Genomic DNA, 288,358 nt, shown 5'->3' with positions numbered 1-288,358 from the left:
GTTTGCTTCTGTTTACCATAATTCTTGAAGTGGTGTACACACTGTGAAATATTATGATCATTCACACTCCGTAATCGTACTTAATTACTGAGAGTTATTCGAACTAAGTCTGTTAGAGGTCATGTATGCATTTCTTTGTTTATAATTCATAATGAGTAGAAGATTTTGGCTCAGATGGATTACACAGAGGTTGTGTGTTGACAGTGTGTCTTCGGATTGTATGGGATGATGAGGTTTGCATTAGGATTTTATCTGTACTTGTTCGAGGAAACTGACTAGAGGAAAGAGTTGTTATGGAAGTGAAATGATATTGGCGATAAGGTTTATATGTATCGACGTATTGAAGAGATATTATTGAGGTATTGAGATTGTGTGAAGTTGATGATTGTTGGAGTTTTGGTGGATAAGAGGTAATGTAAGTGAGGTGCATATTTTTTTGTTGGTCTATATGGAACAAGGAGGATGAAGATAGCAGACTAGAACACTAAAGTGGAAGGAAGGTTGTCCACACACACTTTGTTAAATCACTAAGCAGTACATTTTTTTTTTTGGAGAGAGGAAGTATTTGCATATCTTGGCACACTGACAGTTGTTCAGCAACCGTACATTTTGATCTGGCTTGGCAAACATTGGTTTTGACATGATGACTATGATGTTGACTTAACTATTATTGACTGTTATACATTGCTGCCACTACCACTTGATACACATGATGAACATCAAATTTTGACAGAATTGCAATTACACAGTTAACACTATTCAATTACACAGTAGTACTTAATGTGGATGAAAGATGAGTGAGTGTGTTTTGTGCATTTTCCTTTCCTAATCCTACCCACCTATCTCCTAAATATTATTTTATTTGTTTGTAGTGGCTTGCACTGACACCCATAAATATTATAGGTTTACTGATGTTTGTGTACTTGTAATAGTTAATATGACAATTATCTGACATCATTTGTGTGTTTGTTATGATTTGTATGTTTAGTGTAAAAGCATTTGTATGTGTATTCAAACTATTGTTCATGCTTGAACTGTCTGAGTAGTGATGGTGAATATTATGAACTGTTACCTGCACTTTTCAACATGATGTGTGACACTTAGAAATGTTTAATTTCTGCTGATGAACTGTGTGATCAGTGATAGTGAATATTATGGACTGTTACTTGTACTTTTTCTGCATGATTGGTGCCAATAGGACATGTTTAATTTCTGCTTATAAACTGTGATGAACAGTGTGATCAGTGATAGTGAATATGATGGACTGCTCTCTGCACCTGCTCATCATTGCTGGGTGCAACTGATGGAACTGCTTTTATTGAAATGATGTCACTTGTTGCTCTCTGCACCTACTCAACAATACTGGGTGCACAGATGGAGCTACTTCTATGGAAATGATGTCATTTGTCGGTGTCTACACCTACTCAACATTGCTGGGTGCCACTGATGAACTGCTTCTGCTGAAATGATGTCACCTGATGCTGTCTGCACCTGTTCCACAATGCTGGGTGCCACTGATGGACTGCTTCTACTGAAATGATGTCACCTGATGCTGTCTGCACCTGTTCCACAATGCTGGGTGCCACTGATGGACTGCTTCTACTGAAATGATGTCACCTGATGGTGTCTGCACCTACTCAATATTGCTGGGTGCCACTGATGGACTGCTTCTACTGAAATGATGTCACCTGTTGGAGTCTGCACCTACTCCACAATGCTGGGTGCCACTGATGGAACTGCTTCTGGTGAAATGATGTCACCTGATGGTGTCTGCACCTGTTCCACAATGCTGGGTGCAACTGATGGAACTGATTCTACTGAGATGATGTCACCTGTTGCTGTCTGCACCTGCTCAACATTGCTGGATGCCACTGATGGACTGCTTCTACTGAAATGATGTCACCTGATGGTGTCTGCACCTACTCGACATTGCTGGGTGCCACTGATGGACTGCTTCTACTGAGATGATGTCACTTGTTGCTGTAGCACCTATTCAACATTGCTGGGTGCTACTGCTGGAACTGTCAACTACTTGTTTCTTGAACTATGGAAAGGATTTATGTGAATATTTGTATAAACTGATTTTTTGTGTATTACTGTTTGTGAATAGTTATGAGACTCTTACCTGTACATATTCGTCATTGCTGACGCTATTGATTGAACTGTTTAACCACATGATATTTGTGTAAACTATTATGTAAAGTCATATGTATGAAAAAATTTGTATTCCTTACTGTATTTTATATATTAGGCTATTGTAAGGTCAGTGCAAAGCCAAAATTTTATCTTGTTATATGATATTTACGTATTAATATTATCTTTTATTTTTGTCTGTATTTTTTTTTTGACGAATTTGGTGGTATTTTCACCACCAATGCTGGCAAAAATACCATCAAATTCTAGCCCGTGGAGGAGGGGCATATGAAAGGTGGCTACACTGAGCCACAGCGCCAGAGATCGCGCCAGAGAGTATTGTTCCGCCGCCTCCACTGGCAGTGATTATTGAGACGTAGCGGCAAGCAGTTCTTGCCGAGAAGTTGTGGTGGACACTGCTTGTCGTGAAGTCGAAGTGGATATGTGGTAGTAGGGAGTGTTTGTTCCATGTTTTATGCAGTTATTTGACGGGAGAGATAGCAGATGTTATTCTAATGGAGATATTGTAATGATCAGAGTGCATTTCGTCAATATATATGAAGGTAATAAAACGCTATGTTCTTTTATTATTTGTGTATCGCAAATAATGCATCATTACAGGTTCAGTCAACAAAGCATCTGGCTTGTGTTCTTGTATTAGAGTGTAATTCTGCTTTCCTTACGCAATTATAGTATTTCTAATTTTCTTTTATCACGTCAGTATAATTGGTATTTAAAAATTCTTGTCTTATTGAAGAAGAACCGTGCCAGATGTGCGTTGAGTCATACTACCACACACAGAACAGCTACACTTGTGCTTTGTTGGCTTCATAGATTTTATAGTTGCTGGGGACTTAATTAATTAACTGTGTTAACGAAAATTTTCATTTCATTCTTTGTTGTTGTTCCATGCAATCAGATTGCGTACAAAAACTAGTCAGGGCCAGCCGTTTGTGACACAGCATAATCGGACTTACAGCTACCAAAAATATTTGCATAATAGTTATTTAAATTAAGCCCCCATGCAATATGTTTTGATCTTTGGAAACCTTGATATTATTGCCTATGATCTTAAGAGGCGGTATCTGTGTACTGTAGAGCATCTTAACTATTGTTTGGCCAACCTTGTACACTTTTATATAAGATTGAATTTCATGGGCTTTTATTTAAATGATCATTTTAGTATATAAAGTTGCCACCCTTTCACTGTAAGACTTTTCTTAGAAGTTAAAATCAAGTTGCACCTTCGCTGGCAAGGTTAATATTTTAATTGTTAGTGTTTTGTACCATTTCCATCCCTCCTATGGGGGGGGGGGGGTTGCATAGTTTGTGTGCCTATGTAAATTGTTAAAACTCTTAGTTTAAAGTATTCTGGTGTTCTGCAGATTTGCACCAGTGTAGTCTTTCAGAGGCTGTTGTGAGCGGTCATAACTACGGCCGTGTCAAAAGGGAGCGGCAAGGTTCTCTGCCCGAAATCTCATAGTGAAAACTTGTTTCTTTCTGCCTCTGAATAAATTGTAACTTTGATATTTAGAGGGTGCTTTCTGATTATAATTTTAAATTTGTTTCTTTTAAAAAATGCTTTTAGGCACTATTAAAGTGAATAAAATTCCCATTTGTTAAAAGGAATTTGGTTATGATTTCATCAGTTACTCCCTGGCAACTACTTCCATGCTTACTTAGTGTGATTAAATGTGTTAATCTTCTTGATGAATCGCTAGTAAATAAAATAAATTCTTAAGAATATTCTTTGAAAATAAATCACGGTTCACTATGTCAGAAGGGTAACAAGTTCTGTATCTAGGTTTCTGTCAGCTTTTATAATTTACTTATTCAGTTACTCTTGCTAGGATGAGTAGGATGTGCGCATGCTGCGTGCAGACTCAGGAGGAGCTGTTTGCGAGCAGTTGAATGCGCTTCTGGCTATGGTCAGCTGCTTTCACTCTGCTGCTTTGGGATGTAGCAGTGGTAGAGGATCTGGTGCATCTCATGGGATACCTCAGGAGTCGCTCGTTTCGTCCACGAGCTCTGCTGCCAAGGCACCTTCTAGTGTACCTGACACGGTGGATCTGTCATCACAGTAGGGTGACCGGTGGGATATGACACATTCGTGTCAGTAGAGGCGGAGGGCCAATGTGAAGGCTGGGTGTCTAGCTTCACTTGTTCGCCCTGGGAGTGAATGGGTGGCCACTCCTTCAGCAGGAGCTGAGGAGACACACGTGGGCAGGGGCTTGCTACGTATCAGCAGCTCCAACGTTAAGCACATTATGAAACGTCTTAGGAAGATAGTGTTCAGGGCTGGGAAGACTGTGCACTCAGTATGTCTGTTGGGGGGGGGGGGGGGGGGGCTCGTCTGAGATGTTGAGGCGGCCTTGCCTGCAGCTATCGAGCATGCAAGGTGCACACTTGTCGCTTGGTTCTGAGGCTGGTTCATACAGGGATTTGGTGGGGTGGTGAAGGCTGCTAGCCTTGTATGTGGGAGGAAGCAGCGTTGTTCCCGAAGTTCATCGGGGTCCTGTGGTTCGGAGCCGAGTGGAAGGTCTCAGCCAGAGGCTAAGTCGACTCTGTAATGGTCTTGGCTGCAGATTTCTAGACCTGCGTTATCGGGTTGCGATTTGTTGGGCTTCCCTTGACAGGTCAGGGGTGCACTACACAAAGGAAGCAGCTGCTCGGATATCAGAGTGTTTGGAATGCACATTGGTTTTTTTTTTAGGCTAGGAGGTAGTTTTGAAATACTCTAACGAACACTCACCAGTCGGTTCACAGACAGGGAGATTAGAATGAGTTCAGAGTAAAGACACTTTGATTGTCAAAATTTTATCAGTAAATTGTCAGAGTATTCGTAACGAAGTTCGGGAATTTACTGCCCGCCAGGAAAGCTCTCGTGCTCAAATTATTCTTGGGACCGAAAGCTGGCTAAAACCTGAAGAGAGAAAGCTCAGAGATATTTAACGAGTAATGGAAGGGCAGATTAGACACCATAGGAGGGTGAGTGTACATTGAAATAGACAAAAATATTCTCTGTACTGATGTTGAAACTGAATGTGTCGGTGAAGTTTCTCGTCGTGTATAACAGGTGTAGGTGAATTGTTGAATGTTTTTAAGGGCCACCCGATTCTGCGGTGACAGTCCTGGAGTTATTCAAAGAAAGTCTACTGTGTGCAGTGCATAGGTGCCCAGATGAAGCAATACGAATTGGAGGCGACTTTAACCTACTGAGGGTATACTGGGACGTCTATGGATTCGTTGTAGGGGGCGAAGGTAGACACTCTCGAGAAGTACCTTTGAACACATTTTCTGAAAATTGTTTTTAGCAGCTAGTTCAGCAGCCCACAGACAACTGGAAATCTTAGACCTTGGAGCTACAAATAGGTCGGACCTTATCGGTGATGACGGTATAGAGATGGGGATTAGTGATCATGATGTCGTCATAACGACTACTGTTACCAACGTTAATAAATCAGTCAAGAAGGCTACGAGGGTGTGCCTGCTAGATAGAGCACATAAGCAGTTATTAAACCTCACTTAGACAGTGAAATGGCATCACTTAGTTCAGTGAGATGGATGAAGAGGAATTATGGGCAGGTTCTGAGTGTAACATTTTCAGTAACAAGTTCTCGTTTTTATATTTATTTCTCATTTTAAACCATTGCCTGTAACAGCATTTTGGTTTCTTCTTCTTTAAACGCAGCACCAGAGCGAATGTTAGAAACGTTTATCTGCATTTGTGGCCATTCCCACTATACACGGTGGTCCATTTATCGTCACCGGGCCAAATATCTCACGAAATAAGCGTCAAACGAAAAAACTACAAAGAACTAAACTTGTCTAGCTTGAAGGGGGAAACCAGATGGCACTATAGCTGGCCCGCTAGATGGCGCTGCCATAGGTCAAACGGATATCAACTGCCTTTTTTTTAAATTAGGGACCCCCATTTTTATTACATATTCGTGTAGTACGTAAAGAAATATGAATGTTTTAGTTGGACCACTTTTTTCGCTTTGTGATAGATGGCGCTGTAATAGTCACAAACGTATGAGTACGTGGTATCACGTAACATTCCGCCAGTGCGGACGGTATTTACTTCGTAATACATTACCAGTGTTGAAATGGACCGTTTACCAATTGCGGAAAAGGTCGATATCGTGTTGATGTATGGCTATTGTGATCAAAATGCCCAACGGGCGTGTGCTATTTATGCTGCTCGGTATCCTGGACGACATCATCCAAGTGTCCGGACCGTTCGCCGGATAGTTACGTTATTTAAGGAAACAGGAAGTGTTCAGCCACATGTGGAACGTCAACATCGACCTGTAACAAATGATGATGCCCAAGTAGGTGTTTTAGCTGCTGTCGCGGCTAATCCGCACATCAGTAGCAGACAAATTGAGTGAGAATCGGGAATCTCTAAAACGTCGGTGTTGAGAATGCTACATCAACATCGATTGCACCCGTACCATATCTCTATGCACCAGGAATTGCATGACGACGACTCTGAACGTCGTGTACAGCCACAGGGAACAAGAGAAATTACGGGACGATTACAAGATTTTTTGTACGCGTTCTATTTAGCGACGAAGCGTCATTCACCAACAGCGGTAACGTAAACCGGCATAATATGCACTATTAGGCAAAGGAAAATACCCGATTGCTGCGGCAAGTGGAACATCAGCGACCTTGGCGGGTTAATGTATGGTGCGGCATTATTGGAGGAAGGATAATTGGCTCCCATTTTATTTTGATGGCAATCTAAATGGTGCAATGTATGCTGGTTTCCTACGTAATGTGCTACCGATGTTACTACAAGATGTTTCACTGCATGACAGAATGGCGATGTTGTTCCAACATGTTGGATGTCCGGTACATAGCTCGCGTGCGGTTGAAGCGGTATTGAATAGCATGTTTCATGACAGGTGGATTGGTCGTCGAAGCACCATACCATGGCCCGCACGTTCACCGGATCTGACGTCCCCGGTTTTCTTTCTGTGGGGAAATTTGAAGGATATTTGTCATCGTGATCCACCGACAACGCCTGACAACATGCGTCAGCGCATTGTCAATGCATGTGCGAACATTACGGAAGGCGAACTACTCGTTGTTGAGAGGAATGTCGTTACACGTATTGTCAAATGCATTGAGGGTGACGGACATCATTTTGAGCGTTTATTGCATTAATGTGGATTTTACAGGTAATCACGCTGTAACAGGATGCGTTCTCAGAAATGATAAGTTCACAACGGTACATGTATCACATTGGAACAACCGAAATAAAATGTTCAAACGTACCTACGTTCTGTATTTTAATTTAAAAAAACCTACCTGTTACCAACTATTCGTCTAAAATTGTGAGCCATATGTTTGTGACTATTACAGCGCCATGTATCACAAAGCGAAAAAAGTGGTCCAACTAAAACATTGATATTTATTTACGTACTACACGAATATGTGATAATAAATGGGGGTTCCTATTTTAAAAAAACGCAGTTCATATCCGTTTGACCTATGGCAGCGCCATCTAGCGGGCCAACCATAGCGCCATCTGGTTCCCCCTTCAAGCTAGACGAGTTTCGTTCTTTCTAGTTTTTTCGTTTGATGCTTATTTCGTGAGATATTTGGCCCGGTCACTATCAATGGACCACCCTGTAGCGACAAAATACAGCAAACACGAAAAGCGTCTGCTTCAAAAGTAAGGTTAAATTGACAAGCTTTCTTCTGTATGCGTACGGGCTGGGGCTTGATTTACTGGTGCTCTACTGTCCTGCGAACAACGGATGAAGGGCAAGAGACGAATTCCAGATTCCTAGATTTCCAAAAAGCATATGACACGGTAGCCCACTGCAGATTGCTACTGGATGTACGAGCACACAGAATAGGTTTCGAGGTGTGTGATTGGATCGAAGTTTTCTTCAGTAATAGAACTCTGTTGGTTGTTGTCTACGGCGAGTGTTCATCAGAGGCAGGGGTATCGTCAGGGAAGTGTGACACGGCCACTGTTGTTCTCTGTGAACATGAACGACCTGACGGGTGGGATGAGCAGCAATCTGGTTGTGTGCTGACGACCCTGTGGTGTACGGGAAGGCGTGAGTGACTGCAGCAGGGTACAGGACGACTTAGACGAGATTTCTAGTGGGTTTGATGAGTGGTACCTTGCTCTAAATGTATAAAAATGTAAGTTAATGCAGATGGATAGGAAAAATATACTTGTGATGTGCGGATACGTCATTAGTAGTGTCTTTCTTGACAGTGTCACGTCATTCAAATATCAGGTCGTAACGTTGCAAAGCAGTATGAAATGGAACGAGCGTGTGAGGAGAGTGGTAGGGAGGTAAGGCGAATGGTCGACTTCGGTTTATTGGGAGACTTTTAGGAATGGTAGGTTCGTCTCCAAAGGAGATCGCATACAGGTCGCTAGGGCGACCTGTTCTTGAGTACTGCTGGAGTATTCGGGATCTGCGAGTGGAACAGCAAAGAAAACGACTAGCAGTGGTGCAGGTACCCTCAGTGGCTAGCGCAGTACGCGTGTAGATGTAGAGGTAGATGTAGATGTAGCATGACCGCCGTGATTCTTTGACTTTGGATGTGGCAAAGGTTTATTTTTGCTGCACTGTCCCCATTGTTCAGGCTGGTTTGTGAGTGGCGAGAACGTATATACCGGGTGATCAAAAAGTCAGTACAAATTTGAAAACTGAATAAATCACGGAATAATGTACAGGGTGTTTCAAAAATGACCGGTATATTTGAAACGGCAATAAAAACTAAACGAGCAACGATAGAAATACACCGTTTGTTGCAATATGCTTGGGACAACAGTACATTTTCAGGCGGACAAACTTTCAAAATTACGGTAGTTACAATTTTCAACAACAGATGGCGCTGCAAGTGATGTGAAAGATATAGAAGACAACGCAGTCTGTGGGTGCGCCATTCTGTACGTCGTCTTTCTGCTGTAAGCGTGTGCTGTTCACAACGTGCAAGTGTGCTGGATTTTTCTGGTGTTGGAATTCCACCGCCTAGAACACAGTGTTGTTGCAACAAGACGAAGTTTTCAACGGAGGTTTAATGTAACCAAAGGACCGGAAAGCGATACAATAAAGGATCTGTTTGAAAAATTTCAACGGACCGGGAACGTGACGGATGAGCGTGCTGGAAAGGTAGGGCGACCGCGTACGGCAACCACAGAGGGCAACGTGCAGCTAGTGCAGCAGGTGATCCAACAGCGGCCTCGGGTTTCCGTTCACCGTGTTGCAGCTGCGGTCCAAATGACGCCAACGTCTATGTATCGTCTCATGCGCCAGAGTTTACACCTCTATCCATACAAAATTCAAACGCGGCCACCCCTCAGCGCCACTATCATTGTTGCACGAGAGACATTCGCTAACGATATAGTGCACAGGATTGATGACGGCGATATGCATGTGGGCAGCATTTGGTTTACTGACTAAGCTTATTTTTACCTGGATGGCTTCGTCAATAAACAGAACTGGCGCATATGGGGAACCGAAAAGCCCCATGTTGCAGTCCCATCGTCCCTGCATCCTCAAAAAGTACTGGTCTGGGCCGCCATTTCTTCCAAAGGAGTCACCGGCCCATTTTTCAGATCCGAAACGATTACTGCATCACGCTATCTGGACATTCTTCGTGAATTTGTGGCGGTACAAACTGCCTTAGACGACACTGCGAACACCTCGTGGTTTATGCAAGATGGTGCCCGGCCACATCGCGCGGCCGACGTCTTTAATTTCCTGAATGAATATTTCGATGATCGTGTGATTGCTTTGGGCTATCCGAAACATACAGGAGGCGGCGTGGATTGGCCTCCCTATTCGCCAGACATGAACTCCTGTGAGTTCTTTCTGTGGGGACACTTGAAAGACCAGGTGTACCGCCAGAATCCAGAAACAATTGAACAGCTGAAGCAGTACATCTCATCTGCATGTGAAGCCATTCCGCCAGACACGTTGTCAAAGGTTTCGGGTAATTTCATTCAGAGACTACGCCATATTATTGCTACGCATGGTGGATATGTGGAAAATATCGTACTATAGAGTTTCCCAGACCGCAGCGCCATCTGTTGTTGAAAATTGTAACTACTGTAATTTCGAAAGTTTGTCTGCCTGAAAATGTACTGTTGTCCCAAGCATATTGCAACAAACGGTGTGTTTCTATCGCTGCTCGTTTAGTTTTTATTGCCGTTTCAAATATACCGGTCATTTTTGAAACACCCTGTAGATAGACAGGTACAAATTGACACACATGCTTGGAATGACATGGGGTTTTATTAGAACCAAAAAAATACAAAAGTTAAAAAAATGTTCGACATATGGCGCTTCATCTGATCAGAATAGCAATAATTAGCATAACAAAGTAAGACAAAACAAAGATAATGTTTTTTAAGGGAAATGCTCAATAAGTCCACCATAATTCCTCAACAATAGCTGTAGTCGATGAATAATGTTGTGAACAGCACTGTAAAGCATGTCCAGAGTTATGGTGAGGCATTGGCGTCGGATGTTGTCTTTCAGCATCCCTAGAGATGTCGGTCGATCACGATACACTTGCGACTTCAAGTAACTCCAAAGCCAATAATCGCACGGACTGAGATCGGGAGACCTGGGAGGCCAAGCATGACGGAAGTGGCGGCTGAGCAGATGATCATTTCCAAACGACGCGCGCAAGAGATCTTTCATGCGTCTACCAATATGGGGTGGGACGCCATCCTGCATAAACTTCGTACGTTCCAGCAGGTGTTTATCAGCCAGGCTGGGGATGATGCGATTCTGTAACATATCGGCGTACCTCTCACCCGTCACGGTAGCAGTTATAAAACCAGAATCACGCATTTCCTCGAAGAAAAAGGCCCGATAACGGTAGATGTGGTAAATTCAACCATACCGTGACTTTCTCGTCGTTCAATGGAGTTTCCGCGACAGTTCTAGGATTTTCGGTAGCCCAAATTCTGCAGTTGTGGTCGTTGACAGACCCTCGGAGCGTGAAATGAACTTCGTCGGTCCACAACACGTTACTCAGCCAATCGTCATCTTCCACCATCTTCTGAAACGCCCACCCCGCAAATGCCCTCCGCTTCACTAAATCGCCAGGTAACAGTTCAAGATGCTGATGGATTTTGTACGGATAGCATCGGAGGGTACGCCTAAGTGCCAATGGAATGCCGGTGCGACGTGCGACTGCACGAGCGCTGACTTCCCCGTGCATAGACGAACCCGATACAGTCTCCATTTCTTCCTGAACTGTCTCAGCAGCATTACGCCTTGTGCTCGGTCGGCCACTACGGGGTCTATCGTCTAAACAACCCGTGGCTTCGAACTTCGAAATCATTCTCGCCACAGCTGCATTTGTCAACGGACCTTTACCCGTTCGAATCCCCTTCCTATGGCGATAGGATCGTAACGCTAAACTAGCACATTCCCCATTCTGATAATACAGCTTCACTAAAAGCGCCTTTTCAGGTAACGTCAACATACTGCGACTGCTGGCGCATCTGATTCTCTCTCTCATTACAGCTCCTTTAATACACGATTGTCATGCGCAGTCACTGACGTTTTGCTGTCCAGCGCCATTTATCGGACATTTTGTGAACTTTTTTTTTTGTTTTAATAAAACCCCATGTCATTCCAAGCATGTGTGTCAATTTTTACCTCTCTATCTACATTATTCCGTGGTTTATTAAGTTTTCAAATTTATATTGACTTTTTGATCACCCGGCACTTCAGATTATTGTCCACATCTATTTACGAATCTCATAGTGACGTCGTACACTACTAATCAGTGATTTACATGTCTTTTTATTCTGCCAGCTCAGTGTTCTTGCAAGATTATATTTACGAGGTTTATAGCAGCGCCGCAAACTGATAATACTGCAGGGTTTATTTTGTGTGGATGTCATAATTTCGTGTCTCATTCCAACTGGGAGTGCTGCTGGCTTAAAATGGTGTCGCCCATGCTAGTTTTAAAAGTGCGATGGTTGGGGAGAGGGGGGGGGGCAGGAGGGGGTCTTGCTCCTGATTGGTCCAGAGAGAAAGGGTGGAGGATAGGGGAGTGCTTGGCGCTTAAACTGTTAGAATCGTTTATCCGCAAATGCATCCACAGATTTCCTCCGGTGAGCGTATAGGTGTCCGTGGGTTATGACTGGCTTGCCTAGATGATCTGCCTCCTCCCTGAGTGACTGAATGCCTTTCGTGCCAGACATCAGACTAGAAATGATTACACATACATTGTGCAAATTTCCCTACCACGCCTGGGACGATGTTCTGGCTCGCACTGGGCAGGCAAGGGCTTCGATGGTGGCCGTGGCCACTTCAAGATTTCCGTACCTTACCAGTATCTCACTCGGTTCGCTCAATCTGCGACTCCTGGCTTAGTTCCTTGTAGTCTAAATGTGTATTTGTAACAGTCTTTGATATTTACACTGATGTCTTGGGGTCTGTTTGCCCTTATCACCACTGGCTGGAGATTCTGTCTTTAGTGTCAGTCACTAGGCCAGAGACGATAACACCGCAGCTTTCTCGGCCATTGGTGGTTTGATGGTGAGGGGGAGGGGGGGGGGGCGCAGTGTTTGCAGCTACTCCGTACACGTTGGAGTCCGCGGTGTGAGCTACCCTGCGGGCAACACGCTTCTTTGTAGGTAGTTGGAGATACTACTCACCTCTCTACAGGCATATTTTGTAGCGCTGTGCTACATATATTGTATCTTTGGTTGGCAGCATCAGAATTTTACTATGACATCACACAATGCAGTAATGAAGTTATGGTTTGGCAGGAGTTAATCTATTGCAGTGTGGTATTTCTTACACGTACAATATCTTTAGTTAGAAAACAAGAGCGCTTATAGAATTTGCTATGTTATCATTTATATGATGTGACGGCATTATTTTTACCAGTGTGTTCATTTCTAACACATACTCTATGGGGCGGCCGAGCGGTTCTAGGCGCTTCAGTCTGGAAACGCGCGACCGCTACGGTCGCAGGTCCGAATCCTGCCTCGCACATGGATGTGTGTGATGTCCTTAGGTTAGTTTGGTTTAAGTAGTTCTAAGTTCTAGGGGACTGATGACCTCCGATGCTGAATCCCATAGTACTCAGAGCCATTCGAACTATACTCTAAGACGTGACACACACACTGGTAACAGAGTGGTGGCCTAGCAATAATAAATAATTCTGGCCCATGCTGCAATGTGATTGGCTGAGAGCATCATGGCATTAACGCAATACAATGTGATAGTGACATGATGTCGTAACTCTATGATATGGCTTGATGTTGTGCTGCAACATGACGTCACAAAGTTGATGTGATGTGATATGATGTTGACGTGATGTTGAGGCAGAACTCATGTAATTGGGTACAGTGTGTAAAATTGTGGAACATACGAAAAAAATGAGAGCACTTTCATATCTGCCTTGATGTGGTGTGTGGCGGTGCATTTACTGACTACATGTTAAATTGTTATTTACAAATAGGCCTTGGGTGATGTGAATTACAGTAATTGGTATTACTACATATACGTAGCCTACAAACCTTAAGTATGCTGCACAGTTCCAGAGTGTTCCAGTTATAAAAGATGGCGTTGGGGAGATGTGCTGTAATAGCAGCGATGACTAAATTCGGACACATTGTGGTTGCCTGAGAGCATCATGACATCTACGTCACGTGAGGAACAGTGGTGCAGATGTTGCGTAATTAGAAAACTTATTAATATTATGGTAAACCAAGTTAAAATACCAGAATGAGTGAAAATACGTTAAACTGCGGAAAACACGAAAAATAAGGAAACATACATAAAGTTTTTTTGAACGCTCGTATATCTCGACACAAAACACGTGTGCCTATGGGGCAAGTGTGTAACATTAGCACATCATTTAACCTTCAGAAAACAATTTTTGTCCCAGATATGAGTTCAGATTATATGAGTTCAAATTATTAAACTTTATATTAAATGTTTTGCTAACTTGCATGATGTAATAACTACAGACCGGATTACGTGCACGCAAATATGCATGAAAAATGGTTAAAGATCAAACAATAAAAACATGGTAGTTACTGCATGTATTATATCTCAAAGTCGAACCTGTGCATATCAATTATGAGGAAGACAGCCGGCAACGCGAAAAATCGGTACGTTTGGAACGCTGATATCATTTTCTGAATACTTTCTGGTAGAGGTTAGGAAGGGGACCTTTCTGCGATTATTTTCTAAAAATTTGCAAAATTGGGACGCGTACCTTGTTTCAAGAATTGTTCCTTTTTTGGTATTGTTGTCGGTATCAAGCGGATGTGATGCGAGTGAGTGGCAGCGAAACAATCGATTTGTACAGGACCAACTTCGAGGTACAGAGGGGCATGCTCAAAAACTCCGTAATATTTTATTTAAAAACAACATACAATAATTTTTTTGGACAGCAATAAATTTTAATCAATACTATTTTGCCACTAATTGTCTCTGGTAAGAGTTCACCTGTCCCATTAATAAAACTATCAATTTGGCACAAAGGTTCAAAGTCTGGATTATTCTTTAAAATGTTTCCAAAAATTTCTTTTATGTTTTCTTGGGAATATCTCCGGCAATGAGGAGTTCACTACAATAATTTTATTCATTAATTGAATAGATTCATTCAGTGCCAAACTTTGAGTTTCAAGCTTTTTAATACTTCCATGTATATGGGAAAAATGAGTGCTAATCATAGCAATATCTTTTTTAATACTGGAATCATTAAAAGCTTCCTTGCACTGGCAAACTGCCAAAGCCTTTGCACTATCGAAGTCATTTACTACCCCTCTAATGGCCTCGAAATGTTTATTGTAAAACAACGCAGCTTCGACCCACGTCCCCTAACGAGTTACCACTGGTTCGGAAGGTAAAGGCACATTTGGTAGTTTTTCTTTGTAGGTCTTGATGTGAGCAGGAGCCTTTAGAATCACTTTCTTTGTGGATGATTGCAGTGGAACGAAATTCTTCAGCAAGGCGGTGTACTCCATGAGCGAAGCACATCACATGAATCAAATTGGGATAAAATACTCGGAGGGCTTCTCCTGCTTTGATCATACAGGGAGCAGGATCTGAAACACCCTTCCATCTGCAGAAGATTCTGAAAATATTTTATAATACCAACAATCTGGCGATCGTAGAGTGATTTATTTTTCCAAGTTCTTTGCAGGCCGCTAAATAGGAAGAAGAAGACTCTTCTTTTAAAGCACCAACAATTAAATTTGCAATGTAACAGCCACAAGTGTCTGTAGTTTTATCAACTGAAATCCAGATAATGCTCCCCTCGAGTTCACTCCGTATTTCTTGCAGAACATTTACGTAAATTGTCGGTATGAAATTTTTACGCAATGTTGCTTGCAATGAATGCTTCACATAGATTCATGTTAAACCAACCTTTCTGGTTACCTTTAGGCAAATCCCTGCTACTGCAACTTGATGTTGTCGGAAGTTGTTGTCGTGGTCCTTTGTTCTGCAGTCCTGCGATGTGAAGACTTGTCTTGACATGCTGGTCTATTTGGAACATTTTTTTTTTGCACGAAACGTTTTTCTCGCAAACTCAATATAAAACAATTCTCTCACATGTAAATGTTCCACGAAACGAAGTTTAATTTTTCGGGCGGCATGGCGCACAATACGTATACACGCTACACGTCGTAAACACGTTCAACTGTGTACGAGTAAATAGAAAGCTAAACTGAAACAATGGGTGTGCGACTAAAAGCTTGCGTAGTTTAATTTAATTGTTGCCGATGCGTATGGTATGGCAGCGGAGGGGATTAACTGGGGCCGCGGGCGCCGGAAGCATTGACTCTGTCTGCCTGGTTTGTCAACTGTAATGCTTTTACTAGGCAGTGGCCTCTCAATTAGCGACTGCACGCAAGTCTAGATCGCGGTCAATCTGTGAGACATCAAAACTAGATCGAGCTAGAGACCGCCTATCTAAATTTTTAAAATATTGTAAACACAGAGCGAAAATATGCATCGTCACTAGTTTTTAATTAAAATACGCAATAACTGCTGAAAATGAGCCAAATATGCAAATGCATGTACAACATGCAAATGCATATTATTCGGTCTCTAGTAATAACTTACCACAGTATGGGGCACATTGTTTGGTTCTATAGCACAAATTTATATTTTTTAATTTTATCCATATTTTGCAGGTTGAAACGTGACTGTACTCAATACACTCGAGGTATGAATTAACAAAAAACGCCTTCAGTCACAATTTTTTTCGTGTTTTATTCAGTACACGATGCATTTAGGGCCCTGTGGTCCCATCTTCATATGTAATTCGTCTTAATACATGCTTTATTTGTTCTCTTGAATGAGATGAAATGCATATTCCTGTCACGAAAGGGTTTGATGTTATTTTACGAATTTCGTAAGTCAGACGCGGAAAATTGTGCGAAAGAGTGGAAAAGATGAATAGTGTAAACTTACCAAATAATCCAAGAAAAGCGTTTTTAACGTTTTAGTAACAGCATAAGTTTTTTCCTCCATCGTTTTCAAGCATATCACTTCATCCAAGAGGCACTTTCAGAAACACATGTTTGTTAAACACTTCACAGATGTTTTTGTACATGGTGTGGTCAAAGATGAATTTTTTGTAGTGCGAAAGATATAATTGTTAAACAATTGACATATGCAGGAAACAATTGACATATGCAGGAAATAACTTTAGAACAGATCTTTAAAATTACAGAAATAGCTGTGGCCTGCGAAATCTGTTTGTTCATGTAACATCGATTCTGGTTTTTTGATTTTGTGGAGGTATATCTCCAGTTGTTCTAACAGATTTAGGGTCTTGCCATTGGCTTCATTGTGTAATACTACCAAATTATTTTCTAGGTTGTTGTTGACGTTTTTCGTATCCAACATATGTTGTGCAATGACTGATTTTTCAAAGTGGTTGAGCCTGAAAGTATTTACCTGTTCTTGAAAACGGGTTTTGAAGCTTCTGCATGTTTTCCCTACATAGTAGGCAGGACAACTGGGGCATGATATTTTGTACGCCCAACTGTTGTTGTATGTTTGCATAATTGATTTTGTGTTACGGATGAATAAGTTTCCTAATTTATTATTAGTTGAGAATGAAACTATTACATTTGTTTTTTGGAAAAGCTAGCTATTTTTGTGATATGGGGCCCAGGTATGGGATGCTGGCGAATATTTTCTCTTCTTTCACAGCGCTGTCATTCGTTGTCTTGCTTTTGTGTATTTGTCTGTCTAAATTGTCAATTGTTTTGTCTGTGTAGCCATTGCTTATGGCAATGCTCTTTACTGTATCTATCTCATTCTTGAGGGTGTTTCCTTCGAGATCAAGAGAGTGTGCTCTGTGTAACATGGACCTAAATGCACCATGTTTCTGTGTGGTGGGATGGCATCATGAGTTGTCTAGTGTTATGTCTGTGTATGTGTGTTTTCTGTGTATGCTGAACTTATGTTATTGTTGATGGTTGGTGATTTTAAAATCCAGAAAATTTATGCTTTTGTTGTCCTCAAGTTCTATTGTGAATTTCATGTTTTTGTGGAAAAAATTGAATACTGCTAGTAATTCTTCGATCTCATCTTTTGTTTCATCAATTAGAAGCAAGGTATCATCAATATATCGCCAGTAATATATTATTTTACTTTTGAATCTATTGTTTTCTTTAAAGAACTTACTTTCCAGATGATTGAGACATGTGTCTGCCGGAAAACTTGATATTCTTCTGCCCATGGCAAGCCCTCATTCCGTTGGTAAACTTTCTCATTGAGTGTAAAGGAATTGTGAGACAATATTAGCTGCAAGTTGTCCTTGACTTCTGATATTTCTGCAATTGACAATTTTTTATGTTTTATTAAGCTTTCAAAAATTATGTTTATTGTTTCTTCAATTGGTACATTTGTAAATAGGTTAGTTACATCAAAAGAGGCTACCTGGCACTGGCAGGAATATTTATGTTTTTAATTTTAGTTCCTTATTCCTTTGTATTCTTAACTGAGTATGATTTATAAAATGTATAGTACTGTTTCAGAATTTTGTTCAGTAATTGGGAGACTTTGAAAGCAGGTGGATTCCTAGAATTAACAATAGGCCTCAATGGAACTTGGGGTTTATGGGTCTTAAGTTGGGCTCTCAGTCTTGGGGCTGTGGGATTAATTAAAATGCATGTTTTTGCTTGTTTTTCTGTGAAAAGAAAATTGCATTAATAACCATTTTTCTGATTTTGTTTTGGAATTTTATAGTTGGCTCTTGCTTGAGCTCTGTTATGTTATTTTCAGAAAAGAAAGTTAGTGTTTAGTGATGTATTCATCTTGGTTCATAATTACTACAGAATTGCTTTTGTCAGCATGGCATCGTTATTATTGAGTTTCATGTTTATACTGTTTACTAGCTTTCTCTCTTGATAAACTGCTTTGGAGGTTTCATTATGGTTACTTAAGCTTTTCTGAATAATTTTATTTGTGTTGTGTGTTCAGTATTATTTAGGACAGCTAAATCAGCTGCTTTTTTAGTGTGTATGATGAGGTTTTTTAGGTTATTGTTACTCACCCTGCACTTTACATTATGCTTCAGCCCTTTCTTGAGTAGATGTTGCTCTTTTTCACTGAAGGTGATATCAGTTTGGTTAATGACTCTTCCATAAAACTGTGTTTTGTTGGATGGTTGGTGGTCCTGCTGCTAATGCAGTTTTAGTTGCATGGCTTCTAATTTCTTTTGGTGCCTGTGTGTGATTTCAGTTTGCATTTTGTTTACAATACTTTCAACATACTCCTCAGCAGCTTTTAGTTCGAATGGGTGTAGTGTATTAGCTAATTGTTTATATGTGTTATAACAGAACTTAACAATATCTTCTTTCTTCTTATACTGAGATTTTACTTCTGACTTCATACACATTATCTCACGTTTCCTTTTGGCAATCTGGGCTGCAGCATTTTTATATAATCAATAAGTTTAATCCAAGAGAAGCAATATAAGGTTGTAACAAAGCATGAAACTTGAACACAATACTGATATTGACATACAGAATATTTATGAAGTCGTCTTTACTCTGATGAAGAAATATCAATTTCACTATCGGACTTCCAGTTTTTCCAAATGAAAAAAAAATTGTAGTGCATGGAACACCTATTATGCACTCGTCTTTGACACTTTGATCACTGTAGCCATGTGGCTGGTGGAGGGCCCCATTCATTCAGTACAGCAGCAGTTGTCTTCCTCAGCAGATGATTCCTCGATCTGACATTTTCATCTTCCTATTTTAACTTTCTTATTTTTCCGGTAGAACACCATTCGTCGTCTTGCAGGCTTTATTTTGCTTATTTACCTCAGCTGTGAATGTCACTTGTACTGGCGAATCAGTTGGGATAGCACTTACTCGTTTACCCATTCTTACTGAGTTGTTGAGGGTAGAAGTCATCGGTAAAGGTCTCAGTGGTTCACGCTGCACATGTGTGGAGGTGCAGGGCATGGGGCTTGATCCCACACTTGTTGCTGTGCTCGGAACGGTTTCACCAACTGAGTTCGTAAGAGAGACAGAAAGCGGAGTTTCATCTTTTCTGTTTGGCCGGTCCGTCACAGCAGAGGGCAAAAAGGCGTCGTCTGTACAAATGTCAGTGTTAAATGGCCGTGTTCTAGTCCCTTGAAATCCATCCTTGATGTTCCTTGGCGTAGCGGAGCTAAGCAAAAGTTGCTTCACTATAAATGAAATGTCATGTTTTGTCACAGTGTTTCGAGTATTGTTTTTGATCCACGCGTGTGATGCAGAGTTACTATACTTTTTAAATGGGCCAGACACTGGCGGAAAAGAGAGCAGGACAACGCCGGTTTCTCTGGCCACCTCTAACACTGGAATATCGAAGTGCCACTGATGATTGTCCAGAAGAAAGAGAACCAGTCGCTCTCTTGTAGCCCTGGAATGGTGAATGAAATGATGCAGCAATGAGTGAAAGTGTTGCCCTGTCATCCATCCTGACTTATCTGCAGACCTTGCGCTTCCTTCTGTTCCGTTTCGGAGGAAATAACCCCTGAAGTTATTTCTTGGAAACATAAAGAAGGGCGGCATTGAGTTTCCACACGCATTTACAGCCAGGGTAACTGTAACGAGAGTCACTCTTTCCGCAGAGGTTACAGCACAGACTTGTTTCACGCTTTCCTGCTACAATTTTGGCAGGCGTGTGTACCGTAGTCTCGTCCACATTATACACGCCTTGACGCTGAAATCTGTAGCGATCATCAACTTCACTCAGACTTGTAAAAATTCTGCTTACATGGTGCCTGTTGGAACTTGCAGTCCTGCTTAGGGCTCGTAGCGTCTGGCGTGCAGATGGAAAGCGTTTTCTTTCTTTTGAGGAATCCTGCAAGCCAGTCAGCTGAAGCTAGTTCTGCATCACTACAATTAACGGGACATTTGGCATTATTGTCCACGACACACTGATATGCTAGAATTCTCACTTCCTTCGTGGAAAGTTCGTAGTAGAGCATAGTAGCTTCCTGAATGTATTCTCAAGCTCTGCTTCCTATTCGTCGGAGAAGACCTGTCGAGATTGCTTATAACCAATGCTCGCCACAAACATCTCTCCCGATTCTGAAAGTTAACGCACAAGAAAAAAATTTAACAGGCCCGTACACGCTTTTGGCGCACTTCTATTGCGATCAAGCGGATTAATTCACTTTAAATATACTGATGTGCGAGTATGTGCTCGTTGTATTACAGCAATAATCTACAACGCTCACTGGGTGATGTTAACTGTGGTGTCACCGCCAGACACCACACTTCCTAGGTGGTAGCTTTAAATCGGCCGCGGTCCATTAGTACATGTCGGACCCGCGTGTCGCAACTGTCAGTAATTGCAGACTGAGCGCCACCACATGGCAGGTCTAGAAAGGCGGACTAGCACTCGCCCCAGTTGTACGACGACTTTGCTAGCGACTACACTGACGAAGCCTTTCTCTCATTTGCCGAGAGACAGTTAGAATAGCCTTCAGCTAAGTCCATGACTACGACCTAGCAAGGCGCCATTAACCATATCTGGAGAGAGTCTCATTTGTATAGTCAAGAGCGATGTACCACAAGGATGAATTAAAGTTAAGTAAACAGACGATACGTACTTTTCTTTAGTGCATTCATAACGTATCCTGTTCCAGAATTCACGCCAGTCGGCGTGTGTGTACGCGTGCCTTTCGGTTACCCGTCACTGTGGACTGGCTGTCTTGTCAGTCCACTATATTAACAATGCAAAATAAGCTGCCTACAATTCTCTTACAAAATCTCTGCAACGTCATATAATTTATGTAGTACTTTTGGGCAGCTTTTCGCTTTAAAGATGAGCCACCTGGTACTTGTTGCAGCGCAACAACTTGCCCCTGCCCCCTTTGTAACAACTGACCCCAAGCAAAGCCATTATGTCTGAATGTGGAAATCATTAATCTAAAATATTTGTTTGCAAGTTTTACATGTACCACACTATGTAAGTGAATGTTGGACGCCCAACGCTTGCTATAAGTGATTTGAAAGCCGCAATTTTTTGCGAACTATCATGAAATACACACAGCATAAAAAATTTACTCCAGCATAAGAAAAACACGTTTTCCGTCACTAGCGCCTTATTATCAACTGACGGCCGATATGGAAAGGATGAGAAGAGGGACACTCTCAGTGCTACTACCTGGTGGAGAAACGAGGAAACTGCTCTAACGGTTAAATTTTCATTGTCAATAACAATTTGCCCCATGTAACAATTAGCTCCGATCTTCCTAACTTACATATCTGCCCAGACATGATTTGATGGTGCCTCGAATGATGCAATATTACATTGTTATTAACAAACACAACGCTAGTGTCGTGACTTAAGGTAATTTGATATTAACAAATAGCTACAGCCTACAACTTCTCCCTATGCTGCCCAGTTCCTCAGTGAGCACCACCCAATCAAGTGTCCTGATGATGATGATAGGGAGGGGAGGAGGGGGTGCTTGATCCTCATTGGTCGAGAGGGGAGGAGTTGGGGATTCCCGTGGGTGACCTTGATCAATTCCCAGTAGTTAACCTAGGGAGAAGGAGAGGCAGTGGCCTTGAATATAAGCCGTTCAAGTGGAATATGTAACCTGACACCGGATGTGATAAGATCGTTACCTGGCCCAATGCTGTCCCTTTAAATCCTGTTGCTCTGATATGTGTGTCCCTTTAGATCTAGAAGATAAACTGCTATCCTACACAGTACAGGTGGAATTTGAAGTATCTTTAGTTCTTTGTCAGGATGAGCTCGAAATGCGGCAATTAATTGCTCCAGAACTTGCATGGTCTGACGAAGCATCTACATGCAGAGGGAGAACGGATTTGTTGCCACAAACGATAGATAAGCGTGAGACATGAAAAGTGTAACTTTTACATTTCCCATTTTTCCAGATTTAGATGCCTTTATCACAAGCCAGTCTGCGTAGAACGCTGATATTTTCACACGTGCTCCAAAATTTACGGCCGATTCTTGAAACCAAGCATATTGCACAGGTAAAAATGAACCATCAGGACTGATGACCATTGTTGTGAATCACTATCGTAGTTTGTTTCTCCCCTTTTGTGTGAAATCGTCCTTTTAACGATGTTACGGACTCCATTTATAATTCAAAATCAATAGTTCAGTCTGTATCACCACCATTCGATAGAAATTTTAATATTTTTCTTAACGCAGTTTTATGCAACTTTTCTGAAGCAACTGATTCAACTATGAGGAATTATAAATTCTTTTGCGCATGTATCGTTATCAGTACATAAAGCCTAGCTACGAAATATAATAGTGCTCAATCTAAATAAATTTTGTGTGCCTTTAGGGAAAAAATTCAAAAAGATGCCATTATAACCGATTAGTTGTTGGGACATTTTGCAACTTCGCTTTTCTTGATATACAATACATGCTCAGAGTGGACAATGCAAAATTTCTTTTAAACAGTGCTCACCAGTTAGTTTTTTTATCACTTTTGTTCACCAATGCAGAACCGCATTTTCTTTGACTAATAGGGTTATTTTAGTTCCTGGCGTTTCTTTTCAGAGATAACTGACAAACGTGGCACCGAAAATTCAATTATTACAACTTTCTTCAGTATTTTCGTCCTCGGAAGACTGGCAGTCTGCAGTATGACGTGTTTCAGTCATTTCTAACCATGTCTCATCACTGTTTAAATGATCAGCTAAAACACGACTTCTCACACTGCATAATCTACACGCGTGGTTTTTGTTGATGGCTTACGTGGGCAAAACACCCACAAGTTTCCCCGTCGCCTGCAAGATGATTTTGAATGTATAGGATATTTTTAAAAACTCAAACCAGATTCAAGAGATACTTGCCAGAAATTAAAAGAAAGAGCCCTCAAGAAATGTATTTTACCTTCCCTTTTTAACCCCCTGAGTTCCAACACCATAAAAAATATATATGTTGTTATTTTTCACACAGTTAAGCTGTATCATTATCAGAAAGCAACGAATACAAGAAGAAATTGGCAAAAACTGGACAATCAATTGTTTTAAGGAGGTGGTTTCACTTCGAAACCACTGGGATATAGAGTTTTCAACCACCCAACGTTTCATGTGATATATTTCAAAGGAATTTCGCATTTTTTCTTGACGCGATTCCACATTTAGAAACTTTCATGAACTCGTAACGCCTAAAACAAATTATAGTACTCAATAACAAGCAAAATTAGGCCATAAATTTAATAAATTTACATCTAAAGTACATGCTGCCCCAGTCGTTTCATTTCGGTACCACTCATAAAAGCAGTAGCACAAACTCAAATTTACATCAATTTAAACTTATTTCACTGTCAGTCGCCTCAATAGTGTCACAACAAAAGAAAACCACGTCACAGTCTCTTGCAATCACGTAGCACGATCTCCGCGCCAACTATTGCTTTGAATGCTAGAATGTACTTCATATGTGGAAGTACGTCAGTATACCGCTAGATGTCTTTGCCTTGTAACAGCGATGGTAGCTTAATTCGAAAGGCATTGTTACCTAAAAGAATTAATAAGATGGTGGTTTCAGTTAGAAACCATTGGTGCTGAAATGGCTAACAAACCCTTTAAGAGGGTATTTACCTCTTGCAAAGCACTAAGGAAGGAAGTGCCCGTCCTTTTTTATCTTAAACTTCCCGTTTAGGTCGGGAGCTGAAATGTAGCATGTGGATTTTAACTGAGGTCAGCGCAAAATCACATTAGGTGCAGCATGGGTGGCGTTTATGCCAAGAACTGCATCGTTCCGTGCCTTCGTTGTACACGATTCAAAACAGGGGTTGTTCTCATTTTATTCGACAGGACCCCAACCCTGGAAATCAGTGTTGTTTTGACACGCCCTGCCGATTCACACTTACGTCAACACCCACTGCGAAGTGAATGACAGTGGTACAGTACGTCCCATTGTAGCGATTACTAAGACTTCTCCCCGCTCAATTCGAGTGTTTTCGGCCTCCTTAGCGAACGGACTTGCCACGTTAGAAACGCTACTTCTCGCCCGATCCCCGAAGTTTAGGCAGGGCGCAAATTGAGAAGCATATAGCGCGTGTGGCGCGACGCAGCGCAGCGCACATTTTTGTAACTTCACAGGTTCAAAGGGGACCGCGAGAATTGCGACGCGACGCGACTGGGACGCGACTGGGACGCGACACGCGCCTGCGCCAGGTCGTGTGGCGTTGTGGTTGTGGCACAGTTTCTCGCACCACGCGAGCACTGCGGGGGAGGGGGGGGGGGGCTTAGGCGGGAGCGGGGAGGCAGTCCTGCCACATGATCACTTCGGCATGCCGCAATATGGGCGGCGGAAGTATTACCCATCCCAAAAATCAGCCTTACGGTATGCTTAGGGTGACCGGACGTCCAGATTACTCCGGACATGTCCTCCTTTTTAGCTCTTTGTCCGGGGTCCGGGCGGATTTTTACAGAGTCCCGCTTTTTCGCAAAGTTGAGCGTAATATAGTTAAATTTACAATCCGTCCCGTTCTATTGCTCGTTTGTTAAATGCTTTAACTATTGAACTATTGGCACAGCCTTCGTGATAAACACGCACGAAGGCGGTGTTACGTGGCACCAGGATCGTCGATGTTATCGTTGATCGACCTATAAACGAATGCAAGTATCGATTATTTGAAATTTTCGTTTCGTATCTTCGCTTTGTATTGGCTTGGCTTCCTGTAGCGCACGTGTCATTTGTGAGTGTAATTTTTAACCGAGTGAGTTACGTAAAATATTTGGCTATGCCTAAACGAAAGTATACATTTTCTGATGTCCTTTCCTGCAAATATCCGGCGTTAAGAAAGGGAGAAATGAATTTGAAGTGGGATGTAAGGTATGTGGAGCTGGAACGTACATCTCAGTGGCCAATGAAGGTAAGATATAACTCAACAGATTAACTGTCTAGGTTTTATTTCATCGTTTCATAGTAATTCAATTTATTTGTATTCGGAATGTTAAAGTGTAGTTTACATGTCGTCGGCTGCTGATTGAATTGTAGATGTTGGTAGTGGTGCGTCGAATGAAGGAAGGTGAACGGTCTTACGTTATTCGCTTTGTAAACAATTCCGTATTGTTGACATAACAAAACAATTGACGCCCCACTGTCACCACAATCAATGTTTTTAATTTTTTTATATTGCTCAGTTAACCACCACCTGACCATTACTAACAATTAACTACTAGTTTTACCGGTAATTCCCGGCAGTCACGTGACTTGTCCAAAGCTGACGGGTGGTATCGTCATCTACAGTTGACCTGTTTGATGTGCCCTCTTTTTTTCTTCCTTTGTCCTCCTTTTTGAAGCTGCTTGTCCTCCTTTTTAAACAATTGCATCTGGTCACCCTAGGTATGCTGAATTTTATTGTCACTGAGTAGTGTTTCGTGTTATGCCGCTTAAGCGGTCCATCTCTTTTCATTAGTACATAATAGTTTTCAGTTACATATATCTGTATACTTTTTTGTTTTGTTTATTCTTTTGTCAAGAACAATGCATAGTTCAATAACTGGAGAGCCACTAGCCATTGGAATTATATCTTCTGCCTCCACAATGTTTTTAGATCGTAGGAAGGGACAGACGATTCATCGTGGGGGTAGTGTATAGGGAAGTAAGGAATATTATAAAATCATGTGATCTAGAAGCAAGACAGAAAAATAAAACAAGGTAAAGTACTTGCTGCCTGTTATGCTGACGTATCCCTACGATCTGTTACAAAAAGTCGAAAAGGCGTAATTTCCATAGATATGACCGCTTTGTGTTCCTGGTAAAAAAGCGTCCGAGATATGAACTACATAAGTTTCACTATCATTATTGGGATATGGATGTAATAAGAGACATTATACTACGTACATGTGAACATTACATTTCCACTGCGAGCTAAACACAGTCGAGAAGCCCTCACGAATAACGTTGTTTTAATCGGCTCGTCGTGACGAGAAAAAGTATTTCAGTGGTTGGAAACAGACTATCAGCATTAATAAAATGATTATACAACAGGCTACACAAATGAAGTAGTGGTCGGTATTATTCCGAAAGTATGAGTATCCTGAAAGAGTGTGGTGACCTGATATATTTAATTTGTTGAAATGCACTGCTGACAAAGGCAGATTTACATGACAATGTTTTTCGAAGGACATGGACTCTTCGTCTCACAAAGCACATTATTCTCAGCTGCTGACGATACACTGACCATTGCGTTGTGCCACGTATCAATTGTTTACTTTTCTCAATAATAACTATTTTATTCGCAAATCACACATTGTCAGTTTGATAAGGCGTAGGTGAGTAAACAGTATCTGGCATGTGCGTGTCATTCTGCCTGAAGGCTACGGTCGTCATTATTTTAATAGTGCTCAGATGAAGAAAAGGAATAAAATCCTTTGGTAAGTTTCCATTCCAGTCGGCCAGTGTTAAAAATACGATGGGTTATGGGATTCAACCAGAATTCCTACAGAACTGGCGATTTATTTTTGTATGAATTGTTAATCTATTCCAATTCGAAGAAGCATAACATTTTTGTTGTAGACAGTTTTAACTGTACTTCTTTTGCCAAAACACAGTAGAATTTTCACAAACTCATTTTTACAGCAGCTACTGTGACAGAATTCTGAAACAGAGTGCCTCATTAAATAAGTAATTGGCGGCCAGAGAGCTAAATACCTTCCGGAAAACCTCATTGTGTCCGTTTGCGATAACACAAGAGAAGAAATTTCAGGTTTATTTTCATACTAGGAAACTGTTGTTTCATTAGCTGTCGATAACTCTTAAAGAATTACAGTCTCTGAAATGAAAAAAAAAAAAAAAAATAAAATAAAATAGAAAGTACCACTTCTGATATATCACCATAGATACGAAAGTTCAGTGTGTTAACGAATTCGCAAAATACTCTCCTCCTTTTGTGCTATCATTTGCCAAATTTTCGTTTCGATGTCTCGAGCGGTTTAGGAGGTGTGAGAGATGTTGCGAATGTTTCATTCTCGCGGGCGTGAGATCGGGACTGCGTGCGCTATATAGGATCCATTTTCTTGAGATCCAGAGACCTCCTTCCAAGCCCAAACAAAAATTCAATATGTTAGCTAAATTTCATACGCAGCAACATATGGTGGAATACGCACCAAAGACCACCAGAGTGACCGAGCGGTTCTAGGCGCTTCAGTCTGGAACCGCGCGACCGCTACGGTCGCAGGTTCGAATCCTGCCTCGGGCATGGATGTGTGTGATGTCCATAAGTTAATTAGGTTTAAGTACTTCTAAGTTCTATGGGACTGATGACCTCAGACGTTAAGTCCCATAGTTCTCAGAGCCAATACGCACCAAACGCAAAATCATGGCGACCCCTATCTTTCATTACAAACTTTTTGAATTTTGAAACTTTGTGGCAGATTAAAACTGTATGCCAGACCGAGACTCGAACTCGGGACCTTTGCCATTCGCAGGCAAGTGCTCTACCAACTGAGCTACCCAAGCACGACTCACGTCCCGTCCTCACAGCTTTACTTCTGCCAGTACCTCGTCTCCTACCTTCCAAACTTTGCAGAATCTCTCCTGCGAACCTTGCAGAACTAGCACTCCTGAAAGAAAGAATACTGCGGAGACATGGCTTAGCCACAGCCTGGGGGATGTTTCCAGAATGAGATTTTCACTCTGCAGCGGAGTGTGCGCTGATGTTAAACTTCCTGGCAGATTAAAACTGTGTGCCAGACCGAGACTCGAACTCAGGACCTTTACCTTTAGCGGTCAAGTGCTCTACCAACTGAGCTACCCAAGCACGACACGTCCCGTCCTCACAGCTTTACTTCTGCCAGTACCTCGTCTCCTACCTTCCAAACTTTGCAGAAGCTGTCCTACGAACCTTGCAGAACTCGCACTCCTGAAAGAGAGTTGAATTTTGCTTAGTATCTTATTAAAATGTATACATCACAATAAGCATTCGCCACGAAGCTGACATGTAACGCTACAAGTAAGGCAATAATCATATATTTTCACCGAATAGTTTCTGTAAGTAGTTTGTGAAAGATTATAGGATGCGCGAGCTTCGGTTCTGTCAGCGCAGAGCGTCGCCTACCGTCGCGTGCTATGTACGCGCCGCAATATGCGCGGGACCAGCTCGCCATGTGCGGAACGCGCGCGTCGCGCTGTAGTGTCGTGTCACGTCACGTCACACGTGCAATACTCGTCTCAAATTGCGCTTAGCCTTCGGACCCGGTTACTATTTTGACCGTCTGGGTACGCTGGGTGCCGTTGGCTGTCGCAGAAGGGATGTCCAGTTGAGTCCCTTGCATCATGCCGTTGAGGCACGCGAAATTATGAATGTCTGTGCGCGCTGTAACTAATTTAATCTTTCCATCGGGGTCCCTACGGGAACGACACGTGGGACATTATCCCCAGATTCCTCACTTAAAGGTGGTTTAAATGAGAATATTATTGATGAGGCTTTACGGGACTGTTACATTGATTAAAACTACGAGATTACCATAACCAGTCACAGCTTATTTTATTTCCACTACCCATCTCAGAGGTTTTAACCTCCATTATCGGGTGGATTAAGGTGCTTTATTACGACATGTATGTGTTGTGTGTATGACCTTTGGGATAAACTGAAGCACTGTCTAATAGAAGAGGCGAAAACAAAACGCACCGCTACTAACAGAGACTAAGGTTATCCCAAAGTCGCACCCACCAAACATACACGTCGTATTAATGCACTAAATCCACTTGATGATTGCAGCCATAGTCCAAAAAATTTCGAGAGTGGATTAATAAAAAGATGGGGAAACGTTACGTGGGTGATGTTACTGCTGTAGGTGTTCTACATAGTCTCATCCCCCCTCCCCCCTTGTCCCCCCCCCCCACTTCAGTACAACGCACAGGACGTTCATACAACCGTGAGAAATTGTCATGAACATCCATTTGTGGGATGTTCATTTCAGACATCCCGTTGCCTCGAATGGCGGTTATGTCGTCAAAGCGTTAGCAGTTCGCGCGAATTTATGCCGACGAGATTCTACGACAGCAATGTCAAGTGTATGTGAATGGGCTTATGACGGTGTGATGCAGAAAAGTAAAGGCTGGTTGCACAGATGTGCGTGATGAAAGTGGTCGACGAAGACTTTCGGATTTGACTGATAAACTTCCGGAGCGTGGTGACGAAAATGTGCATGGGAGACAGCTGTCCACAATTTCGGAATTTTTTGAAGATGTATCTCAGATTTCCTGGACAACGTTATAGTTAAGTTTCGTGTACGATGGGTCCCAAAACGTCTAACCGATGTTCGTAGAACTGAAAGAATGGTTTCGGCCTCGACATTTCTTCAGTGCTGCGGGGGAGGAATTTCCGAACAGAATCGGGGCATGGGTGCTGACGTGAACTCCGAAGGAAGCCAAACCGTGAGTGCTCACTTATTCTACCTGTAAGCCCAAAAAAAAATCAAGCAGACGCTGTCAAACCGCAGAATGGTGATTCAGATGGTTCAAATGGCTCTAAGCACTATGGAACTTAACATCTGAGGCCATCAATCCCCTAGACTTAGAACTACTTAAACCTAACTAACCTAAGGACATCACACACATCCATGCCCGAGGCAGGATTAGAACCTGCGACCGTAGCAGCAGCGCGATTCCGGTCTGAAGTGCCTAGAACCGCTCGGTCACATCGGCCGGCAGAATGATGATCACAATTCTTATGGGATCGCACAGGAATTTCAACAGAGAATACTGACACATCATAGATTTATAGTGAGACTCTTGCAAAACTGCGATGGGCAGTTGCAAACAAATACATTCGGTGAATCGAACGAAGGAAAAACTCTGACTTTTAGGAGAGCAAATTTTTCAGCATTCTCGCTATAGTCTGGACTTGGCACCAAGAGACTTCCGTCTCTTCCACAAATGAAGGCCTGCCTTCACACTTCACGACCTACGATGAGATCAAGATTGCTAACAACACCTGGCCAAAGCACCGGGCGGCGACATTGTTTAATGAAGGTAGGACTGCCATATTTCCAAATGCAAAAAACCAAGGGTTTTCCAATCTGTATGTGAACGACAATGGCTTACTTTTTACAAAAGCATATTTCTCGCTTCCTCACACCTTCTTAAGTAACTCTCTTGGGTCTCATGTTATCATGGTATTGAGAACAAGTGAGATCTTTATAGCTGTAACTGATGAGCAGCAAATTCTTTACACGTTATGCAGAAAGCCTATTTCTTTCACCAGTTAAATGTATATTTAATAAGGAATATATCCTTCCCATAGCTGCAGTGTGGACAGAGATTGCGAAAAAGTATCGCAAATTTTCCTAGGTTCTGAATATTCATTACCATAAGGACTGTTCCTGAAATCAAACCATCTATCAGATGCATTTTTCTCTAAAAATGTTGATCTTGTTTCCGATTAAAAAGCTGCTCACTTAGAAGCATTTTTAAGCGATTTACTTCAACAGTCTTTCGGCAAATTCGAAACGTTCTCTACAATCGTACGCCACGGAATATGGGCGAAGCTAAGTCGCCGTGGCACGACAGTCGACGATCGCCTGACGTGTTACCAGCTTGCTTTTATCTCTTCCAATTTATGCCCAGTTTCGATTTCAGTGCGACAGATAAAACTTGACATCACCCAGCCACAACTTGACATGGAAGTCGAAGTTTCTTATAGTGTTTTATATATTTGCCACTAGGGGCTAAAATAAAACATTAAAAAACGGGTGGAATCCGGATAAACTCCGCGATTTGGTAGCCCTAGAAAAATGCATAAGGAAACTGGGGTTATGGAACGACAAATGTTTGACTATGTGGAAAAGTGTTAACATGTAAATACAAAATACAGATAAAAAAAATGTTCAAATGTGTGTGAAATCTTATGAGACTTAACCGGCAAGGTCATCAGTCCCTAAGCTTACACACCACTTAACCTAAATTATCCTAAGGACAAAGACACACACCCGTGCCCGAGGGAGGACTCGGACCTCCGCCGGGACCAGCCGCACAGTCCATGACTGCAGCGCCGCTGACCGCTCGGCTAATCCCGCGCGGCAAAACGCAGATAAATAAGTTATCTGTCTTTATCTTTTATTAGTAGCCAGTCGGAAGGTATTTTATGACTAGCCTTCTAAAATCTACACTTGTAAAGAGTGGTGGTAACATGAACCAACAATGTCAGTGTAGCCGGCCGAAGTTGCTGTGCGGTTCTAGACGCTGCAGTCTGGAACCGCGAGACCGCTACGGTCGCAGGTTCGAATCCAGCCTCGGGCGTGGATGTGTGTGATGTCCTTAGGCTAGTTAGGTTGAACTAGTTCTAAGTTCTAGGGGACTAATGATCTCAGCAGTTGAGTCCCATAGTGCTCAGAGCCATTTGAACCAATGTCTATAGATAAGAGGAAAACGCTCCGCATTGCAGTGGAAGAGTTATTCTCATCAGCTCATACTGAAAACAATCGAAGAGACATGAAATGGAGCCGTTCATAAGGAAAGATGAAAGAGAAATTAACAGTAAGTGCCGCTTCAATTTACTGAAACGCCAATTTGTGACATGTTTTAAATTTGTCATTAATATTTTGTAAAACAAATGAAAGTTGTGTAATGTTGCAGGCCCGTTTTAAATAAAAAAGTAATGTATCCGTGTTAAGAATATCTACATTGCAGCACACAAAAGCCATTTTTTTAACGAACATAATACGAACAAAATTGACTTTACGCAGCACAAAATATTTATTTGAATTCCAGTTGGAAGCTGAACGGTAACTGGTGGTGTCAAACAGAGTTCACATGACGTGAATTTAAATTTACGTTTTATCAGTTGGCGCGGCCGCTGTCGACGCTGGCAGCATTTGTCCGGTTCACCGGTCACAGCCTTTCATCGGCTCCCTCGGCAGGGAGTTTGCAAACTCGTCGACAGGTCGCGTTAGCGACGTCGAGTTCCGGAATTGGCGGGCAGATGGCAGCAGGTGTAGCGCAGGGCGTTCGCGGCTGGTAAAGTCAATAAGCTGCGTGCCTCCGACCTCCCTCCCCCTCCAAACATCGGCATTTCCTCTCTCTTCCCGCCGCTCCCAAACAAAGCCGGTTTACAAACACTGGTCAGAATCTCCCTCCCTCCTTTCCTCTGCCCCAGCCGTCGCTATGGGAGGCGGTGGGTCGGTACGGTATCAGAAAATCGGACCCGTCGCTTAATGCTTCTGCACTGCGTGTAACGCCGAGGCAACGCCGGAACGGCTGTCAACCGGAAGATGTAGCGCGTGCCTCGCCAGAATGCGGAGGCGGCTTAGCGAAGACCAGTTAACCCCCGATTTTGTAAAGAATCGAACAACCATGTATAAAAAAAGCTTATTTTACAAATGAGTTAATCTGTTAAATATTTGACTCTAAGTCTGTAAGCCAGAAAAAGTTTAGGAAATGTTGTTGAAGTCGCTAAATGCTGTCATTATGAAACACTGGATGAATATAGTCCAGGTCTGCGCTTCACTGTAAGCAAAATCATGACACATGACAATGTTTATGACGTCATATATACTGAACTACGCGTTATACGATGATATAATTTTATACGTAAATTCAGTGGTATATGTGAATATTGCCTGCAACCCGCGTTGCACATTGAGTTAGTAAAGAAGTGGTAAATTGAAACGTTGAGCTTGTTGCTGAAGTTTGACTACATGAACAGCGATAAACTTCTTTTCTTTGATCATTTTTTCTTTTTTTTTGGTGGGGGGGGGGGGTGTCAGCGAGAAGTTTCATATTTTGTGTAAAGTCTGTTGGAAGTCACTAAATACTCTCGTCCTCAAATACTGGATAAATGTCGTACGGGTGTTTGTGCCCAGTCAGTTACGCTGCCTAAAGACAAATAAGTCCACCTTTTAAATGTAATACTTGTCTTAACCTTTCCACATAAGACTGTACATCTTAATGAGTAGATTGCGACAGCACTTTAGAGTTTTAAATTCTGTCAGTAATTTACGCGAAATACTGAAAATCAGATTCTTGTTGGCCCATTGCCGTTAGAGAGGCAACCAGGGGCTGGTACCAGGTTCTGGGACAGTCGTTTGGCAATACAGATCTCAATTAATTAAAAAAGAAAAATCTTTGACTACTTACCAAGTGAGGTACAGGATTTGGTTGATAATGAAATTAGCTTCATACAAGAATTTAAGCCATATCTGCAAGAAAATCCCCCAGACTCCGTAGAAGAGTTTCTGGATGTAATATATAAAGGGTGAGTCAGAAGTTATGGTCAGTATTCAGGAATATGATAGGAATGATCATTAGAAACAAAATATTCAGGCGAACATGGACTCTAAAACGCATGCCTTAAGAGCTATGAGCAATCCTTGATATTCAATATTGCGAAACAAATCTCTTCTAATGCAAGCTCATTTCTTTCCATATTTTGGGAAGTGGTAGTATGGACCAAAACAAGGAAAAATATGTTCAGTAAACATGAGCTCTAAATTGCATACCTTAAAAGTTATGAGCACTTGTTCATTAGAAGAGTTATGTTTCAAAATAGCGAAGATGAACCAGCAGTCATAGCTCTTAAGGTATGCATTTTAGGTTATATGTTTACTGGACATTTTATTCTTGTTTTGGTTCGTACTGCCACTTCCAAAATATGGACATCAACGAGCTTGTAGTAGAAGATATTTGTTTCACAGTATCGAAGATCAGGGCTTGCTCATAGATCTTAAGGTATGCGTTTTGGGACCCATGTGTACTTGACTTTTTTGTTTCGAATGACCATTCCTGTCATATCCCTGAATATTGACCATCACTTTATGAGGTTCATTCAAATGAAACTTTGCCTTACAAGTGAGATGGCACCACGTAACTGCGGGTATGGTGGCGTCATCTGTTGGTAGAGAGACCGACGCGTGCGCCCCGTTTGACGTTGCGTATCGCCAGTGTGGTTTCACGCCGAGGAGCAGGTGGTCACACAGGTTACCGTCCACCACCGAACATGCGGGAATAACGAGGAGTTGTAACGCGCGGGGCACACGATACTCCTGAAAGCCTGTACTATGGTAAGTTGACGGGCTTCACCTTATGAGAAAGGATTTTCGTATATATATTGACCGCGTGTACCTGAATGGAGGCAAATCAGACCTACACCCATTCTGTAATAACAATGATACGTCAAGCAAGTCCGAAAGGCAACTACACGTCAGGATGGACAAAAAACAACCCAGAAGAAGCTACCAATTTGTTAATAATACGGTCGCCAGCCTAATTAGGCATTAACTGAGTTTCTTCCCTGTACAAGTTGATGTACGTTCATGCAAAACAACACGTAGTAACACTGCATAATATGATAAATTTTAGAACCAGAAAATCTATTGAACTGATAATTTCACTTTCTGTACTGATATGGATAAACCATAAATACATAACACTACACTATAATGTTTACTACAAAACTTCGTACGGTCTATTGATCTGATTAAAATCGGGCATAGGTTACCCTAGAAATAGCACTTTCGAATCAGACACACACAATGTCAATTTTGATAAAGATAAAACACTGATAAATTTTGGTTTTTTATATTAACTTTAACTTTGCTAGTCAAATCAGTTCAGAACACTTCAGAATTCAAATGAATAAAAAAAGGGGGGGCCCTGAAACTGTTATGGTCACTGTAATAAACAATTTCATTACTGAAATCATTATGTGCTCAAGATTTCCAATATATGAGTTACTACTCTTTTCATCTTATTTCCTGCTCATTTAAATACCGTTATATCTGTCTCGAAATAATTAAACTTCATTACTAAATCAATATAAAATTTATCTTCCAACTTTGTCAGACCTTTGTTATTCCTCAATTGGTTCATTAACAAAATAGTTCTTTAAACATCATTCTAACATAGCTAGGTCTGCAGGTGATTATTATTAACACAAACTTTAGTTCTTCATTTCGGGACACTCGGATTGCACAACATTTGGAAAGGACCCTGTCTAGGTTAGTTGTGAGGATAATTAAATGATAGGACATCATCATCATCATCATCATTTATGACTGATTATGCCTTTCAGCGTTCAGTCTGGAGCATAGCCCCCCTTATACAGTTCCCCCATAATCCCCTATTCAGTGCTAACATTGGTGCCTCTTCTGATGTTAAACCTATTACTTCAAAATCATTCTTAACCGAATCCAGGTACCTTCTCCTCGGTCTGCCCCGACTTCTCCTACCCTCTATTGCTGAACCCATGAGTCTCTTGGGTAACCTTGCTTCTCCCATGCGTGTAACATGACCCCACCATCTAAGCCTGTTCGCCCTGACTGCTACATCTATAGAGTTCATTCCCAGTTTTTCTTTGATTTCCTCATTGTGGACACCCTCCTGCCATTGTTCCCATCTACTAGTACCTGCAATCATCCTAGCTACTTTCATATCCGTAACCTCAACCTTGTTGATAAGGTAACCTGAATCCACCCAGCTTTCGCTCCCATACAACAAAGTTGGTCGAAAGATTGAACGGTGCACAGATAACTTAGTCTTGGTACTGACTTCCTCCTTGCTCGTAGCTGAGTGCTCACTGCATTAGCTTTGCTACACCTCGCTTCCAGTTCTTTCACTATGTTGCCATCCTGTAAGAATATGCATCCTAAGTACTTGAAACCGTCCACCTGTTCTAACTTTCTTCCTCCTATTTGGCACTCAATCCGTTTATATTTCTTTCCCACTGATATTACTTTCGTTTTGGAGATGCTAATCTCCATACCACAGTCCTTACATTTCTGATCTAGCTCTGAAATATTACTTTGCAAACTTTCAATGGAATCTGCCATCACAACTAAGTCATCCGCATATGCAAGACTGCTTATTTTGTGTTCACATATCTTAATCTCACCCAGCCAGTCTATTGTTTTCAACATATGATCCATAAATAATATGAACAACAGTGGAGACAGGTTGCAGCCTTGTCTTACCCCTGAAACTACTCTGAACCATGAACTCAATTTACCGTCAACTCTAACTGCTGCCTGACTATCCATGTAAAGATGCTGGCAACAATCAGAGCAAAATGATAGGACAGTTCTGGTAAAATTTAAGTTGTTATTGAACAGTATGGAACAAAAGTAACACCGGTCCACACGAATACAATACTAAAAGTTTCAACCTGTTCGTATCGATGCGGCGGTTGGCGGCCGGCGAGATGGCGAGGCACAGAGCACACATACAACCACAGCTATGGCTCTTGATGTGTCGGCACTTTACTTCTTCTTAGCGTCGCAATACTTTTCCATTTAGTGCCTATGGAATTTTGCCATGCTGTATAGACGTCGGAACGGCATATCCGAGGCTCTATGAAACTACGTCTTCTCTGCCTCGTGATGACTGGGTGTTGTGTGCTGTCCTTAGGTTAGTTAGGTTTAAGTAGTTCTAAGTTCTAGGGGACTGATGACCATAGCTGTTAAGTCCCATAGTGCTCAGAGCCATTTGAACCATTTTGAAACTACGTCTTCCAGGAGAGCCTCCTCGATCCAGAACTTGTTGCTCAGACCAATGCCCAACTCCGACTACTACTGCTGAGCCCGTTATGCCGTGCAGCGCCCGTGCGTATTTTCCCGCGCTCGCCTGCCATCCACCTTTTACCGCTCCCCTACAGACAGGGTATTCACCCGAGGTTTTGCATTCTACATATCCTAATACATTGCCTACGTATGGACCAGACGCACAATTACAACTTTAACATCTTACAACAGTCTCAACATTTGTTACACTTCAATTCTGTTACAATATTGTTTGACATTTGACATAAACATTAATATTCACATTGAAATTTGTTTACAGTTTTCTTAACACAATGACATGAAACAAAAAGGAAATGAAATCAGAACATCGATTACACTAATTTATCGAAAAATCAGATGGAAAAAAAATATTAAATGTATAATAGTACAGCGTTGTTGTTGTTACAGAGTGATTGGATTTTTGGCGGCGGAGAGACCTGGAGGCCGTGAAATGTATCGACGGAAGAAGGCCGTGTGCGGTGAGTACGGTCTGAGTCGTTCAAGTGTTGTGGAACGGCGCAGACGATTCGTTGAGCGGCGCGACTCACTGGCAGTCGATGCTCGCCCTGGACTGGCTCACCGTGAAATTAGAAAGGTCAGCGTTGGCCGTAATATTCATGGCTTATTCACAGCAAAATCAATTTTCAATCACATACTGATCATCTTCAGTGCTGTGGTGTACAAATTGAACTCATAGGCACTGGTGTCAAGTTATTATCAGTAACCAAAGCTATGAAACGATCACAGTTATTACGGCCAACGCTGACCTTCCCTCTAATTTCACGTATATGGTCGTTGTGCACTCAGAACTCTATGAAGTCTCCTATCAAGAGGCTCATCGTGTCATCACACTGAAACGTCCCCTTAGAAAAATTATGCATGACTGTGCTTAAACTGACACACAATATTTTTAGCGCAATGCAATCTGACTTTCAAAAATCCCTACAAAATAATGGCCCTGACTAACATTAACCTATACGTTTCACAAATCACTTACCTCACAAAAATCTTCGTTACTCGAACTACTGCAATAAAGCGAGCGCCACTACTGCCAGCTAAATAAAAGATTCAAACTACGGAAGGCACTAACAACTGATAGGCATAGTTAGCAAAATGAAAGATTTTAATAGAGAACAAACAATGTATTTACCTTAATAGTGTTGAAAAATCATAATATACATAGCAGTTCATGACATCCAGTCTTACAAATTTCAAAACTCCGCCATTTCTCTCCCCACATCCACCACTGCTGACGGCTCACCTCCAACTGCGCAACGCTACGCGCTGTTAACATCCAGCTGCCCAGCACTACAATAGCCAACAACAATGCAGCACAGCACAGCCAGTGATTTTTCATACAGAGCGCTACGTGGCGTTACCAATAAGAAAACCTAAACAGCCTACTTACAACACCGGAAATGGTTGTGGAAGTGAATGCTTTGGTTTCGGACAACCGCAGAGTTACTGTGGACGAGATCCATCGGTTACTGGGTATTAGCGTGGGCACCGCCCACACCTTAAAGGATCAACACTCGAACTTTCGAAAAGGGGTTCGCAGGAGAGCTTCTGTAAAGTTTGGAAGGTAGGAGACGAGGTGCTGGCCAAAGTAAAGCTGTGTGGACGGGGCGTGAGTCGTGCTTGGGTAGCTCAGTTGGTAGAGCACTTGCACGCGAAAGGCAAAGGTCCCGAGTTCGAGTCTCGGTCCGGCACACAGTTTTAATCTGCCAGGGAGTTTCATATCAGCGCACACTCCGCTGCAGAGTGAAAATCTCACTCAGGAAACATCCCCCAGGCTGTGGCTAAGCCATGTCTCCCCATATCCTTTCTTTCTGGAGTGCTAGTTCTGCAAGGTTCGGAGGAGAGCTTCTGTAAAGTTTGGAAGATAGGAGACGAGGTACTGGCAGAAGTAAAGCTGTGAGGACGGGGCGTGAGTCGTGTTGGGTAGCTCAGTTGGTAGAGCACTTGCCCGCGAAAGGCAAAGGTCCCGAGTTCGAGTTTCGGTCCGGCAAACAGTTTCCATCTGCCAGGAAGTTTAATATTCTTCTGAGTTTAAACACTTCCGCAGGCCACAAAACTCCCCAGACATGAACATTATTGAGCATATCTTGGATGCCTTGCAACGTGCTGTTCAGAAGAGATCTGTCCCCACTCATACTCTTTCGTATTCACGGACAGCCCTGCAGGATTCATGGCAATAATTCCCTCCAGCACTACTTCAGTAATTAATCGAGTCCATGTCACATCGTGCTGTGGTTCTTCCGTGTGCTTGCAGGGGCCCTGTACGATATGAGGCAGGCGTACCAGTTTCTTTGGCTATTCAGTGTAAATAAGTAATACTCTCTCTTGTGAACGCACTGCATCGGATCGTTCTGTGTATGTTTTGTATGTGCATGAGTAATGCCTGTGTAAGTTGCACGTCATTTTTCCTGGTGGTCACGGCATTTAGTTGTAAACTGACGTTGCCCTAAGAAGGCGAAATCTGGTTCGTAATCACGTAAATAATATTTCAGTCGTGACTCGCAAACATTTATAAAACTTTCGCACAGTTTCACATACGAGGTGTGACAATAAAGTAATGAGACTGATTTTCTTTGCAAGATGTGGCAACCCTGAAGGCTTGTGTAGGCATAATATCTTTGACCTCGGTCTGTAAGCTGCTTCTAGTCCCGGCACATCGATGCAACTGCTCAGTCGTGGGTTGTGCTTTTATAAGTTAACACGTGTTTGTGTCTCTCGTCACGGAAATGGAACCGCATAATATTGCGCAACGGTATGCCATTTCTTTTTGCTTTAAAGTGGGTGAAAACGCGACGACAGCTTACAGTAAGCTTCAGAAGAGTTTGGAGATGAGGTTATGTCAAGAGCTCAAGTTTTTCGTTGGCATAAAATGTTTAGTGATGGCAGAATGTATGTTGAAGATGAAGACCACAGTGGACGACCACCAACCTCACAGACGGATGTCAACTTGGCCAGGGTGCGTGAACTCGTACGATCTGATCGAAGATTATCCGTGAAAATGATTGCAGAAGAACTGAACATCAATCGAGAAACGGTTCGTCTAATAATAACTGAAGATCTTGGTATGAGAAAGATTTGTGCAAAAATGGTCCCCAAAAATCTCACACCACAACAGCGAGAAACACGGAAAAATGTGGCAGCCGATCTGTTAGAGCAAACGGAAATCAATCCAGAATTGTTGAGCCGTGTTATCACTGGTGATGAAAGTTGGTTTTTTCAGTACGATCCAGAGACAAAACGCCAAAGTTCGCAATGGTGCTCAAAGGGATCGCCGAGACCAAAAAAAGCTCGCATGTCAAAGTGAAAAGTGAAATGCATGCTTGTGTGCTTCTTTGATTCCAAGGGAATTGTTTATAAAGAGTGGGTGCCTCCTGGACAAACAGTTAACAAATATTACTACAAAGATATTTTAGAAAGATTTCGTTAAAGAGTTCTTTGTGTCTGTGTCAACATTGCTGATAATTGGATTCTGCATCACGATACTGCGCCATCCAATACTGCTCTGTCAGTAGAGCAATTTTTAACCTCAAAACAAATTTCAGTACTACCACAGCCGCCTTATTCACCAGATATCGCTCTGAGCGACTTTTTTCTATTTCCAAGAGTCAAAACGGCGGTCAAGGGACGCCATTTTCAAACAACACAAGATGTCCAATCAGCTGTGACGAGGGTCTTGGAGGATATTGCAAAAGATGAGTTCCAGAAATGTTACCATCAATGGCAAAAGCGCCTTAAAAAGTGAGTGCAGTCAGAAGGGAACTACTTTGAAGGAGACAACACTAAACTTGACTAAAACGGTTAGCAAGTTGTTTTTCACATCAGTCTCATTGCTTTATTGTCGCATCTCGTAAGTAGCACCACACGCAGGCAGTTGTGTTGCACATATTCCGCCCTGTTGGATAATTGGGTAGCGACAGGATGGATATGCCAGATCCGACTCTGCTCCGATGCTGGACAACGGCATAAGCAAAAGAAAAAAAAGCAGTTTTTTTTACTTTCTCGCAACTCTTTGTCACTGTTTCAAACCGCAGACAACGATTTTCCTGTCTGTTATTTTTTATCACTAGTGAAAAGCTTCTTTTTTATTGTTATTGATTCCTTTTCTCCTTTCTTTCTTTGCAGTAGTAAGTCATTCTTTCCTACGTTTTTCTCTCCTTCCTACTTTCCATCTTTTTTGTTTTGTTTTATTGGCCGTGCGGTTCTAGGCGCTTCAGTCTGGAACCGCGTGACCGCTACGGTCGCAGGTTCGAATCCTGCCTCGGGCATGGATGTGTGTGATGTCCTTAGGTTAGTTAGGTTTAAGTAGTTCTAAGTTCTAGGTGACTGATGACCACAGATGTTAAGTCCCATAGTGCTCAGAGCCATTAGGACCATTTTTGTTGTTGTTTTATCCTGGAAGCCGTTGAAACTTTTTACTTTTGTTCTGAACTTTCCCCTTCCTTTTATTTCCTCCTCCGTTATTTCCATTTCCCTCAGGTCTCCTTTAACTTCTCTGATACGTGTCATTGATGTTTTTGGGTTCCTATCAAAAAAGTTAAAAATTCTTTTTGTTATCCTCTTTTCATACAGCCTTTTGAGGTGTCCATAGAATGCATCTCTTCCCTTCCTCATTGAGTCAGATATTACATAACAGAACGCAGTATGTTGTCCTCGATGGCGAGTGTCCATCAGTGACAAGGGCATCATCAGCTTTGCCCCAGGGAAGTGTGGTACCATCACTGTTGTTGTCGATATACATAAATGATCTGGCGGTCAGGGTGGGCAGCAACCTGCGGTTGTTTGCTGATGACGCTGTGTCGAAGGTGAATGACCATAGGATGATACAAGGCGACTTGGACCAAATTTCTAGTTGGAGTGATGAATGGCAGGTAGCTCTAAGTGTGGAAAAATGTAAGTTAATGAGGGGGAGTACGAAAAACAAACCCGTCATGTTCGGATACACCATTAGCAGTGTCCTGCTTGACGCAATAGCGTCGTTTAAATATCTGGGCGTAAAGTTGCAAAGCGATATGACGTGGAACGATCAGGTAGTGAAGGCGAATAGTCGACTTCTGTTTATTGGGAGATTTCTAGGAAGGTGTGGTTCATCTCTTAAGGAGGTGTCATATAGGACGCTTGCGCGACATGTTCTTGAGTACTTTTCGAGTGTTTAGGATCCACACCAGGTCAGATTAAAGAAAGACATCGAAGCAATTCGGGGGCGAGCTGCTAGAGTTGCTACCAGTAGGCTCGAACAACACGCAAGTGTTACGGAGATGTTTCGGGAACTCAAGTGGGAATCCCTTGAGAGAAGGGGACGTTCCTTTTGAGGAACACTATTGAGAAAATTTAGAGAACTGGCATTTGAAGATGACTGCAGAACGATCCTACTGCCACAAACATACATTTCGCGTAACGGGCACGAAGATACGAGAAATTAGGGCTCATACGTAGGCGTAAAGGCCGTCATTCATTTTTCCATCGCTCAATCTGCTGCTGGAACAGGAAAGGAAACTGCTGCTAGTGAAGCAGGATACCCTCCACCACGCACTGGAGTATGTATCTGGATATAGATGTATATGTATTTGTTCATTCTTTATTACTTCTTAATTTCCATTTGCCGTTCTCATGTTTTGGTCCCAAGATTTTCCTGATTATTTTTCTTTCCTTCTTTTCTGTTTCGCCTAATTTATCATCTGCGTTTAACGAAACGCATTCGGATTTAATAACAGTGTTATCGCGCCGGAATTTTGCATTTATGGAAATAAATTTCCTACTATAAACGTTTTTTGTTAGTTGAAAAGTCACCTCCATTTTCCTTGCCCTTGCTAAGTTAGCTTTTTGTCCAAAGCATTTGATTTTATTATTTCACCTAGATATTTAAGTTCTGTGTTTTTTTTTAAATTTTCCGTAATCATTTTTCATGTGTTTCGGTATCTCCTTCGCATCTGTCACATGTGCTCTTTTTTCGAAATATATACAGGGTGTGCATAATTGAAGTTCCGGTTTCAAAACCCTGTAGAAAGTGAACCACTGCTTGGAAGGCATCTTATTGACGTAGGGGGAAACTTCATCGGAAAAAAAATTAACGAAAATGTTACCCATAGATGGCGGTGTAAGCGACTTAACGTAAATGGGGACGGCTGCAAATGACACATGAATCTCAGTACGACGCTGTGGTTTGAGCTGCCCATTACACCATCCGCACTGTTCAACGTGCATGAAAGCACAAATTCGGCAGTCAACAGTTGTGGTGCTGTTGGTTAGGTAAGGTCGCGGCATGCGGGACGGGAAAAATCGAGTTTTGACTGTCCTGAGGCCAGGAACCGCATAAAAAACAAACTGCCATCGGTTTGTAATTGTACTGGAGTCAAAAACAGCATAAACAGCAAAAGACATGGGGTTTTAATTGTCTTGGGCCCAAAAACCGCATAAAAAGCAAAACGACATCGGTTTGTAATCGTCCTGAGACTGGCGCAATGTACGTTCAACATGCTGTGCACCGTTTTCTGCCACAAGTTGAAAACGAGAAACAGCATGTTCCACAACAGATCGGAGTGCCTCGAAGGTCACGTTCAGAATGCATTGTGCAATGCTTGCCTTCAACTCGGCTACGTTCGTAACTGGAGCGCTGAACACGACACCTTTCAGATAACCCCGACACAAAGCCACACGGATTAAGAGCAGGTGCCCTGGACGACCAGACTGTAAGGAAATGACTGCTGATGATCCTAGCATTTCCGAAACGCCTCTGTAGCACCCGCTTCACTTACTGTGCTGTGTGCGAAGGAGGGCCATCTTGCATAAAAAATGATGCCACCCGCACATCCACGCTGTTGAAGGGGTGCAATGATTTTGATGCGCAAGAGACTCTCCCAGCGTTTACCAGTCACAGTACAGGTCACAGGACCCGCAAGACTCATCTCGAAAGAATACGGCCCTACGATAAACGATACCGTCAACCCGCACCACACACTCACCTTCGCAGAATGAAGTGGTACCGGTTGATGTGCGTAAGAACTTCCCGTTGCCCATATTCTGCACGTCTGCCTATTGACAAGTCCTTTGAGATGGAAATGGGCTTCGTCCGTCCGCAGAAGTTTCCTGTCATCGTGATTTAGCTACACTACTGGCCATTAAAACTGCTACACCACGAAGATGACGTGCTACAGACGCGAAATTTAACCGACAAGAAGAAGATGCTGTGATATCCAAATGATTAGCTTTTCAGAGCATTCACACAAGGTTGGTGCAGGTGGCGACACCTACAACGTGCTGACACGAGGAAAGTTTCCAACCGATTTCTCATACACAAGCAGCAGTTCACCGGCGTTGCCTGGTCAAACGTTGTTGTGATGCCTCGTGTGAGGAGACATGCGTACCATCACGTTTCTGACTTTGATAAAGGTCGGATTGTAGCCAATCGCGATTCTGGTTTATCGTATCGCGACATTGCTGCTCGCGTTGGTCGAGATCCAATGAGTGTTAGCAGAATATGGAATCGGGGGGTTCAGGAGGGTAATACGGAACGCCGTGCTGGGTCCCAACGACCTCGTATCACTAGCAGTCGAGATGACAGGCATCTTATCCGCATGGCTGTAACAGATCGTGCAGCCACGTCTGGATCCCTGAGTCAACAGATGGGGACGTTTGCAAGACAACAACCATCTGCACGAACAGTTCGACGACGTTTGCAGCAGCATGAACTATCAGCTCGGAGACCGTGGCTGCGGTTACCTTTCACGCTGCATCACAGACAGGAGCGCCTGCGATGGTGTACTCGGCGACGAACCTGGGTGCACGAATGGCAAAACGTCATTTTTTCGGATGAATGTAGGTTCTGCTTACAGCATCATGATGGTCGCATCTGTGTTTGGCGACTCGCGGTGAACGCACATTGGAAACGTGTATTCCTCATCGCCATACTGGCGTTTCACCTGGCGTGATGGTATGGGGTGCCATTGGTTACACGTCTCGGTCACCTCTTGTTCACATTGACGGCACTTTGGACAGTGGACGTTACATTTCAGATGTGTTACGACCCGTGACCCTACCCTTTATTCGATCCCTGCGAAACCCTACATTTCAGCAGGATAATGCACGACTGCATGTTGCAGGTCCTGTACGGGCCTTTCTGGATACAGTAAATGTTCGGCAGCTGCCCTGGCCAGCACATTCTACAGATCTCTCACCAATTGAAAACGTCTGGTCAATGGTGGCCGAGCAACTGGCTCATCACGATACGCGAGTCACTACTCTTGATGAATTGTGGTATCGTGTTGAAGCTGCATGGGCAGCTGTACCTGTACACGCCATCCGAGCTCTGTTTGACTCAATGCCCAGGCGTATCAAGGCCGTTATTACGGCCAGATGTGGTTGTTCTGGGTATTGATTTGTCAGGATCTATGCGCCCAAATTGCGTGAAAATGTAATCACATGTCAGTTCTAGTATAATATATTTGTCGAATGAATACCCGTTTATCATCTGCGTTTCTATTTGGTGTAGCAATTTTAATGGCTAATAGTGTATTATAAATAAATCAGGCCCAGGCCGCATTGTGATTGGCTGACAGCAAGACGTCGATGCGATGCGACGTTGACGTGACGTGACGTGATGTGACACTGCGACACGATGTTGTGATGTTGACGCTACATCATTGATTGGAAAAAAAGGCGTAAAATTGTGAAAAATGTGGAAAAGTGAGAGTACTTACGTATCTGCCTGGCTGTGCTGTCTGTGGTGCCTCGAATAACGAAATATCAAATTGTTATTATCAAATAGGCCTCGAGCAACGTGACTTAAAGTAATTTGTTGTAAACAAGTAGTCAGAGCCTACAACCTCTCCATATGCACTCCAGCTCCAGAGTGTTCCAGTTTTAAAAAATGGAGTTGGGGAGGCGTGCTCTTAATAGCACTGACAAATAATTTGTTCACTTACTGCATTCTGATTGCCTTAAACCATCATGATGTCGATACGACGCTGACAACAGTGACACAGATCTTGCATGGTTTGACAAAATACGTAAAATTGTGGAAGACTTAAAAAAATACTAAAATGGGTGAAAAATACGTAACACTGAAGAAAGTAGAAAACATACGGAAAAATACTTGTCGTTTGTTACGTTAGGAAGCTTCTGCCGTTTGACGCTGACAATGGCAATTTTATGTTTCGAATATTGCGCCTTTTAATTTTAGTTTCACAGCCAGACATTCATGTTTGGACTTTTGTGCAATTGGAGACAGACTTTGGCTGTTTTATGGACCTCAGTCTTTGGCTTAAGCTATTAAATATGTTAGCATTCTTCAAAAGCTTTGTTGCACTTACTTTGTTATTACTCACGCTGTTTTATCTTAATTGCTTGTTAAGGCGAACATCTCTCGTATTTGATTGAAATTACTTTCGGCTATAACCTACATATCTTCTGAATTTTTATTTATTGGGCGTTCGTGCGTTCCAGTACTTTAGTTCCTCTCCATGCCGTGATACGCGCCCCCTTCGCGATGTTTACTACTTAACGACCCTTAGCGCCGCTGCTGACAGTATATTTAATAGGATCGTTACATCATGTACTCGATGCAGGAATGCAGATAGTTCGTAATTTTTCTCTGCTGAATGGTACAGAATAACGACGATAGAATGTTTGACGTGAATGGATCCTGCGGGACGCAGATCTGCTTTGATATTGAGTCGTCCTAGTTTTCCCAGCAAGAACACCACCATAACTGTTCGTACTGTCGTCATGTTGCAGGAGCAGGCTACATTTGATGCTGACCTTACGCATGGTTCACGGGTGGTGGAGCTACGAGAAGATGTTCCCACTTCCACTGAGTGGTCAAGACACCCTCCTATAGCATTAACTCAGCTCGCTCTGTTTCTGAACAGGTTGCAGAATGTGGTGGATATTGCTCTCTCCGACTTCTGGGGAAAATTGCTAAAATTGATCTCACCATCAACTGCAGTGTGTATTACAGTACATCGCTCCATATCAATGGCATCTTTCCAATCCCAACCGTCCACTGGGTATGCTGTTGATTACCACATAATGATTGACTGACACCACTCGGTTGAGATGGAGGGAACCTTGACAGAACACTGGATATCTGATACTTGTCGCTGTGGAACATGGAATTAAATGTAGACATCATCACCGAAACAGTTGTTTGGAAGTGTTCCTCATTGCTACACACTTGTCCTACTTACATATGCTGTGATACCCTACACATGTTTTTATTTTTATTTTTTTTCACCAACAAGATAATAGTATCTCTTTTTATTTGTGCTACCTCTCACGTGTTGTGAATAGCACTTTCCGGCGATGGTCAACACTGGAACAGTAATCGTGTACATGACTGCAAAATGAAGCAACAATGCATTTCGAAACAGAGCACCGAGACATCCGCTACCCTTTCGATGAGAAGACGAGATTAGCTGTACAGGTAATCATCTTCGAATAGTGGTTGGAAGCGCTCTACGATACCGCAGACTCATCCAGTTTACATATGTTGCGATGTCTTCCACATTTTTGTCAATGAGAAGCATTGTGTCTGTGTTTTATTTCTACCAGCCTATGGTTTGGTAGCTGTACAGTTTATGCCATGCGATGTTCAATTTTCTGTGAGAGCCAGAGGGTCGAAACATGTTAATGTTGGTTTAGCACCAGCTGACACAAGTTTCTAAGCTGTGGTAGAAAAAACAAAGTGTATGGCGGTGTACACTGCTTGGATGTCTTACAACCGGAAAAAAACAATGTATAAACTGCTTGTTGTTGTTGTTGTGGTCTTCAGTCCTGAGACTGGTTTGATGCAGTTCTCCATGCTACTCTATCCTGTGCAAGCTTCATCATCTCCCAGTACCTACTGCAGCCTACATCCTTCTGAATCTGCTTAGTGTATTCATCTCTTGGTCTCCCTCTACGGTTTTTACCATCCACGCTGCCCTCCAATACTAAATTGGTGATCCCTCGATGTCTCAGAACATGGCCTACCAACCGATCCCTTCTTCTAGTCAAGTTGTGCCACAAGCTCCCCTTCTCCCCAATTCTATTCAGTACCTCCTCATTAGTTATGTGATCTACCCATCTAATCTCCAGCACTGTAGCACCACATTTCTAAAGCTTCTATTCTCTTCTTATCTAAGCTATTTATCGTCCATGTTTCACTTCCATACATGGCTACACTCCATACAAATACTTTCAGAAACGACTTCCTGACATTTAAATCTATACTCGATGTTAACAAATTTTTCTTCTTCAGAAACGCTTTCCTTGCCATTGCCATTCTACATTTTATATCCTCTCTGCTTCGACCATCATTTATTTTGCTCCCCAAACAGCAAAACTCCTTAACTTCTTTAAGTGTCTCATTTCCTAATCTAATTCCCTCAGCATCACCCGACTTAATTCGATTATATTCCTTTATCTTCGTTTTGCTTTTGTTGATGTTCATTTTACACCCTCCTTTCAAGACACTGTCCATTCCGTTCAGCTGCTCTTCCAAGTCCTTTGCTGTCTCTGACAGAATTACAATGTCATCGGCGAACCTCAAAGTTTTTATTTCTTCACCATGGATTTTAATACCTACTCCGAACTATTCTTTTGTTTCCTTTATTGCCCGCTCAGTATACAGATTGAATAACATTGGGGAGAGGCTACAATCCTGTCTCACTCCCTTCCCAACCACTGCATCCCTTTCATACCACTCGACTCTTATAACTGCCATCTGATTTCTGTACAAATTGTAAATAGCCTTTCGCTCCCTGTATTTTACCCCTGCCACGTTCAGAATTTGAAAGAGAGTATTCCAATCAACATTGTCAAAAGCTTTCTCTAAGTCTACAAATGCTAGGAACGTAGGTTTGCCTTTTCTTAATCTTTCTTCTAAGATAAGTCGTAGGGTCAGTATTGCCTCACGTGTTCCAACATTTCTACGGAATCCAAACTGATGTTCCCCGAGGTCGGCTTCTATCAGTTTTACCATTCGTCTGCAAAGAATTCGCGTTAGTATTTTGCAGCTGTGACTTATTAAACTGATAGTTCGGTAATTTTCACATCTGTCAACACCTGCTTTCTTTGGGATTGGAATTATTATATTCTTCGTGAAGTGTGAGGGTATTTCGCCTGTCTCATACATCTTGCTCACCAGATGGTAGAGTTTTGTCAGGACTGGCTCTCCCAAGGCTGTCAGTAGTTCTAATGGAATGTTGTCTACTCCCGGGGCCTTGTTTCGACTTAGGTCTTTCAGTGCTCTGTCAGACTCTTCACGCAGTATCATATCTCCCATTTCATCTTCATCTACATCATCTTCCATTTCCATAATATTGTCCTCAAGTACATCGCCCTTGTATAGACCCGCTATATACTCCTTCCACCTTTCTGCTTTCACTTCTTTGCTTAGAATTGGGTTTCCATCAAAGCTCTTGATATTCATACAAGTGGTTCTCCTTTCTCCAAAGGTCTCTTTAATTTTCCTGTAGGCAGTATCTATCTTGCCCCTAGTGAGATAAGCCTCTACATCCTTACATTTCCCCTTTTAGCCATCCCTGTTTGACCATTTTGCATTTCCTGCCGATATGATTTTTGAGACGTTTGTATTCCTTTTTGCCTGCTTCATTTACTGCATTTTTATATAAACTGCTTATGAAGGAGCAATACAGTAACCCTCTTCTGTGATTGGTAGTCTGTTGGATATGATCATTCTACAACACAGGTGATAAAACTTTACACCGGTCTGTGAAAGTGACTTCGATCACGAACCACCTGCTCTGTTGAACCAATACCTGTATATTTAATAGGATCGCCACATATGTTTGGGTGATAGACATGGATGCACCCTGAGAGACACAATCTCCTTCTGACTATCAGTATGTAGTTTGGAGATGTGTCGCAAAATCTTCGTACTTCCTCCGTGCCATGTATGATGTGTAGTGTTCCTAATTTTCCCAACAACAAACACCACCATAACTGTTCGTACTCTGTCTCCTACTACCTCGTGTTGCAGGGGAAAGCTTTGTTTGGAGCTGCTCTTACACACTGTACACGGCTGGTGGAGATGTGACATCATGGTCCTATTTCTACTCAGTGGTCAACACACACTCCTGTCGCATTAACTCAGCACGTCCTAGTTCCCTACAGGATGCAGAATGTCTTAGTATTCTCTGAATTCCGCACAGGTCAGACTTAAATTGGGGCGATCACATAGACTAAGCTGCAAGGATGGCGGGGGCATAGACTTAGGTGCAGTTACGAGACACAGAGGGTCTGTCTAAAAAACAACACTGGAGTTTCTGTCGTATGGGATCATCAGCAGATAGGTTCGAAAAAGGTGACGCATTTCGAGATATGAGAGTGCCACGAATATGAGTCACCAGTGGCTGTAATCATTAAAAGACGTCTCTTAAAGGCTCCAACGCAAGTAAGTGATTGAATGGATAGACTTGATTCAAAATCGCTGCCGGCATTTCTACCAGAAAGCGTAAACACTATCAGTTGCTCATGTGTGTACTGGTAGACTCAAGACCGTTTCTTATGCAGGGTGACGGTAATGTGGTTGCGAAGATCGTGTTTTTAATAGCACGATCCTTACACGAAATGTGTGTTGTGGGCTGTAGAATCCCTCTGTGGTCAGCTTCAGATGTCATTTCTCAATAGTGTTCCTCAAAAAGAACATCGTGTTCGCTCCGTGAATTCCCATTTGACATACCTGGTGAGTGTAATCAGACTACAGAAAAAAATAAAAACAAAAATTACTCGCAATGCAAAGTGACTCTCGTGATCAATTTAATTTCGAAATAACAACGACATCCTGCGGTAATCGGTAGTTTTCGCATCAAAATGGTCGAAGTTTTTTCCTGATTTTACACAGGGTCCATATGTGGCTACTGATCATTTGTGATCCGCTGGACATAACAAAATGAGATGTGAGTGCAGTCGAATGTAAAAAAAACTATACCGTTTTTGCTCATAAAACAAAATGAAAATAGACTTTGTCTATCTTCATGGAAAAACGACATTTATTATCCTCGCGAATGTTTTTTTTTCCTTTTCTTAATAGTTGCTTTATTATAGGAGTCGAGTTAATGTTAAACAGTCCAGCGCAGAACAGTGGGCGACTTCCCTACGAGACCGTGGCTCTATCCTGGTCCTAGCTGGAGCGCCCTACGTGACATTAAAAAAAGTATCTTTCATCTCAGCTTCTGCACTGTAACGATCACGATGTACTACTATTTTCAGTTGCTTTGGTCTCTCCCAAAATACTAAATTCTCTGGTATAGCTTTTCATAGTTCGAGTAGGAAACCATCAAGATCATACAACTTAAATTCGGGCAATGAATCGAGTATTCAAAATCAAACTTTGGTTACCCTTGTAAGCCATTAGATAGACAGCCTGCAACTGGAACTGTGCACCATGAACCTGGTTAGCCGTTTAGTACTAAGTCAGTAATCTGTTGCATGCGACAAGCAGAACTCTTTTAAAAGCGAATCTAAACAGTGTTGGAGCGTCTGTCGTGAAACCAAACACAGCCCTTTGTTCTCCGGCATTTCTGCATTTACGCAGCGGCCTGTGAAGGCAAATGGCAGTTAAGAAGAGACGGGCAGCAATTTGCGCGATGGCGCGTGAGTCGGTCGCGATGATTGGACATCCAATCAGCCGTAGTGGCGCGACAAAGGGGGTTAGTGTCGGCGTGCGGCGGGCAGAGGGCAGCAGCGTCGCCGATCGGCGCATCGGATACAAAAGCCGGCGATCCAGGTAGCGCCGGCGCGCTAATGGCCGCCGTCGGCGGAGAAGTCCATTTAGACGTTGTTTAATGTGTAATTACGCGTTTGTCTGCGCCGGCCGCGCGGCTAAATGGGCAGATGGCGGCGCTGCCGTCGCAAATTGCGCTAATTAACATCCGACGCGCGCCACGCTAGTAGTTTGGCCTAGCGAATCACAGATGTCAGCACTCGCAGCATCGGGCTCTGCCGGCACAATGCCGTCGCGTTCGTTACGGAGAGGGCAGAACGCCGTTTTTATTACTGCTGCTCGTAAATCTTCCCCGGTAAAGCAGTTGATAGTTACGTGCTGTGTTAAAAATGGAAATGTTCTTTGTCTGCCACTGCCAGGGCAGTGTTGCGCTCGAAAACTATTCTGCGACGATTTTCGTTAAGTGACCGTTACTTCCGAGAGACAATCGGTGTGTGGCAGGTTACAAATACATTATACTTACACGAAACTACCAAACGCGGTTTTCGTAAACTGATTCCGCGATGCCGCTTTTCATTCTGGGAATGCGGTTCTAGCTGCTGAATTTCCTTTTCCACACTCAGTTTTCGATTCCATGTAAACGCTCAACCGTTCTTGTCGGTTTTTTCTATTTTTTTCTTTCTTTGGCTAGTCTCGTCGGAGTACGAAGTAGTGTCAGATTGAAAGAGAAGTTGTCCATCTCAAAAAAAAAAAAATGTTCAAATGGCTCTGAGCACTATGGGACTTAACTTCTGAGGTCATCAGTCCCCTAGAACTTAGAACTACTTAAGGGGCTCCGGAAAGGCTCAAAATCATGAAAAGTTCAATTTTTACTTTTTTGCGTTTTCTGAATCTGCAGACTATTACCTTTTAATAGATATATAATTTATTCCATTCCGAAGACTACAACTATTTTTAAATTTTTTTTGAAATGTGTTCTACATGGGCGTGACCCACTGTGGCGCTGTTAAACTGCTGTCAAATGATGTTATTATTAACGTCCGTGTTCATCAGGTACATTTTAGTGATGTGAGATACAGTATGTGTTGTGGCTAACCTGTGATGGTTCAATATATATCGCTGGTGTGACTGTCGATTGTTTCATGTTTATTTACTCTGTCGTTATCTCGAAAATATTCGTAATTAATTCTGTTTCTTGAGTCTCTGTTTTGTTGAAGTATAATAATGAGTAAAAGTAAAGTTGCTATTGCGACTTTCAATGATGGCAACATTGTAAGGTGCAAGGTATTTAGAAATATGGGAATGAAGATAGGTTGTAACATGGTACGAGCGATGCTTGCTTTAGACAAGGAACGCCTTCGGGCTGCAGACAGGGCTGTAAAGAGTCTAGAAATACAAGCAAGAGTAAACAGGAGGAACAAGAGGAAGCTGGAGGAGGAGTTTGCAGAGGATGAAGATAATCCATCCTATGGACCTGGAATGCACTAAAAAGTTAATCCAATCTTTGTCACTCGATTCCCAAAACTTTTATTTTCTCATACTAATTACATGTTTTCTAAGGATCTTCCAAACATATTTGTTTCAAACTATCAGTAAATGTTCCACAGTACCTTCTGCATAATTTAACACAACCTTTTTCCAAAAAACTGTATATTTTTGAATATATAAATAAAAAATTGCAAAAAATGTTGTGAATTTTCATTACAATTGAAAAAAAATCATCTTTAATAACTGGACTAAAATTTTGTAAAATCCCTGTGTTAAGTTGTAGCCCATATTCCAATAAATAATCTGTAAAAATTCAACTTCCTACCTCAAATACTTTGTGAGGAAAGATGTAATTTATAAGCGTTATTTTAACATTGCAAGTATAGGGCGTTCCGGAGCCCCTTAAACCTAACTAACCTAAGGATATCACACACATCTATGCCCGCGGCAAGATTCGAACCTGCGACCGTAGCGGTCGCGCGGTTCCAGACTGTAGCGCCGAGAACCTCTCAGCCACTCCGGCCGGCTTGTCCATCTCATACTGAAGAGAAATAGCCATCAAGCTGGCTAAATAGAAAATCGGGACTGCTAAGTTCCAGAGGTCATAATTATAAAACAACTGACTATCGGAAAACCGATAGTTGACGGTGTAAGTAAACACCACAGAGAAAATGTTTCCGAAATTAGGTTTCCCGTTCCGGCAGTTGCCTCATGTGAACCTAGCAGTTATGGAAGTTGCACTATTAGTGGCATTTACCCGGTAAACTAAAATGTCTGTCAGACAAGCTAAATTTTCGTATAGGCTGATTCTTATTTAAGTTTAAAAACTCCCGAAGCGACGTAGATGGCACCGAGACATGTAATCATGTAATTTATTATAAGACACTTGGGGCAGCAATTATCGGGAATACCCCATAAGTGGATGACAAATGTCGAACATGTGACGTCACCATATAACGTACCTCACCGTACGTGTAGCGGCTGGGCCTGTCGATATTACTCTAACTGATGAGGGCAGTGCTACACATTGCTTCTGTAGGCTACCCTGCTTTCGTAAACGTAGATAGATTCACTGTAGTCTTGTTACCACTAACGTAAGCACTCGTGTCCCTTCGGAGAACGCAAGGACGAAAACAGTGGCCAGTGGAGCGATATGTAGCGATGCCCCCTGCAAGCGAGGGTAGATTCGACTAACCCAACTGTTTGCTATACGTGCGACGAGATACGTCATCTGGTGACGTCACATGTTCATCCACTGTTCGGGCATTTTCCGACGTTTTGGCTTCATGTGTCTTATACTGAATTAATTGTCTCAGCGTAATCTAGGTCACTTTGGGGGTTTTTAAAAGTTAACAATAATCACATTGTATAAACTGAAGTCGTTTCCTCTAGGCGATTCCTTTTCGTCTATAGACGATATTTCAGTGAAAAGCGAAGATGACCTGTACTTTAAAGGGCCGAATTAATGAATGATATGACTTGAGTAAGTCGGTACCCATTTTTGACCTGTATGGATGATTTGTGCAGGACATTGGAAGAGTCTTCAAAAACTGTTGTATTTGTTAGTGACACGCGTATACCGATGAAGCGCCCAAGTGCCCTCACATCGGAAGGAGCCAGGAGAATAATGGAACAGGCTTGCGACTGGTTCACAGCAATTGGTTTAAACCTAAATCTTACAATTACTCAGTTATGCCGTTTCAAACATAGTAAAATTACTTACAGAAATCTGGATGAGGTCCCACGTGTGAAGTTCCTCGGCACCCAGATCAATAATAAAACTGAAGTGGAACCATCATGTGAACAATGTAACCGAAAAGCCCTGTCTGCCTGCTTTGCACTTGGAAATTTCTCTCACTGTGTTGACCTGCTGACACAACTGCTAGCATACTTTCACTCAGAACAATTTTCTGGGATAATGCAGCTGAGATCGGAAAGATGTGTATTCTACGGAAGTGAGCAGTTAAGAGTATTGTGTGAAGTTGACAGCCGAACACCTTGCAGGGGCCTCTTCTGGGGCTACAGATTTTTTACACGTTTCTGCCGCCAATTCAGATATTTCCTAGTGATACTTGCAGTCAATAACAAGAGAGAATTTATGGTGGACTCAGCAATTCCTAACCGTAATGCTAGAAGAAAAATAGTATCGATACAGACTTTACGTCACTGTCTCGGGTTACAATTGTTCTATGTTCTGGTGCAAAAATCTACTAACAGGTTGCTGACAAACATCATACAGGAACGTGTTTCTTAAAGTTTTCCCCACGTATCTAATATTCCACAATTTCCGGGTGCGTATCTGGTAAATTACACACATCAAAAAAAGTTTTGCATCACCCCAATTCCCTGAACCCCTGCAGACAAACGTTGACTGTGGATATTGTGTCACAGACAGTCCCTCTGAGTGTTCAGAGATGTCACTAAAACCGCCCAAAGTTGTAAATAACCATACATGAGCAGCGCCTGTTAGACGGAGGGGGTCCGAAAGCCGATCAGCTGCAGTCATTCCACAGGAAGGAGGTACACGGCTCGTGTTGTCTGTCGTTCAACCATGCCTAGACGGTCAGTACCGCGGTTAGACCGCCTCAGCATTGCTACTTTCAGCCAGGAAGGGCTCTCAACAAGGGAAGTGTCCAGGCGTCTCGGAGTGAACCAAAGCGATGTTGTTCGGACAAGGAGGAGGTACAGAGAGACAGGAACTGTCGATGACATGTCTCGCTCAGGCCGCCCAAGGGCTACTACTGCAGTAGATGACCGCTACCTACAGATTATGGCTCGGAGGAACCCTGACAGCAACGCCACCATGTTGAATACTGCTTTTCGTGCAGCCACAGGACGTGATGTTACGACTCAAACTGTGCGCAAAGGTTGCATGATGCGCAGCTTCACTCTCGACGTCCATGGCGAGCTCCATCTTTGCTGCCACGACACCATGCAGCGCGGTGCAGATGGACCCAACAACATGCCGAATGGACCGCTCAGGATTGGCATCACGTTCTCTTCACCGATGAGTGTCGCAAATGCCTTCAACCAGACAATCGTCGGAGATGTGTTTGGGGGCAACCCAGTCAGGTTGATCGCCTTAGATACACTGTCCAGCGGGTGCAGCAAGGTGGAGGTTCCTTGCTGTTTTAGGGTGGCATTATGTGGGGCCGACGTTCGCCGCCGGTGGTCATGCAAGGCGCCGCAACGGCTGTACGATACGTGAATGCCATCCTCCGACCGATAATGCAGCATATTGGCGAGGCATTCGTCTTCATAGACGACAATTCGCGCCGCCATCGTGCACATCTTGTGAATGACTTCCTTCAGGATAAAGACATCACTCGATAAGAGTGGCCAGCATGTTCTCCAGACATGAACTCTATCCAACATGGCTTGGATAGATTGAAAAGGGCTGTTTATGAACGACGTGACCCACCAACAACTCTGAAGGATCTACGTGGAGCAGCCGTTGAGGAGTGGGACAATCTGCACCAACAGTGCCTTGATGAACTTGTGGATAGTATACCACGACGAATGCAGGCATGCATCAATGCAAGAGGACGTGCTACTGGGTATTAGAGGTAAAGGTGTGTAAAGCAATCTGGACCACCAACTCTGAAGGTCTCGGTGTATGGTGGTACAACATGCAATGTGTGGTTTTCGTGAGCAATAAAAGGGGCGGAAATGATGTTTATGTTGATCTCTGTTCCAATTTTCTGTACTGATTCCGAAACCAAGATGATTCAAAACTTTTTTTTATGTGTGTATTAATTCTTGTTCCGATATTTCTGCTGACAATGTCAGCCATTCTCAAAGTGAGGCGCTTGCAACGTTTTTAAATCACTTTATGCAATACTGTAGGGTAATCGTGCATGCATCAGAGATAACACAGTTTATAGTAATGATATGGAACTTGTCATTGTACACTCACACCACATACTCGTATGTAAATATGACTACATGCCGACTACTTACATGATTTTTTTAAAGTACAGTGAGTTAGTATATGCTACTACCCACCCGAATAATACTACATAAAATGAAATTTCCCTATCGAATAGAAGCAGGTGTTATGAACATATTTTTTCAGATTTTCAAATTTAACTTTGGTACCAGTCAGACATTTTACGTCATGCGGCTAGTGAGAAATTTTTTTAGCGGAACTGTAATGCAATCCCCTTTTCCACTAAAGGCAGCCTTAATGTCGACCAATGAATGTAACTTTTTCTTCTAGCATTGTAATTACTAATTATGCACATCACTGTTGCTTTTGAATTTCAGTAGGCTATTAACAACAAACTTCATTGGGAATAAATACACTGTGAAGTAATAGAATGACAAATTCCATTAACGGGTCTCTGCAAGATGATAGTGGGTCAGCACCACATGTTATTCTCACGGCACGTTTTTGAACAATGAAAATTTTCTTTCTTAAGGATGAGTTACCCCCTAACACTATACCATATGACATTATTGAATGAAAACATGTTAATTTACTGATTTGTCTATCCTCAAATTCGTAGTGATTACAAGAACAAAGGTGGCTCCACTCAGTTGTTTTATGAGTTAAGACATGTATTTTTTCTAGCTAATATTCTCATTATTATATCCACCTAACATTTTTTAACTTTGCACCCTAGCTATTATTTCCACACAATGTATTACATTTGTCATAGATGTTGTACCATATATTTAAAAATATATAAATTATTACAAATTTTTGTGCAATAAAAACAGTCTAGGTTGCATACAATATATTTTTTTAAAAAAAGTATCTGGTTTCATTCAGTGTTTTATCATATACCTGTGCTCACTGCTGGAGGTTGTAGAATGGAGTATGAACTGCTCTAGCATGTACATATAAAGTACCCTCTGTAGGAACTTCCATGAAGACAGTGCAAATACGGATGCCACATGTAACAAAGGGAATGGTGTATACACTGAAGCATTCTGATCACCAGTCACACAATACAGATTCACTGGCTGTTTATTGAAACTTTGACTTGGAACAGATATCCAATATTGTAAGCAATGAAATATCATCAACTTATATCTATCAAATGCAAACAATTACTGAACATACAATGATCAGAGTTGCATGTGGCCATTGTGAAAACAGTTTCCACCTTAGTTGCTGCGTAAAAGAACACGGATGTGTTCTGACTGTAGTGGCACCACCGTCTAGGATAGGGAAAGTTAGTTTTGTGCGATATTCGGAGCACAATTTACAGCCAGGTGCGGGCTGGATTGCAGTAAGTTACGCATACCAGCAGTTGTGAAGGCAAATAGAGGCCGAAGGAGTGTAGAACTGCTGGAGAGGGCATACACAGCGGTTTCCATGGCGCAAGTCACAGGCAGAAGAGGGCGGCTGGCCAACCTAAGTGTTATGAGTATGTGATACGAAACGGGGCATTAGCAAAACAGAGGCACGCATCTTAGTATAAATAAGTGTTGTTTTCTAATCAGAGTCATTCAGGTGTCATAGCTCTCCCGGACAGCGGGGTGTGTCACACCGCAAGGCTACACGCAGCAACAGATGGGGCAACAGCGTCTCAGTCCACGGCGGGTCGTCGGTTCGACCCTCTGAGGCCGACGCGAGGTCCACAGCCAGCCGGGTCGGGCCTCTCTTTGGCTCGCTACCGCGGGCAGTCGTCTCGGCTCCCGACACACTCCGGAGACTTCCGTGGCGGGGGCCGCAGATTCGGACGCCGGATCGTGGGTGGTCGTTGCCACTGCATTCTCAGCTATGCCAGCGAGCGAAGAAGCAGCTGCAGGGCCGGCCTACACCTTCCGGTGGAGCAGCGCAGAAACAATGAGGGCGGTGGCCACTGAGTTGGCTGCTGGCCCAGCTATCCTGACGTAATCGGAACTCTGCAGCTGGCGTGTGAGGCCATCACGATGCAGCGTTGTGTAGCACAGGCTGCTGGGGGTGCGTCCTCAGCATTGCGGGGCCCTGTGATGCAGACCGAGGTGAACGGAGCACTGTAGTGGAAGCAAATAAATCGTTTGGAAGGTTCTCGCCGAGTTTTAATACGGCACCCCCTGGCACCCAATATGCCACATTTGGCGTCTGATACCACAACATGATAATGGAACTTGATTTGGAGCAAAATATGTGATATTTGAAATATTATTAGTCGTTCAATAGCTATACAGCAATTTCATTACGTCAGGCGAAATACCTTCAGACTTCAAGAAGAATATAATAATTCCAATCCCAAAGAAAGCAGGTGTTGACAGATGTGAAAATTACCGAACAATCAGTTTAATAAGCCACAGCTGCAAAGTACTAACACGAATTCTTTACAGACGAATGGAAAAACTAGTAGAAGCCGACCTCGGGGAAGATCAGTTTGGATTCCGTAGAAATACTGGAACACGTGAGGCAATACTGACCTTACGACTTATCTTAGAAGAAAGATTAAGGAAAGGCAAACCTACGTTTCTAGCACTTGTAGACTTAGAGAAAGCTTTTGACAATGTTGACTGGAATACTCTCTTTCATATTCTAAAGGTGGCAGGGGTAAAATACAAGGAGCGAAAGGCTATTTACAATTTGTACAGAAACCAGATGGCAGTTATAAGAGTCGATGGGCACGAAAGGGAAGCAGTGGTTGGGAAGGGAGTAAGACAGGGTTGTAGCCTCTCCCCGATGTTATTCAATCTGTATATTGAGCAAGCAGTAAAGGAAACAAAAGAAAAATTCGGAGTAGGTATTAAAATCCATGGAGAAGAAATAAAAACTTTGAGGTTCGCCGATGACATTGTAATTCGGTCAGAGACAGCAAAGGACTTGGAAGAGCAGTTGAACGGAATGGACAGTGTCTTGAAGGGAGGATATAAGATGAACATCAACAAAAGCAAAACGAGGATAATGGAATGTAGTCGAATTAAGTCGGGTGATGCTGAGGGAATTAGATTAGGAAATGAGACACTTAAAGTATTAAAGGAGTTTTGCTATTTCGGGAGCAAAATAACTGATGATGGTCGAAGTAGAGAGGATATAAAATGTAGACTGGCAATGGCAAGGAAAGCGTTTCTGAAGAAGAGAAATTTGTTAACATCGAGTGTAGATTTAAGTCTCCGGAAGTCATTTCTGAAAGTATTTGTATGGAGTGTAGCCATGTATGGAAGTGAAACATGGACAGTAAATAGTTTGGACAAGAAGAGAATAGAAGCTTTTGAAATGTGGTGCTACAGAAGAATGCTGAAGATTAGATGGGTAGATCACATAACTAATGAGGAAGTATTGAATAGGATTGGGGAGAAGAGAAGTTTGTGGCACAACTTGACCAGAAGAAGGGATCGGTTGGTAGGACATGTTCTGAGGCATCAAGGGATCACCAAATTAGTATTGGAGGGCAGCGTGGAGGGTAAAAATCGTCGGGGGAGACCAAGAGATGAATACACTAAGCAGATTCAGAAGAATGTAGGTTGCAGTAGGTACTGGGAGATGAAGAAGCTTGCACAGGATAGAGTAGCATGGAGAGCTGCATCAAACCAGTCTCAGCACTGAAGACCACCACAACAACAACAAGGAATGATAAAAACTGAAATCAGTACATAATTAGTTACAATATGTCAAAAATACAATTGAAGCAAAGGTAAGAATTGGCCCAATAAGATTGTAGTACAGTTAGCACTTTCATATAAAAAATGAAAAACGTTGCAAAATGTTGAATTCTAACACGATATGCATCATGTATTTTAGAAAATGAGAGTAATAGTTGAGCCATAGTAAAGTTAGCTTTGAAAAGCGCGCCACAGCGCGTAGCGTGAAGCAGTCGCCCTCCGTTTTCCGGCGGTGGCGTCGTTGTCGCAATTGAAGTAGAGAACCTGTATAGAGAGAGAGTGGCCAACTGGACGATATGGTGGCCATTTTTCTGCCAATCTGTGGGTGGGACTTCTGAATGGCCAGTAGTGAAGGACACACTCACCGAATCAAAAGCACAACACAATATCGCGAAATCATTCGTTAAATTCCTTTCTTTACAGCTATAATATACTCATAGTAGCCTACTTCGTACAGCACAGGAAAATTTGATACAGTGGCTGTAAAAATTATTCGTTACTTGCATTTATCTCCTTTAAAGTTCGTTTACTAGACATATTGCAATGAAAGTAACATAAATAAAAAAAATAGTGTATAGCATTTGTTTTGCATCGGAAGTGCATAACGCTAAAGATTTAACGTACCAGTATTACGTCAGATGAATGAAAGTCGTAAGCAGTTGTTTACTTGTGACATCCAAAAAGTGTGAGACGTATTAGTACTTCTTGTCACATCTTCAAACTTTTTGCATGTCACAAGTAAACAACTGGAATACCTCTCATAGATAACAAACGAAAAAGATCACAAAAATCAGGTAATGTTAAATGCAGTCTACTGTGATAACGACCAAATATAACAAGAAAACTACCGTATCCCTTCTACCCCACAGTAAGTAGGCCTATTAAAAACTGTCTTCAAGAGCACCTACAATTGTCTACTACGAATAGTGTTTCAGCAGCCACGACAATTGCGGAAAACGTGCCTACAACTAGGCTGCGTCAACAGTCAGGCAATAATACTGAAACCAAAATAGTACCTAGTGTTCTGATTCGCAACGAAATACTGTTTGACGCTATAAAGTCGAATGAGCATGGCACAAAAATTACAGGAACTTTCCGTTTCCAGCAAGGACTGTCAGATATTGGCTTCAGAATAGCTTGTGATGCTACCACTACGCACGCAAACGCTAATTACGTACTAAAAACGATATACAACTAAATCGAACATGCATGCACAACGCATAACAAGTTTCTCAACAATTCAAATACCTTTTAATCGTTTCCAGAAGTCCTATGAACTTCAGTTCAACTCAAAAGCACGCCGAACATAGGAAGCGCGAGAGACGTTTGGCAGAAAAATGGCGCCGAAGCTAATCAACCAATCACGGGCAACTTCACCTATGGCCACTCTCTTTGTATACAGGCTCTCTAAATTGAAGGCTTCGGTGTTTCCCTCTAGCGGGGAAGGGGAAAAGTGGGCTGTCCGCGTGGGTTTAAGAAGTGGCTGTACGGGCTCTCGCGGAGAGTTGACAGTCGGGGCATCAAGAAGCGACTTCTCTTGCGGTGCTGGAGGGACAGCACGCAGACCGTGGCATCAGCGTAAGCGACGCGAGCAGCGGCTCCGTGGTATGGGGCGTTAACTGCTAGTCGCGAAAGGAATCTTCCTGAGCGTGGGTCCGCTAGGGGCCTAATCTGCAGTTCGGCCGTACGCTGTCCACCGGCGAGGAGGTTCTGAAAATCGGCGCGTTCCTCCCTGCGTCCGTTGAAACGGCTGGCAGCGGGCGGCTCGGCAGAGCATTTGGAGGTGCTGCGTTGGTTCAGTCCTGGGAGCCGTAACGCACCAGAAGGTGAGTATTGATCGTTAACAGATTTTATGAAGTTTAATTGAATTCAATTTACTTATTCTTTTTAGTTATACCAGCCGTATTTTTGGGGCGTTTCCCGTCATTCATTCTCGTCTGCCCACCTGCGGGAAGGTGGTAGTATTAGAAAGGGTGGTCCGTTTGTCCCCTTTTGAGGACGAAAGGGGGGGAGTCAGAGTAAATCTGTGGCTCGGATTGCTTCTTTCCCCTCTCAGCTTACCTACGGGTTTATTCGACTGTTAAACTCTGCCATGCCTGTGAAAGTCTAAGGCACCAATGGCTGTACTGTTTAAAATGCAAGGCACTAAGACCCGATCCATCCTCTCGCCTGCCCCAACTAGTATTACTAGATTCACGTGTAAAAGGCGCTCTAAGAACAAAAATTCCTTATGCTTCGTGGTAAGAACTAGTCAATTGCATAACGAATTCCTGCTCATCTGGAAGCTGTAACCTATGTAAATTTGTGTTTATGTATATTTGGCTATAATAAGCATTTTGTTTTTCCAATTCAATAACTTTTAAGGTTCAAATGGTTCAAATGGCTCTGAGCACTATGGGATTCAGCATCTGAGGTCATGACTCCCCTAGAACTTAGAACTACTTAAACCTAACTAACCTAAGGACATCACACACATCCATGCCCGAGGCATGGTTCGAACCTGCGACCGTAGCAGTCACGCGGTTCCGGACTGAAGTGCCTAGAACCGCACGGCCACCGCGGCCGGCAACTTTTAAGGCTTTTACTCATTGTGATTATATGTTTTATACAGGTAGTTGGTTATTAGTGTGTTTTCTTGACACGCAAAAGTTTGCGATTTCATTACGGGTAGGAATTGTTGCCTTGAATGGAGAATTTAAAAGTTCGCAATCGTGTGTGTTTGCCGTTAGTTAACTGGCAGAAATTTGTAAAATTTGTTTTTTTTATATATTTTGGAAACGTTAATGTTATTAACTGTGTCCCCCCCGCCCCCCCCCCCCCCCCCCCCCCCCCCCCCCCGTGTGCATGACTCATGCGTTTTGGTTTTCCTATTTTTAGAACGCCCCCTTGAGATGCACGGCGTATGTCAATGAGGTATTCAAATTGCTTCCACACTACAGTGAGCGTGTCTTGATTTACAGTTCTGTACCCCATATTCTCACATTATGACGGTTAACCTTTCCATTTAAAGGAAATGTTGCCTTGTCACTAAACACGAAGCAGGGAAGAAAACTTGCCAAGAACAAAATTTACAGAACTGCAATGTTGTTGTTTGTCACCTTCTTAAAGAGCTTGCAGTAGCTGAATTTTCTATGGTGTAAATGTCGACTCAACGTCCTCCAGACGGACTTCGGAGTTGAGCTATCGAGCTGCACGGCGAACAGATTTCTGCGGACTCCTCGTGAAACTATGGCGGATGCATTCGACGTCTGTGTCAGACACACGGCGACAGCCCGGCGATTTGCCTTTACTCAAACAACCAGGAATTGTTCTTGCCATCGTCTAATGCTCTGTGCTGTAGCAGAAGCTTCACTATATCTAGCACGAAAGTCACGCTGAACAGTCTTACTGACCGGCTCTGCGCGAAACGTAGAACACAAAATGCTTTCTGTTTTCACGACACTATTTTTATTAGAAATGAAGTGGGAGCACACTGCTGCTATCTAGCGGGAACTCGAGAGTTTGCTCTTTCCAACAGTAAGTTGTTCACGCACGTATCTCAAATAACGTAATACAGGGTTATTACAAATCATTGAAGCGATTTCACAGCTCTACAATAACTTTATTGTTTGAGATATTTTCACAATGCTTTGCACACACATACAAAAACTCAAAAAGTTTTTTTAGGCATTCACAAATGTTCGATATGTGCCCCTTTAGTGATTCGGCAGACATCAAGCCGATAATCAAGTTCCTCCCACACTCGGCGCAGCATGTCCCCTTCAATGAGTTCGAAAGCATCGTTGATGCGAGCTCGCAGTTCTGGCACGTTTCTTGGTAGAGGAGGTTTAAACACTGAATCTTTCACATAACTCCACAGAACGAAATCGAATGGGGTTAAGTCGGGAGAGCGTGGAGGCCGTGACATGAATTGCTGATCATGATCTCCACCACGACCGATCCATCGGTTTTCCAATCTCCTGTTTAAGAAATGCCGAACATCAGGATGGAAGTGCGGTGGAGCACCATCCTGTTGAAAGATGAAGTCGGCGCTGTCGGTCTCCAGTTGTGGCATGAGCCAATTTTCCGCGGGCTACGCGTGAAGCTTGCCCGCACGCGTTCAACCGTTTCTTCGCTCACTGCAGGCCGACCCGTTGATTTCCCCTTACAGAGGCATCCAGAAGCTTTAAACTGCGCATACCATCGCCGAATGGAGTTAGCAGTTGGTGAATCTTTGTTGAACTTCGTCCTGGAGTGTCGTTGCACTATCATGACTGACTGATGTGAGTGCATTTCAAGCACGACATACGCTTTCTCGGCTCCTGTCGCCATTTTGTCTCACTGCGCTCTCGAGCGCTCTGGCGGCAGAAACCTGAAGTGCGGCTTCAGCCGAACAAAACTTTATGAGTTTTTCTACGTATCTGTAGTGTATCGTGACCATATGTCAATGAATGGAGCTACAGTGAATTTATGAAATCGCTTCAATCATTTGTAACAGCCCTGTAGTTATGATGTTTGAAATCAGATGATTCTTTTTGATACACCCTGTATATTAGATGGAAGGTAGTGTACGTATATGAAAACAATAGTCGACGTAAGACTGAACCCCGTGGGTCCCCATAAGTGATTTACCGCCGGCCAGAAGAATCCGCCCTGCTTACATTACTTGAATCAGTAAGTACAACTTTCGAATTTATTTTTGTTAGATGCGATCCGAGGGTCGGACACGGGACACGACAGTTATCCGAGATTCTCATGGCCCGATACGTAGAGAAACAATTTGGTCAGTGCAGCGGAAAACACCACAAATTCTGTCTTTCGCTTTTCTTTCAACTCGTGACAGCATGCTGTTGTTTCGTGAGAGAGATGGCGAGGGAGGGGGCTACGAGCAGTATCGAAGGGCTCTCCGCTATCGAACCGCCGTCCAGGTCGACCGTGTTTGAATTAATCAGCAGCTGCAGCAGCAGTGCCGCCCCGTGGACAAGTGCTTAACTATGCATTTGGTGGCGACACAGATGTAATTTGCGCCCGCCTATTGTCTTTAACGAGCGGGTTTCCCGGTCATGCTTCAAGTTGCGGGTTATTAACGGGCGGTAAAGAAACGAAAGCCATTCTATTAAAGAACTGGCGCAATTACGTCCCAGAGCTTTACTTACGTACTAGCTTAGAATGTAAAATTGTGGAAACGGTATTTCCGTCGGCAAGAGCTATTTTTACGTACGTCCCGTTGACGAAATTTATTGCTTTATCAGACACGAGAAGACAAAAAATTAACCTCGCTGTAACAAACTGTAACTTAGTGAGACATCGCAATGGTTAAGGCACTAAACTTGCATTCGGAAAGAGAGAAGTTCAGGTCCTGTCTGAATATATGGATGTAGATTTTCCTTGGTTCCTCTAAGTTACTTAAGGCTAATACTGTGATAGGCGTAGCCTTATTTATTCTGTCTGTCTTCGTTATAGGCTTCAATCTAAAGCGCCCCGCGTAAACGATCAAACGGTTTGTCGACCATTACTAGTCTGTCAAATTATCTGGCAGTTTGCTGTTTGTCAAACACAGACAGTGTTAGATGTCTCTGAGAGAAATTTTGAGTGACAGGAAATTTGACACGATGGCGCATGCTGTTTGTGTTGGTATTTCGCTGCGATGTTCAGCGAGAAAGAGTTTTCATTACAATTTGTCTCTCTGTGCTGCGCGTTTCCACAATTTTGGTTAATACGATCAAGGATAAAAGGGAAAGATCACTGGCATTTACGAAAATCGTGAGCTATTGCATCTATCCCAGCTGTATTTTACAAAGGAGTGCTTTAAGGGGGGTAGGACGTCAAACGGGACGACTTGGAGCAGGAGAGGCACCACAGAACATTTTAATTTCCACTGTCTACACTTTTACAAGTAAATTCATAAAGCTTTGTCAGAATGACCAGAAAGGATTCAAGATTTACACTTATAGTGGTGGAAGTTCACAAATATAAGAAAATAATTTATTTTTTTAACATCTGAATTTCACCTTTTTTTTCACTTACCATTGGCTGCATTTGTTGCTTTAGGTACACTTTTCTTCATAAGTAAGGGAGATTCTTCGATGAATTTTGCACAGAATACAAACCATACTTACAGGTGTATGAAAATCTAGAATTTTCAAATCTATTAAAAACTGTGCTAAAAATTGAGATAATTAACTATAAAATTTGAATTTTTTAACATGAAGTTTAAAATGTTTAATCTAGCCACATTAATTTTTTCATAAATTAAATAATTTCTAGAGTTTCATACACCTGTAAGTATGGGTTTGTATGCTGTGCAAAATTCATCGAAGAATTTCTCTTACTTATGAAGAAACGTGTACATATAGCAACAAACGCAGCCAATAGAAAAGAAAAAATTATTTTGTTATTTTTTTGAACTTCCACTGCTTTAATTGTGAATCATGAACCCTTCCAGGTCATGCTGACAAAGTTTCATGAATTTATTCTTAAAACTGTAGACAGTGGAAATTAAAATGTCCCGTGGTGTCTTTCCTGCTACAAGAAGGCCCGTTTGACTTCCTACCACCCTTAAGAAGAAAAGCAATTTTGTATACACAACATTCAAGCGCCCGTACTATAAAAAGAAAAATATCGATACTCTCCGTTCGTCTACGGCCGATGAACATGTTCCCACACTAAGGTGTATTAACGAAGTGTCATTAGAGGACCAAATACAAGAGAATATATTTCTGCATATTTGTGTCTTCGTTTAGAATGTGAATGCGAGTTAATTCTAACAAGTCCATTAAAAGTTAGATTGTCCATTTGGAGATGATTGATGTAATCGTCACGTCCTGAGTGTAATACTGGATGATCGAAACAGAGAAAAACAGATTTCAGTTGTTTATTACAGGCAAACTACACCACTGGCCATTAAAATTGCTAGGCCACGAAGATGACGTGCTACAGACGCGAAATTTAACCGACAGGAAGAAGATGCTGTGATATGCAAACGATTAGCTTTTCAGAGCATTCACACAAGGTTGGCGACGGTGGCGACAGCTACAACGTGCTTACATGAGGAAAGTTTCCAACCGATTTCTCATACACAAACAGCAGTTGACCGGCGTTGCCTGGTGAAACGTTGTTGTGATGCCTCGTGTAAGGAGGAGAAATGCGTACCATCACGTTTCCGACTTTGATAAAGGTCGGATTGTAGCCTATCGCGATTGTGGTTTATCGTATCGCGACATTGCTGCTCGCGTTGGTCTAGATCCAATGATTGTTAGCAGAATATGGAATCTGTGAGTTCAGGAGGGTAATACGGAACGCTCTGCTGGATCCCAACGGCCTCGTATCACTAGCAGTCGAGATGACAGGCATCTTATCCGCATGGCTGTAACGGATCGTGCAGCAACGTCTCGATCCCTGAGTCAAAAATGGGGACGTTTGCAAGACAACAACCATCTGCACGAACAGTTCGACGACGTTTGCAGCAGCATGGACTATCAGCTCGGAGATCATGGCTGCGGTTACCCTTGACGCTGCATCACAGACAGGAGCGCCTGCGGTGGCGTACTCAACGAAGAACCTGGTTGCACGAATGGCAAAACGTCATTTTTTCGGATGAATCCAGGTCCTGTTTACAGCATCATGATGGTCGCATCCGTGTTTGGCGACATCGCGGTGAACGCACATTGGAAGCGTGTATTCGTCATCGCCATACTGGCGTATCACCCGGCATGATGGTGTGGGGTGGCATTGGTTACACGTCTGGGTCTCCTCTTGTTCGCATTGACGGCACTTTGAACAGTGGACGTTACATTTGAGATGTGTTACGACCCGTGGCTCTACCCTTCATTCGATCCCTGCGAAACCCTACATTTCAGCAGGATAATGCACGAACGCATGGTGCAGGTCCTGTACGGGCCTTTCTGGATACAGAAAATGTTCGTACACGCCATCGAAGCTCTGTTTGACTCAATGGCCAGGCGTATCAAGGCCGTTATTACGGCCAGAGGTGGTTGTTCTGGGTACTGATTTCTCAGGATGTATGCACCCAAATTGCGTGAAATGTAATCACATGTCAGTTCTAGTATAATATATTTGTCCAATGAATACCCGTTTATCATCTGCATTTCTTCTTGGTGTAGCAATTTTAATGGCCGGTAGTGTATAAGAGATAGAAACACATTGCACATGTCAGTGGACAGAGGAGAGCTCAAAGTTTCCACACAGCAGTGCTGTTACTAGTTGGTAGCAACGGTTCACTCTTTGGTGAGTTCGTACTTGGCTCCCAGAGGGCCCCAGCCTTTGCAGCACCTTTTCCCTTTCCGTGGCGCATGTCTGTCCTCCTCCTATTCTTTTTCCCATCCTTTGGGAAACACTGTGGGATATTTTTGGGAATGTGTTCCGAAGTTTCTATTGTGTTGGCAGAAGAACCAACACCGTGTTGCTAGAGGAGGCCGAAATGCACGCCTTTAAGCTCACGCAGGCTGGCGTGAGGTCTGGAAAATGACAATGTAATTAATATAGCCAATAAGGTACGTTGCTGCTGGTATACTTAACTTTAATCCATAATTGGTGTACATCTCTCTTGACTGTACATGCTTCACAATCTCAATATTAACTGGTAATGGCGCCTTGCTAGGTCGTAGCAAATGACGTAGATGAAGGCTATGCTAACTATAGTCTCGGCAAATGAGAGCATATTTGTCAGTGTAGCTTCTTCGCTAGCAAAGTCGGCTGTACAACTGGGACGAGTGCTAGGACGTCTCACTAGACCTGCCGTGTAGCGGCGCTCGGTCTGCAATCACTGACAAAAAATGGTTCAAATGGCTCTGAGCACTATGGGACTTAATATCTGAGGTCATCAGTCCCCTAGAACTTAGAACTACTTAAACCTAACTAACCTAAGGACATCACACACATCCATGCCCGAGGCAGGATTCGAACCTGCGACCGCAGCAGTCGCGCGGTTCCGGACTGCAGCGCCTAAACCGCGTGGTCACCGCGGTCGGCGCAATCACTGACAGTGGCGACACGCGGGTCCGACGTATACTAGCGGACCGCGGCCGATTTAAAGGCTAACACCTAGCAAGTGTGGTGTCTGGCGGTGACACCACAGTTTCAGTAGCCTGACATCAGATGAGTCCTTCCACTATTTCTTTCTTTCTTCGTTCTCCATCTCCTATCCTTCCACTGCTTCGGCGTATGAGGTTCTTCTTTGTGTCTTCTTCCTCCCTCTGTGCCCCTGAAAGTCGGGCCACACGTCTGATTCGTTACAGGTGGCTGGGTAACGTGTAATTCTCGGCCCTGGTCGACAGGTAGGGCCCGCACGTCTGGTACAGCCCAGGTCCAGGGAGGGGTGATTGCCTCAGCTGTTACCTTCCCAAATTACCAATTGGTCCCTCTGTCAGCAGTCTGGGAGGTGTGATCTGAGGTGTGAACAACCACCTAAGGCAGGTGAGCCACATCGTCCCCCCCACCCCGTCCCCCCCCCCCCTCCTGACGAGGCCAACCAGTTGGAAGGTGGGCGCCATTGGAGACGTTGGGACACTGGCAGTCGTAGAGGATTTTCTCACAATGAGCCAATCACCGTATTAGACTGCGTCTATTAAACGTAAACGGAATGAGACTTAAGATTCCTAGAATCTCCCATCTGCACCTCTGCTCCTTACTGTACCACATACTGAAGAATGTCAGTCCTTTACTACAGTTAATCTGTTTATTATTCAGAAAGGTGTTGATGCAACTGCAGGCCCTCTAGAACTTTGCTATTGGAGACCAACAGTGATTTTCAAGCCCAATAACTGCTTGCAGCTTCGCTCCTGCATGACTATCTTGTTCATGTCGAGACCTATCAGACTGAATTCTTCATGAGGTGGTATCTACACTAGGCTGCTCGATGGCGTGTGACCAAGGGAGTAATCGAAACTTCCTCTCTGATCAGGGCGTCACTGCAGTCCCACGGGTAATGAAGAAGGTTGATGCAACCTTAGTGCTTACACGCACTCTCTCCTTCACATTTGACACAGTACTGCTTCCATGAAAGATCAGAGCAGGCTACGAAGTCATCACGGTCCAGCAGCACATTCCAAACCCAATGCGCTGTTACCAGTGTCAGTGTTAAAATTACACTCAAATGTACTGTCAAAACACGTTTTGTGTTTATTACTTGTGGTAGGGATGTTCTCGAGGTCTATTGCCCACCTCCTTCTCTCCGCTGTATCAGTTGCAACGGCGACCGTGCAGTCTCAACCCGAGAATGTCCCATGTATTTCAATGAGCGCGCCGTCCAGAAGATGTGGCTGAAGCAAAAGGTGCCTTACCCCGTCACTCGCAAGTTGTTGGCTAGTCGAAAGCCGTGCGTCTTATCATCTAGTACTTACAGTAGCGTTCCTGCTATCACTCGCTCCGTGGAGGACATGACCACGTAGACTTGCGACCTCAAATTCAGCACTGCAGTCGTCAAATGACCCAGACTGACGGCGGCATCCACGCACCCTTCTGCTCCAGCTGTGCAACAAGCCACCAAATCCCCTACTCCACAACCGGCGGGCCAGAAAGGTCAGGAGGCATACTCCCGTGAAGACTTTTTACGTCCCTCCAGCCAACAAACATCTGAATCTTCGTGTACCAACCGGCAAGGCTCTAAGGAACCAAAGACAAACTGTCTTCTCCTTCGCAGACACGGGGATCCTCTTCCACGGTGTCGCCACCTGATGCCCTCGCCCGGCTGATTTATTTCTCCAGTGCCCACTGCTAACCCTATTTCTGCCTCGGAATCTGCAGGCCAATGCAGAGAGACTTCCGACGCCTCTGTAGGTGTCCTGGAACAGGATTCTCTAGCCTCTGCGCCCTGTAGCAATGAGTCTTCGAAGGCTGGCTCTCGACAGACGCTGAGGTGACAACTTTTCATTTTTTCCCTTCCCCACTTTCTCCATTGTGATTCTGCTCGAATAGAACATTCATGTCATTCAATACAATTATGGCTGCCCTTGGAACGTAGCGTCCCCTTGTTTTCTGCCCCCAGGAAACAGTATTGCATCCTCGTGACTGCTTTGATCTCTCGCATTTCTTTCCAGTCTACTTTGACCTTCTCCCCGAGGACACCATTCAGTCTCATGGAGGAGTCGTGCTGGTCATCTGGGATGGCTGCTGCCTGCATATAACGGTCAAGCCCCACATTGTCTCAGGGTGTCTTACCTGGTCCTACCACGGGCTGTTGGGTGGGGTGAAGTGAGAAATTGTGTATGCAAGTGAGCCTCCTACCACTCACCCCCCCCCCCCCCCCCCCCCCCCCCGCTGCATTGGGCAATACTGGGGCGGGGCTGCTGAGGTGCAAGTTAATGTTTAATAACTGAATGTACATATCTCTCCCGTTCCAGTCGAACCACACACAGGGCATTGGTAAACTGTACAGTTTGCACCAGTGAGTTACACAATTTTAAAAGCAGGTCCAGCTCTAACAATTGTGTAGGTTGCGCTAGATGGTTTTCCATGATTTTGAACTGAGGGTAAGTGGATTTTTTAAAATTTTCTCACTCTATTACATGTCTACTCTAATGTCATTGTGTCTGAATTACTCTATGCAGCCTGATGTCTTAATGCAAGGAGTAACTCCTTTCGGTGTCTTTGTTTTCTGATTCATGTTTAACAATGATAAAAGCCGTAATCCATCAGTAATGAGATACCAGTTCGATTTTACACAGAGTACGCGAAGAAACTTGAACCCCTTCTTGCAGCGGTGTACCGTAGGTCTCTAGAAGAGCGCAGCGTTCCAAAAGATAAAGGGCACAGGTCATCCCCGTTTTCAAGAAGGGACGTCGAACAGATGTGCAGAACTATAAACCCTCTAACGTCGATCAGTTGTAGAATTTTGGAACACGTATTATGTTCGAGTATAATGACTTTTCTGGAGACTAGAAATCTACTCTTTAGGAATCAGCATGGATTTAGAAAAAGACGATCGTGTGAAACTCAGCTCGCGCTATTCGTCCACGACACTCAGAGGGCCATAGAGACGGGTTCCTAGGTCGATGCCGTGTTTCTTGACTTCCGCAAGGCGTTTGATACAGTTCGCCACAGTCGTTTAATGAAAAAAGTAAGAGCATATGGACTATCAGACCAATTGTGTGATTGGATTGAAGAATTCGAAGAATTCCTTGATAACAGAACGCAGCATGTCATTCTCAATGGAGAGAAGTCTTCCGAAGTAAGAGTGATTTCAGGTGTGCCGCAGGGGAGGGTCGTAGCACCATTGCTATTCACAGTATATATAAATGACCTTGTGGATAACATCGGAAGTTCACTGAGGCTTTTTGCGGATGATGCTGTAGCATATCGAGAGGTTGTAACAACGGAAAATTGTACTGAAATGCAGGAGGATCTGCAACGAATTGACGCATGGTGCAGGGATTGGCAATTGAATCTCAATGTAGGCAAGTGTAATGTGCTGCGAATACATAGAAAGAAAGATGCTTTATCATTTAACTACAATATAGCAGGTCAGCAACTGGAAGCAGTTAATTCCATAAATTATCTGGGAGTACGCATTAGGAGTGATTTAAAATGGGATGACCATATAAAATTAATCGTCGGTAATGTAGATGCCAGACTGAGATTCATTGGAAGAATCCTAAGGAAATGCAGTCCGAAAATAAAGGCAGTAGGATACAGTACACTTGTTCGCCCACTGCATGAATACTGTTCACTGGTTTGGGACCCGTACCAGATAGGGTTGATAGAAGAGAGAGAGAAGATCCAACGGAAAGCAGCGCGCTTCGGTACAGTATCATTTAGTAATCGCGAAAGCGTTACGGAGATGACAGATAAACTCCAGTGGAAGACTCTGCAAGAGAGACGCTCAGTAGCTCGGTACGGGCTTTTGTTGAAGTTTCGAGAAGATACCTTCACCGAGGAGTCAAGCAGTATATTGCTCCCTCCTACGTATATCTCGCGAAGAGACCATGAGGATAAAATCAGAGAGATAAAAGCCCACACAGAAGCATACCGACAATCTTTCTTTCCACGAACAATACGAGACTGGAATAGAAGGGAGGACCGATACAGGTACTCAAGGTGCCCTCCGCCACACACCGTCAGGTGGCTTGCGGAGTATGGATGTAGATGTAGATGTAATTGAGCATTTTATACTTAGCGCCAAACTGATGGTGCATATTTTTCAAGTTGTATGGTTCAAATGGCTCTAAGCACTTAACATCTGAGCTCATCAGTCCCCTAGACTTAGAACTACTTAAACCCAACTAACCTAAGGAGATCACACACATCCATGCCCAAGGCAAGATTCGAACCTGCGACCGTAGCAGCAGCGCGGTTCCGGACTGAAGCGCCTAGAACCGCTCGGCCACTTCAGGTTGTATGCTTAGATGTGTGCCGGAAGTAAGCGACTGCAGTGCCACCAACCTTTTTTCTGAAGCGGAGGGACAAAATTCTAGAACGCCCATTTTGGCTCATAAATATGGTAAATATAGAGGTGGCCATGTTATGATTGTGACAGCCATTATGGTGATAAAGAAAAGTGGAAAAACGTCTGGTGGTCATTTACCATCATAAATTATAGTATTTAAGACAATATTGAAAACATGTTATTAACCAAACTTATTTACATTAAGATAATTTGGTCATAAATTTTGCTTAAATACTGAGTATAAGTGGAAGTCGAGTCTGGGAAGGGAGGGGAGATGGTATGGAGGAGGGGAAGAAGGATGAGAGGTGATGACACAGATAGTTGGGCGAGAACGTACTTAGTCTCGTTACTTGTACGACTTCTAGAGACAGAGTTACGACTTTCGCAGACCAGTTGTCATGATTGCACACTAAGGTGACAAATAAAGGAACAGAGGATTCAGTCCAAAAGTCTGTTCTGTTGGCCAGCTTAAGGGTTGTTTTGGACGGTGTCTTATGTTCACCCCCCCCCCCCCCCCGGGCTGCACTTTACCATGAAACTAACAAAACGCATTTTGTTCATCTTTCGTCACACCACTCAACACTATAAAATAGAAGGCATAACAATAATGAAGTAAACCCGTAAGCATTAGAAGTGTTATAAGCAATGACATTCAGAAAGCGTTCTATTATACGGTAGTTTATTTACCATTTCTCGAATTTGAGACAAATTAATCAGTCCGGCTGCTTCTGATGATATTCCACACGATTTCTTTTATAGAGGTGACTTATTTCTGTTTCAGATTTTTAGCATTCGACATCAAAACAGCATTATTGGCGAAATGCTAGAACACTCATTAAATTATGTGATAATATAATTATAGATCGTTAAATGAACTACGTGGCATCCGTAGTCATATAACAACCAGCTGTTCCCAGCCTGATTAAACGAAAGAGAAAAAAAAAGAGAAAACAATCGATTCTAATATGTATGAAAATTGGATATACGCCCTAACCTCCTTCTCTCCCTTCTTGCCTCCTCTTTGTGCCTCTCCTCCTTGCTCTTCTCTTTGCCCTCCTCCTCCTCTACCTTCCTCTGCCGATCGTCTTCTTTCCCCTCTCTATGTCCACTTACTGGCACCCCCCCCCCTCCTCGTCTATCACCTCCTGCCCCCTTCCCCCTGCCCGTCACCATCACATCCCTGACTCCATCGCCTCGTTCCCCCACCCCCTCTCTGTCCATCACCTCCTACCCTGTCTCGCTGTCAACATTTTCCTCACCCCTTTCTCTCCATCTTCTCCTACACCGTCTCTTTGTCCATCTCGTCCTTTCAGCTTTCTATGTCCATTTCCTATTACCCCTCTGTCCATCTCGTATTCCCTCCTTTCTCTGACCTTGATACTTGTTTATTGTTGCAAATTCAGATTCTGTAGTAGAATTCTAATCATAAGCCAATAAACCATAAGTGCAGCATTCCAATTTGCCAACAGAATTTCATTTCTGCGTATACTATGTAATTATTTATATATAATAAACATTAAAATATGTACCCTATCTTTGTCCATATGTTTAGTAGAGTATCGCGTAAAAATTTGCAATATATCAACCGAATATTTTCTGAGATTTTGCTAACAACGTCTGGAACAATTGAAGTAAATCAGTCAAGATCTTTTCGAGACGTTTGGTAATAACATTTGCCATTTGTATGTTACGTATTTATTCATAGATCATGTAAATACTTTTCAAAATAGGTATATAAAAACAAGCAGGTGTTTGCATGCAATTTTGTGTCAAAATTTTGAAGGAATTGCTGAAGAACTTTCGGAGATGTAATATTTTGAACAAACGAACATTTACATTATTTATGTAGATAGTAAATGATGTAAATACTTCGCGTAAAAACTTACTTTCAGATTCAAAATGACCTACAATGTATAGCCATATTGAGATTTAATCGATCGTGACTGTTTCATCCTGTTGTCTACCGTTCTTAAACCAGGGAACCACAACAGTGGAGATACCTGAACACACTACAAGAAGACAGCCACTTCGTAAGAACAGAGTCAGCGATTAGGTAAAAAAACTTTATGTCAACAGCACACCAACAAACAAAGTGAATAACCCCTCGTAGTAGGTTATCTTTCCCTTCTTCCGCAAGATAATCACTGCACATACTAAGACTACAAACAACTATAGTATTTATAAGTACTTTTGTCAAATGTTTTTGTATTGTCATTATAGCTGGGAAGTGAAATGTTTTCCTGGAAAGACATTGCTTCATTCGATGACGTAAGTCAGAAACGCTTGTGATTGGTAGTGGTCTCAGTAAAGCGTTCTCAAAATAATGTGTCTTTATAAAAAATATGGAGTGGCTAATAATTAAACCTTTGCGGTACGATAATTTTGCACTTAGTGCCAAACTAGTGATCTAGGGTGTTCTCAAACTCAGTGAATCATTTATCAAAATTGGCATTTTTAGAATTTCGCCCCTCTTGAATTCCTTTCAGTGGCGCCCTTTCATCCAAGTGCCCACCTTTATAGTTGGATTCACGGCTCGTCTGTTTGCCATGCGGTGGACCCTGGTTTGATTCCTGGTACTGCCAGAGGTTTTTCCTTGGTTCGAGGACTGGCGCTTGATGCACCCAGCCTGGCGATGCCAGCTGAGGAATGCTCGGCCGATTACTGGCCGCTGTGAGCTCACGAAAATAGAAAACGACCGTGTGAGTGCTGTGCTGACCACGTGGCCCTCTGTACCGGATCCGACGACGCCGTTTGTAGAGGACGACACGGCGTTTGGTAGGGACAATGCGTAACTGACTAATTCCTCCAACAGGCAGTTTTCTACCATTACGATCATTTTGGCTGCGTCTAAAGAGCAGAGGGCATCCTCAACCTCTGGCACACCTTTTTGGGATGAAGTGGTGCCAAGGGGCACCCAGGGAGACAGTGTACAGTGTAGAGGTCGCGTAACCTCGTAGGTGTGTGTAATGTACTTGAATTACGTAACCATTACGGCACCTCACCTCAACCTCTCGATACCAGCAATATTCTACTGTGTTTCTGTAAAATAGTTAACATATTTCTGTGACAACACTCAGGTTTGATTTCATTAATGTAGAGGTACTTCGATACATCGATATGTATATATTGCAATGACATTATTCTTATGTGTATTCTTTCTTTTGGCACTATGATCTTTGACGTACTTGTAACTCTGGTAAGCGGTTATTAGAGTGTCAAGCTTTGGTCGTCATGTTAAAAAGACGCAAATTGTACTCAGTTTATGAAATGTGAACTTTAACAGTGAGGAAGATATTTTCAAGTACACTCCTGGAAATGGAAAAAAAGAACACATTGACACCGGTGTGTCAGACCCACCATACTTGCTCCGGACACTGCGAGAGGGCTGTACAAGCAATGATCACACGCACGGCACAGCGGACACACCAGGAACCGCGGTGTTGGCCGTCGAATGGCGCTAGCTGCGCAGCATTTATGCACCGCCGCCGTCAGTGTCAGCCAGTTTGCCGTGGCATACGGAGCTCCATCGCAGTCTTTAACACTGGTAGCATGCCGCGACAGCGTGGACGTGAACCGTATGTGCAGTTGACGGACTTTGAGCGAGGGCGTATAGTGGGCATGCGGGAGGCCGGGTGGACGTACCGCCGAATTGCTCAACACGTGGGGCGTGAGGTCTCCACAGTACATCGATGTTGTCGCCAGTGGTCGGCGGAAGGTGCACGTGCCCGTCGACCTGGGACCGGACCGCAGCGACGCACGGATGCACGCCAAGACCGTAGGATCCTACGCAGTGCCGTAGGGGACCGCACCGCCACTTCCCAGCAAATTAGGGACACTGTTGCTCCTGGGGTATCGCCGAGGACCATTCGCAACCGTCTCCATGAAGCTGGGCTACGGTCCCGCACACCGTTAGGCCGTCTTCCGCTCACGTCCCAACATCGTGCAGCCCGCCTCCAGTGGTGTCGCGACAGGCGTGAATGGAGGGACGAATGGAGACGTGTCGTCTTCAGCGATGAGAGTCGCTTCTGCCTTGGTGCCAATGATGGTCGTATGCGTGTTTGGCGCCGTGCAGGTGAGCGCCACAATCAGGACTGCATACGACCGAGGCACACAGGGCCAACACCCGCCATCATGGTGTGGGGAGCGATCTCCTACACTGGCCGTACACCACTGGTGATCGTCGAGGGGACACTGAATAGTGCACGGTACATCCAAACCGTCATCGAACCCATCGTTCTACCATTCCCAGACCGGCAAGGGAATTTGCTGTTCCAACAGGACAATGCACGTCCGCATGTATCCCGTGCCACCCAACGTGCTCTAGAAGGTGTAAGTCAACTACCCTGGCCAGCAAGATCTCCGGATCTGTCCCCCATTGAGCATGTTTGGGACTGGATGAAGCGTCGTCTCACGCGGTCTGCACGTCCAGCACGAACGCTGGTCCAACTGAGGCGCCAGGTGGAAATGGCATGGCAAGCCGTTCCACAGGACTACATCCAGCATCTCTACGATCGTCTCCATGGGAGAATAGCAGCCTGCATTGCTGCGAAAGGTGGATATACACTGTACTAGTGTCGACATTGTGCATGCTCTGTTGCCTGTGTCTATGTGCCTGTGGTTCTGTCAGTGTGATCATGTGATGTATCTGACCCCAGGAATGTGTCAATAAAGTTTCCCCTTCCTGGGACAATGAATTCACGGTGTTCTTATTTCAATTTACAGGAGTGTAGAATGTGTGGAGCACTATAGGGAGGGCCCTCCAGGTGTCTCCGGTGTTTGACAATGCAACGGCCCAGTTTAACAGAATTTGGCACTAAATCGCTCAGGAGGGCATCTAACAACTCTACGAATCAATGGCAGTCCCATTAATTTGCTTGCATAAGGGCCAAAAGTGGACCAATTTCCGAAGCCCTTGCTCTTGAATAAAGCATCCAATCTCTCTGATTTGTCATCATCTGCTGGTCTGTTTAAGCTTATCACATCTACCTATGTCCGTCCCATTCGCATAAGTCCTTCATGGTACGTCGTTTCACAGTGTATTTTAGAGCGCTGGACTCACATGCAGCCGACACACTCTAACAACCCTACCACAACAAAGGTCAAAAATTAATTACGATTGTAGTGTTGCTCACGCTGCTAAATATTGCATTTTCGGACAACAACAAAGTTATATTATGTGGCAGGTGTCATTAGAGCACAGTTAATAAAGTCATTTCTTGAAATACTGGATAAACTAGGCACTCATCTTTTCGTGTTTCCCACGCTGGTCTCGTTGTGAACTCGTGGCTCAATCGTCGAAAGTCTAGGTAGTGATGATTCCAAGCTCGGATGCAAAGAGGCCCTGGTGTTATTCTGCGATATTCAAAAGTTTTATAGATGTGTTTCGTGAACCATTCTTGAAGATGAAACTTTTGCAAGTTAAGACAATGGTGATGTAAAAAAGGTATCAGCACTCCGAATTTAAGTTACACTTCTTTTTTATTAATTTTGTTGCAATATCACTTCACAGTATAAAACATACACTCCTGGAAATTGAAATAAGAACACCGTGAATTCATTGTCCCAGGAAGGGGAAACTTTATTGACACATTCCTGGGGTCAGATACATCACATGATCACACTGACAGAACCACAGGCACATAGACTCAGGCAACAGAGCATGCACAATGTCGGCACTAGTACAGTGTATATCCACCTTTCGCAGCAATGCAGGCTGCTATTCTCCCATGGAGACGATCGTAGAGATGCTGGATGTAGTCCTGTGGAACGGCTTGCCATGCCATTTCCACCTGGCGCCTCAGTTGGACCAGCGTTCGTGCTGGACGTGCAGACCGCGTGAGACGACGCTTCATCCAGTCCCAAACATGCTCAATGGGGGACAGATCCGGAGATCTTGCTGGCCAGGGTAGTTGACTTACACCTTCTAGAGCACGTTGGGTGGCACGGGATACATGCGGACGTGCATTGTCCTGTTGGAACAGCAAGTTCCCTTGCAGGTCTAGGAATGGTAGAACGATGGGTTCGATGACGGTTTGGATGTACCGTGCACTATTCAGTGTCCCCTCGACGATCACCAGTGGTGTACGGCCAGTGTAGGAGATCGCTCCCCACACCATGATGGCGGGTGTTGGCCCTGTGTGCCTCGGTCGTATGCAGTCCTGATTGTGGCGCTCACCTGCACGGCGCCAAACACGCATACGACCATCATTGGCACCGAGGCAGAAGCGACTCTCATCGCTGAAGACGACACGTCTCCATTCGTCCCTCCATTCACGCCTGTCGCGACACCACTGGAGGCGGGCTGCACGATGTTGGGGCGTGAGCGGAAGACGGCCTAACGGTGTGCGGGACCGTAGCCCAGCTTCATGGAGACGGTTGCGAATGGTCCTCGGCGATACCCCAGGAGCAACAGTGTCCCTAATTTGCTGGGAAGTGGCGGTGCGGTCCCCTACGGCACTGCGTAGGATCCTACGGTCTTGGCGTGCATCCGTGCGTCGCTGCGGTCCGGTCCCAGGTCGACGGGCACGTGCACCTTCCGCCGACCACTGGCGACAACATCGATGTACTGTGGAGACCTCACGCCCCACGTGTTGAGCAATTCGGCGGTACGTCCACCCGGCCTCCCGCATGCCCACTATACGCCCTCGCTCAAAGTCCGTCAACTGCACATACGGTTCACGTCCACGCTGTCGCGGCATGCTACCAGTGTTAAAGACTGCGATGGAGCTCCGTATGCCACGGCAAACTGGCTGACACTGACGGCGGCGGTGCACAAATGCTGCGCAGCTAGCGCCATTCGACGGCCAACACCGCGGTTCCTGGTGTGTCCGCTGTGCCGTGCGTGTGATCATTGCTTGTACAGCCCTCTCGCAGTGTCCGGAGCAAGTATGGTGGGTCTGACACACCGGTGTCAATGTGTTCTTTTTTCCATTTCCAGGTGTGTAGATTGAGGAGATCCGGTCCGATAGCCTTGTTGGCCAAGTTAGGGTTTGGCAAGTACAAAGACAAGCAGTAGAAACTGTTGGCTCGTGTGGGCATGAATTATCTTGCTGAAATGTAAGTGCGGCATAGTCTTCCATGAAGGGAAAGAAAAGGGAACGTAGAATATTGTCAACGTACTGCTGTGCTGAAATTGTGCCAAGTAAACATAAGGGGTCACGAAAAACTAAACGCCCGAACGGGGCACGAAGGCCTAACGGTACTGACCGACCGCCGTGTCATCCTCAGTCCACAGGCGTCACTGGATGCAGATATGGAGGGGCATGTGGTCAGCACACCGCTGGCTTTATGTCAGTTTACTAGACCAGAGCCGCTACTTCTCAATCGAGTAGCTCCTCAGTATTCAAGGGCTGATTGCACCCCACATTCCAACAGCGCTTGGCAGACCAGATGGTCACCCATCCAAGAGCTAGCCGAGCCCAACAGCGTTTAACTTCAGTGATCTGATGGAAAGTGGTGTGACTATTGCGAAAAGGCCATTGGCGAAGGGGTCAATCATTCTATGGAATGAAATGCCACACCAGAACATCATCCTCGGTTACCGGGCCATCCCCAGAGCATCAGCTTCGGTTACCGGGCCGTATGGAGGGTGACAGCTTGCTGTTGCACCACTGTGTGGGGAATCTCCAGACACGTCTTCACTGGTCATCCGGGCACAGTTCGAAGCAGGATTCATCACTGAAGACAATTTTTACTCCCCATCTGCCGTTAGCAACTTGCTTACTCTGTATAAGAAATAGCAGTAAATAATAGTAGTGCTGCTGTAACTGTTGGTTGGTAATATTTACTGACAAAATGCAACCTAACGCTAGATTGCGTACTTACGGCTATCCTGCGTGGCCGTTTTTCAGTACGACTTAAAAAGAGAGAGAGAGATTATTAATTGATCACCGATGTGTCGGTTCTCGATTGTGTTAAGGAGACGTACAGATGGATTACGCGAAGGAGTTTTCTTAACTGACCTTTTTACCCGGATTGCCTTCGCGCAATGAGAATCTTTGATGAAAATACCTAAGGGACATATCTGAATATAAAAATGGAAATGATAGCAAATTAGTGGAATTTCGTAAGAGAGAGATTAACAGATCGGAAGCTGAACACATTGTGGTCTCCCAAATACAATCGAGACACCGCGATAAACAGCGAACCTGTAACAAAGCTCATATACAATTCGAACATCATTTTTGGTTAGTGAAAGAAAAGAATAAGAAAATTACTGCATCGTAAAATATTAATATATTTTGAACAAATTGGCATTAAACTCCTAGACATTGACAAATAAGCAATAAATGCACGACTAACATCTGATATTTCTTTTGTACATGGCGCAGCCCAATAATCGATGCTTTGTCAGTCCGTTCCTTCTTAAAACTAAATGTCCTTGCGTGTGCGTAAGTACATTGTATCCTCATCCCAGTTACCGAAATGTTCGTTCGTCGTTTCACATAGTTTTTACACAAAATAAAAATACAACTTTTAGCAATGCTGTGTAGTACGTTTTAACATGTCGGCGACCAAAAGTACAGGGGATAATGAAGTCTCTAGAATATTTCTTAACAAAAGATAGATTGCTCTTTCTTCTGTTTCGCAGCTTCTTGCTATCAAGCGCTGCGGCAATGATTTTAAATATCTGCGCCCAGCGGGTCATAGTGTATATTTAGAGTATTTAAACGCTGGACGTGCGTCTTGGTATAGGCGCACATAAAAAAAAAAAAAAAACTCGTCTCTTTACTCTCGCGCTGTGATGCTTAGCATACTTACGAACTACAGCTCGTTGGCTGTCCTTTTCTTCTATCTCATATGCAAAGTATCTGAAATCCAATAATATTACATGGTCGACGAGATTCCAGGCGGCAACGAGCAGTGAAGATGTGTGAGTGGAAGCCACGGGTAGGGAAGGGACGCGAATGTGACTGCCGCCCACCATACGAACCGAAAACCGGGAGTCATGTTATGGGGTGGCATTTCATTCCGCAGGAGGACCCCTTTGGCAGCCATGCGTTGTACCCTTACAGCATAGCAGTATTGAAAGTCGCGAGCTCTATCTTCTTATCTCGTGTTTTCTACTGAAAATCTCATGCTTGTACTCTGGTTAACGTTACTATTACAGAGATCGCCTAAACTTTATTATTTTTTTAATTGGTCCTGTGCGCAACAAATATCTTACTTGGTCTTTCTGCTGCCACTGCTTGATCTGCTGCATTCCATTATTTAACAAAAAAACATAAAAAACCTATTATTCGTGCTGAGTGCAATGCATGTTCTGTATGGCGGCTCCTGCTGTTGCTGCGGCTGTTGCTGCTTACTACAACTACATATAATTCGAGAGAAAGGGTTTGGTCAAATCTAAACTCGATAAATGACAAGTAATTCCTTTTTTCAAAAACTATATTCTGAAAGCGATTCTTTCTCATTCAGCTAACAAAACGCTGGAAGCTCTTTGAACAATCGCTTCGTGTGTAACTCTGCCTCCAGTGGCATTAAAGCAGTAGTACAAATTAATCAAACTCTTGAGACAGACTGAAATACTTCTCAATTAAATACCTAGTGAAACAATTCCCTGACAATTACAAAAGAAATCAATGACAAAAATCAATACTTAGTATATTCACCTAACAATGGTTTCCCTTAAGAATGCAACTCCTATCATTATCAAAATTACCGTATGCTGCTACGCACATACACAAACCCTTTTCTTTAAATTAATAAGCGCGCTGCAAATTATAAAAAATATCAACTAAATACCAAATCCTGTGTCGCTGCTGGCGGACACGGCAGTACGGCAGCTCGGCGACGACCCCTCGCCCGACACACGTGCGCACCACAGCAGGCGGGCTCATACACTGGCTTCCAAAACTGCCACTAATTAATCCGTGCGCTGCGAAGCGCGACAACATATCTTAGATTCCAGAGCTTGTGTACGCGCGCTGTAGCCAACCTTTAAATCTTAAGAGAGTATTGCCAACTGTCAGTCTGTTGATAGTATTCTACGCCCTGTTTTGTTGCTATTCACAGTAACCCATCCTGGGTTTACATTTCAGCAAGATAACGCCCTCCTACACTGTAGAAATGTTGGAACACGTGAGGCAATACTGACCTTACGACTTACACGAGAAGAAAGATTAAGGAAAGGCAAACCTACGTTTCTAGCATTTGTAGACTTAGAGAAGGCTTTTGACAATGTTGATTGGAATACTCTCTTTCAAATACTAAAGGTGGCAGGGGTAAAATACAGGGAACGAAAGGCTATTTACAATTTGTACAGAAAACAGATGGCAGTTATAAGAGTCGAGGGACATGAAAGGGAAGCAGTGGACGGGAAGGGAGTGAGACAGGGTTGTAGCCTCTCCCCGATGTCATTCAATCTGTATATTGAGCAAGCAGTAAAGGAAACAAAAGAAAAATTCGGAGTAGGTATTACAATCCATGGAGAAGAAATAAAAACTTTGAGGTTCGCCGATGACATAGTAATTCTGTCAGAGACAGCAAAGGACTTGGAAGAGCAGTTGAACGGAATGGACAGTGTCTTGAAAGGAGGATATAAGATGAACATTAATAAAAGCAAAACGAGGATAATGGAATGTAGTCGAATTAAGTCGGGTGATGCTGAGGGAATTAGATTAGGAAATGAGGCACTTAAAGTAGTAAAGGAGTTTTGCTATTTGGGGAGCAAAATAACTGATGATGGTCGAAGTAGAGAGGATATAAAATGTAGACTGGCAATGGCAAGGAAAGCGTTTCTGAAGAAGAGAAATTTGTTAACATTGAGTATAGATTTAAGTGTCAGGAAGTCATTTCTGAAAGTATTTGTATGGAGTGTAGCCATGTATGGAAGTGAAACATGGACGATAAATAGTTTGGAAAAGAAGAGAATAGAAGCTTTCGAAATGTGGTGCTACAGAAGACTGTTGAAGATTAGGTGGGTAGATCACGTAACCAATGAGGAGGTATTGAATAGGATTGGGGAGAAGAGACGTTTGTGGCACAACTTGACTAGAAGAAGGGATCGGTTGGTAGGACATGTCCTGGGGCATCAAGGGATCACAAATTTAGCATTGGAGGGTAAAAATCGTAGAGGGAGACCAATAGATGAATAAACTAAGCAGATTCAGAAGGATGTAGGTTGCAGTAGGTACTGGGAGATGAAGGAGCTCGCACAGGATAGATTAGCATGGAGAGCTGCATCAAACCAGTCTCAGGACTGAAGACCACAACAACAACAAGACTGTACACAGTGGCAAGGAAAGGTGGGCGACAGAGTCGCGTGGCAACTGTTGTCACAGGAAAGGTGGACTGCAGCAGAAATGATTGCCGAACAAGTTAACAGAACAAACAGGAGATTTACATAACTTGTGTATTTCTCCAAATGTACAAAGACTCATTACCAACAGTGCTGCAAGAAACATAGTTGATCTATCAATGTCGATGAAGCTCCCTGAAGTGAGTATGAATGGTGGAGTGGGACGCGTGACCAGACGGCATCTGTGGAATGTCACGTGGCAAAGTGGTGTCCAGGTGAGGCGCAGTAGACTAGAGGCCTGCGCGCACACTTGTGACGTCACATACTGATGGCCGCGTCTGTATCCGAACGCTCCTGTTAAGCACTCTGCAGCTATACGAACTTCACGACTTTTAGAGCTGAGACCGCATAGGGATTCTCGTGCTTTTCTCTCCTACATGTCCTTGTAATGAAAGTACGGAAATTTATATCATTGCGTAAAGTGACTGAACAAAACTGCCCTATGTTATTTCAAGATCTAAAATTATTTTGACGATTTGCCTTAAATACGCGTTTCTAGGCTTGAATACAAACTCTACTTTTAAATTCTTTTACGTCAGGAGCTACGTTTTCTTGCAGTAAAAAATCGGCAATATGCAACAACAAGCAGACGTTTTCGGTTTTAAATAAAGCAGCTGGAGCTCCTACAGAACTTAAGAATTTGTTTCCCTGGTTATCTTCGCAAATTTTCCTCTCCACTTCAAAATTTGCTCACCTCACACGGAACTCATTCGACGAAATGGGGCTCCTCCTGACATAATGTTTAATAAATAAAAAAAACTGAAAAGATATTTTATTTCCCTGTTTCTCCAGAACTTTAGAACCTTAAACATGAAAAGATTGTTTCTCCTTTATCCTTGATTGAAATTCGTGTCACAGAGTGCTGTTAATTTAATCATAATGCGCTTACCTCGAAATTCTGCTTTCTATACTGCTTAATCTGTCAAACACTGAATTCATTAAAGCAATTTTCTAAGGTAGTTTACCCAAATTGAAATTATTTCCGAATAGCTGTATATGTAAAACTGAACAAAATCATTCTGTAGCTCTTCCAAATAAAATTACTGGAAACTCAATAATCTGGTAGGAATGATAAGCAATACTAAATATTTTTGAGTCACACTAATTAATATAACTATTCTGTGTGCCAATAGTTGCAAATATGCCAGCTTCGTATTAACCTCGCAGCAATGGTCCAAAATTAAGAAACAAATGATACTGGTACATGATACATACCTGCTTATAAAAACAATTGGCACATGTGCTGCAATGGAAACAAATGACAAGCTACAATTTTTTTGTTATTTACGTACCCTTGAATGATGTGTAGACACAAATTCCTGTCTGGGAATAGCTGCAATCCAGCGATTTCTCAACTTCACATATTTGGGAAATCGAAACATGTGCACTTTCATGCCTTTTTGGGATTTATAATTTCCCTGGCAAAAGGGAACGCAGCACTTGTATCCCATACTTCGCAGAACTGTAGACGATTACTGCAATAAATGTATATCACTTGCACGTGTCACATACTTTCAACACAACATATGAAACGTCCCCTTTGAGCAATTGTACAAGACTATGCTTAACCTGTCACACAATATTTCTAGCTCAACGCAATCTGACTTTCAAAAATCCCTACAAAAGAATGACCCTGACTAACATTAAACTATACCTTTCACAAATAACTTACCTCACAAAAATCTTCATTACTCGAACTACTGCAATACAGCGAGCGCCACTATTGCCAGCTAAATAAAAGATTCAAACTACAGAAGACACTAACTACTGATAGGGATAGTTAGCAAATGAAAGATATTAATAGAGAACAAACAATGTATTTACCTTAATAGTCATAATATATATAGCAGTTCATGACAAATTACAAAACTCCGCCATCTCTCTCCCCACATCCACCACTGCTGGCGGCTCACCTCCAACTGCGCAATGCTACGCGCTGTTCACATCCAGCTGCCGCTGCCCAACACTACAATGGCAGACAACAATGCAAACTAGCCACAGACTGCACACAGCACAGCCAGTGATTTTCATATAGAGCGCTACGTAACGTTGTTAATAAGAAAACATAAACAGCCTACTTACATAGCCCCCATGCTCCCCACAAAAAATTTTACAAAATATTTTTGGGCAGTGGCCAATAATGATTTGAAAAAATTTTTCATAATTACAATAACAAAGATATCAAATGCACACACTTATTGATACAATGTTGGTCAAAAGCTAAAATTTTCTCACAGCCCATAAAGACAGTCCTGATCATTCATCACAGTAAAACTGCCGTTTCTTTTATCAAAGTCTGAGCAGTAAAAGACAATGCACACGGAAGTAGTGGATGTCCATGCAGTCTTGAAGAAGTAGTGTTGTCCTTCCAACAGAAAGACAGTGCTGGCTCTTGACATGCTGACAGGTAGTGGGCAACAACAGAGCAAACCCACAGCAGAGTCAGTCGAAGTTGATGAATATTGGTAGGTAAGTCATCACAGAGTAGACCCACTGTAGTCCTGGTAGAGAGTATGGTATAGGTGAGTCAGCAAAGGTGCAGACCCACTGCAGTCCTTGTAGAGATGGCCAGCAGCAATCTGTTGTGACTGTGCAGGTGCACAATCACCATTGAAGAGTCTTGTGGATAATATAGCAAGTCCATAACCACCACTTGTGCACTCACAAAGTTTTTGGAATTGTCCTTAAAACCAGCAATGCTGTTATCCAGTCTCTTGCTGAATTATTAACACACGTGCAAACACTAACAGTCCCTACTTCTCACATATTGTCCACATACTATGACCAACAGAAACGTGTGCAGTGAAATGGAACTTACAAGTTACTTAATTTGATTAACTGGTGTCAATTACAATATTATAACATGAGAATACAATTACAAAGGTACAAAATACATCATTAAAAACATAACAATACAGATAACATTTGTAGTACAGGCTTTACAACAGAATAGAAATAAACATATACATCAGTGTTACAGGAATTATGAGATAAGTAGATACATAAACGATCAGAATAACTTTTGATACATCAACTTTACACATGAGCATTAGAACAAAACAGAATAAATAATGTCTAAGCATATTTACAAGGTAAATAACATATTATTAATGCCAATTATATTTGAGGATAACAGTATTTCTCATCATAGTGAATGTAGTCTTAGAAGAAGAAAAAATTCTATGAAACTACACAGAGACAGTAAGAAAACAAATACACAAGGGTACACAAACACATAGTGGGATAACACCAAAATGAAAGGACAACACACAATTACATATTGGGAAAAAGCAGCAAAGAGGAAAGGACAGGGTTTGTTTTACTGCAGTATTTTGCATGGAGATCTCCCTTGGTTCATCATTATTCCCAAATGTCCTACCTATACCTGCTTTCTGTACTTTTTTCGTATAACTTCTCAATACATTTCTTCCAATTCATTGCAACTCATTCTCTTATAGGTTACCCCCTCTTAAGCTAACTTAAATCCACTGAGCTCAGATGCTAAAATAAGGGACGAGGCAATGCAGCAACACATAACAAATTAACACAAACAGCAATGTAAAAAAAATGGAAAATTGCAAAGCAAGCTACAGTAAATCTAAATTACCAAGCAATGCAACATTACAACTAATATGAGCCAATGTGCAGTAAACAATTAAAATAAATCATTAGTAAAACTAGCTTAGAAGAGTAACACAAAGTCAAATTCAGTAACACTATGCCTGGCAAACAGCAGTAACTTATACCTAAACATGACATAGCTCAAGCAGAAAAAATATTACACTAAAATGGCCATGTCTAATACCTATGTCACATCTTAACACTAGAGTGATGCATCACGAGAACTTACACTAGCAGATAAGTTACCAAATCGTAAAGAAATTATTTATGCAATTCCTGTGAAGGGAAATGTCTATTTATGTGCCCTCGTTTTCTTGGAAGTAGATCATAAATTTCTTATTGACTGGATCTGTAGGCATAAAATAACTATATTAGTACATATATTAAATTTTATTTTAACCAATGCTGCAGTGCAGCTAGAAACTTGATATTAAACAAAATGTGTAAATAAATACATAAAGCAAGCCATATGGCATTTTTCTCAACTAGCAAGACAATAGCCGTGAAATGTTTCTCATCGTTTCATTAGGCATTTCAGTAAATATCATAAATTATGAGCTCCACAGTATGCTTTCAACAAGGAAATGTCAATAGCGAGGATAATGGCCTCCCCTTTCTTTTTTTCTACCTGTGCCTCTGGCGAGGCACTCACTAATCACATGTTTTCCCGGCGTCTGACACCGCTGGGTGCCCACGACGCATTACGTGCAGGTGGTCACTTAACTTTCTTATGGAAATATTTACGACAGCAGTTCCCACTACAGTGACAGTCTCATATACAAAATTTCACAGGTCAAGAATTAGCGTTACAAATCTGTAGAAACAAAATCCTATAAATATAACAGTGTCCACAAAATTTTCGCCGGCATTGTGATACATTCACGCATTTACACACATTTCATAACTCTTAAAGTACGATTCTTGGTTTCCAACATCCTTTTTCACAAGTCAAGAGTCCCTAACTTCTATTCATTATTCATATACATATAAACACGTAATCACATTCCTCATATATGGTAGCATCATCTTATTGACATAAACATACCTCAACAGCATAATACACATCGTCGTCATAAAAATAACATCATAACACCTCAGTCAAATCTCAAAATCGTCGTAGCTTCCTCCAATAATTTCAAATCCTAAAAAAATTCTCTGCTCATGTCAAAAGTGTCATCTGCCTCAAACGTACATTAAAAATCGTGAACCCACACCAAATACATCATTCAAAGCTCTCATAGTATCACAATGGTTCCAAAAAAATATGAACAGTTCACAAAGTACAGACAACATACAGTTTCATAAGTGTGAAGTTATCCAACGGCGTAATTACGCAAACATTTGTCACTGATGTAGTAAAATAAATGTTTGTCTCCCTCAGTTAAATGATCAGATATCTGTGTGATTATGTGTTAGAGAAATATGGTACCGATGTGTAAAGTTGTGTAAGCAAATACCATATTAGCTAGGGCTCCTTGTGCTTGCCACACAGATGGGACACAAAGTAGGCGTGTACCCCTCTGAGGATTATTGTAATTATACCCTCAGGTGTTACAGATTACAGCAATGGAATGAAATGTATCACGGAAAACTTTCTTTGTAATTCAAAAATCTTTAAAAATAAATGTTTTAAGTACAAAATTAATCACTCAAATACGTGTCCTGTAGCGCTAAATGTGCGTCTTGCTGTAAGATAATCTCTGTGGAAGTGTCGTAGTTATCGTCCTCCGAAAGCTAAGTTCTGCAGAAGTCAATGTACTTACCTCATGATAAACAAAAGTGAAATGCTTTGCGTATAGATACCTTAGTTATTACACTTATTGTTGTGGTGAAGAACGTACTGTGCTGTAACGTATTGTTGTGCTACGAAAGAGGCTGTCTCATTGTAGCTATACCACAAAAGTTACTACTAAAACATGTTTTAATTCCCAGAATAATACAGAAAAACTGTGCAGATATGAAACAGAAACACGGCAAACAGATTCTGTCTGACAAAGCGTACTAGTAATGTAAAGTGAAAAGTTATATGGCAAAGACAAAGTTAAAAGGCAGATTATCTTTCAATAAATGGTTTTACATGTGAAATGTGGTGTAAACCTTTACTCTTCCTAGTACGTAGAGTTTCAACTTCAACGCAATTATCATGTGGTATACGTCGGATTCTGTAAGGTCCATTGTAAACTAGAAAGAATTTGTGACTCAAGTGTTTCTTCTTATGTGACAATGAATGAGCTTTAATGAGAACTTTCTGACCAATATATAATTTCTTTGCATTTGCTTTACCGTGTAGTTTTCTCCTTTTGTCTGCTGCAGATTTTATATTTTTAAGAGCCAAATCAATTATGTCTTTGTGTCGAAGTTTACGTGTATTTGGGAAAGGTACAAGCTCTCTGATTCTGTTCGGTGGTTCTTCATTCTTGAGTACAAGAGTAGGTGGTAAAGTAGTGGAATCATGAGGCATTTCATTCAGCACATTTTGAAATAAGTGTAAATATCTGTCCCAATGCTGATGCTTTCTGTGACAATAAAGTCTGCAAAGCTTATTGATTTCTTTCATAATCCGTTCAGACGGGTTACAATGTGGTGAATACAATGAAATAAAAACAGGTTTGATTTTATGATTCCGAAGAATGCGTGACCAAACAGCAGATCTGAATTGTGGTCCGTTATCTGAAATGACTTTACTAACGTGTCCAACTTCACGTAAGAAATTTTTAACAAAGGCGTTGGATACAGACCGTCCAGTGGCTTTACATAACGGAGTGAAAGAAACAAATTTTGAAGTAAGTTCAACAGCAACTAGAACGTACGAAAATCCATTCGATGTTCTGACAAGGGGTCCCAAGAGATCAACAGCAGCAAATTCTTTTAATTTAGAAGGAATAATAGGAAACAACGGAGCACGATGTGAGATAGTAGATGGTTTCGCCTTTTGACAAAGTTTACAAATAGACAAGACTCTTCGAATTCGCTTTTCCATATTGTTAAAATAACAAGTCGTTCGAAGAATATGATAACATTTTCGTGGGCCAAAATGTGCGTAGCTGAAATGAATGTACCAAATGAGCTTATTAACAAAATCGTCTGGAATGCAAAGTACCCATAGCTTGTCATCAACAGTGCAGCGTTTGAAGAGTATGTTGTTTCTAACCAGGTAATAATGCCGAATCTGAGTGTGTGTCTTTTCATGCCATTTACTTTTGATGTCTTTCCAAATCGGATCTTTATCTTGTTCATGAGCAATGTCCTTTAAAGATGTGGTAATGAAGTTTTCAAAGGCGACTTTCTGAATGTAAAGAATACTGAAAATTTTCTCGAGGTTGCCTTCTGTGCTACTTTTCTCAAGCCCAGCTGGTGCGCGTGACAGCGCGTCCGCAACAATGTTCTCCTTGCCGGGAATGTAGACTATTGAGAAGCGGAATTCTTGCAGAAACAGTGCCCAACGTTTTAACCTATCATGATTTAATTTTGAAGACATAAGAAATTGTAATACACGATGATCACTGTATACTTTTACGTGCTTACCAGAAAGAAAGAAACGGAATTTGTTAAATGCCCAAACGATAGCTAAAGCTTCTAATTCAGTAACGGAATAATTTTTTTCAGATTTTGTTAGCACTCGGCTAGCAAAAGCAATGGTTTTCTGAACAGTAATGTCATCTTCTATGGCTTCTTGAAATAAATGAGCACCAAGACTGACTTTAGAAGAATCCGTGCTAAGGCAGAAATCTTGTGACAGATCTGGATGAGCTAGTATTGGCGCGTGAAGTAACGCTTCTTTCAAAGAATTGAATTCCAACTGTGCTTGTTCGTCCCAGTTCCAAATAGTATTTTTTCCAGTGAGAGAACAAAGTTTTGGTGTAACTAGAATTTGCACATTCAGAAAACGACGGTAAAAATTTACGAGACCTAGAAAACTGCGGACTTTTTTTTTGTGGATGAAACTGGAATGGCTCTGATTGCTTCTAACTTTTCAGGATCCGGCTGAATGCCTTCAGAAGAAATAATATGTCCCAAAAACTTCACCTTTGTCCTACCGAATTCAGACTTTTCCAAGTTAACTGTAATTCCAGATTCTGCAAAAATACGTAACAAACTGTTGAGGATGCGATTGTGTTGTTCCCATGAAGCTTCTGCTATCAGAATATCATCCACATATAAGGTGATGTGACGTTTTAAGAACTCAGGTAATATGGAATTTAGCCCGCGAATGAATGCTGCTGAAGAAATGTTCAAACCAAAAGGAAGTTTCCGAAACTGATAACAAACGCCGAAACAAAGGAAAGCTGTGTATTTTCTACATTCTGGATGAAGTTCGATCTGATAAAAGCTGGATCTGAGATCAATGGAAGACAACACTTTTACACCATTAAAATTTTGAAGAAGTTCTTCGATCGTCTGCGGCCTGTATGTTTCAGGAATGATGATAGTATTGATTTGTCTCGAATCTAAAACAAGCCTGATCGATCCATTTTTCTTCTCAACAACATGTAATGGGTTGTTGTATGAGCTTACTGCAGGCTCAATAATGCCCTCATTAAGCATAGATTGTATTTCTGTTCTAACACGGTCCCTATAATGCGCCGGAATTACGTGTGGTCTAACACAAAATTTAGTATGCTCACGAACACGAAATTGGTATTGAAATCCCTTGATTGTTCCTGTTTTGTGAGTAAAAACTGTGGAATGTGCTTGTAAAATCTCAAGAAGGTCCTGCCTATCAGTGTCATTACAATTCTCAATTGTTTGAATTTTATTCTGAATTAACTCATTAATTTCAAATATGCCATCGATGTCATCCCTGTCAGTACTTGCAGAGTGATTGTTAGTGTCTAGTTCCGTAGAAAATTCCGAACTGTTGTCTAACAGAAGGTAAAGCCGATTAATTTCCTCATCATGGTTTGAGAGCCAGTCTTCAAATTTCAAAGCTATTGACTTACCTTCTTTCTCTAAACTTATTTCAGCATCGTGAAAGCTTAAGATTGCTTTGTATTCATTCAAAAAGTCTACTCCCAGTATAATTTCCGTCGACAATAATGGAAAAATAAGAAAGTTCATAGAGAAGCTGTGGCTTTGGCAAAAGAATTCTAAATTGGTTTGTTGGCGTACATCTACACTTTTTCCAAAGATTGCACCTTGTAATTTAATCTTACGTAACGGAAGTGTGGGGCAATCGTTCGATTTGTTGCATTTGCTAAAAGCTGTTTCACTAATTACTGAAATGGGACTGCCCGATCAAGTACTGCCGTAAATTTTACGTCATTTACTGTAATGTGAATCACAGGATATGCAATGTTGTTACGTGTTACGTCGTGTTCCTGGAGTAAGATGTCCCTAATGTCTTCCATTTTTACGTAATTACTAGCTACGGCAGCTGCGTCGTCAGTTTCATAAGTACGTTTTGTGGCTGCCAGCGGAGTGAGTCATTGCCTATTGTCTCTTTGTTGGCGCGCGTCGTTATTGGGATTTGGAGACCTAACTTCTACAAATTCATCGTGACGAGAGTGCTCTGCTCTGTTTAAATCTCGCCAGTTCTGATGCAATTCAGGTCTGTCGATACGATCATATCGTCTATCGTCATGTCAGTAGATTCGATAGTTTCTTTCTTGTCGGTCACATGGTGGAGAATTTCTCCCTGAATCGTAACTGCGCGCTGGACCGTTGCGTCTAAAGTTATTCTGTCTCCCTTGATAATAATAGTTCTGGTTGCCAAATTGTGTGTTTCTATGATTGTCTCTGTCATATTCATTACTACGGAAATGCGATCTTTCTCTGTAACTATTACTCTGCCAGTGGTTGTCATACGGGTGGTGTGTGTTTTGGTCACGATTTACGTTGTAAGAATAGGCTTGTCGTGGCCATTTATTGTTTCTGTCATCGCGGAATTGTGATGGATGTGACCTGTAGTTGTTGTGTTCCTGTTTTCGCATCCCGCGACTGTCTGTGTCAATTTCTAATTCTTGTAAGAGTCCCTGAAAAGCTTCAATGTCGTCTTTGCAACGTCCTGCTAAAATAATATGTCGTAAATGTTCAGGCAGTTTGATTATGCAAATGCAGATGAGTTCTGAGGGGCTGTATGGGTTTGACAGGTACTGATTCTTGTGCAACATGTCTTCAAAATATTTGACAAGACTGGAAAATTCTGATTGTTCAAAGTGTTTCATCATCATGATGCTATGTTTTACTCGGTCTTGTATAGCTTGAGACCAATATGCTGAGAGGAAGGCATGGTAAAATTCTCATTCACTGTGGCAATCGTGAATGACCGATCCCATTCTTACAGCTGGTTCATTCTCTAAGTAGCCACACATAAATTCTAATCTGTGTTCTAATGACCAGTTGGGAGGAAAACAATGAGAGAATTGATGGAGCCACGCTTGTGGATGAATGTCGTTGGCAGAATTCTTAAACGTTTTGAATTTACGTGTAGTAATGAACAGCTTATAGTCAAAATCATCGTGTCGGCGAGTCGCATGTCGGTCATTGTTACGTCGTTTCGGCGGTTCCATCTCAAAATTCGGTGCACCTTGCCAATTCCTTTCATAATTACCGAAATACCCTGTGCTATTATTTTGTGGCTTTTCCGTATTTCTAAGTTCCTCTTCCCATGTTGGAGAGCGAGTATCCTCTGAAATATGTAATTCTTGTATTACCTGCGTCAACTGATCTTGTACTTCCCGGATTTCTCTTTTGTACTGTGTGTTGATTTGATTTTGATTTTGTTTGAATTTTCTAATTTGTTCATACTCTTCTGTGTCAGTGAAGGCTACGGGTCTTGTGTCATTCAGATCATCATCTACCTTTGTAGATAAGTTAGTGACCTGATCAGAAAGTTCAGCTACTTTCTCCGATAGTGAACACATTTCCTCAGTGTGTTTTTCTGAACCAAGTTTCAGAGTGTCCATTTGTGTTGAAATCGAATCTACTGTGTTCTTTAAGTTTTCCTGAGTTTTTGCCAGTTGCGTAAACGAATCAGTAGATGCAACTGAGTCAATTTTAGCCCACAAGGTCTCATGATTTTCATGAACAATGGTTTGCAGCTCTTTTATGGCTGCTTCGTGATTCTGTAATGCATTTTCATGCCGCGAAAAAATAGGTTGAAAATGCTCACAAATTTGTGTTTTTACGTCGTTACAGACTTTTGACATTTCGATTCAATGTTATGTAACTCAGTAGTTAAATCTTCACGTGTTTGTTCAAGTGTGGTGTCTAACTTCCGAAGATTTTGTTCCATTGTGTCTAACTGTCGCTGTGTTTGTCTCTGGTGTTGTTCCATTGTGTCTAACTTTTGCAGCTTTTGCTGTGTTTGTCTCTGATTTTGTTTCATTGTGTCTAACTTTTGAAGATTTTGTCCCATTTGTTGCATTAATTGTAAAACAATGCCTTAGTGTCTGGAATCTGTTCCTCTACGCTTTTCGGCAGTGCATTTGCACCAGCAACATTCACATTTTGACAAGCAGAAAATGTGTCTTGACTTATTTGAGAAAACGGTGAGGACGCAAAACCTAAATCTACAGTATTTGCAAAAATTTTGTCCTATCATTTCGGATTCCTGAGGCGAGCTGTTGCCGAGCGATCGATCGATAATGCTTCCCTGTTCACTAATTGTTTCACTGCCTACGCCATTGTTTGCCGCCCGCTCCATTTCCCTATGCACAATTACCAAATTACTACTTCGAATGTCTGTTAATTCACTACACAGTGGTGCTGATAAGCTACGCTCGTCGTCACTATCATTTCTCAGTTTACTTTGAAGCCTAGTGTTACGTTTTTCACACGCCATTATTGTCGCAATATTTCACACGATAACACAGAAAAACACAATTTGAAGAGCAAAAATAAGAGAACACATTAACATAGCACTGAAAATAATATCTAGTTAATTGCAGCTGCGAAATACTTGGTGCAAATCTACACGCATGCCACAACTGTTTTACTGTGCAACAATGAAAAACCACAACTACCAAGGAAATTCTCTCTATAATTACGCGCTAGCAATAAACAAAAGCTACACTAATTACACAAACTACGAGAAAAAAATCAAAAGATTCCAGTGAGGTATCCTCGGCTAAGGGTCGACATATGAAACGTCCCCTTTGAGCAATTGTACAAGACTATGCTTAACCTGGCACACAATATTTCTAGCGCAACGCAATCTGACTTTCAAAAATCCCTACAAAAGAATGGCCCTGACTAACATTAAACTATACCTTTCACAAATAACTTACCTCACAAAAATCTTCATTACTCGAACTACTGCAATACAGCGAGCGCCACTATTGCCAGCTAAATAAAAGATTCAAACTACAGAAGGCACTAACTACTGATAGGGATAGTTAGCAAATGAAAGATATTAATAGAGAACAAACAATGTATTTACCTTAATAGTCATAATATATATAGCAGTTCATGACAAATTACAAAACTCCGCCATCTCTCTCCCCGCATCCACCACTGCTAGCGGCTCACCTCCAACTGTGCAATGCTACGCGCTGTTCACATCCAGCTGCCGCTGCCCAACACTACAATGGCAGACAACAATGCAAACTAGCCACAGACTGCACACAGCACAGCCAGTGATTTTCATATAGAGCGCTACGTAACGTTGTCAATAAGAAAACATAAACAGCCTACTTACACATACACGCCAACAGGACTGCCGACTGAAGATAAGATGGCCAACAGTTTGTGACGTCACGTGCCAATACGGCCGCTGTGCGTAGGCCTTGTGTCTAGAAGGCTTTGGTCTGAGCGGCTGCTGGCAGCCGCCCTGTATTGCGCTCGTGGTGCAGAGCTACTTGAGTTGACGTAACGTTAGCGACAGCCCCGGACGGAGCACAAGTCCCGCCCATTCACCCCCCTCCACACCAATCCATATCCCAAGCTCCGCCCATGGTCTGCCGCATGTTCCAACATCAAAGTTGTTCGTATCACAGATATGCCAGTCATAACAAGGGAGAAAATCGGTAGTTAGTACGAAATACAGTTTTTCCGGTACCATTGTGAAAAGAATTAGAAATATGTTCGTTGAATATGTGAGTTGAAAAATCATCAATAAGAAATAAAAAATGGTATCCACACTGTCTTTTTTATTTCATGAGCTTTCATCTACAGTATATCAAAAAATCTGATATTTGTTAACTGCAGTGAGCGCAAATTTCCGTCACCTCACCTAGTGTAAGAAATTCTGTTGGAAAATATTAATTGGTAGTGTCGCCAAGGATGCTGTCCGTTACCTCAATTGTCTAAAGTGAATGTTGTGCATAAACAAGGCAAAGTCGATATCTTGGTTTGTTTCTGATGACCTCATTAAGACTAAAGAATATAAGAGTGGGATAATGTAGAAATGCGTAATGTAAGCAGTCAGATATTTATACAGTGACATACTTCATTAATATTTGCCTGTGTAATGGGTGAATTTTTACTTGTGAACTCTTATGACTGCTTGCTTATAGCAGACACGAGATTACTTTGAATTCTTCTTCAGTGTTTGAGAGCTTTAGAGCTGCCTTTTGTTAAACATATGTACATAATTTCGTCAGTGTTATTCCAACACGTCTTATCGTACTTTAATGTCTATTAGATTTACTCTTTTTAAATACTTTTAATTACACAAACTGCTAAGAAGTACTAACAGCACAACACTGCTAGTATGAACAACTGCGGTTAAACAAAAAACGACGAACAAAAACACGACAGAGAAGAGGACTACCAAAGATCATACTGATGCGCTCTTGGTTGGTGTGGCGGGGGGTAGGTGTGGAGGGGGGTAAATGGGCGGGGCTTGTGCAAATGTCCAGGGCTGTCGCTAACAACACGCACCACTGGGTCCTCCAGACCGCGCACTACCACTGTCGACTTCTAACGCAAACTCGCAGCTCCATCACCAACTGTCGGCTGGTATCGATAACGATACACAACACACACACGGCGACAGTCTCCACTGCTTGTCTTTGTGCTCGCCAAATCCTACCTCGGTCTGCAAGGACGCCGGATCTCTCCGCAATTCTGATTACTTGGAAGCATTATGGGCAAGTCACACCAATCAGCTCTGAATTTGGCCATCTAACACACCGATTGGGCGGAATTCGGCACGGTATTCCTCAGGAGGACATGCAACAACTGGATCGATCAATACCAAGCCGCATAACCGCTAGCATAACGGCCAGAGGTGGACCGATGCGTTGCTTACTTGCTCAATTTGTGAAGATCTTTTTCTTGAATAAATCATCCAATTATTTTGAAAATGTGATCATTCGTTAGGTCTAACATACACTACTGGCCATTAAAACGGCTACATCACGAAAAATTCACATGATAAACGGACATTCATTGGACAAATATATTATACTAGAACTCACATGTGATTATATTTTCACGCAATTTGGGCACATAGATCCTGAGAAATCAGTACCCAGAACAACCACCCTTGGCCGTAATAACGGTCTTGATACGCCTGGGCATTCAGTCAAACAGAGCTTAGATGCCGTGTACAGGTACAGCTACCCATGCAGCTTCAACACGATACCACAGTTCAGTTCATCAAGAGTAGTGACTGGTGTATTATGACGAGCCAGTTGCTCGTCCACCGTTGACCAGACGTTTTCAATTGGTGAGAGATCTGGAGAATGTGCTGGCCAGGGCAGCAGTCAAACATTTTCTGTATCCAGAAAGGCCCGTACAGGACCTGCAACATGCGATCGTGCATTATCCTGCTGAAATGTAGGGTTTCGCAGGGATCGAATGAAGGGTAGAGCCACGGGTCGTAACACATCTGAAATGTAACGTCCACTGTTCAAAGTGCCGTCAATGCGAACAAGAGGTGACCGAGACGTGTAACCATACCTGATCATTCGTTAGGTCTAACATACATTACTGGCCATTAAAACTGCTACACCAGGAAGAAACGCCGGGTGATACGCCAGTATGGCGATGACGAATACATGCTTCCAACGTACATTCACCGCGATGTGGTCAAACACGGATGCGACCATCATGTTGCTATAAACAATACTTGGATTCATCCGAAAAAATGACGTTTTGCCGTTCGTGCACCCACATTGAATACACCATCACAGGCGCTCCTGTCTGTGATGCAGCGTCAAGGGTAACCGCAGCCATGATCTCCGAGCTGATAGTCCATGCTGCTGCAAACGTCGTCGAACTGTTCGTGCAGATGGTTGTTGTCTGGCAAACGTCCCCACCTGTAGACTCAAGGATCGAGACGTGGCTGTACGATCCGCTACAGCCATGCGGATAAGATGCCTGTCATCTCGACTGCTAGTGATACGATGCCTTTGGGATCCAGGACGGCGTTCCGTATTACCCTCCTGAACCCACCGATTCCATATTCTGCGAACAGTCATTGGATCTCGACCAACGCGAGCAACAATGTCGCGATACGATAAACCGCAATCACGATAGGCTAGAATCCGACCTTTATCAAAGTCTGAAACGTGATGGTACGCATTTCTCCTCCTTACACGAGGCATCACAACAACGTTTCACCAGGCAACGCCAGTCAACTGCTGTTTGTGTATGAGAAATCGGTTGGAAACTTTCCTCATGTCAGTACGTTGTAGGTGTCTCCACCGGCACCAACCTTGTGTGTATGCTCTGAAAAGCTAATCATTTGCATATCACAGCATCTTCTTCCTGTCGACTCCAGTCCGGAGCCGCGCTGCTGATACGGTCGCAGGTTCGAATCCTGCCTCGGGCATGGGCGTGTATGATGTCCTTAGGTTAGTTAGGTTTAAGTAGTTCTAAGTTCTAGGGGACTGATGACCACAGCAGTTGAGTCCCATAGTGCTCAGAGCCAAACTTCCTGTCGGTTAAATTTCGCGTCTGTAGCACGCCATCTTCTTGGTGTAGATATTTTAATAGCCAGTAGTGTATAAACGATATCTACCGATTTCTGTCCGGATAATACACTGCAGCGACAAAGAAACTGGTATAGGCATGCGTATTCAAATACAGAGATATGTGAACAGGTAGATTACGGCGCTGCGGTTGGCAACGCCTATATAAGACAGAAAGTGTCTGACGCAGTTGTTAAATCGGTTACTGCTGCTTTAATGGCAGGTTATCAATTGAATCTGAATCTGATGGAATAGTCGGTTGAGAAGCGATGGGACACAGCATCTCCGAGATAGCAAAAAGTGGGGATTTTTCGATACAACCATTTCACGAGTGTACTGTGAATCTCGGGAATCCGATAGAACATCAAATCTCCGACATCGTTGCGACTGGCAAAAGATTCTGCAAGAATCGTTGAACGTGACAGAAGTGCAACCCTTCCGGTAATTGCTGTAGATTTTAATGCTGGGCCATCAACGAGTGTCAGCGTGCGAACCATTCAACAAAGCATCGGCGATATGGGCTTTCGGAGCCGAAGGACAACTTGTGTACCCTTCATGACTGCATCAAACAAAGATTTACGTCTCGCCTGGGCTCGTCAATACCGACATTGGACTGTTGATGACTGGAAACATGTTGTCTGGTCGGACGAGTCTCGTTTAAAACTGTATCGAGCGGATGGACGTGTACAGGTATGGAGACGACTTCATGAATCCATGGATCCTGCATATCAGCAGGGGACTGTTCAAGCCGGTGAAGGCTCTGTGATGGTGTTGGGCGTGTCCAGATGGAGTGATATGGGACACCTGAACAACTCTGACAGGTGACACGTACTTAAGCATCCTGTCTGATCACCAGCATACATTCATGTCCATTGTGCATTCCGACGGACTTGGGCAATTCCAGTAGGTTAATGCGTCACCTCACACATCCAGAATTGCTACAGAGTGGCTCCAGGAACACTCTTTCGAGTTAGACACTTCCGCTGGCCACCAAACTCCCCAGACGTGAACATTGTTGAGAAGATCTGGGTTGCCTCGCAACGTGCTGTTCAGAAGAGATCTCCACCCCCTCGTACACTTGCGTATTCATGGACAGCCCTGCAGGATTCATGATGTCAGTTCCTTCGAGCACTACTTGACGAGGTACTGGCAGTAGTAAGGCTGTGAGGACGGGGCGTGAGTCGTGCTTCGGTAGCTCATTTGGTAGAGCAGTTGCCCGCGAAAGGCAAAGGCCCCGAGTTCGAGTCTCGGTCCGGCACACAGTTTTGATCTGCCAGGAAGTTTCATATCAGCGCACACTCCGCTGCGGAGTGAAAATCTCATTCTGACTACTTGACTCATTAATCGAGTCCATGCCACGTCGTGTTGCGGCACTTCAGAATGCTCGCGGGGCCCTACTGTACCAGTTCCTTTGCCTCTTTATTGTAGCGTTGCATTGCCTTTTTTTCTTCTTGTTTTTGAGTGTACAACGCGGTGAGTTCGGCGAGCACAGGATTCAGCAAGAACAGTTACCGGCGGTGGCGAACGAGACTGGCAGTGGGTTTTGCTGCGGGACTGCGGTGGCGCTCGAAGGGGCCGGGCTGGGAGTCTGCGGCAGAAACCACCCGAGGCGTTCTGGCCGTCTCAGAGCGGCGAGTAACAAGCGGCAGAAAGGATGGGCCTGCGAAGCGGTCGCCGGAGCGGTGCCGGGAGGGAGGGGGGGGGGCGGCGAGGGCGGGAGAGGAGTCGAGTGGAGTGGGGGAGAACAACAGACTGTCGCCGCGGAGTCGTAATGAGGCGGCGGCGGGCGTCCCCAGCTGTTTGTAATTATGTGGGGGCGGCCAGAGTTTTTCATCTGCGGTTTCTGCGGCGGGGGTGGGGGTAGGGGCAGGCTGAGGTGGGGAAGGGGCAAGGGGGTCGGAGGAGAGGAGCGCAGGGCTCAGCCGAGCAGCGGCAGCGGGGGGGGGGGGGGGGGGGGGCTGCAACCACCTGAGCAGGCGGGAGTCAAACCCGGAACCTTCGCCTTCCCACCCACTGAGCTGCTCAGTCACGACTCGAGACCCACCCCGACAGCTCCGTTTCCGCTTGTGCTTCAGCCCCTACCCTATAAACTTAACTCGAATTTAAGGCGAAGAAATCCGCTACTGTACAATTGCACGGTAGGCGATCATTACCTGCGAACTGTACGCACAGTAAAATACATACAGGGTGAAAAGTATTTAAACCGACAAACTTTGGTAGGTTGTAGGGCACATCAAAACAAATATTTTTCCCTAATGTCATTTTTTCCTATGAGAATTATTTAAACCGGTGGAGGCCGTATTACGTACTACGTAACGCACCACAACGGACGAGCTGCACAGCGGGTTTATCAACAACAATATCCTAATCGCCGTATCCCGCATCATACGACCTATGATGCTGTGTACCAACGTCTGCGTGAGACCGGGTCATTTAGCAGATTACCTGGACAGGGACGCCGTCGCACGGTAAGAACGCTGCAATTTGAGGAAGCTGTCTTGCAGCATGTGGAGCAAGAACCTTCAACCAGCACTCGTGCAATTGCACGTAACATGGGGACGAATCAGACGAGTGTAAGAACAGTCCTTCGAGAACAATTGATACGTCCATTTCACTTACAACGTGTTCACAACCTGGAGCCAGTTGATTATCCACCCAGAGCACAGTTTTCGCAGCGGTACCTGGAACAGTGTGAAATGCATCCTACATTTCCTTCCTCTGTGTTGTTTACCGATGAAGCAACGTTCGGGCGTGATGGAGTCTTCAACATGCACAATTCGCATGTTTGGAGTGAGGATAACCCACATGCCACAGTTACTAGCGCTCATCAAGTGCGGTTCTTCGTTAATGTGTGGGTCGGTGTTGTTGGGGACTGTTTAATTGGGCCGTATCTGCTACCTAGGGCATTAAATGGCAGGCACTATTACAATTTTCTCTCCAGAGCATTGCCAGAATTGCTGGAAGACGTCCCGCTCGCTACAAGACAATGCATGTGGTTCCAATATGACGGGACGTCGGCACATTTCAGTCGTCGTGTGCGTCGATTCCTGGACCGACGGTTCCCAGAATGGAGGCATTTCTGAAAATCTATTGTAATAGAAATTGGGTTGTGTTAATGTGTTGTCTCTTGGTCATAAAAAATGGAAAAGTGTTTGTTGGTTTAATTAATTTGCCTCCAGAGAAATCTTTCTCTACCGATTTAAATACTCCTCATATGAAAAAATGACATCAGGGGAAAATATTTGTTTTGATGCCCCCACAACCTCCAAGAGTTTGTCGGTTTAAATACTTTTCACCCTGTATACATACTCCACAAACCAACGTAAAGTGCGTGGCGGAGGGTACTATCTACCACAACAGCAAAGAGCAAGTAGAGTGACGGAGAAACGACTATCTGTCTGCTTCCGTCCGAGTCCTAATTTCTCTTATCTACGTAGTTTTTGCGCGAATGTATGTTGGTGGCAGTAGACTAGTTCTGCACTTCAAATGCCAATTCTCTAAAATTTCCGTAGTGCCCCGCGAAAAGAATGTTGTTTTTCCTCGAGGGATTCCACTCGAACTCTATCGCCGGGAGAGAGATACGCGACAAATGCAAGCTAAGTAAGGGACCAATGCCGTAGAGCAACCCTTCGTAAAATCGAATCGGATTTCATCCGGACCTGGCGAGTTATTTGTTTTCAGTACTTGCCGTTGTTCGTCTACGACGGAACGGCTATCGTACGTCGGGATCGCACTGTAGATACTTTTACTGATCGAAGATGACTGGTTCAAAATGGTTCAAATGGCTCTAAGCAATATGGGACTTAACAGCTGAGGTCATCAGTCCCCTAGAACTTAGAACTACTTTAACCTAACTAACTTAATGACATCACACACATCCATACCCGAGGCAGGATTCGTATCTCCGACCGTAGCGGTCGCGCGGTTCCAGACTGTAGTGCCTAGAACCGCTCGCCCACACCGGCCGGCGAAGATGACTGGTTTCAACAAAGTTACGCCATCATCATTTGATGTTAAGGAACTTGTTATAACATTGCCATGTTATATTACATAAAGGAAAGGCGTAAAAGGCACGCCAGACGTACTTTTTGTCTTGACTTCATGTAATGTAATTTGGCAGTTTTAATACTGATTCCATAAGATCAGATGATGGCGGCGTAAGACGGTTGAAAGCTGTAACCTTTGAAACAATAAAAGTGTCTACACGGCGATCGCGGTGTACGAAGTGCGTCGTTCATTTCCAACCACACCGATAGCTCCACAGCACATCATGTGTACCTTGTAAGACGTATTATATCTCTTAAAAAAATAATGTGTAACTATTTATTTTAGAGGAAACACTCTCCTAGTAAATTTGTTTGTCCTTTGATTTATCGTGATCTGTTACTGATTTTTAGTGAAGTTAGTTTTTACGTTTAGCTTTCAAAAAAATACAAAAGAGATATAATAAGCAATTACGTATTATATCTGGTTTTATCGAGCGTCAGTTTCCCTACAAATTACTGTAAATGTAATAGCGTAGTATTACTCAGCTCCAGTTCACTGATCTGAAGTTATTACTATCACAGAAAATAGACAAGTTTTAATAACATTATTTCACTGGATTCCTTCAATTAATCTCACTGAATATTTTTACATAATTTCTTCCGCTCCGGCTATCAGACATTGTGCTGTGAAAAAATGTTTTTAAATGTACCGCGTAATGGCGGCTAATTGTTAACAGTCAGAGATCACTGTTACTCGCTCCGCAGCAGCTGGAAACGTGCTAAATAATTTTCATTAAATATTCTTTTCATAAGACAAATGTGGCGTAGGTTCTTGAAATAACACACGGAGATCACTTTATACTAATATATTCTTACTAGGACACAGTTTACACCATTAAATATTTGCAATTACGTTACGACGGAAACAAACGCTAGCGCAACACAATAGCTTGCGTACCTTATTCCAGCTAACACCAGAACGAACAGAACAAAACAGACTAGACAGAAGAATGAGCATTGCATTGTGTTTTATACTCTTACAAAGATAATAACACTTCTTTTAATTACTTACACATTATAATCTCATACAATAAAAATAATGTCTTTTCTGCATCTATCGATCTATATTGTATATTTTTAGAGTTAGTGTTATTACCTTTCGCAGATAAATCGATGTTTGCAGTTCATTTTGAGTCACATACAGTCATTTTTATTTATGTTTCACCTCGATAATGGTGAATATTGCAAAAGGGACACAACAGACGGTTTGTAACAATACAAGGAAAAGGATAGTTGCTACTCACCATATAGTGGAGATGATGGGTCGCAGATGGGCACAACAAAAAGACTGTAGGCGGAAGGTGAGCTTTTGGCCAACAAGGCATTCGACGAAAATACACACACACACACACACACACACACACACACACACACACACACACACAAAGTGTAAATTGCCCTTCCATGAGTGTGTGTGTTTGCGCGCGCGCGCGCGCGCGCGCGCGCGTGTGTGTGTCTGTGTGTGTGTTAACTGTGAATGTTAACTTTCCAACAATCTTTTTTCTTGGGCCTATCTGCGACTCAGCATCGCCACTATATGGCGGCTAGCAACTATCCTTTTAATAACACTGTTAGAAGTAAAAGAGGTGCTTTGCCCATTAAAAGGGATTGGGAATGGCAGGGCCCACCCTTTCACCACACGACGTGGATTTTGCTCGCAACTGCCCTACCAGTGTGACTTCCCCTTATCTAGAACGGAGGACTGGCGTTGAATTTCATACAGATCGCCACATACCTGAGTCGAAGGCGCATCAGAAAGGATTAGGGCCTGGCGCAAGGATCGTCTGTCTGACTGCATAAAAAATATCCACCACTGTCACACAAAAACTACTCATTGGGTTTACAATCATTTTTATCATCTTAAGAGGAGCATTTTCAATAGGGGGCCTTGCAATGCTAGCATTTCCTTGATATCCCTCTAAATGGGGTTAACACTTTTCATTGAAAGTCGGATTAACAGCACCACAGTTTATTATAAATCGAAATTACGCTTGAACAAACGAAGTATAATTATTGAGTGTACATATCTTGTTACCTATGTACGTTAATATAAAACTGAGGGACGTAGGGGGATATGGCCTAAATTTAGCACTCACCCACAACACTAACGTTCGAAATGGACAAGGAAAGGTGGGGGCTGACCATTCAGAAAAGAATTTACTCTGATAATTAGTGGAAGGTAAGAGACGGGATCCAATAGCTAATACGTAAATATATTGGAAAGGCAAACTATGAACTACTTGTGGATGCACGTTATTAAAAGCGGCCTCCCGCCCGTAAACTAATAAAATTCATAAAACTCATTCTGCAACACCTTGAATGATCAACAAGAAACGCGGGCCGTGCTACTTCTGGTTCAGTTTAGATACCGTGTGCAGAACTACTCGTCACGTGTTCACACGTCGGCGACAAAGAAGGGAAAACCCATCACACAAAGGCCGTTACGAAATGTTCACTAATATCACGGAGTATTGGAGGAGGAAAGACATCCACTGAAGGTGAAGTAGTTACGAGGGTGGTTGAATTAGACCGAACGTGGTCACCGAGAGTCCCACGTATGTTTTGCATACTGCAGCCGACCAAGCTCTGACGCCAAGTCCAAAAACAAAATAGCAAAATGAGGACGAAATAAAAGCAATGAGGCGCAAATCGTCCCGAAATGACTTTTCTGGAGACTAGAAATCTACTCTGTGGGAATCAGCATGGGATTCGAAAAAGACGATCGTGTGAAACCCAGCTCGCGCTATTCGTCCACGAGACTCAGAGGGCCATAGACACGGGTTCACAGGTAGATGCCGTGTTTCTTTACTTCCGTAAGGCGTTCGATACAGCTCCCCACAGTCGTTTAATGAACAAAGTAAGAGCATATGGACTATCAGACCAATTGTGTGATTGGATTGAAGAGTTCCTAGATAACAGAACGCAGGATGTCATTCACAATGGAGAGAAGACTTCCGAAGTAAGAGTGATTTCAGGTGTACCGCAGGGGAGTGTCGTAGGACCGTTGATATTCACAATATACATAAATGACCTTGTGGATGACATCGGAAGTTCACTGAGACTTTTTGCGGATGATGCTGTGTTATATCGAGAGATTGTACAAATTGTACTGAAATGCAGGATGATCTGCAGCGAATTGACGCATGGTGCAGGGAATGGCAATTGAATCTCAATGTAGACAAATGTAATGTGCTGCGAATACACAGAAAGGAAGGTCCCTTATCATTTAGCTACAATATAGCAGGTCAGCAACTGGAAGCAGTTAATGCCATAAATTATCTGGGAGTACGCATTAGGAGTGATTTAAAATGGAATGATCATATAAAGTTGGTCGTCGGTAAAGCAGATGCCAGACTGAGATTCATTGGAAGAATCCTAAGGAAATGCAATCCGAAAGCAAAGGAAGTAGGTTACAGTACGCTTGTTCGCCCACTGCTTGAATACTGCTCATCAGTGTGGGATCCGTACCAGATAGGGTTGATAGAAGAGATAGAGAAGATCCAACGGAGAGCAGCGCGCTTCGTTACCGGATCATTTAGTAATCGCGAAAGCGTTACGGAGATGACAGATAAACTCCAGTGGAAGACTGCAAGAGAGACGCTCAGTAGCTCGGTACGGGCTTTTGTTGAAGTTTCGAGAACATACCTTCGCCGAAGAGTCAAGCAGTATATTGCTCCCTCCTACGTATATCTCGCAAAGAGACCATGAGGATAAAATCAGAGAGATTAGAGGCCACACAGAGGCATACGGACAATCCTTCTTTCCACGAACAATACGAGACTGGAATAGAAGGGAGAACCGATAGAGGTACTCAAGGTACCCTCCGCCACACACCGTCAGGTGGCTTGCAGAGTATGGATGTAGATGTAGATGTAGATGTAGAAATTAAAGATAACCTAACACTTTTTATGTATTCGCGACTCAGTCCACTTCTGAACCTAGCAAGAGCACGCATGCTCACCAGCTTGCAAGCGCCTTCTGCTGGATCTAGCCACCGACTCCCCACGGCTGCTAACCGCCTACCGGCCGTTGCTCCAGCAGAGCCGCGCCTTGTCGGGGTGGGGATTGGCGCACTTTTCGCCGGCCAATCAGGGGGCACGGATCTGTCCCCGAACTAGCTGCCGCGGAATGACTCGTGATTGGATAGAATTTAGTCAGTTAGTCGTCAGGGAGGCCTCCTTACAGGGCCAAACGTTCTGGAGAAACTGAGTTTTAGGTTGGTACTACTACTTAGAGGAATAAAGAGAACTACTTTGGCTTCTCCAAGTGGTTCAAAACTACCGGCCCATGCTTCCAAGCTAAAAGGTCAGCGCGCGAAAAGGAAAGCCAACGTGGGTACCAGATGGAGACTGCTGAATGTGGAAATAAAATAAAAATACCATGCTCCAGTCCTCTCTCCAGTTTCATGACACTGTCATACTGAAAAAATCAGCAGAATAGCAGGCAAGCTCTTGCCGTACTAGTAATGATAATAATATGACTACAATATCGTAAATAAGTGAAAGAAGTACAAGGTACATGCACGTTTGTTTGTTTGTACGACCCTCGTGAGTGAACGATTTATTAAGCGCGAAATTTAAAGCTTTAGCTTCCATCTTTCTACACTACTGCTACACCACGAATATCACGTGCCACAGACGTGAAATTTAACCGACAGGAAGAAGATGCTGTGATATGCAAATGATTAGCTTTTCAGAGCATTCACACAAGGTTGGCGCCGGTGGAGACACCTACAACGTGCTGACATGAGGAAAGTTTCCAACCGATTTCTCATACACAAACAGCAGTTGACCGGCGTTGCCTGGTGAAACGTTATTGTGAAGGAGGAGACATGCGTACCATCACGTTCGCGTCTTTGATAAAGGTCGGATTGTAGCCTATCGCGATTGCGGTTTATCGTATCGCGACATTGCTGCTCGCGTTCGTCGAGATCCAATGACTGTTAGCAGAATATGGAATCGGGGGGTTCAGGAGGGTAATATGCAACGCCGTGCTGGATCCCAAAGGCCTCGTATCACCAGCAGTTGAGATGACAAGCATCTTATTCGCGTGGCTGTAACGGATCGTGCAGCCACGTCTCGATCCCTGAGTCAACAGATGGAGACGTTTGCAAGACAACAACGATCTGCACGAACAGTTCGACGACGTTTGCAGCAGCACGGACTATCAGCCCGGAGACCATGGCTGCGGTTACCCTTGACGCTACATCACAGACAGGAGCGCCTGCGATGGTGTACTCAACGACGAACCTGGGTGCACGAATGGCAAAAAGTCATTTTTTCGGATGAATCCATGTTCTGTTTACATCATCACGATGGTCGCATCCGTATTTGGCGACATCGCGGTGAATGCACATTGGAAGCGTGTATTCGTCATCGCCATACTGGCGTATGACCCGGCGTGATGGTATGGGGTGCCATTGGTTACACGTCTCGGTCACCTCTTGCTCGCATTGACGGCACTTTGAACAGTGGAAGATACATTTCAGATGTGTTACGACACGTGGCTCTACCCTTAATTCGATCCATGTGAACCCTACATTTCAGCAGGATAATGCACGACCGGATGTTGCAGGTTCTGTACGGGCATTTCTGGATACAGAAAATGTTCGACTCCTGCCCTGGCCAGCACATTCTCCAGATCTATCACCAATTAAAAATGTCTTGTCAATGGCGGGTGAGCAACTGGCTCGTCACAATACGCCAGTCACTACTCCTGATGAACTGTGGTATTGTGTTGAAGCTGCATGGGCAGCTGTACCTGTACACGCCATCCAAGCTCTGTTTGACTGAATGCCCAGGCGTATCAAGGCCGTTATTACGGCCAGAGGTGGTTGTTCTGGGTAGTGATTTCTCAGGATCTATGCACCTAAATTGCGTGAAAATGTAATCACATGTCAGTTCTAGTATAATAAATTTGTCCAATGAATACCCGTTTAATATCTGCATTTCTTCTTGGTGCAGCAATTTTAATGGCCAGTAGTGTACATGTTCCACCATTTGTTGAGTGTTGCTCAACAGTATGTGACTCCTAAACCAGGTTGGACGAACAGAAGAGATGGACAGGATCCAACGAAGAGCGGCAGATTTCGTCACGGAATCGTTTAGTCGCCGCGGGAGTCTTACGGAAACTCTCAACGAACTGCAGTGGCAGACGCTGCAAAAGAGGCGTTGTGCGCCACGGAGAGGTGAGACTCCGAGATCGAACGTCCCAGGAAGAGTCGGCAACACGTCATTTACTCCCGCGTCCGTCTCACGAAATAGCAGTGAAATTAGATGTCATACGGAACCTTAAACACAATCGGTCCTCCCATCCACTGTGCATCACAGAAGTACCCTCCGCCACACACCGTAAAGTGGCTTGCAGAGTACGGACGTAGGCGAAAGGAACACATTTTCGGTTAGTGGACGAGACGAAAGCGAGAACGGTAGATTTGTTGAGTAGTAACAGCTGATTATGCAAGAAGCAGCGCTGGAAACATAGCAAACGTTCAAGAACCGGATTAAAATTCTGGGTGAAAGGATATCAGCGACAAGATTCGCCGGTGACATTCCTGTCCTCAGTGAACGTGAAGGAGAGTGACAGGACGTGTCGAATGGAATGAACGGTCTAATGAGTACAGGATATGCGTTGAGGTTAAACCGAAGAAACTCAAAAGTGATGGGGAGCAGCAGAAATGCGATCAGCGATGAAGCAGGACGTAGACGAAGTTGAGGCATTCGGCTGCATCGGAAGCGAAATAACAAATGGCGGACAAAGTAGGGAGGGTATGAAAAGATGATTAGTGTATGAAGTGCGTGTATTCCTGAGGAGGAGTAGTGTACTAGTATCAGACAATCTGAGGAAAAGATTTCTGAGAATGTATGTTTGGAGTGCAGCATTACATCGTAGTCAAACATGGACTGTGGGAATACCGAAACGGAGGAGAATCGAAGCGTTTGAGACGTGGTGTTACAGACGAATGCTGAAAAGTAGATGGACTGTTAAATTAAGGAGTGAGGAAGTTCTCCGCAGAATCGACGAAGAAAGGTGCTATGAAAACAACACCGACAAGGGAACGGACAGGACAATACACTGAAACGCCAAAGGAACTGGTATGCGCATGCGTATTCAAATACAGAGATATGTAAAGAGGCAGAATACGCCGCTGAGGTGTCTGGCGCAGTTGTTAGATCGGTTACTGCTGCTGAAATGGTAGGTTAACAAACTTTAAGTGAGTTTGAACGTGGTGTTGTAGTCGGCGCACGTGCGATGGGACACAGCATCTCCGAGGTAGCGACGAAGTGGGGATTTTGCCGTACGCCCATTTCACAACTGTACCGTGAATTCCAGGAATCTGGTAAAACATCAAATCTGCGACATCGCTGCGGCCGGAAAAAGATCCTGCAAGATCGGGACCAAAGACGACTTAAGATAATAGTTCAACGTGACAGGTTTGCAGTCCTTCCGCAAACTGCTGCAGATTTCAACGCTGGGCCATCAACAAGTGTCAGTGTGCGAACCATTCACCGAAAAATCATTGATACAGGCTTTCGGAGCAGAAGGCGCACTCGTACACCCTTGATGATTGCACGACACAAAGGTTTACGCTTCGCCTGGGGCCATCGACATTGGTGTGTAGATGAAGAGAAACATCTTTCCCCGTCTGACGAGTCTCAAATTGTATGGAGTTGATGGATGTGTGCGGGCATGGAGACAACCTCATGAATCCACGGTCCCTGCATGTCAGCAGGGGACTGTTCAAGCCGGTGAAGGCTGTGTGATGGTGTGGGGCCTGTGCAGTTGGGGTGATATGGGACCCCTGATACGTCCACAGGTGACACGTACGTAAGCATCCTGTCCGATCACGAGCATGTCTATTGCGCTTTCCGACGGACTTGGGCAATTCCAGTAGGTTAATGCGTCACCTCACACATCCAGAATTGCTACAGAGGGGCTCCAAGAACACTCTTCTTAGTTTAAACACCTCCGCTAGCCACCAAACTCCCCAGACGTGAACATTATCGAGCATGTCTGTGATGCCTTGCAACGTGCTGTTCAGAAGAGATCTCCAGCGCCTTTTACTCTTACGGATTTATGGAGAGCCCTGCAGGATTCATGGCGTCAGTTCCCTCCAGCACTACTTCAGACAGTAGTCGAGTCCATGCCACGTCGTGTTGCGGTACTTCCGCGTGCTCGCGGGGGCCCTACACGATATTACTCAGGTGTACCAGTTTCTTTGGCTGCTCAGTGCAGGACACATGTTAAGACGCCAGGTACTAACTTCTATGGCGCTAGATGGCAAAACCTGTAGGGGAAGACAGAGATTGAAATACATGCGACAAATAATCGAGGACATTGGGGGGGGGGGGGGGGGGGGAGCAATACTACTGCTCTGATTGTAAGAGGCAGTCACAGGAGACGAATTCGCATTGAACTAGGGAGAGTCGAATTCGTGATGGATCGCATCGAATTCGTCGAGAGAGTGATGACTAAAAAAATCGACAACAAGTAAAGCAATGCCCGATACAACAACGTAGAAGCAGAACAAGAGAGCAAGAAATGTTGTTGTTTCTAGAATGAAATTTTCACTGTACAGCGGAATGTGTGCAGGAGTGCTTTTGTAAAGTTTGGAAGGTAGGAGACGAGGTACTGGCAGAAGTAAAGCTGTGGGGACGGGGCTTGATTCATGCCTGGGTAGCTCAGTTGGTAGAGCACTTGCCCCCGAAAGGCAAAGGTCCCGAGTTCGAGTCTCGGTCGGGCACACAGTTTTAATCTGCCAGGAAGTTTCAAGATTGTTGTTGTTGTTGTGGTCTTCAGTCTTGAGACTGGTTTGATGCAGCTCTCCATGCTACTCTATCCTGTGCAAGCTTTTTCATCTCCCAGTACCTACTGCAGCCTACATCCTTCTGAATCTGCTTAGTGTATTCATCTCTTGGTCTCCCTCTACGATTTTTAACCTCCCCGCTGCCCTCCAATATTAAACTGGTTATTCCTTTTGTAGGGAAGCAGCCTACTCACACCTTATAAAATTCACATCAGTCTTTCCATTGTGTGCCAGCCAGTCCGCTGTAACTTGCTCTGACGTCATAAATGTTGCGCAATACTTTAAAAATCAAGTAAATAACCTGAAACGTTTCTAGCATGTCAGGAGTAATACAAAATCAATATGTGTTGGATAACAGTTAAATAACTTTAACCATTTTCGAAATTTGGATGTTTTTCTGTAAAAATCATTGGCGCAACAGAAAAGAGCTAGAAATTTAAAAATTTATATTTAGATTCCTTTTGCATAATAATTTAGTAGAAACAGTATTCTGGATCTCACAAATTAAAATTTTTGTCGAAATTCATGATTTTCTGGTTTTTGTCTTAGAACTTAAGGAAGCAAGATAGATCAAGTAGGCGAATAAATAAAGCTAGGATGTTCAAATTTAAGTAGAAGGGAGATCCGCTATAATCATAGAAATGTGAGAAGTTCCTACTGAATAACTATAAAACTATAGTGATAGTGTATCTCCAAAGGGCAAGTTCAGAGCTCGTCTACTGTGTGTAGTGTAATTAAATTAATTATCTCGCCCAAAATATTTGACTTAGCCACGTCAGACTTTTATTATGATTGCTTATCTGTGTGGTGATTGCACATTTAAATTGAGAGCTTCATCGGCCATCAGCAAAGGAAGCAATTATTTATTTGATAACTTAAAGTGGTGCATTACTAGCCCAGCGGCTAGTCGAGAGAGCAGATTTGATCAGGCGTTCCCTTAGTCGTCCGCACCGCGGCTTTACATGTAAGAACGCTGCGCGAGAAAAGGAAGGCCCCAGTTCTCTCCAGACGCTGATTAGCGCACCACCTGTGCCGGGAGTCGCGTCGCGTCGGTCGTCGGTATCGTTGATATAAACAGCCTTGGGTGCAGTAATAAGTTACTCGGGATACGCGTAACCATCAAATCGTTTTCGACTGAAGTGCTAACTCTGGGATGATTATCTTCAGTTTGCGTATGTCGTATTTTCACGTGCCGCCGCAGGACAGACATTCTACCATTATTAGCGTGGCGTTTGATGAACATTATCATCAAATTATGGCGAGCATTCACTTAAACATTTAATTTGAACAGTTATAGTTGCATCAGCGCATTAGACTCTGAACTGCTCTGGTAGTTGGATTGTGTGGATTCTTTTTGGTCTGTGACTTTCAGAATATAGTGAAGATTTTATAGAGAATGGTTTTTGATTATGAATCCCAGACAATCTCCTAATTCCTCAGCGCTATAAGCTGTAGCTATAAATGTATTTCTCAGATGAAGTGGGCACTAGGAATTCTAATTACAGGCTTCACGTTGTGCTAATCACTTTCTGGTTGCCAATATTGTAGTTAGAGAGTCAGTGTTGAGAACGGCAAACAACAGCATTAAATAAATACAAAACATTTATTCTATTATTCCACCCGCCGCCCCACACCTTGATGTCTCAGAACACGTCCTACCAACCGATCCGTTCTTCTAGACAAGTTGTGCCATAAGCTCCCCTTCTCCCCAATTCTATTCAGTACCTCCTCATTAGTTATGTGATCTACCCATCTAATCTTCAGCATTCTTCTGTAGAACCACATTTCGAAAGCTTCTATTCTTTTCTTGTCTAAGCTATTTATTGTCCACATTTCACTTCCATACATGGCTACACTCCATACAAATACTTTCAGAAACGACTTCCTGGCATTTAAATCTATACTCGATGTTAACAAATTTCTCTTCTTCAGAAACGCTTTTCTTGCCATTGCCAGTCTACATTTTATACCCTCTCTACTTCGACCATCATCAGTTATTTGGTCCCCAAATAGCAAAACTCCTTTACTACTTTAAGTGTCTCATTTCCTAATCTAATTCCCTCACCATCACCCGACTTAATTCGACTACATTACATTATCCTCGTTTTGCTTTCGTTGATGTTCATCTTATAACCTCCTTTCAAGACACTGTCCATTCCGTTCAACTGTTCTTCCAAGTCCTTTGCTGTCTCTGTTGGAATTACGATGTCGTCGGCGAACCTCAAAGTTTTTAGTTCTTGTCCATGGATTTTAATACCTACTCCGAACTTTTCTTTTCTTTCCTTTACTGCTTGCTCAATATAGAGATTGAATAGCATTGGGGAGAGGCAGGGCCGGCCTTAGCCATCCAGGTGCCCCGGGCGAGTCGTCCAGTTGGCGCCCTTTATTGTATAAATAACGAACCTGGCAGTGCTTTGCAACACGGTATTTGACTGTTTTCTAGAAATCGTCTTAAGTGGTTAATGGTGTCATCTTATGATCATAACATGGTTTTTTCCATCGTAAATTTGAGTATTTTATTTTTTTAAATGGAAATGAAATCCAAATAATCTGAAAGCCCGCTAAGACGCTCCATGTGAGTCTTGTGTAGCCTGTGACGTCAGTCCAGCATGCTGCTGTCGCTGCCGTAACAGTCAGTATAGCAGTGATATATTGTTTGGGCATTCACGTTTTGGAAAATTGTCTAAAAATATTGCGTAGTACTGCACTGTACATCTACAACAACTCCAGAAAATTGTTTTTGCGTGTTCCAAACAAAGAAAAGATGCGTAAAATGTGGTTGAAACAGGCTCGTATATCCCAAATATTTCTTTTCTTTTCTGAAGCACCCCTGTACTAAAGCGAACAAAACAAAACAAAAATTATTCAAATTGGTCAAGCCATTTCTTTGTTTTGGTGAGACTAACACACAACAATTGATTTTTATATATAGGAGGTAATATGTATAACGAAAAAACACTAATTTTGAATTGGATACCATATTTTTATTGAATTTAATATAACTGTAAGCCATAAACCTATAGTTTCTTTCAGTCATCTGAACACAAAACATATTACGCCTAATGAAAAACAATTATAAACAACTAAAATTTTACTTTTCTCGCTTTTCTGTCGGCAAAGTCTCTGATCAGATTAGCAAAGTCCAGGTTTTCTGCAACTTCATTTTCAATGGACACTGAGGCCAAACTGGTTAGTCTTGTTTGAGACATTGTAGACCGCAAGTACGTTTTTGTCAACTTCAGTTTGGAAAAACTGCGTTCGCCGCTTGCGACAGTCACTGGTATTGTTAGCAAAATACGTAACGTTATCCAGATGTTGGGATATAACTCTTGAAGATTATGCTTTTTTATGAAGTTTAAGGCTTCAATAGGCGTTGCCTGGCTGTCTTCGAGATAGTGTTGCAGGCCTAAAATTTCGTCGCACAGCAAATTTCCATCAGTATCTGACTTCATGTTGACAGTTAACTTTCTTGTAATTTATAACAGCATTGTATTAGTTCTTCTTTATTTTGATTTTTTTAAATGTCAAACAAGAAACTCCACGTCGCAGAAAATTCTTGCATCTGTTCAAATCTTTCTTTCATGGATATGTGCACGGTGTCCAACAGTGCATTGAAAAACTCTACTTTAAACTTCTTTTTTGGGTCAGTTGTTTGATCATCAACAGCCCCTTCACCCGGCCTGCGTTTAATACGTCTTAATCGCATTTGTGGTTTAAATGATGGCTGCGTATCAAGATCTGAAGCCAGTTCAGTTGCTGTTACAATAGCTTGTTCGAAACCTGTTTGTTTATATGTTTCCAAATAAGAGCAACATTTGTCAAGGATTCCCATAAACTCGACAAAGTTGATTGTGGGTGACTGACTTGCTTTACTCACAACGTTAATTTGAAACAGAACATCATACCATGTCACGAGAGAAACAATGAAGCTGAAGTCTTTTAATTGTCCTCCTAGTGTTGTCGCTTCGTGTGACACCGCAGCATCGCTTTGTTCAGTAGCATCGGCCAAGGAAACCAAAGCGTCATGCATTTCGCATAATTGATAACGGACCGCTTTGACGCTATTAATTCGACATACTTGTGAGGGTCCACATATTATAATGCGATCTATATCTCTAGCATTAAGTACTTTTGGCCACGTATCTACATCAGAAACATTGTATTCTTTTATTGTAAGAACGTTGATACTTTCATCGACCACAGATGTCATCTGTTGATTTTTACTTGGAGAAATATCAGAGGATTCATGCAAAGATGTACTGCGCTGGTCAATTTGATCACCTTCAATAGGTGATTGTATATTTTTTGTGTATAATTGTTCACAGTCTGAAGAAATATTTGCTGATACATGGACTTTTGATTCAATATCTGAAGTATTTGCCTTAGAATTTCCTTTAAGGTACTTATAAATATTCATGTGCTTTTTAGTTTCTTCAAGAACTTTTTCTTTTTCAGCTTTTCTTTTCCGATTTTCTGAACCAGAAAGCTTTTCTTTAATCATTTCCTTCTCTTCTGGCATGATTTAATAATTTGACAAATTATTGCTTGGACACTGCTCTATTTCGCGACCACAATATTCGATCTATAACAAATAAAGAAATTCACCTATCAGTAGACGTAACTAGAAAAAAACCTGAACTGAAAGATAAAAATGTTTTTCGCACTTACCAGAAAATTAAAATGTTGACACAGTCACGACACTCGTTTCACTCACAATTATTCAGCCACGAAAACATGACCGCTGCCTCCGACTCTTACTGACAATTACTGACATGCGGGTGCAAATCGTAGCGCTGCCAACATATGTAGTCTAACAAACATTGTGTGGCGCTGTATTATTTCAGTACGTTAGGGGAGAATGCTCTATGAATGAAGTGCACGCATTGCATGATCTATTAATTAATGTACATGAGTCATTAAGTCACAAATATTCAATATAAATACATTCGTATTAATTAAATCATAATTTAATGTATATTTCACAGTCTGTATTTTCTTTTATTTGAATCGACCGGTAGTTTCTGTTGTGAACGAGAGATGGTGCGGCTGCATGGGCTCTTCCTTGTTGCAGTTCTTGAAACAAATAAGAGAGGCGCTTTGGTAGAGCCCGTGCTAGCCCGCGTCAAACATGGATGGTTGCAGACAATACGAAGATTGCATTCAGCATGATTTCTCTTCTGCTACCCCGAATTCATCGCGCATTCGTGAGATTAGTGACGTATGTTGAATGAGACTGAATAATATTTTAGTTTCGCGAAATGGGTGATTGTAAATTGTAATTTTTTTTTACACGCGTTTAGTACGTGGCGCCCCTTGGGCCCCGGCGCCCTGGGCAACCGCCCGGGTCGCCCCACCCTAAAGCCGGCGCTGGGGAGAGGCTACAACCGTGTCTCAGTGCCTTCCCAACCAGTGCTTCCCTTTCATGCCCCTCGACTCTTGTAACTGCCATCTGGTTTCTGTACAAATTGTAAATAGCCTTTCGCTCCCTGTATTTTACCCCTACCACCTGTAGAGTTTGAAAGAGAGTATTCGAGTCAACATTGTCAAAAGCTTTCTCTAAGTCTACAAATGCTAGAAACGTAGGTTTGTCTTTCCTTACTCTTTCTTCTAAGATAAGTCGTAGGGTCAGTATTGCCTCACGTAATCCAACATTTCTACGGAATCCAAACTAATCTTCCTCCAGGTCGGCTTCTACCAGTTTTTCCATTGGTCTGTAAAGAATTCACGTTAGTATTTTGCAGCTGTGAGTTATTAAACTGATAGTTCGGAAATTTTCACATCTGTCAACACCTGCTTTCTTTGGGATTGGGATTATTGTATTCTCCTTGAAACCTGAGAAAGAAAAGAAATGTTACTGGAGGAAAAATTATAGTGTTCGTAATAAAGCATGCTTTCCGCGCAGGACTCGTTATTTATTTGCAATATATTGCACATCTGGTGCGGTACGTGTACTGACGCAGGCGGCGGCCCGGCCCTCGTGGCGGGCCCAGCTGCGTCACTCCCTGGGGAGCGGGGCGTCGGCGCCGTGACGTGTGCCGCCGCCGGCGTGACGTCACGCCGCCCACCTGTCCGGCCGCCCCCGCCACGCCGCGGGCGCGTCTGCCGCGGCGCGCGTCGTCGCCATGGCGACCAGACGTGACGTCACGGGGCTGCCGGCGTGGGCGCGCCGCCGCCGCCGCCGCCGCCGCTGTACCGCCGTCTTTTGTTATACAGGGTGCCGCAGAAGCGCTGACTTAATTCTTGAACCTATACAGCTACACAACATTCGTGTGCGTTGTTTGAAAGTACAATGATGACGTTCGTACGCCATTGATTGGCGATGCAATTTTCGGCAAGCACGCGCTCCCCCATCGTTGTTAAGGCCTCCATTACGGTGCGAATATTGTGCTTCATCTCTTCAACAATTGTCGACCTCTTAGGATACACTTAGGTTTGCAGCTGCTTCACAGTGTGGCGAAAGGGCTGCCCAGTTGAGTTGTAAGAAGTGAAAGGTTTCCCGTCATACCTCCTTGCCTAGGGACGTCAGAAGAAAGTTGATGTCGTCAAGCCCTAAATGAAAATTGTCCAACAGATAACTGTGGAGGGGAGCTTGAGAGCGCTACCTAGAGAGCGTGCCTTTTCTGTACGATACTAGGTAAAAAAATGGGCACTATGGGACTCAACTGCTGTGGTCATCAGTCCCCTAGAACTTAGAACTACTTAAACCTAACTAACATAAGGACATCACACACATTCATGCCCGAGGCAGGATTCGAACCTGCGACCGTAGCGGTCACGCGGTTCCAGACTGAAGCGCCTTTAACCGCACGGCCACACCAGCCGGCTACTAGGCAAGGAGCTGGAGGGCACGCACGCTGATGTGTCGGTCCCTGCATTCTATAGCTTTTATTTTAAATAAATTCCTTTAACTTGACTTCTTTGTGATTTTTAAGGTATCTTAAAGATTGATGACAATTGATTACGTATTTATGTTAAATATTATCACTCGATTTTACAGCGATTGCAGCAATTGATCCAGTTTAAAGATATTTCAATTTTACAACTTATAGCTCGGGTATATTATATACCAATCTGCACGCACTTTTCTACGGGCAAGACGGAATTGCGTTGGCCGAATGTATACCACCAAAGTCTCCCAATATTTTACATAGGACATCCATTACGTGAGGAGGATAACGGACAAACTGGGGAGCAGATACTTTAACACAGGGGGTCAAATTTCCTAAATTAACGAGAAAAATCATTTCCTTACACAATCCGAAGCTGGAAATAAAAGAATTAGTACAAATATTCAAATACCTCTCTTCCATGCTTGAACATTGAGACAGACGCACTGAGGGCACGTCTGCTCACTTACCCGTCTTCTGTGACACTCCCAGAATGTCATGGCGGGCACCCGGAGGTCTTCCTGGGTCCCGGTGGGGTGGATGGCCGAACCACTTGACCGTGACCAACCTCTCCACCCCAAGTCTTGTGACACTGGAACGTCTCTGACTTTGACCTGCCTGTGCTGTCTCTCTGATCGCCTACCCAGAAGTAAGGTTGGCACTACTATACTACAGAACTACTTCCCAACAAAGATTTGGCCACGCTTTACGGAATCGTGTGAGGAGGATTAGTGTGCAGATTCACATTCACGTGCAAGAAATGCATAATACACGACACATATAAATACGTATTATGAAGCCTGACACATTTCTTTCCACCCGTCCACGTGGGTTCTGTTGCACCCGCGGCCGGCCGCGTCGTGTAATAAAATTGGCTGCGGAGCCGCCTCTGTTTCTGTTTCCCGGTGCGAGCGAGCAGCGAAACCTGCTGCTTATAGAGCGGAAACTACTGTACCGTTTCAGTAGGCTGTTAAGGTTTTTATGTTGGTAACGCCACGTAGCGCTCTGTATGAAAATCACTGACTGTGGTGTATGCAGTCTGTGGCTGTTTGTATTGTTGGAATATTTGCTATTGTAGTGTTGGACAGTTGGATGTGAACAGCGCATAGCGTTGTGCAGTTGGAGGTGAGCCGCTAGCAGTGGTGGATGTGGGGAGAAAGATGGCGGAGTTTTGAGAGCGGATGATCTGGACGTGTGTCCATCAGAGAGAGTAAATTTGTATTGTTGGATATCATGAACTGATATATATATATATATATATATATATATATATATATATATATATATATATATATAATAACTTTTGAACACTATTAAGGCAAATACATTGTTTCTTCTCTATCAAAATCTTTCATTTGCTAACTATGCCTATCAGTACTTAGTGCCTTCAGTAGTTAGAATCTTTTATTTAGCTGGCAGTAGTGGCGCTCGCTGTATTGCAGTAGTTCAAGCAACGAAGATTTTTGTGAGGTAAGAATTCATGAAAGGTATAGGTTATTGTTATTCAGGGCCATTATTTTGTAGGGATTACTGAAAGTCAGATTGCGTTGCGCTAAAAAATAGTGTGTGTCAGTTTAGTGAATGTGTGAGTACGTTCAGTTTTGCTCAGCCGTTTGAAAATCAAATAATGTAGGGGTTTATCAGCACAGTCATGCATTAATTTTTCAAAGGGGACGTTTCAGAGTGACCAAAGCGGGTCAAAGGATGCCCTGGAAACATTCGAGGATGGGCAGTTGAGAGTAAGTTCGGATTAACTGGCCTTTTCGATTATTTATATCATTCGTGTAATCGTATCGATTAATTCTATCCTAATGATCGACTATTTGTTATATTACGTCTTTATTTCTAGGTCCATTGTCGCATCCCGGCACAGCCTCACTACACCGGAATGAAGTAAGTGTGAACTGCGTAGCGCAATCGGGACGTTAACGACAATGGGCTGGTTATCTACATCTACATCTACATCTATACTCCGCGAGCCACCTTACGGTGTGTGGCGGAGGGTACTTATTGTACCACTATCTGATCCCCCCTTCCCTGTTCCATTCACGAATTGTGCGTGGGAAGAACGACTGCTTGTAAGTCTCCGTATTTGCTCTAATTTCTCGGATCTTTTCGTTGTGATCATTACGCGAGATATATGTGGGCGGTAGTAATATGTTGCCCATCTCTTCCCGGAATGTGCTCTCTCGTAATTTCGATAATAAACCTCTCCGTATTGCGTAACGCCTTTCTTGAAGTGTCCGCCACTGGAGCTTGTTCAGCATCTCCGTAACGCTCTCGCGCTGACTAAATGTCCCCATGACGAATCGCGCTGCTTTTCGCTGGATCATGTCTATCTCTTCTATTAATCCAACCTGATAAGGGTCCCATACTGATGAGCAATACTCAAGAATCGGACGAACAAGCGTTTTGTAAGCTACTTCTTTCGTCGATGAGTCACATTTTCTTAGAATTCTTCCTATGAATCTCAACCTGGCGCCTGCTTTTCCCACTATTTGTTTTATGTGAACATTCCACTTCAGATCGCTCCGGATAGTAACTCCTAAGTATTTTACGGTCGTTACCGCTTCCAATGATTTACCACCTATGGCATAATCGTACTGGAATGGATTTCTGCCCCTATGTATGCGCATTATATTACATTTATCTACGTTTAGGGAAAGCTGCCAGCTGTCGCACCATGCATTAATCCTCTGCAGGTCTTCCTGGAGTACGTACGAGTCTTCTGATGTTGCTACTTTCTTGTAGACAACCGTGTCATCTGCAAATAGCCTCACGGAGCTACCGATGTTGTCAACTAAGTCATTTATGTATATTGTAAACAATAAAGGTCCTATCACGCTTCCTTGCGGTACTCCCGAAATTACCTCTACATCTGCAGATTTTGAACCGTTAAGAATGACATGTTGTGTTCTTTCTTCTAGGAAATCCTGAATCCAATCACAAACCTGGTCCGATATTCCGTAAGCTCGTATTTTTTTCATTAAACGTAAGTGCGGAACCGTATCAAATGCCTTCCTGAAGTCCAGGAATACGGCATCAATCTGCTCGCCAGTGTCTACGGCACTGTGAATTTCTTGGGCAAATAGGGCGAGCTGAGTTTCACATGATCTCTGTTTGCGGAATCCATGTTGGTTATGATGAAGGAGATTTGTATTATCTAAGAACGTCATAATACGAGAACACAAAACATGTTCCATTATTCTACAACAGATTGACGTAAGCGAAATAGGCCTATAATTATTCGCATCTGATTTATGACCCTTCTTGAAAATGGGAACGACCTGCGCTTTCTTCCAGTCGCTAGGTACTTTACGTTCTTCCAGCGATCTACGATAAATTGCTGATAGAAAGGGGGCAAGTTCTTTAGCATAATCACTGTAGAATCTTAAGGGTATCTCGTCTGGTCCGGATGCTTTTCCGCTACTAAGTGATAGCAGTTGTTTTTCAATTCCGATATCGTTTATTTCAATATTTTCCATTTTGGCGTCCGTGCGACGGCTGAAGTCAGGGACCGTGTTACGATTTTCCGCAGTGAAACAGTTTCGGAACACTGAATTCAGTATTTCTGCCTTTCTTCGGTCGTCCTCTGTTTCGGTGCCATCGTGGTTAACGAGTGACTGAATAGGGGATTTAGATCCGCTTACCGATTTTACATATGACCAAAACTTTTTAGGGTTCTTGTTTAGATTGTTTGCCAATGTTTTATGTTCGAATTCGTTGAATGCTTCTCTCATTGCTCTCTTTACGCTCTTTTTCGCTTCGTTCAGCTTTTCCTTATCAGCTATGATTCGACTACTCTTAAACCTATGATGAAGCTTTCTTTGTTTCCGTAGTACCTTTCGTACATGATTGTTATACCACGGTGGATCTTTCCCCTCGCTTTGGACCTTAGTCGGTACGAACTTATCTAAGGCGTACTGGACGATGTTTCTGAATTTTTTCCATTTTTGTTCCACCTTTATATCAGAGATGAGGGGGTGAGAATCTCCTTGGCTTGAAGCAAATAAGTTTCCAGAAAATAGGTTACAGAATTGCAATTGGCAGGAAAGATTGGTTAGTTTCTATCAAGTTTATTCTCACATATACTTAGGTGAGGTGTTGGACCATAAACCCCTTAGTACGATTCAGTCTATTTATTCGGACTTGCTACTTCAAAGCTGATTGCCGGTACATATAAGAAACAAGTACAAAGCAATTACTTGTTCTTGGTTAGCACTGAAATTTCTCTAAGTCATTGAGACAAAGACTGACAGCCTCTGTTGAACACTGTTCCAATGAAACTCTAAAAATCCTACTCGACCTGCAGTTCCTGAGTGTCCACCAGAGTCTATCACCGTCTTCTCGTAGCTTAAGTCTTTATCAGCTGTATCGGCTGCTACGGGCCTACTCGGCCCTGCTGGCGTCTCGCTGCGGAATCTCCGAACTGCCGGCACTGGCTCTGAATCTGCATCTGAATCTCTGCCTCTAGCGATTCCGCTGCCTGGCCTTTTATTTCGTTTCTCGTGTACTTGGATGCACACGAGTTAATTTGTTTCACACGACCCTTTCATTTCTAAGTGATCGGATTGCACAAGAATGCCTACGGTTCCACACGACACTTTCGTTTCTAGCTGCACACAACTTAATTTGGTTCCACACTGGTCTTTTCCGCATGTGACTGACACTATCTCTTGCTGTATTATCGCCCTGGTGTTTGCGTCTTCCATTGCGCAAGTTTGAGTCATGATGCTTCCTCTGGAAGGAAGTCAAACACTAAGTTATTTGATCGACAAGCCATACTTGGCGGCCTCCGCCGCTTACCTTGTCCCTACGTCCTGGTGGACTATTTCTTAATGTCGGGTGGCTGTTTGCCTATGGAGCCTTGACTCTTACTATGGTCACAAAAGCAAGAATAAAAATTAAAATTTTCTACGGTCACAACACCGTAAAGCATTCCCCTAAAATTACATTTTCTGATAAGCAGCTCTGTTCTGCAAAAAAAAAAAAAAAAAAAAAAAAAAAAAAAAAAAAAAAAAAAAAAAAAAAAAAAAAAAAGCTAAAGTGATGCTATCACATACGTGTTTCACTTTTTTAGGTAATAATAATTCCTCAGTTTTAAGAAATACATACGAATTGTCTGTCAAACTGCAATTCAAAAACATCATTTATTTTCATCTGCTTTTATATTTTTGCCTGAGATGATCATTCAGCGCAGGAGGCGATCTATAATTTTGTATTGTAGTCTTCTTTCCAAAACCAGTTCATGAGCCAGGATCGCTATGTTAACACCATTACTGGATTAGTGGTTTCAGGTATATGTAGTGCCATCCTCAGATCTATAAAAAGAAAATTTACAGTCAAAAAAAAAAAAAAAATGTAGAAGGTTGAAAGGTCTTGGTTGAATACCTTTCATGTTAATTTCTTAAATCTGTTGTCATTTACGGCATACATTCCACTTCTAAATTTACTGTGGTGTTTCTGACTCTATCTGGGAGGAGACCGAGCAGTGGAACATGTTACTTTCACACATAATCAAGAATGACCTGTCACACTACTACACTTTAAAACACAGTTTATATTGTCATGTCACACAGTCTCATATGGAACCTGCATCCGATTTCTTTTATATACTGTATATGATAAGATACTGTCATCCCCCTTCCCTTCTGTTTGAAAGGATGAAAGAGCAGATGTATTTCTAGTTGCATGCTTGATGGTAGCAGAGATGGTGCTAGAGAACAGTAGGACCAATGTCGGAACAGGTAGCTACACTTTCTAAAAGCAAACAGGTTTCTATTCTTGATATGGTCCTGCCCGTCCCTTGTCATGTTGGTATAGGTAGCTGCCTCTCTGGGCACTTCCGTTTGTATCTGTTAAGCACCCCTTGGTAGGGGCCCACGCCAGTGTGTCCGCGGCGAGCGTCTGAAGTGGTAAGATCTCTGGCTAAGCACGTGTCTGCTAAGTCCGTAGGACAATGGATTTCTTAAGTTCAGCCTAACTGAACATTTAATCACCTTTATTTCAGGTTTAGATCTGAAATATCTTATGTTATCTTAAATTGCAACGCAGTGTAAGTCGAGTGTGAAGTTCAGAATATCTTGCAGTATTGGCTTTGTCACTACTTTGTGAGTGAAGTAGTTTTTAATACAAACCTACGTTTTTTTAAATGGAACCCCGTTAGTTTTGTTAGCACATCTGAACATATAAACAAATACGTAATCAGTGCCGTTTGTTGCGTTGTAAAATGTTAATTACATCCGGAGATATTGTAACCTAAAGTTGACGCTTGAGTACCTCTCCTCTGCTGTTCGATCGTGTGTATCGGAGAGCACCGAATTACGCAGGGATCCAAAGGGAACGGTGATGGACCTTAGGTAGAGAAGAGACTGGAACAGCACACTACGTCCACATGTTAACACCTTTTTATTGGTCTTTTTCACTGACGCATATGTACATTACCATGAGGGGTGAGGTACACGTACACACGTGGTTTCCGTTTTCAATTACGGAGCGGAATAGAGTGTGTCCCGACATGTCAGACCAATAGATGTTCAATGTGGTGGCCATCATTTGCTGCACACACTTGCAATCTCTGGCGTAATGAATGTCGTGCACGCCGCAGTACATCTGGTGTAATGTCGCCGCAGGCTGCCACAATACCTTGTTTCATATTCTCTGGGGCTGTAGGCACATCACGGTGCACATTCTCCTTTAACGTACCCCACAGAAAGAAGTCCAGAGGTGTAAGATCACGAGAACGGGCTGGCCAATTTATGCGTCCTCCACGTCCTATGAAAGGCCCGTCGAACATCCTGTCAAGGGTCAGCTTAGTGTTAATTGCGGAATGTGCAGGTGCACCATCATGCTGATACCACATACTTCTGTACCTAAGGTCCATCACCGTTCTCTTTGGATCCCTACGTAATTCGGTGCTCTCCGATACACACGATCGAACAGCGGAGGAGTGGTACTCAAGCGTCAACTTTGGGTTACAATATCTCCGGATGTAATTAACATTTTACTATGCAACAAACGGCACTGATTACGTATTTGTTTATATGTTCAGATGTGCTAACAAAACTAACGTGGTTCCATTTAAAAAAACTTAGGTTTGTGTTAAAAAACATACTTCCGTGCATTTTTGTATGGTTTGTATTAAACAATTACTCTAGCCCCTCTCCTCACGTTCGGTCTGTGGAATCGGTTCGTCACTATTTGATGTGGTTTACGAAATACATCCAGCGGTAACGTTAGGTGACTCACCCTGTATATCACCGGTTGTTGTAAGATGACTATTAAAAGATTATAATTAATGTTAATCTGGTTGTGAATTTGGTACGTTAGACTGGATACCTGGTGAAACAGTTGCTCAGTAATGCAAGGTTAACTTCTCCAGATAGCTCACAGCTTTTAACCCGCTTTTATTGTCTTGAACATCGGCACCGCTTTCAGAACAACTTAATGCATCAACGTTACAAGGTCAATCACAATAGGTCAGTGACAAAAACTACACACCCATAAAACCGGACAAGTGGTAATTGCACAATACAACTCTTACACCGCTTTGTCACATGTCACAATGTAATATGCTGTAAATTAACAATTCCCATAAGGTAAAATTCTGCTCATATGGACGGATGCAGTTCAAAGTCAACAAGTAGTACTGAATACCTCTAATAACAAAAATTTTGTAAAACATAAATGTACCATAAGAAGGTCGAAGAGGGGCGAGGTCGGTGTTTAACGTCCCGTCGACGTTCAGTGATCAGCGCACGAGCTCGGATTAGGGAAGGATGGAGAAGGGACTCGACCGCGCCCTTTCAAAGGGACCGTCCCGGTAGTTCCCTCAAGAGATTTAGGGAAATCACGGAAAATCTCTAGTCTGGGTGGCGGGACGCGGGTTTGAACCACCGTCCTCCCGAATATACCGGGTGATCAAAAAGTCAGTATAAATTTGAAAACTTAATAAACCACGGAATAATGTAGATATAGAGGTAAAAATTGACACACATGCTTGGAATGACATGGGGTTTTATTAGAACCAAAAAAAGTACAAAAGTTCAAAAAATGTCCGACAGATGGCGTTGGACAGCAAAACGTCAGTAACTGCTACCGTGACGGGTGAGAGGTACGCCGACATGTTACAGAATCGCATCATCCCCAGCCTGGCTGATAAACACCTGCTGGAACGTACGATGTTTATGCAGGATGGCGTTCCACCCCATATTCCTAGACACGTGAAAGATCTCTTGCGCGCGTCGTTTGAAGATGATCGTGTGCTCAGCCGCCACTTTCGTCATGCTTGGCGTCCCAGGTCCCCAGACCACAGTCCGTGTGATTATTGCCTTTGGGGTTACCTGAAGTCGCAAGTGTATCGTGATCGACCGACATCTCTAGGGATGCTGAAAGACAACATCCGACGCCAATGCCTCACCATAACTCCGGACATGCTTTACAGTACTATTCACAACATTATTCCTAGACTACAGCTGTTGTTGAGGAATGATGGTGGACATAATGAGCATTTCCTGTAAAGAACATCATCTTTGCTTTGTCTTACTTTGTTATGCTAATTATTGATATTCTAATCAGATGAAGCTCCATCTGTCGGTCATTTTTTGAGCTTTGGTATTTTTTTGGTTGTAATAAAACCCCATGTCATTCCAAGCATGTCTGTCAATTTATAGCTCTCTATCTACATTATTGCGTGATTTATTCAGTTTTCAAATTTATACTGACTTTTTGATCACCCGGTATATATCAAGGTATTACACTGGCATGCGAGATTTTTCTTGTGGTGTCACCGCCAGACACCACACTTGCTAGGTGGTAGCCTTTAAATCGGCCGCGGTCCGTTAGTATACGTCGGACCCGCGTGTCGCCACTATCAGTGATTGCAGACCGAGCGCCGCCACACGGCAGGTCTAGTCTAGAGAGACTTCCTAGCACTCGCCCCAGTTGTACAACCGACTTTGCTAGCGATGGTTCACTGACAAAATACGCTCTCATTTGCCGAGACGATAGTTAGCATAGTCTTCAGCTACGTCATTTGCTACGACCTAGCAAGGCGCCATTACCAGTTACTATTGATACTGTAATTATGTACCGTCAAGAGCGACGTTCACCATTAACGGATTAAAGTTAAGTATTCCACCAGCTACGTCCGTTTTTTCTAAATTCTAATTTCCTTGTCCTGTTTCAGACCTCACGCCAGCCTGCGTGAGCTAAAACACGTGCCTTTCGGCTTCCTCTAGTAACACGGTGTTGGCTCTCCTGCCAACCCACAACATAAAGCATGTACAACTTTGAGGACGCATGGCCCCAACGAGCAGATTACAAACCTTCCGCTACGTGTTACAGAGTCGTGTCAGCTGCGACACACCAACAGACGACTGGGTCTGGAGATAAAAGGGAAATTAGTGCTGAGACGTACCACCAGATGGCGGCCACCGCTGCCCAACAACTACTGTAACAGCGTCACACTTCTAATAAACATAGTTAAGTAACGGAAGAAATGTAACACCAAGTAATTATGACGGTGAAGTTTACAAAGATTCTGTGTAAAAAGGAACGGCATGCTGTAAATTGTCATGAACAGCTGTCCACACCATCAGATAAAAATGGGGCAATTTGAGACGCAACAACGATGACATAAAATGGTACGTACCTTAACAAGTTCACGCCATACAATATGCATGTAATAGAATACAACTGAAAGATAATCAGCCCTCGGTCACTATTTTAACAAATTTGTTAAAAATAGTAACCGAGGGCTGAGTATCTTTCAATTGTAACTATTCACGGTCTCTGAACGTGCAGCCATGTACAAGATTTTGTAATAGAATAGTTTTAGGGGAAAGCTGCACAGTCAACATTTACAGAATTGTGAAACGGGATTTGACCGTATTGGTCGGTTTCGCTGTAGGCGAAGAATGACAGTTAACAGTTACGTAATAGGAAGTTGTAAAACAGGTCCCCACACGATGTAGGGAAGTAATATAAAATGCAAATCATGTATAAAACATTTTTTACTAAAGTATGTAGCGATACACACTGAAAAGCCAAAGCAACTGGTATAGGCATGCGTGTTCAAATACAGAGATACGTAAACAGGCAGAATGCGACGCTGCTGTCGGCAACGCCTATATGAGACAACAAGTGTCTGGCGGGGTTGTTAGATCGGTTGCAGCTGCTACAGTGGCAGGTTATCAAGATTTAAGTGTATTTGAACGTGGTGTTATAGTCGGCGCACGAGCGATGGGACACAACATCTCCTAACTAGCGATGTAGTGGGGACTTCCCCATACGACCATTTCACAAGTGTACCGTGAACATCGGGAATCCGGTAAAACATCTAATCTCCGACTTCGCTGCGGCCTGAAAAAGATCCTGCAAGAACGGGACCAACGACGACTGAAGAGAATCGTCCAACGTGAGAGAAGTGCAACTCTTCCGCAGATTGCTGCGGATTTCAATGCAGGGCCAGCAACAAGTGTCAGCGTGCGAACCATTCAACGAAACATCATCGATATGGGCTTTCGGACCCGAAGGTCCTCTCGTGTACCCTTGATGATTGCACGACACAAAGCTTTACGCCTCGCCTGGGCCCTTCAACACCTACATGGGACTGTTGATGATTTGAAACATGTTGCCTGGTCGAACGAGTCTCGTTTCAAATTGTATCGAACGAATGGACTTCTATGGGTATTGAAAGAAGCTCATGAGTCCGTGGACCCTACGTGTCACATCGGGACTGTTCATGCTGGTGGAGGCTCTGTAGTAGAGTGGGGCGTGTGCAGTTGGAGTGATATGAGACCCCTGCCTGATACGTCTAGATACGACTGTCTGGTCACCTGTATTCATTCATGTCCATTGTGCATTCCGACGGACTTGGGCAGTTCCAGCAGAACATTGCGATACCCCAGAGTTGCTCCAGGAATACTATTCTCAGTTTAAACACTTCCGTTGGCCACCAAACGCCCCAGACATGAACATTATTGAGTATCCCAGGATGCATTGCAACGTGCTGCTCAGAAGAGATCTTCACCCACTCGTACTCTTACGGATTTATGGACAGCCTTGCAGGATTCGTGGTCTAAGCTCCAGCACTACTTCAGACATTAGTCGAGTCCATGCCACGTCGTGTTGTGTCTCTTCTGCGTGCTCGCGGGCGCCATGCGTGATAATGGGCAGGTGTACCAGTTTCTTTGGCTCTTCAGTGTATGTATTGATTTAGGTAGAGACTATTTTGAATGAATCCAGAATTTGTCAGCATGAACCGTGACTTTTCTTCTGCATAGCCAGAGTCCTAACAGAGCTAGGACACACTGTATAGATGGCCTTACTTTTACCTACATCACGCTATTCCATTAAAATTGTAATCATTTGCATATGAAATGCTTTTTTATTCCAGTCTCTGATCGCAATATCAATTCTTTAGACGATGACCAGTTTCAGTCCGTAATGATCATACTCAGATCTAAAATATATAAATATATACATCTATTGAGCAGTGTGTCTTTTAACATAAAACAGCAATATGTATCTCAATATACTGTCATACAACCAGGGAAATGTACAGATAAAATATGGTATAACGTACCTTTTTTACACCATATCCTAAAGTGATACGGCTATAATGGCATCGTCAAAACATATAATCAGCACAGCATCGTCACACAGATATAAAATAATGTGTAGAATAGGCCACATCGTCCACATAGTGATTATTGCAACTGGCTACTGAAGTACAGTAACAACCAGAAACCTGTTTGCCTACATTCTCCCTAGATGTCGCTACTGTGGGTTTGCTTAGATGTAGTCATCATTTACGCAAAAACATAATCTAATAACAACACATTGAATAAAATGCATGTAGCAGACTTATTAAAATTGACGACTACCAAAGAAACCAATTGTGATACATTAAAAGATGATTGCAGTTACCCATGTGAAATTATTAAAAATAAATATATGAAGAGGATAGGTCCGACCCTTTTTTTATGGTGAATTTACGGTCAACAATTAATATTCGTAATACATTGCCTGTGGCAACCTATAAATTGCTTATGAAAGATATTATGTCTACATGACAGCTGAAAAAGAGACAGATCAATGATCAGCATATGGATGCTTGTAGCAGACTTCATGTTTGTTTAATATTTGTTGCACGTGTCCATGACGCTCATGCTTTGTTAATGGCCAGCATTTCATGTAGTATTTTCTTTTGTGGGAGTTACAGGTAGCCGAAGCTATATCAGCAAGCGGCAGAACACGTTGCTGGCAGATGCCGGAAAGTTGGGCCCGGGTAGCGAGCAGGTAATTAGCGTAGGGGGTGGGGGTGGGAGGGGGGGGGAAGAGAGATGCGCTGAGCCTCGTCATCAAACACCAACTTCGTCCGCCTCCAGATGCGCAGGAAGAGAGAGAGAGAGAGAGAGAGAGAGAGAGAGAGATTCTTTAAGGCGGCAGGCTATGCCTCTTGTGTGTTTGAAGGTGTAGGTGTGTGGTGTGGTTGGGGGAGGAGTGGAGGGGTGTGGGAGACCGTTTGTGGGAGAGCCATTGGGTGGGGATGAATGGAGGGGAGGGGAGCGGGTATAGGGGCGACGGGTGGACGCTCTGGAATAGCACGTGTAGGTGCTCGCCTTTGTAACACTACTTATGTAGTCCAAGCTCGAGTTGCTCATGAATGTGTCAGAGTATACAAAGGCTGTAAGGGTACATTTGAAGGTAAAAGAAACACATGAAGACTCTCCACAATAGTTGTTGCGCGGTGACCAGCTCAAAAACGTCCACACAGTCACTTCCTCACAAGTGATAATCGCTATTGTGGAATTCACAAGGTGCAAGCTGGCGATGTTGTTCGTACAATGAAAGCCTCCTACTTTTGGATTTCGACTAAGCTGAGTAGATAACAGATATGACTTCAGTAAATATGCTCTCAAAATATTCGTCCTTCAATATAAAATTCTGACCTATGAAAGAAAACTAAAACATTCTGACTGATTGATATACTCAGAAGCAGGAAAGACTTCTGTAGTGTAACGAGCAATTTGAGGCCAGCTTGAACTGGTATTCAGGTGAATGAAACTGCACCATCAGCACACTCTAGTCTCCGGATATGATTTACAATTGTAAAGCGTGTTTCAGCTGCCGCTTCCTATGGGCTTTATGCATCCTGCAACACCTTCAAAAATAACACGCAAGATTTTCACATTCTCTTGCTTGCTACGTGGAAACAATTAGTTCTACAGAAAAAATGATACAGAACCTCTCTGTAGGAAATTCGGTATGGTTAAATGTTGTGTAGGGACACGTTTCCGCTAGAAACCTTAGTTTCCGAATTATTCAAGAGAAACATACAAAAGTGACCTTCAAATGTGTGTTTCTTGGATACCCCGAAAACAGTGGCCTCCAGCGGAAACTTATGCCAGTACAAAGTTTAGCTACATTAAGTTTCCTAGAAAGATGTCGTGTTCATTTTTAATGTAAGACTAATAGTTTGCACATAGCGAGTGATTTTTAAAGGTGTTGTGGGTTGTATAAAACCCATAGGTAGGGGCAACTGAATCGTCCTTATATCTGCACTTTCTTACAGAGGGGATATGTCCAACGAGGGCTCAACACTCCACTTTGTTTGGTGGAACCCTGTTCACGATGAACATGAAGTACAATAATCACTACAAATACATTCAGGACCAGCAGGAATTCTCAACGCCCACAGCAACAAAAAATGGTTCAAATGGCTCTGAGCGCTATTCTGACGTCATCAGTCCCCTGAGAACTACTTAAATCTAACTGACCTAAGGACATCACACACATCCATGCCCGAGGCAGGATTCGAACCTGCGACGGTAGCGGTCGCGCGGTTCCAGACTTTAGCGCCTAGAACCGCTCGGCCACTCCAGCCGGCTCCACAGCAACACTAACCTACCTTATACTTGCTGTAAAATGCATGCAAGCAGATTGTGCTGCTATACTTAAATAGTCTCCTTACGCTTAATATCTTGTTCCAGCCAAATATTTGTTACTCATGTTCCTAGTTTTAGCTACTTGCCCGACTATAGCAAAATGTTGGAGAGTGATTGTGTGTTGCGCCTGGATATGTATGACGCAAGTCGTGGCTTTGTTATGCTCCACCAAAGTCGATATGAAGAAGCTAAGAAATGATCAAACGAAAGCCGTTTTCCCCTCGTGCTTCGGTGCAAGTGGGAAACATCCATTTTTCTAACGTCTAAAGTGGTTTGGTGCTAAGAAATTGAGTAGTCAGATACAAGAACAGCCCTCACAAACATGAAAATTCATGAGAGAGAGAGAGAGAGAGAGAGAGAGAGAGAGAGAGACGGGGGGTGGGGGGAGGGGAAAGAACCAGCTAAATCTTCCTGTGACATCGCCTTGCCCTCATTTATCTTTTTTATGCTGCTGTCTGGACAAACTTGAAACGTTCCTATGCCACCCTAGCAACAGGAAATATTCTTGTAAAACACAGCTCTCACTGGTAGGGGCTGCTTTTGTGAGAAAGTCTGACTGGAGACACAAAAAAAATTTACTCGATTATGTCTCTACGTAGACGTTATTAAGTGAGAGGTAGTCATTTTCCACTCACTGGTCCACATGAATACTGTGTCGTTATTAAAGTTCTTGAGACATCTTATAATCTCCAGTGTTAACAGAGATTCGAAATTGATGCTAAACAGTGAATCGAATCTGGCGCTTGCACATGTATTAAGGGAAAGTGTTTTTCATTCTCTTTCCTAAAGAGGGAGAAAGTGGACCACTGACAGAGCTTATGCCCTTCTCAAACCACATCCTTTGTTGTTCTGTTTGGGCTCAATTTATTTGTAGAAGGGGAGAGAGCAGAATTTTGAATTTGCAACTACGAATACAGTTCGTGTACTTACAAGTTTTGGTTAGCGTTATCGGCTAGATCTGAGTTCTACATGCTTTCCTTATACACTAGGCTACAGTTCATGGTGGTTAACAGTATTTAAATGTGTGAATTGAAAATAATGATTTTATTTTTAAGTAGGTCTTTCGTCAGTGTACTGGTCCTCAATTAGTTCATTCCGATTACAGTAGCAACTCCGACGAGTCGCTATTTAAAATGTTTTATCCTGGCTATTTCGTATGTGCTGTCTGAGGTATGTTCGCTGTATCTTGTAGCCATTATCAGAAGTCTTCTTCGGCGCTGAAAAATCTTTTTGCTTGGCTTTGGTTGTCCATACGGACAGGTGCGGGAAATTCGAGATTTGGTGTAATGACTGTGTTGGCTGTATGAACAGATGTTTCATTTAATGCGTTCTCCAATCAGTTTTAAAAGTTCGAGTCCTCGTCTTGCTATTGCTATCATGCTGTGTATACTGATTTGCAGCCTATTTTTTTGTAAATACTTTCCATTCCTTTTCCCTAAACATAGAGGAAGCTGAGAAGTCAGGAATTTTTCAGCCAGATACTACGTCAGCTGGGTGTGGAGCGGAAAAAGTGTCCCAATGGGGAATGTTAAAGAGGGAAATTTTCATTTTTAGCATTTGCCTTACAGCCAAGGGAAACACCCAGAAAACCTTGGTCAGATCTGGGGTATGGAAAGTATTTTTCATTTTCTTGTGGGAAAATGTGATCCAGATACACGAAGCGTCGTGTAAGTGAATGTGTATATATTTACGTGTATTAGAGTATAGTTGATGAGTTGTTCAGCGTTCGTAGTGTGCCTATGATGCAGTGAACAGCATAGCAGTATGTCCCCAATTATACGTCGTGTGGAAACAAAGAAGTTGCGGGAGACATTTCATCGTTGGAGCCAATGTAACCCCTGATGGCAGAGACCACTGCTGCACCTATTGTACGCTGATATGGTGTTTAAATACTTGAAATTAAAACAGTTCTATTTAATACAAGTTTCAGATTATATTACAGTAAATAATGAACAATAATCAGCAAAGTAGTGTAGGTTGGAGACCACATTGCCTTTGTGCCACAGAGACAAGTGGGTTATGTTTAAAGAAAATACTTGAGAAACACGGACTCAGAGCAAATCGTCTAAATAACCAAGATTTTTCTGCCTCTGGCCACACATACAGCGACACCTGATGGTGTTCCAATGACTTACCTTCTCAACGGCGACTGTCTCGCCTCCAGGACCCGTATACACTTCGTACAATTGATGTAATAGTTGACAGTATACATTATATTGATGTTTTGAAGTATTTGGTATGTTTTACTCATGCATATTACTGTACTCACACCCTATTTACTGTAAGCACTTCTCATTTTCCGATTTATTGAAATAATGTGCATCTCAGGGATGTTTTTCTCTTCTTATGAAACATATTTTTGTAACTTGTTCAAAGAACTGTATAGCCTGTGTTTTTACTTTTTGTCTCATGACAGATCCGACGATGACAGCACTAAGAAAGTGTGCTGTGTACATGAGAGTAAAATCTTAAGTGTTTGTGCATTACTGTGGCTGCTGACCTGTACTAAGACATCCTGTCTGCTATTTTGGACTCGTCTAAAATTAAAGGTTTTTGTCATCGTAAAATACGACGACAAAGTTCATGCAGGTAGAGTCATTAATGTTTGTAAAACTGGGGCGGAAGTGAGTTTGAATGGGAAGATGTGCAAAACTGTACATTTTGTGTAAGGAAAGGGAGCTTTTTATGTGCAACGAATCTAAAGTAATTTGAAAAACTGAGACTTCCATGTCCAACAAAAGAGAAGTATGTTCTGTAAAAGAACTGTCATATGGGCCAGATGAACAAATGTCACTAATTTTCTTATGAAACGGTATTTAAATTTACATCTGACTATTTTAACGCCATCTCGCAGGGTATACGCCAGTGTGACTGTGCGAGAGATTGTGGGTGGACAAGGCGAGAGTAAGCGCACTTTTATATCAGATTCCTTCTTACAATTTTTATCGCGTTTTCTACATTGAAACCACACTCATTTCAACAAATTTTCGAATGGTTGCTGATAACGTCGTCCTTGGCCGCCACTAAATCTCACCCCCCCCCCCCCGCACCCCCTCCCCCGCCACACACACAACTATAAACCGCAAAATAAATATGTTAAACAACGTTTTTCTTTAATTTTCTACCGAAATAAATGGACGTAAACACCGTATCTATAACCCAGTACAATACATGTGAGGTGGACAGCACTTAGAAACGTAGGCACATAAGTATGGCCATATTTTTTAATAATTAATTAACGTTAAAACTGGAAAAACAGTAATTTTCCTTTTGATTGTCTGGTTATGCCAGATGCTGTTGACTCACGGACACGTAAATCGCATAAGAGGCACCCAATTGAAAGACTTGCAACTGGCTGGTGGATCACATGGCATTATTACAGTCTTCATTGAACACTTAAAAAGAAGAAGTAATTTGAATGTCATATGTACATGCTCTGTCGACAAAATGAATAAAGAGGTGCATATACTGGTCCATAGTTATGGGAAATTAGGGTACACCTATATGATTTTTAAATAAACCGTCACTGCGAAAATCCGATAACAGGCATTCTGAAATCCTGTCGATGACACAGATCGCTCCAGAGTTTGGCGTGCGAGTTTGAGTGCCAGATTTAGCAGTGATACACCGACTAGCGCATAACTCATCGACGGGTCGTTGATAAACACTGCTCGGGAAGGGCTTTTGTTCCGGGGCTTGTGGCAGGCATCGAGTTGTGTTCTGGGATGCCGAAGCACAAAGGGGCGACAGAGATCGCGGCAGGTGTGGGAGGGGAGGCGGGGCGTCGTGGTGGGGGCGGTAACGGGGTGGTGGGGTTGGCGGCGCGGTGGAGGGGTGGGTGTACCAGGGAGGGGAAGGGGAAGGAGGAGGGCAGACAGGGGTAGGCGGTGGGACAGAGACGGAGAAGGGCGCAGCGCGCGCGGGGTGTGTTCTGGAAGTCAAACAGCGTGCGTGGGTGGTTCTGCCTGACAGACGGGCGCGTAGGCGGAGATTAAAGGCCGCAGGGAGCCGACGGCGAAACTCGCAAGGGGCCTGTACACCGTGCACTGCCAGCGGGGCAGTACGGGGTCACCCGACAGCCTTACACTACGGCTCCGAATGTGCTGCCGGGTTGCCTAAGTGTCAGGCGTAACGTCGTCTGACAACATTAGCCTCTTATACGACAGACCACGCCGCGGGTGCTAGAGGTAATGGTACGCCTGATTCGTGTAGACCGACGTCTACATCGACATCTATATCAATACTTTGCAAAGCACTATTAAGTGCATGGCGGAGAGTACTTCCCATTGGACCAGTTATTACAGCCTCACATAATTCCATACACATATGGATTGTGTGAAGAATGAATGTAATCTTTGCATCATGATCCCTATGTGGACGATATGTAGGGGGTTGTGGTATTTTCCCAGAATCATAATTTAAGGCCCATTCTTGAAACTTTATAAAGTAAGCTTTCTTGGGATGGTTTCATCTATCTTCTGCCAGTTCAGTTTCTTCAGCATCTCTGTGACAGTCTCCCACAGGTCAAACAAACCTATGACCATTTCATGTCGATCCCACACACGTGAGCAGTATTCTAGGATGAGTCGCATAAGTGATTTGTGAGCGAAATTTTTTGTAGACTGACTGCATTTCCCTAGTATTCCACCAATAAACCAAACTCTGTCAATTGATTTGCCACAACTGAGCCTATATGATCGTTCCACTTCATATCGCCATAAATTTTTACATCGAAGTGTATGCATGAGTTGAAGATTCCAGTTGTGATTCGTTCATATTGTAATCATAGGATACATTGTTTCTTTTTTTTATGAAGTGGGCAATTTTACATTTCTGAGCATTTAAAGAAAATTACTAATCTTTGTACCACTTTCAAATATTTCCGAGATCCAAATCAATATTTGTGCAGCTTTTTCCAGACAGTGCTTCATTATTCGTAAGATCATCATCTGCAAAAATTCTGAGGTTTTGATTAATATCTGCAAGCCCATTAATGTACAAAATGACCAGGAAGAGTCCCTACATACTTCCCAATGGCACACCTCAGAAAACTTGTACAGTGGTCGATGGCCCTCCATCCGAGATATCATGCTGTGTCCCCACTACTAAGATGTCCTTACTCCAGTAACAAATTACGCTTGATACACGATACCCTGTTACTTTTGCTAGTAACTGTAGATGTGGCACGGACTCAAATGCTTTTTGCAAATCAAGAATTACGGTATCTACCTGACTTCCTTGATCCATGACTTTCAGTATCTCGTGTGAGAAAATTGCGAGTTGGGTACCACATGATCTATGTTTTCAAACTCCATGGTGGTTGGCATGTAGGAAATCATTCTGTTCAGCCCGCCGGGGTGACTGGGCGGTTCTAGGTGCAACAGTCTGGAACCGCGCGACCGCTACAGTCGCAGGTTCGAATCCTGCCTCGGGCATGGATGTGTGTGATGTCCTTAGGTTAGTTACGTTTAAGTAGTTCTAAGTTCTAGAGGACCTCAGAAGTTAAGTCGCATAGTGCTCAGAGCCAAATCATTCTGTTCGAGATACCTCATTACATTTAGCGCAGAATTTCTTCTAAGGCTCCACAGCAGTTGGACACCAAGGACGCTGAACGACACTTCTATGGATCACTTACGCTATCCTTCTTGTAGAGGGGCGTGGCCTGTGCTTTTTTTCAGCTACTGGACACGGTTGTTTTTACAAGGAATATATGACAGATTATATTCAAAAGAGCGTCCTACTCAGCCGAAAGTGCGGTATAGAGTCTGATACTTTCCTTTCCGATCTTGTCTACCGGCAATTTTGGCTTCACTTTTTCAGTTTTAAGTTTATTATTATGTTTCCTGACCAGTACTCAATTTATATCAATCTTTAAAATTCTTAAATATCACATTTTTTCACATTTAATAGCCACTTTAAACCATTTCTACAGAAATAATTCTTTTGTTAATGTCCAACAGCAATCTGCAACAGTTATGTTTTATATTTTCTGTTGCTGCTGGCTGCTCTACTACAACACCGAAGCGCCAAAGAAACAGGTACAGGCATGTGTATTCAAATACAGACATATATGAACAGGCAGAACACGGCGTGGCGGTCGGCAACGCCTTTATAAGACAACAAGTGTCTGACGCAGTTGTAAGATCGGTTACTGCTGCTACAACGTCAGGTTATCAAGATTAAAGTGAGTTGGAACGTGGTGCTGTAGTCGGCGCACGAGCGGTGGGGCACAGCATCTCCGAGGTAGCGACGAAGTGGGCATTTTCCCATACGGCCACTTCACGAGTGGACCATGAATATCACTATTCCGGTGAAACATCAAATCTGCGACATCGCAGCGGCCGGCAAAAGATCCTGCAAGAACGGGCCCAACGGTGACTAATCGTTCAACGCGACAGAAAGTGCAGCCCTTCCGAAAATTGCTGCAGATTTCAGTACTGGGCCATCAACAAGCGTCAGTGTGCGAACCATTCAACGAAACATCTTCGATATGGGCTTTCGGAACCGAATGCCCACTCGTGTACCGTTGATGACTGCATGACACAAAGCTTTACGTCTCGCCTGACGCGTCAACACCGACATTGGACTGTCGATGACTGCACTCATGTTTACTGGTCGGACGAGTCTCGTTTCAAATTGTATCGAGCAGATAGACATGTACAAGTATGGACGCAACCTCTTGAATCCATGGACCCTGAATGCCAGCAGGGACTGTTCAAGCTAGTGGAGGCTCTGTAATGGTGTGAGGCGTGTGCAGTTGGAGTGATATGTGACCTCTAACAAGTGACACGTACGTCAACGTCCTCTCTGATCACCTGCATCCATTCATGTCCATTCTGTATTCCCACGGACTTGGACAATTCCAGCAGGACAATGGCTCGGAGCACTATGGGACTTAACGTCTACGGTCATCAGTCCCCTAGAACTTAGAACTACTTAAACCTAACTAACCTAAGGACACCACACAACACCCAGGCATCACGAGGCAGAGAAAATCCCTGCCCCGCCGGGAATCGAACCCGGGAACCCGGGCGTGGGTCCAGCAGGACAATATGATACCCCATACGTTCAGAATTACTACAGAGTGGCTCCAGGAACACTCATTTGAGTTGAAGCACTTCCGCTGGCCACAAAACGCTCCAGATATGAACATTATTGAACATACCTGGGATTCCTTGCAACGTGCTGTTCAGAAGAGGTGTGCACGCCCTCGACTCTTACGGATTTGTGGACAGCTCTGCAGGATTCATGGTATCAGTTCCCTCCAGCGCTACTTCACACATTATTCGAGTCCGTGCCACGTGTGTTGCGGGGCTTTCACGTGCTCGCGGGGTCCTCCGCTATACAAGGCGGGTGTACCGGTTTCTCTGGCCCTTCAGTGTAGCTGCTGTCCATTGTGACGTGGCACGTGTAAGACGTGTATATTTCTATTGTCTATTGACAAACCACAGTTTATGAAAGATGTTTATATTTTATTAATAGGATTAAGTAGGAGTGATTAGTGTTTGTCATTTTGGAAATAATTGTGGTAGCAGGGAATGTCTGCACCAAAGTATTGTTGGCGGGAGGGACCGCAGATTGATATAAGTTTCAAAAAGTTGGGAGAGACCGCGTATGGATACATTTTAAGAAAAGAGCGCGAAAGTCCACGCATTGATAGTTTTTCTAATGGTAGCAGGGATTGTCTGCACCAGAAAGCATTGTTGGCGGGAGAGACAGCACTTTAGCGTTCGCAGGAAGTCGGTAGTAAGCGAGATGTGAAGCGAGTCGGTAGCAGGTCTGAAGCGAGAGGTTGAGAGGAGCGGTGTGCCTGCCAGCCACCAGCTATGATTTACAAGAGACTATAAATGAATGTACAGAGACATCAGCTAACTATTATCATATTGAAATTTTTTTTTTTGGCGGGGGGGGGGGGGGGGGGGTGGGAACTGAAGACTACTGAAGGTATGTTTGCGCAATGCTAGTTGTAAGATTATTGTAAAATGTAAGCCCCATTTGAACGTTTGTAAAATCATTTCATTACCAACAGTAAATATTTTAAGAATCGTTTTCAGAATATAATTAATTTTTGCCAGCAATATTGCATTACTGATTATAATCCATCCCAAAAACCATGAACGTAAAACTTTGCAAAATTTTATTGTTGTCAAGAAAAAGTTTAACTATGAATTACGTAACTTCAGTCAAATTAATTAAAGAATAACGTCAGCTTTGCTATTAAAGAATGACGTCAGCTTTGGTAATAAGTACAGCCACTTATTATGACAGCCCAGCAGCAGCTAATAGAGTATAGTAAAACAGAGTAAGTATTTTCATGTCGCAGTTCGATGTAGCCGTCAGATGGCGATCCAGTAACAGTAAAACAGGTAAGGAACAGTTTTGGATTATTGCAGGTAACGACTGACGGCCACGACGACGACACATTCTATGTTTCGTCGAAAAAATCAGAAAATCACTTTTAATAAGCAGCATTTAAATTTGTATGCGAAGATTATTCAGAAAGAGAATTGATTTCAAGGGAAGATTTTATTTGTTATTATTAAGCAAGAGATAGAAATCCTAAGGGAAGGTTTCATAGGTTATTGTAGGAGGGAAGGTTGCGTAACAAAAGAGATATAGAGGAGACGGGAAGGCTTCACATGTGCTTAGACCTTTGTCTCGTCCTGTGACCCGGATCCTCCTCCTTTCTTGTACGTTGTTCCGTCATATCCGAATGTATGAAAACTTTTCTTGCACTTGTTCCACTCTTCCTATGATCGCCTCCGAAGATTTAAGCAGCTCGTGTTGTCACGCATCGCCAAACGTAATTTACCGTCCACGACCGCATCCGAAGATTTGAACAGTTCACAAGTCTCCAAACGTAATGCTCCATTCCATATTATTTATTGATGTATAACTGATTATCACTTGCTATAGTGTTGCTGGTTGGGAAGATAGGCATCGGACATTCATGGGTAGTCACTTTTGGATACTAGATTTCTGACCGTGTGTCTACGACGCATGACCTACGTATTCGCACACTGTTCTACAACACAGTCTCTTCCAAAATTTTATATTAGCAATGAAGAGGTTCCAATTTGTGAACACTGTTGTACAACAGAGGTGCTTTATTTCTCTTCAGTTTTAAGAACACGTCTTTACTTTTTCTGATCGCAGTCACACTGCCATTACAGTCATTTTGTACGAGCTTTACAGTATGGTCACCTTTTAATTGTGTAACAACTCCCCCGATACGAAATTAACCCTGTGGTTCAAAATTTTGACGTCAACCGCGATCGCTTTTCTTACTTACATCCACGACCTACTCGCCTGATGGATTTGTCGTCCTACTCGCTAAACGACCTCCAGGAACCAACGTGTCAGTTACAAAACTATGGCGCGTCTCCGTCACAGATGCCGTTGCGCTGTACCAAAGTAGTGTAATGACAAATTCCATCTGACAAATACTTGATCCATATCTGTACCCTTAAAAATTCTTTCCATCTCCAAATTGACTATACATTGATACCCTGATACTTCAAAGTATGTTCTGTTTACTGATCCCTCCTTTGAGTCAACGCGTAATTTACAGCGATAAAGCCTAGCGGAGCCTTTTGTACAGGATCATTAAGCTGCCCCTAAAAGACGGATTTTATGCAAACCGCAACACCTTCATATACCTCGTACCAGATTCCTGTATTCTAGCGCTCACTATGTGCAAACTACTAGTCTTACAAAAAAATGAACAAAAACTTTTTTGTAGGTAATTTGATGTAGTTAAATTTCATATTGGGATAAGGTTTCGCTAGAGGTCGTAGTTTTCGTGTTTTTCAAGAAAAACGTAGAATAGAGACCTACAGATGCACTCTCATTGTCACACTCAGCCCCCACCCGTCAGAATTTCAAGTGTGTTTTTCACGGCGCACCTTGCTACCACTGTACATAAATTGCAGACTGTACGAACCATTTCTCACATTCGACCGCTTTTGGCTCTCATTGACTGGCCTTAATACGCCACCGGATTAGTCAAGCACCTAAAATTGTAAAATTGAGGCCGCCCGTTGTGGCCGAGCGGTTCTAAGTGCTTCAGTCTGGAACCGCGTGACCGCTACGGCCGCAGGTTCGAATCCTGCCTCGGGCATGCATGTGTGTGATGTCCTTAGGTTAGTTAGGTTTAAGCAGTTCTAAGTTCTAGGGGACTGATGACCTCAGAACTTAAGTCCCATATTGCTCAGAGCCATTTGAACCATTTTTGTAAAATTGAGGTTTGTTTAAAATGTACCTAACAATTCTTGTGAATTTTAGCTGAATAAAATCACTGTTCGCGAGCTCTTTTGAGGCCAATTGAGGAGCAATTTAGCTGAGAAGTAGCGGCTCTGGTCACGAAAACTGACATACGGCCAGAAGAGCGGGGTGCTGACCACATACCCCTCCATATCCGCACCCAGTGACGCCTGTCAGATGAGGATGACACGGCGGTCGGTCGCGGATCGGTGGGCTTTCTGGGGCCTCTTCGGATTGAGGAGGATAAAGTAGACAATTACATCGTTGTATTCGTCAGCCTTTCTCACTACGAAGCTACTGCACTACTGTGCTTCTAAGGGTGAAGTCTGGATCGAATTGTCGACATAATTAGTCTTAAGTAACAATTGCGTTTTCTTCAGTTACCCTCCCGCGCACACTTATATTAATAACGTTAACGAAATAGCGGAATATGCCTGTGGCATAACAGCCCAATCAGAGACCAAAACAGGTCGAATATCGGAGATTGTGTAGGCAAATTTTGTTGGTAGGGAGTGCCAGGAACTACATACTAGAACTCCTGTGGTGAGGGATGAGTTCGGGGGTGTAGGTGTGTTTGAAGATCCCTTTTGTATGTTTTTCTTCAATAACTCGAAAACCGTGGCCTCCAAGTACAAAATGTAACTATATCAAATTTCCTATAAAAAGGTCCTGTTCAATTTCACTATAGGTATAACTGTTGTGGGTTGGCAGGAAAGCCAACACCGTGTGACTAGAGGAAGCCGAAAGGCACGCGTTTTAGCTCACGCAGGCTGGCGTGAGGTCTGGAACAGGACAAGGAAATTAGGCTTTAGAAAAACGGACGTAGCTGGTGGAATACTTAACATTGATCCGTTAATGGTGAACGTCGCTCTTGACGGTACATAATTCCAGTATCAATAGTAACTAGTAATGGCACCTTGCTAGGTCGTAGCAAATGACGTAGCTGAAGGCTATGCTAACTATCGTCTCGGCAAATGAGAGCGTATTTTGTCAGTGAACCATCGCTAGCAAAGTCGGCTGTACAACTGGGGCGAGTGCTAGAAAGTCTCTCTAGACCTGCCGTGTGGCGGCGCTCGGTCTGCGATCACTGATAGTGGCGACACGCGGGTCCGACGTATACTGACGGACCGCGGCCGATTTAAAGGCTGCCACCTAGCAAGTGTGGTGTCTGGCGGTGACACCACACTAACAGTTTGTGCATTGGAAGCGAGAGAATACGGGAACCCCACACGAGATTTTTGATGGCTTTGCAGGTTGTATACAGCCCTTGGCTAGGGACAAATGAATCATTCTGTATAGTATCAGATGTCGAATGATTGGTGGTGGTGGTGGTGGTGGTGGTGGTTGTGGTGATATGATATTTCGTATTAACAACATGAAAGAGGGCTGCTGTTAAAGCTAGACTTGGAGAAGGAAGCAGTTTTATATCTGTCAGTAAGACGGCTCATGTGCAGATCGCATTTTTATGATACTGTAAATGTCAAAACGTGAAGTCAGCTTGTGTTCGACAGCGGAAACCTACCGAACAAACAAGTCGCGCGGATAGCATTAGCGATGCAATCACGTGATAAATGTGTCAGCTAAAAACATCACGGCTTGTTCAGTTTGTTAAAAATACAACACTTCACGTGACAGAAACAATGTCGGCGGGAAAGAATCACGGTATTAAATAAACCCACTTTCAGAACAAATGGGTCGTGGATCAGTGGTAAATAATATTAGAGAAGGTTTTTTAATTGTAGGTCGGTCCAGAGCAACAAATACAGAAAGCTATTGACTTCTTGTTTTTTTTTCCGAACTGGATGCTTAGTTACTGTTTATATTACCTCCCAGCTAACCTAACCCCCGCCGGCCGGTGTGGCCGTGCGGTTCTAGTCGCTTCTGCCTGGAGCCGCGCGACCGCTACGGTTCGAATCCTCCTCGGGCATGGATGTGTGTGATGTCCTTTGGTTAGGTAGGTTTAAGTAGTTCTAAGTTCTAGGGGACTGATGACCTCCGATGTTAGGTCCCATAGTGCTCAGAGCCATTTGATTTTAACTTAACCCCTCCCTCTCCCTCTTGCTTCCTTAATCCGCTCTTTGCCTGTTTCTACTCTGAACGTCGCCGTCAGGCTACTTAGCATCACTTTTGTGCCCATCCTGAGTTGTAATATTGACATAGGCAAGGTACAGGCGGTTCATCTAAGCTATTCGTCTCAGGTATTTTTTGAAACGTCTAGGATACCGTAATACTGTTTTTTACCCGGATGAATCGTGATAAAATCTTTCCAAAATCAGACATAGTCTCTTTTCATAGGTACAGGGTGACAATTATTGAACTACACGAAGAAAACGTAAATTATTTACAAACTACGAATTGTACACACTTACTTCAACGTGTGAACATCACTACAGATATTCGGATTTAGGTTATGACATGTCCGATGTGCCTGCCATCGTTGGCAACGATGTGACGCAGACGAATAGCGAAATTCTGCACGACCCGCTCTAGTGTCGGAACATCGATGCCGACGATGACCTCCTGAATGGCTGGTTTGAGCTCAGCAGTGGTTTTGGTGTTATTGCTGTACACCTTCCCTTTGATATAGCCCCACAAAAAGGAGTCGCATGTGTTGAGATCCGGAGAATGTGGCGGCCAATTGAGACCCGTACCAGTGACCTCTGGGTACTCCAGAGCCAGAATGCGGTCCCCAAAGTGCTCCTCCAGGACATCAAACACTCTCCTGCTTCGATGGGATCGAACTTCCTCTTGCTTGAACCACATCTTGTCGAAATCAGTGTCTCTTTGAATAATGGGGATGAAATCATCTTCAAAAACCTTCACGTACCGTTCGGCAGTCACTGTGCCATCAAGGAATATCGCACCGATTATTCCGTGACTGGACATTGCACGCCACAGTCACCTGTTGAGGGTGAAGAGACTTCTCCATAGCGAAATGAGGATTCTCAGTCCCACAAATGCGCTAATTCTGCTTATTGTCGAACCCATCCAAATGAAAGTGGGCTTCGTCTCTAAACAAAACAACAAGGCCCATACTAATTCCCATCATGCCCTGCGGCCAACTGTGCAGTGTGAACGTCCCAACGCAAACCGTTCAGAAGTTACGACGATTTGATTTCAGATAGCTCAATAATTGTGATCCTGCATGTTAACTGCAGAGATGCTGGTGACACTTATTTTTTGACATAAAAGTGTACTAAATGAAATTACATTGTTCCAGAGACCTTTTCAAATCTCAAACACATGCAGACTGAAGCGATGAATGAAAATTGGTTCCAAGCCCGGTATTCGAACTCAGGTCTCCTGCTCACTAGGCAGGTGCTCTAACCGCTACGCCACCCTGACACAGTGGCTTTACACAGTCACACAGAGTGCCCCAGCACGCCCCCCCCCCCCCAACCCCTCCTCAGTCCAAATTGCCATTCACAGGTATTACCCCTAATACCTCAATTTGAATTGAGGAAGGAGGGGTGCTATATGGTAGAGTCCATGCAGTTCCAGAAAAGCATTGTGCCAAGATGCTTCAGTGGTTAGCTCATCTGCCAAGTGAGCAAGAGACCTGGGTTCGGATACCGACCTTGGTACAGTTTTCATTTGTTGCTTCAGTCTGCACTTCTACATCATAAAAATGTAATAATTTACGCTGCTACTAGCCGTAGTTTTAAGAAAGACGAATTCAATATTCAATGGCGGTTCACTCTTCAAAATCAGGTCAGTAGTTTCGGAGAAATTACGATATTAAGAACTTATGATTTACGACTTCTGAGTATGAAACGGAGAGCTGTCTTAAGCAAATTGACATAACGAGAATCCACTTAGGGAAGAGGATTATTGGGGAAAACACCAATTTAAAACTGAATTCAACCAGACTTGGATAGACGTTGTACAGCGTCACACTAGCATGAAGGCGAAAGATTTTGCATCTGAGGGTCATGCACAACTCAAATACGGTTGCAGTTCTGCTCTGTCTCTGAGGTATAGAGAGTGTTAAACATTCGCTTCACGTCAGGAGTTCAATGTCAGGATACACACTTACCTCGCAGAATTGCACGAGCAACAGTAACAGAAAGAATATCACAAGAGAATGTGGTCATAAACACCTCTTCAGTGTTCATTTCATGCCGGACACCATAAGTGGACAAAACTCCGTGTACACACAGATCAGTACCACAATTGCTCTCTTCGAGTTGCTTCTGCAGTCCCCGCAAAGAAGTGGCATATCAAATTTTTTTTGGATAGTGAAAAATTCTTTTTTTAAAAAAGTAACCAAGCACTCGTCACTCGTGAACAACACTGAAGCGCCGAAGAAACTGGTAGAGGCATGCGTATTCAAATACAGAGACATGTAAACAGGCAGAATACGGCGCTGCAATGGGCAACGCCTATATAAGACAACACATGTGTGGTGGAGTTGTTACATCGGTTACTGCTGCTACAATGGCAGGTAATGAAGATTTAAGTGAGTTTGAACGTAGGGTTACAATCGGCACACGAGCGGTGGGACACAGCGTCTCCGAGGTAGAGAAGAAGTGGGGATTTTCCCGTACGACCATTTCCCGAGTGTACCGTGAATTTCACGAATCAGGTAAAACACCACATCTCCGACATCGCTGCGGCCAGGAAAAGATCCTGCAAGAACGGGACCAACGGAGACTGACGAGAATCGTTCAGCGTGACAGAAGTGCAACCCTTCCGCAAATTGCTGCAGATTTCAATGCTGGGCCATCAACAAGTGTCAGCGTGCGAACGATTCTACGAAACATCATCGATATGGGCATTCGGAGCCGAAAGCCCACTTGGTGTGCCATGACTGCACACCAAGCTTCAAGCCTCGCCTTCGCGTGTCAACACCGACACTGGACTGTTGATGACAGGAAATATGTTGCCTGGTCAGAAGAGCTCCGTTTCAAATTTTGTAGGACGGATGGACGTGTACAGGTGTGGAGGCAACCTCATGACTCCACGGAGGGGGCTGTTCAAGCTGGCAGAGGCTCTGTAATGGTTTGGGATGTGTGCAGCTGCACGATATGGGACCTCTGATACGTCTAGATACAACTCTGACAGGTGACACGTAAGTAAGTATCCTGTCTGATGACCTGTATCTATTCATGTCCATTGTGCAATCTACAGACATGGGCAGTTCCAGCAGGACAACGCAACACACCTCCCGGTCTGTCATTTTTTATCAGGATCGCAGTAGAGCAACACTCCGTTTCCCCCACTACCGAAATGAAAACACGGCCGCGGTGGCCGAGCGGTTCTAGGCGCCTCAGTCCGGAACCGCGCGACTGCTACAGTCGCAGGTTGGAATCCTGCCTCAGGCATGGATGTGTGTAATGCCCTTAGATTAGTTAGGTTTCAGTAGTTCTAGGGGACTGATGACCTCAGATGTTAAGTCCCATAGTACTCAGAGCCATTTTTTGAAAACACGGTACGAAATTCGAAGCCATTTGTGCAGGTGGCGCTGTTGTAGTTGAACACGAACGGCACCTGTGTAATATACTCAGTACGATGAAAGTGTAAGTCACGGCCAGAAATCAGTCGTGTGTAGTTGTGGTTCAAATGGCTCTGAGCACTACGGGAGTTAACATCTGTGGTCATCAGTCCCCTAGAACTTAGAACTACTTAAACCTAACTAACCTAAGGACATCACACACATCCATGCCCGAGGCAGGATTCGAAGGTGCGACTGTAGCGGTCACGCGGTTCCAGACTGAAGCGCCTAGAACCGCACGGCCACATCGCCCGGCTGTGCAGTTGTGACTGCATTATGTCCAATGTGGGCAAATTGTTGGTACCAGCGCGATCGATGCTTCCGTAACCAAGGTTGCAGGAATGTGAGGTGTTTCAAGTGACACCGTGTCGAAGATCTGTGTCTGCAGCTCGTGGTCTCGCGGACACTTTTTTCGCTTCCCGAGCACGGGGTACCGGGTTCGATTCCCGGAAGGGTCAGGGATTTTCACCTGCCTCGAGATGACTGGGAGTTTGTGTTGTCCTCATCATTTCATGAAAGTGGAGAGATTGGACTGAGAAACGGGTGGGAATTTGTATGGGGGCTGATATCCGCGCAATTGAGCGCCCCACAAACCAAACATCATCATCATTAAATGAATGATACGCCCTCTAGTATTATGGGTGACTCTAAAATATTTCTGTTTGCTGATGATACTAGCTTGGTAGTAAAGGATGTTGTGTGCAACATTGTCTCGGTTTCAAGTAGTGCAGTACATGACCTCAGTTCATGGCTTGTAGAAAATAAACTAACGTTAAATCACAGTAAGAGTCAGTTTTTACAGTTTCTAACACGCAATTCAACAAAACCTGACGTTTTAATCTCACAGAACGGGCATATGATTAGTGAAACTGAACAGTTGAAATTCCTAGGTGTTCAGATAGATAGTAAACTGTCGTGGAAAGCCCACGTTCAGGATCTTGTTCTAAGACTTAATACTACCATTTTCACTATTCGGATAAAAGGTCAAGTATACTTTCGCAACAATTTACGCTTCGAGCGTGTTCATGAACTAATTGTTCAAAATAATTTTCTGAAAAAGCATTCAGTACAATTTCGGATAACGTTTTATGCCTGCCGCCGGCTTTAAACGTATAATTTTTCCAGCATATCGAGGGTAGATTGACGTCACCACCGATTATAATTGTATGAGCGGGTACTTATTTGAAATGAGACTGAAGTTTTCTTTGAACAGTAACAATGCCTCGCAGACCGGCACGTGAACAATACACGCTGGGCTCAAAGAAGCCGGTTGGAGTAGTCGTCGAATCGCTCAGCGTTTGAATATCAGCGATGCCACTGTTGGAGAGTGCTGTCAGGAATGAGTGAGGCGTGGCCGCAAACAGCGCCAAGAAGGAAGCGGTCGAGCTGGAGAGACGGCAGAACGTGAGGACCGGGCAGTCGTCAGAAAGACCCCCAGAGCCTCAGATTCGTTATCATCGTCAATACGACGTGCAGCAGGTGGTCCAGTGACCACAAGGACCATCAATAGGCGGCTGACAGGTAGCGGGCTGAGCTAACTCCAGTTACCGTCGCACTCTGCTCACCAATAAGCCCGTTTGCAGTGGTGTGGGGCGCTTTCGGTCTACAACATCACTGACTGGTGTAGTCTTCTGATGTGCCTCGAAGACGTGTCTGGGGACGCCGCAGACGGCGCTGGGATACCAACACCACTGTCACCAGCCATATGGCCCGACAACAAGGAGTGCTGGCCTGGGATGCCACTTCATTTCATAGTACGAGGCCTTTGGTTGTCATCAGTGGTACCCTCACAGCACAGCGGTGCGTCAACGATATTCTACGCCCTTCGTGGCAGCCCATCCTGCAAGATAATCTACATCTACATCTACTTTTATGCTCCGCAAGCCACTCAACGGTGTGTGGCGGAGGGCACTTTACGTGCCACTGCCATCACCTCCCTTTCCTGTTCCAGTCGCGTACGGTTCGCGGGAAGAACGTCTGCCGCAAAGCCTCCGTGTGCGCTCGAATCTCTCTAGTTTCGGGAGGTACAAGTAGGGGGAAGCAATATATTCGATACCTCATCCAGAAACGCACTCTCTCGAAACCTGGGTAGCAAGCTACATCGCGATGCAGAGCGCCTCTCTTGCAGAGTCTGCCACTTGAGTTTGCTGAACATCTCCGTAACGCTATCAAGCTTACCAAATAACCCTGTGACGAAACGCGCCGCTCTTCTTTGGATCTTCTCTATCTCCTCCGTCAACCCGACCTGGTACGGGTCCCACACTGATGAGCAATACTCAAGTATAGGTCGAACGAGTGTTTTGTAAGCCACCTCCTTTGTTGACGGACTACATTTTCTAAGGACTTTCCCAATGAATCTGAACCTGGCACCCACCTTACCAACAATTAATTTTATATGATCATTCCACTTCAAATCGTTCCGCACGCATACTCCCAGATATTTTACAGAAGTAACTGCTACCAGTGTTTGTTCCGCTATCATATAATCATACAATAAAGGATCCTTCTTTCTATGTATTCGCAATACATTACATTTGTCTATGTTAAGGGGCTCCGGAACGCCCTATACTTGCAATGTTAAAATAACGCTTATAAATTACATCTTTCCTCACAAAGTATTTGAGGTAGGAAGTTGAACTTTTTACAGATTATTTATTGGAATATGGGCTACAACTTAACACAAGGATTTTACAAAATTTTAGTTCAGTTATTAAAGATGATTTTTTTTCAATTGTAATGAAAATTCACAACATTTTTTTTGCAATTTTTTATTTATATATTCAAAAATATACAGTTTTTTGGAAAAAGGCTGTGTTAAATTATGCAGAAGGTACTGTGTAACATTTACTGAAAGTTTGAAACAAATATGTTTGGAAGATCCTTAGAAAACATGTAATTAGTATGAGAAAATAAAAGTTTTGGGAATCGAGCGACAAAGATTGGATTAACTTTTTAGTGCATTCCAGATCCATAGGATGGATTATCTTCATCCTCTGCAAACTCCTCCTCCAGCTTCCTCTTGTTCCTCCTCCTGTTTACTCTTGCTTGTATTTCTAGACTCTTTACAGCCCTGTCTGCAGCCCGAAGGCGTTCCTTGTCTAAAGCAAGCATCGCTCGTACCATGTTAGAACCTATCTTCATTCCCATATTTCTAAATACCTTGCACCTTATAATGTTGCCATCATTGAAAGTCGCCACAGCATCATACACACCAAAGTGAAGTGTTTCTATTCCAACAAATACAGTCTTGGGGATTCTCGACCATATAACACTATTTACACTTTCATTGGGGTTTTGAGTTTTTCCGTGAATACACTTTATCAACAGTTTAGGTGCTGCTAAGTCTCTGAAAATAGGTTTTATCACCTCCATTATTGCATGAGGCAGACTACGCTTATGAGTGTACACTTCTCCAGTTAGCAATCCTTTGTTATATTTACACCAACTGTCTTCTTCTTTGGGACACAAGCTATGTTGGGGATTTTCATTGGTTGAAGAAGTATGAAAACAAAGAGCCCAAACAGCCTTCTTCATTTCGTCGACACTTTGTGTATTTTGCCTAATAGCCATTCCATAATAGTTCTGTATTTTGTCAATTACACTGTCAGTTAACCTTCCCTTCCCATCCAACCCTTTACCATCACTGAGTTTTTGTTTTTTGTACGAAGTTTTCAGTCGCCGAAGTCTTGTTCCCATTCGCTTCTGTACGTGTCCAATACACTCAAATTTCTGCACTACAACATCATCACCATAGGGCTTCAGTCCTTGAACACGTTTGAAACTTTTAGAATCACCGTCACCAAGGTAATTAACATATCGCACAGCGCCACAGTGGGTCACGCCCATGTAAAACACATTTCAAAAAAAATTTAAAAATAGTTGTAGTCTTCGGAATTGAATAAATTATATATCTATTAAAAGGTAATAGTCTGCAGATTCAGAAAACGCAAAAAAGTAAAAATTGAACTTTTCATGATTTTGAGCCTTTCTGGAGCCCCTTAAGGGTCAGTTGCCACTCCCTGCACCAAGTGCCTATCCGCTGCAGATCTTCCTGCATTTCGCTGCAATTTTCTAATGCTGCAACTTGTCTGTATACTACAGCATCATCCGCGAAAAGCCGCATGGAACTTCCGACACTATCTACTAGGTCATTTATATATATTGTGAAAAGCAATGGTCCCATAACACTCCCCTGTGGCACGCCAGAGGTTACTTTAACGTCTGCAGACGTCTCTCCATTGAGAACAACATGCTGTGTTCTGTTTGCTAAAAACACGCCAGCACGCAGCGGAAGTTTCAACTGCTTGTCTTCACGCTCGCCAAAAGCCTACCTTGGCCAGCTGGGTTCTGAGATATCTCCCTAATTGAGAACGTCTGGGGCATTATGCTCGGGGCCCTGCAACCAGCTCGGGGTTGTGACGGTATAACGCTTCCTTTACACAGAATCTGACCCGATATGCCTCTGAAGGGCCTGCAACAACTCCATCAACCAATTCCAAGCCGAATAACTGCTTGCACAGAGGCCAGAGGTTATTGACTTGCTCAGTTTGTGGATCTCTTTGCCTTGAGTAAATCATCCAGTTTCTTCTGAAATTGTAATCATTTGTTTGTTTAGGCATGTACGTCACACCTACAGATTTCTGTCCCATTCTGATGCGAGGCGTGTTTTTTAAGTAAGTACCGTTTTGAAATTAAAAAAAAGACGTGCTAAGTTATCTCAATAATTTTATTTTTACACGAAAGCGTGTGCCTTAATCTAAATCTACTTTTCTACATAATTTCCGTCAATACTGAGGCACTGGTCATAACGTTGCACCAATTTTTGAATACCCTCCTCATAGAAGTCTGCCGCCTGACTTGTTAACCACTGCATCACCACTGTTTTGACTTCGTCATCGTCTTGAAGACGCTGACCGCCCAGGTGTTTCTTCAAGTGCAGGAACAGATGGTAGTCTCTGGGCGCAAGATCGGGGCTGTACGGAGGATGATCAAGAGTTTCCCATCGAAAAGATGTGATGAGATCTTTGGTCTGATTCGCCACATGCGGACAGGCATTGTCTTGCAGCAAAACGATGTCCGTGCTCAACTTCCATGGGCTGTTGCTTTGATTCTGGTGTGACGTAGGCCACCCATGTTTCATCGCCCGTAATAATTTGGCTTAAGAAATCATCACCGTCGGTACCGCTCAAGGAAAGTCAATGCACTGTCTAAGCGTTTGGTTTTGTGCACATCCGTCAACATTTTCGACACCCAACGTGCGCACAATTTTCGGTAATTCAAGTGCTCGGTCACAGTGTCATTCAAAACACTACGAGAAACATTAGGAAAGTCATCCCACAGGGAGGAAATCGTAAAGTGTCTGTTTTCTCTCACCTTATTGTCCGCTCCCTGCACCAAACTTTTATTAAAGACCGAAGGACGCCCACTCCGTTGTTCATCATACACATTTTTGCGGCCATCTTTAAATGCTCTCACCCACTTTCTTGCCATTCCATCACTCATAATGTTTTCTCCGTAAACTGCACAGATCTCACTATGAATATCGATCGCTTTTAGGCCTTATAAGAGCCGACTTCACAGTCGGCGGGACTCACGATTATCGGAGGCATCTTAAACACTCAGTACACAACGTAAACAAGGAAGAATCAGACTGTAATGGCATCAGGGCGCAGGGTAAGGTACAGGCTATCATGTAAAAATAAAATTATTGAGATATCTTAGCACATCTTTTTTAAATTTCAAAAGGGTACTTACTTAAAAGCACGCCTCGTAATTCCTTCGTAGAGTGTCCCATTTTTTCCCCTTAGAGTGTCTTTTAAACGATTCAGCAAGTATTTTAGGTGAATAACCCTACGAAATACTGTGTTAGGAACCGTAAGCACTTTTTATAATTTTCCGGAGTGACATCACGCACAAATACGAAAGGAAACACCTGAAAATCACTGATCACTGAGCGGCAAGCCGCAGTGGTAAGTCGTTGCGTTCGTGATAGGGGGGGGGGGGGGGAGGATGGAGCCGGGGGCGTTGGATCTAAACCCATTCACCTGCGTGGGATGCACACCAGAGAGACTAAACGTGTACCATAGGGGCAGCACGAATGGAACGGTGTCACGGATGTGGTTTAAAACTTGAATTGTCGAGTATTTGACGATAGTCCTCAGCTAAGCCTTAAGAACTAGTAGCGAGCGAGGAATCCAGGAACATACTACCGCCCACTACGTGCTCCCTAGTGCCCGGTGTAAGTATAGGTAAGATGAACGTTCTGGTAGCCTTTGGAAGTAACGGTGGCAGTCAAACGTATTTTCAAAGATTTAGTAAAACCAGAGCTATTAAAGATATGTTTGCACGGGAAGATCCAACATGAGAATGAATCCTTCAATAATCTTGTGAAGCGCTGTGTACCTAAAAAGATTTTTGTTGGGCTCATGATTCTAAAATTAGCAGTATCTGACGCTGTAATAACTTTTCCCCATCCTACCGACATTAGACGCACCCCACATGTTCCAGCTCGCCAGTGCTCCCTCTCCCTCCCTTTCCCATATTTTCCTATCCATCTACGTTTCGCTTAACACCATTCTTTCGCTAGCCCCTTTTCTTCAACTAATTTTAGTCTTAGAATTTTGAATTTGTGGGGATCCAATTTTAATAAACTTGAACATGGGCCGTAGCAGGCTTTAATGTGATGTTTTATTTAATTTCGACGAGGCACCAAGCACATTTGTACCATGTTGTTGTTCATAGAGCAAAGTTCAGTATACTATCCTAAAGGGTCTTACTGCAGTGTGAACCCTTTCGTAAAATGACAGACTATGGATACTTTTTACTTGTAATTAATATTGATTTGAAAATGACACGAAAAACAGATGTTACACATGTGCTTGACAATGACGCCTCGTCGAAATTAGCTAATCGCACGATGAAATGAACATCGCATTACAGGCTACTGCGGACCATGTTCGCGTTTATGAATTTTAGCCTCTCTGACACCCCCCCCCCCCCCCCCCCGTACTCCACCCTCTCTTGTATCCGAACGGGCATTCCTGCCCCATCAATATATCCGCACCACCCCTCCGTTCGTACGCCACCTCTCTTCTCCCCAACCCTCCTCCCCCTCCAACGCGCATCAGGAGTAGACTTCCCATCCCATGGCAGGTGCTTCCTGAGTTAATGCCACTGAAGTGCTTCTTCCTATCAGTGTTCCGCGTCACGTAGTTCCCAAATATTTTTAAGTGCATTATTCTTGTAAGTAGGCTGTTTAGGTTTTTATGTTAGTATCGCCACGTAGCGCTCTATATGAAAATCGCTGACTATGCTGTGTGAAGTCTGTGGCTGGTTGGCATTGTTGGAATAGTCGCTATTGTAATGTTGGGCAGTTGGATGTGAACAGCGCGTAGCGTTACGCAGTTGGAGGTGAGCCGCCAACAGTGGTGGCTGTGGGGAGAGAGATGGCGGAGTTTTGAGAGCGGATGATCTGGACGTGTATCCATCAGAGACAGTAAATTTGTGAGACTAGATGTCATGAACTGATATATATATATATATATATATATATATATATATATATATATATATATATATATATATATATATAATGACTTTTGAACACTATTAAGGTAAATACATTGTTTGTTCTCTATCAAAATCTTCAATTTGCTAACTATGCCTATCAGTAGTTAATGACTTCAGTAGTTAGAATCTTTTATTTAGCTGGCAGTATTGGCGCTCGCTGTAATGCAGTAGTTCGAGTAACGAATATTTTTATGAGGTAAGTGATTCATTAAAGGTATAGGTTATTGTTAGTCAGGGCCATTCTTTTGTAGGGCTTATTGAAAGTCAGACTGCGTTGCGCTAAAAATATTGTGTGTCAGTTTATTGATGGTCAGAATAAGTAAAGTGACAAATGTCTGAGTACGTTCAGCTCTGCTCAGCTGTTTGAAAATCAAATAACGTAAGGGGTTTATCAGCTCAGCCATTTATAAATTTTTCTAATAGGATGTTTCATTGTTATGTTTCTGTTTTTACCTTTTATAAAAACTGTTTTCCTATACATAAAAACTTCCGTTTTATTTTCACCGTTCACAATATTTTAAAACTGATTGTAAGTATTTCTATTCTATTTTGAATTTTTAAAATTTCATTTAGATTTTTGTCAATTGGCTGAAGATTATGGTGATTGTACCGCTGACTGCACAAGACCACATGGATCGAGAGGGGCTGAAATAAGAGTAAAGGAAAGAAAAAGCAGATGCCTGTGAGAACTGGATGTGCTTCGTGTAGCCAAGCAGACTGTAGTGGACTGACCCGACAGCCAATCCACTATGACTTGTAGCCGAATAGCACGAGTTTAAGCTCACGCAGGCCGGCGTGAAGTCTGGAACAGGTCAGAGAAATAAGACTAGCCAAACAAGAGTAACTGGTAGAATACTTAACTTTAATTCACAATTGGTGAACATCGCTCTTGTTGATACATTATATAATCTCAATATAAACTGGTCATGGCGCCCTGCTAGGTCGTAGCAAATGACGTAGCTGAAGGCTATGCTAACTATCGTCTCGGCAAATGAGAGCGTATTTGTCAGTGTAGCTTCGCTAGCAAAGTCGGCTGTACAACAGGGGCGAGTGCTAGGAAGTGTCTCTAGACCTGCCGTGTGGCGGCGCTCGGTCTGCAATCACTGACAGTGGCGACACGCGGGTCCGACGTATACTAGCGGACCGCGGCCGATTTAAAGGCTACCACCTAGCAAGTGTGGTGTCTGGCGGTGACACACCACAGACTTCGCTGCTTATTGTTAGTAAATGAAAAAAGAAGCAAGAAAGAAAAGTGGGAGGCAAGCACTAGGCGATTGTGACACCGAAGAAGACACAGGGCAATGGCTAAGTGCAGTTCTAGCGCATGAAAGATTCAGAACTGTACGTCTGTATAAAAGTTCGTAATTTAAAAAAAAAATAAACCTGTGAACCTCAGTATCTCTGAAGTACTTTTTTAAAATAAATGACCCGTTGTCTGTAAAAGTACAGAAACATGAAACTTTCACAACATGCCAAGAATAACATTCGATACGTAAGGAACAACAATAATAAAAAATCCTATGTTGTTTAGTTTCCATGTTCATTTAATTAATGTACAAAATTCTGCCAGAAGAATTAACACTCTGCGGAAATATCATAACACGCCTCATAATACAATTTTTGAAACAATTCTAGTTCAGCATATCTACAAAATTATGGTCATTAATTACGGAATAGTTGGTGTCTTAAAAAGTTTCCAAGATAATGGATTAGAAAATTTGATAATTTAACGCTGGCAGCGTAGGACATATACTCTCGTTCCTCAAGGAAAATTTCTGGAGGTTCTGTTGAATAGCACATGGCCAACTTCCTTTCTCCGTCCTACCTCTATCCGGCCATCAGCTTCGCGTCTGATGACCTCACCATCTTAGGAACCTCAAATGGAAATCTTAGATCTACTACTGTTTCTTGTGTATATTAATGATCTGTCATCTGTTACATTACCAGATGCCAAGTTTGTCTTATTTGCAGATGATACAAACATTGCAATAAATAGTAAATCAAATATAAATGTAGAAAGGGCAGCTAATCAAAATTTTTACTGACATTAATAAGTGGTTCATAGCCAATTCACTGTCATTAAACTTTGAAAAGTCCCACTATATGCAGTTCAGAACTTCCAAGAGATTTCCTTCTGGTGTGTGTATAAAATATGATGTCATGGAAATACGAGAAGTTGAGAGTGTAAAATTCTTGGGATTACAACTTGATAATAAATTCAGTTGGGAGCAACATACTAACGAACTGCTAAAGCGCCTAAACAAATCTGCGTTTGCAATGCGAATGATGTCAGACATAGGAGATATAAATATAAAAAACACTGGCGTCTTTTGCTTATTTTCACTCCATTACGTCATATGGTATCATATTTTGTGGTAACTCCACAAACAGAGAAAAAAATTTTAGAGTACAGAAGCGTATAATAAGAGTAATGACTAGAGTAAATCCAAGAACATCATGTCGAAACCTATTCAAAGAATTGGGCATATTAACCACAGCTTCTCAGTATATTTATTCCTTAATGAAGCTTGTTGTAAATAATACATCTCTTTTTCCAACTAACTGCTTAGTACACATTATCAATACTAGGAATAAGAACAATATACATAAAGATTTAAAATCACTTACTCTTGCCCAGAAAGGAGTTCAGTATTCAGCGACACATATTTTCAATAAGTTACTAGCAACCATTAAGAGTTTAGTTTCAGACAAGGCACATTTTAAACATAATCTAAAAGAATTTTTGGTGATCAACTCCTTCTATTCCATCCATGAGTTTCTCAACAAGTGCAGTAGACCATTTTAATGAAAATTTGCTGTACTTTAATTTTTGACAACACTTGGTTGTAACAGCCAAGTAACTACGTACTGTGTGAATGATGGATGTATGGAAAGCAGATGTAAGTCTTAAGTCTGTAAATAGTGAAAGTTTAATTTTAAATCTTGTACATAATCTGACTGTTCTTAACTGAGGATCACTGAAATGAATAATTTACTTTAACTTTTGACAATACTTGGTTGTAATAGCTAAGAAAATAGCAAATTTTTCAATGATGGATTTAATGAAAGCAGATGTAAGTATTAAACCTGTAAATATTAGAAGTTTAAATTTAATTCACGTATATAATTTTACTGTTTATTCACTGACGATCATTAAAATTAATGAAACTCAAGTTTTTCTAATTACATTTTTGTAATGTGTTTATCTGACATGTTACACACCCAGGAGGATTCCCTCTTTTATGGGTCTATGGAATGAATAATTAATCTAATCTAATCTAATCTTCCCTGTTGCCCAGCCAAACTTTATACTCCCTCACTTTTCATCTCTAGTAAGCTGAAACAGTATTGGGTCGGTGGATAACTTCGTAGCGTTTTCCTATAAGTTTTATAAACACAACACATACACTGTAACATTCTGCGTGGTGTCTGTTAGCTCTAAGTCGTGTCTCCCTACCACTTTCGCGCAACGACGCTCTGAGCGTGTTTTTTAGGGAATTGTCTAGTTTGAACCTGGGACCTGTTGCTGGTAAGGAGACGCCAGACCACACATGACATGTAGAATTCAGAAGAATTCAGTGAGACTAGCGATGATATAATCAAATTCTTAATGATTTCAGCGTCAGCTCCACCGCACTCCCTGTAAAAGAATCTTAATACTAACTAAATTTAGTGGAAGGGGTTCAAGACTTTCCTATTTTTAGTTAGCTGGTAAAATAACGTCGGAAATAGCAGTTAAGTTTACCATTGGCATTTTTATTCTACTCACAAAACATTGTTTATTAATTGCACTATTGATAAAAGGAAATATTTTAATACAGGATGATAAAAACCAACTACGTTCAACAAAAATGTGAACGGATATTCCCTGAATGGGTTTCCAAGTTCGACAATGGATCGAAGGATGACCTATGCCATATCACATCTATAATCTAGGTTTAAATTAAGTTTCACAAAAGAGAAAACTATCAAAATGGCCTACAGTGACCCTCAATTATCTATAATTACTTTTTTAACTTGTCGTAAATTACAGTGGCTGATGTGGCTTCTCAATAATTATATAACGGAAAAATCATCGTGTTTCAGATTTTAACAAGTGGCAAATATGAATACCGTGAGTTTTAATTGACGATCGACACTAGTATTACGTAAAAAGGGGATGTAACAGATGAGACTTCTGCAGTTCTGAGTGAAGCCTTATGCGCTGTTAAGCGGCATTGCATGCGTTCATTACCTTGTCGGTGGTTAGTCAGCGTCAGGGGGCGGCGGACGGCGCAGCTCCACACACCTCGCCGTCTCAGAAGCAACTCCCTCTAACTTCTCTTTACTGCAACTTACCTAAGTTGGTTTAAGAAAAGCTATCTGACTGTGTTTTCAGCTGACCTATCAGGGTCTCAATGTTAACCTTAAGCTCAGCCTACAAAAATTATGTCCATCCAACGAGAAACGTTATACTTTTCGTGGTGGGGCAATGTTTTTAATGTTTGCTAAGTAACAAAGATGGGTATAGTCTCACGCTAAAACTTGCAGCTGGTGTGGCCCTTTTAGTGTTATCGTAAGATCTATACTGTTCCTCTGCAGGGCTCTATCTTTTAACATGGACTGGGGGGTGGTCTTGGCGGTCGGCGGGTGAGGGTGTCCTTCCCTTATCGTAGGGCCTTCTAGCTTACACGACTCTGCTCTCGGCTTGGGTTCGCGTTTCTCCCCTCGGAACCGCGTCTGTTTCACGGTGGGAAGGTATGACATGCATTTAGGCGTTCTTGTGTTAGTCTGTGGTATTCCATTTGCTCACTCGTTACTCGTATTACTTTGGTTAATTTAATGTCAGGATTTATTCGGAGCTATGTGACATACTGCCGGATTTGCTATCATGTCAGGGTTTTCGTGGAAGGTGTTGAATTTGCCTGACACCTTACACACGTAACAGAGACTTTAGAGATCAGTAATATATTCCCCTTCACTGTTTACAACAGTACGCCAACTCCGGAGTAACTTTTCGATTCCGCGACTGTAGAAATTTAGTGGTTTTGAGGCCAAGAACTGGTCGAGCCACGTTCGGAGTGCATTTTCAACCGGAAAAGGAGTTTCTTGAAGGCTGATCGATAGAGAGCCGAAGAAGTGAAAACTTTAGGGACCAAGACCAGGTGAACAAAGTGAGTGCAGAACGACTTCCCAACGTGTTTCCTGTCAGTCTAGCAGAATGAAAGCGGGCGTTATCGTGGATTAGCATCACTTCAGGCAGCCTTCCTGGTCTGGAAACGTCTCAGTTGTAAACAATAAAATGCAGCTGTGATTGTTACACATCGGGGAAGCAATTCGTAGTACAACACACGGCCGCAGTTCCACCAGGCGCATAACACTATCATTTGCGGATGTGCACAGGTTTTTGTACGGGGAGATCCTGCTTTGTTTCGGCTCAACCAATTCTTTCTTTTCCTTACGTTTCTAGCATTTGTAGACTTAGAGAAAGCTTTTGACAATGATGACTGGAATACTCTCTTTCAAATTCTGAAGGTGGCAGGGGTAAAATACAGGGAGCGAAAGGCTATTTACAATTTGTACAGAAACCAGATGACACTTACAAGAGTCGAGGGACGCGAAAGGGAAGCAGTGGTTGGGAAGGGAGTGAGACAGTGTTGTAGCCTCTCCCCGATTTTATTCAATCTGTATATTGAGCAAGCAGTGAAGGACACAAAAGAAAAATTTGGAGTAGGTATTAAACTCCATGGAGAAGAAACAAAAACTTTGAGGTTCGCCGATGACATTGTAATTCTGTCAGAGACAGCAAAGGACTTGAAAGAGCAGTTGAACGGAATGGACAGTGTCTGGAAAAGAGGATATAAGATGAACATCATCAAAAGCAAAACGAGGATAATGGAATGTAGTCGAATTAAGTCAGGGGATGCTGAGGGAATTGGTTTAGGAAATGAGACACTTAAAGTAGTAAAGGAGTTTTGCTATTTGGGGAGCAAGATAACTGATGATGGTCGAAGTACAGAGGATATAAAATGTAGACCGGCTATGGCAAGGAAAGCGTTCCTGAAGAAGAGATATTTGTTAACTTTGAGTATGGATTTAAATGTCAGGAAGTCGTTTCTGAAAGTATTTGTATGGAGTGTAGCCATGTATGGAAGTGAAACATGGACGATAAATAGTTTGGACAAGAAGAGAATAGAAGCTTTTGAAATGTGGTGCTACAGAAGAATGCTGTAGATTAGATGGGTAGATCACATAACTAATGAGGAGGTATTGAATACGATTGGGGAGAAGGGAAGCTTGTGGCACAACCTGACTTGAAAAAGGTATCGGTTGGTAGGACATGTTCTGAGGTATCAAGGGATCACAAATTTAGCATTGGAGGGCAGCGTGGAGGGTAAAAATCGTAGAGGGAGACCAAGAGATGAATACACAAAGCAGATTCAGAAGGATGTAGGTTGCAGTAGGTACTGGGAGATGAAAAAGCTTCCACAAGATAGAGTGGCATCGAGAGCTGCATCAAACGAGTCTCATGACTGAAGGTCACAACAACAACAACAACAGCTCGTCGCCAGTAACGATACAGAATAGGAGCCAGAAAGAGATGCACAAATGGTCAGCCACTGATTGTTGTGATTTTGGCTTAGAACGTGCGGTACCCGGATGCCCGATTGTTGTACCTTGCCCATTGCACGTAAATGTCGTACGATGGTGAAATGATTCCATTGCATCACATCTGCCAGCTCTCGACTACACTGGCGTGGGACATTGTGGATTAATGCGTTCAAACGATCTTCATCAATCCCTGAAGGTCTTCCTGAAGATGGAGAGTCACTAATGACGAAACGATCCTTCTTCGAACGAGAAACTACACTAGTGGCCATTAAGATTGCTACACCAAGAAAAAATGCAGATGATAAACGGGTATACATTGGACAAATATATTATACTAGAACTGACATGTGATTACATTTTCACGCAATTTGGGTGCATAGATCCTGAGAAATCAGTACCCAGAACAACCACCTCTGGCAGTAATAACGGCCTTGATATGCCTGATTATTGAGTCAAACAGAGCTTGTTTGGCGTGTGCTGTTCATGCAGCTTCAACACGATACCACAGTTCATCAAGAGTAGTGAATGGTGTATTGTGACGAGCCAGTTGTTCGACCACCACTGACCAGACGTTTTCAGTTGGTGAGAGATCTGGAGAATGTGCTGGCCATGACATTTTCTTTATCCAAAAAGGCCCGTACAGGACCTGCAACATGCGGTCGTGCATTATCCTGCTGAAATGTAGGGTTTCGCAGGGACTGAATGAATGGTAGAGCCACGGGTCGCAACACATCTGAAATGTAACGTCCACTGTTCAAAGTGCCGTCAACGGGAACATGAGGTGACCGAGAAGTGTAACCGATGGCACCCCATACCATCACGCCGGGTCATACGCCAGTATGGCGACGACGAATACATGTTTCCAACGTGCGTTCACCGCGATGTCAGCAAACACAGATGTGACCATCATGATGCTGTAAACAGAACCTGGATTCATCCGAAAGAAAAAAAGACGTTTGCCATTCGTGCACCCAGGTTCGTCGTCGAGTACACCATCGCAGGCGCTCCTGTCTGTGATGCAGCGTCAAGAGTAACTGCAGCCATGGTGTCCGAGCTGATAGTCCGTGCTGCTGCAAACGTCGTCGAACTGTTCGTGCAGATGGTTGTTGTCTTGCAAACGTCCCCATCTGCTGACTCAGGGATCGAGACGTGGCTGAACGATCCGTTACAGCCATGCGGATAAGATGTCTGTCATCTCGACTGCTAGTGATACGAGGCCGTTGGGATCCAGCACGGCGTTCCGTATTACCCTCCTGAACCCACCGATTCCATATTCTGCTAACAGTCATTGGATCTCGACGAACGCGAGCAGCAATTTCGCGATACGATAAACCGCAATCGCGATAGGCTACAATCCGACCTTTATCAAAGTCGGAAACGTGATGGTACGTATTTCTCCTCGTTACACGAGGCATCACAACAACGTTTCACCAGGCAACGCCGGTCAACTGCTGTTTGTGTATGAGAAATCGGTTGGAAACTTTCCTCATATCAGCACGTTGTAGGTGTCGCCACCGGCGCCAACCTTGTGTGAATGCTGTGAAAAGCTAATCATTTGCATATCACAGCATCTTCTTCCTGTCGGTTAAATTTCGCGTCTGTAGCACGTCATCTTCGTGGTATAGCAATTTTAATGGCCAGTAGTGTATTTCCCTGCCTTGCTCTGTCTAAAATTGCACTATCGCGACACACGGCGCAAATGTTTCTGCGTGTCTACTGAACTTAAACAGAAGAACATATGGGAAATGTTCGGGTTTCTGCACTCGGCACTCCATTTTCTAGCGTCCACAGCTCCTGTCACTATTTCCAAATGATGAAAATGACAACATGCGGAGTCAGGTAACAGTGAACTACAAATAAAAAATAGGAATCGAGAAATAAAGCCATAGAAACCGGAATACCAATATGGATAACAAAGGTGCTACTAACTTATGCACCAAAATAATTCCAATAAAGTAAGAAACTTCCTGGCAGATTAAAACTGTGTGTCGGATCGAGACTCGAACTGAGGACCTTTGCGTTTCGCGGGCAAGTGCTCTACGAACTGAGTTCTCCAAGCATAACTCACGACCCACCCTCATAGGTTCAGTTCTACCAGTACCTCATCTGCTGGAGACTAATGCGGTCAGTTGCATGGTATAAATTTCTCTCGGCAAATCAGTTCTTTCAAATTATAGCACTTGAGGGAACGGTATAATCTTGGCGGAACCGAATTACGTGATTAAGTAAACCACTTACAGCACAAACGGCTCGTGGTGCAATTAGAAATAATATGTGAAAGGCTCTTTGAGTTCCAGAGCGATCTAGAGCAACAAGTACAGAAAGGCTCAACTTTTTGCCTTTCTGACAAATCGGTTAGTTACACTTTGTACCAGTTCCGACTCAACTTCCCTCTCTCTATTTGTTCCTATATCCTCACTCTTTCTGTCTTTCCTTGTGCGTGCCGCGCCGAGCAGCTTCCTGCTCAAACTTTGCACTGCGCCCCTTCCTCCCCCTCATCTCGCGCACGTTTCTCTCCCTCCCCGGTGCCCACCCACGCCATTTTTTCCTCTCTCTCTCTCTCTCTCTCTCTCTCTCACCCTTATTTTTTGAATCCGGCCTCTACGGGCGGGCAGCGGCCGTGGCGGTGGTTCGGTCGGCCTCGGGGCTTTTACTGCAAATTAAAATCAATAGCCATAAACAGGCGGTGCAGCGCACGGAGCGAAACTGGCAGAAGGGAAAAAGGGGAATAAATGGTCGAGAGAGAGAGAGAGAGAGAGAGAGAGAGAGAGAGAGAGAGGGGAAGAGGGAAACAGGCGATGACAGAGGGTGGGAGAGGGAACGCACCGACTGCCGTAGGCGGTAGAGGAGCTGGCAGAGCCAGCGCTGGAAGTGGACGAAGCGAGCAGAGGCAGTGCTGGAGAAATGGAGTGGCTGGAGAACGAGGTCAGGGCCAGACGAGGGCGGCCGGAGCCGCAGAGACGCAGACAAACGCGAACCGAGCGAGGAGGCAGCGGACGCGGGAAATAACGCGGGGCGGTCGCAGCGGCAGGCAGGCGTGTGTTGCTTACCGGCGTCCGGGCACGCGGCGGCGATTGTACACTCGTGCTCTGCAGGGGCCTTTTCCTCTACGCACCCGGCAGACCTGAATTGACACTGAGGAGCTTTATGAAAATTTCGTTGACAGACAACTATTTTGCGCCGTTTTTAAACACTGGCTCGCGGAATGAAAAGCAGATACAAGCGCTTAGTAGCGGAAAGGCTTCCGGACCAGATGAGATACCTGTAAAATTCTCTAAAGATTATGCGAAAGAACTTGCTCCCCTTCTAGCAGTACATTATCGTAGATCGCTTGAGGTACCTAACGACTGGGAAAAAGTGCAGGTCATTTCCGTTTTTAAATTAGATCCACACAATTATAGACATATATCGTTGACTTAGAGAAAGCTTTTGACAATGTTGAGTGGAATACTCTCTTTCAAATTCTGAAGGGAGCGGGGGTAAAATACAGGGAGCGAAAGGCTATTTACGATTTGTACAGAAACCAGATGGCAGTTATAAGAGTCGAGGGACACGAAAGGGAAGCAGTGGTTGGGAAGGGAGTGAGACAGGGTTGTAGCCTCTCCCCGATGCTATTCAATCTGTATATTGTGCAAGCAGTAAAGGAAACAAAAGAAACGTTCGGAGTAGGCATTAAAATCTGTGGAGAAGAAATAAAAACTTTGAGGTTCACCGATGACATAGTAATTCTGTCAGAGACAGCAAAGGACTTGCAAGAGCAGTTGAACGGAATGGACAGCGTCTTGAACATCAACAAAAGCAAAACGAGGATAATGGAATGTAGTCGAATTAAGTCGCGCGATGCTGAGGGAATTAGATTAGGAAATGAGACACTTAATGTAGTAAAGGAGTTTTGCTATTTGGGGAGCAAAATAACTGACGATGGTCGAAGTAGAGAGCATATCAAATGTAGACTGGCAATGGCAAGAAAAGCGTTTCTGAAGAAGAGAAATTTGTTAACATCGAGTATAGATTTAGTGTCAGGAAGTCGTTTCTGAAAGTATTTGTATGGAGTGTAGCCATGTATGGAAGTGAAACATAGACGATAAGTAGTTTGGACAAGAAGAGAATAGAAGTTTTCGAAATGTGGTGCTACAGAAGAATGCTGAAGATTAGATGCGTAGATCACATAACTAATGAGGAGGTATTGAATAGGATTGGGGAGAAGAGGAGTTTGTGGCACAGCTTGACTAGAAGAAGGGATCGGTTGGTAGGATATGTTCTGAGGCATCAAGGGATCACCAATTTAGTACTGGAGGGCAGCGTGGAGGGTAAAAATCGTAGAGGGAGGTCAAGAGATGAATACACTAAGCAGATTCACAAGGATGTAGGCTGCAGTAGGTACTGGGAGATGAAGAAGCTTGCACAGGATAGAGCAGCATGGAGAGCTGCATCAAACCAGTCTCAGCACTGAAGACCACAACAACAACAACATCGTTGACGTGAATCTGTTTTAGAATTATGGAACATATTTCATGCTCAAGAATTACGACTTTCTCAAAAAATAAACATCTCCTCTGAGGAATCCGTGTTGGTTGTTATAGAGGAGATGTTCATCCTGCGGAGCTCTGCTCGCTCTGTTTCTCCGTGAGATCCACAGCGCAGTGGACAGCGGCGCTCAGACTGATGGCGTGTTCCATGGTTTCAGGAAGGCACTGCCGTTTAATGAAACAAATACGAGCTTACAGAGTATCGGAACAGACTTGCGATTGGATTCAAGACTCTCTTGCAGATAGAACTCACCACGTCGGTTTTAACGGAAGAATATCGACAGATTTAAAGGTAATATCCGGAGTACCAAAGGGAAGTGTGATAGGGTCGTTGCTTTTCACAATATATATATATAAATTGTCTAGTAGAAAGCGTCGGATGGTCTTTAAGGCTATTCACAGACGATGCAGTTGTCTATACCGAAGTAGTAACGCCAGGAGACAGTAAGAATTTGCCGAACGACCTGTAGAGAATTGATGAATGGTACAGGCTCCGGCAATCGACCCTGACCGTAAATAAATGTAACATATTGCGCATACAGGGGGAAAAAAGTCCACTACTGTACAGCTATGCTGTTAATGACAAACAGTTCGAGACAGCGTCTGCCATAAAATATCTAGGCGTAACTACACTCCTGGAAATTGAAATAAGAACACCGTGAATTCATTGTCCCAGGAAGGGGAAACTTTATTGACACATTCCTGGGGTCAGATACATCACATGATCACACTGACAGAACCACAGGCACATAGTCACAGGCAACAGAGCATGCACAATGTCGGCACTAGTACAGTGTATATCCACCTTTCGCAGCAATGCAGGCTGCTATTCTCCCACGGAGACGATCGTAGAGATGCTGGATGTAGTCCTGTGGAACGGCTTGCCATGCCATTTCCACCTGGCGCCTCAGTTGGACCAGCGTTCGTGCTGGACGTGCAGACCGCGTGAGACGACGCTTCATCCAGTCCCAAACATGCTCAATGGGGGACAGATCCGGAGATCTTGCTGGCCAGGGTAGTTGACTTACACCTTCTAGAGCACGTTGGGTGGCACGGGATACATGCGGACGTGCATTGTCCTGTTGGAACAGCAAGTTCCCTTGCCGGTCTAGGAATGGTAGGACGATGGGTTCGATGACGGTTTGGATGTACCGTGCACTATTCAGTGTCCCCTCGACGATCACCAGTGGTGTACGGCCAGTGTAGGAGATTGCTCCCCACACCATGATGCCGGGTGTTGGCCCTGTGTGCCTCGGTCGTATGCAGTCCTGATTGTGGCGCTCACCTGCACGGCGCCAAACACGCATACGACCATCATTGGCACCGAGGCAGAAGCGACTCTCATCGCTGAAGACGACACGTCTCCATTCGTCCCTCCATTCACGCCTGTCGCGACACCACTGGAGGCGGGCTGCACGATGTTGGGGCGTGAGCGGAAGACGGCCTAACGGTGTGCGGGACCGTAGCCCAGCTTCATGGAGACGGTTGCGAATGGTCCTCGCCGATACCCCAGGAGCAACAGTGTCCCTAATTTGCTGGGAAGTGGCGGTGCGGTCCCCTACGGCACTGCGTAGGATCCTACGGTCTTGGCGTGCATCCGTGCGTCGCTGCGGTCCGGTCCCAGGTCGACGGGCACGTGCACCTTCCGCCGACCACTGGCGACAACATCGATGTACTGTGGAGACCTCACGCCCCACGTATTGAGCAATTCGGCGGTACGTCCACCCGGCCTCCCGCATGCCCACTATACGCCCTCGCTCAAAGTCCGTCAACTGCACATACGGTTCACGTCCACGCTGTCGCGGCATGCTACCAGTGTTAAAGACTGCGATGGAGCTCCGTATGCCACGGCAAACTGGCTGACACTGACGGCGGCGGTGCACAAATGCTGCGCAGCTAGCGCCATTCGACGGCCAACACCGCGGTTCCTGGTGTGTCCGCTGTGCCGTGCGTGTGATCATTGCTTGTACAGCCCTCTCGCAGTGTCCGGAGCAAGTATGGTGGGTCTGACACACCGGTGTCAATGTGTTCTTTTTTCCATTTCCAGGAGTGTATTCAAAGCGACCTTAAGTGGAATGACCACATAAAACATGTAGTGGGAAAAGCAGACACCAGACTCAGATTCATTGGAAGAATCTTAAGGAAATGTAACTGATCCACGAAAGAAGTGGATTATAGGGCCCTTGTTCGCCCGATTCTTGAGTACTGTTCATCTATCTGGAATCCCTATCAGGTACGACTGATAGAGGAGACAGAGAAGCTCCAAGGAAGAGCGGCACGTTTGGTCGCGGGACCGTTTAGCTGGCGAGAGAGCTTAGCTGCTAAACAAGATTCACTGGCAGACGTTACAAGAGAAGCGTTGTCCATCACTGAGAGATTTACTACTGAAATTTCGGACCGCACCTTTCAGGAGGAGTCGGACTTCCCCCCCCCCCCCTCCCCCCTTACCGACAGTCATTTTTCCCGCGCACTATTCGCGAGTGGAACAGGTTTGGAGGGATTAGTGGCATCGAAAGTACCCTCCGACACGCACCATCAGGTGGCTTGCGGAGTATGATTTAGATGCGCTCTGCAAAACGCTATGTATTTCTCTATTTAGCCAAACATGTTTCGACACCTGTGTGTCATCTTAGGTGGGCCTCGACTTACTTCTCTAAAAACATTACACAGAGCTCATGGTTTTCTTTCTATTTTAGACCTAAAAATATTCAGACGTGCATTTTATTTATTTCACAAGTATCTTGTGATGACTATTTTCGCAGCAGCTGTATACAGACGAGCAGAACACTTGACACCTGGCACAAAGAACATATCAGAGCACTGAAATACGGGACCAGCCGCTCAAATTTTGCTGAAAATTTAAGACAAAATAATCGCAAAGACATTACATGAGACAAAGACATGAAAACAGTTAGAATGAATCATGAAAGACACCTCCTAATCTTACAAGAAAATCACCACATATACAAAATTACAGCTGACAAGAAGCTAACACTAAATGACCAAATAAATATGACTAACCAGTCACTGTTTACACTGGTTGATCATATGAAAGACATTTGTCCCAATAGATGATCACAAATCCCATTTCTGCTAGTGCTAAAATTAGCCCGCCACCCCCTGGTTGTAGGGCCGGAGACAACTTTAAAATTTCAAATGGGAAGCCCCATTTTATATTGCAGAATCAGATTCTACATAAAAAGCTACATACATTTGTTTTGTTTCTTGGTAGTTGGCGCTGTAATTGAAAAAAATCCATGTTCTCATTTTTGCATGGAAAATGGTTACGGATAAATAAAAAATACTTATTTTCTTCGTAAATTGTGATTTGCTAAAACTAAAACTCTCCCCCTCTCCCCATAGGATGGGGTTTGAGAGAGAGGAATTAGAGTTTTACAAATGTTGACCCATATATTATTTTTTTCCGCAGATTCGAATAAGTTTTGTTTGTTTCGTAGTCATGAGGCAACACAACTTTTAATTATCAAACAAATCATCTGATTAGCGAACTAACTAACCAAACATCCTACACACTAACGAGTGAACTCATTAACTAAAATGGCTCTGAGCACTATGGGACTTAACTGCTGTAGTCATCAGTCCCGTAGCACTTAGAACTACTTAAACTTAACTAACCTAAGGACATCACACACATCCATGCCCGAGGGAGGATTCGAACCTGCGACCGTAGCGGTCGCGCGGTTCCAGACTGTAGCGCCTAGAACTACTCGGCCACCTCGGTCGGCCATTAACTAAACTCTGACTCACGAACCTAATTTTTTATTAGATTCGGAATAATCACTTGTTTGTCGAGAAAGCTCACAACTGGGGTGCTTGCTTAATTTGAGTCTCACCTGTTGATTAATTAGTCACTATCGATGTTTGTGATGTTGGTTATCTTTGGTGGTGTGGTGTGTTGACTCTGCGGTTACTTGTTCTGTGTGTGGTATCTTCCTTGTCTCTCCTCTGTGAACTGAGGTATTTAATTCCCTTGCACACTGCTTCCTCCTTGCAGTTGTGCCTTGAGAATGACAGGGCGTGCTCCTGCCGAAATATCGGCGGCGGTCGACGTCGTCACCCGGCAGCAAACCCGTGTGTTATTTGAACATTCAATTCGCCGGGAAAAGTTAAGGTCGCACATTGTTTACATCTACGGGGAGGAAATGTATCGTTGCTTGCGGAGGTTGGATAAACTTCGCAGCAATAGAGTAACGTTGGAATGTGCATTATCGCTTTTATTGAAGTGTCGAAATCATAGTGTGGTTCCAAAGTTTGCTAAGGTTGTGCATCATATTATTTCTCCTGCCGTCAGTCGCATCAAGTAACGTGCTGGTTTAGCTCTTGTTCGTGAAAGGATCCACTATACTCGCCGTGAATTAGATTTTGTTTCGAAGGAATTATTTCAGCTTCATTTAATGATGAATTTTCTTGAGACTGGGTGGACGGTGGCTCTTGGTCGCAGTCTGACTGGGAATTTGAGTCTGTAACTGATCGTCATTCTGCGAAGTTTGGCCGTTTCCTTGGCTCAGCGTCTAATTGTAATTTTAATTCCCGACGTTCTGTGATCAATCTCACGGAGAAAACGTTTGACGACATAGCTTTGTCAGTGCTGGGAAAAGGTTTGAATTTCGCACCGACGCCTAAGTGTTTGCCAGTCGTTGATTTTATTAGTTCTATCGAACAGGCTGTTTATAAACTACCTTCCGAGGCTGCGGAAGAGGTTAGGAGGGAAGCTTGTCGTGTGTTGACTGGGGCCCGTCCACCCAAGTGTAACATTACAGCAGCTGAGGCGGCTGCTTTACGTTCACCCAGAATGGATCCTGATATTGTTATTTTGCCTGCGGACAAGGGAAATGCCACGGGTTTGTTGAACAAGCACGCTTACATTCAGAAGATGCAGTGTCTTTCTGATTCGGCGTATCGCAAAATCGGTGCTGACCCTACTAAGAGTGTTGAGAGAAAGACCAATAACCTCCTAAAGAAAAGTTCTTTGTCACAGGAGACTATCGAGAGTCTTAATTCTTACTGTGCTGTACTACCTAGATTATATGGCCTCCCTAAGGTCCATAAAGAGGCTGTCCCGTTGAGGCCTATTGTTTCTAATATTGGTGCTCCGACATATCGTGTAGCTAAACATCTTGCTAGTTTATTGAGCCCACTAGTAGGTGGGTGTGAACACCACATTAAGAACTCTGCAGATTTCTTACGTCGATCGCAGGGATTGCGTTTGAATGACTGATATTTTAGTCAGTTTTGATGTGGTTTCTCTTTTCACTCGCGTTCCTCTCTCTGATTCGTTGCAGCTAATTGAGGTTAAGTTTGGTGTCGAGTTAGCAAATTTGTTTCGACATGTGCTGACTTCCACTTACTTTATTCAATGGTCAGTACTACGAACAGACTGATGGAGTTGCAATGCGAAGCCAATTTGTTTATGGAGAACTTTGAGGAGCGACCTTGAAACCTGGGTGTTATTTTTTCAGAAATGCAGACGATACTTTTGTTGTTTGGCCTCATGGTAGTGAGAATTTAAACCGGTTTTTGGAACACCTGAATTCAGTCCACCCGAATATTCAGTTCACTGTGGAGGTGGAAAAGAAAGGATGCCTTCCCTTCCTTGATGTGTTGCTCAGATGGTACGTTGGGACATTCTGTTTATAGGAAGCCCACCCACACTGACTTGTATCTGCGAGCTGATAGTTGTCACCATCCAGCTCAGCGAGAAGGAGTACTTCGCACCTTGGTTCACAGGGCCCACGTTATCTCAGACCCTGAAAGCCTGGCAGCTGAGCTAGCACATCTCGAAGTCACCTTTCGTCAGAATGGTTATAGTGAGAGGCAGATCAAACGTGCGTTGCGCCATCAGCCTTCTGTGCAACTGGTGAGTGACGATAGCAACGAAGTGGCACCTAAGTCTACGGCCTTTTTGCCTTACGCAGGAAGCATTTCCAACATGATTGGCCGTATTTTGCGGAAATATGATGTGAAATGTGTTTTCGACCATCCTCTAAGTTTAAGGCCCTGTTGGCTTCCGTAAAAGATGATCTTGGTTTGTGTAAGGCTGGTGTCTATCGTATTCCTTGCAGTTGTGACGTGTCATATATTGGTCAGACAATCAGGACTGTGGAAGACCGGCGTATTGAACATAAGCATCACACACGCTTACAACAGCCGAGCAAATCCGCTATTGCAGAACATTGCCTTGACACCGGTCATCCTATGGAATACAGGTCCAGCTATTGGGATAGTGTTATTAAGGAAGCTCTTGAATTCAATTTGTCTAGCAACTTTATAAACAGAGATGATGGATTTTGTTTAAATGCTGCTTGGAATCCGGCTCTGTCTCTCATCAAAAAGCAGAGGAACAGAATTAGTGCTACCTCACCTGTTGATTAATTGGTCACTATCGATATTTCGGATGTTGGTTAGCCGGCCGGAGTGGCCGTCCTGTTCTAGGCGCTACAGTTCGGAACGGTCGCAGGTTCGAATCCTGCCTCGGGCATGGATGTGTGTGATGTCCTTAGGTTAGTTAACTTTAATTAGTTCTAAGCTCTAGGCGACTGATGACCTCAGAAGTTAAGTCGCATAGTGCTCAGAGCCATTTGAACCATTTGATGTTGGTTATCTTTGGTTGTATGTTGACTCTGCGGTTACTTCTTCTGTGTGTGGTATCTTCCTTGTTTCTCCTCTGTGAACCGAAGTACTAAATTCCCTTGCACACTGCTTCTTCCTTGCAGTTGTGCCTTGAGAATTGCAGGGTGTGCTCTTGTCGAAATATCGGCGGTGGTCGACGACGTCATCCGCCAGCAAACCCGTAAGTTATTTAAAAACTTTGAGTTTTGATGACGACATTGTAATTCTGTCAGACAGCAAAAGATCTGGAAGAGCGGTTGAAGGGAATGGACAGTGTCTTGAAAGGAGAATATAAGATGAAGATCAACGGATGCAAGTCGAGGATAAAGGAATGTAGTCGAATTAAATGAGATGATGCTGATGGAATTAGATTAGGAAATGAGACACTTGAAGTAGTTGTAGTTTTGCTATTTAGGGAGCAGGATAACTGATGACGGTCGAAGTTGAGAGAGGATATAAAATGTAGACTGGAAATGGCAAGGAAGGCTTTTCAAAAGAAGAGAAATTTGCTGACATCGAGTACTTAAGCCTCAGGCAGTTTTTTCTCAAAGTATTTGTATGGAGTGTGGAAGTGAAACATGGACGATAAATAGTTTAGAGAAGAATAGAAGCCTTAGATATGTGGTGCTACAGAAGAATGCTGAAGATTAGATGGGTACGTCGTGTAAATAATGAGGAGGTACTGAATCGAATTGGGGAGAAGAGGAATTTGTGGCACAACTTGACTATAAGAAGGGATCGGTTGGTAGGACATGTCCTGAGGCATCAAGGGATCACCAATTTGGTTCAAAAATGATTCAAATGGCTCTGAGCACTATGGGACTCAACTGCTGTGGTCATAAGTCCCCTAGAACTTAGAACTACTTAAACCTAACTAACCTAAAGACAGCACACAACACCCAGCCATCACGAGGCAGAGAAAATCCCTGACCCCGCCGGCAATCGAACCCGGGAACCCGGGCGTGGGAAGCGAGAACGCTACCGCACGACCACGAGATGCGGGCACCAATTTGGTACTGGAGGGCAGTGCGGAGGGTAAAAATCGTAGAGGAAGGCCAAGAGATGAATACACTAAGGAGATTAGGAAGGATGTAGGTTGTAGTAAGTACTGGGAGATGAAGAAGCTTGCACAGGATAGAGTAGCACGGAGAGCTGCATCAAACTACTCTCTGGACTGAAGGCCACAACAACAACAACATGCTCGTCATCGAATATGAGTCTATAAAAAAATGGAAATGTCGTGTGGCTAGGGCCTCCCGTCGGGTAGACCGTTCGCCTGGTGCAGGTCTTTCAATTTGACGCCACTTCGGCGACCTGCGCGTCGATGGGGATGAAATGATGATGATTAGGACAACACAACACCCAGTCTCTGAGCGGAGAAAATTTCCGACCCAGCCGGGAATCGAACCCGGGCCCTTAGGATTGACAGTCTGTCACGCTGACCACTCAGCTATCGGGGCGGACATATGAGTCTGTGAATACTACGTACTCGGTTCGCTAAACAAACAGTTCAGTCAAATGGTGTTAATGAATTTAATTACAAAATGAAAAGAGACAATGTTTAACTTTGCGATTACACGGATGTGTCTCAAGCAAAGGGCGACATATTAAATAAGCAATCGTCTTCAGTATAAACAATACAAAGTCGCTGCTATACAAGGGCCCGGTGTTGAAGCTGCTATTCAACTGGGTTGTCGCCAGTCGGTAGCGGCGCTTCTATCGTCTTCGCATAGGGGCTGCTGCTGTTGCGTTGTCGTCCTGGAGAGGGGTCGGTCAGCAATCGATTGGCTGACCTCTTCTCACAGCCTTCTCTTCTTTGTCGTTCCCGACTGGCGTGCCCACGCATGACTATACGCTGTAACAAAAATGAAGAATTCCCCTAAATAAGCAGCACAACAGCCTTTAAAAAAATTAGGTTAAGATTTAGTTATTAGGAGGTTTAGAGAAACGTTAGATTTAGATGAAGAGCTGTGATTGGCGGTCGGTGGCATGATGGATAATTCCAAGACACTCACTGTCATACAAACTTGGTGAAGGGACATTGTTGCACTATCATCTTTCCTATCTCCTGTTTTTATTCTGCCTAAAAATATGACTATGGTTTACAATCCGATTCTCCAAAATTTTGTCAATTTCATAAATGTTTAGTATCTTTTATCCATCTATCTTAAATGTAAGCATCTTATTTATTTTAAATAAACTTTTCTGAACTCGTAATACGTCTGAAAGCTATAATATGTCATAACCTCTTCTCCCTTTTCATAAATTCCTATCTTCCATTCATAAATCGCTTATTTTAATATTTTCGTTTCTTAATTGCTTTTATGTTTATAAGTATTTAAAGCTGCAATATTATTAATCCTTTTAAAAAATTAAGAAATAACAAATATGTATCGTATTCTGCACATGTACAATTTCGTAATATGACCTGTCTTAGTAACAAGGCGGCAGGTCATTTGTAAATGGCAGCAAATAAATAAATAAATAAATGTCAGTATCGCAATTGCGAAAATGTTTAATGTATTTCGTAACGGTTCTAGTCACCGCAGCGCTTGTTCCATAGGACATGCATGCATTGAATTTTTTTCTTAACACTTATTTTTCACCACAGCTTACCCTACAACACTTTAACATGCTTTTCAGACTGATACCGACCACCCGGTACATCCGGTCCTTTTCGGAGTTGGCGCAATAGCGTCATCCTAAAATGTTAACGAAGAGACGCGAAAGGCAGGCTTGTTTCGAGCTCACAAGATGAACGGATCTACATCACAAGCGTTCTGCACATGCGAGATGCGTCGTGCAGCTATAAAGGAGCGTTGGACTCTGATGCGCTTGATGTCCACGTGGCATTATATAACAGCTCTCCGCTCCTGTGTTGGGACGTGCTGGGCGGCTGAAGTTTGTGCCTTTTCGTGATTCATCATCGCCAGTTCGCAGGTGCGGACTCGCTGATGTTAATCCCAAGGCTCGTACCGCCCTATCGCCGAACACCGTCCTGGAGGAGCGAGGTAGCTCGTAACTTGTGAGGGTAGCTCACAACTTGTGACGGGTTTAGTGCGCTCCCTAACGTAGGCAGTCGGGTGCTGCCCCCTCCACTCTAGTCTATGCTGGGCAAGCCCGTCCATTACTGCTCAACTAGAGCAACCCACGTCCACTTGAGCTTGCTTACGCTACTCGAACTTCGGTCCCCTTCTACAAGATTCAACCTCATACTTCCTTCCATTAACTACTCTATGTAAGCTTATATCCACTAGCATCGCTGCTGTCGGTAGTGCGGTGACGCTATTGGTTTCGCATTTGTTTGGCACCTTTTGTTCACTCGTTGGCACCAAGTAATCAGTAGTGTGTGGTTGGCTCTTTAATATTTTTTGTGGGGTCTGAAATTTAAAAACCTCTCACACCGGCCTCATTTAGCTTCACTGATCAGGATAGTAAAAAACATGCGTACATTAAGGGAATTTTCATTCACAGAGCAGGCTTATCACATTCACACCTATCCTGATTAAATTGAGCTTAACTTAAATTCCATAAGGCAGTGAAGCAATTCCTGAGTCTCGGTGCGACGAAAATTGTCAGTCGATCTCCTGGAAACATTTGTAATAACTATTAACTTTCGGTGATTCCATGGGGAAGACCGGAGATCTGCTGGTAAGACCGTGTTAGCCCATTTATTGAAAGTAATAAACTGGATATCTTGGGCGTACAAAACGGCAGTTTCGTCCAGTGTAAATCAGACGTTCCCCACTGATCCCGTGCAACACAGCGTAGTAAGCAGACACTGCCAATAACAATCAGTTAAATAATACGCGAACACACTAACATTAGTTTAGTTCACGTATTAAATTCCCTCTCATGCAGAATCTCATCAAGATGGTGACTAGTTCAACAATACATACATATGCATCTTCGTTCTTTCACCGCTAATCGGCAAGATCTGAATCATTCTTTTCATAAGAGAAAACATAGACAGCAGAGAAGCTATTCCATGGAGTAAATGCACGCTCCAAGGAATAATAGGGCTTGAAACTACTTTGCATTGATAATCATCGTATATTAAAGTTTAAGAATCGGTAAGATAAGAAGAGATATTTCGAAGATATGTTCTGAGTTACATAATTTATAAAAATTTCTGAGAATATCGCGGAGAGACCGCTGCAAGAGACATTACAGCTGTCTAACGTGCGGAAATCTTGGGTCACAAAAATTGTGAAAGAAGTATAGCCACCGATATGCAATTGTTCATGCGCATCACCCGAAGGCTGCGGTAGTTCGCGAATTCAGCGAATCGAGTCAAAATGCTAGAAATACGATTTGATGTTGCCGCGAATCTGCCGTGCCGTGCCACGTCAGGATTGTATTAACGGCATTACCACTAACGTCGCCTTGATGCAGTGCAGTGGACTGATGTGAACGAGACCTCAGGAATAACACGTGTAGAGTGTGAGCAGTGCAGACCTGTTAAGTGCATAACTATTAATAACAATCAAAGTTCTAACAGACTCGTGTGACGTCACTCGGTAGTGAAGCAGCCCCTCCACCTCCCCCCACCCAATTCCCCTCTGCACTGCAGTCACGGTCCAGCATCGTTGCCGTCCAATACTACGAGTGAAGAAGCGAACCAGGTCTGAACAGTGCAAGGTGAGTTGGAATTAAATAACAATACGATCGTTACACACACACACACACACACACACACACACACACACACACACACACATATATATATATATATATATATATACAGGGTGTTTCAAAAATGACCGGTATATTTGAAACGGCAATAAAAACTAAACGAGCAGCGATAGAAATACACCGTTTGTTGCAATATGCTTGGGACAACAGTACATTTTCAGGCAGACAAACTTTCGAAATTACAGTAGTTACAATTTTCAACAACAGATGGCGCTGCGGTCTGGGAAACTCTATAGTACGATATTTTCCACATATCCACCATGCGTAGCAATTATATGGCGTAGTCTCTGAATGAAATTACCCGAAACCTTTGACAACGTGTCTGGCGGAATGACTTCACATGCAGATGAGATGTACTGCTTCAGCTGTTCAATTGTTTCTGGATTCTGGCGGTACACCTGGTCTTTAAAGTGTTCCCACAGAAAGAAGTCACAGGGGTTCATGTCTGGCGAATAGGGAGGCCAATCCACGCCGCCTCCTGTATGTTTCGGATAGCCCAAAGCAATCACACGATCATCGAAATATTCATTCAGGAAATTAAAGACGTCGGCCGTGCGATGTGGCCGGGCACCATCTTGCACAAACCACGAGGTGTTCGCAGTGTCGTCTAAGGCAGTTTGTACCGCCACAAATTCACGAAGAATGTCCAGATAGCGTGATGCAGTAATCGTTTCGGATCTGAAAAATGGGCCAATGATTCCTTTGGAAGAAATGGCGGCCCAGACCAGTACTTTTTGAGGATGCAGGGACGATGGGACTGCAACATGGGGCTTTTCGGTTCCCCATATGCGCCAGTTCTGTTTATTGACGAAGCCGTCCAGGTAAAAATAAGCTTCGTCAGTAAACCAAATGCTGCCCACATGCATATCGCCGTCATCAATCCTGTGCACTATATCGTTAGCGAATGTCTCTCGTGCAGCAATGGTAGCGGCACTGAGGGGTTGCCGCGTTTGAATTTTGTATGGATAGAGGTGTAAACTCTGGCGCATGAGACGATACGTGGACGTTGGCGTCATTTGGACCGCAGCTGCAACATGGCGAACGGAAACCCGAGGCCGCTGTTGGATCACCTGCTGCACTAGCTGCGCGTTGCCCTCTGTGGTTGCCGTACGCAGTCGCCCTACCTTTCCAGCACGTTCATCCGTCACGTTCCCAGTCCGTTGAAATTTTTCAAACAGATCGTTTATTGTATCGCTTTTCGGTCCTTTGGTTACATTAAACCTCCGTTGAAAACTTTGTCTTGTTGCAACAACACTGTATTCTAGGCGGTGGAATTCCAACACCAGAAAAATCCTCTGTTCTAAGGAATAAACCATGTTGTCTGCAGCACACTTGCACGTTGTGAACAGCACACGCTTACAGCAGAAAGACGACGTACAGAATGGCGCACCCACAGACTGCGTTGTCTTCTATATCTTTCACATCACTTGCAGGGCCATCTGTTGTTGAAAATTGTAACTACTGTAATTTCGAAAGTTTGTCCGCCTGAAAATATACTGTTGTCCCAAGCATATTGCAACAAACGGTGTATTTCTATCGCTGCTCGTTTAGTTTTTATTGCCGTTTCAAATATACCGGTCATTTATATATATATATATATATATATAGAGAGAGAGAGAGCATATCTGGAATGCTTTACAACGTGCAATTCAGAAAGAGATCTTCACCCCCTCGTACTGTTAGGGATTTATGGGCAGCGCTGCTGGATTCATGGTGTCATTTCCCTCCAGTACTACCAGTACTACTTCAGACATTAGTTGAGTCCATGCCACGTCGTGTTCTGGGACTTCTGCGTGCTCGCGGCGAGGGAGGGAGACGAGGAGGGGAGCTACAAGATATTAGGCAAGTGTACCAGTTTCTTTGGGTATTCAGTGTGTGCAAAATTTCGGTCTGTTGCTTTTGTTTTGGACACCAGTGTATGATATGATGTTGGTGTTTCCATACGTTCATGTCTGGGGATTTTGGTGGCCAGTGGAAGTGTTTAAACTCGGAATAATGTTCCTGGAGCAATTCTGGACGTGTGGGATGTCGCATTGTCCTGCTGGAATTGCCCAAGTCCGTGGGAATGCACAATGGACATGAATGGATGCCGGTGATCAGACAGGTTGGTTACGTACGTGTCACCTGTCAGAGCGGTATCTAGACATGTGTGGGGTCCAATACCACTCCAACTTCACCAGCCGTATGCCCCACGACTCCACCAGCTTGAACAGTCCTCTGCTAACATACAGGGTATATGGATTCATGAGGTCGTCTCCATACCCGTACACATCCAGCCACTCGATACAATTTGAAACGAGGCTCGTCCGACCAGGCAACATGTTTCCAGTCGTCAACAGTCAAGTGTCGGCATTGATAGGTCCAGGCTGAACGTAAAGCTTTGTGTCGTGCCCTCATCAAGGGTACACAAGTGGGCCTTCGACTCCGAAAGCCCACATCGATAATGTTTGTTGACGTTGATGGCCCTGCATTGAAATATGCAGCAATTTGCGGAAGGGTTGCACTTCTGTCGCGGTTGAACGATTCCCTTCAGTCGTCGTTGGTCCCGTTCTTGCAGGATCTTTCTCCGGCCGCACCGATGTCGCAGATTTGATGTTTTATCGGACTCCTGATATTCACGATACACTCGTGAAATGGTCGTATGGGAAAATCCCAACTTCATGCCTACCTCGGAGATGCTGTGTCCCATCGCTCATGCACCGACTAAACACCACGTTCAAACTCACTTAACTCTTGATAACCTACCATCGTTGCAGCAGTAACCGATCTAACAACTGCGCCAGACCCTTGTTGTCTTATATAGGCGTTGCCGACCGCAACGCCGTATTCTGCCTGTTTACATATCTCTATATTCGGATACGCACGCCTATACCAGTTTGTTTGGCGCTTCCGTATATAATAATCTCCACCCAGCACGACCGAAGGTACGTTCGCTTACACGTAGGTTTCCCAGGAGGAGTGCGATCGAACTGTTGCTACTCTTTGTCAAGTTGCGCCGTAAAGCACTCTCTCCTTCTCTCCGATTCGATGTAGTAACTCCTCATCTAGTTACACGAGCTATCCATCTAATCTTCAGCATTCTTCAGTAGAGCACCACATTTCGAAAGCCTCTGATCTTCATTCGATTAAACTGTTTACAGTACACGTTTCACTTCCGTATATGGGTGCACTCCATACACATTTGTTTCAGAAAACACTTTTATAACGCTTAGATTTATATTCCATATTAAGAAAGGCTGGAAGGGAAGGGTGTGGGTGGTAGGGGGAACAGAAATATGGGAACACCAATATTATATCATACACTGGTGTCCAAAATTAAAGCAACAAACCGTAATTTTGCAAGGTTGCGTTTATTTTGCCACAAAACCGCATGAACAAGTGACAGTAAAGTAGAAACAATGTAAAGAATACAGAAGGTAAATATCTGCAACATGTAAAACGTTAGACAAAAATGTTCTGCGTTTATAGCAACTTAAATGATTTACACACACATTCCGACAACTGGCTGACGCGCTTGGTAAGTGGTATGATCACCCCTTGTAACAACACCAACGCCATACTATTGTACATATAATAATTTTTTCTTCTGATTTTTGATAAATTTGTTTAATCGATGTTCTGATTTTATTTCCTTTTGTTTCATGCCATTATGTTAAGGAAACTATGAACAACTTTCGATGTGAATATTAATATTTATGTCAAATTTCAAGCAATGTTATAATAGAAGTGAAGTTTAACTAATTTTGAAACTATTGTAAGATGTGAAAGTTGTAATTGTACGCCTGGTCCATACGTAGGCAATGTATTAGAATATGTAGAATGCAAAACCTTTGGTGAATATCCAGTCTGTAGGGGAGCAGGAAAAGGTGGAGGCAGGCGAGCGCGGGAAAAGGCACACGGGTGCGGTACGGCACAACGGGCTCAGCAGTAGTAGTCGGAGTTGGGCATCGGTCTAAGAAACACGTCCTGGACCGAGGAGGCTCTGCTGGAAAACGTGATTTCGTTGAGCCTCGGATGCGCCGTTTCCGACGCCTATACAGCATGGCAATATTCCATAGGCACTAAATGGAAAAGTATTGCGACGCTATGAAGAATTAAAGTGCCAATATTTCAAGAGCCATTGCTGTGATTGTATGTGCGCCTTGTGCGTCGCCATCTCGCCGCCTGCCGACCACCGCATCGATACGAACACGTTGAAACTTTTAGTACTGTATTCGTGTGGACCAGTGTTACTTTTGCTACATACTGTTCAATAACAACTTAAATTTTACCAGAACGGTCCTATCATTTAATTATCCTCACAACTAACCTAGACAGGGTCCTTTCCACATGTTGTGCAATCCGAGTGTCCCGAGATGAAGATTTAAAGTTTATGTTAATAATAATTACCTGCAGACCTATCTATGTTAGAATTATATTTAAAGAACTTTGTTGTTAATGAGTACGTAGGTAAATAACATAGGTCTGACAAAGTCGGAAGCTGATGTTGAAATTGGTTTAGCAATGAAGCTTAATTAATTTGAGACAAAAATAATGGTAGTTAAATGAGCTGGAATTAAGACAAAGAGAGTGGTAACTCATATAGTGGAAATCTTGAGTGCCTAATGCTTCCAATAATCAAAATTTCAATACAGTGATCATAACAGTTTCAGGGTCTTCCCCCCCCTTTCTTTTCTTTTCTATTCATTTGAATTCTGAAGTGTACTGAACTGATTTGACCAGCAAAGTTAAAGTCAATATAAAACCTAAATTTATCAGTGTTTTACCGTTTTTAAAATTGACATTGTATGTGTGTTTCGAAAGTGCTATTTCTAGGGTAACCTATGTCCGATTTCAATCAGGTTAATAGACAATACGAAGTTTGTAGTAAACATTATAGTGTATCGTTGTGTATTTATAGCTTGTCCATATTAGTACAGAAAGTGAAGATATTTAGTTCAGTAGATTTTTGGTTCTAAAATTTACCATATAATACAGTGTTACTACGTGTTGTTGTGCCTGAACGTACTTCCTCTTGTACAGGGAAGAAACTCAGTTAATGCCTAATTAGGCTGGCGACCGTATTATTAACAATTGGTAGCATCTGCTGTGTATGTTTCTTGTCCGTCCTAACGTGTAGTTGCACTGTAGACTCGCTTGACGTATCATTGTTGTTACTGAGTGGGTGTAAGTCTGATTTTGCCTCCATTCAGGTACACGCGGTCAACATATTTACTAAAATCCTTCTCTTGAGGCGAAGCCCGTCAACTTACCATAGTACAGGCTTTAAAGAGTTAACGTACGCCCGAGCGTAGTGTTACACCCTGACAGTAGTACATGCCTGACAACGACGGGGCGTGCTGTTAATGACGTCATCAATCTCGTGTCGACGGAGTGACGCCCATTCTTCCTACAGATGTACTCACAAGGCTTGCAGACTGGTTGCTGACGTGATGCAACCCGTGTCCCTAATGCATCCCTGACATGCTCTACGGGGTTCAAATTGGGAGACAGGGCGGCCTATGGCGTTCGTGCAATTTCTTCCGTTTCCAAGAAGGCATCAGCGACCCATGTTCTCTGAGGTCGAGCACTATGGTACATCAGTATGAAATCTGGGCACACAGTATCTCGCGACAACCGCAAATGGGGTCCCGATATCTCTTCGCGATACCTGCCACCAGTTAAATTTTACCGATTCACACGTAAAATGTCACTAAGAGCCAGAGCTATTCGGTTGGCCAATGTAATCCCTGCCTACACCATTAGGGATCGTCCTCAGTATCTATCTTTTTCCACAATTTTTGGGTCCCGACACGGTGTTCCTTGTCCCCTTCAGATGCAAATCCGTCGAGAATCCCTCTCCGGACCAAACCGGGACTCATATGTGAAAAGAACATTGGCCCGTCGTTCGACAATCCAAGTGGCATGTTGTCGAATCCACTCTAGACATTCTCTTCTGTAAGAGGCGTCGGAAGTACAATACAGCAGATCTCCGACCATAACAGTCACTCTGCCGAAGTCTTCTCTACACCGTTTGCCCCAATACAAGTGAATGCTGCGAGATCAGATGGCAGTTGCCGTGCAGTGGTAAGGTGGTACCGTCGTGCCCTTAACACCAAAATAACGGTCCTCTCTCTCTGATGTCAAACATGGTCGGTCCTGCTCTGGTCTTTGGGATACAGCTTCGATCTCTATGAACTGTCGCCACATGCGAGAAACAACAGAACGATTCACATTAAGCCATCGGGCCACATCAGTTTGCGAGTGGCTACGTCCATTCTTCGTATGGCCCTCCATCGCAGATAGTCTGGTAGGCGTCCGTTCTGTGCCATACTGCACCGTCTGTGACTGTGGATGTGGACTATCCGCCAAACACTACCCCGCTTGGTAGGTGTCCTGACGTCATCATTGGCGTGGTTGTCCATTGACCAGAAGGCCATCTGCCGTGCAGAATACGATCATACGGACATCTGTTCACAGTCTGTATGGCTATATCATGAATTAGACGTAGGATGGAGAAACAGCGGTTTGTTGCTTTGATTTTGGACACGACAATGTCGCATAGGAAACCCTTTGGCGTTCAAAACAGTTTGCATCAACATGGAATGGATAAATACAAGTCACGTATGGTTTTCAAAGGAATCGCTTACCGTTCTTCATGCACCATATTGGCATGTTGCTGTAACGCTGATTGGAATTCATAGTGGACACGCACACTTACCTTCAAAGTATTTATTTATTTACACGTCACGTTCCGTAGGACCAAATTGAGGCGCAAATCTTCATGGTCATGGAACGTGTCAGTACATAAAATTACAACATAAAAGTAATATCAAATAAAAATAAAATGTTTATGAACCCAAAAAAGTCAAACCATAAGTTTAAGTAAACGCAGTCAACAATATGACATAAGAATAAGCTTAATTTTTCAAGGAACTCCTCAACAGAATAGAAGGAGTGATCCATTAGGAAACCCTTCACTTTAGATTCGAAAGCGCCTGGGTTATTGGTATAGACTGTTGGATTCTTATGGTAGCTTATTGAAAATGGATGCAGCAGCATACTGCACACCTCTCTGCACAAGAGTAAAGGAAGTCTGATCCAAATGCAGGTTGGATTTCTGCCGAGTATAAACTGTAAGCCGTACTCTCTCCCAGCTATGCATTTCCGTGAACTTCGCTCTCTCTCTGTGTTTGGTTTCCCGCCCTTGTCGCGGTTACGTCGTGGTTCTTCTTCCTTCTGCGTGTGGCAGCAGTGATGTATCGATATTTGCGCCGTGTACCATCTTTGGTTTGGTGCATGTAGTTTTCGGCAAGGGGGTCTGGAGTCAGTCGGTCGGTTGTTGCGGACGAGGGAAGTTATCTGCGCGCGGTGCACTCGGCTGGGGCCGCTGTCAGCCCCTGAGCAGTGTCGGAGCGTGTGTGGAGCTGTCCGATCGCTAGGGGCTTCGTGGTTCACCGACCCAGGACATCAAAGTTTAGTAGTGGTTTCAAATACCCAAGCCACGTCCACTCATGTCGTGGTGGTTCGTTTCGGTGGTTTGCTGTTGGGGAGGTTTTCCTGTGAGCAACACCAAGTTTTTCTACTGCTGAAATTTAGCCACCATGCGGTGCAGTGAACTATTTTGGTTTACTGTGTGAGCGGCGTGGGTGCTATTCTGCCATTCTGCACAACGGACTAATCTGAGATGTACCCTTTACCCCGTGCCTCCTGCAAGAGGCAATCGCCACCCCCACACTACTACAGAAGTCAGACAGACGCTCCTAACGTTCTAAAGAGAAATGCCTGAAAAACTTTCAGCAATAAATATCTTCTGGAGTCGTCTGCTGTAAGAAATGACACAAAAATTCACAATTTCTTACGTAACTAGTGGGGTACTTGGGTACTGGAGTAGTGCTAGTTAGTGTAAGAAAAACATGAAACTAACGAAAATTATTATCTATTTTGCAAAAATTCTGAGAAATCACAATGACACTTTTAGTTATGAACCGAACAAGTTATTTCCGGGTTCTTTTTGGAATGTGAAGTTACCTCTCAAGGATAGGATTCGCTAATGAAATTTCTATACAAAGTTTAAGATTGTTATTTATTGACTTGGGAGAATGGCTGAGAGCCGCACCTACTCAACTTGAATAATTATCCATTAGAATGTTCCTAGGTATGGTCGAGGCTGTCGCGTGTGAAATGCAGTGAAGTGTACTGTTGTGGAGGAAATATGGGGCTCGCAAGAGCTGTAGCGCACAATACTGTAAGCTGCGATGACTGCTGTCTGCGCCGCTCGCTGCTGACAAATAAGGTAACTCTCATTCTATCTGGATTGACCTTCGCCAGTCAAACTCTCCCTACATCTTGATGAAGTCAAGGACTCCTATTCGCCCCTAGTCTAACTATTGGCGTGGTACACTGGTCAGACACCCAGTCCACTGCGTTGCCACTCAAAAATTCGCTCACAGGTGTTTGACTATAACTCTGTCCGTTCACACCGCACAATAAGTGTGGCGGCCAACACAGTGAACAACACTTAATCGCAGGGACTCAATACAGAGTCGCACTCTGATTCACTCTTGACAGAGGTGCTCTCCCAGTGAAGTACTGAGGAGAGACTTGTTCCTCGCTCTTTGAGTACACGTACGAGCGCACACGCTCTCGTTACGTGTTCTCGCTCCGAGAGCGACAACGGAACAGCCCCTCTCCACGCCAGACGTGAAGGGGTATATCTTTTGGTCTCTTCCATTACTCCTTCAGCTCAAGGCATCAGAAATATCGTCTGCCAATCGGCATTGCTCTTCTAAAACGGGAGAATGACGTTCGTTTAAGGCGACCAATCCGGAAATCTGTAGCATCGGCGTTTGGCGTTTGCTGTCTCCCTGTGAAAATCTCTGAAACTGCGTGCTATATTTGTAAAGAATGCGTAGGCTGGGCGCTCCCACACAATGTAGCGGAATTTGGGTTTAAGCCGAACACAGTGTCGTTCTTCCTTTCACTCGGGCGAATGCTGTCTGACTACGGGTGGTCGCACGCCAATGTAGATAGGCTGAGTCATCCTCTGAAGGGACCGGCCCCCTGGCGTGCGGTTTGCGTCTCCTGAACTAAAAGCTCCTGTGACCATCGTGTCTGGAATGTATGTGTGTATGCCAGCCTCGAGTATTTCAACCACGGTGCGCTTACTTGTTATTTGCATATCGTTTACATGAATTCATACAACATTGACTTTATCTTATCGAGTTTGGATTCGAATGAAGCGTCTTAATGTGCGGAATATGATTGTGAGGGCGGAATATGTAAGCAATGAAGGTCAGGAGACCACAACGTCTGACAACTGCAATTCGAGTGCATCAGTGGAATTTTCTGCCTTGTGGGCGTTACTGTTCTGGTTACCTGCCCTGGGCACTGACGTAAATTCAGGCAGTGTTCTTTTGAGCGAAGTTAACTATTTACCGTGTTTCAAATTCAAGTGTAGCAGCGGAATTTTCTGCCTAGTGGCCGTTTGTGTTACAGTTACCTGCCCTGGCCACTAACGTAATTTCAGGCAGCGTCCTTTCCTCACCTGTTGTTGCTGTCCAACATGGTGTGTAATTTTGACAGCTAATACATACTCGATTGTGGATTACCATGTTTGTAACCTTTTGTGTTTGAGTTCTCATGTACTGATTGGGGGGGGGGGGGGGGAGCAAGTCGTTGTGTCGGTCGGTCGGTGTCTGTCCCCTGGTTGGGTTCCAACGGATCAAATGTAGTTGGGCTCACCATCTGTCTCGCCTAAGTGAACGATGGCAGACCGACCTTCCTGGAGGGCTTCTGAGTGCCACCGATGTTTAATTATCTGTCGTCAGCTATTTTAAATTTTAGGCTTATGGTTATTTGTTTTTTTTCCTTAAAATTTTGGAAAATTAATTTTTAGATTTATCTTTCAAGCTTAAACAACACGGCCTTCTGCCTTTAAAGATTGTGGTAATATATTTTAAAACTTTGAAGTTTAATTGTGGCCCTCAGCCATTGGTATTGCACCTTGCTTATGTTGCTTCTTTAAATTATATTATTGCTATCTTAATTGGATTTTTATCTTGCTAAGATTTCTTGTTGGAGGCCTTCAGCCGTGAAAGAGTTGCATTCGGTAAAGATTCGGCTATGTGCCGCTTTGGTTGTAAAGGTTATTAAATTACAATAAATGGCAATTAGAAGCAGGAAGTGACCTCAACCCTTGACCTTTCCACAAACCTATCACCTGTTCTGACCAGCGTGTTTAGCGGGCGTATCAAACTGAGTGAACCCTGCTTATTCTTGGGAATAAGCTGATATTGTTAACAAAACGACAGTATAACATGGGTCGACAAGAGGTTCGCGAACATACACCACTTATTACCCGAACCACATGTTTCCAAACCAAAAATATCGTTTTAGAATCGGAAGATTTATCTCAAAATATAATACCATACGACATAAGCGAATGAAAATAAGCAAAAAGTAGACTGATTCTCGTGTCGAACGATCACTTGCTTCAGATACCGTTGGAATAGTAAAAATGGCAGCATTAAGTTTTTAAACAAGATCCTGAATGTGGGCTTTCCCCGACAGTTTACTCTCTATCCGAACACGTAGAAATTTGAAGTGTTCAGTTTCACTAGTTATATACCCAGTCTGTGAATTTAAAAAGACCGGATTTCTTGAATTGTGTTTTAGAAACTGTAAAAACTGAGTCTTACTGTGATTCAGCGTTATTTTACTTTCTACAAGCCATGAACATAGGCCATGAACTGTACTACTTGAAACAGAGCCAGTGTTGCACACAATATCGTTTACTACCAAGCTAGTGTCATCAGAGAACAGAAATACACTCCTGGAAATTGAAATAAGAACACCGTGAATTCATTGTCCCAGGAAGGGGAAACTTTATTGACACATTCCTGGGGTCAGATACATTACATGATCACACTGACAGAACCACAGCACATAGACACAGGCAACAGAGCATGCACAATGTCGGCACTAGTACAGTGTATATCCACCTTTCGCAGCAATGCAGGCTGCTATTCTCCCATGGAGACGATCGTAGAGATGCTGCGTGTAGTCCTGTGGAACGGCTTGCCATGCCATTTCCACCTGGCGCCTCAGTTGGACCAGCGTTCGTGCTGGACGTGCAGACCGCGTGAGACGACGGTTCATCCAGTCCCAAACATGCTCAGTGGGGGACAGATCCGGAGATCTTGCTGGCCAGGGTAGTTGACTTACACCTTCTAGAGCACGTTGGGTGGCACGGGATACATGCGGACGTGCATTGTCCTGTTGGAACAGCAAGTTCCCTTGCCGGTCTAGGAATGGTAGAACGATGGGTTCGATGACGGTTTGGATGTACCGTGCACTATTCAGTGTCCCCTCGACGATCACCAGTGGTGTACGGCCAGTGTAGGAGATCGCTCCCCACACCATGATGCCGGGTGTTGGCCCTGTGTGCCTCGGTCGTATGCAGTCCTGATTGTGGTGCTCACCTGCACGGCGCCAAACACGCATACGACCATCATTGGCACCAAGGCAGAAGCCACTCTCATCGCTGAAGACGACACGTCTCCATTCGTCCCTCCATTCACGCCTGTCGCGACACCACTGGAGGCGGGCTGCACGATGTTGGGGCGTGAGCGGAAGACGGCCTAACGGTGTGCGGGACCGTAGCCCAGCTTCATGGAGACGGTTGCGAATGGTCCTCGCCGATACCCCAGGAGCAACAGTGTCCCTAATTTGCTGGGAAGTGGCGGTGCGGTCCCCTACGGCACTGCGTAGGATCCTACGGTCTTGGCGTGCATCCGTGCGTCGCTGCGGTCCGGTCCCAGGTCGACGGGCACGTGCACCTTCCGCCGACCACTGGCGACAACATCGATTTACTGTAGAGACCTCACGCCCCACGTGTTGAGCAATTCCGCGGTACGTCCACCCGGCCTCCCGCATGCCCACTATACGCCCTCGCTCAAAGTTCGTCAACTGCACATACGGTTCACGTCCACGCTGTCGCGGCATGCTACCAGTGTTCAAGACTGCGATGGAGCTCCGTATGCCACGGCAAACTGGCTGACACTGACGGCGGCGGTGCACAAATGGTGCGCAGCTAGCGCCATTCGACGGCCAACACTGCGGTTCCTGGTGTGTCCGCTGTGACGTGCGTGTGATCATTGCTTGTACAGCCCTCTCGCAGTGTCCGGAGCAAGTATGGTGGGTCTGACACACCGGTGTCAATGTGTTCTTTTTTCCATTTCCAGGAGTGTATGTTAGAATTGCCTGTAGTACTAGAGGGCATATCATTTATATAGACAAGGATCAGGAGTGGCCCCAGCACTGATCTCTGGGGCACCCGTCTTTTGACTGTACCCCATCACACCCCACATCAGTCATTCTCAAAACTGTGAATAATGACCTGCTGTCTGTTGCTAAAGTAAGAGATGAAACAGTTGCAAACTACGCCCCGTATTCCGTAATGGTCCCAATTCTGGAGCAAAATTTTGTAATCAGCTCTATCAAACGCCTTAGTTAAATCAAAAAATATGGCTAACATTCGAAACCTTTTGTTTCAACCTTCCAGTACCTCACAGAGCAAACAGAATGCAGCATTTTTCAGTTGCTAAACGACTCCTAAAGTCGAACTGTACATCTGATAGCAAATTACATGCTACAGAACTATCAATTGTCCTTACATACACAGCCTTTTGAATAATTTTAGCAAACACTGATGACATAGAAACAGGTCTAAAATGGTCTACATTATCCCTTTCTCCCTTTTCTTTAAGCGGCTTTGCTATTCAGTACTTTTATTCAGGAAACTGACCATTCCTAATGGAAAAATTACAAATACGGCTAAGCACAGGGCTAAAATGTGCAGCACAGTAATACTCTGCTAGGCACTCCATCATATCCATGGGAGTCCTTTATTTTCAGTGATTTAATTATTGACTCAATCTCCCCCTTGTCTGTATCACAGAGGAGTGTTTCAGACATCAATCTCGGAAAGGCATTTTCCAGGAGACTTCTATAATTCCCTGTAGAAAGTAAATTTTTATTAAATTCACCAGCAATACTCAGAAAATGATTGTCAAATACTGTACACGTATCTGATTTATCTGTAACAGAAACACTTTTACTGACTTTAAGTCGTCGATCTTGTGCTGCTGAAAAGACACTTCTTTCACCACTGACCGTATGGATTTAATTTTATCCTGTGAATTACCTATTCTTTTTGCGTACTAGATACTCTTTGTCTTCCTAATAACATTTTTAAGCACCTTACAGAGGCTCAGTAATATAGAGGTCTGGTGACTGTTGTGGGTAGGGGAGATACGGCAAGTCATCTTCATGTTCACAAAACCAGTCCTGGAGGATGCGAGCTGTGTGAGCAGGGACCCTTCGTCTTGAGACAAATCATCACCATTGGCGAACAAAGATTGTGCCACAGTGTGCACCTGATCAGCCGAAATGATTATACACACATCAAAAAAAGTTTTGCATCACCCCAGTTCCCAGAACTCCTGAAGATAGATGTTGACTGTGGATATTGTATCACAGACACAGTACCATTGACTGTTCAGAGATGTCACTAAGTCCGCCCAAAGATGTAAACAACCATGCACGAGCAGCGCTTATTAGACGGAGGGGGTCCGATAGCCGATAAGCTCCAGTCACACGGCTCGTGTTGTCTGTAGTTCAACCATGCCTAGACGGTCAATACCGCGGTTCGATCGCGTCCGCTTTGTTACTTTGTGGCAGGAAGCGCTCTCAACAAGGGAAGTGTCCAGACGTCTCGGAGTGGAAAAGGGATGTTGTTCGGACATGGAGGAGATACAGAGAGACAGGAACTGTCGATGACACGCCTCGCTCAGGCGGCCAAAGGGCTACTACTGAAGTGAATGACCGCTACCTACGGATTATGGCTCGGAGGCACCCTGACAGCAACCATGTGGAATAATACTTTTCGTGCAGCCACAGGACTTCGTGTTACGACTCAAACTCTGCGCAATAGGCTTCATGATGCGCACGTTCACTCCCGACGTCCATGGGGGGGTCCATCTTTGCAACCACGACACCAGGCAGGGCGGTATAGATGAGCCCAACAACATGCCGAATGGACCGCTCAGGACTGGCATCACGTTCTCTTCACCGATGAGTGACGCATATGCCCTCAACCAGCCGCCTGATCATATTATCCTCCAGTGGAATTGCGGCGATGTTTTCCACCATCTAGGTGAGCTCTGACAACTTCTTAGCCGTCATCCTTTCTTCTGCATTGCTCTACAGGAAACTTGGTTTCCGGCGATGTGAACCCCCATCCTCTGTGGCTATTTGGGTTATTATAAGAAACAGGCAGCCTATGCGAGGATATCTGATGGAGTCTGCGTCTACGTCCACAACTCTCTTTACAGTGCTTGTGTACCTCTTCAAACACTTTTAGAGGCTGTCGCTGTTCAGGTGTGGACGCCTCAGGCTGTTAATTTGTGCAGTATCTATCTTACACCGGACAGTGATGTCCCACAGCATGTATTGGCTGCACTGATAGCCCAACAGCCGTCACCCTTTCTGTTACTGGGCGACTTTAACGTCCATAACTCTTTGTGGGATGGCTTGGTGGCAACAGGCCAAGACACTGTCATTGAGCAAGTGTTGGCACAGCTCGACCTTTCCCTCTTAAATAATGGTGCCTCCACACGTTTCAGTGTGGCACATAGCATGTACTCAGCCACTGACCTTTCGGTCTGCGGCCCTAGCCTTCTACCATCTGTCCAATGGAGTGTCCATGATGACTTGTGCAGTAGTGACCACTTTCCGATCTTTCTATCACTACCACAGCGTCACTCTTCTGGGCGTTTCCCCAGACGGGCTATGAATAAGGCTGACTGGTATTTGTTTGCCTCCATTGTCACTATTGAGCCTCTTTGTCATGACCTCATTGATGTGGTGGTTCACATGATCCCAATCTGCAATTCCCTGTTTTTGAAGGTCCCCTCGGCAGAGAACTGTGGCTTGGTGGTCACCCAAGATCGCTGAGGCGACTAGAGACTGCAGGCAGATCCTCCAGTGCCACAAGTGGCATCCAGCATCAGAACACCTCATCGCCTTTAAAAGGCTCCGTGCCCGAGCCTGCTGCCTTATTCACCATCAGAAGCAGGAGTGCTGGGAAAGGCATGTCTCCACCATTGGCATCCATACTTCTCCATGGCAGGATTGGACCAAGATCAGGAGGCTCTATGGATATCAGACCCCTGTCAGCATTCCTAGGCTTTCCCTGAATGGAGCCATCTGTACTGAATCAGACATGATTGCAAAATTCATAGCAGAGCATTTTGCTCAGAGTTCCGCTTCTACGAAGTACCCACAGGTGTTCCGCTCCCTGAAAGAGTGGTTGGAATGTTGGAAACTTTCATTCCATATGTGCCACCCCGAATCATACAATGTTCTATTCAGTGAGTGGGAATTCCAAAGTGCCCTCGCCGCTTGCCCTTATATGACTCCTGGGCCAGATTGCATCCACTATCAGATGCTCAAACACCTCTCAGTGAATTGCCAGCGTCGCTGGCTAGACCGTATCAACTGTATCTGGGTTGAGGGTGAGTTCTCATAACAATGGCGAAAAAGCGTCGTCGTCCTTGTGTTGAAACCTTGCAAGAACCCACTGGAGGTGGACAGCTGCCGCCACATCAGCCTCACCAATGTCCCATGCAAGTTGCTCGAATGCATGGCGAGCCGGAGGTTGAGTTGGCTGCTTGAGTCTCAGGTGAGGCTTTCAGGCTCCATCTCCGTAAGCGCCACTCTGCCACTGGTAATCTGGTCTGCCTGGAGTCTGATATCCATACAGCATTTTCCCGCCGTCAGCATCCGGCTGCCATCTTTTTTGACATGTAGAAGGCTTATGATACCACATGGCTACATCACATCCTCATCATGCTTCATGGGTGGGGTCTTAGGGGCCCGCTTCCGATTTTTATTCAAAATTGTTTGTCACTTCGTTCTTTCAACGTTCAAGTTGATCCTTCTGTAGATCCTCCATAGTCCAGCAGAATAGGGTCCCACAAGACTCTGTCGTGAGTGTCTGCCTCTTTTTAGTTGCTATCAATGGGCTAGCTGCAGATGTGGGAATGTCCGTATTGGCTTCATTGTATGCTGATGACTTTTGCCTGTACTACAGCTCCACTGGCATTGTGGTGCTGAACGGCAGCTACAGGGCGCTATCCACAGGGCGCAGTCTTGGGCCGTCCGCACAGCTTCCAGTTCTCGATCGCCAAGACCTGTGTCATGCATTTCTGCCGGCGTCGCACTGTTCACCCTGAGCCACGGCTTTATCTTGATGGCAAACCTCTTCCTGTGGTGGAGATGCATCGGTTTTTGGGTTTGATTTTTGATGCCCGGTTGACTTGGCTCCCTCATATTCGGCAGCTTAAACAAACGTGCTGGTGCCATCTTAACGCTCTTCGTTGTTTGAGTCTCACCAGCTGGGCTGCCCATCTGTCTACCCTTTTACGAATGTATTAGGCGCAGATTCAGTCCTGTCTCGATTATGGGAGCCGCGTTGCGGTTGCTTGACCACTGTGGGATATGACTCGCAACTGGAGCTTTCAGCACAAGACCTGTAAAGAGTATACTTGTGTAGACTGGTATATCTTCATTGCGGATCCGGTGCCTACATCTACTGGCCGCTTATGCCACTCATGTTTGTAGCTTGCCCGGGCATAAAAATTACCATTTTCTGTTCCCCAGCTTGGTTGTTCATCTTCCAGAACGGCGGCCCCAGTCAGGATGTACGATCGCGGTTCGTGTCTGGACTCTTCTCTCTGAGCTTGAGTTTTTCCCTCTGCCACCTCTTTTCTGGGCCCATATACGTACACCTCCGTGGTGTGTGCCCCACCCACGCCTTTGGCTGGATTCAGCATAGGGCCTGAAGGACTGAGTCCCTCCTCAGCCGCCGCCGCTTTCTTTCCATCCTTGCCACGTTTCACGGTTCTGACGTGGCCTATACCGGCGGTTCGATGGTTGCTGGTCGAGTTGGTTATGCTATTACTCTTGGTGGTCATTCTGAACAATTTCCGGCTGGCTGCAGTGTTTTCACTGCAGAGCTGGTCGCCATCTCTCGCGCCCTAGAGTATATCCGCTCCTGCTCAGGCGAGTCCTTCGTCATCTGTAGTGACTCCCTGAGCGGTTTACGAGCTATCGACCAGTGTTTTCTTTGCTCTCGTCTGGTGATGGCTGTCCAGGAGTCCCTCCATACTCTTGCCCGTTGCGGCCGCGCCGTGATCTCTGTTTTGGACCCCGGGTCATGTCGGCATCCCGGGTAATGAACGTGTTGACACGCTGGCCAAACAGGCTGTCAGTGCACCGCCCTTGGAGATTGGCCTTTTGGAGTGTGATCTCCAGTCAGTGTTGCGGCAGAAGGTCCTTGGTACCTGGTGTGATGAATGGCGCGCCCTGCCTTCACCCAACAAACTGGGTCCATATACGGTGCGTGGCGCTCCTCCTTGCAGGTCTCTCGCAAGGACTCTGTTGTCCTCTGCCGGCTGCGAATTGGCCACACCTGGATGAGGCACGGTTATTTATTGCGCTGCGAGGACCCACCTCTCTGTCGTTGCGGTTCAGCATTGACATTGGCCCACATCTTGTTGGCCTGTCCGCTTTAAACTGCGCTCAGGCAGACGTTTGTGCTGTCTGATACGCTCCCTGCACTTTTAAAAGATGATGCTGCCATGACAGGCTCAGTTTTGCGTTTTATTCGAGCAGGGAGCTTTTATCCCTCATTCTGAGGGTTTGTTTCTTTTGTGTGTTGCGTCTGGCCTTTGACCTACGGTTTTAGATTGGGGTTTTTAGTGTGTCTCTTGGTTTTTGGCTTTTCCCTTTTCGCTTCCATGGTCGGCCGACCACTGTAACTCTCTGTGCGCTTTTAACCCTCCGTTACTCGCGCGAAAATTCGTGACATCGTCACTCGCGCGGATCACTGGTGTCATCCACAAAGCAAGCGGTCTATTTGTGTACTTTGAACGGTCTTTGACTGGTTTTATGATTTTTTAGTAAATCTCAATATAATACATTTAATATTTGTACACAGTATAATATATTCTAACGTTTGAAACAGTTTTACCATTCAAAGAACAAGATCTTCAGCTGAATTACTGACGTTACATGGTCCCTCTTGTTGCTTACCGTCGTACGGTTCTAAATTCAAAGTGTAAGCTGTTTTTACATGAACCAAAGCAAACACTTTTAGCCCATACTTTGCTGGTTTGCTAGGAACATATTGCCTGAACGGTCAGTTTCCTCTAAATGACAAAAGCTGTTCGTTGACAGTAAGATATTGACTAGGTGAAACATACTTTTGGCAATTCTTTGTGAATAGTTCAAGTACCTCTCTGATAGGCATGGCAGCAGCGAGCTTGTCAGTCTCTCTGCAGACACCTCTATCACGGATATTATGAAACCTCCGACATCTCAACAGAAACCCGAATCGGTTTTCACTTATGCATAAATAACATGAGTCAAGTCCGTTTCCCTTTGAGTTGTCCCACAATTTCGATGTACTCTTCCTAGAACATCTCAAAGATACACACACACACACACACACACACACACACACTGATGGATATATTAGTGCATGTTGCGATACTGCTTATTATGTTTTCATCCAAGAACAAATTCAGAATTTCTATTTCTGTCTTTTTTGTACGAGCTTGTTTTTTGCTCCAAGCAAATGCGTAATAAAATTACGGGATATGCTTCTAACACTGGTAGGATATTTATTTTTCTTCCGTTTAGTTATTCCATCTTCCCCCCCCCCCCCCAAAAAAAAAATGCATCCTCTTGAGTTACTTCTTTCTGTGATTCATACTCATCATTTTCTGACACTTCTTGTTCTGTTCCTGAATCATGACCACTCTCATGAACAGAATCCTCCGTCCCTGAATCAGTGCACTGTGAGCATCTTCATAACTCAGCTCACTGAACCTTTCCAGCCATACATTAGGATCTCTACTAAACTCTGTCCGAGGTTTGCTGCCTTTGACATTTCTTGCACAATTTAGAAATAAAGAGAATACTAGGTAACACGAAAGGTAACTACAATCAGTTTCAATACGTATAAAGTTGCGCAAAAGAAAGATGGATTGAATCTAGGAAAGCAATAAAGTAATACAGACTTACTTTGTTTCAGCTTGTGGCAGCAGAGCTCGCGCGGATGACAATTGTCCTCCAGACTGTAATAATGTTTCCTAAACAATGTATCTTTCGTAACTGAAAGCCAACAATGATTGGAGCTAACAGCCGGAGAGTTAACAGAAAGGTACTGAAAATGGCGCGAACTCAATCCAGCCCTGTCAGACAAAATTGAGCGGGAAAGTCGTGTGAATGTCGAGTGACATCCGCGCGAGCAACGGAGGGTTAATTCCCCTTTTCCGGTCTTTGTCTCTGTCTTTCTTGCTCTGTGTCGTCCCTTGTTATCTCCGTTGCTTGTTTTTGTTCTTTGTGGGTGTGTAACGATCGTGGAAAAAGGGACCGATGGCCTTTGTAGTCTGGTCCCTTCAATCCCCACAAACCAACCAACCAACCAACCAACCAACCCGTTCCACTGTTGCGCCAGAGCCGAGGGGGACGCACCTGCAACGCCATTCGGACGAGGTGTCGACCTTCTCGGGGGTAGTCCGGTTGGTGCCACCTGACCCACCTCGTCGTGTTCTACGGCCATCCGTGAACCATTCTGCACACACCCGTTTCGCTGCCGAAACACGTCGTCCCACACGAGCAGCAGTTTCCCAGATGGATGTATCACATCCGGTCATGTCAATAACGCGCTCTTTCAGACTCACTGGTTAGACGGTACGGTTCGCGCATACGTCTGCGAGGCATCCTACACGTCTGCTCAAGTCACGCTGAACCATTACCTTCAGTTTATGGCGATAGGGAGAGCCGCAGGGAAATTTTACCGGTAGATGGTTTGCGCCGCAGTATCGATGTTGACCTTGAACCCGCCGGCCTAAATGGTTCAAATGTTAATCATTTCTGCAGAACATACTAATGTACATGTCCATTGACTAGGAAAGTCCCATATCTAGTCGTTCAAGGTGTTCTGGTTTTCTGAACACGAGTGTTTAAGTACACTACTCGCCATTAAAAATGCTACACCAAGAAGAAATGCAGATGATAAACGACTATTCATTGGACAAATATATTATACTAGAACTGACATGTCATTACATTTTCACGCAATTTGGGTGCATACATCCTGAGAAATCAGTACCCAGAACAACCACCTCTGGCCGTAATAACGGCCTCGATACGCCTGGGCATTGAGTGAAACAGAGCTTGAATGGCGTGTACAGGTACAGCTGCCCATGCAGCTTCAACACGATACCACAATCAAGAGTAGTGACTGGCATATTGTGACGAGCCAGTTGCTCGGCCACCATTGACCAGACGTTTTCAATTAATGAGAGATCTGGGGAATGTGCAGGCCAGGGCAGCAGCCGAACATTTTCTGTATCCAGAAAGGACCGTACAGAACCTGCAACATGCGGTCGTGCATTATCCTGCTGAAATGTAGGGTTTCGCAGGGATCGAATGAAGGGTAGACCCACGGGTCGTAACACATCTGAAATGTAACGTCCACTGTTCAAAGTGCCGTCAATGTGAACAAGAGGCGACCGAGACGTGTAACCAATGGCACCCTATACCATCACGCCGGGTGACACGCCAGTATGGAGATGACGAATACACGCTTCCAATGTGCGTTCACCGCGATGTCGCCAAACACGGATGCGACCATCATGATGCTGCAAACAGAACCTGAATTCATCCGAAAAAATGACGTTTTGCCATTCGTGCACCCAGATTCGTCGTTGAGTACACCATCGCAGGCGCTCCTGTCTGTGATGCAACGTCAAGGGTAAACGGAGTCATGGCCTCCTAGCTGATAGTATATGCTGCTGGAAACGTTGTCGAACTGTTCGTGCAGATGGTTGTTGTCTTGCAAACGTCCCCATCTGTTGACTTAGGGATCGAGACGTGGCTGCACGATCTGTTACAGCCATGCGGATAAGATGCCTATCATCTCGACTGCTAGTGATACGAGGCCTTTGGGATCCAACACGGCGTTCCGTATTACCCTCCTGAACCCACCGATTCCATATTCTGCTAACAGTCATTGGATCTCGACCAACGCGAGCAGCAGTGTCGCCATACGATACACCGCAATCACGATAGGCTACAATCCGACCTTTATAAAAGTCAGGAACGTGATGGTACGGATCTCTCCTCCTTACACGAGGCATCACAACAACGTTTCACCAGGCAACGCCGGTCAACTACTGTTTGTGTATGAGAAATCGGTTGGAAACTTTCCTCATATCAGCACGTTGTAGGTGTCGCCACCGGCGCCAACCTTGTGTGAATGTTCTGATAAGCTAATCATTTGCATATCACAGCATCTTCTTCCTGTCGGTTAAATTTCGCGTCTGTAGCACGTCATCTTCGTGGTGTAGCAATTTTAATGGCCAGTAGTGTAGATTAGGTAATTCAAGAGTGTGGCCGATTGTACCAAATATGCGGTTGCTTAGCAAATTCTTCTACGATTGGTTTCGTAGTTTTTCAAGGCAATGTGGCTATTAAATGAAGTTGCTGTTGATAGTATGTTATTCGGCCCTGCTATGCTATCTTCACAGAAGGTCCCTAAAACAGAAGTACGCTGTTTATTGTTAACCATCTCTCGTTCCATTTTCTTTCCAACCTCACGCCAGCTTCCAGCCTGTTGCTTTAGTGACGAGAATGAAAGAACTGAACCATGGAACAACAAACAATAACGTCACGCAGCGGAATAACGACTTAAGAGTGTCAGCAAACAGATGTTGGAAAGTGAAACCTCAGTTGTGGTCGTAGCGCCAAGACTGACAACTTCTTCACCTCTCTGAATCTGGTGGATTTCGCAGATCACTCAAATAGGCCCTCCTGCAGTGGCAAGAGCAGACGACGCATTGTATGCAACACACTTGCAGAAGTCGGGCAAAATCTTCTCACAGTCTACCAAGGGAAAAAAGCAAAAAAGGTCCTTATTCTGAGTAACGTGCATGCCGGATGTCAGGCGAACAAAAATATTGAGAAGAAGCTTCCAGAAACTGTGAAGTTTTCTGATGAAACAGGGGGTGGAGTCGATACAGTTGACCAAATGGATAGACACTACAGTGTCCGAACTGGAACCCACCATTTGTCTGTGCAGGTCTTCCCAATATTGTTGACCTTGCCATGATCAGAGCTCACACAACTTTTACGATAGTTACCTCTGGGGTGATTTCACCTCGAGACTGTAGGGGCCAATCTCCCCTTGCAGGCACCAGATACTGCACGGGACCTCTTTTTGCATAAATTGCGAGATGATTCCATAATTTTCGCTGACAATCTTTTTTCTCGAGATAACATTATCAGCACACTACCAACAGCAACGAGTGGTCTGGTAACACACAATAGTCTAAGATTGAATACGCATTTACACTCCTGGAAATGGAAAAAAGAACACATTGAAACCGGTGTGTCAGACCCACCATACTTGCTCCGGACACTGCGAGAGGGCTGTACAAGCAATGATCACACGCACGGCACAGCGGACACACCAGGAACCGCGGTGTTGGCCGTCGAATGGCGCTAGCTGCGCAGCATTTGTGCACCGCCGCCGTCAGTGTCAGCCAGTTTGCCGTGGCATACGGAGCTCCATCGCAGTCTTTAACACTGGTAGCATGCCGCGACAGCGTGGACGTGAACCGTATGTGCAGTTGACGGACTTTGAGCGAGGGCGTATAGTGGGCATGCGGGAGGCCGGGTGGACGTACCGCCGAATTGCTCAACACGTGGGGCGAGAGGTCTCCACAGTACATCGATGTTGTCGCCAGTGGTCGGCGGAAGGTGCACGTGCCCGTCGACCTGGAACCGGACCGCAGCGACGCACGGATGCACGCCAAGACCGTAGGATCCTACGCAGTGCCGTAGGGGACCGCACCGCCACTTCCCAGCAAATTAGGGACACTGTTGCTCCTGGGGTATTGGCGAGGACCATTCGCAACCGTCTCCATGAAGCTGGGCTACGCTCCCGCACACCGTTAGGCCGTCTTCCGCTCACGCCCCAACATCGTGCAGCCCGCCTCCAGTGGTGTCGCGACAGGCGTGAATGGAGGGACGAATGGAGACGTGTCGTCTTCAGCGATGAGAGGTGCTTCTGCCTTGGTGCCAATGATGGTCGTATGCGTGTTTGGCGCGTGCAGGTGAGCGCCACAATCAGGACTGCATACGACCGAGGCACACAGGGCCAACACCCGGCATCATGGTGTGGGGAGCGATCTCCTACACTGGCCGTACACCACTGGTGATCGTCGAGGGGACACTGAATAGTGCACGGTACATCCAAACCGTCATCGAGCCCATCGTTCTACCATTCCTAGACCGGCAAGGGAACTTGCTGTTCCAACAGGACAGTGCACGTCCGCGTGTATCCCGTGCCACCCAACGTGCTCTAGAAGGTGTAAGTCAACTACCCTGGCCAGCAAGATCTCCGGATCTGTGCCCCATTGAGCATGTTTGGGACTGGATGAAGCGTCGTCTCACGCGGTCTGCACGTCCAGCACGAACGCTGGTCCAACTGAGGCGCCAGGTGGAAATGGCATGGCAAGCCGTTCCACAGGACTACATCCAGCATCTCTACGATCGTCTCCATGGGAGAATAGCAGCCTGCATTGCTGCGAAAGGTGGATATACACTGTACTAGTGCCGACATTGTGCATGCTCTGTTGCCTGTGTCTATGTGCCTGTGGTTCTGTCAGTGTGTCAATAAAGTTTCCCCTTCCTGGGACAATGAATTCACGGTGTTCTTATTTCAATTTCCAGGAGTGTATTTGAGGAGGAAATTAGGTAATCGTGATAAACAAAAAAAATATGTATATTCGCACACTGAAGCGACGAATGAAAGTATTTACCATAGCCAGGATTCGAATCTAGGTCTGTTGCTCACTAGACAGATATACTAATCACTACGCCATCCAGGCACAGTGGCTTAGTGCAACTACACACACCTACATAGCATGCCCCCAGTCATACATCAGCTTACTTGCTACTCCCTCTAAACTGCTCCAGCTGTACTGGAATAGCACCTCAGCATCGAACGAAATGGGAGATCTTGCCTGAAACCCGGGCATTGGTGCTTTAATCAAATGAAACTATGTTGATCTAGAGACCTTTTCAGGTCTCAAACGTCTATGACGTATATATCCAGACTGAAGCGACGAATGAAATTTTGTACCAGATTCAAACGTGGGTCTCCCACTCATTATGAAGATGCTGTTTCGAGCTTAGGGGGAATCGCAAGTGGGCTGAGGTCTGAATGGGAATATGGTTTGGGGAAGGGGGCACGCTAGGGTAGTACATGCAGTTGTGCAAAACCAGTGTGCCAGGGTGGCGTAGTGGTTAGGAAAACTGCCACGTGAAAAGGGGACCAGGGTTCGAATCCCAGCCTTGGTTCATATTTTGACTCGTCGCTTCATACATACATCACAGATGTTTGACACTTGAAAAGGTCTCTGGAACCATATAGTTTCATTTGACTGTAGAAAAACAAATACTATTCTCTTGCATCCCTCACATATACAGGGTGGTCCATTGATAGTGACCGTGCCAAATATCTCACGAAATAAGCATCAAACGAAAAAACTGCAAAGAACAAAACTTGTCTAGCTTGAAGGGGGAAACCAGATGGCGCTATGGTTGACCCGCTAGATGGCGCTGCCATAGGCCAAACGGATATCAACTGGGTTTTTATAAATAGGAACCCCCATTTTTATTACATATTCGTGTAGTACGTAAGGAAATGTGAATGTTTTAGTTGGACCACTTTTTTCACTTTGTGATAGATGGCGCTGTAATAATCACAAACGTGCAAGTACGTGGTATCACGTAACATTACGCCAGTGCGGACGGTATTTGCTTCGTTATACATTACCCGTGTTAAAATGGACCGTTTACCAATTGCGGAAAAGGTCGATATCGTGTTGATGTGTGACTATTGTGATCAAAATGCCCACCGGGCGTGTGCTATGTATGCTGCTCGGTATCCTGGACGACATCATCCAAGTGTCCGGACCGTTCGCCGGATTGTTACGTTGTTTAAGGAAACAGGAAGTGTTCAGCCACATGTGAAACGTCAACCACGACCTGCAACAAATGATGATGCCCAAGTAGGTGTTTTAGCTGCTGTCGCGGCTAATTCGCACATCAGTAGCAGACAAATTGCGCGAGAATCGGGAATCTCAAAAACGTCGATGTTGAGAATGCTACATCAACATCGATTGCACCCGTACCATATTTCTATGCACCAGGAATTGCATGGCGACGACTTTGAACGTACTGTACAGTTCTGCCACTGGGCACAAGAGAAATTACAGGAGGATGACAGATTTTTTGCACGCGTTCTATTTAGCGACGAAGCGTCATTCACCAACAGCGGTAACGTAAACCGGCATAATATGCACAACTGGGCATCGGAAAATTCACGATGGCTGCGACAAGTGGAACATCAGCGACCTTGGCGGGTTAATGTATGGTGCGGCGTTATGGGAGGAAGGATAATTGGCCCCCATTTTATTGATGACAATCTAAACGGTGCAATGTATGCTGATTTCCTACGTAATATTCTACCGATGTTACTACAAGATGTTTCACTGCATGAGAGACTGGCGATGTACTTCGAACATGATGGATGTCCGGCACATAGCTCGGTATTGAATAGCATATTTTATGACAGGTGGATTGGTCGTCGAAGCACCATACCATGGCCCGCACGTTCACCGGATCTGACGTACCCGGATTTCCTTCTGTGAGGAAAGTTGAAGTAAATTTGCTATCGTGATCCACCGACAACGCCTGACAACATGCGTCAGCGCGTTGTCAATGCATCTGCGAACATTACGGAAGGCGAACTACTCGCTGTTGAGAGGAATGCCGTTACACGAATTGCCAAATGTATTGGGGTTGACGGACATCATTTTAAGCATTTATTGCATTAATGTGATATTTACAGGTAGTCACGCTGTAACAGCATGCGTTCTCAGAAATGACAAGTTCACAAAGGTACATGTATCACATTGGAACAACCGAAATAAAATCTTCAAACATACCTACGTTCCGTATTTTAATTTAAAAAACCTACCTGTTACCAACTGATCGTCTAAAATTGTGAGCCATATGTTTATGACTATTACAGCGCCATCTATCACAAAGCGAAAAAAGTGGTCCAACTAAAACATTCATATTTCTTTACGTACTACACAAATACGTAATAAAAAATTGGGGTTCCTATTTTATAAAAAAAACAGTTGATATCCGTTTGACCTATGGCAGCGCCATCTAGCGGGCCAACCATAGCGCCATCTGGTTTCCCCCTTCAAGCTAGACAAGTTTCGTTCTTTGTAGTTTTTTGGTTTGATGCTTATTTCGTGAGATATTTGGCCCGGTCAAGATCAATGGACCACCCTGTATACATCGTAAACATGCTTTGCTATTAATTGCCATTCACCGATATAGAGCACAGGTGACAGAGTAAGCAAGTAGCAATTTGTAAAGCGAAAATAGCAGTCTGCGAAACTCCTACTAATCCAAAAATGGAAAAAAAACGCATTCCTATACTAACTAAACCTGGTGCAACTGAAAAAGATAAACCACAAGACTAACAGATTCTAGTATCTGTCTCCTAAGAGGAAACACAAGTGCTCTGACATCTACGTCCACTAATTTACTGTTTTTCAAGAAGCCAGAAGAGAAGTGTTTCCAAAACGCCATCGTTAGCGAAAAGATTATTCTGTCGTAAAGAGTGGGACAAGAGATTCGTTGAGTTTAAAAATATCCAACCACAACGACTCGGTCCCTCTCTAACTGTCTCGTCCTTGTCTGAGCCTGTCTCCTTTCTGTCGTGTCTACCCCCACGTTCAACTGAGAATGGTCCCTTTGTTTAAAAACGTAGGGGGAGCGACCAACCACTCTCTCGCTTCAGGCTTTGCTTTTTTTCCTATCCATCAGACGGCATGTTCCCTTCTCCGTCGTGTCTAAAACGACGTTGACGAGGGAACGGTTCCTCTGTTAAAAAAAAAAAAAAAATGTAGTGGAGTGAGGCGGCAGCAGGGGGGCGGGGGGGAGGAGGCGTCGAAATTTCCAGCCGACTTTGTCATCTCGTGCCTGTTAGGGCCTGCTCTTTTCTCTGTCTCTACGCTATATTAATTTTCAAACACCCATACAATCATTCAACGCCAGTCACTCGTGGAATAGATAGTAAGGGAAATCAAAATTAGTACCCATAGGAATAGATGAAATGAAACGCCTAGCTTGGTCTATGTTCTCTCCAGAGCTTACATAGTGCAGTCTTGTCGGGGTAAAAATACAGGGTGTTACAAAAAGGTACGGCCAAACTTTCAGGAAACGTTCCTCACACACAAAGATAGAAAATATGTTATGTGGACATGTGTCCGGAAACGCTTAATTTCCATGTTAGAGCTCGTTTTAGTTTCGTCAGTATGTACTGCACTTCCTCGATTCACCGCCAGTTGGCCCAATTGAAGGAAGGTAATGTTAACTTCGGTGCTTTTGTTGACATGCGACTCATTGCTCTACAGTACTAGCATCAAGCACATCAGTACGTAGCATCAACAGGTTAGTGTTCATCACGTACGTGGTTTTGCAATCAGTGCAATGTTTACAAATGAGGAGTTGGCAGATGCCCATTTGATGTATGGATTAGCACGGGGCAATAGCTGTGGCGCGGTACGTTTGTATCGAGACAGATTTCCAGAACGAAGGTGTCCCGACAGGAAGACGTTCGAAGCAATTGATCGGCGTCTTAGGGAGCACGGAACATTCCAGCCTATGACTCGCGGCTGGAGAAGACCTAGAACGATGAGGACACCTGCAATGGACGAGGCAATTCTTCGTGCAGTTGACGATAACCCTAATGTCAGCGTCAGAGAAGTTGCTGCTGTACAAGGTCACGTTGACCATGTACGTATGGAGAGTGCTACGGGAGAACCAGTTGTTTCCGTACCATGTACAGCGTGATCAAATTGTAAATTTTCACAATCAACATGTGTGGGCTGACGAGAATCCGCACGCAGGTGTGCAATCACGTCATCAACAAAGATTTTCTGTGAACGTTTGGGCAGGCATTGTTGGTGTTGTCTTGATTGAGCCCCATGTTCTTCCATCTCCGCTCAATGGAGCACGTTATCATGATTTCATACAGGATACTCTACCTGTGCTGCTAGAACATGTGCCTTTACAAGTACGACACAACATGTGGTTCATGCACGATGGAGCTCCTGCACATTTCAGTCGAAGTGTTCGTACGCTTCTAGACAACAGATTCGGTGACCGATAGATTGGTAGAGGCGGACCAATTCCTCGGGCTCCACGCTCTCCTGACCTCAACCCTCTTGACTTTCATTTATGGAGGCATTTGAAAGCTCTTGTCTACGCAAACCCGGTACCAAATGTAGAGACTCTTCGTGCTCGTATTGTTGACGGCTGTGATACAATACGCCATTCTCCAGGGCTGCATCAGCGCGTCAGGGATTCCATGCGACGGAGGGTGGATGCATGTATCCTCGCTAACGGAGGACATTTTGAACATTTCCTGTAAGAAAGTGTTTGAAGTCACTCTGGTACGTTCTGTTGCTGTGTGTTTGCATTCCATGATTAATGTGATTTGAATAGAAGTAATAAAATGAGCTCTAACATGGAAAGTAAACGTTTCCGGACACATGTCCACATAACATATTTTCTTTCTTTGTGTGTGAGGAATGTTTCCTGAAAGTTTGGCCGTACCTTTTTGTAACACCCTGTATAGCGTGGCTAGTTCATAACGGCGCAAATAAACAACACACAAAAGTGACAAATTTTAGCGTTTCACTATTAAGGCGATGTACATCCGCAGTTACGGCTACGAAGTCTTTGCCGACGGTAGCCCCACATGGCGCGTCAAATTCGGATGAAACCCCACAAGTTTTCGATGTTACCTGCTCCGCCGTCGTCAGTGGCTGCGTGTGACTGTTGTCAAACTGTCGAGATTTCCACTTTCATGACTTAGAGGACGGCTTCTGGTTGGCAGAATTACATCTACATCTACATCTACATGGATACTCTGCAGACCACACTGGAGTGCCTGGCAGAGGGTTCATCAAACCACCTTCACTATTATCTATTATTCCAGTCTCGTAAAGCCTATATCTTTTCCTTACTTTGTTATGGTGATAGTTTCTTCATACGCAGGTCGGCGTCAACAAAATATTTGCGCATTTGGAATAAAAAGTTGTTGATAGTCATTTCGTGAGAAGTTGCCGCTGCACCGAAAAACGCGGCTGTTTTAATGAGATCCATTCCAAATCCTGTACCATTTCAGTGACACTGTCCCCAAATTCGCAACGATACAAAACGTGCCGCCCTTCTTTGAACTTTTTCGATGTACTCCGTCAGTCCTATCTGGTAAGGTTCCCTCACCGCGCAGCAGTATTCTAAAAGAGGACGGACAAGCGTAGTGTAGGCAGTCTCCTTAGTAGGTCTGTTACATTTTCTACGTGTCCCGCCAATAAAACGCAGTCTTTGGCTAGCCTTCCCCACAGCATTTTCTATGTGTTCCTTACAATTTAAGTTGTTCGTAATTGTAATTCATAGGTTGTTGTTGTTGTGGTCTTCAGTCCAGAGACTGGTTTGATGCAGCTCTCGATGCTACTCTATCCTGTGCAAGCTTCTTCATCTCCCAGTACCTACTGCAGCCTACATCCCTTTGAATCTGCTTAGTGTATTCATATCTTGGTCTCCCTCTACGATTTTTACCCTCCACGCTGCCCTCCAATACTAAATTGGTGATCCCTTGATGCCTCAGAACATGTCCTACCAACCGGTCCCTTCTTCTTGTTGTGCCACAAATTTCTCTTCTCTCCAATTCTGTTCAATACCTCCTTGTTAGTTATGTTATCTACCCATCTAATCTTCAGCATTCTTCTGTAGTACCACATTTCGAAAGTTTCTATTCTCTTCTTGTCTAAACTATATATCGTCCACGTTTCACTTCCATACATGGCTACACTCCATACAAATACTTTCAGAACCGACTTACAGACACTTAAATCTATTATCGATGTTAACAAATTTCTCTTCTTCAGAAACGCTTTCCCTGCCATTGCCAGACAATTCATAGGTATTTAGGTGAATTTATGGCCTTTACATCTGGATGATTTATTGTGTAACAGAAGTTTAACGCATTCCTTTTAGCGCTCATATGGATGACCCCACACGTTTCGTTATTTAGGGTCAATTGACAATTTTTGCACCATACAGATATCTTTTCTAAAACGCTTTGGTATTTGCTTCGATCTTCTGATGACTTTACTATCCAACAGACGACAGCGTCATCTGCAAACAAGCATATAGAACCTCAAAGGACCTATAACACTATCTTGGGGAACGCCAGAAAGCACTTCTGTTTTACTCGATGACCTTCCGTCAATTACTACGAACTGTGACCTCTCTGACAGGAAATCACGAAGCCAATCACATAATTGAGACGACGATTTTCCATACGCACGCAATTTCACTACAAGCCGCTTGTGTGGTACAGTGTCAAAAGCCTTCTGGAAATCTAGAAATACGGAGTCACTTTGAAATCCCATGTCAGTAGCACTCAATACATGGAGTGAGTAAAGAGCTAGTTGTGCTTCACAAGAACGATGTTTTCTAAATCCGTGTTGACAGTGTGTCAATAGGCCGTTCTCTTCGAGGTAATTCAGTGTTCGAACACAATATACACTCCTGGAAATGGAAAAAAGAACACATTGACACCGGTGTGTCAGACCCACCATACTTGCTCCGGACACTGCGAGAGGGCTGTACAAGCAGTGATCACACGCACGGCACAGCGGACACACCAGGAACCGCGGTGTTGGCCGTCGAATGGCGCTAGCTGCGCAGCATTTGTGCACCGCCGCCGTCAGTGTCAGCCAGTTTGCCGTGGCATACGGAGCTCCATCGCAGTCTTTAACACTGGTAGCATGCCGCGACAGCGTGGACGTGAACCGTGTGTGCAGTTGACGGACTTTGAGCGACGGCGTATAGTGGGCATGCGGGAGGCCGGGTGGACGTACAGCTGAATTGCTCAACACGTGGGGCGTGAGGTCTCCACAGTACATCGATGTTGTCGCCAGTGGTCGGCGGAAGGTGCACGTGCCCGTCGACCTGGGACCGGACCGCTGCGACGCACGGATGCACGCCAAGACCGTAGGATCCTACGCAGTGCCGTAGGGGACCGCACCGCCACTTCCCAGCAAATTAGGGACACTGTTGCTCCTGGGGTATCGGCGAGGACCATTCGCAACCGTCTCCATGAAGCTGGGCTACGGTCCCGCACACCGTTAGGCCGTCTTCCGCTCACGCCCCAACATCGTGCAGCCCGCCTCCAGTGGTGTCGCGACAGGCGTGAATGGAGGGACGAATGGAGACGTGTCGTCTTCAGCGATGAGAGTCGCTTCTGTCTTGGTGCCAATGATGGTCGTATGCGTGTTTGGCGCCGTGCAGGTGAGCGCCACAATCAGGACTGCATACGACCGAGGCACACAGGGCCAACACCCGGCATCATGGTGTGGGGAGCGATCTCCTACACTCGCCGTACACCACTGGTGATCGTCGAGGGGACACTGAATAGTGCACGGTACATCCAAACCGTCATCGAACCCATCGTTCTACCATTCCTAGACAGGCAAGGGAACTTGCTGTTCCAACAGGACAATGCACGTCCGCATGTATCCCGTGCCACCCAACGTGCTCTAGAAGGTGTAAGTCAACTACCCTGGCCAGCAAGATCTCCGGATCTGTCCCCCATTGAGCATGTTTGGGACTGGATGAAGCGTCGTCTCACGCGGTCTGCACGTCCAGCACGAACGCTGGTCCAACTGAGGCGCCAGGTGGAAATGGCATGGCAAGCCGTTCCACAGGACTACATCCAGCATCTCTACGATCGTCTCCATGGGAGAATAGCAGCCTGCATTGCTGCGAAAGGTGGATATACACTGTACTAGTGCCGACATTGTGCATGCTCTGTTGCCTGTGTCTATGTGCCTGTGGTTCTGTCAGTGTGATCATGTGATGTATCTGACCCCAGGAATGTGTCAATAAAGTTTCCCCTTCCTGGGACAATGAATTCACGGTGTTCTTATTTCAATTTCCAGGAGTGTATGTTCCAAAATCCTGCTGCATATCGAAGTTAATGACATGGGCCTGTGATTTAATGGATTATTCCTATTACCTTTCTTGAATATGGGTGTGATTTCTGCAACTTTCCAATCTTTGCGCACGTATCTTTCGGCGAGCGAACGATTGTATATGATTGTTAAGTATGGAGCTAATGTATCACCATATTCTGAAAGGAACCTAACTGGTATACAGTCTGGACCAGAAGACTGGCTTTTATTAAGTGATTTGAGTTGCTTCACTACTGCGAGGATATTTACTACCACGTTACTCATGTTGGCAGCTGTTCTCGATTCGAATTCTGGGATATTTACTTCGTCTTCTTTTGTGAAGGCATTTCGGAAGGCTTTGTTTAGTAACTCTGCTTTGGCAGCACTGTCTTCGATAGTATCTCCAGTGCTATAGCGCAGAGAAGGCATTGATTGTGTTTTGCCGCTAACATACTTCACATACGACCAGAATCTCTTTGGATTTCTTGCCAGGTTTGGAGACAAAGTTTCATAGTGTAAGCTAAATAAGCATTTCGCATTGAAGTCCGCGCTAAATTTCGAACTTCTGTAAAAGATGGCCAATCTTGAACATTTCCCGTCCGTTTGAATTTGGCATGTTTTTTTCATTGTTTCTGCAACAGTGTTCTGACCCGTTTTGTATACCAAGGACGATCAATTCCGTCGTTTGTTAATTTATTTGGTGAAAATCTCTCAATTGCTGGCGATACTATTTCTTTGAATGCAAGCCACATCTGGTCTACACTTACATTGTTAATTTGGAAGTACTGGAGATTGTCTCTCAGGAAGGAGTCAAGTGAATTTTTATCTGCTTTTTTGAGCAGGTATATTTTTCGTTTATTTTTGGAAGCCTTGGAGGCTACAGTAATCATTCTCGACACGACAACCCTGTGTTCACTAATCCCGTTTTGATTACGTGATGATGACGTCACTGAAATGGCGCGTGCCGAGGTGTCGCCCTCTACGTCCTTAGATTTGATTTGTGCTCTGTGTCCAGCGTTGCTTGTAGCGCCACGTCTGGCGTCTACATCTACATCTACACGACTTCTTTGAAATCCACATTCAGGTTTCTGGAAGAGGGTTCATGGAACCTCTTTCGCTTTATTTCTTTACCATTCCACTCTCCTCTCATTTTCTTACAACGGTCATTTCTGCCTTTGTGGGTGGGCATCATCATCATCATCATTATCATCATCATCATCATTTAAGACTTTTTATGCCTTTCAGCGTTCAGTCTGGAGCATAGTCCCCCTTATAAAATTCCTCCTCGATCCCCTATTCCTTACTATCATTGGTGCCTCTTCTGATGTTAAGCCTATTACTTCAAAATCATTCTTAACCGAATGCAGGTACCTTCTCCTCGGTTTTCCCCGACTCCTCCTACCCTCTACTGCTGAATCCATGAGTCTCTTGGGTAACCTTGCTTCTCCCATGCGTGTAACATGACCCCACCATCTAAGCCTGTTCGCCCTGACTGCTACATCTATAGAGTTCATTCCCAGTTTTTCTTTGATTTCCTCATTGTGGACACCCTCCTGCCATTGTTCCCATCTACTAGTACCTGCAATCATCCTAGCTACTTTCACACTCGTAACCTCAACCTTATTGATAAGGTAATCTAAATCCACCCAGATTTCGCTCCCATACAACAAAGTTGGTCGAAAGATTGAACGGTGCACAGATAACTTAGTCTTGGTACTGACTTCCTTCTTGCAGAAGAGAGTAGATCGTAGCTGAGCGCTCACTGCATTAGCTTTGCTACATCTCGCTTCCAGTTCTTTCACTATGTTTCCATCCTGTGAGAATATGCATCCTACGTACTTGAAACCGTCCACCTGTTGAAACTTTGTTCCTCCTATTAGGCACTCAATCCGTTTATATCTCTTTCCCATTGACATTACTTTCGTTTTAGAGATGCTAATCTTCATACCACAGTCCTTACGTTTCTGATGTAGCTCTGAAATATTACTTTGCAAACTTTCCATGGAATCTGCCATCACAATTGTCATCCGCATACGCGAGACTGCTTATTTTGTGTTCACATATCTTAATCTCACCCAGCCAGTCTATTGTTTTCAACATATGATCCATAAATAATAATGTGGGTGAGCGTCAACAAAACATTTTCACGAAATTACAATTATATTAATATCTTCAGCTGCTGACGGGCGTTTGTATATATCAACGGGGACAGGTGAAAATGTGTGCCCCGTTGATATATACCAACGCCCGTCAGGAGCTGAAGGTATTAATATAATTCCAATTTCGTTCTAGTCAGCTGAAGGTCAAGAACAGACACCATATCCATATATGAAAATATTTTCACATTCTGAAGAGAGCGTTGGAGATTGAAAATCCGTGACCATATGTGGCCGCAACGAAAAATGCCTTTTTAATGATTGCCCCTCCAATACGCGTTTCATAGGAAGTTATCCTTTCGTTGGTCATTCAACCTTTTTTTCGTAGTCAGCCTCCTGTTGGCAGTCCCCTCCTGGAGATCCGAATGGGAGATTAATTCGGAATCTTTTGCCAATGGAGAGATCACCATGACACTTTTTCACTAACAGGCCGCATGTCTACATCTACATCTACATCTACATTTATACTCCGCAAGCCACCCAACGGTGTGTGGCGGAGGGCAGTTTACGTGCCACTGCCATTACCTCCCTTTCCTAGCAGAGGACGACGAGTGTTGCATCTACTAACCGTTCTGCCAATAAAATGTAGTGTTGGGTTAGCGTTGGCCACAACATTATCTATGTTCACTTTTTCGCAATATGCATCCGTGTTCAGGGGTTGGCGTCTTTCATTAGTAATTGAAACGTCCTGAGTCTCAGGTCAACCTCGCCACCGCCTAAACTTTGGATACAAGTCTTCAGAATTGGCGGCCGAAGATTTCTGGCATAAGAAGTCACCCTCATTCTGCCAACGGCCTTGTCAAAGAGGGCGGAGGAGCGGATAGAGGTTCAGGGCGCTCTCTTGCCCTGCGGGTGGGAAATTGCCCCTACAGGCGGAAGAATCTGGAATGATCAACGACATGAGGATGCAGAAGGCAATGGCAACCACTGCATTAAGGACACATAGTGTGTATCCACAGGATTGCTCGAGTATCATGTCGTTTTTGGAAACCCAGAATCTACTATGCAGTAATCAACATGGATTCCGGAAACAGCGATGTGTGAGACCCAACTCGCTTTATTTGTTCATGAGACCCAGAAAATATTAGATACAGGCTCCCAGGTAGATGCTATTTTCCTTGACTTCCGGAAGGCGTTCGATACATTTCCGCACTGTCGCCTGATAAACAAAGTAAGAGCCTACGGAATATCAGACCAGCTGTGTGGCTGGATTGAAGAGTTTTTAGCAAACAGAACACAGCATGTTGTTATCAATGGAGAGACGGCTACAGACGTTAAAGTAACCTCTGGCGTGCCACAGGGGAGTGTTATGGGATCACTGCTTTTCACAATATATATAAATGACCTAGTAGATAGTGTCGGAAGTTCCATGCGGCTTTTCGCGGATGATGCTGTAATCTACAGAGAAGTTGCAGCATTAGAAAATTGTAGCGAAATACAGGAAGATCTGCAGCGGATAGGCACTTGGTGCAGGGAGTGGCAACTGACCCTTAACATAGACAAATGTAATGTATTGCGAATACATAGAAAGAAAGATCCTTTATTGTACGATTATATGATAGCAGAACAAACACTAGCAGCAGTTACTTCTGTAAAATATCTGGGAGTATGCGTGCGGAACGATTTGAAGTGGAATGATCATATAAAATTAATTGTTGGTAAGGCGGGTACCAGGTTGAGATTCATTGGGAGAGTCCTTAGAAAATGTAGTCCATCAACAAAGGAGGTGGCTTACAAAACACTCGTTCGACCTATACTTGAGTATTGCGCATCAGTGTGGGATCCGTACCAGATCGGGTTGACGGAGGAGATAGAGAAGATCCAAAGAAGAGCGGCGCGTTTCGTCACAGGGTTATTTGGTAAGCGTGATAGCGTTACGGAGATGTTTAACAAACTCAAATGGCAGACTCTGCAAGAGAGGCGCTCTGCATCGCGGTGTAGCTTGCTCGCCAGGTTTCGAGAGGGTGCGTTTCTGGATGAGGTATCGAATATATTGCTTCCCCCTACTTATACCTCCCGAGGAGATCACGAATGTAAAATTAGAGAGATTAGAGCGCGCACGGAGGCTTTCTGACAGTCGTTCTTCCCGCGAACCATACGCGACTGGAACAGGAAAGGGAGGTAATGGCAGTGGCACGTAAAGTGCCCTCCGCCACACACCGTTGGGTGGCTTGCGGAGTATAAATGTAGATGTAGATGTAGACATGCGGCCTGTTAGTGAAAAAGTGTCATGGTGATCTCTCCATTGGCAAAAGATTCCGAATTAATCTCCCATTCGGATCTCCAGGAGGGGACTGCCAACAGGAGGCTGACTATGAGAAAAAGGTTGAATGACCAACGAAAGGATAACGTCCTATGAGTCGCTGCGCGGAATGTCAGAAGTTTGAAGGTGATAGGGAAGCTTTGTTTTGAGTCATCGATCTCCTGACTGGTTTGATGCGGCCCGCCACGAATTCCCCTCCTGTGTCAACCTCTTGATCTCAGAGTAGCACCTGCAAACCTACGTCCTCAATTATTTGCTGGATGTACTCCAGTCTCTACCTTCCTCTACAGTTTTTGCCCTCTACAGCTCCCTCTAGTATCATGGAAGTCATTCCCTGATGTCTTAACAGACGTCCTATCATCCTGTCCCTCTCCTTATCAGTGTTTACCACTGCGCAGAACCTCCTCATTCCTCATTTTATCAGTCCAACTAATTTACAAAATTTCTCTGTAGCACCACATCTCAAATGCTTCGATTCTTTTCTGTTCCGGTTTTCCCACAGTCCATGTTTCACTACCATACAACGCTGTGCTCCAAACGTACATTCTCAGAAATTTCTTACTCAAATTAAGGCCTATGTCTGACACTAGTAGGCTTCTCTTGGTCAGGAACGCCCGTTTCCTTGCTTCGTCCGTCATTGGTTTTTTACTGCCTAGGTAGCAGAGTTCCTTAACTAAACTCTGATGTTAAAGTTTCTCGCTGTCCTCATTTCCGCTGTTCCTCACTACTTTAATCTTTCTTCGATTTATTCTCAATCCATACTCTGTACTCAGTAGACCGTTCATTCCATTCAGCAAATCATTCTCCACTTCAACTTAGGGTAGGGATGTCATGACCGACCCTTATCATTCATATCCTTTCACCTTGAATTCTAATCCCACTCCTGAACCTTTCTTTTATTTCCATCATTGCTTCTTCGCTGCACCGATTGAACAGTGGGGGTGAAAGACTAAATCCATGTCATACACCCTTTTTAATCCGAGCAATTCGTTCTCGGTAGTCCACTCGTATTATTCCGTCATGGCTGTTGTACGTATACTATGTTACCCGTCTCTGCCTATAGTTTACTCCTGTTTTCCTCAGAATTTCGAACATGTTGCACCACTTTACATTGTTGAAGCTTTTTGCAGGTACCAAGATCCTGTGAACTGGTCTCGTTTTTACTTTAGTCTAGCTTGCATTATCAACGCAATGTCAGAATTGCTCTCTTGTGCCTTAACCCTTCCTAAATCCAAACGAATCGTCATCTAACACATCCTCAATTTTGTTTTCCATTCTCCTGTATACACTACTGGCCATTAAAATTGCTACACCACGAAGATGACGTGCTACAGACGCGAAATTTAACCGACAGGAAGAAGATGCAGTGATATGCAAATGATTAGCTTTTCAGAGCTTTCACACAAGGTTGGCGCCGGTGGCGAGACCTACAACGTGCTGACATGAGGAAAGTTTCCAACCGATTTCTCGTACACAAACAGCAGTTGACCGGCGTTGCCTGGTGAAACGTTGTTGTGATGCCTCGTGTAAGGAGGAGCCAATCGCGATAGCGGTTTATCGTATCGCGACATTGCTGCTCGCGTTGGTCGAGATCCAATGACTGTTAGCAGAATATGGAATCGGTGGGTTCGGGAGGGTAATATGCAACACCGTGCTGGATCCCAACGGCCTCGTATCACTAGCAGTCGAGATGACAGGCATCTTATCCGCATGGCTGTAACGCATCGTGCAGCCACGTCTGGATCGCTGAGTCAACAGATGGGGACGTTCGAAAGACAACAACCATCTGCACGAACAGTGCGACGACGTTTGTAACAGGATGGACTATCAGCTCGGAGACCATGGCTGCGGTTACCCTTGACGCTGCATCACAGACAGGAGCGCCTGCGATGGTGTACTGAACGACGAACCTGGGTGCACGAATGGCACAACGTCATTTTTTCAGATGAATCCAGGTTCTGTTTACACCGTCATGATGGTCGCATCCGTGTTCGGCGACATCGCGGTGAACGCACATTGGAAGCGTGTATTTGTCATCGCCATACTGGCGTATCACCTGGCGTGATGGTATGGGGTGCCATTGGTTACACGTCTCGGTCACCTCTCGTTCACACTGACGGCACTTCGAACAGTGGACGTTACATTTCAGATGTATTACGACCCGTGGCGCTACCCTTCATTCGATCCCTGCGAAACCTTACATTTCAGCAGGATAATGCATGAGCGCATGTTGCAGGTCCTGTACGGGCCTTTCTGGATTCAGAATATGTTCGACTGCTGCCCTGGCCAGCACATTCTACAGATCTCTCACCAATTGAAAACGTCTGGTCAATGGTGGCCGTGCAACTGGCTCGTCACAATACGCCAGTCACTACTCTTGATGAACTGTGGTATCGTGCTGAAGCTGCATGGGCAGCTGTACCTGTACACGCCATCCAAGCTCTGTTTGACTCAATGCCCAGGCGTATCAAGGCCGTTATTACGGCCATAGGTGGTTGTTCTGGGTACTGATTTCTCAGGATCTATGCACCCAAATTGTGTAAAAATTTGATCACATGTCAGTTCTAGTATAATATATTTGTCCAATGAATACCCGTTTATCATCTGCATTTCTTCTTGGTGTAGCAATTTTAATGGTCAGTAGTGTATTATCCTTGTCAGCAACTTGGATGTATGAGTTCTTAAGTTGACTGTGCGATAACTCTCGCACGTGTCAGCTCTTGCACTCTTTGGAATTCTGTAGCTCATATTTTTCCGAAAGTCAGATTGTATTTCGCTAGACTCATACATTCTACACACCAGCGTGAATAGTCGTTTTGACTCCACTTCTCCCAATGATAATAGAAATTATGATGTAATGTTATCTATCCCTTCTGCCTTATTTGATTCTAATTGATTCCCCTATCGGTTCCGTGTCAGTTCCTGTTTCTTCTTCAATCGCATCAGACGCGTTTTCTCCTCGTAGCGGCCTTCAGTGTACTCTTTCCACCCATCCGTTCTCTCCTTCGCATTTAACAGTGGAATTCCCGTTGCACTCTTAATGTTACACCCTTGCTTTTAATTTCACCAATGGTTGTTTCGACTTTCAATACTTTTGGCAACCATTTCTTTTTCGATTTCTTCACATTTTTCATGCAGCCATTTCGCCTTCAGTTGCCTGCACTTCCTATTTATTTCATTTCTCAGTGACTTGTATTTCTGTATTTCTGAATTTCCCTGAACATTTTTGTACTTCCTTCCTCCATCGACTAACTATTTCTTCTGTTACCCATGTTTTTTTCGCTGTTACCTTCTTTGTACGTATGGTTTTCTTTCTAACTTCTGTGACTGCTTTTTAAAGGTGTCTGTTCGTCTTCAATTGTACTGCCTATTGAGCTATTCACTATTGCTGTATTTACAGTCTTAGAGAACTTAAAGCGTGTCTCATCATTTAGTTTTACTTCCGTGTCCCACTTCTTTGCGTATTGATTCTTCCTGACTAATCTCTTAAACTTCAGTCCATTGTCTGATTTCGGAATCTCTGCCTGACCATGATGTAATCTAACTGAAACATTCCCGATCGCCCGGCCTCTTCCAAGTACACCTCCTCCTCTTGTGTTTTTTGAACAGAGTGTTCCCTATTACTAGCTGAAATTTATTACAGAACTCAGTCTTTCTCCTCTCTCATTCCTTGTCCCAAGCCCACATTCTCCTGTAACCTTTCATTCCACTCCTTCCCCTACAACTGCATTCCAGTCTCCCATAACATTTTCATCTCCCTTTATGTACTGTATTACCCTTTCAGTATCCTCATATACTTTCTCTCTGTCATCATCATCATCATCATCATCATCATCATCATCATCATCACCATCTTGCGACGTCGGCTTGTATACCTGAACTAATGTTGTTGCTGTTGGTTTACCGTCAATTCTGATAAGAACAGCCCTATAACTGGACTGTTCACAGTAACACACTCTCTGCCCTACGTTCCTATTCATAACGAATCCTACTCCAGTTATATCACTGTCTGCTTGTGTTGAAATTATCCTATACTCATCTGCCCTGAAATCTTCCCATTTCACTTTGCTGACGCCTTCTATATCTAGATTGTGCCTTTGCGTTTCCATTTTCAGATTTTCTAGCTTCCCTACCGCGTTCAAACTTCTGACATTCCACGCCTCGACATTTAGAACGTTATCCTTTCCTTGGTTATTCAATCTGTCTCTCATGGTCACCTCCCCCTTGGTAGTCCTCTCCCAGAGATCCGAATGGGGGACTGTTTCGGAATCTTTTTCCAATGGAGAGATAATCATTACTTTTCCAATTACAGGCCACATGTCCTGTGGATACACATTATATGACTTTAATGCAGTGGTTGCCATTGCCTTCTGCATGCTTATACCGTTGGTCATTGCTGATTCTTCCGCCTTTAGGGGCAGTTTCCCATCCCAAGGACAAGAGAGTGCCCTGAAGTTCTTTGTGTTCCTCCGTCCTCTTTGTCAAGGCCGTCGGAAGAGTGAGGGTGACTTGTTATGCCGGAAGTCTTCGGCCGCCAATGCTGATTATTGATCAAAATTTAAGCAGTGGCGGGTTTCGAACCCGGACCGAGAACGTTTTGATTACTAATCAAAGACGCTATCCCTACACCACGGGAAGCTAGAATATGTGAAAATGGAAATGCAAATGCTCAGTCTAGATAGAGTGGGATCAGTGAACTGTGGGGTAATATCAACAGCAGCAGAAAATGGTATAACTGGAGTAGGTTTCGTTATGAATGGGAAGGTAGGGCAGAGAGTGTGTTACTGTGAACAGGTCAGAGCTAGGGTTGTTCGTATCAGGATCGATAGCAAACCAACACCGACAACGATGGTTCATAGATACATGCTGACGTCGCAAGCCGAAGATGAAGAGGTAGAGAAAATAACCTATATGACGATAGTCAACTGGTAATTCAGTACATAAAGGGAGCTGAAAATTTAATAATCATGGCGGACTGGAACGTGGTTGTTTAGGAAGGAGCGAAGAAGGTGTTTCAGGAGAATATGGATTGGTGGTAGGAACAAGGGAGGAGGAATACTAATTTTCTGCAATAAATTTCAACCAGTAATAGACACTCTATTCAAGAATAACAACAGGAGGAGGTATACCTGAAAAAGGCCGGGTGGTATGGCAAGATTCCAATTCGATTACACCATTGTCAGGCAGAAATTGCGAAGTCAGATATCGGATTGCAAGGCGTGCCCAGGAGTAGATATATATTCAGATCACAATTTAACAATGATCAAGAGTAAGCTGAAGTTTGAGAGACCGCTTACGAAGAATCAATGCACAAAGAAGCGGAAAACGGAAGTGCTAAGGAATGACGAGACACGCTAGAAAGTTCTCTAAGGCTGTAGATACAGCAATATGGAATAGCTCAGTAGGCAGTACAATTGAAGTGAAATGGAAATCTCTAGAACGGGCAATCTCAGAAGTTGGAAAGAAAAACATAGGTACAAAGAAGGTAACCGCGAAGAAACCATGGGTAACGAAAAAATACTTCATTTGATCGATGAAAGTAGGAAGTACAAAAACGTTCAGGGAAATTCCGAAATACAGAAACAAAAGTAGCTGAAGAATGAAATAAATAGGAAATGCAGGGAAGCTAAGATGAAATGGCTGCATGAAAAATGCGAAGAAATCGATACGGAAATTATTGTCCGAAGGGCTGTCTCGCCATATAGAACATATAGTCAAAACAACCCTCGATGAAATTAAAAGCGAGGGCGGTAACATAACGAGTGCTATGGGAATTCCACTGTTGAATGCGCATGAGAGAGGGGATAAGTGGAAAGAGTACATTGGAGGCCTCTATGAGGAGGAAGACTTGTCTCATGTCACAGACGAAGAAACAGGATTCGACAGGGGATTCGGTTTTAGAATCAGAACTTAAAAGAGCTTTGGAAGACTTAGCATAAAATAAGGCCGAAGGGATGGATAAAATTCCATCAGAATTTCTATAACCATTGCGAAAAGTGGCAACAAAACGACTATTCATGTTGATGTGTGGAATGCAAGAGCTTGGCGAAATACTGACTTCCGAAAAAATTTCATACGTATAATTCCGATAACTGCAAGAGCTGACAAGTGCGAAAATTATCGCAGAAACGGCTTACCAGCTGATGTATCCAAGTTTCTGAAAAGAATAGTATACAGAAGAATGGAAAAGAAAATTGAGGCCCTCTTAGATGACGATCAGTCTGCGTTCAGGGAAGGTAAAGACACCAGTGAGGCATTTCTGTCGTTGCGGTTGGTAATGGAAGCAAGAATTAAGAAAAATCTAAGCACGTTCATAGGATTTGTCGACCTGGAAAAAGCATTCGACAGTGTAAAATGGTGGAAGATGTCCGAAATTCTGAGGAAAATGGGAGTAAGTTATCTTCTTTTTTTGCCCCCTCTGGCGTGATCACGCGAGAATGCGACATTGACATGTGCACGAATAAAGCAATAAAGACTCCATCTAAGACGTCGCAGTTCGTTGAAATATGGCTCTGAGCACTATGCGACTTAACTTCTGAGGTCATCAGTCGCCTAGAACTTAGAACTAATTAAACGTAACTAACCTAAGGACATCACACACATCCGTGCCCGAGGCAGGATTCGAACCTGCGACCGTAGCGGTCGCTCGGCTCCAGACTGTAGCGCCCAGAACCGCACGGCCACTCCGGCCGGCTCGCAGTTCGTTGATGTACCTCTCAGAAACCTCGACACCAGGTCAGCCTTGCTGCTGACCTAGCGCCTGAAGGTTAGACAACCCCTTCCAAATCTGTTGGGTAGGGTTTACCTCTAATTTTGTTGCGAAGTGTATCATACTGTTCGCTAAGCCACTACGGCACGGGGGGAGGGGGGGGGGGGGGGTGTAGTGGGTGGGTGCTGCTTGTACCAAAATTACTGCCATGCCATCCACATACCGAGTGAGGGAAAAGTGGTTGTGCATGTGCTAATCCAACAGCAGAAGTGTTGTGAAGTCCACCTAGAATGTCGGTTCTGTAAATTATCCCAACAGGGTTTCGTGAGAACTTGGCTGCCAGGATAGCCGAGCTTCCTGGACTCAGGTAGGCGGACCGACCCGGATCGAATCCGCCCGGTGGATTAACGACGACGGCCAGTGTGCGGGCCAGCCTTGTAACGTCTAGAGAAACAAAAACAATATATTATGTAGTAATTAGAGAATTAGATGTATCATATTGTGTCATTGTGTCATTGTATAAAAACAAGCCGGTTCCGTGGAAACTCCGCTTTGTATATAACAATGCTTCAATTGAAGCCTGTGTACTTGGTACACGCCCTTGAATATTCATTACGCGATACGCGAATTAAGTCAACCAATGTGGAACCTACACTGTAGTCATATAGGAAAAATCATTAAAAATAATGCTAGTGCTAAATGAAGTATTTATTGAGCAATATGCCCAAGTCAAGCTGTCATGCACATGGTAAAATCTGTTTGATAGATGGGTGATAACCAGGCAAGCTACACTGATAAGAAAATTAAAAAATTTTACAAAAGGGCTATATACGCCTAGTAACAAAATGAAAAGTGTGTTGTGATAAGGTAAAAACAAATAGACGCCATGTAGATTAGAGTGAGTATGCGAAGAACAGTTAAAAGGTATTAAAAAATAAACTGTGTGCATAAACAATGGAGGAAAGGACGGAATATTGTGTGTAGCAGGGACAGAAAATGACTGTTGTATCTGCACCAATATATACGTCGATAAGTCTAGTGTTGAGTGATAAACTGTCCTAGTGCAGTGCTCAACGAACAATAGACAGTGTATAAAAACAGTAGTTATTGATCCGTTCGGAGTCGATTTAAACGAACATCGCTCGACGGGGACATTTAGTAAGTGTGTTACGAAACATTTTCACGTGTTGAAAGACGCTCTGGCAGTGTACCAACCGTGGAGTGAGTGAAAATGTGTAGTACAATGTGCGTGTGACGAACCTTGAATACCAGTGTCACAATGCCACAAGAAACCTGTTATCACGCCAAACCATCCTGTGCATACCAGTGAAGCGACGGCTTACTGAACAATAAACGCTTTTAACAAGTTGCATCTTCTTCCACAGCTAGTAATCTGTATCCTTAAAGACAGTACACCGTTGTGGAATGTTTGTTTGATGCGCTACGACGGGGAGCCATGCGGAGAAGCCGAGACGAGTGCCGTGCCGCCAACCAGCCGGTCGCGGTAAACCACTGCCACTCGCCGACATCGGCGAATGGTTCAGCGCGGTTCGCGACTGCTTGGGCGCCACGTCAGCACGACGTCGCTGTTACTGAGAGCCGGTCGTCGAACCCAGCGGCCGTCGGCACGCGGCGTTCCAGACGACGCTACTCAACAATTGCTTCGCGCCGCCAGCTCCGTACAACATTGTTGTCATTCAAATGAACTATCAAATATGTGTTTAATGCACTAACATGAATAGGGTTTAGTGGACACGAAATGACGTGACAAACATTTGTTTTTTTCTTGAGTTATCCAATACGGACTCAAAGTATTCATTGGTTCAGTGATATATAGATATAATATGTTTTCGTCATGTTAATGAAGTATACTCGCATGAATGCTAGACATTTTAAACCAATTGTCGCGAGTAAATGCAAGGACGATTTATGTATAATAAGTGACTTTCATTACAATCCAAAACACAAATATTATATGGGTAACAAAGAGACTAAAGGTTTAACATGCTCTCACAAATAGCCTTTGTTATATGTGAACATTGGATAGAATCTGAACTTTTTGTGATCAAACTGGGTATTAAAACAAACCAGGCGAGATGACCATGGCTCCGGCGCAGTTTTCCCAGGTTTTCTGATCGCACGTAGCCCGAATGGGGGAGCCAAATAAATGTAATGACCCTGGGACTAGGTTGACGGTCACCTCGCAAAGTGTAAGAACAGTATAAAAAGTGTAATTAAACCTACAGTGTAAAAGAACTAAGAAGTGTAAAGTGAATGATCCAACCAAGGTAACAGACAATAACCAAACAGACGTTAGTGGCAGCATATTGCCGAACATTTCCAACGTTAGTCAATTGCTGCCAGGGGGCATTGTAACGTCTAGAGAAACAAAAACAATATATTATGTAGTAATTAGAGAATTAGATGTATCATATTGTGTCATTGTATAAAATTATGTATTTTTTTTATTATTTATTTTTGAAAACGTCTGCGTCGGCGAGTAATAAAACCGACACAGAAGATAAATGTTAAACAGAGATTAAAAAAGGAACTAGTATATAATACGTGTTGAATATGAATGTCTTTGTCTTCTTGATTTGGAAGTTGTGCGAGTAAGATCTCCTGTTGTTGTAGAGAACGCGAATGTAGCACTCTTTTGTCGAGACTAAGCAATGTACGCCATTACGTGTGAATTCACAAAGGTCTGTAATCACTGAGATATTTAAAGGTTTTAATAGAGTTGTTTAAATGAAAACTTGTATTATTTATTGTTAAGCTTGCTTGCATATTATCCCATCCTGTTGAGACATTTTTCAGTTATATAAATATTATCTGTGGTGCTGAGCTGCGTGGAGAACGAAGAGCCGCTGCCGCGGCGTATTTAAACGACTTACAATATAGTCGAGCATACCGCAAGGAAGCGGTAAAATAATAGTAAAATAATATTATTTCTCTTAGCTCCCAGACTGGCAGTGAAGATCAGCAGATTTTATGATGTGTTGCAGGTTGACGCGGGCTGCTGATAGGATATATTTTACAGGGCAAATAATTTAATGTACCTTCAGAATCTGATAGGACTCTTGCTGTGCTCCGTTCTGATCTGGCAAACTTTATAGTGACAACGTATTTTTTTAATGAGAGTCTCATGTTCTTGGGCTAGTCGTGGTATGAAATAGCATTTTAACGAGAAATAAAATCCACTGCGAACTTGTGTTTTTGAACGATCATAGGAACTTAACATCAGTGTTCATAACAAAGTAATTTCAACTTTTAATCACTATGAAGTAGGGAAGATATATTGATTCTTAGCATGAGTTGCAGTTACGAAAAATCGTTCCTTAAATTGTAGGCCAGATACAGAACAATAAGACTTCCATATATACATTTTATTCCGCTAAAAGGTAATGATGATAAAGAAAAGCAAAGCACAGCATTGCTAAAAGTATTTCACGTAACTCTTTTCGTAAATGTGTTGTTACAAAGGGAATAAATAAACCAAAGAGCAACAATTTAACAATTCGCGAGAGAGTTTTACGCGAAAGCCTGGATGTGGTTTTTAGGCGGTTTTCCACATCCTACTAGGTGAATACCGGGCTGGTCCCCACGTCCCGCCACAGTTACACGACTCAGACATTTGAAACACATTCACACTACTTCACAATTTCCACTAGACGCACACAGCTGGGGTACACTAATTCCATCCCTGGGAGGGGGGGGGGGGGTACGGGGTGGCGGCAGGAAGGGCATCCGGGCACCCCTCCAACTGCCAAATCCGTTGTAACCCCGACGACCCTGTGATCGCTATGGGACTATGGTGTAAGCGAAGAAAGAAAGAAAGAAAGAAAGAAAGATCGACTGCGATTCCATAGTCAGGAAATAATTCTTTGTATCGTGCATGTTAACTATCTGTCAGTCTGACTCATTCGCAAAGCAAACTAGACGACAGTAACTCTTCGCCTTATCCTGTCCCATCAACAATGCATCATTTGCTCAATTATTTGTCTACGTCCACGGTAAACACTTTGATTCTGTTATTATCTTCGAATGGTTCTAACTACAACACTTCCATTCTGGGAACATCTCTTTCTCCTGCTTCTTCTTCTTCTTTCACGCTGCATACTGGGTGCCTCATAAATCTTGCGACAGACTTAGAGGGGCTGTTCAGGGCGTCTCGAGGATGGACGGTTCCCATCTGAAGTTTATTTTTCTCCTGTATACCGTGAAACATTGGAAAACTGGCTAAGTGTAACTGGTTATAATGTTCCCCGAAATTAACAAGCAAATCTCCTTGTACCGTTCAACCAGCAATGAGCGATGAGAGGAAGACGTTAATTTTGAATGGAGCTGAAATGTACAAAAAGAAGGTAAATGAACAGGTACACTCGCACTTAGTCGGTGTCGCCCGCCTCGCATCTCCCGAAACGCCGTCGAGCGAACTTTTCTGGAAACCACGAGCCCGTAAGTGCCCACAGGGGTCCCTGTTGTTTGGTGCCAACGTGGACAAGAGCTACGTCCAAGGTCGATTTTGATTTTTCACGCTTTCGGACTTAGAATAGTTGCGTTTCGATTAAGCGCCGAAAGTTAAAGTCCGTCATCATGGAGTTCCGTATGGGAGTTAGTCTCTGAAATATTGATTTGTTAATAACTTCGGTAATTGTTCGTCAATTTGAATATTATTTGGTATATGCAGTAAGGGGTGCTCAAGGATTAGAATGATGTTGTCATTTTGTGAAAATTCAATTTTTCAATTTTTGGTGTTATCCCGGACGCGTATACTAGACGCACTAGGTATACGCGTCCGTCCGGGATGTTAGTCATGTTGCATCATCCAATGGTACGCGCATTATAGAGTTGGCTGTTCTACGACAGTAACAGACCACTTTCACTCCCACAGATCTAGTTACTGAAACTGATCTTGCAGACTTTTATTCACGCTTTTCATTAGACAGGCGAGAAAAGGAAAGGATGTATGAGGGTCACTCCAAAAGAATGCACACAACTTTTTTAAAAATCCATCATTTATTCTACATGTCTGAAAGTTTTGCAGTGTGTAAATGAATCCTTTAGGAACAATTATTTCATTTCTACGCATAATTTCCATCCCTCTCAACTGTCTTACGCCATCTTGGAACCAGCGCCTGTATACCCGCACGGTAAAATTCTGAACCAACCTGTTGGAGCCACAGTTTGGCAGCGTGCACAAGGGAGTCGTCATCTTCAAACCTTGTTCCACGAAGAGAGTCTTTCAGTTTCCCAAAGAGATGATAGTCACATGGAGCCAGGGTAGGACTGTAAGGCGGGTGTTTCAGTGTTGTCCATCCGAGTTTTGTGATCAAAAAATGGTTCAAATGGCTCTGAGCACTATGGGACTTAACATCTGAGGTCATCAGTCCCCTAGAACTTAGAACTACTTAAACCTAACTAACCTAAGGACATCACACACATCCATGCCCGAGGCAGGATTCGAACCTGCGACCGTAGCAGTCGAGCGGTTCCGGTCTGGAGCGCCTATGACCGCTTGGCCACCGCGGCCGGCTTTTGTGATCGCTTCCATGGTTTTTTGACTGACATGTGGCCGTGCATTGTCGTCCAACAGCAAAACATCCTGCTTTTGTCGATGTGTTCGAACACGACTCAGTCGAACTCGAAGTTTCTTCAGTGTCGTCACATATGCATCAGAATTTATGGTGGTTCCGCTTGGCGTGATGTCCACAAGCAAGAGTCCTTCGAAATCGAAAAACACCGTAGTGGTAACTTTTCCAGCAAAAGGTGTCGTTTTGAATTTTTGTTCTTGGGTGAATTTGCATGATGCCACTCCATTGATTGCCTCTTCGTCTCTGGTGAAAAATAATGGAGCCATGTTTCATCACCTGTCACAATCCTTTCAAGAAATTCATATCCATCATTCTCGTACTGTTCCAAAAGTTCGCTGCGTACCGTTCTCCTTGTTTCTTTGTGAGCCACCGTCAACATCCTGGGAACCCACCTGGCACAAACCTTTTTTAACGCCAACACTTTCAGTATTCTGCAAACACTTCCTTCCCCTATCCCAAAGTAGCGTGACAATTCGCTCACACTCATGCGTCAGTCAGAAGTCACCAATTCGTTAACTCTCTGCACATTGTCTGGAGTGTGTGCAGTACGAGGCCTGCCGCTGCGAGTACAATCCTCGATATTGCCGTGCCCGCTTTCATCTCGTAACCTGCATGCCCACCGACTAACTGTACTGCGATCGACAGCAGCATCTCTAAACACCTTTTTCTACCTCTTGTGGATGTTTCCCACTGTCTCGTTTTCACAGCACACGAATTATATGTCAGCACGTTGCTTTTGACGAACGTCAGCTGTAGCAGCCACCTTGAAGACATGCTGTGACGACGCCATTCACAGGAACAGGTTGAACTAAGTTTGAAAACAAGCGGGAATGATGTATCTACACACTGTAAAGCTTTCATACATGCAGAATGAAAACTGTATTTGTACAGAAATAGTGACCCTCATATATACTCACACATTGCACATAGATGTATTGAATATCGGTGTTGGGCTCCAGTAATTGCCAAATGTCTTAGTAAAATGTGAAGTGAAATAAAAATTGTGGTGTCACCGCCAGACACCACACTTGCTAGGTGGTAGCCTTTAAATCGGCCGCGGTCCGTTAGTATACGTCGGACCCGCGTGTCGCCACTATCAGTGATTGCAGACCGAGCGCCGCCACATGACAGGTCTAGTCTAGAGAGACTCCCTAGCACTCGCCCCAGTTGTACGGCCGGCTTTGCTAGCGATGGTTCACTGACTACATACGCTCTCATTTGCCGAGAGGACAGTTTAGCATAGCCTTCAGCTACGTCATTTGCTACGACCTAGCAAGGCGCCATATTCAGTTACTATGTTTTCTGAACAGATAATATTGTGACTCATGTAACATCAAGAGCGACGTTCCTCATTAATGGATTAAAGTTAAGTATGAAACTAATTACGTCCGCTTTCTGAATACTCATTGTTTGTCATGTTCCAGACCTCATGTCAGTATAGTTCATCCCTCCTCTCGCCAGCCTGCGTGAGCTAAAACGCGTGCATTTCGGCCTCCACTAGTAACACGGTGTTCGCTCTTCTGCCAACCCAACAAAAATAATATACCCTGTGGCCACTATAGAAACACACAACTCCTCAGTCTTTTTTTTTTTTTTATTTAGTTTACAGTGTGCACCCAGAATTGACGTGTCAGCGGTGGGTTCATTAAGATAATGATAAGAAACATGATGCTCATGTAGAGACCCTGGAACAGTGGTATCTGTAATATTTTCGCCCGTGGTGAATTGTTTTTATTAAACTATTTTCGAACTGTTCATCTTTGAAAGATTTTTCTAAACAGTTTTTTTCTTAAATTGTCTTTCTTACAGTGAACTTGTGTGTTTTGAGATTTTCTGTTTATGTGCACTTGCTACAAAAAGAGCCGATGAGCGAACTGAAGCATTCACGTCAAAAGTGGGGGCCTTATATATCAAGTGGGCGTTGTCAATATGTTGTTTTAAATAAGGGAGTGAAGTTCCAGTGGTAAGCTGTGTAAATCTCCTCTCAGAAGGCTATATAATTGTCGATTACTACACAGAGAAGTGAGCCAAAAGTTTGCGAAATTATCGTGTTTGTATCAGACATATATCCTGCCTTGGAATTCCGCCTAATGCATTTCCTTTCAATTTATCCGCCGAAGCTGCGCGTGTTGACAGCGGCCGTAACCGCTGGCGGCGTCTGGATTCCTCCGGGTTTTTCCCGGTGGGCGGCCAGTGTTAATAGCCGCAAATCGCTCCCCCTCCCGGCAGCCACCTCTCCCTGTTTCCAGTGGACGGAGGAAGGGGTTGGCGCCACTGATTTGTTCCGCGCCAATAGGCGATCCGCGCGGCGCGCACTCGGCCGTTGGCAGCCCTGGCGGGGGATCTCCCCCGGCTCGCCCAGCCTCTTCGCAGGGTGGAGGCTGGAGGCCCGCCTGCATCCGTAATTGCAGCGAGGAATTCCGGGCATACCAGAGCGCAGACGAGCGGGCCGTTCGACTTCGGGATTTCGGACGCCGTGGGGAGGAGTCGCGAGATGGGAGGGAGGGAGGGAGTGGAGGAGAGGACGAGAAAGGGGTGGATGGGAAGCAGAGTGGGCAACGGGAAGGGGGCGGGGTCAAGGTAGCAGGGGTTGGCAGCGCTGGAGCTCTGCCGATGGGCGACTATTAAATAACAGGAACCAGTTGGGGCCTGGGAGGCTTCTGGCAGACCTCTGCCAGCCCCATGGGGAAGCGCAAAATTTTAGCAGAAGATGTGGACAAGGCTGTAAACTTGGCATCATGTAATATACGAAAATGTTTCTTCTCCGCCTTCTGTGCATTCCTGTAACATTCTATGAAACGTTTGTGAGTTATTGTGTGCATGCTGTGTCAAAACTGGTTATTGTGGAATAAATGTGCTAACCGATCTTGGATCAAATGAAATGATCGATTCCCAAGTTGAAGACTCAGAACCTAGAAATCCACTACGCAAAAAAAATGTCCAAATGTGTATGAGTTGTTGGAAGGGGCCAGACTGCAAACGTCATCAGTCCCTAGGCTTACACACTACTTGAACTAACTTAAACTAACCTATGCTAAGAACAACACACACACACACACACACACACACACACACACACACACACACACACACACCCATGCCCGAGGGAGGGAGGACTCGAACCTACAGCACGTAACCATTACGGCACCTCACCTCAACCTCTCGATGCCAGCAATGTTCTACTGTGTTTCTGTAAAATAGTTAACATATTTCTGTGACAACACTCAGATTTGATTTCATTAATGTAGAGGTACTTTGATACATTGATATGTTTATATTGCAATGATATTATTCTTATGGGTATTCTTTCTTTTGTCACTATGATCTTTGACGTACTTGTAACTGATTTTTGGGCGCATAAGCGGTTATTAGAGAGTCAAGTCTTGGTCGTCATGTTGAAAAGACGCAAACTGTAGTCAGTTTATGAAATGTGAACTTTAACTGTGAGGAAGATATTTTCAAGTATGTTTTATATTGTGAAGTGATATTGCAACAGAAGTAATAAAAAAGAAGTGTAACTTAAATTCGGAGTGCTGATCGTTTTCTTTACATCACCATTGTGCTAACTTGCAAAAGTTTAGTCTTCAAGAATAGTTTATGAAACACATCTACAAAACTTTTGAATATCGCAGAATAACACCTAGGCCTCTTTGCATCCGAGCTTGGAGTCATCACCACCTAGATTTTCGACGATTGGGCCATGAGTTCACAACGAGACCAGCGTGGGAAACACGAAAAGATGAGCGCCTGGTTTATCCATTATTTCAAGAAATGACTTTATTAACTGTGCTCTAATGACACCTGCCACATAATATAACTTTGTTGTTGCCCGAAAATGCAATATTTAGCAGCGTGAGCAACACTACAATCATAATTAATTTTTGACCTTTCTTGTGGTAGGGTTGTTAGAAGCTATACGGAAATGTGAGAATGTAAACATCCACTGAAGAGCCAAACAAACTGGTACACCTGCCTAATATCGTTTAGGGCCACGGCGACTACGCAGAACTGCCGCAACACGACGTAGCATGGACTCGACTAATGTCTGAAGTAGTGCTGGAGGGAACTGACACCACGAATCCTACAGGGCTGCCGACAAATCCGTAAGAGAGCGAAGGGTTGGAGATCTCTTGTGATCAGCACGTTTCAAGGCAGTCCAGAGAAGCTCCTTAATGTTCATATCTGGGGAGTTTGGTCCTTAAACTCAGAAGAGTGTTTCTGGAGCTACTCTGTAGCAATTCTGGACGACCTGCTGATATCTCCTTAGTCCATACGCGTACACGCCCATCCCCTTGACACAATTTCAAACGAGACAGTGCCGGCCGCTGTGGCCGATTGGTTGTAGGGGCGACCGCTACAGTCGCAGTTTCGAATCCTGCCTCGGGCATGGGTGTGTGTGATGTCCTTAGGTTAGTTCGGTTTAAGTAGTTCTAAGTTCTAGGCTACTGATGACCTCAGATGTCGAGTCCCATAGGGCTCAGAGCCATTCGAACCATTTGAAACGAGACAGGCAATATGTTTCCACTCGTTAACAGTCCAATGTCGGTGTTGATGCCCCCAGACGAGGCGTAAAGCTTTGCGTCGTGCAGTCATCAAAGGTACACGAGTGGGCCGAAAGCCATCGGACGTTTCAACCCTTCTCTAAGGCCGTTGTGGGACTGCATCACCATTTGCCTGTGTGGCTTTGAAAAAGAGATCATTTAATTCTGTTGCACAGTGTAGTTGACTTGGAATGCTTTGAAAGTATCTGTCTCCTTTTTGCCTCACGAATGAGACAGCCTCAGAGTTTATTAGTTTTTTCGTAAGACGTAAATACCAAAAATACTGTATATCCCAGAGAACTTGAAGCAACTTTTTCAAATTTGATGTACTGCACAAAAAATCATTGTATTTAGCTTATTTTGTACATGTACGTGTGTCTGCTTTGTATATGTGTACCTACTTACAGAGCGACAATTATTCAACTAGATGAAAAAACATGCATTATTTACGAACTACGGTGAGCACACTCTTTATTAAACATGTAAACGTCACTACAGATATTCGGATGTAGGTTATGACATGTTCGACATGCCTGCCATCATTAGCGATGATGTATCGAGTAGTGAAATCTGCGTGATACTCTAAAGTGTCGGAATATCGACGCTGTCGATCGCCTCCTGAATGGCTGTTATCAGCTCAGTAGTGATTTTCGGGTTATTTCTGTACACCTTGTCTTTAATACAGCCCCACAAAAAGGAGTCGCATGTATTGAGATCCGGAGAATATGGCGGCCAATCGAGGCCCCTGCCAGTGGCCTCTGGGTACCCCAGAGCCAGAAGGCGGTCCCCAAACTACTCCTCCAGACATCACTCTCCTGCTTCGATGGGGTCTAGCTCCGTCTTGCATGAACCACACCTTGTCGCAGTCAGGGTCACTTTGGATAATGGGGATGAAATCATCTTCCAAAACCTTCAGGTACCGTTCGGCAGTAACCGTGCCGTCAAGGAACATCGCACCGATTGTTCCGTGACTGGACACTGCACACCACACAGTCACCCGCTGAGGGTGAAGAGAATTCTCGATCGCGAAATGCGGATTCTCTGTCCCCAAATGCGCCAATTCTGCTTATTGACACCCCATTCAAATGAACGTGGGCTTCGTTGCTAAACCAAACCATACTGCACATAATAATTCCCATCATGCCCCGCGGCGAACCGTGAAGTTTGAACGTCCTAACGCAGACAGCTCAGAAACTATGACGATTTTATTTCATGTTGTTGTTGTTGTTGCGATCTTCAGTCCAGAGACTGGTTTGATGCAGCTCTCCATGCTACTCTATCCTGTGCAAGCTGCTTCATCTCCCAGTACCTACTGCAGCCTACATCCTTCTGAATCTACTTAGTGTATTCATCTCTTGGTCTCCCTCTACGATTCTTACCCTTCACGCTTCCCTCCAATACTAAATTTGTGATCCCATGATGCCTCAGAACGTGTCCTACCAACCGATCCCTTTTTCTACTCAAGTTGTGCCACAAATTCCTCTTCTCCCCAATTCTATTCAGTACCTCCTCATTAGTTACGTGATTTACCCATCTACTCTTCAGCACCCTTCTGTAGCACCACATTTCGAAAGCTTCTATTCTGTTCTTGCCTAAACTATTTATTGTCCATATTTCACATCCGTACATGGCTACACACCATACAAACACATATAGAAAAAACTTCCTGACACTTAAATATATACTCCAAGTTAACAAATTTGTCTTCTTCAGGAACGCGTTTCTTGCCATCGCCAGTCTACATTTGATATCCTCTCTACTTCAACCATCATCAGTTATTTTGCTCCTCAAATAGCAAAACTCATCTACCTTAAATGTCTCAGTTCCCATCCTAATTCCCTCAGCATGACCTGATTTAATTAGACTACATTCCAGTATCCTCGTTTTGCTTTTATTAATGTTCATCTTATATCCTCCATTCAAGACACTGTCCATTCCGTTCAACTGCCCTTCCAGGCCCTTTGCTGTCTCTGACAGAATTACACTGTCATCGGCAAACTTCAGAGCTTTAATTTTTTCTCCTCGAATTTTAATTACTACTCCAAATTTTTCTTTTGTTTCCTTTACTGCTTGCTCATTATACAGATTAAAAAATATCTAGGATAGGCTACAACCCTGTCTCACTCCTTTCCCAACCACTGCTTCCCTTTCATGTCCCTCGACTCTTACAACTGTAATATGGGATCTGCACAAACTGTAAATAGCCTTTCGCTCCGTGTATTTCACACCTGCCACCTACAGAATTTGAAAGAGAGTATTCCAGTCAACATTGTCAAAGGTTTTCTCTAAGTCTACAAATGCTAGAAACGTAGGTTTGCCTTTCATTGAACTATTTTCTAAGATAAGTCGTAGGGTCAGTATTGCTTCACGTGTTCCAACATTTCTTCGGAATCCGAACTGATCTTCCCCAAGGTCGGCTTCTACCAACTTTTACATTGGTCTGTAAGGAATTCGTGTCAGTATTTTGTAGCCATGATTTATTAAGCTAATAGTTCGATAATTTTCGCACCTGTCAACACATGATTTCTTTGGGATTGGAACTGTTATATTCTTCTTGAAGTCTGAGGGTATTTCGCCTGCCTTATACATCTTGCTCACCAGATGGTAGAGTTATGTCAGGACTGGGTCTCCCAAGGCCGTCAGTAGTTCTAATGGAATGTTGTCTACTCCCGTGGCCTTGTTTCGACTCAGGTCTTTCAGTGCTCTGTCAAACTCTTCACGCAGTATCATATCCCCCATTTCATCTTCATCTACATCCTCTTCGGTTTCCATAATATTGCCCTTAAGTATATTGCCCTTGTGTAGACCCTCTGTATACTCCTTCCACCTTTCTGCTTTCCCTTATTTGCTTAGAACTGGGTTCCCATTTGAGCTCCTGATATTCATACAAGTGGTTCTCTTTTCTCCAAAGGTCTCTTTAATTTTCCTGTAGGCAGTATCTATCTTACCCCTAGTGAGATAAGCCTCTACATCCTTACATTAGTTCTCTAGCCATCCCTGCTTAGCCATTTTGCACTTCCTGTCGATCTCATTTTTGAGACTTTTCTATTCCATTTTGCCTGCTTCATTTACTGCATTTTTGTATTTTTTTCCTTTCATCAATTAAATTCAATATCTCTTCTGTTACCCAAGGATTTCTACTAGCCCTGGTCTTTTTACCTACTTGATCCTCTGTTGCCTTCACCACTTCATCCCTCAAAGCTACCCATTCTTCTTCTACTGTATTTCTTTTTCCTCTTCCTGTCAATCTTTCGCTAATGCTCTCTCTGAAACCCTCTACAACCTTTGGTTCTTTCAGGTTTTCCATGTCCCATCTCCTTGAATTCCCAACTTTTTGCAGTTTCTCCAGTTGTAATCTACAGTTCATAACCAATAGAGTGTGGTCAGAGTCCACATCTGCCCCTGGAAATGTCTTACAATTTAAAACCTGGTTCCTAAATCTCTGTCTCACCATTATATAATCTATCTGAAGCCTTCCATTCTCTCCAGGCCTCTTCCACGCATACAACCTTCTTTCGTGATTCTTTGCTCTGACCAAAATTCTACCAGGCGGCTTCCTCTTTCATTCCTTACCCCCCACTCCATATTCACCTACTACTTTTCCATCTCTACCTTTTCCTACTATCGAATTCCAGTCCCCCATGACTTTCGCATTTTCGTCTCCCTTCACTATCTGAATAATTTCTTTTATTTCGTCATACATTTCTTCACTCTCCTCGTCATCGGCGGAACTAATTGGCGTATAGACTTGTACTACTGTGGTAGGCGTGTGATTCGTGTCTATCTTGGCTACAGTAATGCGTTCACTATGCTGTTTGTACTAGCTGATCCGCGCTCCTATTTTTTTTATACATTATTAGACCTACTGCTGCAGTATCCCTATTTGATTTTTTATTTATAACCCTGTATTCACTTGAGCAGAAGTCTTGTTCCTCCTGCCACCGAGCTTCACTAATTCCGCTATATCTAACTTCAGCCTATCCATTTCCCTTTTTAACCCGGCGGAGGTCGCGCTTCTCGTGGTAACGGGAACGGTCACACCGCTCCTCACAGACCCGAGAGTCATTTTAGACGTGTTTTTAGTTCTCCTAAGTCATGTCATATGTTTACCATCGTTATAGAATACAATAAAACGAAACTCAATACAATAATATGTATAAAACATGTATTTACAAATTATATTTATAAAGAAAAGTTGTAGGAAATATATGCTAATAAACAATGTTTATAAATGAGAAACAAATGCCGGCAAGGGTGGCCGAGCGGTTCTAGGTGCTACAGTCTGGAACCGCGCGACCGCTACGGTCGCAGGTTCGAATCCTGCCTCTGGCATGGGTGTGTGTGATGTCCATAGGTTAGTTAGATTTAAGTAGTTCTAAGTTCTAGGGGACTGATGACCTGAGAAGTTAAGTACCATAGTGCTCAGAGCCGTTTGAACCATTTGAGAAACAAATTTTAATAATATGCTTTACGTTTGAACAATATTTACTTGTTATTTACTTCTAAATAGTAATTATAACAATATTTACTAACGAAGATGGAATGGTCCTTTATGCAAATGTATTTTTGGCATTTCATGCATTGGTAGTTCGTTTTCCTATCAATATTACTCGAACAATCGTAACAAAAATTACACAAAGCGAAATGTAGTGTAAGGAGCGCTGTGCGAGAGGCGTTCAACGAATTGGAAATTAATATTCTATGTACTGACTTGGCAGAAAATCCTAAGAAATTTTGGTCCTATGTCAAAACGGTAGGTGGATCAAAACAAAATGTCCAGACACTCTGTGACCAAAATGGTACAGAAGGTGACAAACTAAAGACCAAAATACTAAATATCTGTTTCCAAAGCTGTTTCACAGAGGATGACTGCACTGTAGTTCCTTCTCTAGATTGTCGCACAGATGATAAAATGGTAGATATCGAAATAGATGACAGAGGGATAGAAAAATAATTAAAATCGCTCAAAATGGGGAAGGCCGCTGGATCTGATGGTATACCAGTTCGATTTTACACAGAGTACGCGAAGGAATTTGCCCCCCTTCTTGCAGCGGTATACCGTAGGTCTCTAGAAGAGCGTAGCGTTCCAGAAGATTGGAAAAGGGCACAGGTCATCCCCGTTTTCAAGAAGGGACGTCGAACAGATGTGCAGAACTATAGAACTACATTTCTAACGTCGATCAGTTGTAGAATTTTGGAACACGTATTATGTTCGAGTATAATGACTTTTCTGGAGACTAGAAATCTACTCTGTAGGAATAGGCATGGATTTCGAAAAAGACGATCGTGTGAAACCCAGCTCGCGCTATTCGTCCACGAGACTCAGAGGGCCATAGACGCGGGTTACCAGGTAGATGCCGTGTTTCTTGACTTCTGCAGTTCCCCACCGTCTTTTAACGAACAAAGTAAGAGCATATGGACTATCAGACCAACTGTGTGATTTGATTGAAGACTTCCTAGATAACAGAGCGCAGCATGTGATTCTCAATGGAGAGAAGTCTTCCGAAGTAAGAGTGATTTCAGGTGTGCTGTAGGGGAGTGTCGTAGGACCGTTGCTATTCACAATATATACAAATGACCTTGTGGATAACATCGGAAGTTCACTGAGGCATTTTGCGGATGATTCTATGGTGTATCGAGAGGCTGTAACAATGGAGAATTGTACTGAAATGCAGGAGGATCTGCAACGAATTGACGCATGGTGCAGGGAATGGCAAATTCAATCTCAATGTAGACAAGTCTAATGTGCTGAGAATACATAGAAAGAAAGATCCTTTATCATTTAGCTACAATATAGCAGGTCAGCAACTGGAAGCAATTAATTCCATAAATTATCCGGGAGTAGGCATTAGGAGTGATTTAAAATGGAATGACCATATAAAATTAATCGTCGGTGAAGCGCATGCTAGACTGAGATTCATTGGAAGAATCCTAAGGAAATGCAGTCCGAAAACAAAGGAAGTAGGTTACAGTGCACTTATTCGCCCACTGCTTGAATACTGCTCAGCATTGTGGGATCCGTACCAGATAAGGTTGATAGAAGAGATAGAGAAGATCCAACAGAGAGCAGCGCGCTTCGTTACAGGATCATTTAGTAATAGCGAAAGCGTTAAGGAGATGATAGACAAACTCCAGTGGAAGACTCTGCAGGAGAGACGCTCCGTAGCTCGTTACGGGCTTTTGTTAAAGTGTCGAGAACATACCTTCACCGAGGAGTCAAGCAGTATATTGCTCCCTCCTATGTATATATCGCGAAGAAACCATGGGGATAAAATCAGAGAGATTAGAGCCCACACAGAAGCATACTGAAAATCCTTCTTTCCACGAACAATGCGAGACTGGAATAGAAGGGAGAACCGATAGAGGTGCTCAAGGTATGGATGTAGATCTTTTCCTTCCTTGGTTCGGTGTCTTAGAACTGGTTCCACTCGATGGTTGTGGATAAAATATTGTAAGCAAGTTGTCAATCGATGATCTCAGTTGCCTGGGAAGATTTTGCATTTATTTCCTCCGTTTCACCTGCTCAGCAACAAGACCAAAAACAAGTTCTTTCTTTTTTTTTCGGAGGAGTGTCTTTTTCGAACTGTACACTGCCATTGCATTAATTCCAGTAACATTCAGCAATGAAGAGAAAACGGCCATTGGTCAGCGTCGGGTATTTCTGGCCACATTCACAGAACTGCATATCCTATCCACTGTGTCAACCCCAGATTTGGTGGCATTGTAAAAAGAAATTAGTTCCGGCCTTTTGGCGACTGTTTCACTTTCAGCCACAGCGTCATGATGCGTAGTAGATAAGAGCATAACAATTTTTTTGTTTTTTGGTTTGATATGCAATAAGAGTTTTTGTCATCAAACAAGAATTGGGCGCAATACAAATTTTGTTTATTTGCAATTCCAGGTGGTAATTCTCTTTAATTTTTTCTTACCGTCCCGACCATTGTCAACCTTTTATTCAAAAATTCTTCGGCCAGTGAAAAGCTACTGAACCAGTTGTCCATAGTAACGTTTCTGCCGGTTCTGTGTACAGGCTTCGTCAGACGAATCACCACTTCGTATGGAGACATGCCAGTCGGGAAGGCTCGAGGCGGCTGTTTTCCAGGATAAATTTCCAAACTGAGGGTATAAAAGGTCCGTGCGTCGGTAAGAGCAAACATCTTTACACCGTACCTGGCGGGTTTCGAAGGTATATATTGCTTGAAAGGGCATCTTCCTCTGAAAGCCTCAAGCTTTTCGTCAATTGTAGCATACTCCCCAATAGTATAGCACTTTTGGAAATTGCCAGCTATTTGTTCAAAAAGTTCACTAACTGGAGCTAGTTTACCACATATTTGTCTCTCTTTACGAGTTCGTTTGTCATCGAATCGTAAATTTTGTAATGAAAATCTAAACCTCAGCATGCTCATCACTGCTCTGGGAAATTCCTCACCGGTTGTATCATTAGCCCATGTTTCCTCGAGGTTTGTACGATTCAGTTTTTTCAAACCAAGCATATACACTACTGGCCATTGAAATTGCTACACCACGAAGATGATGTGCTACAGACGCGAAATTTAACCGACAGGAAGAAGATGCTGTGATATGCAAATGCATAGCTTTTCAGAGCATTCACACAAGGCTGGCTCCGGTGGCGACACCTACAACGTGCTGACATGAGGAAAGTTTCCAACCGATTTCTCACACACAAACAGCAGTTGACCGGCGTTGCCTGGTGAAACGTTGTTGTGATGCCTCGCGTAAGAAGGAGGAATGCGTACCATCACGTTTCCGACTTTGATAAAGGTCGGATTGTAGCCTATCGCGATTGCGGTTTATCGTATCGCGACATTGCTGCTCGCGTTGGTCTAGATCCAATGACTGTTAGCAGAATATGGAATCGGTGGGTTCAGGAGGTTAATACGGAATGGATCACAGCGGCTTCCTATCACTAGCAGTCGAGATGACAGGCATCTTATGCGCAAGGCTGTAACGGAACGTGCAGCCATGTCTCGAGCCCTGAGTCAACAGACGGGGACGTTTGCAAGTCAACAACCATCTGCACGAACAGTTCGACGACGTTTGCAGCAGCATGGACTATCAACTCGGACATCGTGGCTGCGGTTACCCATGACGCTGCTTCACAGACAGGAGCGTCTGCGATGGTGTACTCAACAACGAACCTGGATGCACGAATAGAAAAACTTCATTTTTTCGGATGAATCCAGGTTCTTTTTACAGCATCATGATGGCCGCATACGTGTTTGGCGACATCGCGGTGAACGCACATTGTTAGCGTGTATTCGTCATCGCCATACTGGCGTATCACCCGGCGTGATGGTATGGGGTGCCATTGGTTACACGTCTCGGTCACCTTTTGTTCGCATTGACGGCACTTTGAACAGTGGACGTTACATTTCAGACGTGTTACGACCCATGGCTGTACCCTTCATTCGATCCCTGCGAAACTGTACATTTCAGCAGGATAATGCACGACCGCATGTTGCAGGTCCTGTACGGGCCTTTATGGATGCAGAAAAAGTTCGACTGCTGCCCTGGCCAGCACATTCTTCAGATTTATCACCAATTGAAAACGTCTGTTCAATGGTGGCCGAGCAACTGGCCCGTCACAATACGCCAGTCACTACTCTTGATGAACTGTGGTATCGTGTTGAAGCTGCATGGGCAGCTGTACCTGTACACGCCATCCAAGCTCAATGCCCAGGCTTATCAAGGCCATTATTACGGCCAAAGGTGGTTGTTCTGGGTACTGATTTCTCAGGATGTATGCACCCAAATTGCGTGAAAATGTAATCACATGTCAGTTCTAGTATAATATATTTTCCAATGAATAGCCATTTATTATCATCTGCATTTCGTCTTGGTGTAGCAATTTTAATGGCCAGTAGTGTATATTACGCTCACAAATGCCCCCAATTATCCAGAGAAATTGTCTTTTTTTGTGCTAATTTCGAAGTTCGTGCACTGAACTATAATATTTATTATGTCGGCCTCAAAGAAAAGTTCCCAACAGGCTGAAGGGGTCGTAGTATGTTGTGCTTGTGTTTTCACACCAGGTAAATTTGTAAATAATGTTCTTTTCCAGGGTTCCGCTATTTCCAGGCGGACTTTTCTCGGTCCATATACTTTCACCATCACGAGCAAGAAGAATGTCGCCGACGTCATCCTCGTCCGAGGAATTATTTTGTTCCGTGTCAGATGTTTACGCCCTCGATTCTAAGTAGTCGTCGCTCGCCACGCCTTCCGAATCCTCATCTTCAAATTAATTCTCACCCTCGGAGTTAGGGGTGTTGCGTGAGCCCAGCTCAGGAAGATCATCGTGGAGCATCGTGTGAATTCGTCGTACAGTATCGTCGTCCTCAGGCGGCAACATAAATCTTTCTCCCTCCATTCTTTCTCCCTCCATACCTGAAAAGGCAAAAGAAAAATATGTTGACGTCTCCATGCACAAACAAAAGTGTTGTGAGAAAATTAACATGAAAAAACTCGAGTGGATCTGACAGACCCCTGAGCGTCAAGGGCCTATTTAGGAATCCTCCTGTGCAATAAAAACATTACATAATGTCAGTAATCGATATGATAAAAATATTATACTCAGAAGGAAAATAAATAAAACTTACTGTGACAAGGAAGGTCAGGGGGACCCCCAGATGGAAACTCAACAAAGATAAGTACAGTTGGACAGCAGGGTGAGAACTGCAGTCGTGCTGGAGTATCCGCTTGCACAGGCCGCGTGGAGGGAGAGGCCCACCGACGTTCAAAATGGTTCAAATGAATCTAAACACTATGAGACTTAACATCTTAGGTCATCAGTCCCCTAGAACTTAGAACTACTTAAACCTAACTAACCTAAGGACATCACACACATCCATGCCCGAGGCAGGATTCGAACCTGCGACCTTAGTAGCTGCGCGGCTCCAGACTGAAGCGCCTAGAACCGCTCGGCCACAGGATCCGGACCACCGGACGCCATGTCACAACCTCCACACCGGCTATTTCCTGTAGAGTACGTCTGGAATTGTCGGGTCTGTCAGATCCATGCGACCGCCGCGGGGTTAAATTTCCTTACCTACCTTCCCGATTAAGTGGACCAAACCCTCCCTATCTAACCCTTGTTAATTTAGGCAAGTATCTGACCCATTTCTGAAAAAAAAACTGTTTGATGCAGGACCTTAATATTTTTACTGCATGTTACATGATGCTAATAGAGTCAACTGTACTAAAATCTACTTTATCCATTTTATTGTTTTTAAGAAATATTTTTTTAAATTTATTAACAAAAAAGATTAAGTTTTTTCTGCAGAAAATATTTTTTGTGAACTTCCTAATGGGGGAATATTAATGAATGTAGTACCAGAGGTGGCTTTTTATGTTATGCAGAGTCTCTGAAAATTTCATTCATTTATCTATGATGGTTTCTGATATAATGGGGCATATGTACTGAAAATTTTAGTCTGCGGGAAATTGACTTTAAAGAAAAAACTTTTGGAATTTGTTACTTACAGTTAATTAAAACTGTCCTGCTGCATATGATGGCCATTCTTTGGCCTCCAGCAGGGCTTCCAGTTTTTTTTTTAACGTTTCTGGATGTTTGTCTGCTTCGGCTATCCTCGTTTTATCGCTATGTTCCAGCCCAGTGATCATATTTTCATCAGGATTAACTCCCAGTTTTTTCAGTACCCAACACATTCCGATATTACCACAATTGAATGTAATAACAGCATCATGGATTCATAGTTTCATTGTATGCATGCCTACGTATACAGTTTTAGGAAGGCGGTTCCAAATTATGCTGTTGAAACTTTCATTTGGGGTCTGTGTCTGCGCATGCAGACATTTCCTTAGAAGGTCAGGATGAGCCAAGTCTCTGAAGATAGGTTTAATTGCTGTAATAACAGAAGCAGGAAGAAAATGCTGGTGACAATAAGATTCTCCAGTTGCCTGAGCCCTATTGTATTTGCACCACGAATTTTCTCCTGATGGACACAACCCATGACACGGCTTATCTTCAGTAGAGGACTTATGGAAGAATATGGGCCAAACATCTCTCTTCATTGCCTCCAGATTTTCCTTATTTCTCTTAATTGCCTACCCATAGTATACCTGCAAGTTTTCTATTTCAGTTTTAGTTAACCAACTCTGCCCGTCAATAATTTTACATATTCTAATTTTCTTCCTCTCATATCAACAGTTAGTTTTCCCAGCCTTGTCCCCAACGTTTTTGGTCATGGCCTACACATTATTTTGCTAATAATGGCATCTGAATACGGCTTAGAGTTCACCACATTAATGTATGCCTTACTGTCACCGTCGCCCAAATATTGTGTACCGTACGCCTCTTGTTTCTACGGAGTGATGAAGTATTTGTTGTACTCTATGAACTTCCATACCACCACTTGTTCCTCTAAAAGTAGCCACAGAGCTGTGTTCTTTATGTTCATTGACATTACAACATTTGTAATATTTAGACTTTATCTCCATGTCTAACACTTTACTGGTGTCTACACTCGTGGCAGTCACTACTCCATTCAGAGAAGTATGTCCTCTTTTCTGCCAACTTCCATCAAGTGCAACTGCAATATCCGAACATCCATCATTTTCTTCCACTGCTTCCCTAGCAGGCAGTTTCATGCTTTCCTCACTGACTCCACATTCAGCTTTCTCTAATATTGCAGTCAGTTTTTCAAATTTATTTGGTAGTTGATGTAATTTCATCACTGTGAACAAAATGTTCTCCCTGCAGCCATGCCCTTGCCAATGGATCGTAAGGCATACGCTAACCTAGTACTGATTTCATAAGGGCCACTTGCATCTGGTTTTGAAGAACTCATGAATGAAATCACAGTTGAGCATTTAGTGCAAATCAAATCCAAAGCAATTGCTAGGCCTTTTCTCCCACTGGCACTCTCACAAATTTTCACACTCTGCGACTCACCACGCTGTCTACATTGTACAAACTTAGAAATGACATCTGATAATATTCTCAAATTTATAAGAATGTTACTTCACCCTTGTCACTTACAGTAAATTCGTTGTAAATGGTGAAAGCTTCTTTGATGATGCACTTGTTGAATAATTACAATTAGAAACATCGTTGCTGGTGACATAACCTCTTGTACAGAAAGCTTTCTACACTTGTTTCCTCTAAATCGTCGTTTCTTGAAAATGCCTTTACGTTTCGTCATCTTCAATAAACACAACAAAACACACGTGAACAAGCACTGCAAACGTAAGTATAACAACTACTCGCAATCACACTTGAACAAAACTAACTGCGTGTTTGAAGCGTGTTGTTTACAAACAGCAGAAACAAAAGAATACCGACCGTTGCATTCGAAGGATAGCCAACACACTCGTAAGTAAAAAAAAAATCTCTAATCTGCAATGTAGGGGATATAAAGATCTAAACTGTTGTTGTTGTTGTTGTGGTCTTCAGTCCTGAGACTGGTTTGATGCAGCTCTCCATGCTACCCTATCCTGTGCAAGTTTCTTCATCTCCCAGTACCTACTGCAACCTACATCCTTCTGAACCTGCTTAATGTATTCATCTCTTGGTCTCCCTCTACGATTTTTACCCTCCACGATGCCCTCCAATGCTAAATTTGTGATGCCTCAGAACATGTCCTACCAACCGGTCCCTTCTTCTCGTCAAGTTGTGCCACAAACTCCTCTTCTCCCCAATTCTATTCAATACCTCCTCATTAGTTATGTGATCTACCCATCTCATCTTCAGCATTCTTCTGTAGCACCACATTTCGAAAGCTTCTATTCTCTTCCTGTCAAAACTATTTATCGTCCATGTTTCACTTCCATACATGGCTACACTCCATACAAATACTTTCAGAAACGACTTCCTGACACTTAAATCTATACTCGAAGTTAACAAATTTCTCTTCTTCAGAAACGCTTTCCTTGCCATTGCCAGTCTACATTTTATATCTTCTCTACTTCGACCATCATCAGTTATTTTGCTCCCCAAATAGCAAAACTCCTTTACTACTTTAAGTGTCTCATTTCCTAATCTAATTCCCTCAGCATCACCCGACTTAATTCGACTGCATTCCATTATCCTCGTTTTGCTTTTGTTGATGTTTACAAATCTTTAACATATTGCAGCGTGTCAGCAACTGTGAAATGTACAGCAAATAAACAATTTTTTTTCTTTTTTTTCAGCCTTCAGTTGCAAGGTAATTTTACTCGTTTACCTAGGTTTCGATTCCAGTAATGGAATCTTCTTCAGAACAAAAAATGAAATTATTTTGTGAGCCAAACACTGGCCATTTTTAATCTGTGACATGGCCAGTGTTTGGCTCACAAAATAATTTCATTTTTTGTTCTGAAGAAGATTCCATTACTGGAATCGAAACCTAGGTAAACGAGTAAAATTACCTTGCAACTGAAGGCTGAAAAAAAAGATTGTTTATTTGTTGATGTTCATCTTATATCCTCCTTTCAAGACACTGTCCATTCTGTTCAACTGCTCTTCCAAGTCCTTTGCTGTCTCTGATAGAATTACAATGTCATCGGCGAACCTCAAAGTTTTTATTTCTTCTCCATGGATTTTAATACCTACTCCAAATTTTTCTTTTGTTTCCTTTACTGCTTGCTCAATATACAGATTGAATAACATCGGGGAAAGGCTACAACCCTGTCTCACTCCCTTCCCAACCACTGCTTCCTTTTCATGTCCCTCGACTCTTATAACTGCCATCTGGTTTCTGTACAAATTGTAAATAGCCTTTCGCTCCCTGTATTTTAACCCTGCCACCTTCAGAATTTGAAAGAGAGTATTTCAGTCAACATTGTCAAAAGCTTTCTCTAAGTCTACAAATCTTTCTTCTAAGATAAGTCGTAGGGTCAGTATTACCTCACGTGTTCCAACATTTCTACGGAATCCAAACTGATCTTACCGAGGTCAACTAGTACCAGTTTTTCCATTCGTCTGTAAAGAATTCGTGTTAGTATTTTGCAGCTGTGACTTATTAAACTGATAGTTCGGTAATTTTCACATATGTCAACATCTGCTTTCTTTGGTATTGGAATTACTATATTCTTCTTGAAGTCAGAGGGAATTTCGCCTGTCTCATATATCTTGCTCACCAGATGGTAGAGTTTTTTTAGGTCTATCTCTCCCAAGGCTGTCAGTAGTTCTACTGGAATGTTGTTTACTCCTGGGGCCTAGTTTCGACTTAGGTCTTTCAGTGCTCTGTCAGACTCTTCACGCAGTATCACATCTCCTATTTCATCTTCATCTACCTCCTCTTCCATTTCCATAATATTGTCCTCAAGAACATCGCCCTTGTATAGACCAATATTAGTATAGGAATTATTATATTGTTCTTGAAGAGTGAGAGTACTTCGCTTGTCTCGCACATCGTGACAACTAACGGTCAATGCTGCACAACGTAGGGCGTCTGCTAAGACTTGTGATCACACAGTTCTAACATTCTGCGTGATGTCTGTTTGTTCTATATCGTGTCTCCCTACCACTTTCGCGCAACGACGCTCAGAGCGTGTTTTTTAGGGAATTGACTAGTTTGAACCTGGGACCTGTTGCTGGTAAGGAGACGTCAGACCACACATGACATGTAGAGTTCAGAAGAGTTCAGCGAGACTAGCAATGATATAACCAAATACTTAATGATTTCAGCGTCAGCTCCACTGCACTCCCTGTAAAAGAATCTTAATACTAACTAAATTTAGTGGAAGGGGTTCAAGGCTTTCCTATTTTTAGTTAGCTTGTAAAATAACGTCGAAAAAGCAGTTAAGTTTGCCATTGGAAATTTTATTCTACTCACAAAACATTGTTTATAAATTGCAGTATTGATAAAAGGAAATGTTTTAATATAGGATGGTAAAAACCAACTGCATTCAACAAAAATGTGAACGAATATTCCCTGAATGGGTTTCGAAGTTCTACAATGGATCGAAGGATGACCTATGCCATATCACATCTATAATCTAGGTTTAAATTAAGTTTCACAAAACAGAAAACTATCAAAATGGTCCAAGTGACCCTCAATTACCTTCAATTACTTATCTAACTTGTCGTAAATTACAGTGGCTGATGTGGCTTCTCAATAACTATATAACAGAAAAATCATCGTGTTTCAGATTTTTACTTCAATGGCAAATGTGAACACCATGAGCTCTAATTGACGATCGACACTAGTATTACGCAAAAAGGGGGTGTAACAGATGAGACTTCTGCAGTTCTGAGTGAAGCTTTATGCGCTGTTATGCAGCATCGCGTGCGTTCATTACCTTGTCGGTGTTCGTCAGGGGGCGGCGGTCAGCACAGCTCCGCTCACCTCGCCGTCTCGGAAGCAACTCCCCTCCTAACTTCTCCTTACTACAATTTACCGAAGTTGGTTTAAAAAAACTATCTGGCTGTGTTTTCATCTGACCAATCAGGGTCTCAGTGTTAACCTTAAGCTCTGCCTACAAAAATTCTGTCTATCCAATGAGAAACGTTGTACCTTTCGTGGTGGGGCAATGTTTTTAGAGTTTGCAACGTAGCAGAGACACGAAAAAGTCTCACGCTAAAACTTGCAACTGGTGTTGTCCTTTTATTGTTATCGTAAGATCTATATTGTTCTTCTGGAGGGCTCTAGCTTTTAACATGGGCTGCGGGGTGGTCCTAACGGTTAGCTGGCGACGTGGGTGTGCGTCCCTCATCGTAGGGCCTTCTAACTTAACACGACTCTGCTCTCGGCTTCTGTTCTCGTTTCTCCCCTCGGAACTGCGTCTGTCTCACGGTGGGAAGGTATGCCATGCATTTAGGCATTTTTGTGTTAGTCTGTGGTATTCCATTTGCTCAATCGTTACTCGTATTACTTTGGTTAATTTAATGTCACGATTTATTCGGAGCTATGTGACATACTACTGGATTTGCTTGTCATGTCAGGGTTTTCATGGAAGGTGTCGGATTTGCCTGACACCTTACACAGTGTATGGGAGACCATTTGCCCAGTGAAACACACTGAAAGAGGCGGCCCGCACAGAGCAGCTGTGTTTTCGCTCGTAACTGCGGCGACAGCGGTCCCCCGGAGCTCCTCTCGGTTGGAAGACGGACGATTCTCCCCCTCCCCCTCCCCCTCCCCGCCTGCCCCCACCCCCCTCCCCGACCAGAATTGAGTTCTCAGAGGGCAGGCCGGGGCGAGGGTACGGCTTCGCTGGCTGTCCTCGCGTGCTGCGGCCCGCGAGACCCCGGGGGATAATCCAGACTTTACGGCCCCTAAATAATACATCAGCCGCGTAACCCAGCCTGGCGCAGAACGACCCAGCGAGAGCATGCCGGGGCGCGGCGAGTCACCCGCTGGCTCACCAGACCAAACAGGCTGCCGGGACACGGCTGCTGCGTCCCTCCTGCGGCCAGTAAGCTCACCACACAAAGTAACACTCACGCCTCTAATGAGCAGACTGTCTGCTCCAGAGCTGTGCTCGTCTTGCGCCCCGACAAGTGTCGGTGCTGCCCGCGGGTCTCAACCGTATTTATAGCAGTACCAGCAGCTGTGTTCGTTCGTGTACCAGTGAAATGAAATGTGCCTATGGATTTATTGGCCAGAAGACGCCGATCGGGATGTACGAACACTTGCTGCAAGTCTTTTTACACTGAAGAGCCAAAGAAACTGCTACACCTGCCTATTATCGCTCGCAGAAGAGCCGCAACACCAAGTGGCATAGACTCGACTACTGTCTGAAGTGGTGCTGGAGGGAACTGACGCCACGAATCCTGCAGGGCTGTCCATAAATCCGTAACAGTACGACGGGGCGCAGATCTCGTCTGAACAGTACCTTGGAAGGCATCCCAGGTACGCTCAATAATTTTCATGTCTCGTGAGTCTGATGGGCAGCAGAAGTGTTTAAAGTCAGAAGAATGTAGCTGTAGCCACCCTGTAGCGATTCTGGGCGTGTAGGGTGTCGCATTGTCCTGCTAGAATTGCCCAAGTCCGTCGGAATGCACAGTGGACGCGAATGGATGCAGGTGATCAGACAGGATGCTTACGTACTTGTCTCCTGTCAGAGTCGTATCTAGACGTATCAGGGATCCCATATCACTCTAGTGTACCGATCCTCAGTATAGAATAGTAATACTAATGATATAAGTAATAATAATATACTCGTATTTTCGTCTCTAGTGAACCAATCATTAATGTCAATAATCAATAATATACTCGTATTTTCGTCTCTAGTGTACCAATCATTAATATACTTTAATAATAATATTAATAATCGTAGATTATCATCTGTATTGTACCTGAGTATACGTTACTCTCTAAGTGAACATGAATGGATGCAGGTGATCAGACAGGATGATTACGTACTTGTCGGCTGTCAGAGTCGTATCTACACGTATCAGGGGTCCCATATCATTCCAGCTACACATGCCTCACACCATCACAGAGCCTCCACCAGCTTGAACAGTCCACTGCTGACATGCAGGGACCGTGGTTTCATGAGGCTGTCCAGCCACTCGATGCAATTTGAAACGGGACTCTTTAGACCAGGCAATATGTCGGCAGTGTTGCCGACAGTTAAAATGAGCTGCCAACCAGTTTCAAGTGCAAAAACCAGCAGAAAACCGCTAAAAAAACTGCCCATACTCTCATAATCGCTAAAATCTCCTCTAATTTTTTTAAAAGTTACTATGGAAGGAAACAATAAGTATAATTGTAATTAGTTTCCTTTAGTATCAAGTAATAAAATATTCACAATCATTAAATGAACGACCAGTAAATAAATCAGCAAGTCAAGGTCAGGAAAATGCAACAAATTCTATAACAACAGCTAATTATTTAAACGAATTCGTCTTCTTCAGATGAATCTTTTTTGTCTGCATCATCATCATTGTCGGTTTCAGATTGATACGGTTCTTTGGTACCGATTTGTTTTACAACGTTTATTGGAATTCCATATTCGTTGCAGCATTTTCCTTCTAACCTCAAACAACAGCGTATTCTCAATATAGCATTTAAAAAAATTTAACATCATTCTGTTCCTCTGCCTGTTTTTTTATTACATTCATCCTGCTAAATAGTCTTTCAACATCGGCACTAGAATGAAGCAATATAAGGAGAGTAATCGCAAAAGTAGCTAATTCCTCAAATCTGGATTTCCCTTGAGCATGTTTGAAATGCAGTGTCTTATTCCAAAATTTTTTTGTATCTTTGGTCTCGTTCCACTTCAACAAATGAATCTGTCGCCACTGATCATCCACTCTAGCTATAACTTCTACACTTTTATTGAAGTGAGCCATTATATTGATTAGATTTTCTTGGTTGTGATTAAGTGCTTGTTCAACACTTATTCTGGGAATTTTTTTCATCAACGTCAAATTTTCCGTTAACCTCTTTTTTATTTCTTCAATCATACTCACTATAAATATTATGCACTGATTACGCAACATTTCTTCCTCCTCCCATGGTAATCCTTTTTATCTCATTTCAAGCAACTGCTTTTCAAAGCGGAATCCCAGATAACACCTTCGATCGAAGAAATCACGACTATTTTGAGTAAAAATATTAACTTTAGTTGCAGGTAACGTAACTTTGCTGACAAGCATGTCTATCAGATTGATCAACTCATCAGAGGGTTTGGTGTGGTCCGTATCTTTCGATTCGAACGTTTTAATGACTCTGTTTATTTCAATTAAAACTGTATATAAAAACAACTATACGCGTAATTAATCTCGTTCCCATACACAGTCTGCAATAACTCTGCCATGTGACACCTTTCGCACACTTTAGTTACGGAAAAATGTTTTTCTAGCTCTGACCGCTGCATGTATATTCTTGATACGGGGGATTCTATTGATGACCACCTTGTCTGGCACGTTTGAACTATTTCTAACGGTTTCTGTCCATCGTTGATGGTTTTGTGTAGCTCCTTGTAAAGTGATCGTCTGGAAGAGGAGCGACTAAACCAATCATCTGTCTCTTTAATTTAAAACTCCAAATTTCTCGGTAATAATCTTTTGCAGCAGCTGAAACAGTCAGTTTCCACGAATGGCACAAGCAACGTAAGAAATCAGGTGTGTTACTTATTCTTTCAATTTCGTAAATACTCCATTACTTACTCCAACCATGGCAGACGCATTATCTGTACCAATGGCCATTAAATTTTCAAGTCGCAAATCGAATCGTTGAAGTGTCTTCTTATAGCAGAGACAATAGCTTGAGCATTACACTCGTGCATTTCAGCAAGGTCAAGGTAAGTAGATACTATTTTTTGGTATAACTTACTGTTATAAACTATAATGGATCCCAAGTATTTATGTACATCAGTATCAGTAGATTCATCAATTAATAAGGTAAATGGTTGAGCTTCGCAATCTTGTTTTAGAACGTCAGTGAAAGGCGGTGCCGGCCGGGGTGGCCGAGCGGTTCTAGGCGCTACAGTGTGGAACCGCGCGACCGCTGCGGTCGCAGGTTCGAATCCTGCCTCGGGCATGGATCTGTGTGATGTGCTTAGGTTAGTTAGGTCTAAGTAATTCTAAGTTCTAGGGGACTGATGATCTCAGAAGTTAAGTCCCATAGTGCTCAGAGCCATTTGAACCATTTTTTTTTAAATGTGGTGCTAAGACGTTTTTTGTAACAGCTGAACTTTTTCGATTTTTTTTTCACGAATGTGATTAATAACCTCTCCCAAAAGGTCGACTAGACGTATACTAGTACACATGGCTGTAAAAAACGCAAGTCTTGCTTCTTAGTTTTTTTATTCCCAGTGAGCTGCGCTCTGATCTAAAGGCAATTTTTGGCTGCATAGTTACAACCTGCAAAAATTTACTAAGTCAGAGAGTGGTCAAAGATGTAAAACCGATCAATGGATGACTAATCAATTTTTAAAAAAAGGTTGCTTACCTCTTTATTCTGTAGATGCTTCTTTGACATCCCATGAGACTTCAAATCTCCATAGTGACTTCTTAAAACTGTACCACAAAATTTGCCCTTCGCTACCTGGCCCGTAGTACTTTCAGTAACTTGAAGCCGATCTTTTAAATGCGGGTCTTGAAGCCAAGAATCCCGAAACTTTTGCGTATATGCGGTCTTGGCATAGTTATACACGTGTAAAGTCGTAAAATAATAGCATACATTGCGAATCACAACTGTATACTGCTATACTGCAGACCACGAACGACGACAATCGAGTTACTTTCTCTGCGCATCTGACGTGACGCACCCTGCATGAGCCAACAAGTGGTTATTAGAAGCGACAGTGAAATACATGAGCACCCATTGTTTGAAACCGGTTGCTGCACTCTCCGTACCTGAGCAAGCCGCCTTCGCTCGTGAAATGAGGGAATCCCCGCATGTAGTTTATCGGGTGTGATGGTTTGTTTGGTGTCACATTGTAATTCATCAGTGTTGTCTTCGGAGTAACCGAGCGGGGTGGCGCAGTGGTTAGCACACTGGCCTCGCATTCGGGAGGACGACGGTTCAATCCCGCGTCCGGCCATCCTGATTTAGGTTTTCCGTGATTTCCCTAAATCGCTCCAGGCAAATGCCGGGATGGTTCCTCTGAAAGTGCACGGCCGAATTCCTTCCCCGTCCTTCCCTAACCCGATGAGACCGATGACCTCGATGTTTGGTGTCTTCCTCCAAACAACCAACCAACAATCTTCGGAGTAAAATGTAAATGTCGCGTGACTAGGGCCTCCCGACGGGTACACCGTTCGCCGGGTGCAAGTCCTTCGATTTGAGGTCACTTCGGCGACTTGGGGATGAAATGATGATGATTAGGACAACACAACACCCGGTACCTGAGCGGAGAGACTCTCCGACGCAGCCTTGAATCTAACCCGGCCCTTAGGAATGACATTCTATCGCGCTGACCATTCAGCTGTCGGCGGCAGACGTCTTCGCACTAAAAGTTCAGTAATCCTGAAATGAAATAAAGTAGAAATAATATATTTTGAAACCTAGTGGTTGAGAGATCACATTTTCAGTAACTGAAACTGAATTCTACTAAGCCGCTATAAAATCCGTCAGCCACTAGCAGCAATATTTCGCGGCTGAAAGGAGGGTAGAAACCACCAGTTTTAGTGGAAAATCCATTAAGATGACAACACTGAATCTCTGTGTTAACGGGCAAAGGCGGGGTGTAAAGCTTTGTGTCGTGCAGTCATCAAGGGTACACGAATGGGTCTTCTGCTATGAAGCCCCATACCGGTGATGTTTCGTTGAATGGTTCGCACGCTGACACTTGTTGATGGACCAGCATTGAAATCTGCAGCTATTTGTGGAAGGGTTGCACTTCTGTCACGTTGAACGATTGCCTTCAGTCGTCGTTGGTCCCGTTCTTGGAGGACCTTTCTTCGGCCGCAGCAATGTTGCACATTTGATCTTTTAGTAGATTCGTGATATTTATGGTACACTCGTGAAATGGTTGTACGTTAAAATCCCCACTTCCTTGCTGCCTCAGGAATGCGCTCGTGCGCCGACTATAACACCAGTTGAGACTCACTTAAAACTTGGTAACCTGCCATTGATGCAGCAGTAACCGATCTAACTATTGCGCCAGACACTTGTTGTCTTATACAGGCGTTGCCCCCCCCCCCCAGCGCCGTATTCTGCTTGTTTACATATCTCTGTATTTGAATTCGCATGCCTATACCAGTGTCTTTGGCGCTTCGGTGTATTTGACGTCAGTTCGGCGACTCGCGTTTCCATGATGATAAAATGACGATAAGGACAAAACACACACATACACACACACACACACACACACACACACACACACACACACACGAGCGTGCGCGCGCGCAGTCTGAAGTGGAGGAAAGACGATCCGACTGAGAATCGAACCCGGGACCCCATGATCAAGCGTTAGCAATGCGAACCAAAAACACACGAGTTGTTGACACTTATCTGTTGTTTTGTTATAATGAGTGATGGTGATGGTTGTAAAATAAAATGTGGACTTTCTCAAATTATTTAACACATTAAACTAACAAAGAACGCAAATAAATTATTTGTAGTTGGATGTAGCGCAAATTTTATGACGTTTTTACGTGCAGTAACGTCACTGCCCTCACGCTCCTGAATGTTACCCACAGCTGTGCTTACATATCCTGTCAATGCAGCCTCAATAAAAGATTCCCACGTTGCACATGGAAAAACATGACGGGTCCGTGCTATTGAAAGATCTAATCGCCAATCGACTGTACAACAGATTTTGTTTCACAATCTAGATATCAGCCTTTGCCCATTCACAAGTGCTTCAAGCACCAGAAATTATAAGAATACGATAGAATACAAATAAGTATCACAATCTGATATTCGGTTATATAAACCAATTTTGTCAAAAGTGGATGCGAGAAAATTTGTGTAATAGGCTCGTTGACTGGCAATTATCATGACTTCTTCACTCGATACGGTTGTGTAATAACACAGATGACCAAATAGCAGGTTTTAACCTTCGCTACACTGTGTCTAACAAAGCAGCCGCTGACGTAAACATCTCTGTTTGTCGGACATCATTTAAAGATGTCGTTGCTGTGAGTCTCCAAGCCTCTCAGAAGCTGTAGGAGACACGTAACGGTCAGCAGCTAAACTGCATTGGACTTGTGACTGATTTGAGAAGTACGGATTAAACGCGTAGTCAGTTGCATCAGTACGGTATTCATTATGTTGAATCATATTGTACAGAACATAACAAACAATAAAAGCATATTCACAAATATAATAAAGTTCAAAGTGAAAGAGTAAATAGCTTTTTGCTTTTTCTAAGAGTGATTATCGTTCCCTGTTTCACGTTATGTTCTTCAAATCAAGGAATGTGTTTCCTGTCCTTGTCCCCCCCCCCCCCTTCTCCAGAATCACCTTGACCTTTTTGCCGCCTGGTGTAATCAATGGCTCCTGAAAATCAAGCCTTGCAAGACCCAGGCAATCATCGTAGGTCATACCGCTCACTCCTTCCGGCTCCTTGATTTCTTCCTTACCATCTGCGCCCGTCCTGTCCGCCTCCCCCCCCCCCCCCCTCATCTACCTTGGCCTCATCATTGACCGTCACATCACCTGGATCCCTCATCTACGCTCTATCCAATCCAAAGCTCACAACCACTTCTGACTCCTCAACTCTCTGGCCAGACATGGGGTTGAACCCGTCTACCATCCTCCACGTCTACAAATCCTTAATCCGTCCCATCCTCTGTTATGCCAGGCCCGTCTGGGTATCTGCCCCACCCCAAATTCTATAAGTCCCTCCAGATCCTTGATCACTATGCACTCCACCTTGCCTTCCATATACGCCATGTGGATCCTCTGCAACCTGATTCCTTTCCCCCATGTGCTCCTATTCCTCGAATATATCCGCATACTCTACACCTCCCACCACCTCGATCCCCCTCCTCCCTTGGTTTCTCCTCTCCTCTCCAACCCCCACCTCTGCTGTGCCTTTACTATTGTGTCCCCCCTACCCTCCATCTCTACACCCTTCATCTCCTTTTCCAAGGTGGCTTCCGTTAACTCCCTCTCCTGGATGATGCCCACTCTCTCTCCATTTAGCCCTCCTATCAACTCTGATCCTCACCTCTCCCTCCCTTCCTCTGTCCTTTTCCTGGGCTCCCTCTCCCCCCCTTCCATCCTATTTTTTCCCTGCCTACCCTCTCTCTGCCTCCCTTCTCTCCCCTGACTCCTTTTGCATCTCCCTCCTCTGCCTCTCCCCATTACCTCTCGCATCTGCCCTGCCCTCCCTTATGAGTCCTCGCCTTCCATCCGTCCCCCCCTTAGTTTTTCGTCTCCTCCCCCCTTTTTCCCCCTCATCTGTCCATGTCCCCTCCCCCGATCTGTCCTTGGCTGTGGTGTGTCATCTTCATGCTGACTTTTTCGTGCAGTGTTTCCAGTGACTGTTAAGTGTTGCGCGTCTTTTCCGAAGTGTTGCAAACGGACATCATAATGTAACTGTGTGTGATTTTTATATCTCTTGCGAACAGAGACCAGACTGTCGCCGTGTTTTTTTTGTTGTCCGTTTACTATCTTACTTGTCTGCTTCCTGTGTATTTTATTAGCATCGCCCACTCTTTGTTTTATGTTTTAACTTTCCACAATTTTCCGCCGTTTTACAATTTAAGTCACTGTTTCATCGCCTGCTTTTATTGTTTATCTTTTTCTTGTGATTTAAAAATTCTGTAGGCTGAAGAGCAGTGTACTAGGCTGCTGCCAGTCCGCTCCCTTGGGGGGGGGGGGGGAGGGGGGAATCGAAATTCAATAAAAGAAAAAAACCTGTCCTTGTTCCCTCCCCTCCCCAGGGCCCCCCTTTTCCTCTCCTCTCCTCTCCTTCTCCCACAGCGCATTTTCCTTCTTCCCCTCCCCCTGAGTCCCTGCACCCCCTCCTCAACTGGGGCCCACCCACATCTTTCCCTCCCCAGCCCTCTTCGACCTGTCCCCACCCATCTACCCCGCTCTTCACCCATCCCTCCCTTGTTCCCCTCTCCCTCATCATTGCTCATCGTGATCAGTGTGCTACGCCAGTGTTGTGTTTGGTGCTGTTCTCCTGTGTCTCCAGAGCTGTCCTTTTAATTGTGTGCTGGGCTTGTACGTAGTGGTACTGTCAGTGATCGTTATGTGCTATGCTGTCCGTCACTACTTTTATGCTCCAGCCACACTCCGTCTTGTGTTCTTTTAATTATCCCAGTGTGAGATTTTTGTGTGCAATACCTTGGAAGAGCAGTTGAACGGAATGGATGGTGTCTTGAAGGGAGGATATAAGATGAACATCAACAAAAGCAAAACGAGGATAATGGAATGTAGTCGAATTAAGTCAGGTGATGTTGAGGGTATTAGATTAGGAAATGAGACACTTAAAGTAGTAAAGGAGTTTTGCTATTTGGGGAGCAAAATAACTGATGATGGTCGAAGTAGAGAGGATATTAAATGTAGACTGGCAATGGCAAGGAAAGCGTTTCTGAAGAAGAGAAATTTGTTAACATCGAGTATAGATTTAAGTGTCAGGAAGTCATTTCTGAAAGTATTTGTATGGAGTGTAGCCATGTATGGAAGTGAAACATGGACGGTAAATAGTTTGGACAAGAAGAGAATAGAAGCTTTTGAAATGTGGTGCTACAGAAGAATTCTGAAGATTAGATGGGTAGATCACGTAACTAATGAGGAAGTTTTGAATAGGATTGGGGAGAAGAGAAGTTTGTGGCACAACTTGACCAGAAGAAGGGATCGGTTGGTAGGACATGTTCTGAGGCATCAAGGGATCACCAATTTAGTACTGGAGGGCAGCGTGGAGGGTAAAAATCGTAGGGGGAGACCAAGAGATGAATACACTAAGCAGATTCAGAAGGATGTAGGTTGCAGTAGGTACTGGGAGATGAAGAAGCTTGCACAGGATAGAGTAGCATGGAGAGCTGCATCAGAGCAGTCTCGGGACTGAAGACCACAACAACAACAACAACCTTTTTCAAGGATTTTATCTCCATTTTACAGTCGCCCCCTTTTTGTCTGTTCTCTTCCATTATGTTCCCCCTTTTTATATTTATGTACGCCATATTTTCTCCTTTGTAATTTTAAATGTCTTCTATTGTTTGTTCTATGTCTTTCGGCTGAAGAGCAGCGCATATGCTGCTGCCAGCCCACCCCAGATGGGGCATTGAAATACAGCAAAGTAAAGAAAATGAATATGTTGTACTGCGCACATGGTAAAGTAGCCTATGTTCTTCTTCAGGGTTCAAGCTGTCTCTATACGAAATTTCATCAAAAGCGGTTCAGCGGTTTAATGGTGAAAGCGTAACAGAAAGAGTTACTTCCACATTTATCATGTTAGTGTGGATGCAGGTAGCAACTAACATCTGGATTTTAAAAATGTCAACTAACGTTTACTGCTTCTTAAGAGTGTAATGTTCCTGCTCAGCAACAAACAAAAATGCTTACAGAGACAGTAATACTTCGAGATGCGCATAGTTTCAGTTGACGTTGGTGAAATCTCCTGTGAGCTAAGTTTCCGGGTATAGGTTCAAAATGGTTCAAATGGCTCTGAGCACTATGGGACTCAACTGCTATGGTCATTAGTCCCCTAGAACTTAGAACTACTTAAACCTAACTAACCTAAGGACATCACACACACCCATGCCCGAGGCAGGATTCGAACCTGCTACCGTAGCAGCAGCGCAGCTCCGGACTGGAGCGCCTAGAACCGCTAGACCACCGCGGCCGGCCCGGGTATAGGAGCGAGGCCATTGCGAGGTTAGAATATGTGAGAGGAAGATATGAGAATTTGGCGCTTCAGTGTAGATGTTTAGGCTCATTCGTCCCTTGACGTTTGGGGGAAATGGATAGAAACGACGCCCCTTTTCTGTCGAATCCCATTCTCACCCAGGTATCGTTTCGCCAGTGGTTTAGTTGTCGCCTTTCTGTGATGTACTCTCCGATAACTTCAAATGCCTTGTCACGTCTGCCTTTGTTCAGCCAGTACGCTGCTGCCTTTGAAGGATGGACACATTCCCTTCACCACGCAGGGTGCCTCAGCCGATGTAGTAGGCCCCCGACATCCTGAGCAGAACCCTTCTTTGGCCGCGCCTCGCAATGATTTTATGAGTTACAGGCCTCAGTCGATGGGCCCAGGCGCTCGCTGCAAAGCGCACTGTGGGTTCGAATAGTGCGATGTGATACGAACGTATTCTCCTTACGGGTAGTCTTCAGTGTGTTTACGTAACAGCGTGCAAAAATTTAACAGGACATAGAGGATGCTCCACTGAACAATTTGAGGTAGGGAACCTGAGATCGGAGAAGCTAGCTTAAAGTGATAATAGGAATAAAATCACATTACTGTGTACTTCTTCATCAGTTATAGTTAATTGCAAATACCATCATTGACACAATGAACGTACCATTTGGTACAGTATCTTACAAAAGGTGCTGAAGCAAAGACTCGTGTGAAGTTATTCTATGAGCGCTCTCAACATACAACCTTGAGCGATTGGTTAGATAAACAACTCGAGATGGGAACATATTAGATGTCTTGGCGACAAAGAGACCTGATTTTATTGAGGAAGTTAATCTACAATTATTAGCGACCATAATGTCGTTGTGGCTTCTGTGTCAGTGGAAGTTGCAAAAACCAAAGAAACAGCGTAGAATTTTCTTGTTTGGGAAAGCAAATAAAAGTGTCATTGATGAATATCTTCGTAGTCAGCTCGAAGCATTCACCGCGGGACACAAAGGTATTGAGCATCTACCGTCGGAATTTAAAGGTATTGTCCATCACGCGCTAGAGAAGTATGTGCCTAGCAAAAATATGGGGGAGGGAAAGGAACCACCTTGGTTCAACAAACATATTAGGAAGTTGCTGAGAAAGCAGAGAATTTTGCAAAGTCGTTTTAAACGTAGTCACTGCCCCGCTGACAAACAGAAATTATGTGAAATGAAAGCAGCTGTCAAAAGGTCAGTGAGAGATTCTTTCAACGAATTTGAAAGCACTATTTTATATGCAGATTCTAAAAATTGCGGAAGAATTTAACATTTCAGTTGGATTATGTCATGAAATCTGTAGTGGACTGGCCCGACAGCCAATCCACTATGCCTGGTAGCCGAAAGGCACGCGTTTAAGCTCACGCAGGCTGCCATGAGGTCTGGAACAGTTATAGGAGTTGAGTCTAGTAAAGAAAGGAGGTAACTGGTAGAATACTTAACTTTAATCCACAATTGGTGAACATCTCTCTTGACCTTACATGCATCAAAAGATTAATAACAATTGATATTGGCGCCTTGCTAGGTCGTAGCAAATGACGTAGCTGAAGGTTAGGCTAACTATCGTCTCGGCAAATGAGAGCGTAATTTGTCAGTTCCATCTCTAGCAAAGTCGGCTGTACAACTGGGGCGAGTGCTAGGAAGTGTCTCTAGACCTCCCGTGTGGCGGCGCTCGGTCTGCAATCACTGACAGTGGCGACACGCGGGTCCGTCGTATGCTAGCGGACCGCGGTCGATTTAAAGGCTACCACCTAGCAAGTGTGGTGTCTGGCGGTGACACCACAAAATCCTGACAAAGCATCTTGGAATGCATCGTGTTGCTGCCGAGTTGGTGCCAAGACTCATGAGTCAAGACCAGAAAGAATTTCAGCTCGCAGTCCGTAAAGAGATTTTGGATCGCGCAAATGAGGACGAGACGTTCCGTAAGAGAATCATAACTGGTGATCGAATGTGGATCTACTGTTACGGTGTTGAGACCAAGTTCAGTCTTCACAATAGGTCGGGAAAGGTTCTGCTAGACCAAAAAAAGCTCGTCAAATCAGGTCAAGTGTCAAACTCATGCTGATAGTTTTCTTTGACTTTGAAGGATTAGTTCCTCACGAATTCGTGCCACAGGTACAATCGATGGTACTACCGGGACGTTTTGTGACTCCTGTGAAAAAATGTGAGAAGGAGACGGCCCGAAATGTGGCGAGGCAATGCATGGCTCCCGAATCACGATGACGCACCTCCAGATTCGTCCCTGTTGGTGCTTGACTGTTGCACAGTGTTGCCTCATCCCCCCTTTTCTCTAGACCTGATACAGACTCTTTTTTTCATTTCCAAAGTTGAAAACCCCGATGACAGGACGAAGATTTTCAACGATACACGAGATAAAAGAAAATTCGCTGACGGCACTTCGCGTGATTGAGCAAGACGTTTACCGAGACTTCTTCTGGAAGTCGAAACGGCGTTGGGAGCTGTGTATCAATTGTGGAGCAGAGTATTTCGAAGGAGACCATGCACAATAAGTAAAAAATAAGCGTAGAAAAATTGTGTGGGCAAAGTTCCGAAATTATTTAAACGGACCTCGTGTACCGACAAGTTCACTGGAGAGATCTCGGACCCATTCGAAGACGGGAATGAGGTAGGGAGATAGCCTATCGCCCATTACATTTAAGTCACTTTTGGAGAAAACAATCAGGACATGGGACAAAGGAGTAAATGGGGTAAATATGGGTAGACACAAGAATAGAACGGTCAACATGAAATGTCCGGCCTTTGCTGGTGATCCAGCAATCATAAAAAATAACACAAAAGAAGCCAGACGGGCTCTGGAGGTACTGCACGAAATGTCAGCCAAAACAGAACTACAAATCTCATATGCAGAATCGCAGTACGCTGGACAAAAAATTGCTAGCCAGACTCCGTCCGGTAACGAAATATGGAAGTACAACACCAGTAGAAAGTTTCAAGTAGCTGGGAGAGGTTATACAGAATATAGGACTGAACTCGACGTCTAAAGAAGGCAGGATCACAAAAAGCGTACAGACTTACATGGAACCAAAACAACATAAGAAGTATTTCCATCAAAGCCAAATTAAGACACTACAGTACAGTAGTCTTACCACAGGCCTTCTATGCCTCAGAAACAACAGTAATCAGGAAAAGAACTAAAACCAAGCAAATGGAACAACAAGAGAGGAAAATTCTGAGAAAGATCTATGGGTCAGTTCAGAAAGGCGGTATCTGGATTAAAAATGACCGACGAAACAGTGCGAACAGAGTGAGACGATCACAAACAAAATGAGGAAAAGAAGGGCAAAGTTCTACGGCAGCATACATAGGATGAACGAAAACAGACTGACCAAGAAGATTTCTAACATAGTGACAACTAATACAGTGAAAACCAACTGGGTAAAGGAAATAGTGGAAAACCTCAAGAAATTGAACATCTCCACGGAAGATACGACAGACAGGGAAAAAGACAGAGGAAAAAAATCGGAACACAGAAATTTCACCCAATGGCCAAAGAGAAGAAAACAGGAAAGAAGTGGACAGAACAGAGGACGGAGAAACACAATGAATATGCGAGAGAATTATGGGAAGAAAACAAGAAAGAGACACCAAAAACTGCCACGAAAATTGACTGTGGTTTACAGCTTTCCTTAAAGTTGATTTAATAATAATAATACACTAGTGGCTATTAAAATTGCTACACCAAGAAGAAATGCAGATGATAAACGGGTATTCATTGGACAAATATATTATACTGGAACTGGTATGCGATTACATTTTCACACAGTTTGGGTGCATAGATCCTGAGAAATCAGAAACCAGAACAACCACCTCTGGCCGTAATAACGGCCTTGATACACCTGGGCATTGAGACAAACATAGCTTGGATGGCGTGTACAGGTACAGCTACCCACGCAGCTTCGACACGATACCACAGTTCATCAAGACTAGTGACTGGCGTATTGTGACGAGCCAGTTGCTCTGCCACCATTGACCAGACGTTTTCAATTGGTGAGAGATCTGGAGAATGTGCTGGCCAGGGCAGCAGTCGAACATTTTCTGTATCCAGAAATGCCCGTACAGGACCTGCAACATGCGGCAGTGCATTATCCTGCTGAAATGTAGGGTTTCGCAGGGATCGAATGAAGGGTAGAGCTACGGGTCGTATCTGAAATGTAACTTCCACTGTTCAAAGTGCCGTCAATGAGAGCAAGAGGTGACCGAGACGTGTAACAAATGACACCCCATACCATCACGCCGGGTCATACGCCAGTATGGCAAAGACGAATACACGCTTCCAATGTGCATTCACCGCGATGTCGCCAAATACGGATGCGACCATCGTGATGCTGTAAACAGAACCTGAATTCATCCGAAAACACATATGAAATGTAACGTCCACTGTTCAAAGTGCCGTCAATGCGAACAAGAGGTGACCGAGACGTGTAACCAGTGGCACCCCATACCATCACGCCGGGTGATACGCCAGTATGGCGATGGCGAATACATGCAACCATTGTGACTACACCGCGGTGTCACCAAACACGGATGCGACCATCGTGATGCTGTAAACAGAACCTAGATTCATCCGAAAAAATGACGTTTTGCCATTAGTGCACCAAGGTTCGTCGTTGAGTGCACCATCACATGCGCTCCTGTCTGTGATGCAGCGACGGTCTCCGAGTTGATAGTGCATGCTGCTGCAAACGTCGTCGAACTGTTCGTGCAGATGGTTGTTGTCTTGCAAACGTCCTCATCTGTTGACTCAGGGATCGAGACGTGGCTGCACGATCCGTTACAGCCATGCGGATAAGATGCCTGTCACCTCGACTGCTAGTGATAGGAAGCCGTTGGGATCCATTCCGTATTACCCTCCTGAACCCACCGATTCCATATTCTGCTAACAGTCATTGGGTGTCGACCTACGCGAGCAGCAATGTCGCGATACGATAAACCGCAATCGAGATAGGCTACAATCCGACATTTATCAAAGTCGGAAACGTGATAGTACGCATTTCTCTTCCTTACACGAGGCACCACTACATGGTTCCACCAGGCAACGCCGGTCAATTGCTGTTTGTGTATAAGAAATCGGTTGGCAACTCACCTCATCTCAGCACGTTGTAGGTGTCGCCACCGTCGCCAACCTTGTGTGAATGCTCTGAAAAGCCAATCATTTGCATATCACAGCATCTTCTCCCTGTCGGTTAAATTTCGCATCTGTGGCAAGTCATGTTCGTGGTGTAGCAATTTTAATGGCCAGTAGTGTAATAATAATAAGAGGAGAGGAGCTAGCATGAAGCCTTGAGGAACGCCTTACCTTGCTGTTCTGGAGTCTCTTGCTGACCCATTTCTTGTTAAACGACCTTATGAAGCAAACACTCTGCTTGCCACTGCTCTTACAGTCTTTGATTACTTAGTGTTCTAATTTTGTCCAGGGGTGTACTACGAGGTAGACAGAGAGGGTTTTGTAAGAGTCGGCAGTGCCGAGTGCTGTGCCGGGGGCGGGCCGCGGTGGCCCTCGGACCGCGATCTGCCTTTACGAGGGCCGTAAACGGCGCAGGGCGCGGGGGCCGGCCGGCCGCAGTAATTAATTAACGGCGCAGCCCACTGCTCGCCTTCCATCTGCCGGAGGCGGACACCCCACCAGAGTCACCGCGGACACACCTGCACGGTACATTCTAGTGGCTGCCGAGCTGTAGCGGTAAATACACTTTGTGTCCCGCGGCTCCTAGGTATTTCATCACCTGCTCGTCTGCAGGTATCGTACGATTAAAACTGTGTGTCGGACGGAGATTCGATGTCAGGATCTCTGCCTTTCGGAGGCAAGTGTTCCACCGACTGAGCTAACCAAACACGACTCACGATCGTCCTCGAGCTTTACCAGCGCCAATACCTCGTCTCCTACCTTCCAAACTTCACAGAAGTCGAAACTTCCTGGCAGATTAAAACTGTGTGCCGGGCCGAGACTCGAACTTGGGACCTTGGCCTTTCGCGCGAAAGTGCTCTACCAACTGAGCTACCCAAGCATGACTCACGCCCCGTCCTCACAGATTTACTTCTGCCAGTACCTCGTCTCCTACCTTCCAAAGCACTTGCCCGCGAAAGGCAAAGGTCCCGAGTTCGAGTCTCGGTCCGGCACACAGTTTTAAATTGCCAGGAAGTTTCATGTCAGCGCACACTCCGCTGCAGAGTGAAAATCTCATTCTGTTCACAGAAGTTGTTCTGCGAAACTTGCAACACTAGCACTCCTGGAAGGAAGGATATTGCGGAGACGCGGCTCAGCCACAGCCTGCGGGAAGTTACCAGAATGGAATTTTCACTCTGCAGCGGAGTGTGCGCTGATACGAAACATCTTGGATGGTAGGAGACGAGGTACTCAAAATCGTTCAAATGGCTCTGAGCACTATGGGACTTCTGAGGTCATCAGTAACCTAGAACTTAGAACAAATCTAACTAGGGACATCACACACATCCATGCCCGAGGCAGGATTCGAACCTGCGACTGTAGCGGTCGGGCGGTTCCAGACTGAAGCGCCTAGAACCGCTCGGCCACACCGGCCGGCGAGACGAGGTACTGGCGGACGTAAAGCTGTGAGGACGGCTCTCGAATCGTGCTTGGGTAGCCCCGTCGGCAGAACACTTGGCTGCGAAAAGCAAAGGTCCCGAGTTCGAGTTTCGGTCCGGACACAGTTTTAATCTGTCACGAAATTTCATATTAGCGCACCCTCCGCCGCAGACTGGAAAATTCATTCTGCAATCATACGATTATTTAGAGCAACCTGTATGGCCACTTCTTACAGTGGCGACAAATAAAATAAAAACATGCTACATCCCTGCCGTCAGTAGAAGACCGATTTGTACCGGATGGTTATAATTAAACTTTCCCTATCTAACACGTTATGACACGGAAACTAATGACCATACCAGTGCCAAAGTTGATAGCATTAATGTAAAGGACATGGGTAAGAGAAATAATGTAGAATCAGTGAAACTGACGCTGCAGTCCGGAACCGCGGGACTGCTATGGTCGCCGGTTCGAATACTGCCTCGGGCATGCGTGTGTGTGATGTCCTTAGGTTAGTTAGGTTTAAGTAGTTCTAAGTTCTAGGGGACTTATGACCTAAGATGTTGAGTCCCATAGTGCTCAGAGCCATCAGTGAAACTGAAACACCTTTAATGTGCTGCTACGACACGTCATACCACGGCATACTGGTACCATTACTGCTACAAAAGGGCCCAATATGGCTTCCGCCAGTGTCTGGAAGAGTCTGAAGGTGCAGGACTGCATTCTGCACAGCAGAACGAAACGTGTCCTAGGTATGCTGGCTACGTCTCTTGACATGCTGCGCTTCAGATCAGCACATGTGTGAATATTCCCCTGGTGAACCCTGTCCTTCAGGTAGCCCCACAACCAGTTGTCCAGGTGCCGGTAGGATTCAGGCACTGAGGACTCCGGAATACGGACCGTTCATCCATTCCGAGAATCGAGAGTTTTGACGATTTTTGCCTGCTTTCCACACTGATACTGGCAAGATGTTGCTTCCAAGGACTCCAAGACTTTAGAGAATGATTTAATTTAAAGTCTGAAGTCGGGTAAGAAATAACAAAAGAATTTTTTTCACGTGACATAACTACAAATTAACAATTTTCGGATTTTTTCCTTTACTTGTACCGTGAAACCTCTCTTCTCGCCAAATCTCATGACTGTAGACTAATTGTAGCTGATTGTAGCTTTAATGTGTCTCACAATATGTGACACACATCGCCGTATCTTTTGATTTAATTGACTTGCATTCCTAACTCTTTTACACAACCGAAAGAGCATAGACCTTTTCACACTAATTTTCGACCTATTTTTGTATCTGTATCGATATTTCTATGTCAGCTTGTAGTGCTGCTTATGTAGAGTTTTGTATCTGTCATGGACATTCTATGAATAAATGTACATATTTCAGCTGTGTGAACTTTTCAAAGATATTGTTTAAACTGTGCTTGTGGTCTTAAATAACTACTGGAATGATTATTACTGTACATAATGTACTGCAAGTGACTTTGAAACGTACCCTTAGAAAAATTTATGAATTACTATGCTGATAAAACTCTTACGCTATTTGATTTTCAAACAGCTGAGCAAAGCTGAACGTACTCAGACATTTCGCTCTTTACCTATTCTGATCAACACTAAACTGACACACAATATTTTTAGCGCAACGCAATCTGACTTTCAATAATCCCTACAAAAGAATGGCCCTGACTAACATTAACCTATACCTTTCACAAACCACTTACCTCACAAAAATCTTCGTTACTCCAACTACTGCAATTCAGCGAGCGCCAATACTGCCATCTAAATAAAAGATTCTAACTACTGAAGGCACTAACTACTGATAGGCATAGTTAGCAAATGAAAGATTTTGATAGAGAACAAACGATGTATTTACCTTAATAGTGTTCACAAATCATAATATATATAGCAGTTCATGACATCCAGTCTTACAAATATACTGTTTCTGATGGACACACGTCCAGATCATCCGCTCTCAAAACTCCGCCATCTCTCTCTCCACATCCACCACTGTTGGCGGCTCACCTCCAACTGCGCAACGCTACGCGCTGTTAACAGCCAACTGCTCAACACTACAATAGCAAATACTCCAACAATGCAAACCAAACACAGCCTTCACACAGCACAGTCAATGATTTTCATATAGAGCGCTACGTGGCGTTACCAACATAAAAACCCAAAGAACCTACTTACAACTCGTTCCATAGTTAGGGAACGTAGGGTTGAATGTAAACGACATGGAGAAGCCCCGCAGCTACGGAAGTAGCCTGGCGGTGTGGAAAACGTGTGGTTGGCACGCAAGTGGCAGCTCGTCCTCTGTGAAGGGTTAAGGAGTCTGGGCTGAGCAGTGGTGTGGTGCACACACCTCGGTAGCAGCAGCGGATCATTGTGGCTCATATTCCCGGAGTTTTGAGGCCAGAAGAGCTTAGGGGCAGTATTTACGGGCCTCGGGTGCTGCATTTGGTGACACTATTATCATGGCACGGTTTTTGGCCCTGTAAAAGTATAATTTCGACACCAAGATCTGTAACAGGGCGAGGCCAACAGTACTGCTGTGGCTGCATCGCCGCCATGTTGACAGCCACTGAAAATTACGTCACCAGTACCACCAGCCTTCCACTAAATTGTTTATATTTGGCACTCTGTAAACAGACCAGGTATTTGTGAAATTTGGTTGATTTTAATAATAATCGTGGTGTTGCTAAAAGCTGTGTCTTACACCCGTGATTATCCCAGGTCACCAACCTGCGCAGGAATGCTATCCTAGTGAATTTAATTCCGAGTGTCTTAATTTATTATGGAAATACTTATTCGGCAGCTGTAAAAATAGTTGTGATTGCTTTCTAACGTGTGGAGCTGTAGTGTTTAAAGTTCAGTTTTATAGTTTGAGAAAAACTCCACTTCCAATGCAGTTTTAAATCAATCTGCAGTCACCAGAATGAGATTTTCACTCTGCAGCGGAGTGTGCGCTGATATGAAACTTCCTGGCAGATTAAAACTGTGTGCCCGACCGAGACTCGAACTCGGGACCTTTGCCTTTCGCGAAAGGCAAAGGTCCCGAGTTCGAGTCTCGGTCGGGCACACAGTTTTAATCTGCCAGGATGTTTCAATCTGCAGTCAATTACTTAAATAATTTTCCTTACTTGAGAAGCTGCCTGAAAACACTAAAGTTGATCTGAATTGTTGCGTTTATGCACTTTGATCAGAATTACAAAGTTTTATCAGTGTTCTTTTCACGATAAAGTGTTTGAACTTAAATTTAATGTTATGTTGGCATTTACACAGCCAACTATAATTTGAGTAGGTCAAAAGAATTCTTATCAAAGCACATTTGTTATTTAAAGAGTTATAGTTTGTTGTGCTTCACCTAATTAATGGTTATTAACGAGGACACTTACCTACCCTCATTCATACTTGTATAGTTTTTTTTATGAGCATGGTTCTTCAGACTATGAAAGTTTAAGGGCCATCATGTTCTAGGCTAGTTAGTTAATGAAGCAAAACAAAGTCTCCTTCAGAGCCACTGTAGTTAGATTAGCATTCTGTTTAATTGCTTCAAACCGAATTTAAGAAAGACATATTTACTGTGTTAGCTATTCTAATGCAAGTTGGTTAATGCACAGGCATAGAGACCTTGTACTAAGCAATCACGTTATAGAATATGATCATTAACAGACTCACTGATTTAAATCAGAATCATTTGATGCCCTTCCCTGTTTAGCATTGCTACTAGTTTCATGTGTGCTGGTGACTGGCTCTATAAACTGCTGCATCTAGGTCATTTAAGATACGTGTTGCTGTGATCATATTTTACTCTTTGCTATCTCATTGGCCATTTGTCTGTCTGACTTCCAAGTTAGTAGTATATTTATCTGCAACGTTAGGTTACTGTGTTGTAGTGTGAACGGATATAAGGAAAGAGTTTAGTGTTTGTGTGTGTGTGTGTGTGTGTGTGTGTTTGTGTGTGTGTATCAAGGAAGGTTAGCCTGAGCACGGCCTTCTGTTTTATTACATTGCTTGACATAAGAAGTGTGTCCATCAGAGACAGTAAATTTGTAACACTGGATGTCATGAACTGCTATATATATTACGACTTTTGAACACTATTAAGGTAAATACATTGTTTGTTATCTATCAAAGTCTTTCATTTGCTAACTATGTCTATCAGTAGTTAGTGCCTTCAGTAGTTTGAATCTTTTATTTAGCTGGCAGTAGTGGCGCTCGCTGTATTGCAGTAGTTCGAGTAACGAAGATTTTTGTGAGGTAAGTGATTTGTGAAAGGTATAGGTTAATGTTAGTCAGGGCCATTCTTATGTAGGGATTATTGAAAGTTAGATTGCGTTGCGCTAAAAATATTGTGTGTCAGTTTAGTGTTGATCAGAATAGGTAAAGAGCGAAATGTCTGAGTACGTTCAGCTTTGCTCAGCTGTTTGAAAATCAAATAGCTTAAGAGTTTTATCAGCACAGTAATTCATAAATTTTTCTAAGGGGACGATTCAAAGTCACTTGCAGTACATTATATACAGTAATTAGGCTGTCGACCAATATTAATACGTAGTGTTACGACTTGCTTTTGTGCTGAGAGAACGTCTGTTCCTAACCCCCTTGTTTACTGTTCTCAAAAATTCCTCGCAGAGGTCTAACGTTAGCATCGATTGCCATTTAAGGTGGCCGGTGTCACCGTTACAACCTCAGTATGTGCGATAAATTTCAACCTGATACCTGTAACACTTTCTGAGAAAAAGGGGTATTAACAGACGGAGGGACAGACAGTCAGTCTGCTAAGAAACGAAAAAAAAATTTTTTTTTCGTGTAGTATAATTACAAACTTACAATATCCGGATTTTTCTCCCTTTACTCGTACACTGAAACCTGGGTTCCTGCCAAAATTTCATGACACTGCACCAACGAGAAGTATCCTATAGGTTTTGATCAGTGAGTTTGGTTGGTTGGTAGATTTGTGGAGGGGAACCAAACAGGCGAGGTCATCGGCCCCATCGGATTAGGGAACGATCGGGAAGGAAGTCGGCCGTACCCTTTCAAAGGAACCATCCCGGCATTCGTCTGAAGCGATTTAGGGAAATCACGGAAAACCTATATGCGGGTGGCTGGACTAGGGTTTGAACAGTGGTCCTCCCGAATACGAGTCCAGTGTGATCAGTGAGTTTGCGAGAATCGACATACGTGACACTAATTGCTGTGTCTTTTGATGACACGGACTTAGAAGCTTCATATTTGTACACTACCACTGGCTGGTAGTCTTAATAAGTGACACAAATGTTAACTTTATACAGCTAACTCTTCCGGAAAAAAATGAGGGTTACAACTGTCGAACAGACAGACTGACAGACAACTAAGTTTTCCTATCGGGGTTCCGTTTTTTGACTATTAATGTATGGAACTCTAAATAACGTTTTTGACACAGTGCCAGAGAAACTGGTACACCTGCCTAATATCGTGTAAGGCTCCCGCGAGCTCGCATAACTGCCGCAACACGACCTGACATGGACTCGACTAATGTCTGAAGTAGTGGTGGAGGGAACTGACACGATGAATCCTGCAGGGCTGTCCATAAATCCGTAAGAGTACGAGGGGGTGGAGATCTCTTCAGAACAGCACGTTGCAAGGCATCCCAGATATGCTCAATAATGTTCATGTCACGGGAAGTGTTTAAACTGAGAAGAGTGTTCCTGGAGCCACAGTGTTGTAATATGGACGTGTGGGGTGTCGTATTGTCCTGCTGGAATTGCCCAAGTCAGTCGGAATGCACAGTGGACATGAACGGATGCAGGTGATCAGACAGGATGCTTACGTACGTGTCACCTGTCAGAGTCGTATCTAGACATATCAGGGGTGGCATATCACTCCAACTGCACACACCCCACACCATTATAGAGCCTCCGCCGGCCGTTGTGACCGAGCGGTTCTAGACGCTTCAGTCCGGAACTACGCGGTTGCTACAGTCGCAGGTTCGAATACCGTCTCGAGCATGGGTGTGTGTGATGTCCTTAGATTAGATAGGTTTACGTAGTTCTAAGTCTAGGGGGTCTGATGACCTCAGATGTTGTCCCACAGTCTTTAGAGCCATTTGAACCATAGAGCCTCCACCAGCTTGAACAGTACCCTGCTGACGCGCAGATTCCATGGATTCATGAGGTGGTCTCCATACCTGTACACGTCCATCCGCTCGATACAATTTGAAACGACACTCGTCCGACCAGGCAACATGTTTCCAGTCATCAACAGCCCAGTGTCGGTGTTGAAGGACCCAGGCAAGGCGTACAGCTTTGTGTGGTGCAGTCATAAAGGGTACACGAGTGGGTCTTCGGCTCTGAAAGCCCATATCGATGTTATTTAGTTGAATGGATGGCACAGTGACACCCTTTGATGGCCCACCATCGAAATCTGCAGGAATTGGAGGAGGGGTTGCACTTCTGTCACGTTGAATGATTCTCTTCAGTCGTCGTTGGTCCCATTCTTGCAGGTTCTTTTTCCGGCAGCAGCGATTCCTGGATTTCAGGGTATACTCTTGGAAATGGTCGTAAGGGGGGAATCCCCACTTCATCGCTACGTTGGAGATGCTGTGTCCCATCGTTCGTGCGCCGACTATAACACCACGTTCAAACTCACTTAAATCTTGATAACCTGCCATTATTGCAGCAATAACCGATCTAACAACTGCGCCAGACACTTCCTGTCTTACACAGGCGTTGCCGACCGTAACGATGTATTCAGCCTGTTTACATATCTCTGTAGTTGAATACGCAAGCCTGTACCAGTTTCTTTGGCGCTTAATGCATATGTTATAGAAGAAAGTTCGATCGACTATCGAACAATCGCTTTCACGCCTAAATTAATTATCTAGCGTTAGCTTTGGGAGGTAACGATTAAAACTTTAGGACTTCCGCTCCCGTAGAGCAATAAATATGTGAGCAGCGTTGCGAAATAGGGTACTGTAATCTTTTCGCGTCCCCGCGTTGACGTTTATACGCGGCAAACACGTGCTCGGCAACAAATGGAGCGATTCTGCAGATACACAGCGCGGAGAGCAGCGGCGTTTAAACTTTCAGCCTGCGCTCTTAACCCGCCAAATGGCTGACTGATTCTGAACGAGACGTGTGTGTGTGTGTGTGTGTGTGAGTGTGTGTGTGTGTGTGCGCGCGCGCCATAAGCTTTCTGTCTGCAGTGGGCCACGAGAATATCCTCACCAGACCCACTCGGCCATTACGCCGCCGGCAAAACAGCAGCGAGGGGCCGACGCCAGCGCGCTGGCGCCAGAGCTGCCGCGCACAATGGCTGGCGCCATCAATTATTGTGCGGCCGTCCTATCTGCGCGCCAGTACCTGCCGTCGCTGCCGCCGCCGCCCGAGCAGGAACTGGTGGAACTGGACATTCCATTAGCGGCGCTCCGGAATGCATTACGGCCCCGCTGCGTTTACCCAGTGCGCTGTGCGGGGCTGCCGGCCTCCAGGCGGTGCCGAGTAAACTCGTCCGGTCTCGCTCCTGCGGTCATAAATGTGGAAAACACCGCGCGAGGGCTGCGAGAGAAACTGGCGCGGGAGAAACAGTACCGAAAGGTTCACGATAACCGATTCTGTGGTACCGTCATAACTAACAAAGGAGTAGATTTCCTTTACTTCACGTCTGTTGTCACCAGACTACCGGTTTCGGTCTATAACGACCATCTGTAGATCTGTTTTATAAAAACATGTCTGAGCCGTGGCTCTCGTTACTGGCGCGCCAGTCTCTTGGATGTCTGTTATCGATCCTTCGATATTTCTTATCTTTGCTTGCGTTGTTGTTTTCCGCATTCGCGGGGCGAGGGGCAGTTCACGCTTGCTTGGGCTACCTGCTGAGACGCCGCGAGGTACGAGGTGGGAAACAACCACGTACCGTGTGATCAAAAAGGCAGTATAAATTTGAAAACTTAATAAACCACGGAATGGTGTAGATAGAGAGGTAAAAATTGACACACCTGCTTGGAATGACATGGGGTATTATTAGAACAAAAAAAAAAAAGTTCACAAAAATGTCCGACAGATGGCGCTGGACAGAAGGTAACTGCTACCGTAACGGGTGAGAGGTACGCCGATATGTTAGAGAATCGCATCGTCCCCAGCCTGGCTGATAAACACCTGCTGGAACGTACGATGTTTATGCAGGATGGCGCTCCACCCCATATTGCTAGACGCGTGAAAGATCTCTTGCGCGCGTCGATTGGTGATGATCGTGTGCTCAGCCGCCACTTTCGTCATGCTTCGCCTCCCAGGTCCCGAGACCTCAGTCCGTGCGATTATTAGCATTGGGGTTACCTGAAGTCGCAAGTGTATCGTGATCGACCGACATCTCTAGGGATGCTAAAAGACAACATCCGAAACTCCGAACATGCTTTACAGTGCTGTTCACAACATTATTCCTCGACTACACCTTTTGCTGACGAATGATGGTGGACATATTGAGCATTTCCTGCAAAGAACATCATCTTCGCTTTGTCTTACTTTGTTATGCTAATTATTGCTATTCTGATCAGATGAAGCGCCATCTGTCGGAACATTTTTTGAAATTTTGTATTTTTTTGGTTCTAATAATACCCCATGTCATTCCAAGCACGTGTGTCAATTTGCACTTCTCTATCTACATTATTCCGTGATTTATTCAGTTTTCAAATTTATACTGACTTTTTGATCACCTTGCATGTGTGGAGTTGGTTCTACGCGGTCTACCGGTTCAGCATGGATGATATGTGTTGGCTGCCTGCCTGTCTGCTCTCCTGATTTTGCTGGCCGTGCCTTGCGGCCGCCTAGCTTTGGGTTGCTGCCTGGTGTATCCCACACGAGCCATACCGGATGTCCAGCAGAAGTTAAGCAGCCTTGTGTTTCTTTAAAGAAAAGGAGCAAATGTATAAGACATTCTGTAACCAATTTTGGTGGCCTCTTTACGAGTGGCCTTCGCGTTTACACTGCCTTTGGGGAGAGTTAATTCTTTTACATTTAAATAGTTGGCGTTCCCTTGGGGTTTTATTTGAATTTTCTCTTTGGCGTTCCTTCCTTGTGCTTGGTTAAATGTTACTTGTATAGCGGGAAGTGACTCCTGGTTAAAACTCGGAGAAAGTGTTTGATGTTACTGCCACCTCCGGCATTCGTCTTTTCAATTAAGTGTTGTCATCCCTTCGAGCGACCGTATGCCACTCCTCGTTAATTAATGCTGGTTTATGTGTACTTAATTTTGAATTGGCCATTTGAATTAATATTTTGGAGCGCAGTATAGCACTAAGGCAGCCTCATTGTATACCACCTTGTGCCCCGGTCTAGTGCCTTAAGCTTCAGTGGCACGAGTTAGCTCCACTACCGATTTTACTGATGTGCTCCCCTCAAAATCTTGTCTTGTATAAGTTGGCCCCATGTGTGCCTGGGATCACAGAGATGCGCTTTAGTGTGACTTCAGTGCTAGTCAGTTAATGGAATCTTCATTTTGGTGTGGCTTCCACTGAAGAGTTTGAGTCAAGCGTAGTGTGTTTGATTTGTTATTCATTTAATTACTGTAAGTTTGTTTATTTAATGGGGAGCAAGACATTCAAAGACTGTTGGTATTATCTCCCCTAGTTGCTGGGTGTTGCTAATTCGTTCCAAATGGCCTACTACTTATTCAATGGCAAGGCTGTTGATTAGTTGGTTACTGTGAGTACAAATTCACGCTATTTATTTGTTGCCGAAATTGTTAAAGTGTCTGTGTCGTTATTCAATCACTAGCTACGTGTTTGAGCTGAAGTGATATAAACCTTACATTGGCTCCTTAAAATTTGTTGCCAGCAGAAACCCTTAAGAGAACGAAGTTTTGTCACTGCTTATGTTAACCTTTACTGGGAGCAATATTTCCTGTAGTTAAATTTTGTCTTAAAATGTGTATTTCTCTGATGTAATAAACGAGTGATAAAAGAAAAAAATAAAGGGGCCTGGTCCTTCCTATTGTGTCCGGTTTGTAACGCGTATCAATGTCCTAATATACCATTTGACGATGCCACTGTGGCTCCAGTATATCAGGACATGTTTTTGTAAAACAGATCTGAAGACGGTCATTACAGACAGAGACAGGTAGTCATGACAAAACTTTGTCACCATGATCGTGTAGTGAACGAAATTTATTCTATATTCGGCAACCTCGGGGAATAATTTTCGTAGTCTTCAATTCGTTGAATTGGTCGTAGATGTGGGAATTGTAATTCAGAGAAAATTAGAAACCACTATTCCTTCATTTATTAATCCAATTTTACGTATTTCTGCTTTAGACATAATCAGAATCTGTAATACAGGGGGAATAATCCAAAACTTGCATCACAAATATTGCGGAATTCTGAAGTGCTACAGAAGTGCCGTTTTCACAGTACGCATATGCATTCAGGGGCTCGTACTGTTAGCCCATGTCCGCAGCTCGTGGTCGTGCGGTACCGTTCACGCTTCCCGCGCCCGGGTTCCCGGGTTCGATTCCCGGCGGGGTCAGGGATTTTCTCTGCCTCGTGATGACTGGCTGTTGTGCGATGTCGTTAGGTTAGATAGGTTTAAGTAGTTCTGTATGTAGGCTGTTTATGTTTTCTTATTGGCAACGTTACATAGCGCTCTGTATGAAAATCACTGGCTGTGCTGTGTGCAGTCTGTGGCTAGTTTGCATTGTTGTCTGCCATTGTAGTGTTGGGCGAATGACTCTACTGTGGGTTTGCTCTGTTGTGGCCCATTACCTGTCTGCATGTTAAGAGTCAGCACTGTCTTTCCGTTGGAAGGACAACACTACTTCTTCAAGACTGCATGGAAATCCACTACTTCTGTGTGCAATTTCTTTTACTAATGAGACTTTGTGAAAAAAAAACTGTAATTACTATTATGATGAATGATCAGGACTATCTTTATGGACTGTGAGAAAATTTTAGCTTTTGACCAACATTGTATCAATAAGCGTGTGCATTTGATTTCTTTGTTATTGTAATTACGATTATGAAAAATTTTAACAAATATGTATTGCCCAGTGCCCAAAACAATTTGTAAAATTTTTTGTGGGGAGCATGGGGGCTATGTATGTAGGCTGTTTATGTTTTCTTATTGGCAACGTTACATAGCGCTCTGTATGAAAATCACTGGCTGTGCTGTGTGCAGTCTGTGGCTAGTTTGCATTGTTGTCTGCCATAGTAGTGTTGGGCAGCTGGACGTGAACAGCGCGTAGCGTTGCGCAGTTGGAGGTGAGCCGCCAGCAATGGTGGATGTGGGGAGAGAGATGGCGGAGATTTGAAATTTGTAAAAATGGATGTCATGAACTGCTGTATATACACTCCTGGAAATTGAAATAAGAACACCGTGAATTCATTGTCCCAGGAAGGGGAAACTTTATTGACACATTCCTGGGGTCAGATACATCACATGATCACACTGACAGAACCACAGGCACATAGACACAGGCAACAGAGCATGCACAATGTCGGCACTAGTACAGTGTATATCCACCTTTCGCAGCAATGCAGGCTGCTATTCTCCCATGGAGACGATCGTAGAGATGCTGGATGTAGTCCTGTGGAACGGCTTGCCATGCCATTTCCACCTGGCGCCTCAGTTGGACCAGCGTTCGTGCTGGACGTGCAGACCGCGTGAGACGACGCTTCATCCAGTCCCAAACATGCTCAATGGGGGACAGATCCGGAGATCTTGCTGGCCAGGGTACTTGACTTACACCTTCTAGAGCACGTTGGGTGGCACGGGATACATGCGGACGTGCATTGTCCTGTTGGAACAGCAAGTTCCCTTGCCGGTCTAGGAATGGTAGAACGATGGGTTCGATGACGGTTTGGATGTACCGTGCACTATTCAGTGTCCCCTCGACGATCACCAGTGGTGTACGGCCAGTGTAAGAGATCGCTCCCCACACCATGATGCCGGGTGTTGGCCCTGTGTGCCTCGGTCGTATGCAGGCCTGATTGTGGCGCTCACCTGCACGGCGCCAAACACGCATACGACCATCATTGGCACCAAGGCAGAAGCGACTTTCATCGCTGAAGACTACACGTCTCCATTCGTCCCTCCATTCACGCCTGTCGCGACACCACTGGAGGCGGGCTGCACGATGTTGGGGCGTGAGCGGAAGACGGCCTAACGGTGTGCGGGACCGTAGCCCAGCTTCATGGAGACGGTTGCGAATGGTCCTCGCCGATACCCCAGGAGCAACAGTGTCCCTAATTTGCTGGGAAGTGGCGGTGCGGTCCCCTACGGCACTGCGTAGGATCCTGCGGTCTTGGCGTGCATCCGTGCGTCGCTGCGGTCCGGTCCCAGGTCGACGGGCACGTGCACCTTCCGCCGACCACTGGCGACAACATCGATGTACTGTGGAGACCTCACGCCCCACGTGTTGAGCATTTCGGCGGTACGTCCACCCGGCTCCCGCATGCCCACTATATGCCCTCGCTCAAAGTCCGTCAACTGCACATACGGTTCACGTCCACGCTGTCGCGGCATGCTACCAGTGTTAAAGACTGCGATGGAGCTCCGTATGCCACGGCAAACTGGCTGACACTGACGGCGGCGGTGCACAAATGCTGCGCAGCTAGCGCCATTCGACGGCCAACACCGCGGTTCCTGGTGTGTCTGCTGTGCCGTGCGTGTGATCATTGCTTTTACAGCCCTCTCGCAGTGTCCGGAGCAAGTATGGTGGGTCTGACACACCGGTGTCAATGTGTTCTTTTTTCCATTTCCAGGAGTGTATTATGACTTTTGATGACTGTTAAGGTAAATACATTGTTTGTTCTCTATTAAAATCTTTCATTTGCTAACTATGCCTACTAGTAGTTAGGGGCTTCAGTAGTTTCAATCTTTTATTTAGCTGGCAGTAGTGGCGCTCGCTGTATTGCAGTAGTTCGAGTAACGAAGATTTTTGGTGAGGTAAGTGATTTGTGAAAGGTATAGGTTAATGTTAGGCAGGGCCATTCTTTTGTAGGGATTTCTGAAAGTCAGATTGCGTTGCGCTAAAAAATATTGTGTGTCTGTTTAAGCATAGTCCTGTATAAATGTTCTAAGGGGATGTTTCAGTTCTAAGGTCTAGGGGACTGATGACCATAGATGTTAAGTCCCATAGTGCTCAGAGTCATTTCTTTTTTGTTAGCCCATACACGTATTGTAATAATACTTAGAAAGTGTACTTTTTGTGCGAAAGCCGGCCGGGGTGGCCGAGCGGTTCTAGGCGCTACAGTCTGTAACCGCGCGTCCGCTACGATCGCAGGTTCGAATTCTACCTCGGGCATGGATGTGTGTGATGTTCGTAGGTTAGTTAGGGTTATGTAGTACTAAGTTCTAGGGGCCTGATGACCTCAGAAGTTAAGTCCCATAGTGCTCAGAGCCATCTGAACCATTTTTGTGCAAAATTACGCCTTTTTTAAATGGAACAGTGCCAACTGATACCAGACAACTAGAAGTAGGGTAAATCGGAATGCCAGTTGTGTTTTTTTACAGGAGTCTAGCGGGAGCTGTTTGCGAGATATCGTATTGTGCAAAATTTCCACACCGACACTAGTTTCTGCCTAGTTGCTATCTGCGATGTGGCTATGTTCGCTTACAGTGTGCTTGTGTCTTCCTTGAGTACACAGCGAATTCATAGTCAGGTTGTGTGTGACATTCCAAGCATTAGGTCGTTAGCGGACGATGGGATTCACCAATGCAGATAAACCCGACATGCTCATGGGGTAGTGAGAGTGTAGGAAAAATGCGTTCTGTCCTTGTAAGGTGTATTCGGCAAGATATCCCAATAAACAGCAACCCTCTGCGGTTAACAACCGTAGTTCCAAATCGGAGCTTGCTCCAACTGCGGTTGACAGCCTTCGAAAGTCAAAAATGGAAAGGTCTTTTAGGATAAAAATTCCACCGTCCTGCTCAAAAAGGCAGGAAAAGGCTACATCGGATTCGGTAGGTAGTCAACTAGAAGACAGCAACGAATCGGAGCGTTTGCAACCATCAAAATGCACACTAAAACACAAAAAGAAGATTAAACATGAGTAGATAAATTATATAGCAACACACAACGTAAACTCACTACTTCAGACTGGAAAATTCAAGGAGCTCACAGATGAACTAAATAAACAAAAAAATTTAATAACAGGGATCCAAAAAATGAGAAACACCACAGAGGACCAATTCATATCACAAGGATACAGAATTTATGATGGGAAACCAGGACCGAGGGCAATGAAACAACGTCCCCAGTTTGGAGCAGGGTTTTTAGTGAACATAAAAATAATAGATTCAGTAATGGATTTCCAAGCAGTATCACCAAGAATTGCAACTCTAAGATTTAAAACAATGAATAAAACCTATACAATAATAAATGCTCATAGCCCAACAAATGAAAAAAATTGTCTAACAAAAACAAAGGAAGAGGTAGATAAATTTTGGGACCTTCTAGAACAAATTGTGAACAGAGTAATAAAAAGAATGTAAAAATCTTATTGGGAGATTTCAATGCTCAGTTGGGAAAAGAAAGGAAATATAAAGATATAATTGGAAAATGGAGTCCACATAAATTTACGAACAAAAACGGTCAAATACTTGTAGAACTCTGCAGAGAACACAACCTTATATCTAAATCAACATACTTTAAGAGGAAGCCAAGTTAACTTAAAACATGGAAACATCCAGACTGGAGGAAGGGGAGTGGCAGCTACACCATGTCTGTATGGACAAAAATTTTCATAAGGAGATCCACAATGTTAAAGTACTGAGAGGAGTAGACACAGGCTCAGATCATTATATAGTTAAAATTAAAATCAAATTCACTCCATTAAAGAAGAGGACTGGAAAAACTAATAAAATAAAAAGGAGGTTTGAGCCACGTCAGCTAATTAAAAATAATAAATACCAACAAATAACACAAACCATCAAATTAACAGATGATCTAGAACATCTAGTGCCTAATCTTAAAAAAGAAGCAGAGGATCTAGCTCCCTTGAACCCACAAAGGAAACATGCATGGTGGACATCAGAATGTGATAAATTCCATGAAGATAGAAACCAAGCATGGTTAAAGTTTCAAACACACAAAACTGAAGAAAATGCCATCAACCTAAAAAATGAAAGAAAAAAATAGAAGAATCAAGAGAGGATTCCATAAAGATATTATAAACTTTATAGAAGGTAATTATCATAAAACGAACTCCAGAAACTACTATAAAATCTTTGGGAAACAACTACAACAATATGAGGCCTCTACACTAATACTGAAAGATGAAGATGAGGATGGAAGAATGACACACAGTAACAAGGAAAATGCAGAAATCATGGCAAAAGCATTAAACAAACTTCTGAATTGCTAGGAACCCAAAGAACCCTTACAAATCAACATAAATACCCCAATAAAAACCAAACCTAACAAACTAGACCCTCCAACTTTCAAAGAAATAGAAAAAATTCTTAAAGAACAAAAAAATTTTAAGGCATGTGGAGAAGATCAGGTTTTTGTTGAAATGTGTAAATATGTAAGTGACACAGTCAAGACCTCCTTACACATGGCTCAAACAAAAATTTGGGTAACAGAATGATTCCCCGAACATTGGACCACAGCTATCATCCACCCACTACACAAAAAGGGAGATAAGAGCCAACCAGACAACTACAGAGGAATCTCTCTCCTAGATTGCATATACAAAATTCTCTCCAAGATCCTATATGAAAGAATCAAGGAGCAATTAGAACAGGAGTTAGGGGAATATCAGGGAGGTTTCAGACCATGGAGAAGCTGTGCAGAGCAGATAATTAGTTTAAAATTGATTATGTCATACTACAAGAAACGGAACAAACCTCTGGCAATAACATTTGTAGATTTTAAGTAGGCATATGACTGTTTCCACAGACCTTCAGTATTAAAATAATACAACTCACTCTAACCAACACCTAATCAACAGTGAAGTTTAGAGGAGAAATTTCGGAACCATTCCTCATAAAAACAGGCTTAAGACAAAGTGTCTGCCTATGACCATTACTGTTCAACTGTGCACTGGAATACATAATGAGAGAATGGTAAAAGGACAATCCAAAGATGATAAGAATTGGAAGGGTAAAAGATGATATTAGCTTAAACTGCTTGGAATTCGCTGATGATCTTGCTCTCCTAGCCAACATCGTTTATTATGGTTATGCTAACTGATCCACCACTTGCAAACAAAATTACGATAGGAGAACAGGATATCAAAATTGTTGATAAATATTTAGGTGAAATAATAACATACAATCTAAATGAGAAGCCATCATGGCAGAATAGAATAAAAAAAAACTGAACTACGCAAATTATATTACCAAAACTACATACTACAAAAAAGCCTATCTATAGCTGCAAAATTAAAACACAATAAAACAGTTACACAACCAGAAATAACGTATGCAAATGAAAGTAGCTTCAAAACAACTAATACAGCAGAAATTGACAGAATACTAAAACAGAAAGAAGAATAATTAGGACATGTATAAATAAACAGTATAAAATAAATGGACATTGGAGAATAGCATTAAATGCAACAGTATATAAGAAAATTGAACCAGTCATGAGCACGATCAGGAAGAAACGCATCTCATTCGTTGGCCATCTGATGAGAACTCCAGAAAACAGAATTAGTAAAAAAATAATACAAAAATTGTGGAATAGCAAGAGCGACATTAAATGGATCACAGAAATTACGGGAGATATAAAAGAACTCCAAATTACAGTAGATGACCGAAAAAACAAGACAGAGAAAACCAGAATACTGCAAGACCCTCAAACCACACTACAAATGAAAATCAATAAAAGGAGTACAGGAAGAGTGGTCTCAGATGAAGAAAGAAAGAAAATATCTGAAAGAATGAAGAAATATTGGGCAGACAGAAGAGCATAACACCTTTCATATGAGAATAGACTCTAATAATTATATTACCTAAATATCATATTAAGTTATTGTTGAGCCAAATTGTATCCCTGTGTAACAACTTGTTTACAACTTTGTATTTTTGACTAGTGGTCAAATGAAGGCCATGAAATGAATAATAATAAAAAAAATAAACAGCAACCATTCCGGCAATTATTTTGTGAATCTCTTCAACGAGTCACGTGAAGTGCAACACGTAGGCAACTTAACAGTAGGAAACAACAAGTGACTACAGGGGGAAGGGGGGCAGGAATTAATGTTCTTGCTACTTGCAGTTGATCCGCATGTTAGCTCTCGCGCATTCGAACGAGGAAATAGAATTAGTCAGGCAAGTATGCTACGCATTCTCCATCGACATAGGATCCCTCCCTGTCACATTGTCACATCTCTCTGCATCAAGAGATGCATGGAAGCGATTACGAGAATTGTGTTAACTTCTATAAATGGGCATTGAGACAGGATACTCCAGATGTATCGTGTATCGTGTTCAGTGATGAAACCACATTTAACCAGTCATGGCCAGGTAAGCCGCCGAAACATCTGCTGTTGGTCTGTAGATAACTGCCATTTTCTTCCTCAGATGGAACGTCAGCGTCCATGGGGTGTAAACGTGTGATATGGGATAGTGAACCATGAGCTCGTAGAACCGTGTTTCGTAGATGGAACACTGAACGTGCACAAGTATCACAGCCTCGTAACACACCATCTTCCACGAATGCTAGAACACGTTCCTCTGCAGACTACGAGGAACCTGTGGTACCAACATGATGGGTGTCCAGCCTATAGGGCACATAGTATGTCTTCACGAACTGTTTCCAAATCTATGGACTGGACGCAGAGTATCTGTACCTTGGCTGGCTCATTCCACAGATTTGATGCCTGTAGACCTTTTTCGGCGGGAAAAGCCGAAAGGTGCTGTCTTCAAGGACATAACAACTACACCGTGTGATACGCCACGGCGTATCACTACAACCTGCTCGGACATCTCTGCTGAAATGCTAGCACGTGCGCAGCCGCTCCATACCACACTGGAAGCGTGCCGGAGGTCATTAAAAAAACTTATGATGCTCAATTGTCTCGTTACTGGTCAGAATCCACATTACTAGTGTGTGCGCTTGTGTTGCCCTTTAGTGTGTGCTACCACAGGTATTGCATAAGTGTCGGTGTGGGAATACGGTATCTCGTAAACGACTCTCAGTAGAATACTGCAACAACCACCTCTGGCATTATGAAGTATATTTATAGTCTGTTATTGTCAATACCGAGCGAGGTGGCGCAGTGGTTAGCACACTGGACTCGCATTCGGGAGGACGACGGTTCAATCCCGTCCCCAGCCATCCTGATTTAGGTTCTCCGTGATTTCCCCAAATCGTTTCAGGCAAATGCCGGGATGGTTCCTTTGAAAGGGCACGCCCGATTTCCTTCCCCATCTTTCCCTAACCCGAGCTTGCGCTCCGTCTCTAATGACCTCGCTGTCGATGGGACGTTAAAAAACACCAACCTAACCTAACCTGTTATTGTCAATAGGCATTGTTCCAATTAAAAAAAGTGTTTGTGTGCACAAAAAATCAATTTTTAAGTATTATTACATTCTGGTTATTGGTTAACAATAAGAGCCCCTTAGTACCATCCATTCTGTGAAAACCGCGCATCAATAGCGTTTTCCATTTCCGCAATAACTGTGGTGTAAGTTTTAGGTGATTCGTCCTGTATAAAAGATGCCTACCATTGTAACACATACGGATGTAGGTAATTAGGACTAGCATATAGCAAACAGAAGGTACGTCAAATAATTGCATAAGACACATATGCCGGTCCTGGTGGCCGAGCGGTTCTAGGCGCTACAGTCTGGAACCGCGCGACCGCTACGGTCGCAGGTTCGAATCCTGCCTCAGGCATGGATGTGTGTGATATCCTTAGGTTAGTTTGGTTTAAGTAGTTCTAAGTTCTAGGGGACTGATGACCATAGAAGTCCCATAGTGCTCAGAACCATTTGAGCCAAGACACATACAGCAAAATGGAACCGAACTATACATGACGACTGACTAGAAACGTCCACAATTTTACAAAAGAATACCTGGCCTCGTTCAGATAAAAACGAGTGTTACATAGTTACTTGGTTGACTTAGAACATATGTGATGAAACTGACAGAATTGAGACTGTGAGTAGGGAGAGACGTAGAATGACATGTCACCAGGTGGCGTCATACACACATAATTTTCATGCTATCAGCGCCATCCAAGCAAACCAAGAGCGACACAATCAACTATTTATAACTGTAGAATAAGGTGTCGACGGCACTGGATAATCTGTCTTGATTAAATGAAACTAGTGCTAAGGCCGAGAGGACAAATTATTTAAAAAAAAATGTTCAAATGTGCGTGAAATCTTATGGGACTTAACTGCTAAGGTCAACAGTCCCTAAGCTTACACACTACTTAACCTAAATTATCCTAAGGACAAACACAAACACCCATGCCCGAGGGAGGACTCGAACCTCCGCCGGGACCAGCCGCACAGTCCATGACTGCAGCGCCCCAGACTGCTCGGCTAATCCCGCGTGGCAATTATTTTAACATATGGTACGTAGCTGACCTACCTCTAAAACATTTGAATAAAAAGAAACAAAAAGAAATTCTTTATTACTACACTGCAAATGTATAGTGAATAGCCATGGAAATGTCAATTGTCAAATTATGATAGCGATAATCAGTATAAATGGAGAGAACGGATAAATATAATAGAGGGTACACTACAAAAAGCTTGGGTACATTATATACCACCACGCGTAAAAAAACTAATAACGCCATTTAAAACATCAATGCATAGCAGTATTAAAAGATACCGAAATTTCTTATAAAAGTAAATAAAATAACAAAGTTAGAGGTAAGAATACAACTTCAAAATTTACAAGAACGCATTGGTCACTTTTCTTCGTATATCTGATGTCTTAGCGGGAGGGGGAGGCGAAGAAGACAAAGTGGTGGCGGCTGAAGCGGGGGTAGAGGGATACGGGGAGGGGTGTGTGCTTGCGGAGGGGGGTGGGTGATGTGTACAGGGTGACAATTATTGAACTATATGAAAGAAACGTAAATTAGTTACAAACTATGGCTTGCAAACACTTTATTCAACATGTAAGCGCCACTACAGTTATTGGGATTTAGGTTAGGACATTTTCGATATTCTTGCCGTCATTGGCGATGATATGGAGCAGACGAATAGCGAAATTATGCATGGCCTGCTGAAGTGTCGGAACATCGATGCTGTCTATGACCTCGTGAATGGCTGGTTTCGGCTCATCAGTGGTTTTGAGGTTACTGCTGTACACCATATCTTCAATACAGCCGCACAAAAAAAGGAGTCGGATATGTTCATATCTGGAGAATATGGCGGCCAATCGAGACCCGTGCCATTGGCCTCTGGGTACCCCAGAGCCAGAATCCAGTCGCCAAAGTGCTCCTCCAGGAGACATCAAACACTCTCCTGCTTCGATGAGGTCGATCCCCTTCTTGCATGAACCACATCTTTTCGAGCTCATCTTCATCTACATCTACAAGGATACTCTGCAAATCACATTTAAGTGCCTGGCAGAGGGTTCATCGAACCACCTTCACAATTCTCTATTATTCGAATCTCGTATAGCGCGCGGAAAGAATGAACACCTGCGTCTTTCCGTACGAGCTCTGATTTCCCTTATTTTATCTTGGTGATCGTTCCTCCCTATCTAAGTCGGTGTCAACAAAGAATTTCCGCATTCGGGGGCAAAAGTTGGTGATTGGAATTTCGTGAGAAGATTCCATCGCAACGAAAAACGCCTTTCTTTTAACGATTTCCAGCCCAAATCCTGTATCATTTCTGTGACATTCTCTCCCATATTTCGCGATAATACAAAACGTGCTGCCTTTCTTTGAACTTTTTCGATGTACTCCGTCAGTCCCATCTGGTAAGAATCCCACACCGCGCAGCAGTATTCTAAAAGAGGACGGACAAGCGTAGCGTAGGGAGTCACCTTAGTTGCATTTTCTAAGTGTCCTGCCAATAAAACGCAGTCTTTGGTTAGCCTCCCCACAACATTTTCTACGTGTTCCCTCCAATTTAAGTTGTTCGTCATTATAATACCTAGGTATTTAATTTATTGCTTTTAGATTAAATAGACCGAAGTCTGACGAGTTCTTTTAGCACTCATGTGGATGACCTCACACTTTTCGTTATTTAGGGTCAACTGCCACTTTTCGCACCATTCAGATATCTTTTCTATATCGTTTTGCAGTTTGTTTGGATCTTCTGATTTTGGATCATCTGATGAGTTTATTTGTCGATAAACGACAGCGTCATCTGCAAACAACCGAAGACGACTGCTCAGATTGTCTCCAAAATCGTTTATATAGATAAGGAACAGCAAAGGGCCTATAATACTACCTTGGGGAATGCCAGAAATCACTTCTGTTTAACTCGATGACTTTCCATCAATTATTACGAAGTGTGACCTCTCTGACAGGAAATCACAAATCCAGTCACACAACTGAGACGATATTCCATAAGCACGCAATTTCACTGCAAGCCGCGTGTGTGGTACCGTGTTACTATGGATCTTCACGTACCTTTCGGTAGTCACCGTGCCATCAAGGAATATCGCACCGATTATTCCGTGACGGGGCATTGCACACCACACAGTCACCCGTTGACGGTGAAGAGACTCGATCGCGAAATGGGTCAGTCCCG

The 288,358-nt window shown here is 43.8% G+C and overlaps 1 non-coding gene across 1 annotated transcript; it reads left to right on the top strand.

Annotated features, from left to right (window-relative positions):
• Nucleotides 1-113,720: 113,720 nt before the first annotated feature.
• Trnas-cga (transfer RNA serine (anticodon CGA)) lies at nt 113,721-113,793 on the top strand. The gene has a single exon. It is a non-coding gene; the product is annotated as a tRNA-Ser (tRNA).
• Nucleotides 113,794-288,358: the final 174,565 nt, after the last annotated feature.

The sequence above is a fragment of the Schistocerca cancellata genome, chromosome 10 (genome assembly GCF_023864275.1).
Source record: "Schistocerca cancellata isolate TAMUIC-IGC-003103 chromosome 10, iqSchCanc2.1, whole genome shotgun sequence".
Lineage (NCBI taxonomy): Eukaryota > Metazoa > Arthropoda > Insecta > Orthoptera > Acrididae > Schistocerca > Schistocerca cancellata.
This window is presented reverse-complemented; position numbering and strand designations above follow the sequence as displayed.